At 44.8% G+C, this 211,288-nt stretch overlaps 1 protein-coding gene across 4 annotated transcripts; it reads left to right on the forward strand.

Moving 5' to 3' along the window:
* The first annotated feature begins 46,498 nt into the window (after positions 1-46,498).
* RUNX1 (RUNX family transcription factor 1) lies at positions 46,499-204,597 on the forward strand. 4 transcript variants are annotated; one of them, XM_084306456.1, is made up of 8 exons: positions 46,499-46,624; positions 48,149-48,262; positions 134,052-134,305; positions 138,503-138,659; positions 155,048-155,152; positions 171,167-171,358; positions 196,360-196,521; positions 199,421-204,597. In XM_084306456.1, the coding sequence occupies exons 2-8, from the start codon at positions 48,208-48,210 to the stop codon at positions 199,912-199,914; spliced, it is 1,419 nt and encodes a 472-aa protein (XP_084162582.1). In that variant the 5' UTR covers positions 46,499-46,624; positions 48,149-48,207; the 3' UTR covers positions 199,915-204,597. The 4 variants fall into 4 exon arrangements, with proteins under 4 accessions (XP_084162582.1, XP_084162581.1, XP_084162584.1 ...); XM_084306455.1 differs by lacking the exon at positions 46,499-46,624 and adding an exon at positions 46,742-47,962; XM_084306458.1 differs by lacking the exons at positions 46,499-46,624; positions 171,167-171,358 and adding an exon at positions 46,742-47,962.
* The last annotated feature ends 6,691 nt before the right edge of the window (positions 204,598-211,288 follow it).

Genomic DNA, 211,288 nt, shown 5'->3' on the forward strand with positions numbered 1-211,288 from the left:
ATAAAATCCTTGCCTGTTCATTCAGGGCACCTTTTCATCTTGAATTTCATTTTGAAGGGCACAGTATGTCATATCTCACTCGTGCTGATCAGAAGCCCAAAAAGCTTGACCAGTTTGAATCCACACCCCTCAAGTTCCTCAGACTTTCAGGCAATAGAAAAGCAGTTTGATGCCCTCTGGCAAATAAAGAAGGGTGATTTTTTAAACAAAATGCTAACATTGAAAAACAAACAAACAAACAACAACAACAAACAAACAAACAAACAAAACACTACCATCACCCAAAAAACCTTATGTTTGGTCATCATATCTCACACCTCTAAACAAAACATACAAATGGACCTCCACAGCTGATGCAGCCCTTATTCCAGGCCTTTTGGAGGTATCAGGAAAGGCAACAGTTGGGTGGATGCACCATGTTTCACTGCAGTGGGTTGATCACTGATGTAAGTGGAGTTCCCTTTGCTGCTCAAGGACAGAGACTCCCATTGACCAAAAGCTAGAAAAAACTTTGCTTCAACATTTTGTTGAAAATGTTTCAACAGAAAACATTTTGCTAGGACTGCTGAATCAAAACCCTCTCAAAAAAAGTCTTGGCTTAGAAAATTTTCCCTCCTTGAGAAAGGTATTGAAAAAATTAGCAGTTGTCTAAACGTCTCCCTTTGTACTTTCAAAGGAAAATTCTGGGTGGGGGGGAAGGGAGGTTCTCTTTAAAAGCACTTTTCATTTTGTAATATAAATAAAGCAACATTTTAAAAAGCTAAAAACAAAATGAAAAAAAAAGTTTGAAAGTCATTAAATGAAACTTGTTTTGTTTTTGTTTTTAATTCAAAAAGATACTTGGTGTTTTAACTATTTGTCCTGACTTCAATGGTGTTTTTTTTTTTTTTTTTCTCCTGATTCAAGACAGTAATATTCAAAATCTTAACAATTTCCCATGGGACAGGAAAAAATATATTCTACCTAGCTCTACTAAAAATCACAGTAACAAAAAGACAATCATGGCTTTTATGTCTGGACACGTTTTTTAGGTATGGGGAGCACGAAGCAGGTAAACACTGCTGTTTGGCGGATGCTTCAGGAAAATCAGATCTGCTCTGAAGCATATGGGTGGCAGATTCACCAGGCTGCAGGATGACAAGTCACGTGGCTTCTGTGATTTGGTCTTCTGTCTTAAAAGGTCTTACTTCAGTAGTATACAGAGGGCAATTTTGCTACACCCTTCAAATGGTTATTAATTAAGTCTGTTGCAAAGTGCTCCCATAGAAAAGTGGCAATGCCACATTTCCAACAAGGTGGGGACAGAGGGATGGCAGTAGGTAGCTCAGGCATCAAAATGGGGTTTCCAGCCCCAGCCTGGCTGTCCCAACAACTGCCAGCACCTGGCAGCCCTCAGCATCTATCCCCCAGCCCTTTCTTCCCAAAGCTCCTCTGACTCCATTCCTGCTTCAGGGGTCCCCATGCTTCCCAAGCCATTCTTCTGCTTCACAGAACCACAGTTACAGAGTGGATGGGGCAGGAAGGGACTTCTGGAAGTCACCTGGTCCAACGCCCTGCTCAAGCAGGGACATTTAGAGACGCTTGCCCAGGACCATATCCAGATGGCTTTTGAGTATCTCCAAAGTTACATCAAATCTTGTGTATGGGACTCCACTATCCCACTGCAGCAGAGCCTCCAGCCCTGTGGAGCTTTCCTGTCTCAGAGCCACTCCAGCTTCCCTTCCCACTGGTGCCTCCACCCATCCCAAACTCCTACCTAGTGGCTCCAGCACCTTCTCCTGCCCCCCCTGCTCCCAATCCCTCTCCCCAAGGACCTCAGGTCCACTTGTATGAGGACCTACCTCCGTTGCTCCAAGCTCTCCCCCTCCCTGAAGTCTCTCCCATCTCCCATCTGGCCTCAAATGCAGCAGATGATTAAAATTAATATAATTAATCCCATTCTCCTTGTGCTAACCAAGACAAGTGCAGGCACTAATTCATGCTCCTGTCTCCCTGATGTAATGCTTGCTCTTGGCCCCCAGCCCACATCCCTTCCACTGTAAGGCTGTTCTCCTTTTGGCCCCTCTCCCCAAGCCATGGCCCCACCAGAGACCCTTGGGACTGCCGTTGTGTGCAGGGCTCGGCTCTGCCCCACAAACCGCAGGCTGCTGGCCATCCTGGGACTGCCTCAGCCAGCCAAACCTGCCTCCTCACCTCCTCGTGGAGCCAACACGGCTGCCTGGGCTCCTGGCAGCAATTCCCCAAATCCAGACAGGAGCTGCAGCTAGCATTCCACCTGGATCGAGCCTGGAGGGAAGAAAAAGCGGACACGTCTGGGAAAAAAGGTGCATTATGGTAATTCTGCAACAGGCACCAAGACTTTTAGGATGGGAGCCGATTCTCTAAAGGCTTGAAAGGGAACGAAGAGCCCAACATCCATGGGCAATGGCAAGTGCAAACACAGCAAGCAGAGGGTTAGGCTAGTCCCATTCTGCCCGGTCAGATCCAGATCTCACACCAGATGGATGCTGTCCAAGACAACAAATTACAGTGTAGTCTTTGCTCTGACTCACGGCCCTGGGCTGGCCGTGGCCATGCCTGCAGGGGTAACAGGTTCCTCGGGGCGGGTGTGGAAACATAATGCTTCTCCAGAGCACCGTCATGAGAAGCAGGTGGGGTAAGAGGTGTGAGAGACCAAAGGCTGCATCCTCAGCCCTCCCTCGGGACCTCCTTCCTCTAAGCTGTGATAACATACCAGAACCAGCATCGTGCAGGCATCGGGCCCACAAGCTCTGACACAAGCATCCCTGAGACTTGCCAAGAATTCCACCAAGGGCATGCATTCAAAAGACAAGAGAAAATGAAACAAACTAAAGACCAAGGGAGACTGAAATGCTCTGAATGCTAACAAATGAGTAAGAAACATTGTTTCTCTCACCAAAACTGAGTATATGGGTGAAATCAGGCTATGGTTGAGTGAGCGATGTCAAGGATGCCAGGTACACTTGTCATACGGGGGGCCACCAGAAACCTGTGACCATGGTGGCCATCTCCTCTGGTGTCTGGCAGGGCCATGGCCCCATCACAAGGGACAAGGGCGGACATGGAGAGCTGGGTCACACGCCGGAGCCGCGCTGCATGCATGCCTGGGGCATACCATCTCAGACCTTTGGGCTGGGTTTATTGTTTGGCAGAACAGAGGTGATAATATCTGCCTCACAGGGGAGTTGCGAGGCTTATTAACGCTGCACCTAGTGCTTTGAGATCCACAGAGTGAAAGTCCTTTATGACTATTTTATTGTTATTGTAGGGAGATCAAAGTAGCAGCTCTAATCTAATGCCATCCCTTTTATGTTCATACCACCCACTTGTGTGCAGAAGTCAGCCCGGCTGTGGAGCGTCTCCTCTGCCTGCTGGCCTTCCAAGGCGGCGAGCGGTTGTTTATCGGGGAGGTTTTCCAGGGTAACTGGCTGCTAGTCAGTCAGGGCTTGAACCTTGTAAAAGAGTGAGGGCAGACACCAAATTGCATCACAGCTTAGCAGGGCTGGAAGTAAACCGTTTAGCTCCGTATTTTCTCGAGTTTAGAAGATACATGTTGCTGGCCAAAATGTGTGGTACCAAGCCCGTGCTCTATTTGAAGGCATTTTATCTGATTGGTGTTCAGTCTTTGGTCCTTTTGCTATGCACAGGGTGTGTTCTTGTAGGCACAGATGTGTATACAGACATATATATATATGTTTGCAAGTCACAGAACAGGAGAAAGCAAATGTGTAGCTCATGGATTTTCCTCATCCTGTTTGAAGGAGCTAGTGTCAGAATCTGATCTAATCCCAAAGAGATTTTTCTTTTCCTGTAAGGGAAAGCTACTGCTGGGAATCTCGATTTATTAAGTGTATGTACTTGTTTCTTCTTGGACATCAATTTCACAAAGTGCCTGAATGTGTCAAGTGTACACAAAGGTTCTAAGATGTCAAAGGGTGACAGTAAGTGCTCTGTTGACAGGAGACTGTGTGGTCCAATTATTACTGAAAAAGAAAAGAGAAAAGAGAAAAAAAAAAAAAAAAAAAAAAAAAGCGTATGCAATTTCATGTCCAAACCTGAATGAAAAGGAGGAAAAACATGAGCTCTATAGAATAAGTCATACTCCCATTCCTGGAGTAAGACCAAACCCCATGGCAGATATGTTTATTTTAATACTTTTATTGTGTTATATATTACTCTAAAATCTGTTCATTTGAAGTTCAGAACCAGAGGGTACAGCTCCTGTAAGCAACCTAATTCTCCACTTGTGCAGCTATTCACACGTGCCTCAGTATGAAGTATAGTGCCGTCTGGGTAATGGAGTCTTCTTCAGTAACTGAACTGAAAAGTCAAAATAACAAGGATTTAAAAAAAATAGTTGTCCCATAATAGAAGTGTCTTGATTCTTGTCAAGACCCAAGGCAGTGTGTTTTATTTTGGATCAATCTCATAAGTTTCTGCTGAGCCAAAACTAAATGTTTGGAGTGGGGGTGATGTTTTCTTTCAGGTTACTTACACTTTGTAGTAAGAAACAAAGGAAAACCAAACTGTTAAAACAACAACTAAAAATCTTTTTAAATGAACATGTAAGCAAGACGAAAACTTTGGAGTCTCTCTTCAGAAGTACTGAAACAATGCATTTTGACTCTGGAAATTTCCCTCTCACTGCTTTTAACCTCTTTTAAACCAATCACTGAATTCAACTCAAATTTGTGAAGTTTCAGACTGCCCAAGCCTGTGTTTTTGAGTCATTTTTATTTTGCAGAGAAAGTAAGAACATGTGTTTAAATGCTTTTTCTAAATAAAGAACTTAAATAACTTGCTCCTTCAGGATTTATCACTTATGTCCTCATCCATCAGAAAACCCAGGCCCTACTTCATGAAGTGAAAATGTTCATATATCCTGGTGACAATAAATGAGAGCCTGAAGAGTGCAGGAACATCCTGTGAAAATATGGAGGCAACCAAAATTCTCATTTTCCATTGGAAGAGTAATGGGCAGGATTTTTTCAACTATTCATACATTTCAAACAAAAAGGTGCACAGCTGCTTGCCTGTGACCACTGGGGCACTGCAGGGCAACGGACCAGCACTATGGCAGGTGTGAAACAGGGCATAATTGTAGTGAGAGGCTTCTCCATATGGCTTATTTCCAAACACTCATGTGCTTCCTTTTAGTGCCCCTGTCAACTACTATATCTGTGTATATTTCTCACTCATATATCTAAGTACATTTATATATATAATCTATCCTACAGTGCCAATGCTCATTTTTAACACTCACCATGTCCCCTTTTTGCAAAAATAAATAAATAATAACAAAACCAAATAATCCCTACATGACTGTCAAGCCTAAGCCTTCGACCTTAAAGGATTCCTTTGGTACCTTTTTGAACTAGCATTCAACATTAGCAAATCTTGCACTAATGCCCTTAATGATTCATAGCCTTTATCTGTCTCTTTAGGGTGAGATTTCCTGAAGTCCTGAGTGTTTGCTGACCTTCTCTCTGCCAGGAAGGTCTGACTTTAAAAACATGATAGACAGGCCAACACAAACTGCTCTCAAAAACCCCACCTTCGTCTCTTTGACTGGTATCCCCACCCCATCTGAGCATCTCCTGTTATCCTCAGTGGCAGCATATGCCAGCTGCAGGAAGCATCGTCCTGACTTGCACGTACAGTAAACACTCCCAAGGAATAATATGCATCACTGACCTGATGTATGTACAGCATTTGAACAGGTCATTGGTCAGAATGACAGCAGTATTTTAAGGATGATTGTTGGAGTACATCACTGAAATTATTCCCCTGCAGGGGTGGGTGCCACTCCTATGATATAGGTGAGAAAAAATCTTTTTTTGGTTCTTTCTGGTTTAAAAAGTCAAATAGATTTGTCAGCATGCAGTGCCCTGGGACTGCCTTATCCTTAAAAGGAGCACAAGCTCATTTTTCCTGTGGTTCAGCAATGAGGTTTGTGTGTGTGTGTATTTTTTTTCCCATGGTGGCCTTTTTATGTGATAAAAATGCCTCATCGTGGTAAAACACAAAACAGGACCTTCCTTAAAATCCCACCCCCTCTCCTGGGGTGTTTGCCTCATCCAGCTCTTTGGAGATCAGGGTGACTCATGTAAACTGTATCAACATAGTTCATCTTTTTTTTTTTTTTAAAACCAAAAAACCAAAAAACTTCGTTTTCAGTGTTTGGAGAGAGGAAAATATTTGTGAAACAGTGCAGGGTGGCAGCAGAAAGAGGGGAGCTGCTGAAAAAGTGGCTGCCAGCTCTGCTACAACAGACGTGAGAAGCCAACAGTGTCTTCCTCGTTAAGAAATTTCAGCTTGCATCTACTTACGCTAAATGCCCTGGGTAGCTCATGTGAGGGTGGCATTATCAGCATGGAGACTTAGATCTGACTCCTCTGCAAAGCAGGGCACTTCCATCACAGATGGTGCCCTAACAGAAGCACTGGGACCTTTACAAGTGTTGTCTTGATGGCTAGTCATCGCCTTGCTGCCACAGCCAAACCACAGGTCCTGTCTGCAGGCTTGCTGTTGGCCAGCTCCAAAGGCAAAGTGAGCCACCAATAAGGATGTGAAGGAAGGCCTGTCCTATCCAAACAAGTGTCCAAACTGTGGGGGCAGTACTATGGAAACACTTTCTCCCTCACCATCTTTGCAGACTTTCTGTACTTTTGATTATGGAATCATAGAGCCATAGAACAACCTGGGTTGGAAGAGACCTTAAGGACCATCCAGTTCCAACCCCCCTGCCATGGGCAGGGACACCTCCCACCAGACCAGGCTGCCCAAAGCCCCATTCAGCCTGGTCTTGAACACCTCCAAGGATGGGGCATCCACAGCTTCTCTGGGCAGCCTGGTCCAGTGCCTCATCACCCTCTGAGTAACGAATTTCTTCATAACATCTAATCTAAATCCCCCTTCTTTTAGTTTTAGTTGATGAGAAATTCCCTGATGCAAGAACTTTCTGGTGAATCAGCACTTCTTGACAAAAAAAATATATATATACATATATATATATATAAATCTATGCTCCTGTATAGTAGGTATCCATCTTTGTCCATATGTGGTCCTGCAGATACAGAGCTGCACCTACAGCTACACCCCACTCCTGTCCTTCCAAGCAGTATTGTTATGTACGAGTAGAATCTCAGAGGACTTTGACCCAGTATTAGGATTTATGGAATTTGTGCAGCTCTTGAATGCATTTTTACAGAAAGAAAAGAAAATACAATTTAGGTTCCAATAAAATAATCTCTTCATGGTATTCATTTGCTCTACCTAATGACCTTGAGAAAGACTTATTTTCATGCTTGACAGAAATCTGCCATATTAGTGACCTTGTTGCAGGGTGGGTGTCTGTGGTCCTTGCCATTCATTTACCTGTTACTGATAGAAGTCCCCCAACACCTGTGGTGTTGTCCCCTGACCACTCCACATTGATAAATTCATCTCACTTGGTGATCAAGCTGTCCAAGGGAAACTTTGTGTGTCTGTGCTCATGTGTGCCTTTGCATCTATCAATCACTGAAAAACTCTTGCATTACAATAAAGATTTTTCATGCAGCACAAGTTCCTCTGGAAAACAAAACAAAAACAAAAACAAGCTGATTTGCTTTCCCTCAGTCCACCAGGGACAAACACTGCATGCTTACCCCACTTTGTGGGGGACAGATAACCAGTGTGCCAGTGGACTATAAGTCTCCAGCTCACTCCCTGTCCCATGGTTTGCCTCAGCAGAGTTATTCTGCCTATGAAACTATCGAGTCTCCCAAGATTTTCCCAAGCCCCGTATGCACAAGTTAAATATGAAAGGCTAGTCCTCAACAGAGGAAAATCAAACTAAAGTTGGCAGCAGTCACCTGAAGATCTTTTTCATCTGCATTTCTGATTTCTTGGGATGTATTGACAGGAAACCGCTTTTCAATCTAAGAGTTCCTGTGAAAGAGGAAAGCCATGCAGGGATAGTGGCAGGAAGGACTGGAGAAAGAGATGGGGGGGGAATGGCTCAAATACATGTGAAAAGCCAAAACAAAACAAAAACTTAAGGACATTGTCAAAATTGATATCCCTTAATATTTCTTTTTAAATCATCCATGTCTACATTTTTCCAGAAGGAATCCCTGGAGGCTGTTAATCAAGGCTAAACTACTGCTGTGGATCAGCTGAAGTTCACACCATGTACTTCTCAGGATCATCAGCTACTCCCATAGAGAGGCAGTGAAGAATCCTGCCCAGCACCTTCCATGAGAATGCACTGGATTTGGGTTGCTGATCGAATGCATTTAATCTGTCCTTAAAGGACCCAAAATGAGCTTTAACAACGTAGTTATGGGAAGATAGTCAGTGTGTAGTGGTTTTTTTTATTATTTTTTGCCTTGTAGAGTATGACATGTTATCCCCATATTTTCTATTTTACTCCAGAATAGATTTAGAAGCCCAATTTTTACTCTCCTTTATTAATTTCAGTAGCATATGATATATTTACACTAGTTGAAATACATGTGAGAATAATGTAGAATTGTATTTCTACATCAAATTAAGCAAAGGTACTAATGGGCAGGTCACATGTAATAAATATATAACAAAATTAGAGAAGTAATTAGAATCAAACCTTGAGCTGTAGCCCTGGACCCACACTCCAATACCTTTCCTCACCCTCACTTTATTCCATTCAGCTTTATGATAATGAAAGAGCTGAAATGGAAAGATCAGAGTTAAATTCTGACTTTGCCAGAACTCACAGCATCTGGTTCATCGTGGATGGCTCTTTCTGTAGCTCTCCACAATCATGCTGAGGATTTGCAATGTCACTGCTATTTGACTATGTGACCCATTTATTATCTCCACACATCAGTGTGCTCATTTTTTGTTAATTTAACCAATGAATGAAGTAGACCTATATCACAAAACCGAAATGACGGGAAAGTGCTTAGCTGGATCTAAGAAAAATGCTGGCTAGATTCCTCCCTGGGAAAACAAAATAAGGCTCTTTATTTTCAGCATCAGGTTTATCACATTCTTTTTCAGACTGACAAAACCTCCCTTACCACGTTTACAGTTCCCACATTGTGCAACAAAACTTGCTCTGACTCATCTGCACAAATCAGTCATTTTTGGATTGAGGTCTCATTTTTGCAGATCAAGTTGCAATGAAGAAACATCAGAGTCCTGCAAACAGTCAACCCAGACTTTTCCCAGAAATTAGTCCTTGCAGACTGTCAGCTAGACTTGGTGCTCCTGCATTCGGCTTTTTCACACTTCTATGCATTTCTCCATGAAGTGTTTCTCTCCTTTCCTGCCAAGCCCCACCACAAGGCATGAGTAGGGACCCACCACCACCCAGCTTGCACCTGCCACCTGTCCATCCTGCCCAGTGGCTTCTAGTTTCCTTACTGGAAAAGAACCACATCCATCCATTCCGCAATGCTTTGTGTCATCTGTCTCTTCTACGCTAAAGGGTCCTGAATCTACTGGTTGTTCTTTTCACAGAGGCTGTTTGACCTTGCTTGATGACCCTTGCTGCCATCTTGCATGTCTTTTCTTGCCCCACTATGGCCTTTTTTAAGAGGGACAGCAGGACTGCTCACAGTATTCAAGACAAGGCCACACTGAGGTTTTACACTGCATAGTAGTGACAGTGGTTTGGTGTGGTTCTTCCTTTCCCTGGGCATGGAGCTCTTATTTCCACAGCACTGTTGCCCCAGGACTCCATTCCTGGACAGTCACAAGTGACTCAGAGCCCAGCACTGCATTTTTAAAGTTAGGATTTTACTTTTTATTTTTTTTCCTGTGGTGTCATCACTTTACAATGTTGAAATTCATCTGCCATTCCTACCTTCAGCTTAATTTCATTCTACGAAGTATGAGTGAGTTTCTGTATGTGAAAGGCAGAGAGAGAAGGAGAGCAGTTCAGCAGTGTTCACCATCACAATGTCTGCAAATGTCTTTAGCAATTGTCTGGTGGTCATGCATTCATAGTAGTCTAATTAATCCTTTCCATTGCCTAACATCAAATACAGACAAATGTACTAGTTTCAAAGCCAGATTTTTTTTTTAAAGAAAACAACTCACCAATGACTGTTTGAGATCTTGGGGCAAGAAATAAACAATTAAAAGCAATTGATGCCATACCAGCTCTTTGCCTGTGAGCAAAGCAAATTATCCAGAGTACACCATTTTCTTCTGCTTTAAAAATGTGTGCACAGGGAAAAAAAAATTACTATTGAAGATCATTTTGAAATAGAGGTACAATTTTGTTAATATTGTTGAAGTATTTTTCACCTGTCTCTCTTTTTTTTTTTTTTTGAATTTTTGAAATTTGTGTTGTAAAAGTCACAATATTTCAAATTTTGAAATCCCTGTGGCCAGCAAGGAAGAAAAAGAATGCATTTTAAATTACAAGTGTCAGTTTTAGCTCGTAGTTATGTTGAAACTACAAACAAAAAGTTCTCAACATACTCAGAAAAGACGTTGGAATTAAAGTATAAAAGAATTGAAAGCAAGTTATGGTGCTCGTGAGCAAAAACGGGCAAAAGTCATTGCTCACAAGGTGTTTGCTTGGTGATGGATGGACTGAAGATCAAGGCTATGAGTCACTGAAAGCAAAGGATCAGAGCTTCCTCAGCAGAAGCGCAAGGAATCACAGAAACATAGAATGGGTTGGGTAGGAAGAGACCTTAAAGACCATCTGGTTCCACCCCCCTGCCATGGGCAGGGACACCTCCCACCAGAGCAGGTTGCCCAAAGCCCCATCCAGCCTGGCCTTGAACACCTCCAGGGATGAGGCACCCACAGCTTCCCTGGGCAGCCTGGTCCAGTTCAGTGTGTGAGGAAACTGGAGCTCCTGTTTACTGAGGGAAATGGAGAGATGCATCAAAATAATCAACCAGAAAAACATTGTATTTTCAATCCATGGCTTTGGAGATAAATGTGGGTTGTTCTCTTTTTCCCCCAATGAGATGTGTGTGACCAAGAAACTGACTCCAGTGCTCTCAGTTGTAACTCAAAAAAGGATTAACAGCAATTAGCAGGGATGATAATGATGTCCCTTATAAATCAGAACTTTCCAAACTGGCACAAGTACTTGCATTGCAAAGTGAGAAAAAACAAGCAGAAAATTTCACTTCACACCAAACTCGTCCGCCAGCTTTCGAAATGCTACCTTGCTGGGCTCACCTCTGTTCCTGAGGAGCAAAAGGTTTTGCTAGAAAAGCCATGCTGGAGGAAGCACTTAGGGCCAGATCCTTGCCCTTCCTTCCCAAAGCCAGCAAAGTGTGGTCAGCTCCACAGCAAAGCCCAGCTTTTGCATACGGGGTTGAGCACCAGGCCCTGAGAAACCAAGGTCAGTGTCATCCGGTTTTAACCGCCTCCAGTGCCTGTGAAGTGTACGCAAGGTTAACCAAAATTTACTGTAACCCGTGTGTTAAGTGTCTCCGAAGCTGGCCGCCCACACAGGAAGCTTCTTGGAGCAGGTGGTCAGCAGGGCCCTCTGGTCGCGCCGGCTCCACTCACCCTGCTTGTGGGCTGCTGACTCACTGCCCAGCTACGAGCCCCAACAAGAGGCTGTCAGATAAAATGAGAGGCAAGAAAATGAAGAGGACAAGGTGAAGGAAGCAGTGATCCCAGCCTGTGTCCTCAGTGGATGAGGAGGATGAGCAGGAAACAAGGCCCTGTTGTGCCGGGCTGTTCTCCTCCTACTTGCACCTGGAGGAAAACTATGGCAGGTCAGCAAGCAGCGCCAGGCAAGGGGACAGCTGTCCTTGGTGTGCCACGCTGCTCCTCACCTGCCAACAAAAATCATCTTCTTTTGGAGCATATGCCAAGGAGATAATCCAGGCTGAAGCTGCTTGCTCCAATGTATTAAAAATGTTGAATATCTTACTGAGTAACTGCTCCAAGATTAAAGTTGTATGAATGGTACAGAAAGTATTCCTCATGATGGTTTTGTTTGTTTGTTTGTTTTCCTTTGTTACTTTTCAGAGCTAAGAAGCCCATGACTGTGGGAGAAAACCCTACCAAACTGGGAAAAGGTTTGCCACTCATTTGTCAGCCTGAAGTTTTGTGTAAGTAGTACCTTCAAGTTACTCGGTATTATTAAAATAGATGCTTTTATTTTGGGTCCTGTTAGAAATTGCAGACAGAAGGGGAAAGGAGGAGAAGCTGGTTTGGGGTGAGAAGCCTGCAGTGGTGAGAGTGATTGTGGACTGTGATTGCCAGCCCTGAGCTTTCCGTGCTCTCTCCCATGACTGTAATGTGTCCATACGACCACCAAGCATGGTGGGTCATCTAGCAGCCAAGGGGACCCCACTTGTGTCCTTAGACTGGTTCATGATCTCCTCTGGAAGGAGGGCAAACAGGAGGCTGGGGGGCAGAGGCTGAGGAGGAGGTGGGTGCAGCTGCAACATGCCTTCCTCCCAGGCATGCCTCTGTGGTTGGGGCCGTTGTGTCAGCGGGGACCTTCTTCTTCTAACCCGAATGTAAGGTCTGCCATCACCCTACCAGTCCCCTGAGGGGCATGGTCAGCTCCAGCCTCTGACCATCCTTGACATTGATTTGGTTTCTGTTTTCTCTTTTGTCAGAGTTTTTCCCTTGCCACGTCTCCTGCCACTTTCTCAGCAGCACTGATTTTATTACCTCCCGTTTATCTGGCACATAAACCCCTGCATTAATGGTGCTTTTGATTTCTGTTGAAATAGAGGAAAAAACGGTCATATTTCCTAAAAGGGAAGTTTTTGTTCAGAGAAAAGAGAAGGCATCCTGAGAGTGCACGCTGTAAACTGGGTCTGTCTAGATGACTCACCGTGGTTGCCAGCAGACATACCTGTGCAAACACACACCCTGAAGTATTATAAATTAGTCTAGTTGTCTAACACACTCGCTGAGTGCCTAATACTGCTAGCAAAATATGTCCTGGCTTTGCTAGAATGGGAGGATGTTGTCAGATCTGATCTGAAGCCAGTTTAACACAGTGAGCTTCAGATCTGGGTTTTGATGGTAACAAAACATTCCAAAATAGCTCTCATTCAGCAACGGACATCAAACTGATGGGACAGCTCTTTTCATGCTTCAGGTGGGGTTTAAATACCTTGCATTATCAGAGTCTATATGGTCAGTTATTGATGCTGAGAGCCAGCATGCTCTTTTCCAGATTCACTGATTTTGTGTTAAAATCTATGGGCATGAACTGTAAACGTCTGCCAGTGCAGCAACACAGTTTAGAGGTGTGAATTCATATGAATTTTTATACCAGGAAGATGTGTTAGCTGAACTATACCAGACATAAAAAAAAAAAAAAAAAAGCATCCGTAGTAGGAGCTTTTCCTGTTATTAAAATCATTATTAAGAATAGCTCCCTTTCTACAGTAAAGTTTTGTTGGCAGATCAGGACCACATAATCATTTATTAAACCTAAAAATATAGGAAGCCTAGCACTGATCTATAGTAAGGTAGGGATACTGGGGAACCCCTTCTACAATATGCTATGTTGGTGGAAAAAAAAAAAAAAAAAAAAAAAGATGTTTTTCTCTTCTCTTTTGGAAAAAGTGGTATATTTCCAAGTACTCGTATTCTGTGATTCCACTTCCTTCAACTATGCAATGCATTCTAAGTCACGAAGGTGTAATAATGCACCACTACAGAAATCTCTTTTATTTGTGCATGCTGCAATATAAAAGGAAATTTTCAAATGCTCTCTCCACATTCGCTAATCACAAGTTGCATTGCAGCCTGTAAAACAGCCATCCATGCAGTGCTTTCCAAGAATATTTTGCATGACACATTTTCAGGCAGAAGACTATTGCTCGAAAGCCTGTGTGCGCCAAGCATTCAGTGGTCTTTTACATCTTGTTGGAAACTAATGTGCTTGGTTTTTATTTTCACTAACTCGAAAACCATTGCTGTGCCTATATGCTTTTCTACAAGTAGCTGGCAGGGCTAGAAAATGGCAAACTGAAAGATTTGAGGAATACAGACTTCCACCCACATTTTAAGCCATCTGTCAGATCTTGTTTACCTGCCCATGCTCCTTTAAGCCAGTGTAAATAGCTCTACTGCTTAGTGAGGCAGGCTCAGCTGTGGTTACACTTCAGTCACAAGCAGACAGAGTTCGAAGGGTTTGAAGCTGCTTTGAAGCAGTTAGCTTGCTCAGCAGAGCAATTTTGCCCACAACCATGCTAGGCTTGCAGGCAAGCTGCTTGATGCTTCTTGAGTGCACCTCAGAGTCCCAGCGAGCTGCATGCTGCTGCAGGAGCCAGCCCCACGCTGGTACCCAGCTGAACGCCTTAATTGCCTACGAGCTTCTCTCCATCCCACTGTAGCAGCTGGGATAAGGCTCCTCCAGCCTAATTTGGCCCCCTAACAGGGAGGCGCGTGGTTATTCCTCCCAGCTCTGGCAGCTTGTCTGCAGCCTCCTTCCAGAGGTACGCACCATCCAGGGAGCCTGGGTAATTAGCTGGGACTACAGCCCCCTCTCTACGCAACTGAAGTTAGGTGAAATGAAACCTTCCCTTCACGACTTCTGAGACTGCAGGACCTAAGTGGTTCCAGAATGGGGACCTTTCAGTTCTTGCTATATCTTTATTTCACCGCAATACCCAGATTGGAAACACATTGCAGGGATTGTTTGGGGCATATGTTAGTGTCAGATCTGTTCTGTGAGTTTCTGAAATTTGGTATTCCCATGTTTGTAAGACAAGACAGCAGTTTCTGCATTAAGTTTTGGCTTTGATAGTTTGATGCTGTCTCTGAAGCAGATGGGTATTCAGTTCCATATGTCATCCAGAGCTTTGTTTTGAAAACACCAGAATGAAAAAAAAAAAAAAAAAGAAACAACTTCAGTCAGATTTTATTCTGCATCATTGACCATCACTAAAAAGCAGAGGGACATTTAATAATTTTATGAGTGTGTCTGAACCAGACCAATACATCTTCCAGGTAAGTCTGCAGCATAAATGGGTAAAGAAATTCATTTGAAACTTTCTTATTGAAAAATGAATATTTCGCAATGCTATAACCTTCCGGGGCGTTTAAATTGTTTTTGCCACATTGCTCATATCAAAGAGGAATTGAAAAGCTGCATGACTCTGGTGTATCCTATTTGAGATGACTTCATTATAACTTCCTTACATTATAATTGAAAAACATAAAAATAGTTTTTAAAAAGGACTTCAACTACTGAAGACTTTCCTGCTTCTGAGTCACCTGGAAGAGTTCATTATCCAAAATATATATTTTTAACTTGTTCACACCAAAATCTCTCCAGCAAATTCTGGTGACATAAAATTGTGTCTCTCCCTATTCTGTATATTTGGGGATTGCCACAGGAAGGAGAAATAATTTTGTTCTATCTTCAGCCAAAAATACATCTATGGTGTGTTATGTTCTGACTTCTGGTCCCCACAGCTCCATCCATCATTTTTGGCAGCACTTTCTCCCTGGCGCATGGTTGCGGCACCCAGCTGTGCATCCTGCCCCATTGCAAGGACAGCTGAGCTGAGGGTGAATCAGCAACACAAACACCACAGTTACAGAGAGGTGGATTAAGACAAATCCTCTCTGAATTTGCCTTTTCTGTGCTGACAGCAGGAGTCAACCCCTGAGCCTCCCAGGCACCCGTGCAGCAGGAGCGACTGACAGCTGAGGACAGACGCTCATCAGATGCCTCTGGCCAAGCCTCCTCTTTCGCTGCTTAGTCATTAGCATCGGTTAACAGAGCTGTAATTACCTTCTTTTTGCAGTGTTGTATGAGGCCTGGCAACACATTGTTCAGATTTTAACATGAGCCACAGAGCATGTTTGCAACGCAACTGTATATCAAGGGCAGTCTGAGCACCCAGCCCAATAACCGCCCTGCTCAGCTCTGGTCTCAGCAAGGAAAAGAAAGAAGCCCTTAACAGTTAGCTTTCCACCAGTGACTAAAAAAAAAACCAAAAACCTATGCATATCCATATTAAACCAATACCTTCGGTAAGAAAATTGGGAGCTGAAGGTCATTTTGTTACGTTTTTTTGTAAAGACTAGTTAAGGATTTTGCACACATGCGCACACAAGCACACGTATTTGTTTTAATTATTAATCCAGACAAACTAAAGATTATGTCGTCGCATTAAAGGCTAATGTGATGAAAAGATCAAGGCATTTAATGAAGTGCAAAATTCATCCTACTTATGAAAAGAAATGTTGCTCTCTCCAGGGAAAACTCTGTACAGAAAATGTGGCTTTTTAATGAAAGTTATTTGTGTCTGTTTAATATTCTGGACCATGAGAAAAGATTTGTTGTTGTGTTGTTTTGGCACATTAATAGCGTTGACTACAGTACCACTTCATTTTTTCTAACAACTTGAACTCTTTGGCAGACAGCCCCACACTGGAGTGGATTACCTCTTTAGTTTAATGGGATAGTTCATTAGAAGACTTGGTCATGTAATTGGGGAGTATAGTAGACAAATTTTAAGAACTTCCTAGCTGCTGTATGTTAGGCTCACCTCCTATCGAGTTCTGGGAACCCAGACCCACCACAGCCTCTGAGACACTCAGTTAATTACTCTCTGTCTCTGAGCAATTATTTCTGCCCCAGCTTTCTCCCCTCTGATGTTCAGAACTTCCTAATAAATGAGGAGGGAGAATTAAAAAATCAAAACCCCAAATGGGCAAATATCACCTACATGAGACTTTTCAAGCTGCATGATAAAGAGCGAGCTAACAAAGTGCATGTAGAAGAGAAATCCCTTCAATGCAGATGGCTATCCCTGACTGTCATGGCCCAAGTTGCATAATCAAAACCTACGAGGGAGCTTTTAGAGCAGGCTGCTTTATGGGGATTGCTCTTCCTGACACTCGTACACATCTTGTAACACTTAGATGCAGCAATTAAGTGAGCAGTTTCATACCACACAGTATTTTACTTACAGTTGAGTACCCCTATATTCTCCTCCAATAAATTGCATAGAGCTAAATTTGGAATTCCTTGTCAGGGGGATTTGAAGAAGAGAAATGCATTACAGATGAATGCTTTCAATAGTTTCCACAGATTCAGTCTAAAGCTAAAAATCACCTGTTTGGTTTCCTAAGGTGGTTTTCCTTTACAGCTGAGATTTGCAACTGATGATATCCTTACAGTGAGTGACAGTATGAAGCTATTTATTTCCAGCAGTAAGGAAATTATATATTATATTACTCACAAGAGGCATTGTGTATTCTGCTCTTGGAAGTCCATATTCATCTGTTAGTTTGAAAGGAGCAAGGCTGTCAGAAGCTCTGAGCACTCCTGGCCCACTCTTGAAGTCAGTGCAAACTGGAGATTTACTTATAGTGATTGGAGTGTGATGACAGCTTGCTCTAAGGAAAACCTGAATTACAGGAGTCATACAGCAGATGTGGAAAGCTTGGACAACCCCATCACAATTGTCTGTAGAGGAAAGAATGCTACAGGAGACTGACAATTACTTTTAAGTTCTAAAACGTTCCTAAATCCAGGATTTGTGGGAGTAAGGGAGGCATTTTCACCAAACCATTCTCACACCCTGTTATCTCAGAATAACTAAAGTTTCAGAAAACCATCCTATAAAATTGGTATGCAATTTTTTCAAGCCTCTGGATCAAACCAAGAAAATGTAGTTAGGATCACTAGGACTAGGTGGAAGTGGAGTATGGATGACAATCTCAAAAATACACATAAATAAATAAAAGAAGAAAATAGTGGTAGAAAGCTATCTATGCTGGTAGGAAATGATGTAGCTATACTGGGTAAGAGATATTGTGTCTCTGACTGTAGCAAAAAGTGGATTCCTTGGCTAGAGATGAAGAACTGGCAAACGTAGGATGCAGCCTCCTGGTTGTCCTCCCAGACTCCAGCTATCCACAGTGGGACAGCCACAGGCCAAGCAGGACGCCTATGCACGTGGTAGACCCAGCACATCTCTGTCTCACCATCTTGCCCAGACCCACTCACTCTGTTAGCATTGGTGATGGCCCCTGGCAAGGAGCTCCTCACATCACTCCTCGCTGTGTGAAGGAAAACCTCCTTTCCCTTGTTTTGTGTTTGATTTCTGCTAACGTCAGTTGACTCCCTCTAAATTGCTGGAAAAGACAGGAACTTATCAAGCTGCCTTTAGGGACAGGACCTGCAGCCTCCATTCTATCTCACCCCTGTCTACCTAACCAGCTAAGGAGGAAGAAGAACAAAAACATGCAAAGAAGCAAAGAAAACAGCCTCAAAAAAGGCGGCAAAAGCACTGGAAAAAGATGCAAACACCTCCCTTTTAAAGTTGAGCTCTGCCTCTCTAAACAAGAAGCTTTGGAGAAGTCACTGTGAGAAGGGTCATCCTGCAACCCCGTGCTGCCAGGAGGCTCTGCAGGGCTGTGCACAGCCCCATTGCTGCCTTGGGACAGACAACTCTTGCTCCAGAAATTTTCTGTCTCCTACATACTTTTAACAGGAGAAAGGATGGACAGCTTTAGCAATGCTGAGGAGCAGAGCATGTCCCCAAGCGAGACCAGAGCTGATTGGTGCTGTGGATCCCACTACCACTCTGCATTTCCAGACCTCTTGGTACTCGCTTGCTCTCTCCACCCCCAGAGAGGGTGATCAGGGCAGTTCTGTTGGTTTAAATCCACTGCAATTCATGTCACAGTGTAACTCAGATCCTGTAGGGCTCTAGGGGACTGCAGGGAGTCAAAACTGACTTACTGAGAAGTTTGAGGTGGCCATGGTGGTTCTGGGTGTACTCTTCACTAAGATGTTGTGAACAACACATGGCTTACAGTAGGTGTTGCCGGTTTCCTAACTAGGAGCAGTGTAAATTCACTGTTTTATTTCAGATTAGAGGCTGTGGTTGTGGTATGGCTTGCTATGTACTTTCCAAACATCGTGGTCTGTATGAGAGGCACGCAAAGTATAAGAAGTAATATATGTTCAGAGTCCAAGAGAGAAAATATTGATAGGATGTTTATATACACCCCCAACTTGATTCATTACAGCTGAGATGGCAGAAAAATGGGTCTTTAATATTTATATGTTAACAGCTGGTGTAAATTCACTGTCTAGAGCTAGCTCACATAGGAAATTTTGCCACAGCAGCTATGCCAGAGTAGCTTCCTTTGTGGACTCTATTCTGGAATAAAAAATCGTTTTACTTCTTAATAATACTTGTACTCACAACACAGAAATACTGTTCTGGAATAAGGGAATGTTTATTCTGGAGTACCTGCCATATGGGGAATCACAGAGAATACTAACAGAATAGCATTTCTGTCCAGAATATTTAGTCTGGTTGATTTTCTTCCAAGGAGAGAGCCGTGTCACAAATACATAAAGGTAGAGCATACTTGATGCAGAAGGCACAGCTAGGGTAGGAACAGATTTAGAGCAGCTCAGAAAGAGATGTTTTTTAAAACAATCTGGAAAAAATGTATTCAAAATGTGGAAATTTTAGAACACCAGGAAAGTTTCCCAGTTATTACAGGAAACACAGGACTCTTAAAATGAGTGGCAAATACAAACATTCCCCAAAGCAAAGCAAAGCTGTCTATGTAGACAGTCGCTACTACCACTAGCACATTGACTGCTCATGTTGAGTACTGGAGTAGATTGTTTTTACTGTCTGTACAAAATGGATATGAGAGATTGTTGTATTTCTGGTATTTCATTAGAAGATATGGGACAACCTCATAACATGGCTGAGATGACCCAAGTCACAAACATTAGTCCAACACAAAACACTGGGGTTTTGGGAAAACATCTACCGAGGGTGGGCAGCAGCCTGTGGCCTGTCCTTGCTCTGCAAAAATAAACCTTCAATCGGATCAATTTACAGTTTGATGGGCAACCCAGATACTGTGCCTGCCAATAAAAATCAAACACACACATCCAGCAGTTGAAAAGGTTAAGATGGAGGCTCCTCTTTACAGCTGCGCTTTCTCTTTTAATGCATTCCGTACAAAATCTTTTCATATGTTTGACAAAGAAAATGCCTACTTTAAACGATTAGGGTGCTGTCCTCAGGGGAAGTTGAAGATGTCCATGGTAACAAAATAAATAATGGAGAAAAAAATGGGTCACGCTTTATTACAGCATTTCACGATAACACGGATCTTTTTTTGAAGTGTTAAACTGTGTCTTTTATTTAGTAAAGCATACCAGCCAACACTGCAGCATTTGGCAATCTGTAATTTATTAGCCGTGATCCTTTTTCATCAGAAGTCATTCTAAATAAAATTGTGGCTGTTTTTTATTTACTGCAACTCATAGTATTCAGCAAGAATGATGATCTGGCAGGTGAAAGTGAACAGCAGAGAAAAGTGACAGACATTTTTCAAAAGAAGTGGAAAGTGAATCATGCAGTATGAGCAAGGGGTTCATTTTCTCCTTAGTGTCATTTACATTTGCGCATAATTTCATGGTCAAGCCATACTCCAATGGTGGCATGGCTGGCCCTAAACCCAGACATAATCTCAGGTAGCTGTGTTGGTTGAAATGTCAGCTAGCAATGCCAAACACATGGAGGGCTGGTGGGGCCCCATGTGTGCTGGAGGTCACGTGCATCCCTGATATGGAAGCCCCTTTCCATCAGTGAGCTTCTCTCCCCATTGCAGAGCCTCCCTGAGGACTGGAGAACCTTCCAGAGGACAACAATGAGCCTAAAACTAAGTTTCATGAGAGAAGTTCATAAGGTAGGTAAAACAGGAGGTTCAAAGCTAAGCCAGAAATTGATGCCTTCGGGATTTTGCTGAACAGCTGAAGTTCTTCTCGTGAGAAGTAATAGCTGCTGCTGGGAGGATGGTAGAGGCTCAGTCTTCCTGAATCTATTTTTAATTAGCAGCTCACTTTCTGGGAAATGGACTCTCTGGGATATACCTTATGTAAGGGGCAGTGCACCCGTTGCAACATGCCTTGAGAATCACTTGAGGGAATGACCTCAGTTTTAAAATCTTCCCTTTATTTTTCTTACTGGCAGACTACCAGTTTTTCTGAGGCACGTGGAAGGAGAAAATTATCACCAGCTTTGAGCTGATCACTCCTCAGAATGATCCCAGCCCGCAAGGGAGCCTCCTGACACTCAGAATAGTCTGTTACTCCTTGTATCCTGTGTGCAGATTTCTAAATGCCTTGCTGAAAAGTTGAGCCTGGCAAAGATTTAAGTACATCCTGCCTCCTTCATCTTTTCATCTGTGCTATCCATGGGAGATCTTGCATCTAAATTTCCCACTTGTCAAAAATCTACCCCATCAGACAGCTTTCTTCATCCTTTATGCTATATAGTGAGAATACGGAATTTTTTCTCTCTCTCTCTTGTGTTTTTTTTGTTTTTTTTCCCCCAAATCTGAACAGGTAAAGGTGAGCAATATGTGAGAGTTGTGTGAAGGGCACAATCTAGATGCTGCATGGGTCGGCCAGCTGCACAGCCAAGGACACACCACATGCCTCTTGTAACAACTCTGGTGGAGGTGTAGGTAGGGTATGAGCTCCTTGTCCCAGCACTCTGTTGGTGAATGCCACATCTGACCACCAGCACATCATGCCTTTGGTTATCCTCATTTGTTACACAGAGATAGATGTATTTAGTATCACCTAGAACTGGGAGATGTAACCTCCACTCAAGCAAGTTTTCTATCTGAATTATAACTCAGGAGTAAAATCTGCACATGCAGCAAAAGAGTAGGACATTCAGTGAAGACATGGAGTCTTTGATACCATCATGGCAGGGCTTTTAATTCACTTTTCCTCTCTTCTTGCATTATGTCTTTTGTAGACAGACACAACTTGGTTTGCCCATGCTCTGAGCTATGTATTCATAAGCTGACAAGCACTGGAAACCACATGGCCACGATTACTGTAGCACCATGCCCAAGCTAATAAACTGGGCTCAGAGGCAGGATATATTAGGTTGGGCTCACTGCCACTCTAATATATTTACCTGGCATCCATCTGGTTCAATGTGTAGTCAAGGCATAGCTTCTTTTTCCTTCAAAAGACCGTGTAGTTGCACCTTTGGTTATCTCCCAATGCTTGAGGGTTAGCTCTGGAGGAAGGAGCATTCTGGTGGAAGGAAATGAAATGTAGATGTCCCTCACTTGCCAGGCAAGGGTGAGGAGGCAACACCAGCTACACGCAGCTTAAGAGGAATGAAAGCCATTAGGAGGAATTTTCCCATTCATTTCCCCATGTCATGTAAGTTAGTAAGACTTAGTGTGAGAAAACTGCCAAATGAAAAGTCAGACCTGTTGTGCTGGCTTCATCAGCATTGGACAACTCTGGATGTGTAGGAAAAGAAAATTCATGTAGACCACAAACCCAATGGAAGCAGAACCACAAAGATTTTGGTCTTCCCTTTCATTCCCTCCCTCATCCTCACAGTTTCAGCCCATCTCATACAGCTGCTTCCCATTCCTTCCCCTTCTGTTTCTCTTGAGAACTTGCCTCATGGCTGTGGTGTGTTTGATGGAGAAGGGCTGGCTACTTTCCAGGCTGAGTCATCATGAAGGGCAACCGCTGAAGCACCTCCGCTCTCAGGTGGAGAACATCCAGTCTGTACATCTCTGCTGAGCTGAGGAATAAAGGCATGATATTACAGAAGTCAAATATATTCCCCACAGGTCCCCTATTTTGTTTAAAAGCTATTAGACCACCTCTTAAGCTTCTCTGAGGCAAGAAGTCCTCATTTTAGAAACAGATCCAGGGAATCATGTAAGTCCTGGATCAAGACAAGGGGTAGGGGAAGGGTTCAGTTTTGGGCAGACGTTTAGCCTGGAAGTTTTGAGCTGGAGCTGGATGCTCCCATGACAGGGAAGGGGGCTGCTGAGGGAGGAGACAGGGGTCCTCGCAGCCCTGCACTGGGGAGTTGTAATACATTCCCGCACATTCAATTAGCAGGATGGAGACCAGATTAAAAACAGATCATTGTCTCTGTAGCTCATGCTGAGCAGAATCTTAGCTCTGCTCAAGATGTTGCTCAGATGTGAGCCAGGGTGGCCCTTTACCTTCCCAGAAGTGACACGGGGGAGCACTACCTCTCCCATTAGAACAGATTTGGCCTGTGGTCCTCGCAGCATTTCTGCAAAGACAGTTCTCTGGGTAAACATGAGACTGCTGTTAGTTGAAAGGAATCATAGTTACCCATTAATCTTTCTCCCTGATTGCTGTGTTGCTTTTAATCCATACTAGAATTTTGTAATTTCCTTAGGCAAAATGTTCAAGGTCATTTGCATCATGACCATGCAAATACGTGCGTAAACATCCTGCTTTCTAACAATACTTTCTTCTTTGGTGGAGTTTGGTTGTGAAATTCTGACCTTTGTTGTATTTGTGCTTGCATCTTAACTCATTCATCAGGGACACAGAGAGGAACAGGCTGCACAAACTCTTTTCATACACTAACCCCAGCAGCAACAACAACAACAAAGGGCAGCTAAAATAAGAAGAACACATCTGATGAGAAGCTTTTTGGTCATAAGGTGGTGGTGGGATGGATTCAGTGCACTGCGTGCTAACCCTGGGAATCTGTCAAAGCTTTAGGTGGAAACAGGAAGCCAGGCAAGATGGGCAGCAGTCTGCTTCGCTGCTAGCTTGCAAAAAGTCCTGTCAGACTGCTTCCCATGCAGCCCTGGATAAGTGATTTCCTCTCTTTTTGCCTTCATCTCCTCTGTTACAAGGGAGTGAGTGCTTCCTTCTTTCTCCCCTTTCATTTACTTCACATGCCTACAGCACCGGTTCTGCTTTGTTTCTCCTCCTGTAGATGCTGGGCCCCAGATTGCTCCTGAGGATGCTGACTCCTACTGCTGTATGAGCAAATGAGATGGAAGAAAGGCTTGAAGCAAAGATGGGGGGTGTGCACCCTGAAACCGAACCTGGAAACAGAGAGGAAGTATATTAATTAGTGCTATAACTTGCCCCAGTTCTGTTGACTTTGGTATGACTGGCTTCATGTTGAATATGCGCCTTTCAGCCTAAGGACGGAGAAAGAAGTGATGCCAATAAAAAAAGGCAGAGTTTGGAAAACATAGAACTCTGTGAAGTACAGCCAACCGTAAGTAGGATCCTAGCAATGCAAAATAAGGGATATAGCCCAGGCAATAGCCAGGGAGATTTCTCAGACAGAGGAAACAGGCTGCCAGGCCAGGAACTCGGAGGGAATGGAAGTGAGGGGTGCAGACTGAAAAATGCCAAGGCATTTGAAAAGAAAAAACATCAGACCACAAGGCACAAAACTGGTGCTGAGAACCAAGAGGTGACTCAGAGGACATAGCAGACTTCTCTGTATGAAAGATCTGATGTTTCTTAGAGATATGTATCATTAATGTGGATCAACCAGCACAAGATGAAAATGATTTCTGCTTCTCATGCACTCAAAGTCAATTTTGGAGGAGATGGGCAGGTAGCAGGAGAGGATATATGTATATTCATGTATATTTATACACCCATAGATGTATTTATGCACCTTTAGGGTCCACAGGACAGACTGTTTCTGGCACTCCTCCGTATTTAAAAATACATGCTGGCAATTCAACTGAATAACACCCAGCCACTTCCACTTTGGCCCGACAACCACCTTTCTTTTCTTGATTTTGTATGTCTCCCCATAACAATGCACTAAGCAGAGCCTGGGGGCTCGCCGAGGCAAGCCTCCTTGCCACGGCGCCCTCCAGACCCCCAAAGGCTAGCTCTGGTGAACTCTTAGAGGAAGCAAATTCCACAGGCAAGAGTTCACTCCTGGAGCAGGCACACAGGAGGGAATACTCCTCTGCTGCAGAGATTTCAGATACGTGGTTTCTGGCCCCTATCTAGCACACTCATTGTGTTGGTGTATAAGCGATACAGTTGCCCTTTGTATACGATAACCTTTCTCTCTTTTTTTTTTCTTTTTTTTTTTTTTTTTCTTTTTTTTTTTTTATGTAAATAGCTTTCTGGTTGCAGAAAAGACCTTTCAAAGGCAAAGTGCAGTATAATGAGGTTGTCTGGAGCTCGTGGATAACGTGAACCAAAGCCTCAGGAAAGTATAACATTGCCCTTCCTGTAATCTCTCTACAGTACTCACTGAAGCCAAGGTATTTGAGAGGACCACACAGACTAACTCGCTGGTCTTCATCCCAGCAGATAGGCCACCACAGAAGTTTGGCCCAGACAGGGTGGGAGTTGATAAGAAAGAGAGAGAGAGAGAGAGAGAGAGAGAGAGAAAGGAAGGAAGGAAGGAAGGAAGGAAGGAAGGAAGGAAGGAAGGAAGGAAGGAAGGAAGGAAGGAAGGAAGGAAGGAAGGAAGGAAGGAAGGAAGGAAGGAAGGAAGGAAGGAAGGAAGGAAGGAAGGAAGAGATAAATGCAAAGAAAAGGAAACAGGAGACCCACAAAGGTGGGAAAGGAATCTCAGAGAAGAGGGTCAACAAAATAAAGGGCGTACACTGTTTTACAACAGGATGATACTGAACGCAAAAATATGGCACCAAATAAATGGTAATGATGGCAACTTGGTGTTAGTTATCTTTGTCTCTTACACAGTAAGAAGAGATCTCCCCAGTTCTGAAGAAGGGCACAATGAATTATAGTCTCAGAGACTGGTAGAGGGTGTCCTGCTCTGCTGTGGTGACCAGGGGACAAGAGAGCACAATGAACCTTGGGCCTTGGTGCTGTTGTCATTGATACTACAGAACCCATGGGGGTTTCTCCGGAGAAGTGGCTGGACACCCGACATATACTGGAGCACCCCAAGAACATGGTATGCCCATGTTTAAGCAAATTAGTTTCACTGTTCTTGACTGGGCCATATTTTGCTGCAAAACAGTAAAATAGGACGGGCAGGTAGATCTCAGCCTTAGGAGGGTCAGGAGCATGCCTACCTGGGGAGCCTAAGAGCCAGGGGCTCCAGTGCAGACACAGCTACAGGCTGCCCCTTGTTCAGCCCCCAACAGGAGACATGAAAGGAGAAATGCAGAGCATGGGAGGGAGCTGAGGGCACTGTAGCCCTGGGACCAGCAGCAGCTAAGGACAGTGAGTCTGGGGACAGGAGAGAAGTGTTGTGAAGGTGAGGGTCATTAGGGGACATATAGTGAAAAGCTGGTGATGGGGGAGCAGGGGAAGATAGAGAGTTGTGCATGATCTGGGAGCTATACTGGAGAAATGATAGGAAACTAGACATGACAGCTAGAGGAAATATGCCTTTTGCAGAATGCAAAACCATAATAAAAAGTTACAGAATAATTTATTTTAAAGTCATTAATAGAAAGAAAGCAGACAGCTAGGCTTAATGGAAGGACTTTGTTTTGCTGGGGTCAAGAAAGTATTTTCTTCAGACCAAGGCTGAAGGCCTGGGTCTGCACCTGTCCACCTTAGACGTGGCTCTATTGTAAGGCAGGAACAAGTGTCAGCTCCAAATGGTGGGTTAGCTGGACAGGTGACCTGTACAGGAGCATGGGTACATCCTTCACCCTCAGAGGCTCCTGTCCCTAACATGTGTGACAGCTCCAAGGGATCTGTGACAGGATTCCCTCAACTTGACCCCTTTCCCTCCTCTCTTCCACACCTTCCTCTTTTACAAAACTCAGCAGAAGTACAGAATCACAGAATTTCTAGGTTGGAAGAGGCCTCAAGATCATCGAGTCCAACCTCTGACCTAACGCTAACAGTCCCCACTAAACCATATCCCTAAGCTCTACATCTAAACGTCTTTTGAAGACTTCCAGGGATGGTGACTCCACCACTTCCCTGGGCAGCCTGTTCCAACGCCTCACAACCCTTTCGGTAAAGGAGTTCTTCCTAACATCCAGCCTAAAACTCCCCTGATGCAACTTAAGCCCATTCCCCCTCGTCCTGTCACCAGGCACGTGGGAGAACAGACCAACCCCCACCTCGCTACAGCCTCCTTTAAGGTATCTGTAAAGAGCAATAAAGTCACCCCTGAGCCTCCTTTTCTCCAGGCTGAACAAGCCCAGCTCCCTCAGCCGCTCCTCGTAGGACTTGTTCTCCAGTACATTACTTTTAAAAGCCCTGCTGCTTCTGCTTATGCTACTCAGACTTTTAAGGCCAACCAGAGGCTCAAAGAGAAAGACCTGGGCTGAGAGCACTGGATTGACTGAGACAATCTCTGGAAGAGTCTGGCAAGTAATAACAAAAGTCACAGTCATTTAAAAACAAACTAGCCCTAGGGCTACAGCAGCCAAACACTTGCTATGGGTGTCCAACTTGGTGCACAGCTCCTGATAGCAATGAGATAGCTCTACGGGACATGCAGCAGTGGCCCTTGCCTCCACCACTGAGAGGGGAAGAGGTAGCTCAGGGCAAGTTGGATAAATCATTAATCAAGTGGGAAAGACACGTGCACTAGTCAAATAATGCACTCCTTTTAATTGATTCTGTCCAGAAGTCTAAAGCCTTTTTGCTTTTCACTGCTTTGTCAGTACAAAATAAAATAACCAACCAGGTATGCTTGTGTATGTTTAGTCACAAAGACACGTTGCTCACTGGTTTGTCCTCTGCCCCTGTGTTGAAATGCCAACATCTCTGCAAAAATAACTCATCAGGCTGCACTGGTGATTCAGCTAGGGCTTTTCTAGGTTACAGAAGTGTAAGGAGAGAGTCTTTGTAGTTTTAAGTTGTAGGCAAGCAGGAGTGGTTTACAGAAATAGTATTTCCTGCCTGCAGTTCAAACGTAACATGATGGCTGTCTTAGAATAAAAGCAAAACAAAAACTGTTTACAAAAATTTGTCTTTAACACCATTTCAGTAATGACTTCTCCACACTGGTGACAGCTTTTGTAAAGTTTCATTATGAGAGAAGTGCATGGTTTCCCAGGAGCTCCAGGCATCTAAAAGAAAATCTTGGCACTTGGGAGGCTGCTTTCATTCCAGTAATTGCTTAAAGAGTTCAAACATGAGCTTCCCTCTGGCCTTTAGCAAATCACTTCCTTTTCTCTTGGTGGGATAACTTTTACGTATCTCACGGTGATGCGGAGAGGCTTAGTAAATCAATTTGTAAAACACTCCAAGTCCAATGCAGACATTAGATGCTGAGATTGCTGTGTGTTGTGTGCTGCTGCCCTTGGACACCACCCTTTCACACTGAGAGCAGGCAGACTGCTGGAGGTGCTCATGCTGACCACAAATTCTTCCCAAAAGCCACCATAAGAAACATTTTAGTCAAAATAGCCATATCCAAATAACATTAAGTAACTGAGCAGGTCGACAAGGTAGAGCAGTTTAAGGTTCTGACTCAGATTTCATCCTTATCCCACTTCAGTTTCCTGAAAGTTAAACTGGCCCCATTGGCATTCCTGCAGAAATATACGCCCACCATCAGCTTAGAACCTATTTGTCTTTGGATGCCCACAGAATTAACTGTAAATGTTGAAGCCTTCCAGATGTTCCAACAGGAGATGCTCCCGCATCTCCAACAGGTACCCACATGTGAGAGGTAGGGTGAGGAAGAGGTAGGCTGCCTTTGAAGAAGCAGTTCATGTCCATGATGCCAATGGGATATATCGACGGTGCAGCTTCAATTAGATGCCTATAAATATGGGTTTTAATTCAGTGCTTAAAAATCTCAAGGATAACCTTTGTATTTTTAACCAGATTTTACACATCTCTCATGCAGCGTAGAGGAAACATACCAATGCATCTCCTTATGACCATATCCATAGGTCAGTCTGCACCCACAGTATTTTCCTCTGCTGTAAACATTACATATATACTATTTAAAATTAATTGCTTTACAGGTAATACTTGACACCTGTAGCACTTTCCAGGTGAATAAAAATGGGTTTCCTGTAAAGGCAGAACTATTTTACTATCCTTATCTAAGTTACAGAGGAACAAGGCAGAGAAGTTAAAAGCCTTTCATATCAGCACAGCAATTGCTCTTTTCTGTTGATCTGGTAGAAAATGCTGGTGAGACATCAGCCCCAGTATTTTAGCCACTGTCTTCTGTATAGGCATCCTTTTGGGTCTGCCCCAAAGTTCACTGAGGGCTGCAGGGGATGACCCAGAACAGAGCAAAAAGCAGATAAAGAGTGCAACTTTTCAGTGATACTCAAAAACAGTTGCATGCAATGTCTGCGGTGTGCCTTCTGCCTGCAGTCTAGTCCTCAACTCTTTTTGAACTCTGCAGCAAAGTTGTGCAGGCTATTGTCAGCTTCCTCTTCCCTGAGCACTTAAGAACAAATGCTGCTTACCTCAGTAGGTCTCCAGCTCCTGGCAGATGAGAAAACCTGGGCGACTGTTGGGGCAGTAGAGAGGGCTTTGGCACAGCCGGTGGGAGAGCTGGACTCTGTCCTTAGCCATGCGATGGGACTTCTCCCAAGTAATTGCTCCAGCTCCAACGCAGGGTAATGAAACAGATGTTTCTGTGCTTTGACATGTACTGGTGACGGCTGAAATCCTACTGCTTTGGATACCAGACTCTCTTTCCCGTGTGTTAATTTTTACTGTTGCGGTCTCTCTCTCTTTTTTTTTATTCCATCTATATTTAGTCAGAGATGGGATTTGGAGGAATGTAAATAAGTTGAATATATATCTGTAAACATATGAACAAACTTGGCAGTCCACTGTCAAGTGGTCTGTTAAATGTGCTGACATGATCACACTGCATTCTGACAGATTTAGGAGCCTGCCTGGCTTCCCACTCATGCTCTTTCTCTCTCAGACACACACACAAAGTCTCATTCACATTTTGAACTGTGCGGACCATGCAGGCACTACGTTTGGCTGTGCAATAGACAACCTAAAACTTCTTTCACCCTTAGTTAACCAGTCACTGTTATGCAGACAGATAGATAGATGACTTGCAGATCACCAGATGGGTAACAATTGTTTTCTTTGCTTTTGTGCAGAGATCTGTAAATGGCTCAACCTCGTGGCCTGAAAAGTGCAGTGAGTAGGGTTACTGCTGGGGTGCCCTGCTCCTACAGCTTTGTCACCCTGAGGGGTTTTGGAAGCTGTGAGTACAGGGCTGGAGTCCCCAGAAGCCAGTGCTCTGGCTCATCTGTCGAGAGACTCTCTATCAGAGGGAAGACTGTATGGGGCTGGAGCCTCTGGAGTGCACATGCTGGTTAATATATCCTTGCAGAGGAAGTGTAGTCAATTCTCTGCAAACGGTCATCTGTCCCACCAGCCAATAATATCAGGTGCTGAAAAAGTCCCTCCATATAAATTATCCTGTATTATCTAGCCATCCTTTACATTGGCCAGTACAGGAGCAGTATGCTTGCCAGCTGTTCTCCCAAGTTTCCCTCAGCAGCAGCATCCACATCATCAGTCTAAAGCAGCAGTGGCCTCCGAGATGACACACAATGTGTTCTGAGGAAGCACATTTTACCCAGAAAAATGAGATAATTCACTGAATTCTTCCAAAGTGAGAGGACAATGGGTTTCAAAAGTCCCCCTCCCCTCCCCTTTTCTTTTTCCCCTTGCTCTTTTAAACATACAGCAATGGCTGTGAACACTGAGCTCTTGCTGCTTTTCAGGGATGTGGTTTTGTGCTATTAATAAAGAAAGGCAGAAACGCTCAATGATTTCTGTTAACGCAGAGTGAGGTGTGTGCTCGGCAAAAAAAAAGATGCAGTTCAGGCGGATTTGGGGTTTGGTTGCGTGTGTGTGTATATACAGAGATAAATATATATATATACGTTAATGAGAAAAGGAAGAGGAATTACCATTTTGAGGGGGAAGTTGAGGGTCTTTTTAAGCTGCTTCCCGGGGCCTTGTAAAGAAAAGCTGAGTGGGAGAATAGGTATTTTCCTCAAACCTTTCTGACCCCAGTGGTTGAATTGCTGGCTTTGTTTTGTTTTCATTTGAATGTAGGAGAACGACAAATTCCCAGCTCTTCTGCACTTATCCCACGTGGTTCAAGTAATCATGATGCTGCATGTGAAGCCACTGTCTAGATTTCACTTTTGACCAGACACATTTCAGTGGAAGCAAACTGCCTGGTCTGTGCTGCAGCTGCAGCCTCCTTCACCCATCATTGCCTTACAACCAGCCACTGTGGCTGGCCACTGCCGGGCTGCTCCACCCAGCACAGCCTCTTCCATGGAGACCATGGGGTACAGGCAAATGTGGCCAGCAACCAGCTCCATCATCCATGTGTGATGCCAGAGGGGGAGTACATGGAAGGCAGCTTCTCCTGGAGGAAGTGGGGATGCCCCAGGAAGCTCCTGGGGAGGCAGCAGCACGTGCCACCGCCACTGCCGTGTGCTGGACACAGAGGGGCGGCTGGCTGGGAAGGTGGGGGAAGGAGGGGGGGAGAGATGCAAACAGAAACATCACTGCTGAAATCTTTGCCATCTGGTTTTAAGAAGATGAACAGACAATGTTGGTTGTTTTTTGTTGTTGTTGTGTGTTTCTGTTTTTTTCTTTAACTGACAGAGAAATTTAGTAGTTTTTTTGTTTGTTTTTTCTGTTTCTGTTTTTTTTGTTGTTGGTGGTGGTGGTGGTTGTTTGTTTTTTTTTTTTAATCAGCATCTTTAACACAGCCTCCTAAACTCTCTTCTCCTACTCATCCCCTTTGCTTGTCTATGCAGAGCTATTAAAGGCTTATAATGGAAATATTTTTGCATCTATGTAGTGGAAAACACCCGTTCAAACCGGATGTTTGAGATCACAGGGACTGACCCAGAATCTGCACTGGGGCAGACATGAAAGCATGAAAATTTCATTCACAAAGGTTTTCTGGGACCAGCTCTTTTCTGCCTCAGCAAAGTCACGCACATGCTGGCTCAGACGCTCCCACAGCGCTTCCAGCGCGGAGCCAGTTGCTTTCAAAGTTATGCAGGGCTACATCCTTAATGGACAGAGGCCATGAGCACGACTGGGAACAATTACCAGCTGAATAAGACGTTCATCTGCGAGGGGTGCGCTTCTGCCAGCTACTACCCTTGGACGGCCCAGGGAGCGAGAGGCACAGTCAGTCCCACGCCTACTTGTTTTCCTTCCCTCTGCTGCCACGGTTTCGACTGATTTTGATTACCCTGGCGCCAAATAAATGAAAACATTTCATAGACATATAATCACCCGTCACTGCGAAGAAAGGAAAAATGCTTGTGTACCGCGTGTTTATAAATACGCCTAATGAAAAAGGGAGAGCGCTGCCCTTCCCAGCCTCGTGTCACGTCGGGAAAGCCGGCCACTGCTCGCGTCCCAGCACGATCCGGGGGTGCCACAGGGGGATGCATTGCCCTGCCCTCTCCCCCCTGCCCAGGCTGTGACGTTAGGTGCGGGGTGTGAGAGGTAAGCGGTGCCAGGAGAGCCCGCAGCAGCATCAGAGCAGTGCGTGGAGGTGGCGAGCTGGGAGGGGAGGGTGTGGGGACAGTGATTTGCAGGCACAGCCTGCCTAAGCTTGCTCAGGAAGAGACTGGAGTGGCTTCCAGCGGATCGGGGTGCTTCGGTGTGGCCAGGTAAAAGGGAAGAGTGGTCGCGGCCAGCTCCTCAGGAAGCTTTCCTAATGATTTGGCAGTGGGGTTTCTTGATGTATATATTTGTTTATAGCTAACGGGAGTGTTTGTTTTGCCTCTGTGTTTTTAAGGAGAGTGTGGCTTGTCACGTAAGGCTGAATACAACTCAATATGAGAATGTCATGCCCTAAATGCAACCTTTAAAAAGGCCAGATCCTCTGCTGTAAGAAGAAAATAAATGTGTGTAAATGTCATGACAAAGAGCCACTAAGATGTATCCATTAAGCTCTTTTGACCCTTACCTTTTACCTGTCAGATCTGCTGATAGGTTACTGTCTGCATCTGCCCTGGATCCATGAACACAGGCATACTGTTGTCCTTTTCCAAACTATTGTCTGAGCTGCAGTTAGTAGAAGGCCTTCACACCATCTGAAGGTATTGTGAGCATAGGATAAAGCATTGTGAGCATTGGATAAAGTGGACAAACAGATAAACTGCACTGGCAAGACATCATGCCAGGTGCTTGTGGAGGTGGATGCTGCTGCAGGAGCCGCTATATTGCACCACACATTGTGCACTTGCAAGGCCAGGGTGGGTGGAGAAGACAAAACATGAGATTGCTAAGTGCTCCTTCTAAGTTGCTGCTCCTGAACCTTCTGCAATAGCGGAGAGATGCAAGTGGAGCCACTGCTCTGAATGCAATGAGCTGCTCTTTCTAAGGTACAGGCAGCTTACAATTCACATTTTTAAAAATTTCTTCTTTTTTTCTTCGATGCTGTGAAGCTGATGCAGCATTTCAGCTTTTGTGATCCTATTGTAAAAGAAACAGTGTTTTGTGTTCTACTGGAAGTACCACAATATGAAGAAAAGAAGATTATTGTTTTTTCAAAGAATGGTCAATGATTTATTTTTCTTACACTGTGATGGAGGACGGCTTTAAAATATTTTTCTCTCCAGTCATGCTTCAAATCCTGTCCTGTGACTTTGAAAGACTGCCTTGTAGTACTTGAAGATTTCAGATATGGTACCAAAACCAAAGCAAAAGCTGCAGCCTGACATGGGCTGTAGAACAACGTCATGCCTTCCGAAGTGGATAATGACCTTTTTCCTGGAGCCAGGACACCCCAGGCATGTAACTGTCCCCTGGGTGTAGGCTGGCCAACAACACAGGCTAGCTAGATCATGTCACCTGATAGAAACACAGAACTTGAGACAGAAAGGGACCTAGGAGGTCATCACTTCCATCCCCAAATTTAAGCAGGACTGGCTCTATAGACAGATAGCAATAGTATTTCACGGCATTCCCACTCTTCAAAACCTCCAGTGATGACAATTTTACAGTCTCCCTGGACAGTTTATTCTAGTGTTTAATTACCCTAAAAAATAAAAAAGTTTTTCCTCATGTCTAAGTCTCCCTACCTGCAGTCAAAGACCACCACCCCTGACTACCTACAGTGAATACAGAACATGGCTTATTCCCTTCCTACTTGTTAGCACATGATGGGTTTGAAGACCAGTATCAGCTTTCCCTTGAGAGACCAGGAAACAATCTCAGCTGAATCTAACCTATAGACCACATTCTTCAAGGCCTTCTCTGTTGGCCTCTCCAGTTTTCCCACGTTCTTGAACTATGATGGACTATGGAGGGCTGTGCCCTCCAGCTGGGGTTTTGCCAGTACCGACTCAAACAGAAGACTAAGCTGCGTGACTTGCCCATGACACTCAGCACTTGCTTTTCCTGTAGCCAGATAAGGCTTGCACTGTTAACTACCAGCCCCATGTCTTCCTCTGCAGAACTTCTGCTGAGCCAGTGTTTCTCCAGCTGGTGTTTGTGTAGCTGATTATTGCTAAACACAAGACCTGGAACTTGCACTGGCTGAATTTCACCCTCTTTATTCACACTCTCGCTCACTGGGCCAAGATCTTCTAGGATTTTAATCCTGTCTTCCAAAGTGTTTGTGGTTTTGACTCTTTTGGTAGCATCAGTAAGAGTAGGGTGTGTTTCCTTTCTGAATGAGTTAACACAGGGGGGTTGCACCTGATGCTTGTTTTCTTTGTCCTTTTTAGTTGCTCCTCCACGCCATCTTACCTTCAAACCACTCACGGGTACATGAACCAAAAAAAGTGCCAGAGATGGCTTCCCTCTTTTCTAGATTTCTGAGAATTTATCATCTACCTTCAGGTTCCCAAGGGGAGTTGCTAACAGCCCTGGGACAGCTTCAGCCAGCTGCCGAACTATCCTAGGGTTCATTTCCAATGTAGTCAAAACACCCAAGGGCACGTCCCCACTAGTATTTCAGTTTGAATCAGGAGTGTGCTTTTGAAGCACGTCTCCTGATTGTTCCCCCTGGTGGCACTTGGTCTCACACTGTGTAGTACTAATGGGACATAAGAACCCGACGACTTTCAGATGGCACTGATGTGGATGGTGCACTCTGGCCCCACTCGGTCAGACTAGCCATAGTTTGAGGTAAACCTCCCTGAAATATGCATGATGTAGGAGTCAGATCCTTAGCACCGGCTGTTCCCTGGCACTATTACTTCCAGCAATTCCTTTCTATATATGCTTGAACTCTTGCCTCGCTGTCAACAACATGACTTTGTAAGCCAGCTCCTCGTAGCTGACCAGATCCACAAAGACACGCATGAAAGATGTAACATGCTATGTGGTTTCCCTGGGATCTGTTATCAGGTTTCCCTGCCCGGTGAACAACAGACTGACTCTTTCCGTGGAGGGCGAGTGTTAGGTTACTGCTTGTTTGACACACTCAGGCACGTGCATACAACCTCCCTGCAACTGTGGAAATGCTCCCGGGTACTGCTCCTCTGAAACGCTCTTTGTAGCCAGGCATCTGGCTGTCATTAAGGTACAATTTAACTCAAAGAAAAATCCCTTCTTCCCTTCTTCCATCATTAAATACAGGGAGGTTGAACATGTCTGCAAGAGTCATCACTGGCACGTGTTACTTAAAGGGTTCAGAAAGGACAAAAATATTCTGCCTGCACTGACATAGAAGTGGCCGTGTGCTTGCTAAAACCGCACCTCCGCTCCCAGGAAAGTCACTCTTGTCTGGTGACTAACGTTAAATGCTGCCTAAGCATCTTAATGAATCTGAGCAGGTAGCTTAAAGCAGACCATAACTTAGTAAATAAACGGTACATAAATGACTATTAGCTTTTATTTAGGATACTGACCAAAGTGGGTTTTCTCACATATTCCTGAACTTAGACAATTTCAGGGCTGCTGTCCAGGCTCTGATGTCAAGACATAACTGGCTAACTGTGCTACCCTCTGGAAACGTTATTTGAGGTTTTTCTTATGATGCTATGTCATTGTCCATGGCAAAATATTTCAACACCACATAAAGGACGTGCTTTATATATTATTACCAAATGATACAGAAATGCACAAAGTTCCTATGGAATACAGAAGGAAATCTGTTGTTGATCATTTCTGCTCAACTTTGATGCAGATTGTTTTAATATTTTATTTAATTAGCATTTAATGTGCCTCCCATACAACAGCTGCCTTTTTCCACTGAATGCCACAGAAATGTCTGAACAAAAGAAAAATGAAGCGAAGGTAATGGAGTACCTTGTATTTTGCATATGTGTATGAGGTGCAGTTGTGTTTTGCTGTGAATGAAGACTTTTTTCAAAGGCTCACGTTCAAGCTCTCAGCAAATTTATTCTCTGCTATGAAAGGTAGAAAAAGGGAATAATAGTAATAATAATAATAATAAAACTACTTTGCACAATCGAACAAAAGTAGAATTAATAGATAGACCTCCAGTCTTTCACAATAGTGACCTACTTTGTAGTGCCACAGATCAATTTGCATTAGGGAGGAATTTTTACTTCCTGCTCTAGTTGTTCTTCACTTTCCTGGCTGTCCTGGGAAGCAGGCATTTTGTGGTGCTTCTTGTCTGACTGCTCTAGCCTTCAAGGATGAGCTTCAGCTTATCTTGTGCTGCTTTCTGGAACAAGACAGAATTGAAGTGCCCTTTGTCTTAAAACCATTAAAAATAAAGATCATAGGAAGAAATAAAAGAAGGAAGGAAGGAAGGAAGGAAGGAAGGAAGGAAGGAAGGAAGGAAGGAAGGAAGGAAGGAAGGAAGGAAGGAAGGAAGGAAGGAAGGAAGGAAGGAAGGAAGGAAGGAAGGAAGGAAGGAAGGAGACATTAAGAGCAGACAGAGAAAGCAAACTTAAAGGAAAGAAGCTGGCATATATTTGGCCCCTTCAGCCATAAAAAGTCAAGATGTAGAAGATGTTTTATTCTCAAAGAAGCTGGAGTAGAGCTCAGCCACTTTGGTGTTGAGTTCTTTGCCCTCTCTCAGACTTCCTCAGCAAATTACAGCCACTATCTATGTCACTGTCTGAGCCTGAAGGGAGGATGAATAGTCTTACACATCACTGAAATTGTAAACTGTTCAGAGCAGTAGCTAAAACTTACTATGCAGTTGTACATTGCATACTCCCAGAGGCTGGCAGTACAGTTTCTAGGAATATACAGCTACAGAAATGCATCACTGTTACTTCTGTGATGTTCCCCCTTCGCTTCTCCTGTTTTGAGGTGAGTTCCTTGGTCTCTTCATCTCCATTGTCCCCCTCTCATCAACTCTTGCAGGTGCTCGAGTGAACACTGCACTGGAACAGGTTGCCCAGGGAAGTGGTGGCACCACCATTCCTGGGGGTGTTCAAGGAAAGCTCAGTGCCAAATCTGCCAATGGCAGATTTCTAGCACCTTTGGTGAGACCACTGAGAGTTTATCCAGACAAAATTTATCGGTGGTTTTCATTAACTGCCCTAAAGGGGCATGAGAGGAAATAATGCATAGGAGCTGATGTAGTGATTAGCTGACATGCTACCCTTACTCAGAGTGTACCGAGGAAGAAACGAAACCAAATCAAGTGACAGCTGCTAGTAAGATTTTATGGGGATGGAAATGAGCTGCACTTACTCCTAGTGGAAGTCCCAGGACTCACAGTAAGGCACAAAGGGCTCCCTTCCTTTGAACGCACACAGGAGCAAGGCGATGCTTCTTCGCAGTCATATGACCTCAGAGTCAGATAAACATACAGATAAGGAGACAGTTCTGGTTTTTAAAGGGGCAGAGCAAAACCCAGGATGTGCCAGGCATTCTGGAAGAATGGCAGCTCTGCGGGTCCATTAGGTCACAGCACCAGCGTGCCTGGCACCGGGAACGGCAGCACAACCCTTACATTGCTACCTTCAAGCAAATAAGCAATTGCCAGCTCTCAAAGAGAAAATAAATAAACCTAAACAAATTGTGTTTATTTTAAGACTACAGTTCAAAAACCAGGGGCTCATTTCCGATGACATTCCTTCCATTGAGTTCAGCAGGCATTAGATCAGGCCTTCAGATGTTTGAAACCGTGATTTCTGCCGATATCTCAGTGAGCAACCTCCTTTCATGGGTTTCCTTCTGCTGATGCCATTTTATCCATCTGTGTGGTCTGAAGCTCGGTGTGCTGTGCTGTTGCAATCAGAGGAGATCCAAGGATTCCCCAAATGCTTTCCCTTGAGGGTACTTGGCATGAGACTTTTCCAGGGAAAAAAGAACCTTTGAACACTATTTGGTTGTATGCCTTCAGAGACAAGCACACAGCAAGTAGGATTCAGAGTTCAGGCTGGGAAAGACATCCCTGCCCAGTTCACTACAATTTCTCAAACATGCACACCCACACCTCAGGCTGCGGGCTGCTCAGTTATACTGACAGGTTATTTTTTTCTGAAAGAAATCCCGTGGCAAGAAACTTGTATGATACAGATTGACAGCACAACGGATTTTATCATTTATCCACTGGCAAATTGAAAAGAAAAAGAAGACAATGCCAGTTTGTTTCAAGGGATTTGCTCCTGGAAAGCAATGTGAAACTACAGGATCTCTCTGAAACTGCAGTTAATAGTGAATAATGTGGAGCAAAGAGAAACAGGGCTCCAGGATATCCGAAATTTTCCAGTGGTTGCACTACTGACTGCAGCAGGATTTGGAAAGATTTCTTCCCCAGGGATCCCACTTTTCATGCCAGGTCTCCATTCCACATCCCCTTTTTCAGCTAGATCCTGACAGGCTGGGAGACACAGTAATCCCCGGAGCAAAATGGAGACCAGCCCCAGATTTTACTGATCACCTTGATTGTCCACTTAATCTAAACCAGGGGGAACCACTTCTTAAACAGAGATGTGTGCAGTAGTTATTAGGAAAGCATGCACTGTGGGCACTATTTGTATTTTGATGCTATCAGGCATTGACACGCTGGGAAGAGGGACTTCAACAAAAAAATTATAGATACACTATGACCAAGATTTTTAGAAGCAGGTAACAGTGCCAAGTGCTTCATTTTCTGATATGAAACCACAGCTGAAATTATGAACCAAATTAAGGGACCTAACTTTCAGAAAGGACCAGGCATCCTATCACCAAATCGTTCCATGGGCTCATGGTGGCAATATGGAAAATCGTTAGCTACTGCTGACAATTTCCACCATCACATCTACAGAAGACTTTCTAACCAAAAGATTGTTTCAGTAAGATCATCTTCCCTCCCAGACTGAAGGGAGTTGCTCATTTTTCCTACAGGTGTACTAAGGTCACAGCGCTAAACTACTATGTCAACACAAAAAGCAGTTTTGCATGTTGTTGCTTTCTGTGTTGTGGTATGATCTGTTTTATGTGCACGCTTGCAGCCCCAGGTAAGAGGGTTCTGGTATGGTATTTCAGGGAGAGTTTTCCTCATAATTTCTAGGACTACTGAATAAAAGGTTGCAGACACAAAGGTGAAATTCTGTTCTGGGTAACTCTATGCTTATAACAGGGAAGTTCCACTGAAACCATGGCATTGGGCTATGTTTAGCTGCTGAACAAAGAGTAAAATTTAAGAGAGAGGGTTGAACAGGATTCAAAGGTTGTAAAAACAGAATGAAAACTTTTCATTTGCAAGTTTTCCTCCCATTCTAGTGTCTGCTTTTTTATTGCTAGACACTACCTTGAGGCTACAAGGAATCTCATACAGCTGTCATTGTATCTTTGTAGGTTGGCCAACACATGACAAGCTTATTAAGTGATGTGAGCAGAGTGCTATTGCTTGTGACTGGACCTCTCATCAGCCCAGACTCCCATCCTGTGACTCACCAGTACTTCTTTCCCTTAGGAGTGAGCCTAAAAGGAAATTCACATCACAGTTAACTCTTGTTAGCTTTCTACAGTGTATCTCATCCCACTGACAACCATGCATAAACTGAGCACATTTTTGTAAGAGAATACATTTATTACAGCACCACCTCCACACTGCATTATCAGACATGCTGATGCTGGGTGGAAAAGTGGCCCAACATAGGATGATCGACACATAAAGCAAGACTGAAGCTGTTCTTTATGGAGCACCCTGGCTACACCCCATCCTGCTTTCAGCATTTCAGTCTGTTATACAAGTAAAGGTGTGGATGTTTTGTGGGCAGGAAGACAGCAGTTTCTGGGAAAACAAATGCCTTCTTTGCTTGCTGAAGAGACTTTGCTCAACACAAAAACAGACCTGATGCAACAGCTACCAGCTGCTTAAGAGAGTGGGGATGGGATCAGCTCCAGTCGTGCCTACCACTAAATGGCCATGCGTGGGTAGGTGCCTGGCTCTTTGCTGGCCTGTAGGTAAAGGTCTTCAAATACAGATACTCTTACAGCCACATCAGATTTTATTGTAATCAAATGAGGATACAGTCTGGGGATTTGGGATGTATTTTTTTGCTCTGACAGGGCCACCAGGACAGTCACTGAAGAGGTAGTGGTAGAGGTGTGCTGTGGTTGGCAACACAAGAAACTCAAGCATTGTTTTGCAGGATGTGCCTAAACCTCAGCTGCCCTCCACTTCAACTTAGCATATCTCCAAGCCAGCAATTAACACATCCAAGGATTTCACATTGAGGAAAGGGGAAAACCCAGACTTTGCCATAAATTCATATGGAAGAAAAAGCAAGCAAATACAACATGGAAAAATGAGGTAAACAACCCCCTTGTACCCCTCTTTCTTTTGTTAAGCTGTTTCCCAGGATGCAGTGCTAAACATTTCCTTCAGAAAATCTATGAAAATAACTTTTTTTGTACTGGTTCAAGGCAGATTCTCACGTCCATTCTCCTTCATTTAAGGCCAGATGAACAACAGCACTCCTCTGCTTTATTTAGTGGTGAGTCTTCGTTTATATGATGCTGCATACCTTTTTCATGAATCTCTGCCTGCTTTCTCTAACACAGTCAGCCTGCTCTCGTTGCAATTTCTTCAAGACTCATCCATTTCCCTGATCAGTCTTCCCTCTCTGAATGTATCTCTGGCTTTCCAATTTCTGCATCAAGTGCAATGTTTGTGTCCTCAGCTCCACAACAATTCTCACTTCTCCTCTTCTCTCTCTCTCTTTCCTTCTCTCTACTATTCTCATGCTATGCAATTGCTATTGCAAATGGCTGCTCCCCAGCCTCTTTGTTCACCCTTTTACATCACAGTCATCTTTTATCCATGCTGCCTCTTATACCCCAAACATCCTTCCAGATCCTGCTTGTTAGGCATTTTCCCTAAGTCAACTAAGACCAGACAGGGGGGGCAGTTAATATTAGGATATTTACTGAAGCCACATAAAGAAATTTGGTATGCATTTTTCCATGAGGTTCCTTCAGCAGTGGGGCATCCAAAACCTTTGCACAGTTTTGGAAAATCTCTGGGAATCTGCTTGCTCTTTACAGGGGATGCACAGGTGAGCATTCATCAGGCTTTCATATGGAATCAGGTCAGTGGAGAGGCAGCTGCAGACTATTGTGGTGGAGGGTGGTAACAAGGTGCAAGTCCCAGACCACCAGCTATTTCGCCCAAAGCCTCCTCCAGACATGGCACCACACCAGGAAGAGGTTAGCATAGCCATAAAGACACCAGCCTTATTTGAGATCATGTTACCAACTCCAGGTTTAATTTATCCATCATCAGCAGCATGCTGATGTTCTTACAGTGAGTGAGTCCTACCATAAATGGTGAAGTCTTTTCTAAGCAATTAGATGGAATAAGGTATTTTTACTAGGATTTTCTGTGAAAGACAGATGCTAAGCATTATTCTCAAAACCCACAACAGATAAGTAATTTGTAGTTTTCTCACTAAGTTACTTGAATTACTTCTCTTTCTAAAGTAGCTACTTCTTTCTAAGTAGCTATTTAATTTCTTATTTTCTCCATTTACAGGAAAGCGATGAGTTGCTTTGAAAAATGTCACCAAGAGCATCCAAAAATGTAAACAGTGGAACATAGTTGATGACAGTATCTACACAGTCCTGCTGAAGTGTCTAAAAACAAGAAACCAAAGAGACGGTGAACCCTGCAAAGCTCTCTCCCACTCATGAGTAATCCCACTGATTCTAGTAAAACATCTCACATGAAGAAACGTAAGCATGTTACCTGTTTCACTGTGCTTGCTTTGTGATTTTATCGATCGAAGTTCAAACTCAGCCCTTGCAGATTTAATTCAAGTTCAATTCTTGCCACTGTTTTGTGTTATTATTTATCCAGCTTGATCTGGTTCTCTCTTTTATTTTCAGCCAAATGGGAATTTGCTGATGCAGTGATTGAGAAAATGTACAGTGGTGGCACATGTCAATGTAAAGGACGGATTGGGGCTCTGGCTGGAATTTGCTCCCCAATAAATGAGAAAGGGAAAAATGGAAAAGTCAACAAGCTGGGGAGGTGATTGTGTTAACAAGTGTGCATCACCTCTAATAAGGCACTGCTGTGTCTGGCATGAGGGAGTAGCACACCCCTGGCACTCACTAGTTCTTGCATGAGGTTTAGGGACATGTAGGATAGATCTGAATTGGTGCTGGCCTGCAATATTTGCAGGAAAGTTCAAAATGATCTGAAGTTTTATGCAAGCTTCTATGTGCAAACAACTTTAGGTGCTTACTGGATATTTGAGGCCTTTCCTTTTCCCAACATTTCCTGGAATGTTCCCACTTTTTGTCTTCCCTTTACCCCACTGTCCACAACCATTTAACTCATTCCAATCCACCAGCAAAAGACTGGTGAAATGCTCTCCAAACTCAGTTATGACAATAAATTTTTGGAAAAAGAATAAAATAACCCCTGTATCCAGGGGGAAAAAAGACCAGAAGTTGTGGAGTGATAGTGGTCAGGTTCTGCATTATCAGAGTTGCTGTAACAGAGCACTCTGTAGCAGCACTGATGTAGCATTTTTGGTATAGCTGCAAAACAGGAAGACCAGAAGGAAACAGTTCATTTAGGTCACTCCTTTTTTTTTTGAAATGAAAAACTAAAGCATCTTCTTTTGAAACTGTTGGAGTGAAATATTTGTTTTTTTAAAAATGTTTCCATGTTCCCCTCTGCCATGTTAACTGACAGCCTCAAATAACAGCCAGATCCAGTTCCTCTTAAAACAGCATTCATTTTCTCCTCCACGTTTGTTTTAGTTGTCATTTGTATATCTGTTACTTACACTTTATTTATACTGTTTTGGGAGGGCACCACAAAGCACAGCTCCCTGATAATGGCAAGCAAGTGCTTCTCTGTAACCTATGCTCTGCTATCCTGTGATGGTCTTGCAGGGCTGCCTGGTCCATGCCATTGCCAGCCTCTCAGCACTAACTCAGCAAGTGGTTCAGACTCATGTATTTTAATGCTGCCATTCATTAGCATTCACCTTGACATATGGCGTGGGTTTAGGTCAGCAACGAGTAGTGTTTTTCCTTTAGAAAGGATGAAAACTGCAGCTCTTTTTCTGGCACTGTTGGGCAGAGGAATACATATGCAGGTGCTGGAAGCCCAAAGCCTTCATTTTGGCTTCCAGAAAAAGTAGGAAGCAAGTAAGAATATTAAAGAGGGAAAATACAAATTATATATTGAGCAAAGTGTACAGGCAGCTTCAAACCTGCTCTCCATTTCTTCTCTGCAACTTCTGTGCGAAAACACTTGGCATGCAAAGGTGTGTCAGGGAGAACCTGAGCTGTGTTTCTTTGGGGTATATCGGGGGTGTGTTAGAGTGCCACTGGAGTTTGGGTAAAATATTAGGCTTAGAAGATTTGAAGTTTTCTCTGGCTTCAAGATTTTTGGCACCCTCGTTGGCTGCTGGTGAGCAAAGGCTGCAAGCATTTGCTTTGCTTTAATCTTGCTCTCTCCTGTTGATGGGACGAGGACATGTAAAGGAATGGCATCTCCTGGTATTTTCCTGCCCCAGGTCACCCCAGCCCATGCAGCAATTGTCTGTCCCTACCCGTGTTTAACCCAAACATGCTGTGCCCAAGGCTGGCCAGGCACATGGTGTATTTCATACTGTGATGTCCAGGCTTTGATGTGAGGGAGCTGAGCCACAGAGTGCACCTAACATGCAGGTTATGCCCCAGGGTCCACCATGTCCTGATGCAGTGAGATGTGTGGTGTTTTTCTGGAAGATCCTGAGGGACAAAAATGGCTCTAAATGGAAAGGAGGATAAAAACTGAGAGGCTGCTATCACTGGAGGGAAGGAAGCCTTTGTTTCCTACAGACGGTCATTTGTAGGGCAGTTGGAGAGACCACAGGCCTCCCTGTATTGTTGTGTCAAGCCTCAAACTGTAAACCTGACCTTACAACACCTCTTGAAAGCGGACGAAATAATCCCTAAATCATTCTGGTTTGGGCCATTCAGTAGCTTGTGGGATTCTGCAGCCTGCAGAGTAGCTGGCCTCTGGGGTGTACCTTGGTGGGGTCAGTGGCTACTATGCTCTGCAAGGGAAAAAAGGCAGTTTATAAGTAGACTGAAAAATCTAGGCTCTAAGAAGTTCCCCTGAGTTATTTTTTCATTCCTACCACTGAAACTTTAAGTGTTTGCCGTAAAAAAAAAAAAAAAAAAGAGAGAGAGAGAGAGAGAGAACTGTTTGTTTCATAGTCGGTTATTTTTTTGAGATTTTGTCATTTTCCAAATTCTGGCAACCTTATGAGCTTACGAGTCTCCAAATGGGATCTGCTGACTGAGCGTAAGATTCTAGCACACATACATATCCAGCATCAAGGCCTGTTTACTGGAGGTCATTGTCCAGCCAACAACCCCAGCCAAGGGGCCATGCTCTGCAGCAGCAACACAGAAAACAGATTTCTTAGTGTCCCTGAATCTCTGTCTCCTACCCCCTACACCAAATTAAACAAATTTGGTTTGGCAAATTTGACTGCTGGCACAATTTGATCTTTCCATCATCCTGTGGTGGCTTGTTAATTTGTTTCATGATGTGTCAGCTTTTAGATCTAAGACTGATATTACTCCCTGAAGGTTAACCATTATCTTGCATCTTATTCATTAGAAAGCAAAGGATGTCTAAGTACCAGTGACATGAGTTTTCTAACAGCCTCAGTTTACAGTAACTGCAGGACAGCTTTAAAAAAAAATAAATAATTGAGACTGGCATTAATGATGGCACAGCTTACATGGCAACCTTTGGATGCACTCCTTGGGGCATGGATTGTGAAATGATCCAGTTTATTCCTTTCCTCTGAGCAATGCCAGCTATGCTAGTGGTAAATTTTGACACAGATGAATTGTAGGGCTGTAGGAACAGCTGATGTGTACCCAGCAGAAAATGGCACTGTGGTGCATTCAACGTCAACAGCAACATGACGGTGGCTCATGCTGGTGGGATTCACGGCTTCTCTGGAGGGCATATCATTGGCCTGGGAGAAGTGCCATACATCCTCGCGTCTGGGTGTAGCACAGACTTGCATAGCACAGTCCGTTTCTTGAAAATCCAAGGTGGTTAAAGCTTAATAAAGCATATTCCTGCATACTGTTTGCAGCTGACTTCTGGCAGAGCAGAGCAGAGACCGGAGTGGCAGGCTGCATTTCGAAACACTCAGTCTTTTCCCTTGCATCATCTGCCCTAGCAATGAGATGACAAAACCAGCCCAACTGTTGCTTCTCACATAGCATAGCTATGTCCTGGCCTTCACGGCAGATGACGGGGGTGAAGGCATTAGCATCGCTGGCATTCACGGTGCGCTGACACGCCGTGCTCTGCCCACAGCAACGCGGATGGACATGGCACATGCTCTGCCTGCCTGGACGTCAGCCCTGGCCCTGGCAGCAATCCTGCCCCTCTATTACTAGAAGAGGAGAAATAAAAAGCATTTTAAAACCTCTCCTCTTCCCTGCTGGGCTCCCTCTGCCAGTGTGGCCCGGCCTGGCCCAGCGGGCCAGCACAGCCCCCGAGCTCCCCGTGGGCACTGGGGCACTTGGGCCCATGTTTCCCCCTCCCAGATGAGCTCTGGGCACAGCCAGCACAAGGTTTTACCTTCAGTAGGTGCTCGCTGAGGTATTTATGTCATAGTGGAGTGAGGCTTATCCCCCTAGACCTGCTAAAAATTGGTCACAGTCAGAAAAACAAACAAACAAACAAACAAACAAACAAAAGAACGTGTTTAGGTCACTAGCTTAGTTGGAGTTCAAGCAGGAGTTTAAGCTGGGCTCACTGTGAGGCAGAAAAGTGCCCCAGCCTTCCTGTGCTTGCTGTCCAGAACTGCTCCTTTTGCATAGTGAGAAGACTCCACTTCAGCAAATTTTTCTTTTTGAGGAAAACCTTCCTCACATGCACCCACAGCTCCCCCCCCAACTATGAAGGAAGCCAGGGCGTAGGCTGCAGTTGCACTAGAAATGTAGGCAGTAAAGCAGTGTCAGGAATTTGACTTCCAAAGTTGCAATAAGCAGAAAGAAAAAAAAATGCACGAAGCGCCTACTTTTGTCGAGGTATTCCTGCTCTGGGCTGCAGGTGCAACCACAGAGCCCTGTGGCAGTTCTGGGTGTGATCTGCATGGACGGTGTTTGCGTGCTGGGGGCTTTGCTCCTCGCGGGAGGCGGTGTGTGTTATTACGTGTTTGTGCTCCACCTACCAGCATTTCTGCTAATATTGCAAAGGCTTCTCACTTTTTTTCACCATGGTGGTCACAGAGCAGGCAGGGAAAGCGTCGTTCTGCATCAGCCTTGCTTTGGGTGCAGACCTTTTTCTGGCAAAGGTTGAGCAGGTCTCAGCCTACTGAAGCTGAGTGGCCTGGGCTTTGCGCCCAGATGCCAATGAGTTGCTGCCCTCTGGTCAGAGGAGAGGAAAAGGAGGCAGAAAGTGGCACAGCAGTCACTTCTCTGTGCTGTAGGAAGTGATTTTCCTCCCACACCTTTGTGCTGTTGCAGCCAGAGCCAGAGCTGCCAATTGGATATAAAGTGAGGACCTTTCCCTTTTTTGTTTGTTTGTTTGTTTTTTTCTGGGGAGGGAGAAGTAAAGGGAAGAATTTTGGACAAGATAGATGCACTGCCACCTCAGAGATGTTGTGCTGCATCCTGAGGATTTTACTCAGTTTTGCTCATGGGTAGGGATCCTTCTGACAGGAAGGCTCATTGTGCTAGATAGGGACTACTGGATTTAACCTTATGGGAGAATTCACAAAGCTTTCGTGTGGGCTCACAGAGACTAGTGTCCTTCAAGAGCTCCCTCAGAAGATGCCACTATACAGGTTCAAAATAATGTTGCTGTGGGGTTTTGTTTGTTTGTTTGTTCATTTTTATTTGTTTGTTTTCTCTTTCCCAAGTGTTTCTTTTTCTTTCTTTTTCCTTTCTTCTTTCTTTCTTTCTTCCTTTCATTATTTCTTCCATTCTTTCTTTCATTTTAGTTTATTTTTTTCCATTATTTTTCTTCCTTTTTTCCTTTCCTACTTTTCCTTCCTCTTTGTTCTTTCTTTTTTTCTTTCTCTCTCTCTTTGTCTTTCTTCCTTTCTTTCTTCCTTTCTTCCTTTCCTTTTGGTTTCTTTCTATCTCTCTCTCTTTGTTTCTTTCTTCCTTTCTTTTTTTTTCTTTCTCTTTCTTTCCTCCTGTCTTTTTCTTCCTTTCTCTCTCTCTTTCTCTCTGTCTTTCTCTCTCTCTCTCTCTTTTTTCTTTCTCTCTTTCTTTCTCTTTCTTTCTCTCACCTCTCTGCAGTGTACTTTCTCCAGCCAGTGGTCTTCCCTACAGCTGATTCCTAACGTTGTACAGGATGACTTACACATCCTGCCCTAACAGCCAACTAATACCCGGGTTTGAATTACTATTGAATAAGCAGCAATGAAATCCCTATCAAAATAATCAGTAGTTCCAAAAACCACAAACAACAAAACAAGCGGCGTTGCACTAGCTCAGCAAGCCCGCCTGCAGCACCGGGGCCGGTGAGTCATTTCTCTTTTCCCTCCCTCAGCAACCTCCATGGCTGCCTCGCGCAGCCCCGGGGAGGGCAGGTGGAGTGGGTAGGGCATGACTTCAGAAAGTTAAAAAAAAAAAAAAAAAAAAAAAAAGAAAGTAAGTCGACATCACTCAGGTCACGTGACACAGAGGGACCAATGGAGGCAGGTTATGGAAAGGGGAACAGTTAAATTTGTAATTTTGGTTGTGTGAAACACTTCTTTGGGCCTCATAAACAACCACAGAACCACAAGTTGGGTACAGAGGCAGTCACACAAGAGCGGGTCCGGGATATTGGTCAGCAGGCAGGGCGAATCGTTTTGACTGCAAACCACAGAGTTTCGTAGAGTGGTAAGCATCATCAACCACAACCGATCCGCTATTTTTTTTTTTCTTTTTAAGAAACAATTTTGGAGTTCTTTTAGCAAAAGAACTTTATAATCCGCTTCGGGTTGCTCCAGAGGCAGCGGAGTGCAGAGAGTGATGGCTGGGCAGAGGGTGGTAACAATGACCATTCTTCATTTCTCGCTTCCCAAGGTAGAAGAAATCATATACTCCTTCACTGTAAAGAGAGAGTGACTTTTAAAGAGGAAACAATGGCTTCAAACAGCATATTTGAGTCACTTCCTTCTTACCAGCACTTCTTGAGAGGTAAGTGCCATTCAGACTTTCTAAATATACTTTTCACTATCCCATACTTAAGAAAATGCATGTTTGGAGAGTATCTGGGGACATTCTTGTAGTACACATTTTTTCCCACTTTGGTCTTCTTTGAGGCATTCTTGTTCAAGCTAATATCTGAGCTTGTAGGAATACCACCTCATTACTTATCAGTCCGTTAAAGAGATTATAACAAGGGCTCATTTAAGCTGTTCAAAGGGGCACTGCATGCTTGTGAATTTTCTCTTCATAAATCAAAGTGTGTTAGAGTAGCTCACATGAGTTACTGCAGATACAAGAGCGGTAGCACAAGCCCCTTTTGATTCTTTTTGGCAGAATTATGACTTTTTGAGCCACTGCCATGAAAAATGACAGCCAGCCGCATACGACACCCATTACAGGCTGCACCCCAGTGAGCGAGCAGCAGGTTCATGCCTGCAGCCAGCAGAGCGTGATGCTGTCTCACTTATGCTGTGCTGTCAGCCTGGGTGAAGGCATGCTTACCGGGGGAGAAGTCAGGGAAGCTCAGAAGCCTGCTTAAACCTAGCTGCAACTCACGTGGCTCAGGAGAAGGAGCGGCGTGGGTAAACTCAAGAGTTGCTGTTGATGCCATGAGGGTCCTGGATGAGTGCGAATTGTTGGCAGAAGCCACCCTTAGGGAAATGAATTAGTCCTGGCAGGGCTGAGGAGGGAATTGGACTGCAGCACCCGGCAATGTGTCCCGTTGCACAGTGACCAAGTGTGCTCGGAGGCTCGCTCAGAGATTCTCACAACCCCCCGTGGAGCTGATGCTTTAGTCATGGGTTATTCATACAAGTAAGCCAGGGACTGGCGCGAGAAACTTGCCTGCTTCCTCGCAACTACCTTCCCAAATAGCTCATGATACAGCTGAACTTTTCCCCTTCCACGTACACCCTCTGAGCATCCGAGCCCCTTCTGCAGCACCGTGCCCGGCCGGATGACAGCGCGCACAGCCAGGCACAGATCGCTCATCAGACTTGGCCGGCGCGCTGCAAGACGGCAGCGCTGTGTAGCTCTTTATAGCTGCAGACTACAGTTTCCCGGCCTCGCTGGCGGTGTCAGTGTGAGTCATGCGTTATTCATATTAATACTCGAGCCAGGAATGCGGAAGGCTCGTCCCAGCTGCTGTGTCACAGCCGGCAGCCGCTCGGCGAGCCCCGCGCCGCTCCTGCCAACCGGTGACTGCTGAGGGCAGGGTGCCGAACCACCCGCCGTCCCTCCTCGCCTTCTTTTCTTCTTTTTGTCCCCATCACCACCACCCCGCTTTGCAAACTTTTTCTGCATCTGGCTTTCCTGACGCCAGCAGGGAGCTGAATCGCAGCGAGCTGCGCGAGTCGGGCGGGCGCGCAGCATCTCAGAGCCAGCACAGGGGAGATGCCGGAGGTTTGGCAAGAGGCGGCTGACTCCGGTACTAACGTTTCCCCGGCACCGCTACCAAGCAAAGGAAGCAATACTGCTAGAATAACAAGAAGGATCTTCCTGCATTTCGTCAGCTTTTATTTTATTTTTTTATTATTATTATTTTTTTAGCTGACCCAACTCTTTGCTGTTTAATCTGTAGCGCAGGAAGGCTTGTTGAGGAAATTCTGTCCTTCTGATAAAATAACAAACAGTGAGCCTCCCGGGGCAGTGCTTGCAGCATGCCAGGGCACAGCCAGCTGGCGGGACGGGCTGAGGACAGCAGGAGCCATGCTGCAGGCAGGAGCCCAGAGGGCTGGGGAGCGGCTGCTTGAGGACCAAGGGCCGATCCTCTCTTGTCCAGGCAAGGTGGAGGTTCATTAAGGCTGCTTAATCCAGTGAGTGGTTTCACTCAGCGCTTCTCTATGGGTATTATTATCCTCTTTAATACTGTTTGTATTATTATTGTTAGTGTTGTAGTACCAGTAATTTGTACTCCTTCATGGGCTATGTCACCACTGCATTGGGTACCTTAAGGAATCCAGTGCTGGCAAGCCTGATACACATCCTGATACATATCTAGCACAAGCAAGATGAAACTGCAGCTGCATAGCGCTAGAAGAGTTTGGGCAACGGCACTTTGGTTGGGTTATAAAGCAAATGCCACATCGTTGCGAAACATTATTGCATTTAAACGTGGAAGCCCGCGACGGTTTTCCAGCTGCTTCTTTCTTGTTCCTGTCTTTGCTCAGAAATGAACTTAGAGCAGTTTCAAAACCCTGGACATAAGAAAAGTAACGCTTGGGCCTTGGAGCAAGAAAAATAATCATCCCCAGGGTGGATTGTTCTCACCCATATTTCTCAACAGTGTTTACATAGACTGGCCATTAGAAATGTCCAAAAATGTCTCTTCTTATTTTTTCCCGCCAAAATTTATTGCACTTTCTCTCTTAACTGAAATTATGAGTTAAAGGGAAAAATAACAAGTTGGTTTCTGCCATGGATTTCACTTTATCAGTCCATGCAGTTCTCTGAGAAGGAAATCCATAACTCTTTTTTAGCATGATACTATGTGAAAATTGGGAAAAAAGAGGGGAGTGGGGAAGCAGTACAATTGTTCCAGCCCCTGTGAGCAGTGACAGACGTAGAAAGCCTGACATATTAATTGAATGTGGTACACCACAAAGGATATGGCCCTTTTTCTATCACACCACACCAGGTCCTTGCTTCTGCCACTAGGTAAAGAAATGAGGATTGTACTGAAACCTCCAGCGGTGCGCTCCGCCTGCTGAATGCATTCAAATGCTTACCGGCTCTGCTTCTAATGACGGCCTCATTTTCCTAATGGCCTCTTTCAGTTTATGGCCCAGGCTGCCTGTCAGGAGCATAAAATAAGAGCCTTTGTAAGTGTGTAGTTGCAGTGCATCCCTTTCTCAAATACGGGATTGTATCAGAAAGGCTGTAGTTTCAACTGTTCCTCTAGCAAGGTTTGAAGGACAAGGATGAATTTGCTGCCCCCATTTAATGGTGGATGCATGTTCGTGTGTACGGGCTGGGTCACAGCACTGGTATCTTGGAGGACCAAAACAAGGCCCACTGGAGAGCCTTCTGTTAAAGTGTATGTAGTTTTTTAAAGCATATGTAGTTTTTAAAAGTGGCCTAGATAATTACATGATACTACCCCACCCCATAACATCTTTATTTTTATGAGTGGGTGTTAGGCTATCATGTAAGGTTTCCTTACAATTTTGCCTGCAAAGGAAGACAGCATAACTAGTCTTTTCATAAAAGCATAGGGTTTTTATGGGGCTCTAAATAGCATGAAGCATAATATTTTCCAGGAGGGCACTTTTTCCTCATTTTCCCTTTTGCTGCAAGGTCTAATTATTTCAATATACAAAGAAGGTTGCTCCTGGTTTTTCCTTTGTTGTATTTTTTGTTAATTAATCAAGGCAGTGAAACCTTGTGGTGCAACATTTTGTTGGTTTCTTATCAAATGAAAATAAACTCCAGCAGAGCACTTTTACAACATGGAAAATCATACTGCACATACCTTCTTCTTAGTTATAATGCGCTGGCAGTGCCCAGCCACTCTGGGTATCCTCCTTTGCAAATGCTAAAGAAAAACATCACTAGAAGCTCCTCCTGCTCATGAAGGGCTTCCGTGCCTGGTCCTGTAGCCAGCTATATCCAAGAGTAGAGTTTCTTATTGCAAGTTGGTGGCAACTTGTCTCCTGCCAGTGGCCCCATGTTTGTTCAGCAGGGTGCACAGCCCCATGCTGAAATCAGGGCAAGCGTTCACCTCCATGCTGAGCGTTTCCAGGAGTAGCTCTTGTGTGGTCATGGCGGGGCATCAAGCGCTGCAGAAAGCACCTGCTGCTGGCACAGCCTCTTCCTGCAGGTCGCTGCATATGACGTGGGTAGAAGTAATCACACACTGGGAGCAGCTCTGAAAAAAGCATGTTTCTCTGGGAGATGCATGGTACCCAGCACTGATGTGTATTTGGAAAGGCTTTTCATTCCCTCACTCGGTAAAAGAAAACACTCTTTTCACAATGGCATAGGCTGTGTTGTCACTGTGTAGTGAGGAAATTTTTCCAGCACTTTTTTTTTTTTGCAGGCTGCCTGAGCTTTTACAAAGAGTTAATTTGTGTCAGCGTTATAAAATGCTAACTGCGTCTTGCAAATAGGAAATTGAACTAAAGCTCATAAAAACCTTGGCTTACTGGAAGAAAAAACTTGCACAATGTCTGATCTGCACAGCCTTCTTTCTGTTTGAGACTTGATTCACTTAAAAGCCTTGAGAAAAGTTGAGAGACCTGAACACAGGAATTCCTTTGTAGCAAGGGGTGGGGTGAAGTATCTGACAGAGATGAATATATTGCTTTGGTAAGATCAAGAGACTTTCTCCGAGGCCAGTGTTTAACCAGTCACACTCAGTGTAGTGATGTACTGTGATGACAGTCTCAGAGAGGGCTTAGGGTTAGGGCAGGTGTGCAGATACCCAGGATTGGTTTGGTCTTTATGCCATTAACAAGAGTGCTGCATGGCAGCTCTACCTTTGCACTGTATTTTAAGCCTGAGAGCCAAGCTTCAGCTCTGAGGTAGCTCTCTGATGGGAAATAAAAGTCTCTTCCCTACACTGCCAGTGCATGCAATATGAATAGAAAATAAACTGCTTTTTTTTTTTTTTTTTTTTTTTTCCATGTCTAGAAGATAACCATAGCTGAATTTGACTGCTAAGGCATGACCCCAAAGAACAGTCTGCTTATCTTTAAGTGCATGTGAAGGCCAATGATATTGGCAAGTTGATGGAAGTAATTCATGAATTCCTGAAGAATTTTACTTCTAAAGTAAAGCAGGATGAATATTTGCATCATTCTGTTATTCTAGAGGGGAAAGGCCCCAGCTAAACAAAGTCAAATAAATCGCTCTTCTTGGATTTAGAAATGGGCATACTTGCTTTAAAAAGCTAAGAGGAACAATCCTAAGGAAACAGTGAAAGCATTTCCTGCTAAAATACAACATTTTTTTCCACCAACAGGAGACACACACCCTACTGTGTGACCCGGCCACATGCAGCAGGGACCTGCTGGTCCCAGCAGTGACATCTCCAAAGAGGCTGCCCAGAAGTCTGGGCAGAGGTGTTGGGGCCAGGTCCTCTTGTGAGGCTGGGGAACACAGAGTTGAGATGCAGAATAGGTGAAATGCCACTTGCAGGAAAAAGATTGTGTGGGCTGGTGCTCTGCAGAAGTTGCCAGCTACAGTGCCTCCACAAGGAATATTTTGAGGTTGCTCTGCAACAAGAAAGGGAAGCCTGTATTCCTCCCACGCACATGGGGCAAGGGTTTGTACGTTGAAGGCTGCCGCGGTGGAGGAGGAAGACTGCCCATGTAGCTATCGAGACCTCTGTCAGAGGCATGGGCTGCTTGTGTTGACGGGTAGGAAAGATATGGCACCATGCGATGGGAGAGCTCAGGAAAGTCCTCCAGCCCTCGCAGGGGCTGATACTGACAGATTTTCTGTGCTTCCACGCATTGCAATGTGCAAATATGCCTTTGCTCTGTGTTTTTTTTTTTTTTTTTTCCCCTTTTTTTAAGTTTTGATTTATTTACTTGTGTTTTATATTTGTTTGGGTTTTCATAAAACAACTCTAACAGACAGTCAGCTCATCCTTCATTCCTTCTCATCTCCTCCTCCTTCCTTCTTTCTCTGTGTTTAGTCAATGAAGCAGAGTACGGTAGAAATAGTTTTAAACAGTGGGTGATTACAAGCAAGAGCTCGTTGCTGTGAAACACCGTTGAAACACAAAACTTATTGAAACCCAGAGTCCATAGAACAGCTCAATCTGAATACAGATAGCAGTTTCTTGATATGCACCAGCCAGGAAAAGAAGATACATGTACTTTGGAAGGTTTTAAGTTCTCCCTCCGTCTCTCACTGCTGTGTTTCAGAGCACAAACCAGTCCCTGCTAAAGCTTGAAAAGAAAGCTTCCCGTGTAAGCAGGTCTGTTGTCTGCAAAATGAATTGTGGCTGCCTCCAAGACATCTGTTAGCAGCCATGGGGTAGGTGAGTCACTGGTCTGAGAGAGGGACAAGAAAACATTACATTACCTTCATTACCTCTTCTGTCATCTTACGAGAATGGATCATATTTGTATAAACTTGAGTCAGCTTCCCAAATCGTAGATGAATAGTATGGATATCTCCTCACTGAAGTGTCCAGACAATTGAAACAGGAAAAATGGAAAGGGCACAGAAGGGATGGCTATGAAAGCAGAGCGGCAGAGAGTGCCAGTAGTTGCTACCTGGTAGAGTTTCCAATTTATCCTTAATGCTGTCCGCAGGGCTCACCACTTCTGCTTGCAAGTGAAACTCTGTGAAATTGGGTAGTTTCACTTCACAAAGATCTGTGAGAACATTTTCTCTGCCTTTGATCTGTCTGGGTTTTTCAGCCTGCGCTTTTTGTTTTGAGTTTCTGATTCCAGTGAACACAAAAGCAGCCCAAGTCAGGGGCTTGGGGCTTTTTCTTTTGCCTTCTGAGTATTTGCTCTTGCACTGTGCTTTCTGTTGTTTGGTTTCACGTTGGAGCCATGATTTTGAGATGTGTTTGGGAGGTGCCCTAAGGTAGGGTTTTGGCTGTGAGTTGAAAGGCTGACCTCTCGTACAAATCTCTCCATGAATGCGGCGTGAGGGGACTTGCAACCCAGCGGGTTGAGTGTGATTTGTTATAGGCATTTCACTCATCTCTTCTGAGGGCAAGCCTTGCAATCCTTGTCAAACCAGCAACCTCGGAAGGCACTGACCCAGCCCTTGAAGTGCATTTTTTGGTCTTTAGAAGAGAAAGATGACCATCTGTGAAACAGTTGAATGTTGGTGGCAAAGGAGCGCGGAGCACACCCGAGCATCTTTTTCCTTTGTGACAAATGCTCTGCGCGTCCCCAGCTCTGCCTACAGCTCCCATAAGTGCCCTTTTGAGCTGGCTTGATGGCATACACCTGCGCCATGCAGGCCAGACACATGACTCGCAGGCTCTGGGGCATTCACAGAAGACTTGAACAAGCGCCGAGGGATGCTGAGCTCAGTAAGCATTGCTAAAGCATCCTGCATGGTCCCCACTTTTGGCAAGCGCACACACTGTGAGGATGCCGAGCAGCTGGAGCAGGGCACCTCAGCCTTTGCAGTGGGCAGACGAGCTTCCTTGCCCGTCAGCACTCGGGTCTCTATTTATATGTGCTGCGGTATCAAAGGGTAGTGGAAGGCAAGCTGGCACAGTGAGATGAAAGCTCTCATCTGTCTCGCGCGGGTAACACGGACAGATGCAATCGCGCGGGCGCAAGGCACCACCAGCCAAGCCCTCGGAGATGCCGGTGTGCACGGAGCCAAGCGGGGGTGGCAGGCATGCCTCCGTTTTTCACTACTGTTATTATACACGAGGGGCTGGTTCAAGCCGACGCTGCTTTACACCCACATGCCTCCAGCCGTGCTTCTCCTTTTCTCTGTAGGCACAGCCAGGAGCTGAAAGCATGCCCCAGAGCCAGCAGTGCTTGGGGTAATGTCCTGCCTCCACCCAGGCTGTGACAAAACGGCCACTGACTGCAGTGGGGCTGAGCCTGTCCCTTAGAGCAAAGACACATCTGAAGTCATGAATGAGTCTGCAATGAAATGCAGCTTTAAGATGCAAGTGTAGTTCATGTGACTCCAGTTAGCAGAACCGTAACTGAGAATGAAAGCGTTTGCCTCTCTTACCTTGGAAATATCGGTGTGGAACAATTGTTTGTGGCCTATTACGCATGGTTGTGGAAGGAGCTCTGTCAGCTGGGAGGTTTTCTTTTCTGGCTGGTGGTTTGCACGTACCTCATACATCAAGGGTGTAAGAGAGATGGGCGAGGTGTGCTCCCTCACCAAGCAGTGAGGAGCGCCTCTGAGAGAAGCACTCTTTATCATGTGCCATCTCCTGGTCTCTTCTAGAAGGGCAGAGAAGGACAGGACTTACATGAGCGCAACCACAGCTTGGGAAAGCAAACCTGAAGGCACTTTCCAGGTAGGAGGCAGTGAGGAGGAGAAGGTCTCACCTGCCTGGTCAGTCTCCATGTGGTAAGGCTACCACAGGGGCTGCTGAAGGTGCCGGTGTTGCACACTATCCTGAGCAGGGCACTGATAGAAGAGTGCACGCTGCACCCAGTTCGTAGGAAGAGCAATTTATTTTACAATACAGTTACTAGATAATATCAGACTTCTGTAAAACTGTTTTTCAGGACCTATATGTAAATGAGCTTGGGGTTTTGCATAGGCTGGGTGTAACAGAATTCATAGCTGGAAGATACACTCAAGACTTTGTTAACCCCATTTGCACAGGAGTCAGTGAATCAGTTGCTGCAGTACAGGGTAGTTTAACTGCTCGTCTGTATTACACATTCTCCATTTTGCTTTGCAAAGAAATTGAGTTCCTCTTTGCCCACCACATCTCTGCTGCAGATGTCTAGTCACACGGGGTCCTCCAACAAGATGGTAGCCCTGCGAGGTGCCAGACCCATGTCCTCCAGACCACAGGTGCTCTGTGTGCTTCTACAGCCACCCTCTCCCTGGTTTGTCACTTGCTTTTCTAAATTAAACAGGCTGTTTCGACTGCAATGTTGCACTACTGTGGAAACCAATGAATGGCTTTCCTAGGTGAAAGAAAAAAGTGACCGGGTAAACTTCTTAAGCTCAAAAGTGCTGAAATAAACCACTCATGCTATTTTTTTTTTTTTTAATATTGTTGTTTTTTATTTTTCTTCTACTAGGGAATGCAATACTGGGAAAATGGTCTTTTTTTTTTTTCTGTCTTTTTTTTTTTTTTAATAGTTTCCTAAACAGTCCAAACAATTTCAATAATTACTTTTAAAGAGTGGCATTATTTTTTATTGATATTTTCCAGTGCATCTATTTTACACAATGCAGCAGAAATGCTCCAGTAGCCCCAAAGAGCTAATTTCCCATATCACATAGGAATAAGCTTTGCCAGCAGCAACAGTTTATACTTAAATAGGTCCCTTCCCATTTGGGAGAGCATCCTGCTCTAGCCAGACACATACCAACATGAAGCAGGATTTACGGCTCCCCTGTGGGGTGGAGTTATGTCGTTAGACAGACATCTATATGAGGAAGGGTGATTTAGGTTCATGTTTTACTGGGGAAAGCAAAGAAAGACAGTAAACAGTTTTTCAACACCATTTTCATCCGCAGTTTATGAGTTATCCTCTCCTCATCAGACAGTCTGTCAATACTCTTTGCTAATTTCTTCAGCAAATCCTTCCAAGCCTCTGTTCATGAACAGTGCCTCCTATCCCCCCATGTCCCCAGGAGCAACTCCTTGTTGCAGTCATGCAGCTTCTGATGGGGCAACACATAGACCAGCTGGGTAGGTTTTTCCCAGTACAAGACTTAAACTAGTGAGGGATCATTCCTGCCCAAAACTGCAGCCTGCTCTGAAGGTCCAACTTGTGGACACAGGGGTACTTGTAAAACAACATACAAAACGTGATTCATCAGGAAATGGTTGCCAGAATCCAGTTCATTTTCAGAGAAAATCTTTTCACCCTTCCCTTAGTTCTTTTCTGCCTGGCGTCCTTCGTGTGTTCAGGACTCAGCCCCTCTTGTTGCAAGGCCTAGCTGGATTATTATTTTTTTCCTGCGGGAAATGCAGGCAGCATTAAGGCAACCCTTGTCTGAAACTGCTGTTCAAAGAGGGATTGAAATCAGATTTAGGAAAATATCCTATATAAAAACATTAGCTGTCCTATTTTAGGAGATAATTAGCTGTAGCAAAGTTTCCCTCACTTATTTTTACTTGGTGAGAAAACAAACTACCTTGTCATTGAGGTTTTTATGAAATGCTGCTGTTTGCAACATTTGCCATGAACAAATTAACCCAAACATTTCTACTGCATGACTTACTTTGCTAACTGTGCTACTAGCTTTCTTTTTGGAAGCTGGAGACCAAAATGCCTTCAGTTATCATACAGCGAAAGAGAAAAAATACTGAATCTCATGCTTCATTTCCAAGGAGTATGGACAAAAAAAATAAATAAAAATAAGTATAAAAACTCTGCCAAGCATTTCTTAACAGAAGCCACCACAGAAAGGAGGGCAAGAAAGTCAGGAACAGAGCAGGAATGGGAAGAAGTATTTTGTTGTGTGGCAGAAGCAGCGCGCCTCCTTTAGCCCTTATACCAGCAAAGCTGCTTTTACTCAGCAAACCTCTGGGATTTAGGGCAATTTCCATTGGGAACTGCGTTCTCCAGCATGACTAGGGCATACTGCAATCGGTTGTAGCTGATGTGATGAGATTTTGGGGGATCAGTGGGTGACAGAGATGGCAGCCGCAGCTGCTGACATCGGAGACCCAGGTGCTTTTTGCCACTGCCTTTGCTAGCCAGCCACAGCCAGAATAATGCGACATCGGTCACTCCCACAGTCCGTGCTCTGAGAACAATCCACGGCATTTGTTCATTTTTTAAGAAGCTCAGCGTTTGAACTAAGTCCCCCGTTGTTCATGCAGTCATCCTACCTGCTTATTAAATCATTGACCTTTTCTTCACTGGTAGCTTCCTGCTTTGGTAAGAACTAGGTGGATACAGATGGCCAAAAGCAGCCGTGCTTCTGCGCCTCACACCTGGCAAAGGCTCCCTTTGATCATCCTGTCTGCAGACTCAGCCCTTTCCAGCTGATACAGAAGGTCAGAAAGGGATCATGCAAAGATAGAAGGTGGGCTTGGGGCATGAGAGAGAGAAGAAATATAGGAAGAAGAGGATTCCAGAAGGATTTCTGGAGTAGTTTCTTAGCCTCTTATATTTTCATGTTTAGAAGATACTAATAAATGTGAAACTTGATAGGCAGCTTGTGTCAGGATTCTGATGCAAGCAATACCGTGACAGGGAAAAAGTGATGAGGATATTAAGTTAAAAGACTGGCTCAAGTACTACAGATTATACCTGCAGGATTTCTTTTTTCTTTCATCTTTTTCCTTCATCTTACTGCAGCATTACATTTAAGTGTGCCTTACAATAGATAAAAAACTCTAATCATGCTGCTAATACAGCCCTTTTTTAGTGTTGTTACTTGGATGACAACTGGAATTGGAGCATACTGAGCACTGTCTCAAGCCACAGCAGATGTTGGTGACGTGATCAGTGACATCATAAATGTTCTTATCGTTTCACTATTGGATTTCTGGGGAAGCATTTAGGATAGGGATGGACTGAGATCTGCCTCAAATGCCATGGGCAACTACGCTGCATGTTTTAACTCTCTTAAACCCAAATGCTCTCATGTTAATGTTCCCCACAACGAGTGTAATGTGGTAAAAAGCTCTCGTGGCTGTGGAAGAGCGGTGGGAAATTCTCCGGAGAATTTATTGTGTTCTTTCCAGGTCAAGCAGTGCATCACTGGGAAGTTTCAAAAAGCTGTTTGGGGTTGTTTAATTAAAAGTGGGCAAAACCACTGAAAATCTTCTCCATGGAAATGTTGGGTTTATGGTAAAATTTCAGATGGAAGAAGCCTGCTTTCTAAATTCAAGGAAAGTTTATTTAGGTGCATTAAAAAAGCCAAGACATGCTGTCCTAGGCAGAACTGGTGAAGACTGGTTTCCTACAGACGTGGGTCTTGTGGCTGCATTCTCTAACATCTGATAAGGCTTTAATCTGATCAAAGGTTTTTCTCTTCTTGAGGAATCTCTAAAATCTCTCTTAGGTGGATGCTGGTGTACCCTTCAGCTGGGAGCACCAAGAGCCCTCTGCCGCTGCTGTGTTTCATGGAAGCTGTAGGAATTTAAGACCACTTTTGCTCTATCAAATGTAGTTGACGTTGGCCCACAAACCAGGAAAGCTAGCAGAAGCACAGAGAGAAGAGAAAGCTATCACATAAGCTCTGTCTCCACAGACAGGCAGGCTGATAAAAGGGCTTTGCAGTTCAGTTTGGCACGTGCTGGGCTACAGAGATACACACGGTAATCAAATGCAGCCATCTTCAGAAACTGCTTAAACCTCTCTGGGAAGAGCGTGATCCTCATTTTCATGGATGAATAACCAGGGAAGAGTGGTCATATCAGAGACTTGGGGGAGAGGAGTGGAAGCAGAACCTCGGGTTTTTTGACTTAGCGTTCTGAGCCAGACTCTGCACAAAATGATCTCTTGTTCACTTTGAATCTTAAATTTGGTCCAGTCGATGCTTTCATTGGAAAGTTACCTTAGCATTGTGTTCATTCTCTCAGGGCCCAGACATTGTACATCTCCAACCACAACTGGGCCATCCAGCTCAAGTAGCAAACCATGAAGAAAATCCAGGAAAAATGTTTTCCAATGACTTCTGAGCAGCAGGCTAACTTGGACACATTACGAGCTGTTTGTGGGCAGTTTGGGAACAGGAAAAGAAGTAAGATAGCTGACAAACTGTTTGTGACACAACATTTGTTCAGCTCATTAGAATCTCAACTCCAGGAAAAGCGGTGTGCTTGGGTTTTCTTCAGCCTGGCTTAGCACCCCCTTGGCACTGAGCGATGCTCTGTGCCTCCTGTGCCTGCAGAACAGCAGGGATGACTGTGGGCAGGGAGAGCAGGAGCAGGGTACAGCTCAGCCCTACCAGCCCAGCTGGAAACATCACTGCTTGGAGACTCCCCAGGAATCTCCTAGAGTCCAGGAAAGCTGGAGGTTGCTGTCCTGGGACGGGAAAATGTGCAAAGAAATTCTGCAGCAATTTAGTGTTTTTTTTTTTTTTTTTTTTTTTTTTTTTTTTTTTCCAGAAAGTGTTTCAAAAGGAAAGCTTTTTTTCAATTATTTTTTTCTTTTTTTCTTTTTTTTTTTTTTTTTTTCTGAAAGTTTCATTCTAGAGCTGTATTTTTTTCTTCTGCTTTCTCTTGTGTTGATCTGCCCCAGCACTGGGCAGTGCTCGTAGAGCTTACAGGTTGGAGAGCCCCTGTGCTGCCGTTGGCATGGGCTCCACCTCTGCTGCCAGAGAGGCTCACACTCAGCCAGGCAATTATCAGAGCAGGGTTAGAGAACGTTTTGCTTTTCCTGTATCTAACTTCTGAGTAGAAACCCAGGCTTGCTGGTACCTTGCTTTCTTGCAGAGACAACAGGCTTCTCCACAGGACAGCCTAAGCAGGCTTGAAAAACCGGAGGTGTTTCCTGAGGAGCCCGAGCAGCTGGGGGAAAATGGGCAGTGGGAGCTGCCCAGCAGTGGTACTAGGAGCCCTGGCTCTGCCACAAGCTCAGGTGATGCTGTCCATGAGGACAGTCACTCCTCTGGTAGCATCTCCCTTAGACTGGTCCCATCTGTGAGGGGGGACAGCACAGAAAAGAACCCGTGGTGTCCCCATCCCTGCGGCCACCATGTGATGGGATATCAGGCTGCTGTGCAGATCAGAGAGGAGGTGAGCAGCTTGGATGTGCCTAAATATTTCACAGGGATTTCCTTAATAACTTTTTTTTTGGTGGAATAATAAAAAAGTGGGCAAGATGGAAGCTCAGCCTTTCCTCTCCATCATGGCCAAGCCTGTACCGCACACTTCTTGTTTTGCTCATCATCGGGGGGCTGCAGGAAGGAGATAGGTTTGTCCCTGTCCCCCCCCGTGCCCTGCCGGGGTGCACCTGAGCCCTCTCTCCCAGGGGACAGAGTGGGGCCGCCCCTCGCCCCCAAGTTACGGGGAAGCTGTCAGCCGAAATGGAGGCATCCTGTTTGTCGAAAAACAAGCGACGGTTGCAGGAGGGTTGCGAGAGCGAGCAAACCGCAGCCCCTGCGCGGGGCTGATAACAGCCTGCACTGCGCTTGCAGCAGTTCCGTCCCTGCCGGGGGGGCCGCAAGGGGGAGAAGAAAAAAAAAAAAAGAAAAAGACAAAAAAACGAGTGTCACTGCCACTTTCCTGTTTCGCGCTTTTTGGCCCTGCCGTTTCTTGCTGTTCGGTTCTGAAACATTTTTTCAGTTGCTCTCTCCTTTTTCCCCTCGCTGTGAACATCACAAGGGGCTGCCCCATCCGAGGGGGCACAGCGGGCCGGCGGCTCTCAGTGCGGGCATGCACCCTGGCAATGCCCACATGTGGCTTTCTCACGATGGCCGACTCTGGTGGGAACCTTTTTGTGGTGGCGATGTGGGTGCAAATGTCTGAGGTTTCTGCGTGCAGCACCGGGAGCCCTGATGTTGTGCATGGCTGCGTACGTGGTGCTGCTCGCGCCTGCACGGCTCAGCCTGTGTCAGGCTTTCAAGGTGCAAGCTCATGGTTGCACGGGCTGCAAAGGTGCTGGGCATGTGCCCCTCCGTCTGCAGGCAGCTGGGGCGTTCCCTGTGGGGCTTTCCATGGTTTAAGTGTACTCAGATATGGACGCCTCAGATTAAGGATCAGCCATGCGCTAACATACATCAATTTCAGTTCTTTATCCCTGACCAATGCGCTCAAGCTAGCAGAAAAGGAGTTTTCTTTCTTTAACCAGAACTGGTGTTTTTCTCAAGTTTTGCATAAAATTCATGAATATTATCGGAGTGCTCTTTCTACCCCAAAATATCTCAGGACATGCTAGTTTAAAACCACTAGACCAGCGCTCTTATCAGCATCAGTCACATAATCCCCCCCTCCTTTTTTTTTTTTTCATTTGCTACAAGATGGGCTTGCCTAATTTTCAGGAAAAAAAAAAAAAGTCGTTTGGAAAATTGCCTCAATAAAATATCAATGCACATTGTTCTTAAAAAAAAAAAAAAAAAAAAAAAAAAAAAGAAGAATATGAATAATATGAATTCTTAAAAAAGAATAATAATATGGGCAGCACATTAATTTCAAATGCAGCCCAAACCACTAACTTTTGAATTTCACAGTTTTCCCTGTGACTTCACCCTTTTTGTTTTCGCTCCCGCACTTCACTGCTGAGCCTTGCTGTGCTGGGGGCTGTATGAATGTATGGGAGAGTGCCCCGGGGGATTTACAAGCAAGAAACCAAATGGAAAAAAGGCGAAGGGCACAGCACATGGCTTTGCTGTACCAGCACTGTTGAAACTTTGCTTGTGAGAAGCGTGAAATGAAATGAAAAGATAAAAACGGTTTCAGCAAGAGCTAACGTCAGTCGCAGCAGCATGCAGAGGAAGTTGGAGAGCCCTCTGACAGGCGATGCTGTCTGCAGTCACCTCTCGCTCCCCGCTATTACTCCCCACCCATGCTTTTACTTCTCTCCAGCTGCAGCAGAAATGTTCCTGTGTCTCTTTGTTTCCATCCCTGCTGCAGCCCATCTCGCCTCAGCCCAAACACGGGGATCCTCCCAGCTCATGCACTTCCTCTCTGATCCTTCACAGTGCCAGATCCCTGCCAGAGCCCCACTCCCGTTGGGGACACCCCATCCTGTCCAGCTCCGAGGCCATCCCCTGCCCATGCCCACCCTGTTATCCCACCATGGAGGTGCCATGGCCAGTGCTGCCCATGGGTTGTGTCCCCTCTCACTCCCCTTGGGCACGTTTCCCAGTTGTGTACCCCCATCTCCCCTGTGCCCTAGTTCTGGGAATGCTTGTGATTTTTCTTCACCTTGTAAGTGTGAAACCCCCACAGATTCTTCCCCCACACCTCAGACTCCGAACTTTGTTGATAACCATGTGCTAGCAAGCTTTGAAACTGGGATCTTCAGGAAAATGAAGGTGAGCCACCACTGGTGGGTTTTGAGGTAGCCTGCACATCCCACTCCCTCAGTAGCTGTGGCTCTCAGGGCTTTGGGGCTTCCTGTGGCACCCTCAGCACAGCAAGCTGTGATGAGGAAATGGAGCTGAGGCTTGAGAGTGCCTGCTGCTGTGTCAGACCTAATGACTTGATCTTATTTACTGCTTTGGTCCATTTTTTGAGTGATAGAAAATCAAGGAAATTTATTTCCCCACATTATTTATTGGTAAATTATAGAAACATAGGTGACCTTCTGTATTTAGTAAACCATCTGCATTAGTTTCTCTTGAAAAAAAAGTATTGTTTTAGAGTACAAAAGTTTATTTGCTTTTTCCAAGTTTCCTTTCTTTGCCAGAGGACATACCTGGAGATCAGGGCAAGCAGTGAGCAGCCTGCTAAGCGGTTGGTGCCAATTATCAAAAGTTGCTAAGAAGGGCTCCTCTAGCTGTCATGGCACCTTTCCTGGGATTACTTCCTTTGCCTTTGAATATGAAATCAGGAGAGAAAGCACGTTGGTAGCTCACCACTCCCAGCCCTGTCTCTCCCCAACCCATGCACCCAAAAAGCCCCATGGGGACCTGCACCTGGCTGCTCAGAGCATGCCAAACCCCCATCCATCCCAGGCTATGGCACTGCTATGGCATAATAAATGGTGGTATCTTTCTTGCTTGCTTTCTTGCTTTCTGGCACAAAAATTGGCCTTTTGGTGCATGGCTTGTTGGATCCTCTCATGTCATCTCAGAGATAAAGAGCGGAGAAGACAAGCTTCCAGGTTATCCAGTCAAAGCTTTTACTGAGGTAGAAGTTAAGAGCTGTAGTGTATTCATTTCAATCAGTTCTGAATGGTGAATAGGGATGCTTTTCATCCCTTCCCCTAGGTCATTCACTAGGAGAACGTATGGTTAGGGATTTTTCCAGAGCATTCAGCAAGTTTCTCTTCTTTTCATCTAGGTTGCCTAGTTCCTGTAGACTATTATGAGTGTGTGTGTTAGCAGCATGCAATATACAGGTGCAGCATGCAATATGCACAACTGCGTGCATGATGTGTACATTTAGGCATGTCCATCCATTATGTGTATGCACACTGTGCTTTACCTCCTTTACACCCTAAATAATACCCCTCCTGTGTTTGACACCCTCTGAGTGCTTGCAGGATGTGCTCACCGTGCCACGTCTGCATTGCTCATCCACACACTAGCTCTCTTGGCTGTCCTCAGAAGCCAGCTCCTCTCCAGCTGCCTCTTCATCTCTGTCTGGAGTGGGTGGCAGTGTCCCCTCCCTGAGGGTGTGAGGAGGTACAGGGGGGCACAGCACAGAGCTGCTGGTGGGGAGGGGAGAGAAGGTCTGGGAGAAGGCCAGACAGGCCAGGGAGGTTGTCCTCCTGGCAGTGCCATTGCTGTCCCCCTGCTGGGCTGATGCTCTCACAAAACCCCGAGTACTCTAATGTGCTTCTTCCCTTTGCCCCTTCATTTCCATTTGCACCTACCCTCCAAAAATCAGAGCAGGCAGTATAATCAGGTTATTCTGAAGTCAGAGCCTAGGGGGGGGAGCAAGACTCCTCGTTGAGCTAGGTGCTGCATAAAAGCAGATGAAATAAAGCATCCCTGCCTCAGACAGCTTCTGGGCTAGAAGAGAAAACAAAAACCAGCCCATAGACAACAAATGGACGTGCAGGCAGGTGGGGCGGGCTGCCAGCTCAGTCAGTGCTCTGGCATAGCAGCGGCTGGTGCCAAGCTTTTGTGGGTACCACAGCAAAGGAGGACTCGGAGCAGGGAGTGGGACAGCACCACAGGTGTGCAGGGAAGGAGGGAGGGTAGAGATGTTTGCTTGGAAGCCTGGTAAACAGTTGGGTAACAGCAGGGGCAGGACAGGCTGAGCCCTTTGATGCTAGAAGGCAGGCAACGAGCCGTTTCTGCATGGGGATCAGAGGCACGGCGCCATGTGCCAGGTGCTGCAGAGTTAGCGAGGTAAAGCAAGTGATTCTTTCCCCATTTTCACTCTGGTGCCAGGGCAATCCTTGGTCTTTCCTGCAGCAATGAAGTGACCAGGCTGCCTGTGGGTACTGCTAATAGCCACTGGCTTTTCCCTGGGGCCTGGTGCAGGATGATACATTTGGCGTGCCATGAGTCAGTACCTGGTACTTCTGCCCTCCCCTAAAGCAGCCCGCTGGTGTCTTTATCTCTTGCTAGCATCAGTTCAGTTTGCTTTTGTTCACCCTCTCTATCAGTGGAGGAGGCTGCTCCTTAGAAGGCAACCGTAGTCGGCGGCTTTGACTTCATGGTGCTGTGATTAGCTTTGATTTCATCTGGTAATTACCAGAAGTGTGAATGCAATGCTGCTTGCCCCAGTGAGTTTCATAGAAAGTGAAGCTGCAAAAAGCATTAGGTTTTCTCTTGTGGGAAGGCAAAAGCCACGTACACCACTAATTCCACCACAATCATTCCTTGGTTGCTGACGATAGGCAGAGTGGAGGTATATGGGGCACTCTGCTAGGCCGCAGATAGCGCTTGCTGACCTCATTTCTTCCAACAGTATTTCAGATTTATTTTGTCTTAGGCCCAACACGTCTTTTTTTTTTTGCATCTGACAGAACAACAAAGAATTGCAGTGGTGCCACCCCTCACCTCCCAAAACCAGCAGCTGTGCAGGAGGCTGGGCTAGAGAACTGGTGGTGCATGAGAAAGGCTCATGCCTGTGCTTGTGTATGGGACTTCCCTGAATGGAGCATATTTTATTTTATTTTATTTTATTTTATTTTATTTTATTTTATTTTATTTTATTTTATTTTATTTTATTTTATTTTATTTTATTTTATTTTATTTTATCTTCTTTCTAGAAATCATTTCTTCACATAAATTCAGTAACAGAGCTAGGTTAGGATAAAATAGTGGCAGTTCTTAAAACACTATAGTTCAACCAAAGCCCTCTGTAAGCAGGGGGCAGCTATCTCTGGTTTTGGCCAAGGTGTGCTGTTTGGACAGCAGTTTTGTTTCATGTAGAAGTATTGTCCTAAAAGGGTTCCTGGATCTAACCAAACTCCTGCACTCCAAGGGGTGTGTTCAGCTTCAGGAGTTCAAGTTGGCAAGTTCAGATCAGAGCTTCCAGTTTAAGCTGGAGGGAAAAAACTCACAGCTGTTGTTTGATATTTCTGGTGCCCAATAGAAAAATTGCCTGGGCATCAACTGTGAACTTCTATCAGCAGGTTTTCAAACAGACCATAGGGTGGTTCGTTGTCTATTCCCTAGCATCTAATTTGCAACACAAATGGCTTTCTCCTGATAAGGGTTTTCCACTCAGACAACCACAAAAGCCATTATTTGTTAACTTGAGCTACTGTCAAAAATAGGTCTGCTCCCTTCCAGGACTAGCTAAAGGATAGATGCCAGTATTAAACACATGTGTAATGTGTTGCTGTCTCAGAGCTAGAGCATGTATTTTAAAGAGTACGTGCAATGCAAGTGCCTGGATTCTGTGAATTATGGTGAAACAGCCTCCAGAAGGCTCACTGATGTGCAAGGCAGGGAGCACCCAGAGCTGCACTTTGCTTTGTGCTGCACTGCAGGCGAGTGCCGCAGGTGCCTGGGTGGCTCTGCAAAGGGGATCTCATGATTCACCCTCCTGCTGGCACAGTTTGCCTTAAGGGAAAGATCCCTGGAGGTGTTGTGCCCTGGAATAATTGATCTAATGGCATCTCCTGAGTAAGAGAACGTCTCTCCTGTTGTATGGGGGGAAACTGCCAGGGAGCGGCCTCATTTGCCTTAGAGACAGGTGTGTTGGCTTTGTTGGGAGGTGCTGGTACGAGCTCCCTTCTTCTGTGCACTCACTCCCAAGCAAAATGGTGCAGCTGGTACAGGGGAGGGTCAAATGTTTATAGGCAGAGACAGGCATAAAAGAAGTAAAGACGGATGGCTGTAAAACTAAATGCTCCTATTCCTATTTTAGAGCAAGCAAACAAAAAATCTCTCCGACCTTTATGAAGAAGTTTTCCTATTATGCTGAATTAGCTATCTTTTCTTATCGGTATGAAATAATTCTTTCCCTAATGCAAACAATATGCTTGGTATAAGAACAACAAATAGCTGTGAAGCTCACACTGGAGAGAGTTTTGGAGGATCAGCAATACTGATGTGACTCCTCCACTTATGAATTTGCCCCTGCCTCTTCAGGTCAAGTCTTCAAATTCAGCTCTTCAGATTCTGCGTCTAGAGCAGACAAAAAAGTTATAAAACCAGAGCTATAAAAAGGCATGTGGTAGTGGCTGGATGAGGTAGCTTGGGCAAAGCTGCTCCCTTGGGAAGAGGGAGAGCAGAAGGAAGTAAAACCACAAAGAAAATCAGAGGGGGCTTTGTAGGGGCAAGAAGAAACCACAGAGGGTAGGAGGCAAGAGGAGCACAGTTTTAGGGGAAAAGGGATAACAGCAGAAGAGGGGAAGCAGAAATGGAAAAAGTGGGAAGAAGAGGGGGGAAGCAGCTGTAGAAGGACCCTGGGACTGGCAGGGATTGGAGGCACACCTTTCCTCTCAGCATCTCCAGCACAAAAATTCCCTTCAGGGCTTTTGCTGCTTTGAAGTGGGAAGCCTGAAAGAGCGGGTTTGCCTGCTCCTGGCTGCGAGGGAAAGGGTCCTCCTGCAAGTTTCCTCCTACCGCATCTCTTCAGCTACACAGAAAGTTTGTTCTTTTCTGTGAATACAGGATTCTTAGTGAGCTTTCAGTATACAAGTCCTGAGGTAAGGGTTTTGCATGCTTGTACTGACAGGAGACTAGTTCCCAGTATTCTACCACTCCAATGCCACAACGTCCTAGCCAGTACAAAAAATGGCATCCTATATTCATCAGAGCTGAGCTACTGCTTTCAGTCCATTTCCCTTGGCTCCAGGCAGCAGAAATGAAGCAGTGTCCCTTATTTTGCTATAGCCCCCTTTGAATACAATGGCTCCTGTCAAAACCAACTGTTGTGCCGGCACAGATATGAAGATGTTTTTGCTCAGTCCTCAAGGGAATTGACAGTACAGTGTCATGGAATGTATTCAGAGTGAAAATCTGTTATTTCTCAACTGCATTCCAGAAAACAAAGCTGGTATATAATTTTTAATGAAATATGAATACATACAGTAGAGAATATTTACTTAAGTAGTACAAAAAAAAAAAAAAAAAAAGCCCCAATTCAGAGCTTGTGCATGGCCCCCTTAATCCAGTAGCACCTGCCAAAGGACATCCAATAACCTACTCTTTAGCTGCATGATGCACACAAAGGCAGTTCTCCAAGCGAGACTCATGTTACAGGCCAGCTGCTCTTTAGGATCGTTAGGCTTCTGAAGGGAAAAGGGTCCAGATCTCTTGTGTGGCTTTCAAAAGAGTTTATTTAAGAGTCAGGAAAAAAAAATATATATATATCTATGTTAAGTGGAAAAGAAGAGATAATTTGCAAGCAAGCTGAGAAGAATGACTGGACTAGACTTTGATTTTATGCACCTTGATCATTGGTATTAGTAAGGAGTTTTAAATATTAGTTAGTATTAGTTAGTTAGTACTTTGTGTAGTCTCTGATTAAAGATGCCAGAGCCTCATAATGTGGAAAAATAGCCAAACAGGGTCCCACCTAAAATCCAGCTGGTTCCATATTGCTTCCTACAGAAAGGCAACCCACAGGTACTTAAGGAAAACATGAGAAACACAGCAAACATGATATGCTTTCCCTGACCTTGATAGGTTTTTTTTTGTTTTGTTTTTGTTTTTGTTTGTTTGTTTGTTTGTTTTCCTGCCAAAAACTTGCATAATGGCTTTCAAAACTTTTGACACACGCAGCTGACTGTGACTTAAATGATGCATTGTATGAAAAACATAAACCCCTGAAATAGGTGGTGCTAAGGATTTACATAGCTGGTAGGATTTCTTCAGCTCAATCTGTCCTCCATGACTTTTCTTAAGGAACTTCTGGTTTTATTTCTCAAATAAATTGATGAGTTCTTGAACAGATATGTCCTCTTTGGAGATATGAACATATAATGAAATTTCACGTCAGGAAATTAAAAAAGTATTCCATTTGTTTAGTAGAAAAGCCTCCTTTCTTGAGCCCAGCTCCTTAGAAATGGTAGCTGCATAGGAAATGGTGGCTTCAAGGATCCCAAACACTCTCTAGCTTCAAATAAATGTACAACTGTTTGACTTCTGTGAAAAAAAAAAATAACGCTAAAAATATCCTAAATATATTTATTCACTTTTCATTATATGTCATGAATTGAGTGTTGTTGTTGTTGTTTGTTTGTTTGTTTGTTTGTTTTTTAAAGACTAGCCAAAAGACTAGTCAATGTCTTGGGGGGGGGGGGTTGTCTTTTAACTTTCTGTGGAATTTTATGTAACAATTTTTCATCCACTTAATTCCTCCACACACCCACACAAAATCCAGTTATTGGAGCTTGCCAGCTCTTCTTTTTCCCTCTCTCTCTCTTTTTTTTTTTTTTTTTTTTTCCCTCGGACTTTACACTGAAGAATTCAGTGTTCAGCTCCTCGTAAGGGGGTGTCGAGAGGCAGGAGACCTTTTCTCCATTAACACCAGTGACAGGACCCGCGGGAACGGGGTTAAGCTGAGGCAGGGGAAATTTAGGCTGGACGTCAGGAGGGGGTTCTTCACAGAGAGGGTGGTTGCACACTGGAACAGGCTCCCCAGGGAAGTGGTCACTGCACCGAGCCTGTCTGAATTTAAGAAGAGATTGGACTGTGCACTTAGTCACATGGTCTGAACTTTTGGGTAGACCTGTGCGGTGTCAAGAGTTGGACTTGATGATCCTTAAGGGTCCCTTCCAACTCAGGATATTCTATGATTCTATGATTCTATGAATTTTAGAAAGCTATGGTCCTAGAGACAGAGATGCAGGTCTGCTTTAATTAATCTGTACCTTCTCAAAGTTTTGGGAATTTTAGCAAACTGACAAGATACTAAAAGAAAAAAAAAAAAAAAAAAAAAAGAGAAAAGAATTAAGAGTTCATTCAGTTTCTTACACTCAACAGAAGGGGGAAAACTGGAGGGAGAAAGTAAAACTTTAAGATATAAATTGCTTTTTTAATCTAGTGTTGAGGGTGCCCAGATGTTCTGTTTCAACATATTTCAGATGTTTTGTGAAACTTTTCTCTATTTTTGACCACTTGTAATCCCCTGAAAATCAGTATGTACTTTAGTAAAAGGATACACCCAATTTAAACCACTTGAAGTATGTTTAAGAAAAAAAAAAAAAAAATCTGATCTACCGATTACACTAAAGAGAAGGGGGGAAAATTTCAGGGAGAGATTACTAAAAAATCCCAAAGATGGTTTGCCTGAGGTTAGAAGCAAATGAATCCCAGTATATGTTCTCCCTGAGGTTTTTAGTTGAGGCACCATCTCAAGCTGTAATCCCCATCACTGAGCACCTTGCAACTTTAAAAGAAATTATAATACTGGTAGGGTCGATATAACAGCAGCAATATATTCTGTAGAAAACATCGAGAAAGATGGATTGATTTCTATTTGCATTAATAGCTTGAATATAAATATTAATTTGAACTTCAAAAGTTAGCACAGTAAATACCAAAGGGAGCAACAGAATCATTTGGCTGAGAAACAGGTTTCTTTAAATATTTTATTTGTTGTAACACTTCGTGGTAAACACCTTTATGTTTATTTCACAGGCCAGTGCTTAAACATGAATAATCGTGGCTTTCATACCTTGGTCTTCCTTTAGGGTAGAGAGCTCAGGTGCCAGGTATGGTGAATAACTTCACGTTTCGTGGTGTGAAGCCAAAGGGGTTTTGTTGTGCTGCTTGTTGGGTAGCAGTGCCATGTTGGTGTGGGACCCAGCAGCCCAAAAATTATCCCCATGCTTTCCCCCTACTGCTTGGAGCATGGTGCCACCCCAGCAGGGGTCACGTCCTGCTGCGGACAGTGGTTTCATGAGCAGGGATGTGTGGATGATCTCTCACTCATGCCTCAACCCTAGTGTTTGTCCTTTGGGTTTCTGGCCATCTGGTCAAAAAAGGTTCGCACCAGGTAACTGCACATCCATGGAGGCAGATGAGAAAAATTTTCCTTCACTCTTCACAGCAAACTTAACTGAGGAAACAAACTGGACATTTTCAAAGGATTGAAAATGAGGGAGCATTTTTCCTCTTGTAGATCAAGTTTCCAGTTGATGCTCTTCTACGTTCTTCAGGGCAAACAGTAAAACCGCTGATAATTGCCTGTTATTCAATGCACACACGACCAACTTTCCCTCTGAGAGTTGTGCATCTGCCTCTCAATTACCATCATCAGATTTATATTTTTTTGGACCAGTGGCTCTTTTTATGTACGTGTCTGTTTGATGTCCTAAGACAGTGAAACTTCATCTTGCTCCCTAAGCCTACCCTGTTCGTAACCATTAATTATCATGCCATAATCACTAGAGCCTGCTCATTTGGCTCAACAGCATGTGCTCGCTTGCTATTTAGAGTATGCACTAATTATGTTATTACTTCATGAAGGATGGGTATTGGGGTAGATAGAGCCTGTGCTGGGTCTCCAAGGGGATGCTCAGGAGAAGGCATGGTCCAGGGGGAGCAGGGATGCAAAGGCTGCGGTACGCACCACTGGTTGTGGACACTGGGTCTGCAGCCAAGGAGCTCGAGCAGAGGTGTAGTGGGGGTGAATGATGGGGCAGGGGAATAAACACCTGCTTATTTCCTTGCAAGGGGTTTCACTCCTTTCCCCTCGACTCTGTGGAGATGGGAGCTGATGAGCTCGGGAGTCTGTCCCCTGTGCAGCTGGGAAGTGTTGAAAAGGGCTGTAGGTCTCACCGTGCTGGTAAACCTGAGTGAGATGGACAGACAGCGAGTGGCAGGTGTCCCGCCACCTCCTGTTGCACTGAAGGGGAAGTGAGACAGAGGGGATAACTGCCTTCTGCAAAGTCATACGGGAAGTTCATGTGAATCAGAGAGTTAAAGCTGAGCTGCACGATGAGAGCTCTCTGAAAAACATTGAAAGTGGTCAAAACCAACTCTTCTTTTAAATTCCACTTCGGGTTGCACCAAACTGTAACAAAATTCCAAGTATTTTATGTATAATTTAATGTCATATTATATTTCTTTCCATCAAAGTAGAAGAAAAAAATCTCAAGCTTGAGTGAGACCTTCACCTAGATCCCAAACTTTCCTCCCTGTCTTAAGTAGCACCAAGTGTTAGCAGGACCCAGGTACTATTGTCAGAGGAGGACATGATGGGGGTCTGTCCCCTGGAGGCCAGGGCAGCAGGCTCACCCAGGAAATGCTTTCTGCAAGCCCCAGCAAAAGCCCTGACTCAAGGGCTGGATGACTCCCACCCGGTCAGTTATTAAGTGTACAGCTCAGAATTTCACACTTGTGTTTTTGTTTGGTTTTCCAATGAGCAGCCGAGGTGTGGGCTGCAGTTTGCACAGGCAAGGTTAGCCAGAAAAAAAAAAAAAAAAAGGGAAAAAGAAAAAAAAAAAAAAAAGAGTCATTGGGAATTATCAGGAGGCTTCAGCTGCTCTGTTTTTAAAAGCCCAGAGTGGATGTTTTCCTCTTGGCCTCGTCATGTTTTCATAGCCACTTGGAAACTCAGCACCAGCATCATCTGCAGTGAGCCAACCTCCACTGCTGCCAGGGCAGGATAGTTTCCTACTCTGCCTTCTTGATCGTTTTGTCCTGTGTAGTTTTAAATGACTCAAGCTATGGTGCTTCCTACCACTTCCCCTGGGAGACAAGTTTGCAGTCTAAATAGGCTATATGGTAGCAAATTTTCCTCCTATTCAGCTTATTTTTTTTCCCTTCGTTTTCATCCCTTAATGCCTATTCCAGACAGAGGTGATGTTGTTGGAGCAGGGGGAAGCAGCCAGAAGAGCTGGCAGGATTCGTACCGGCACCCCTTGGTGATGGAAAATGTGACTGCTTTTCGTAATACAGGTGCATTGCTTGGGTGCAATGAAAGGTCCTGGGCTGCTCCTGGGTACTGAGGGCTGTGACCATGTGCTGGCAAGTCAGAAAAAGCCAAACCCCCCTGTTACCCTCTCCAGCATCGTTGTAAGAGAGCAGCAGGGAGCAAAGCCAGGGCTTTTCCCTACCACAGTCTTATATCCTCTCCTTCCAGCGGTTTATTTTCCTTCAGTCAGGCAAGGGGAAGCAACTTCAGGCCTGCAGTGTGCATTGGCCTCCTGCTTTTAATTGCCTTCCTACTGCGAAAAGAGTTTCTCATTCCTCACCCTTTCAATTACAGCATCACCCCATCCTCTGCTCTCCCAAGCACATCACCTCATGCCTTCCCCAAACTCTGCTCTCTGCTACAGTCATATAAAAAAGTTACTCCAGGTCACTGGTGCAGGTTTCTAAAATATTTTAGCCTGGGGGAGGTGAAAGGAAAGGTTTCTCTTCCTTCATTTCTGTACTTGGCAGATTTCTTGTTTAAAAAAAGAGACAGAGAGAGAGAGAGAGAAGCTTCCTGAACCGAAAGGGAGGGGGTTGCTGCTCAGAGGTGGTTCTAAAAACGGTACTTTTAAAGCAGGTTTCCTGCAAGTTGTGTGCTCTGTACAGAAAGTGTGTTGATGTGGTGCAAGTGCGTTGTTGGTACTGGATGGAAACGATCTCAATCAATGGCTTTGCTGCTCAGGAGCTGTGCAAGCTTTCTCACAGTCAGCAGTTAATTTAATTTTGTATGCAATTTATTAGCATTTATATGCATATATTATACTAACATACTGCTATTATAAAACAAGAAAAGCAGCTACCCCTCGCCCCCATCTTAAGTTAGACCCTCAGGCCTGGCTTTTCAGTGCTGGTTATGAAACAAAGTCCAGCAGCCTTGGGACTGGATGGGAGAACTGCAAAGCCCCTGTGGCCCTGAGCCCCCTCGCCCCGAGGAGGCCAGGACTGCCAGGGAAGCTTCACCCTCCAGACTCTAAAGCTGATGGGTTTTCTGGGTGAACAAGCCACTAGGTCAGCAAATGGGCTTTTCTTATTATACCTTGCTAATTTTTGCTAGCGTGAGTCTGTAGACTGAGGAGGGCACGAAGCATGAGAAACCTTTCTGCCTTTGCATCTATGAGGTCCTGGTAGCTGGTGAGTATCTCAGTGCAAAGCCCACACTGGGACTGACAGTAAAATCAGGGTTTTAACTTTGGACATCTTCAGCTGGAGGGGAATATCCACTTTCAAGAACATGATGTTGTGGAAATTGTCTTAGGTAGAAAGGGAAGGATGAAAACTACGAAGTTACATCCAACTAATTCAGCTGTATTCAAGGGAGAGTGTGGGTCATGGGGAAGGAGAGCAACCTGCTAAAGCAAAACCATGCTGTTCAAGCTGCTTTATGAACGGGAGGCTGGGCAATGACATGTTTCTTGTACTGAAGTGAGTTTGCTGTGTTGTCTGGTCTGGTCTCGGGACGGATTTACACAGCCCAAAGTGCTGAGGTTGTGCAGTAGCTGTGCTCCAGGAGGTGTTGCTTGTGGTGAGGCAGGACGTCTGAGCATGATGTCAGGACACAGCTGCACAGCATATTTGCGGACACGTGTACCCCTAAAATGCCCACAGGTACCCCGCAACTGGTGTGAAGAGCAGCTTTGCCTGTCAGAAGTGAGACATGGGATAAATAACCATGTTATCTCTATGTCCAGTAAGTAACCAAGTGGATGTTTGTTGTAACATGTGAGGATTTATTTTATTTTCTTCCTTTTTTTTTTTTTTTTTTTTTTTTTTTTCTCAGATGTGCAGACTAATTAAATTACTCAGAGAGGGGAAAAAATCAGTTTGATCTGACTTCAATTTGACTGAAGTCTGGAACTAAAAATGTGGTGCTTTGAAAGACAGAATAAGCAGTTTCCTGAGTCATAAATTGAGTCACACAGACCCCTAATGGTGTTTCCAGGACTGCAGACAAGCTGTTGCTCTTAAGACAAAAAGTAAAACCTTTAAAAATAAACTAGCATTTGTGGCAGATTTCCAGGGAGATTTGTAATGTCCTGTGAGAGTCACTTCAAAGGTACAGCCCCAGCCCCGGCGAGCCCCTGTCTTTACATGGAGAGAGTGAAGGGAAAGTTCTGGCCATGTGCAGGAATGGGAGCTACAGAACGGCAGCAGCTTTGTGTCCGGGGAAGCCCAACAGCAGAGCATGTTACACTAAGCCTGCAGAGAGCTTAAAAATAAGGATGTTGTTCCCTGAGAGGGTGGTGGAATTTGCTGTGCTGCAGACACGCAAACCCTTGCACAGTTGCTTGTGTGCACAGTAATACAGCCGGGCTGAGCAGCCCTGCATGTTACTCTGGCTCACACTCCTGCAAGCTTCCCAGCAATGGACAGGAGGTGATTGCTGCTTGTCTGTCCAGCAGCTATTCCCAAATAAACAGATGGACCACACTGGACGAGGAGGAGAAGCCATAGCAGCTCCTGTGTGTGAGCAGCGTAAGGCACCTGAGCCACATCCAGCGATTGTTTCAGGAGTGCCTGAGTGCCACGGGCTGCCTGCTGGATCAGGGGGCACCTCTGTGGAAGGAGCAGGCTGCTTTGTACCCCCATTGTGAATCTGCTCGCTGGCCTGCATGTCCTTTGGTGTCTCCTCTTACCTCTGACGCCAGTCCTTGCGAAAGGAAACGCGCTGTGGGGAGTGCAGAGTGGGAGACTTGTTTGTCTTCCCTCTTTTATGGATGAACAGAGGATCTCAGTCTCCACAGCTATCAGTGAGTCACCCTTCACAAGCAATAAATTCACACAGCCACAAGAATGCTGCTTTATATTAATGCTTTGGTGCCATTGTTGACGATTTCTTACTGCAACCTGTGCCAACACCACAAACATTCATACTAACATGGGAGCTTCCAAGCCAGCTGATGGAAAATATTTAAGATAACAAGGAGAAAGAAAATGCCAGAACAAGCCCAGAGGCTGCATCTCTAATTAAAAATAAAATAATAAAAAATAATAATAAAAATAATAATAAAAAAATAGATCAACTATCTCACACCTCTGATTTATCTACATTTTCTGAAGCAGATTTGGTCTCTGCTCTTAGCTGTAACTTCTTGATGGTCATTGTCAGTAAAATCCAAGAGGAAAGCTGTGGGAGGGAGCATCTCCACAGTGTGGAAATAACCCACCACCTCATCTGATTTCAGGTACATCGCATGCGTTTTCCTTGAGATTATGGTAAGGATTCAGTCTCTAGAGGAAGCTGCAAAGCAGCAACTTGAAATATTGTCCTCTAGTGGGTGTCCCATGATGCAAGGGGAAGTTGGAGTCTTGCAGCCTGTTCCCAAGCAAGAACAGCTCTAGAAGTGTTAAGAAAGCTTTATCTACACCATGGTGTGCACTACTGGGTGTCCAGGCCAGAGTCCTTTCTGATCCCTCTGTTGCCCTTTGACCACCACCCTCTGCCCCCCCGCCTTTTAGTCCACAGTGATTACCCAGCCGCTCTGGTCTGATTATGCACACATCTCTTACAGTACCTACGGTGTCAGAGTATCAGGTGTCAAGCGCAGCTTGCCTTGGTTTTGTGCCTGGAAATAGAAATCCCAACCATACTGTAAGGGGTTTCATTTTACTTCCTTGAATACAGTACACCACTCTTTGGCAAGAGAGAACACACTTAGAGAAGAATAGACTATACACACGGATGTGGACCTGTCATAAAATTCATTTTAGTTTCCAGTTGAAATTACCCCTGCTAAAAAGATCTCATTACCATGCCGTCTGACAGCATAAAGCCCAACAGAAGAAAAAGGCCACCACTGTGAGGCTGGGGGATGGAAGAAGAGGCTAGATAAACCCGGATTTGTGTTTGTTCTATTTTCACCAAACTTTCCCCAGCTGATGCTGAAAATCACATCTGCTGTATGGCCTGGGGTGTGGAAAATGGTCATGCTGCTGGCATGTTTCTTACAGGCATGGGCATACGTGTATGCCTGGCCTTGCCTGGTGTCATATACCTAGCTTAACTAAGGGACTTGGGAATGGACCTTTTGCAGCTTTCACTTGAAATCAGAAGGTTTGGGGAAAAAAGGCCTTAAATTGGTATCAGCCTTCAGGAAGTCCTGCGGTGGCTGCGGTAGATGAGGACAGGACTGGAGACCTGTGTCACCCTTGCGGCCTTAATCAGCCACAAGTCTGTTTATTAAGAGCTGGCTCATGGATGAAGGAGGTGGCGCAGCAGCTCCAGCCCTGGGGCCGTGCGTGGTGGCCTCCTGCCCTCTGGTGTGCAGCACAAGGAAAGGGTACGGGCAGCCCCTGGGCTCGGGGAGAAGCTGCCACCAGCAGGTCGTGGGGTGCCCCATGAGATGCTCCTATCCCATATCGGGCCACACTGGCTCCTGCCCAAAAGTGGAAGTTTCTCCAGGTGGCCCTAATGGCTGCCTGACCATATCATGTGTACATGGCAGAAACCCCTCGTTCAGAAAACCCCAAAACAAGGAGTGGCAGCAGCATGCAATGACCCAGATGAGCTAGCTGGCATCTAAAACCCAAGTTCGCAAAGGCCTTCAGGAAACTGTCCCAATGATTTTTTGGATTTGCAGTTGTATTTATGAGTCAGTCCCTAAATGCATGTTTAAGTAAGTGCAGCCACTTAAGGTATTTCAAGATGAACTTGTCAGTTCCTCTGTTTCTGTGTGGGACACACACTCCTGGCTTTATAGTTACTCTCTGAAATGCTGCTCGTGCTTTCAAGAGGAATATAAGCTTTTGCCTCTGTACTTTTCCAAGGCTCTAAGACTATTTAGGACAGAAACATTGTCCAAAGCAAAGCTGAGAAGGATTTCCTGAACATCTTAGATTCTTTCCATACATGTAAAAAAAAAAAAAAAAAAAAAAAAGGAAGGTTGGATTTTTTTCTCAGGTATGTCAACATACCAAATTAGGCAATTAGGCCCTCCATTATTTCCATGTCCATCCATCCATGTGCCATAAATAGGATGTGCCTAAAGTTCAGCATCCACCAGTTCCCCCCTGAGTTGACTATAAGGCTTTGGGTGCAGATAATGGCAGGTTTGTGACCCTGTCACTTACAAGAAAAGTTTTCATGTATATTCCTAGTGTTGGTGATGTCATGCAGCAGCACTTTTTCACAAGGGTGGTTTTTTTCTTCTTTTTTTCAAGAAAAAGAAACGGATGAGTCATTTCTTACAGGCAGCTTTTTCCCTTCTTGTTCACTCATCATCAAAGTGCAAATCATGGCTTAACTATGTGCAATTGCAAATTGGTTTGGCATAGTTGTGTCTAGATCTACTGAGTTTCCCACTTGTGGGAGTCTCCCATTACTCTTTCTCCTCTCTGACTCACTTGCATGTGTACCAGTGATTTCACTACCAGCTGTCTCACTGCTCCAAAAAGTCTAAAATGGGATCTATGTATATATTCCCTGAATTAGATATAGATCTCTGCCATTTTGGCATTGTGCATATAACCTAGGATACACCTCAGCCCATTGACATTTCACTTTTTTTAATATTAAACTTGGGTGCACTGACTGCTTTTGCAGACTGGAAAAATAATTAGGACACATTTCCAAAGAAGTGTGTGGAGCATTAGCCATGCAGTTCCCATTGACTCTAATGGAAGGTTCATATCTAAAACCTTGTGCAATTGCTTTGGAAGTTTTAGGGGAATTTATTACATTGCCTACTGGTTGAGAAGTTATGTTATTGGTTTAGTGGTAGCTGTAATCACTGTAATGAAGTTAAGCCATAGGAAAAGAAGGTCAGAAAACAAATGTCCTCTAGTCATTACACTAACACTGTTAGATCAGTTTGTACAGCTGCTGCAACAAACAAACAAAAACAACAATAACAAAAATCCCTTGCATGTATGATAGGATAATAACTATTTCAGATTTAGATCAGTCCTGCATGTCTGGAAGTTGTGCTCCAGATCAGCATGCCAGAAGACTGCAAGTTCCAAAAATGCACAGGGAAAGGTGACTGTTGATCTGAGACACTTATAAAAAAAAACAAAAAAAAAAAAAAAAAAAAAAACCACGAGATGTATGGGGATGAGGCTCATCTCACCTAACTATCTACAAGTCAGGCATCCAGCTCAAGTTAGTCTGTTCTCTCTTCTCTAGTTCATGGGGGCAGAGGAGGGGAGAGAGGCACCTCCATATAGGGTTTGTTGCCAGCACAAGATAAGTCTCTAAGATAAGTAGGTTGAATCACCCTCTGGCAGTGCCTTTCTAACCTCCAGTGACTATAAAGGGAGCATAGTTTAGACTGGCTTAGACAAGACAAAGCTAAAATTAGGTGAGATGAATCCCACCCTAAGCTTTGCACCCAGACAAATTGCTCTACAACAGCATGGCAGGGGAATCTGAGATTGTAGGTTGGGAGTGCTGACTGTTTAGTTTCCATACACTGCCGTCCCTGGGCTACCATCTTGCTCTCAGAGTTTTGCCCTGCCCCATAGAGGTCATGAGAGTCCACTGACTTTCCTAAATTTGATTCAAGTCTATGATGCTCTTCAGTAAGTTATATAGGTAATTGTTCTTTCTGCTGCGAAAGCTGTGATATGCTAGAAAATGGGATTTAAATAGGATGATCACAAGGATTTTTACCAGCGTTTTCCCCTGGCTTTTAAAAAAAGGAAAAGTTTGGCAAAGACACAATACCCTTGAAGATTGGTCCACCTTCTTTCTCTCTCATCTTATCTACCTCTTCTACCCTGCAGGCAAAATGCATGGGATTCCAGAGGCTGACAGTTCCTCCTTAGTTCTAGGAAAGTAGTTAATTATCTAAATCACTCCATAATTGACTCACTTCCACTACTACTTCAGAAAGAAGCCATAACAAGGAGGTAGAGTTGGAGTACTAAGATCCAAGGAGCATAACTAGGCGGTGAAAACTTGCCAGTTCCTATCAATGTTCTTCCAGGAAAGCTATCTCTGTCCACTGCTTGGCTTTCTGACTTTTGTCCCCTCATTACTGGCAACTACCTTTTGGATTTATGCCTTTTGAACTGCTGAATTGCTGTCAGTATGCAACTTTGGTTGCGCTTTGGACAGTGTGTTTTTAAAAACAAGAAAGTGATGCTGGAAATGTGTCTCTTTCAGTGCCAGCACTCCTAGAAAGCATCTTGTCTGGGTACTTTATTCCTCTGCTTCCACAGAGCTGCTGCCATCCACAGGAGCATCACTAGTAAATGATGAGTGGGCTGTCAGCAGTTTTGTCATCTGTGTTTCACAAAATGCTTATCTGACATGAAAATAATTCTCGAGTTTCCAGAACTGGTCTGTAGCTTCTGTAATGCAGGGATTTCACGTGAGCTCCCCAGAACTTCCCATGTGGGCAGAGCCGGATCTGCCAGCAGAACAGTCTGTGTCTTTGGGTTTGGCACCTCCGCTTGAAACCCTTGCAAAAGCTCCCCATCCAGAGTTGTGCAAACAGCAACAAAAATAGGAAAATCGACTTAGTAATGTCAGCTTAGTGCAGTAGGCTCATTTGCATGGTTAGAAAACCATTTCTCTGCACTTCCTATTGTTGAAATGTTGCAGAACAAAACAAAAGTTTTATTGCATGATGGAAATGGTAAGATTTTTTTTTTAGATCAAAGGAAGTTTAAAACTATCTATAAGATGTCAGCATTTCTAGCAATGAAGTATATAAACAACAAATCAAAAAGTAATATTACCTGAATCATCATAAACACAGTGTTATCACTTTAAATATGCTACGTTTAGGAAACCGTAAAAAGAAGGAATGGATTTACTATCAATTGATCAATGTACTGTAAAAATGCCTAGCCAGTTAGGAATATCTATGTAATTACCTGTGGTGGACTGCAGCAATAGCCACACCACTCTGGAAACTCTGTATTTTCACCACACAATTTTTTAAACAATTCCCATAGTTGACTGGTGGCCATTCTTTTCATTTTGACATTATAATAGGAAGACATATAGCTCAAACTCACATTTCTTTAGATGTCCACATTGAGATTATTGCAGTAGCCATTTGAGGAATCAGCCATTTTTTACAAAGTACAGTCTGAAATTACCATGTTTACTCCAGTAATGTAAGTATGAGCTACCTCCTAGGTATCTAGCTGTCTAGTTGTTTTATTTATTTTCTTATCCTGTAGTAGCTTTAGCCCTTTTCCCCCCATGTCAATCCTACTTGCAAAGGAGATACCAGCTGTGTAACTAAGGAATGAATTTACACTGCATGTTGAAAGTGAAACAAGCTGCCTTGTCCTGATGTCCATTGAGAGTATCCAGAACAAGAAATTAGTCAGAAACAACTTGTGCACTCTAAGTTCACATTCTGATTTCACTGAAGTTCTTGTACAAAGTCTGAGACATGTTTAAAGAAAGCCAGCGGCAGAGGCTTATGAAGATAATCGCTGAGTTATCTGAAAACTTTTGGTGCTTTCCATTTACTCTTGCATTTTGCGATATGATCTCATAAACCAGACTCAAAATGCACTTCCATTAGCACAGGCTCATTAGCAGGGTGACTACAGTGTATATATATCAATAGCCTTCTGGCTACCAGGGAGACCGACCAACCAGTTGTGCCTGTCTATAGAAAACAGAAGATTTTTTGTGGCCAGCCATTTCTTTTGAAGGAAAGAAAGAAGTCTGAGTCATCTGGATTTCCTTGATCAGTCCATCTCAGTGAGTAGTACAGGGTGAATTTTGTAAAGCTTATGGATTTCATACTCAAAACATTCTGAGCTAAAGAATTACTTTAGACTCCAGATGTTTTGAATTTTCTTTGTATTTATAAAAATAAAAAGATCCTTTTGTGCTTAATGAGAGTAGATAAAGCTTTCTTAACACTTCTGAAAATGATTAAAAGGTTTTTGGATGCACCTTCCTTTGTACAGGAAATTAGTGGCATTTACTTAGCTTTTCCTCAGATACACCAGAACAACATTTTGGCTGAAGCTCCACTTGCTTTCCAGGTCAAGCAGAAGGGGCTTGCCGTGTTGTTAGGAGTTAGATCCATCTCCCTTAGCTGCAACCTTTTTCCCTACATGATATCCAGCAGTTAGAGAGAGGTGGATTGCTCAGTGTAACTGCTTCCTGAATTAAATGCTGGCAGGAGAAGGTTTCCAGCTAAGGGTTCCTGTCTGACAGCTGCTGGACGCCCTGATTTATAAGTTAGCCTGCCTGCTTTGCCAGCCTTGCCATGAGCAGAGGAGTACTTAGGGACAGCAGCATGCGCGGGATGGAAAGATTTAGCTTTTCTTTGGGCTTCTTTCTGGATACCTCTGATCAACATTTTAATGCAGATTTACAGGTTGGGAAAGGACTCTGCATGAGGTTCTGATGGCGGGTAAGAAGAGTGATGCACAGGCAGCTTCTTTTCTCAGAAGGACCTCTTTGTCCACAGTGTGTCACCTGCTAAGGATTGTCTTTGCTGAGCATGACTGAGCTGACCTTGCTCACTGTGCAAAGGTGTGACACCTTTCCTTCTTCCTGAACCCAGCAGGGAGGACTGCAGCCGGGGGCCTTGAGGGGGTTTCTGCCAGGAGTAGAGGCTGATGTGGGAGACAGATATTTGTTTGCTGTAATCCTGTTTGTTTACAAACACCATGCAAAACCTTTCCCTGAATGCAGCGAGAATCAAACAGACGATGGTTTCTTTGATGGTGGCTCCAAGCTTCTCTGAGCCCCACTGGTGCTGAAAGACCTTGTGTTGTTCTTTTTTCTTTGCAGCACGGAGTTATTTCTCCATCTCCTATAGTCCCTCCTCTGTTGGCTCTGGGCTCCTCTTAGTTCAGCCCTAAAGGAACACAACGCCGTCTTTGCATTTATCCCGAACAAAAGGTTACTCCCAGGCTCTCTGGGATACACAGTTCTCAACAGAGGGGTTGCAGAGCTCTGCTGAGGCCTGTCACTGCACAGCCCCACGTTGGCTCTTCCTTGCTTGGGGAACTAGAAGATGATGTTAACAGGGCCCAAGACTGTGTATCCCACTGAGAGAAGGGGCTGAGAGTGCCTCTTGACTCTTCCTGGGTTCGTGTCCAACCATGCCCAAGCCAGGGCAGAGGAACAGGAGTCTGTCTGCGTGACCAGGAGTCTGGTAACATAGATGCTAATCTTCATTGTGCAAAAAAAGCAAATAATTTTACAAACTTGTAAAGAGAATTTCTTCAGCAGCAGCATCTTTTTTGTTTTCACTAAATGGAGTTACTTGCTGGCAATTATTACAGACCGGAATAGCTGGAGACTGTAGAGTTGTATTTGCATTTTTGTTTGAGTGCCTGCACATGTACTGCACACAGTGTTCCTTGCGAGGCAGTCATTTATTGTCCAAAAAGCTTTGCTTTCCACATCCAAGTACTGGAACAGGAACCTCACAGAGTGACCTGGCTTTGGAGAACAGAAACTGAATGGTCGTGCTGATGCAAAGTTACACTTCATTATTATTAAATTATTACATTAAGCAAGCAAACCCCAAACTTTCTGTAAAGTGGTTGCTTTTCTGCTCTTCTCCATTGTATGTCCTTAAGACTGCATGCCAGCCAGACCGAAATCTGGCCCGAGCTCAGGACCAGAAAGTGGCCTCAGTGGTCTCTGAAGGCTATTCCCCTCTCACAGCTCTGGAAGTGGCTTTCCCATCCAGCATCTCCCTGTGCTGCTCCAGGAGCTGCTGAGATCCTTTACAAACCTGGGCAGGTACTGGGCACAGATCTCACTGAAGCTCTACTCAAAACCCTGGTTTCTAAAGCAAAACACCTAACTAGAGTCCTACCTACTCGTTCTCTTGGAAAGAGTAGAAAAGTCTCCTAAAGACTGTGGTTGTGATTTTTCTTTTCGCTAGCATGGAAAATGCAGTGCAATCTCTGTCAAGTAGCACTTAGTGGTGGAAGCTGGTGCCAGTTTTAGAGGAAGCAAGAAAAGACACAGAAAGAAAGTCTTCAGCTTGGTATCACATAAGGGCTTCTTCCATGGGTGCTGATTCAGGTTGAAGACTAGCAGGATACTGACAAACCAGAAAGCAAACATCCTAAGTGTGGTGGGTATATTAAATCAAGAGCAAAATTCTGGCAAAATTCATGGTTTTATAAGCAAAATGGAGCAGTGATTGCAGCATGTGTCTGAATGCAAGCACTCCTTGCTCGGGGTTGGTTTAGTTTTGATTTGTTTGGAGGGTGGGAGCCAGCAGAAAATTTCAGCTTGCTGTTAAAAGACACATTCTCAGCTGAACTGGGTCCCCCAATCTTTTCTAGAGTCATCTCTTTCGAAGAAATAGCATGGGGATTCCCTCCTCTGGTGTGGGAGTTTCCGAAGGTAATCCCCCCTCTCTGGTCATCAGCCGGCGGCGGTGCACCAGCCAGGCTGGAAGCCTGGGCTCGGTCTTTTTTTGGAAGGCGTCAGCCCCTAACCTGAGCTTCCACATTCAGGGATAAATATTTATATTGACCTGTATCCAAAGCACATTCCTGGGACATCAAATCAGTGCCTCCCGGTTTACGGGCCTGACAAAGTGCGGCATTTACAACCCCCCGAGCGAAACAGAGAGGGTTTGTGGCACGGGGGTGTCGCGTGGGAGGTGTCACCTCACGGACCTCGCTGGGGTCGTGGTGGGATGGCTGAGAGCAGGGGTGCTTGGCATCAGCTGCCAGCACTCGTGTCCAGAGGGGGTACCCTCAGCAAGGCGGGCTGAGTGGGCACGTGTGGTTTCACGGCGCCACGGGGCAGGCTGAGCTCACGGCTGCCTTGAGCGTTTTGGAAAACCCCTGGTAGCAATTGAAATGCCTGCCCTGGGCAGCTTGACCTCAAAGCCTGTGAACTAGATGGCAGCAATTTCAACCTCCACTTTTTCTCCCCCTCCCTTCTCTCTGCAGCCCCTGCGTGCCTGAGGTTTAGCAGCAGCTTTAGATGAGGGCTGCTTTCCCTGTTGCTGTTTTGGGGCTTTTATTTCCCTCTGGGAGCCCCCAGGAACTTGCAGGGGCACGAGCACAGCCACAAGGCAGGCTGGGCTGGCTTCGGTGGGCTCTTCAGGCGGCAGTGCACCCCACACAGACCCAGCCGGGCCTTGTCCCACCTCCCTGGGAAAAAATAGAATAAAAAGAGATGAGGTACAATGCAGCCAGCCTGGGGGCTGTGCACACACCAAAGTTCAGCATCTACTACCAGCTGTGAGAGCCATCTCTGCAGGCTGGGGGCAGGAGGAGAAAAAGGTCCCTGCACCCATGATACAGCTGCCGAGGTATTCGGGCACACCATGGTTTTCCTGTCTCCCTGATGCCGGCTGTAATAAGCCTGTGCTTGCTTTCAGATCTCTCCCTCTGGATGTGGTGCCCAGAGGAGGCTTTGCATGGACCAGAGCGGACTTCTGCACAGAGCTTGCTTGTACTTACAAGCCAGCAGAGCAAATAAACTATGTTGGTACAAAGCTATGCCTGTAAATTTTTCCTCTCTTTAGGCTTTTTCTTCTCATTCTACATTTTTTTCCTTCTCCTTTCTATGAATGCATTGTGGCTGGCTTGCAGCAAGCTGTCTCTGTAGCCAGGCCTTTTCAACCTGAAATCTGAGGCTCTGCGTGAGCTACCAGCTGGTAGTCAGCATCATTTCAAGGCACACACTTTGAGCAGAAAAGGCTCCTCAGTGGCGTAGAATTATGTGTTTCCTTCCCTGCTTATCAGGGTAGTTTCGTGCTGTGCACCTTGGCCTCGTGCCATAGGAGGTGAGGAATCAAAGACACTCACTGCTGTCCCCTGTTTAAATGTCGTGCCAGTAGGCTGCCCCAGGACAAGCAAAAGAAGCAAAACCTCCCCTTCATCGCAGCCCCCTCCCCACCCTCCCTGCTACACACGTGAGCCCGATGATGGTTAAGAGCTTTTAAGTCAGATGCCAGATAAAAAGCAGAGTGAGCGGCAGCACCCGTGCTGGGGGAGCCTGTGCACACTCGTAATGGTGTCAGCACTTGCTGTCGGAGCACTGCAAGTGTGCCAGAGCCGTGCCTGTGCTCCCTTAGAGTTCTTCCAAAAGCATCTCCCCCACCTCCCCGAGGCTGGTGCCCTGCCAGCGGGTCCCCAGGCTGGCTCCTGGAGGCTCAGGGCTGCAGGTGCTCGTTCGGCTGGCATGGCTCTGTCCTCACCTAGCTCTCCAAATCGCCTCCAGAGGGTAGATGATGTCTGGTCTGAATAAATACGCAGGAGGGGCTGAGTTTCCTGCCCCCTTCTCTCCCTCCTAGCACATCTGCGCCGGAAGAAACCTAATTTAAGCCCTGTGTCTGTGGCACAAACAAAACAGGAGCTCCAAACCCTCAGAAAGAGCAGACTAACTGAGCAACCTCAGAGGCGAATTTCACACGTTTCCCCTTAAAATTCTTGTTCTTCCTTGTGGTTTGAGATCTCGCTGCATTTGACGAGGGGGGGAGCAACGATGAAAATGAAATGACTTTTACTTTGTAGGCTGGAGCAGCCTCTGAATGGGAATTGTGTGCAGCTTGAGGTCCTGCCATTTTGGACATGTTTATTCATTGAGCAATCGCTAGGATCGCTCCAGCCCATATATTCATCAAATGAGCTTGCCGTGGTTTGAAGTGGGTTTATCTCAATCTGCAGAGTGTGTGGCAGTACACTGGTGACTCATAAAGGCTCAGTCCTGCAAAAGCACATGTTTAAGCACATGTTTAACTTTCAGCACGTTATTATATCTCACAAAAGTCAACGGGACAACTCACTCTCTCAAAGTCAGGCTTGTTCCCAAGCTCTGCTCAGGGCTGGAGTCAGAGAGCCCAGCACCTCACAGGAGTGAGACCATAATGATTTTCTTTTCTTGCCTGTGTAAGTAACATTCCTGAAAACATGCTCTAAAGGATCAAGTTCAGCTACTGTTGAATAGCACATATTCACAGATAGTCTGGTTTTAATCAATTAGTGGATGACTTTGAGCAAATAAGATCCCCCTTCCTATAACTCAATTTCCCATGTGTAAAGTAGAGATAATGATGCTTGCCTTGTTTGCAGAATACTTAAAGATTTACTGAGAATTCACTCTATAAGAGAAAGGATCTGTATTTGGCTCTGAATAAATCAATATTAGCACACTCTCACAGCAGCAAATACAGAGTCAGAGCTAGGAAGGTAATTTTTATTTTTATGTAGTCGCTGTCTCTTAGCTGTAGGCAAACCAGCTTTTCATGGGAAGACTGAAAAGTGACAGGCTGAAGTTTTGCAGTGCAGCTTTTAACAAGAACTGCAGCCCTAGGGGAACAGGTTCTCAATCTCCCTATGTACATACATGCTAAGGCTGTTACAAGGTGCCTAAGCAGTAAAATTTAGTCTTGTTGTAAAAGAGCAACATTTATGCTTGTGATTATCAAGCCTAAAGTTTATCACAAACCTTTTCCATGGAGAGTAAAAATTGTAAAGGATAGAGCATTCCTGCTGCTCCTGGAAGCTGTGCTTCTGTGCTTAATCGTGTGCCTCTGCTATTAAATCTTGACTTCCTTGTGACTGGGAGAGTTTGAACATGTTTTCCACCTTCACCTGAACAAGGCAGAATGAAATTGTTCCCTATATTAGCTACTAGGGTGGGAATACATTGACTTGTCCTAGCTGAGGATCTAGCTCTTACCTTTAATTGTAAAATCACGGGGTATAAAGGAAAAGGAAAAGCCACCTATGAAGTGTATTTTGAAAATGGTGTTGAAAGGATGACATTGCTACTGTGTAGTCTAGCGAGTAGGCAGTCAATATTTTCCAGCAAAATTCACATTTGCATCTTTACAATGACACCCACATTCTTTTGTTTACCCTCTTGGCTACATTTAATCCGAAAGTTTCTGAAATACTCACGTTTCACTCTCAATTTTTTGTCTTCATTTATTAGCATATGGATAATTCTTGGTTTCCATCCCTGCAGATATGTTGGTTGACTCTTAAACCTGTAAGTCCAGTTTCTGTATTTTCCGTATCTTTGTGTTTTCTTTTCAGTGGGGATTTTGTCTGCCATGTAAAACAAAGTGATTATTCCATCCAAATCTTTGGAAAATTCTGTTCTTTGGCATAGTGTTGTGTTGTCTGATACTTTTTTTAAAAAATAAAAAAGAAAAAAAGTTTTAAGTTTCTGGAAGGGAAACCCTTCCTTTGCGGAGATTTAAGTTTCCATCAGTCATGAGAAAAACTGTTCCCTCTGGAATATTAGAGGTAAGCTTGGAAGACAACGTTAAACAGAAATAAAATTCCAGATTGCTTCATTTTGAATTTCAGCCCTTTCTCTTTGGAGGGGTTATTGTTTCAAAAAAACACCTTTTTTTTTTTTTTTTTTTTTTTTTTTAATTTTCTTGGCCTTTTCAAGTTTAGTGCATTGAATGTAATAGCCAAGAGTTTTGGATATGCAGCAGACAGGAGAAATGTACAGCATCTGTCAATAGACAAACATACATGTGTGTGTTATATAGAACATAAAACTTTGTGTTGTGCTGCTATAAAAGCAAAGCAATCTTGAGATGTTGCAGCACTGATTTTCCCTCTCAGTTATTTTACTTTGGCCAAAAGAGGGTTGGGAATTCTTGCAGAAAGTTGTTCCATAGATAGCTTGTGAGATATATTTAGAAAAGTTTCATGCAAGTTCTCTGCCACTTTCATAATTTGGATAAGCCTATCTTCTCCCCACGGTATCTGAACTCTGCTCTTGTGTCCGTAATGTGCAGTTCAGGCATATGCTATTTCGTTCAGATTTCTTTTCAATGATTCTGCAAATTACATTCTGATCTTTCTTAAGACTAGCCTTAATTCCCTTGATCCTTGAGCTGTAGGCAAAAGTCTCTGTTCTGGTAAGCTGGCAGTGATGTGTGGCTATCAGTGACTACGCCTTGTCCAATTCAATAAAAGCTGAATCTTGCATTCTTCTTACATGGCCTGACAGGGTTACGAGTTACTTTTGGGGATGGGTGTCTCTAAATAAATATTTCCTAATGCCACCAGGGTCTCAGTTCCACTGCACATGGACACCTGGTGCCATTTGAGATGCCCTGGGGTTTTCCAGTTGGCCTCCAGTTGCTGTTTGGCATGGCTCCCCCAGTGGTGTGGGTCCCCAGTGGGTCCTGAAGGATGTTTGCTGTCACCATGTGGACATGCTGGACTCCTTGAGGCCTCTCAAAGGGCACCAGGCACCTACCGGGGTTATCTGAATCCACTCCTAGTAGTCCAGTACAGTTGTCTGCTATCAGCCAGACTTCATAGAGATACGGGATTCAAAGAAAGAGCTGCCCTCAAGCAGAGGAACATCTCCATGGTAAGTCACCCCAGAATGGGCTTTGTGGCATAGCAAAATGCCAGCCATCCTCACTTCTTCAGGTATCGTGGGACATTTCATGCTGTTTCAGACCAGCTTTGCTCTCTGCAGCTCTAAAGTCACTGCAAAGTATCAAACAGCATAGAAAGAGCACTGTACGGCTTCCTTTATGGAATTGATTCCTAAATATTTGCTTTGGAAGAAAATAGCCTGGTTGTTTAGTAAAAATGAAAATGTAATTTACTTCTCCTTTGATCAAGCTGAAGTCAGTCACATGACAGGAGTGCTGCTAACACACGCTGTGTAACTGCTTTTGTCTATTCCCACTAGGCAGGCAGAGATTGCTTTCAGTAGCGAGGCATCCCAGCGCTTGGGCGTGGTACAGAGGAGGGTTCAAGTAATGAGCAAGCTCTCATTTCTCTCAGAAGACCTGGCAGAAGGCCCCGTCTGTTCTTTAATTACATTTCAACAGCTGTTTTTTATATATTTGTGTTTCCTTATTCAAACGTGGCTTATGAAGAAAAAAAAATAGCAAATGATGAGCATGCTTTTAACCAAGAAACACAAAACTCTGCAACACAAGAAGCTGTCATGGACTAGCCAAAATCTTTCCAAGAAAAATTATTTCCTTCCCAGACCCACGTCAGTGTTGATGCCACTATGGATGTGGTAGAAACTAAACAGAGCAGGTTGGGATCAAAGAGCTGTAATCCATATTGACTTGCAAGGAATCAGACATTGTTAGTTATCAGTCTGTCATACTGACAGTGAGGTAATAGCCCAGCGTGATGTTACCCACGGGGTGAATGGAGAGGAACAGCTCTCCAGGACATTCAAGGGGCTTTCGTCCTTAGATATCACCTCCTGGATCTCAGCTGTAGAGCAGTTCTTGGTTTCAGGGGAGTGAGCTGCAATGCTGTCATACGTGCATGCCCACACCTTCCCCCAGACATCTGCTTCCAGCTCAGCAAGGCCATGGTGGGGCAGGGAGCTATAGCTGTGAACACCTCTCCTCTCAGGGGCATCCCTCTGTCCCAGCCACCACAGCCCATGTGCTATGTCCCCACGAGGCTGATGCCAGGCAAGCTGCCAAGAGGTGTTAAGGACCCTCCAGAAGATTTCTTCAGGATTGGTCACTGGGAGACCAAACTTCTCCTCGTTAGTTTGGTAAGGTGAGTGAAAAGGGAAGTTTCCCTGCTGTGATGTGATGATAGTCTTTGCTCCACTGACGGGAAAACCGGAAGAGTTCATGCAAAGCCCAGTGTGCAGAGGCAGACTTTTTCATTACTGAAAAGGGAAAGAAAGGTTCACCTTCCTTGGGCAGACTCAGACTCTAAAGAGCAGGACTGCTCTGCTTTGCTGATGCACGACAGGTTGTCTTGTTCTGTACGTCACATCTGTCTTGTCCCTTCTTCACTGCCCAAAGTTGTAAAAATGGGCATGTAGGGATGACACAAGGTTCATCTTGTCTCCAGGAGGTTCATCTTGTCTCCAGCTCTGGTCAGAAGCATATGCTTAAGAGAGGTGTGTAAGCCTTGGCACTCATGGCCTTTCACAGCTTCTAGCTGTCAGCAGTGTAGGGATTTCCTGGTCTGGAAAGTGCACGTAGACTGTTGTGCTTAGTTGACAGTAAGACATGTTCTTTGTGAATATGTTTAAACCCCCATGAATTAATTTATAATTTGGCTTCTACAGCATCCTGTGGCATAAGTTCCACAATTTAATTATAAGCTGTGTGAAAAAGTCCTTCCTGAGCTCATTACAGAAATGCTACCTGATATTTTTTGTTGTTCTTGTGCTGTGAGAAATAGTGAATAGTTGATGCCCTCACCTCCTTCACCCTATTTATGATTTTAGAGATCTCTTTCATACTTTTACTTCCAACATATAGAGCATCTTTTCTGGTCACTGAGAAGAGGACAAAATAGAATACAAAGTTCTCTGGAACATGTCTGGAATAGTTAAAGCAAGGCGCTGTACATATCTACTTGTGTATATAATCTGTGCAAAGGGAATTTACAAAATTGAGAAGGCTCAGTTATCTTAGTTAAAAAGCAAAGAAACAATATGTTTAGACTCCACTGAGACTACGTAGGCAAAATAGGAGGACATAAAGTCCTATTCTCTGTTTCCAAAAAGGCTAGCTGTGGAACAAGTTTAGGACCAAGATGGCCAAGTTTGGACTAGATGTTTCCTACTGAGGAATGTGGTGGATAATAATACAGTCCATTAGAAGTGGCTTCCAGCCCAAAGGGAATAATAAATGCAAGAATATGGTTGTGTCCTGAAAACAAAGCTAGTACTACGCTCAGAAACATAGTTGTTAATGAAATGCATCAAAACTAAAAATAACTTAGAAACAAATGTGCCAAAGTGTCAGAATCAGCTGGTGAAAAATAAGTACTGGCATTAAAATCAAGTGCATTTCTTGTGGGAGGTAAGTGAGTAACTCCATCTTCAGAAAAGCCTAATATAAAACCTCTCAGAAACATTTGCCTCTGTTTTTGTTTAAAGGGATACGCTTAAGCACAGTTAACTTACAGTTCTTTGCTTTTGTTTGCACAAGTGAAAGCAACATATGTTATTTTATGAACTGCCAGACATCACGGCAGAGGAACGAGCTCTACCCCCACGGTGCAGAATGGAAGGGGCTCCAGTGCTTACCAGTAATACCCAAAGCACTACCGAAAGGAGATGAAGAAGAGGACACACACCTTTCAAGGCATCTCCTGTCTTATCCAGTGCACGAATGCTACTGTGCCCTTAAAATGCCCAGACCCTGAAATGCCACAGCCTAGATAAAGGTGAAGATGCAGGCAAGGTATCACAGTGCTATAGCTGTGTTTTGTCCTGAGTGTTTTTGGATTAATTTCGATAACAGATTGTTAGTCCCTGAAAAAAAAAAAAAAAAATCCAAATATCCAGAGTAGATTTGGATCTGAACATTGTAAACTGCTCGTTCAAAATAACTGTAATGGATTGCTTTTGCTAACTTAGCATGACACCAACCTTTGGACTTTCTTTCAGTTCTCATTCCTTTTTAGCTTATTTGTGGAAACTTATAATTAGATTTTTCTTTTCCTTCTTCTCCCCCCACCCCAGCTGATAAAGTGCCATAAATCCTGGACATCATCCATGAGTGCAGTCATTTATGAATTTTGCTATTTTTTGCACATTGCACCATATGTAAGACAAACTAACTTAGAGGCACAGTTTCTTATTCCTGGCATGCAGGAGAGTCACTGAGAGATATCATATGGTCTCCTGGCAAAAGTACAAAGTGGCTCTTGTTGTTTGATCTACTGTCTTAAACTTAAATGCAAAATCTGATAATTGGGTCAGGCAGGAGAAGAACCTTACTAATAAAGCTCTTTTCATTTCCTTTTCCTATATTTCCTCTTTTCATCTTTTCTTTCTCTCTTTCTTGGTTGGTCCAAGGAGCTGGAATCAGCTGTTAGCAAAAGGGCTAGAAGCAGAGCTCGGCTTATGGAATTGCATCTTCTCCTCAAAATCCCTCTCTGCCTGTCATCCTTCAGCATAAGCTGCTCTCCGACTTCCCTGCCAGTGGATTTGCTTACGCTCCTGGACTTGCTGTGAATGTTTTCTTAGAAATGTCTCGGTCTTTACAAAACTGGAATCACTGAATGCGTAGTAAGCATTCTCCACAATCATCCCCTCTTGAAAAACAAAAATGGTGTAGGAATCTCTTTTTCTTCTAGGAGTCTCTTCTTATGCTGTTTGTAACAAAGACAGAGGCTTGTACTCCCAAGGATACACAAGCTAAAAGGACCATGAGCTTTCTTTGCAAGCCAAACGTCTCTATAATACAAGAAGCTGAGACCTGAGCACTCACTCAGCTGAGTGGTTTTTTAAGCAGTAATAGAGAGCTTTTGTTCTCTGCTAGGAACAGCACAGCAAGAACATTTCATGGTTGGTTTCATGGGTGGAATTAGATACTCCATGGTTGCCCACGTAATGGGATTGGCTGCATTTCCCTCCATGATTTTGCCTAAATTTCATCAAAAAATATGAAATCTCCATTTTGAAATTAGCCGCCAGCGCATTTTAGAAAAGCCCTCGGGATTCTGCAGCAACCAAACGTCCGCTGCCCCCGCCTCTGCAGCAAGCTGCCTGCCAGCACGGGAGGTGTCTGCCTGCAGCTTTGTCTGCTGGGTGGCCGCTGCTCCAGACCCATCAGCCTGACGTGATTGCCACAAAAGGGCTTTAAAGTCACACAGGAGAAAGTTGCAGGAGCCGGCGATTGTTGGCCAGCAGTGACTGAGTAAGTGTTTTAATTGATCACTGAGCCCCAGCTGTAGCATGTTTAGCACACAGGCTGAGAGCTATGGAAATGATCAGTTTTACACGATTACTTTTAGTATAATATGGATTGTCATTCTACTTACTGTGCTCTTAGACCTGTGACTTTCCTCCCCATCTCACCTCCAGGAGTCTTGGGAGTTCTTTTGAGTGCAGAAGACATATTTGACAGTTTGGTGAAAAACAAAGTAGGTATTTTTCTCCTCAGATGTTGAATGCAAACACAGAAGCTCCCCAGCTGTGACCAGGAAAAATGCTCCAAAAGATGTTTCTCTCTATCCGGTTGGATAGAGCAGACAAGTTTTTGTGGGTGTAGCTGTGCCAGTGCCCAAAACTGCATCTTGGCTGATGAATTTATGGGAGCAATTGTTCAACTGGACTCCTTACAAACCAAATTGCCTTGGTGGATAAGAATTCCCAAATAACTCCTTGCTCGGGACAGAAACTTAGCTTAAAAATAATGACAACAATAACAACAACAAACAACCTTTAGAAAACACATACTAAATAATGTGTATTGGAAGAGTATTTTTAGCAAAGATCAGCTGTACTACATTTTCACTGCGCATTCCAAGTTGAGCCTTAAATTCTGCATCTTGATCTGTGGAAGGGACACTGGAGCAGCTGGGCAATTTCATAAAAGAAAACATCAGAGCCAGCAAATGTAGAATACTTGAGTAGAAAATAAAATTAAAAAGCTGTAAGGCTCCCTCAAGATATGTACTGAAAACAGAGTTCAGGAAGAACACGGGGTTTTGCAACTGTTAAATAGGAAGGTAGAATAATAATGTAGGGACTATGGGGTAATTTTTTTAATTGTTCCCAAAACACTTTTTTTCTTGCCTTTCTCACTTGTAGAAAATTAGACAAACTCATGCAGTGAGGAGATAAGAACACAAGCAAGGACTGTCAGCAGGGCTTCTGGGTTATTTGTACTTTTGGCAGATATAAGTGTGCATTTCCTTGTCTATTCTGTGTGATGACTTAGGCCTTTTGCGGGTTTGATATTTGGTCAAAGGACCAGCTCACAGTGCCAATTTTCCCCATGTATCAGCATGAAGGCCACTGTGTTGAAGCACTGTCAAGCCTCAGCATTGCGCACTAGGGAATGTGCAAAGGGCAGTCGAGTGTCATGACATCTCTGAATGTCTTTATTGGCTCCCATTTTGCATCCTAACTTCATCCTGCTCCTACTTTGATTGCCAGAAGTTACTTCACGTCACATCTGTAAAGGAATGTACAATCCTGATGATGAGTTGAGCATATACTACCAATAACTAACAACTACCCTGTGGTGTGCCTTTTCAGTCATTTTACAAACTAAAGACCTCCAAGTAAGTCACTGCTAGAGCTGGATGAACTCCTAAGGGCAGCAGAAGATGCTGGTGTTGCTCTACAAATCTCTGCACCCTTGTCTTTGACAAGTATATTGTTGTCTGTCATTTGGGGCTAATTGCACTGTTACTGACCTCAAGCAGGGAGATGAAGTGGTGGAAAGGAGCTTCAAACCACCTTGGGAGCAGTGCCCAGGATTTTACATTCCCATGACAGCCTGGGAAACTTTGGAAACTTTGCACATCCACCCCAAGCCATAGAGAAGCACAGATGTCTCGCATGTAAGAGGGTCTATTGGTCTTGATTTTGGGGTTACCCAAGAGCTACTGTATTGCTAACTCTAGTGTCTGGCACCTCATGGAAGCAGACAGCTCACAGACAACCCTCAAGGTTTTGGTGGCAATGCAGAGGATCAGAAGTGGTGGAACCCAGGGAGGCCTGACCACGAGGCAGGTGCAGCATGAGGCTTTGCAGCTCAAGGGAGCCTTCGGGGGTGCCGTGGGCAGGACAGTGGCTTCCATCTTGGTTACATTGACATCCATCGCCCAAGCCCACAGTCTCGTTGAGACCAAAAGTCCCCTGGCGGTGCTCCAGAAGGGCAGCACTGTCGTGACTCCTTCCAACCACAGCGGTCAGCTGTGCTGCAACCACTGCACCAGCGGCTTTGGGCAGAGGAGGAAAGAGAGACAATAACAATTCTTGGCTGTGCAAAGCCCGCCAGAAATTGCATGGCTTCAATTATAACCGGCTTGTTTCGTTTGGTTTGTTTTTGTATCTTTTATTTTTTTATTATTATTATTATTGCTATTATTATTCCAGATTCACTGGTTCAGTGTTTAATTCTACCCAGAACTTCCTTTGTCTGTTCCTTCTTGCAGACTTGCTGAAGACTGTCCAAACTTTTCACTTGCATGTGTTTACTAGTTGACTTCAAAAAAAAACAACTTTTACTTGAAAGGGCAGATGCAGTAACAGTGTTGTTTTAGTTCAAAAATAAATGTGAACAAAACTACTCCTGACAGTTAACAAATATGAAATACACTTGACTTCTAGGCTATTAAACAAGAGCAGCAAAATGTTCCCAGCAGTTGCTTAATGCAATTACTTGATTAGAGAAAGGCATTTCATTTCCTAACCGCTACAAGAATAAGCAATATAGCTGTCAATAATTTTGCAGCAAGGTCTGAGGGCTGGTGGTCAGCCTTAGACCACATCTTTGCATGGTCATTAGTGCATATCCATCAATGCACCCAGCACAGCCTTAAGATTCTTGAGGGATTTCAGCAATATGCGAATGACCTTTTCCTTCATCAGTTTTCAGGATGTTTTCCATTACTGAATATGTAGCACATCATAATGTTTTACATCAATCCTCCATTTAAGTCATATCATGTTATTTTGAGACAGCGTACAATCCTGGCTGCCTTTTGCATTCAGGGGGTGACGTGTAAGTGGGGTGGCTCCCCATCTGAAAGCACTGTCAATGAGCTGCAAGACCTCCAAATGCTTATACAAAGTACGTACTCTAACAGGAGAAAGAGGGATTTGTCTTTCTGTGAGTAGGGTTGCAGCAAGGGCCTAAGGGAGAGGTGATGGTCAATCAGATGGTGTGCTCAGCACCTGGGGCAATGTTGACCCACTTCCAACTTGCTTAAAATGTTCCAAGGGCAAAACTGATTTGATCCCAAAAAGACAGCTTTCATCCCCTGTAATGTTTGCTGGTGATCAAGGGTGAGTCCTCATTGGTATTTTAATGTGATCAGGACTGCATGTCTGAAGGGCATCTCTCTGTCATCCCCCACCATGCTCTGGTGCATATCATGGTGCGTCTCATTGAGCATGGGCTGTGTCCCTTTCTGCTGAAGCACAACTGAGGAGCAGGTTCCAAGGGGGTCAGATAACCTCAAGTCTAGCCTCAAGTGAGTACTCTGAAACACAAGTGGTGTGTTTGTCGGGCCTACAGCACCACTGGTTTCTGTCTGCAGACCTACTGCTACCGCCCAGCCTGACTTGCTACTGCCAGCACAGACAGAGCATTATACCTCCCAGGTTAAAGAGCTACTGGAGCAGTGTGTATAAATGGGACACAGTAAAAATGTTCATCATTTTTGTTTCAGTCACAGCATGTGCAGCCCAACCCAGCATTAAAGCTAGGTGCTGGTAGCCCCACAGTGGGAGGCGTAAAGAGCCAAAGACCATATGCCTACAAAACTATACATGTGTGAAATCACTGATGTCTCTTTCCCTTGCCTAGAAGGCATCTTTGTAGGTGGCTGTGGGGTGGTGGGGCTGAGTAGTCCCAAGTCAGAACAGAAAAATGCAGGAGCATTTTTGTTTCCATAAAAGATGGAATAGTTTCCCTCATTCATCAGTCTTACTTAAGTCATATTTATAAATACATTCTGTCTGTGTTACTAAAGGAGACATCTTGACCATGTGTTCAAAATTATAAGTGTGAACTCATAGTGTTCTGTTGTACATAAATATTGTCTGCCACGCTGTCATTCCTCAGCTTTATATTGACGCCTTTAAACTCATTTATGGTATAAATTAATAATGCTTCCTCTTAAGGGGGCTAGTTCCTGGGCTGAGTGATACACCATGCATAGATTTATTGAGAGGATGAGGCAGGATTAAAGGCAGGGTTTTTTCTCATCCCCTCTCAAGGTCCAGGTCACACGATGCAGGAGGAAACAGCCAGACCTGCTGTGAACTCTCCACCTCACTTAACTGTAGCACCACTGAAGGCATTCATCCCAACAGGTGAATGTCTTATGAATTTGGGGGTTACCTTCCATGTCAGAAAAAAAAAAAAAAAAGCAAACAGGAGAGAATACATTGAATACATCGTGGCAAAATGAAAAAAAAAATAAAAAATATTAGTGTAAGGTAGTGAAAAATACTTTAGTTTGACCTGAATGTAAAAGTTTCAGTTCGGGTTTGGTTTACCAGTCTTTTATGACTTTTTTTTTTCTTTTCTTTTTTTTTTTTTTAATGTAGACATGTCTTCAGACATACAAACAAACACAAATTATCAAAATAAAGAGTCAAAGTATTCATTTTAAGAATACCTTAGTGACATTTAAAAAATCCCATTTAGAAAATGTCAAAATGAAATTAACCACTTCAAAACAATTTCCCCATTTTTCTGGACTGAATCTGTAAGCAAATTTTATTCAAATTCATGAATTAGTGTTCATTCCCCTGATATACCATCTTTCACTGGAAAAAAATCATCTTCAGCTCTGTTCAGAGTTTTTCCATGATTTGAGAATTGGGGGTGTTTCCTTCTTTTTCTGCATCCTGCTGCACACAGACACCGAGAAGACCAACTTTCTTCCCCTGGGAGCAACTTCGTTACCTCTCTAAGGTATTACGATTTGGAGTGAACTCTCCTTTAGAAATAATGGTGGCTACTTGTAAAGTTGGATTTTTCTTGGCCAAGCCAAAGCACACAGCTTAGCTTAGCTTTTGCTGAAAATTGGGAAGTTTTCAGTGATAGGACTACTGAACACATTTTAGGGAGATATGAAAGGCATCCATGCAGAGTTTATCACGAACACCCTTCCTAGCAGACTCATAGGACTGTTTGCATGCAGAGGGAGCCAGTGTCCATCAGCACTGCTGCAGCTGGCGTCCCTGCCCTGCTCTTCATCCTCCTGCCTTGTTCTTACCAGGAACTGAATTACTACACGTTGGGTCTGGTGTGACATGAGGGAATTACAGCACCTCTGTCTGCATTCAGTGTGCTGACTGAGCGGGTGCTGGCAGGCGTGGGTGGCTTTCTGCAACCATGAGACGTGGAAAGGCAAAACCACCTCTGCCCCCGATCAGCCTCTGGTGTGGCCCAGTGCACGCACCCGCTGCCTTACCACACACCTGCTTTCTGATTTTACTTCAAAAGGAATTTGAGCACATGCATTGCCACAGTTGGGGAAAAACAATTCAAAAGCACTTTCCTTGATGTGTTATTCATTCTCCTACTTGGTGTATCAAGGGCAAAATTTTCTCTTCTTTCTGATCCTGAGCACAGATCAAAAGGAAAGTAGGTCCCACATTTGCCGTTTGCCTTTTAGGGATCCAGCCTTTATATGCATACACACAACAGTAATGCTTGCAGCCTGTAGCTGAGAAAACTTCTGTTTGCAGTAGTTAGCAAACAGGTTAACGCAGCACTAGTTTCTCTGGAAAAGTGATGCCTGTGATTGCAGCCCTGGCTGTGAAATGATGCTGTACTGCTGAGATGGACAGTGGTCTTTGTGTTTCTGACTCCAGAGTCAGATGTGGTGGTAGCAAAGTGTCTGTTTTTTTTATTCATCCAGTTCCTGGGCCTGCAAGTAATTTACTGGCATGAGTAATTTCTCTGAGTTTGCTTTCATACATAAGTTTTTATAATATCAAACCCATATCTTGCATTCTTTGTTGAGTGCAACACTTCATATGAAACCAGTGGGGAGCTCAGGCTTGTACAGTATTTCTTTTTTCATAATCTTTCTAGAAATTTTGCAGTGTTATCGGAGGCTTCAGTTTCTCTTTTTCTGTCTTTCTTTTCATGTATATATATGTGTGTGTGTGCATGCATACATAGAAGTAATGTGTGTTTGTCTGAGTTTGTGTGCACAAACCAGCTAGGTGCAATGTTGTCTATTTTTCATTTGAAATTATGGAACACAAGTGCCACAAAGAGTTTTATATCATGTAAGAGGAAGCCGTACCCTAGGAGATTGAATTCCATGTTGCTGTATCTCACATACTTTATCAGCTACTCCCATTGCAGATACGAGACGTGACTGTGAGGAGAGATGATTCATTTCCATTTCACATACCTGGATATTGCACATTGCAACAGCACAGTGACAGTGCATTAAAATTGCAAGGTGGAAAAGTATTCCTTTTGTGAACAGAAACTACTTTTAGATTTTTTTAAGAGGTTCTTCAAAGTAAACATCCTCTCCATTTCTGAATGTGGAAATCTTTTGGCCAGCGCTCCTGGGCATCATGACTTCCTCCCCATCCCTGGTCCTGTGCAGGGGCCCTGCGGCAGACTTCCCTCCAGCCTGGCGCGGCAGCTCCCCACCCCAAAAAGCAAGCAGTGAGATGCTTTTGAAGTGCTGAAGCCCAGCCCATTTCAATTTCGGAGGCTTTTCATCTCTGCCTTTCAACCGCGGGGCGCGTGGGTGTATCTCCAAACACAAACAGCGGGGCTGCCCACGCAGCCCCGCCAGCCGGGGAGCCGGACGGAGTCCCCAGCTCCCTGTGTCCCTCCAGGGGTTCATTTTCCCTCGTGCTGTGTGATGTCTGACTGGGAGAGGAGGAGAAAAAAATCAAAAAGAAAGCGACAGTCTGAAACTGCTGTACAGGGTGGTTGCCTTTTGGGGAGGCGGAAGGAAAAAAAAAAAAGAAAGATGTCATCCCTTTGGGTAGTAGCCTTAAGCAGACCAAACGGCTGGAGGAAGAGTAGGGGGGAGAGGGGAGAGAGAGCAAACTAGAAGCCTCACATGAGGAAATGCAATTGGATGTCAGAGTGAGGGCTTTGATGTCGGTGGAGGAGATTAAATGTCCACATAAAGGATTGGACTCGGGTGGTCTGTGCTGTTTCCTCTCACATGCACCGCCGTGTGACAATTGCTTTTCAAACATTAGAAATTTACCACGTTCTAAAGCAGGACTTAAAGAAAGGAGAAAGAAAAAAAAAAAAAAAAAAAAAGACATCAAAGAGAGGTTTGAGCGCGGTGCACTGGGTGCATCACATAGCCCTGGGCTTCCAGCGATGGGGCGATGCTGCCCGTGCTGCCATCAGAGTGGAAATATGGCCGGGCTGCCAGGCACTGCCGAGGCCCCTCACAGTGATGTGTCCTGAAAGGCAAGGTCTCAAGCAGTGAATTATTCCTCCCAGATCCCCAGCCTGCACTCCTGAAATGACAGGGGAGCTCGCAGGAACCAGAGCAGTTGGCGTGTAGCCTTGTGCACCCATGTTCTCCTCCTCGGCACAACAACACTTTGCAGAGCTGTGGTTAAGGGCTCCCCTCATTTTAAGCATCTTCTAAGTCATATTGCTTCAGTGAAACCTTAGCACATTGTTAATTTTCGCTTTTAAGTGCTCTGCTAGGTTTCGGCCAGAGCCCCCGCCAGTTTCTCTGAAGTCTTGAGATGTGAACCACAGTAAGGGAGGATTTATTAGACTATTATCATCATTATTCCTGAGTGTAGATAGTTAGGAACATTAACTTTGTAGACAGAAGCAACAAAAAGTCCTTGCTTCCTAAGGTTCAGCAAAATATACAGAAACATGCAGAGTGGGTAGTGCAAATGCCTTCCCCCTCTGGTGTCATTCCTGTCAGGGATAGCTTCAAACATGATTTGTGCCAAAGCGGGTGTAAGCAGGGAAAGTCTGATTGATTTTAATGAGCATTGGACCATGCATAAAAATCAGGAAGAATGTACCACAAGTGACAAACGGCACTGCCATGCTCCTAAATGGGACTCTGTGGGATGAAATCTTTTGCCAGTGAAGTTAAAGTTTGGATGTGTAGTTATTTGGCTACTGTGGTTTCATGCATTTTCTACTGCAGTCAGCTTTTTTATTCTGCTCTGATTATAGGTGCATTTGCAATTTTTAAAGACTTGGGTAGAGGGTTTCTTTTTTTTGCATTGAATAATTACAGGATATTTACTGTTGTTCCCTCAGACATTTTTGACTCAAGTCACTTACTCTGTTATTTTTTTCTTCTGCACCAATTTTCTGTAATCTGTAATTTTCTGTAAAGATCAGTAAACTTAACGCTTACTTACATATATTTTGATAGAGACAAAAAGAGGAAGCATTTCCGTTTGGGAAAGTAATGTCATAAAAATCTGGTTGGTTTTCTATGCCAGAAAAAAATAATAAAAAAAAAAATCCTACAGATTAAACTGAACTGTGGAATCCAGCCAGATTTTATCAGAAAAATGTATATACGCTAGGCATGCCACATGCACAGCTTTTAAAGTGAATATCCTGAAGTTGTGCCAGAAAAAAATTTGCATTGATACATATGCACCTCTTCATCAGGTTAATGAACTCATTTGAAAAGATAACTCGTAATATAATCCTACTGTATTTTCTGTGCAATAATGATTATGGTTAGTGAGCTTTCACACCCTGTGCAGACCCTACCTTTAGTCTACGTTAGACCATAAGTCTTCAGTCCTGAGGAGTTTATGCCTTTATGGTAAAAGCAGCACGGACAAGTGAATGGAGTGTGGTTACAGTGGTAATTAGTTAACATTTTTGTCACACTTAGAAGGAAAACTTTCAAATCTCCCTAACAATAACACAAGGAGTGAAGGTTTGCTCATACTTGCAAGTAAAATATCTGAGTTTATTTGATGTATAAACTCTAAAGCCTTTCTCTCTCTCTCTCTGGTATCTCGAGAATGGGTAAGATAATTGTATTGCGTGGTTCAAAATACCATACATAAATCAAAGGATTTAGCATAGTTTTGTAGGACACAGAGACAGTCTTAGCTTACTAAGCTTAAGTTACTGCATATGTTTTTCATTAAAGAATCCAATCCCTGATCTTCATAAAAAAACACCAAAAAATCATTGTCTATAACAAAACATCAAACAATAAAATTATCATTAGCTTTCTAGACCATTACGAAATGAGAATCCCTACATTAATCTTACTGTTATTTGGTTTTAGTAAAGTGACCTTCAAAAAGAGTTTGGGTGAATAAAGCACTGAAGCATTTGCAGTGGAGCAGACAGCCTGACATTTAAGAGAATTCTCTAGTTTTACTGTAATCAACATAGCATCACACATGCAGAAGCAGTGATTTTAAAAGTAAGTCTGGGAGATAAAAAGGTCTGTTGCTCAGGGGAAAGAGCTTGAAAATATTTACAAAAACATCCAGACCGTAGCGGAAAACACATCAGATCGACTTAAGACAGTAAAGTCACCAAATGAAAGCATATTGGCAAAAACGGCTTGTGAAGAGCAAACAGGCAGAGGCACATCGGCTTTGAGGCTGCTCTGAGAATAAAAATAATACCTTTATAAGCCACCTGCAAGAGCCGGACTCTGAGATTTTTCCCAAGCGGCATGTTTCAAACACAAAAGGCAGCTGCATCTGGCTGAAGAAGCTGCAGGACAGGGAGCGAGGAATAATGGATCCAGAGGCAAAAGGGTGAAAAAGCATGTGGGGCGAGGATGCCCTGTACCCCAGGACCCCCCTGCACATCTCCAGGCAGGGTGCATCGACGCCGCTGAACTTAGTGCAAACAACTTCCACTCGGCGGCCCTCGGCTCTATTTCTAACCTGGTTATTTATTGCTTCTGATTATTTTTAGTTACTAATGGATATATACAATAAAATGCAGTACTTATGGTGTTTAGATATCTTTAATGCAGAACACATTTAACAAGGACATTCAAGGACAGGCGAATACTTAGCACATGGCAGACCACATGTTATTTTTTCCTTTCATCTGAAGGATTTGGAGCCTAAGCTAGAGTGGGCTCCACTATTGTTAATTACATCCCAGATCATTAAAGTCCCCGTGTCCATTGGGCAGTCCCAACTCATCAGCTTCCTCCGTTTGCCCTGGGCACATCCGGGTGCTGTAGCCCTAGAGCAATCTGCCAGGGCATCGTTCTCCAGGGGGCTTCCAGCCCTACCTTCAAGGTCCCTCACTGGGATTTTACATTTCATCCTTTCACCTAAGCCATGCAAAGGCTGCCCTTGTGGAAGCATCCTCCAGGCTAGAAGTGTGGCGTGAGATTTCACGAGTGCCTCAGCACAGGTCTGGAATAAACACTGAATTTGCACAGGGCTCGTAGGGGTCCTGCCTTCAGCCATCTCTGCAGCACAGGGAGCTGCTCCAGGCAACCTTGGATGTCCCTGCAGGTTGCTGGGCACTTTATTTATTCCTGCTCAGGTTAAAAGCCACCTCAGATGTGGTTGCAGTTATTCAGTGGGTGAAATTGCACTTCGAAACTCCCTGTGATCAGAAACGCTCAACAGAATTCCTTGGAATGAAAAGAGCTACGTAAAGGAGAATTAGTATTGTGTATACTGCTAAAATAGGGGGCAGAGGAACTTTAAATTTGCAGAGGTGAATAACGAGGTATAGAAAATACAACCTGTATTGACCCATGTTTTTTTCTTTTGAATGCATGTCCAGGACATAAAGCAATTACAAACTTGCCAACAAATATACAATTTGCATATGGAAAGAAGCAAAGCTGAACAAAATATGCAAGAATTTACAGCAGTGTTTTAGAGCCAATATTATTATAAGATGCAGCTTCAGAGAAATACAGTTCAGGGCTGTCAGCATTTTGAAATTTAATTCATTAATTTGGGAAGGAAGATGGACATGTAAAGCTTCATTCCAGGTTAGCTCACACTGTGAAGGAATCGCTTACTTTTTCTCCGTTCAACAGAAGTCTTCTGGATCCAAACTGAAATATGAGTGCAAAATAGATTATTGGCTCAATTCTCCCATACAGACAAGTAAGAATAATTTTCCAAACAGAAATTTAATCCTAAATAATTTAATAATATAATCTAATTGCTTAGTTATTAGACAGAACATGAACCAAATTCAGCCCTGGTATGTACAAACTTGCCTTGATTGGAATTCTACCGACTTGCTGAAAGGGCTGGGTTTGGCTGCACTTTATTTTCCCCAATCATAATATTAAAAGTTGGTGTTCAGTTAATGTGGAAAGCTGCACCAAACCAGTGGGAAACAAATTCCTGATTTTTGTCTTGTTCTCTGGGCATAAAAAGAGGTGAGAATCATGCTATGCTTAATCTTTTCAAAAACGTCTCCTAGTCCAAAAACGGGACTCAGAGAGCCTTTCACATCTGCAGTGTAGGCAAATCCTACCTCGCTTCATATGCTCAAGAAGTGTTTATTTTCAGAAGTGCCTTAGCTTTTTTGGTTTCTATGGGCTAATCCTATAAGGCATGCTAACACGCTGAATGTCTGCTGGAAAGTGCACAGCGTTTGACCTCTGTAGAGGTCTCAGAGACTTCTGGGGTAACTGGCATCATGCCGGCGGCTCTTTACTGTCCCAGTCATCCAGGTAAACAAAGAAAAAGATATTGATTTGTGCTGCCAAAACATATGAAATCACCCCGGCCATGTGAATAAGGAAACCAGTGCCTTAATCTTCCACTTAAATTCAAGGAATTGTTCAGCCTTGGGGGCAGTGGGTGCTGGGGTTTTTGCACCCATTTAGCCAAATAAAATTAAAAGAGCATCCCAAACAAAAGAATATGAAAGAGGAGAGAAACCTTAAGTTTAGACTTAAGTTTACTTTAAATTTAGACTTTTTGAGTATGGCAAACTGCAAGCATTGCAAAGAAAAATACACACTGGCTCACACCACTGGGAGGCCGCTGGCTTGGATGGTGGGAACTGGTCCTTTATCTGCCCTCTGAAACTTCCCTTGTGCTTTGCTGTTTCCCATCTTCCATTGGTGTCCACTGCAGACATAATATTTAAATCCAATTTATTGTCTCTTTTAAAGTTTGAAATACAAAGAGGAGGGGAAGCGGGAGGAGAGAGGAAACCATATGTCAAGAGAAGTGAATCAAAGTGAAAGTGGTGTGTGTGCACGCATCGGAGGGGGCTAAATTTGGCCTGCTGTTTTCTATTTTGACTATTGGAAAATTTTGGTGAGATGTGGGCTTGGTGCGACATCTGTTTGGCTTTGGGGAGTGTGTGCGTGTCCGTGTGCGTGTGCGCGTGTGTGGCAGGGACTGATGTCTTTCTTTGTGCGAAGCTGCACAGTATCACATGGGGATATAAAATGTGAACTCCCACTTAGAAAATTCACGAAGAGCCCGCTGCGCGGTATTTCGTCTCTCTTCATGCTGGTGAGTTTAGCTCATAGGGCACATACACAGCAAGTCTTTTTCACCATCGATATAGTGCTTAGGAAAGCTTTACTCCAGTGATGTTCCCTGAACCAAATGTTTGAACCAAACTGGAATGTTTCTAACGTTCATTGAGGCTCTGAGAATGCATCATGACTAGCACTTATGGATGCTGTTGCAGCAAATATTGCACATGTGGCTTCCTAACCTGGTCTGCTGCTTGCCTAAAGCCAGCAACAGGCATGAGTAGAGCCAGCTCACAACTCGCAGCTTCGGTCAGCCCTGGAAATCAGGCCACACATTTTCACTTTTCTCTCCTCATCACTAGAAAGGAGACAGACACCCCGGGGTTGGGCTGCTGTTGTTTTTTTTAATACTTTCTCCATATCAGCAGTCCCAATATTTGTTTATAAAATAAGGGGGGGAGGGAGAGAGCAACAAATCTATTTCAACAGAATTTATAGTATGTTGTGTATGGCTCTACTGAAAACAGAGCCTGATACTTCAAGGGTAATCAAGTGCCTGCAAACCAGCTCTTCCACCACTGCTGGCAATAATTAGCCATTCAGACTGCACTAAAAGCTGCCTGAAGGCGGAGAGACATTTCTAGTTTGGGGAGATGTTTTTTTTTAAAAAAAAAATAAAAAAAAATCTGCCAATATTACTTGCTGCTCTTTTTCTTAAATTTCATCCCATTTTCTGTGGTGTCTCCAAACAACCTGGAAGTTTGTGCTGCCCAAAGAGCAACATACAGTGTTTGTCAGCTTTTAGGCACTAAAGCATTTGACATTAGTGTAGTTTCTATTTTTGTGTAAAATCCCAAACATCTGTTCCACAGGAGAGGGGTTTGCTACCAAGCACTACTGTTAGATTTCTCGCCAACAAGTTTCATTGCTTCATGTGGTTTGTGTTTTGTTCTTTAAACAGTTAATTATGTTTTATTCTTTCTTCCATAAAAGCTAAATTTAGCCAAGATCTTCTCTAATCTGAAACATTTTATGGAAATGACAGTGTTGTTAAAAAAAGCATTCTGGGTAGAGATTACAAATGTATAAAATAAGTGAGCACAGTGTCCTTTATATCATATCTCTGTTCACCACCCTATCTTTGATGAATACGGGCAAAGGCTGCAATAAACAGAGATCAAGTAGCCTGCTGTATGTACACATGTGTACACTGGGATGCTCGCACACGCCAGTGGACGTGCACTCCCCACACACACACGCACCCGGCGGTTTATACACTGCTGTCAGCAGCCAGCCCCTGATTCACCGAGCTAAAAGAGGGGGGTCAAAACCCAGCCGGTGGGATTTATAAGAAAGTTTCACAGTGTTTTAGAACAGCAGGGCTGGAAGAGACCTCAAGAGGTCACTCCATCCATTCCATGTCCCTAGAAAGAACAGCCTCACTTATATCACTGCTGGGGAGTGTTTTTGTAACTAATCCACAGAGACATCCAGCACAGGAGATTGTGCCTCCGATCCCTGCTGCAGTAGGGGTTTGCTGCAGCCTTGCATACTTTGCGTGCCTCCCAGTAGCTGCCAGGCACGGGGCTGTGCTGGTGGCACAGGAACCATCAGTCCGAGGCATCCTGAACGTGCATGGCACCTCTTGCATGCCAGAGGATCGCCCATGGGAGGCAGGAGCTTTGCTGTTCTTGCAAATGGCTTCAGGATTTCAGCCAAAATATACATATTTACCATAGTGACACAAAATACAGGCACAAACTCATAAACTATTGCCAAGAGTGCTGGCAGTCTTACTTATCTGGCCCTCAGCCTTTATCAAACTGAAAGATAAAGTCTGTTTACAAGAAAACTGCTGAGAAATCAGACTTTAAAGAGTGTGCTTGAAGTGGCGTACCAGCTTCTCCAAACATACAGCATCTGTATCTTAAGCTGACTCCTACATGTTCCACATTTTATATGTTTTTGTTTTTCCCTGTCTGTGTGGATACAATTTAATGCCCTCGTCATCTCTAGGATGACAAAACGGGCAGCAACCACTTTTGGCAAGTGAGGTGTGGGTCCCTTGACTTCAGCCCTATATATGTGACGATTCCTTCTTCCTACACTACTCGTAATTGAACTGTTGCCGTGTCAGGCAGACCACACAGTGCTGTATTCTACAGGCAGATACTCTTATTATGAAGCTTTTCATACTGACCTCCAGCAATATGGAAATGGGGAGTATTTATGTGGAAAAACATGGGAAGCTCCCTGCTCTTTAGAACCTGAAACTGCTGCTGTTGCTTGTGCATCCTCTATTTCAAGGGCTTGTGCCCAGGTGGACCTCAGCTGAGGCCACCACCATCGTCATTTGCTGAGATGGTGGTATTTCCCTGTATTTCCACAGAAACTGGCACGGCAAAAGAAAGCACTACAGCCCCTGCTAGAATTGCGTCACCTTATCTGCTGCTGTGACTCGACAGGCCATGCCACCACTGCAGGGAGGGAGCCCAAATAATTTGCATGGCACTGAGACAGACTGTGCTCATCTGCCAGGCACTGCGAGCCATCATGTGCCAGAGGGAGTGTGGGCACCACAAAAATGCAGCAGGCAAAAACCGGTGTTTGGGTGTTATGTTGAGCCCTTGCCCCTGCTGGGTTTTGCACAAGTATTCCCACCGAGTTTATGAGGAGAGGAAGGAACAGAAGAAAAGAGAGCTAAGTTTCCTTGGAGCACATGAGGAACTGAGCCCAACCCAAACAGGGAGCCTTGCAGTCACCCAGGGGTATTTTGTGAGGCTGCAGCACGGGTCATGCATTTCTGGGACTGTGAAATTCCACAAAGAGCAGTGACACTGTTGGTCTACTCAGTGATCTTAGTGGTGTGGATTTTTTTTAATACCATTATTATCACATTGACAAGAAATACACTCTGTGCACTTGTAGCCTGCACACTTCTTTTTCTTTTTGCTTTCACATTTCACTGGTTCTTCAGGGCTTCAGCAGCTTTAGCCATCCACCTTCAGCTCTGTGGCCTTCAGCCATCACTTAGACTTTTCTGAAGGGCCCCAAGATTTCAAGAGCAGGGACTTTTAGTGCAGGGAATTACCTTCAGCCTTCCACAGCAGGCACTCTTTATATGCCTGTAAAAGAGGTAACCACTGCAGTGCCAGCTGCCCAGGGAAGAGTTGCCCTTCATGATGTGCACCAGCTTCTGAGCAGGAGCTGTACTGTCTGTGTCAAGGCATGCAGGGAGGGGAGAGGGGCCAGAAGCAGAAAAATGCTTCGTCTGATCTGTGCATAATTTTTGCCCTGTTTGGTTACACATGTGTAGCAACTGGAGACAGCATCCAGGGACAGAATTTGAGTCCATGGTGTCCTTGACACTAGAGTGTGTCCTCCTGTTTGCTTCTGTGTGACTGTCCTCCAGCAGCAGCATTGATATCACCTTGTTCCATTACTTGGGATGGGTACTAGTATGATGCTGGGTGGCTGTGGATATTTTACTATGCCATGCTTCATGGTTATGGAGGCAGTTAAGCAATTTGACATTTGTATTTCTCATGTCCAGGAATCATGTTTTCCCTGCATCCTTTCTACATGTATGCAATACATATTTGTGTCTGTGTTTGATCTTATATTTACAATGAACATGTGAAATTACACGAGAAAAATGGCTATAAATGCTGTGGATATGCACATCAGCACCCTTTGTTTTTTCCAGAAGTACAATATCCCTCTGTCCTTTCTCTTGTCTGTTTTGCATGTGCTTGTGAACTCCAGTCCCTTGTCTTCCTGGGAATTCTCTAACACATCCGTCTGATTTTTTGTTCAGCATTATCGAGCTTCAGCCTCAGGAATACCTGTCACTTCCTGGCTCTAATTTTGTTTGGGCTATAAAATAGACCACCCAATTGGAGAAGGAAATATTGCTATCGCCACACTAATTCTTAAATGATTATTTTTTTTCAGTACTTCGGCTCCACTGGCAAGGAGCCAAATGTGTGGTAGAGCACAAACCACTAAGATCTGCACAAAGACCACCAAGTACACCCTTGTACGGGCAGCCCATCCGCAACATGCAAACACAAAGCAGGCTGCATCACCTGCAACACGCGGTTGCTTGTTGCTGGAATTCAGCAGCCTGCCTTGGAAAATTCTGCACTGGGCCACTCGTCTTTCACTCAGTGCTAAGGTATCTAACACTGTGTTGCACTCATACAGCAGATTTCCATGTAAAGTTGGCATTAATTGATTCTTCCAATGTGCTTTAAACTTTTCCTGTCCATTTCTTCAAGTCGCCTTTTGTTGCCCTGCTCTGCCCTGCTTTTATCTGTCATCACAAAGTTGTCGGCTGCCCACGCTGCAGATAAGCTCACCATAGTTTGCAACTGCTGTCCTGGGGCTGGGCTCTGCAAATCCTTTTTTACACAAAGCTGTTGGTTGACAGCATCCCTCCAGCTTCATATGGGGGCCTCCGAGACCCCTTGCTCCAAGACCCAGTGCCTCCCATTCCTGGTACTGGCAGCACAAGCGAAGGCACAATACTCCTGGCTGCTGTCACCTGGTCTGATTCAGGGCAAATCCGTGTGGCCCAAGATGGTGGTTTGCATCAACTAACCCCAGGAAACATTTCAGTGCAATTCTTAAGGCAGTCGAGAGTATAGGACACCACTGGGGGAAAAGGTCTTCCCACACTTCTGCAAAGACATGCCATTTCCCCTGAAATGAAATTCCCGGTGAAATATTTCATAACATAAAAATAAGTATGAAGTGCTACACATACCTACCTACTGTTTTTAAAGTCAAGCCACAGAAAATACACAAAGAATTTTCTTTCCTTGAGAAATAAGGAAACACAATGTCAAGGCTTAAAAATTCAAATTATTTTCAAAATATTTTAAAATAAAATTGGCTTAAACAGATCCTTTTGCCATTAAAAGATTGAATTTGATAAATCAGCTGATGGTAAAAATGTTGCACCGAAAAACCCACAACGGACTTCTGTACAGATCATCTTCCGCACTGTATCCACCAGAAGTTAGTAACTTTAGCCTGTCACTGAATCATGTGATGGAAGATCACCAAGAAGATGACAAATAATAAATTCTGTAAAAGAAGCCACATTGAAAACTGGATAAATTAAAATATGAATATGTTGAATAAGTGCTGGCTGTTACCTTAAATCTGACATTGTTAGGCAAATTTCCCGTGTTTCTATAATCTCTTCGCCTTCCATTTTATAGCATATTGTGCTCAAAAATCTGTGGATAGATTTCCACTTTTCCATTCCTTTAAAAAAATAATAATAAAATAAAATATTGCTGCTCTAGTCTCTAAAGTCTAAAGCAAGGAATATACAGTTTTTCCCCAATAACAGAGTGACATAATAGAAAAGCATACAGTCTTTTGCTACATGTGCTGATCTTGAGTAAAAACCTTTCTGTGTGTCCTTCTATGAGTTTTGTCTTTGAAATAATAAACAAAGGTAAAGTCTTCAAAGACGCTTGGTTTTCACTCTGGCTTTCACTTAGGCTGGCAAGGAAGCCCTTCTCTTTGTACCGTTTCTTCCAGATTTGTGTTTTTAATTTAAGAGGAGGTGAGAAAGTGGCACTCTGAAAGCATGGGACCAGTGGTGCCCAGCACCCCTGTTCTGGCTGCCAGGAGCAGTGTGCCAGCACGTATGAAATCGGGTGTTTTGGAAAGGTGAATTGCTTCAAGGTAGAATGACTGGAGCTGTTGTGCCAGTGCTAGCTATATAAAAGAAAAGAAAATTGTCAAAAACTTCAGGAAATGCTCTGCTCTGAGTTGACTCAAAGCAAATCTTTAAGACTGTTGGCAAACTGCTTTGAAAAATTATTCTAGAACCAAGCAAAACCTTTAAGATCAAAGGTTTCAGCTGCCAAGGCTTTTAGAACAATTTCAAAATAAGATTAAAAGTGAAGTGTTATTTTGGGTACAAATATTTGATTAAAAAAATCCATCTGTATATTTTTCACTTTCTTGAGCAAAATCAGTCAAATAATATGCATAAATTGGTGAAATACCGTTCCAACCTAAATCTGCATTTTTGTAGTGGGCAAAAAAAATTTGGCCTTAACATTTTATGCAGCCCTATCAAGAAGGATTTCTTTAGTCTGTTTTCCTTTACTTATCCGTCTAGCCTATAATATGTTGCCTATTTTCCCCAGTCTTTCTTCCCAGTAAGTATTAGTGTGGGTGATAATAATACGGTGTAATCAATGGGGCCCAAGCAGCACTAGCAAGCGAGAGGAGGAACGCCATTTAACAAGGGATCGTATATCTGACACTGCCATCCGAGTGGCTGCTCTCATGTCCTCTCAGTTGTTGTGTCAGAAAATCAATCCGTGACTTCAGCAAAATCTTGACGCTTTCTCCCGTCCACAGAGGGGACCGTTAATAATTCACGACCGCTCTCCTTTCTCAAAACTCATTAATTCTGAACTGAAATACCCCACAAAATGCTCATTACTGAATCCACCGTGGTTCTCGTATCGCTCCTTTTCTAAAGTTAAAGTAAGCCGGAACAGGTATTTTTTACGACAAAATCTCAGAAAAGCATTGGTAAATAATTCTGAGTGCTGAGATCATTTCGCAGCATGGGACTTTGTTCTATGCCTTGTGTGCAGAATTAAGTCAGCTCATACTCTAATCACATAAACAGGATGGTCTTGGTAAAGTTAATTTCCTGTAGTGGCTTCTAGATTTTGCGACAAGGCTGAGTGGGTATCAGCAGTGTTCTCATATTCTCGACACACAAAAGATAAAAATGGAAGGTTTTCTTGAGGTAAATAGGGATATAAATAGCTGTAGGAGGGTTTGTGCACCAGAAAGCTTCTTGGTTTTCTCCAGCTTTTACAGCCGATAAATAAAAAAACCTCCTAATTCTCCCCGCAAATATTTTAACATGCCATAACCATAAAATACCTATAAAAAGAAAATGATTGGAGAAGGAACTGCTTGTTCCTGAACTTGTTTTTCTGTGCTGTTTTGAAGCAAGGGACAGGAGGATTAAAAAGACTCCTTCAGAACAGAAGCAAAAGAGTGTTCAACACGTGAGGCATTCTGGAACATATAAAAGTTAGGGGTTTGACCTTCTGAGTTATCCGTGATGGGATTACCTATATCAAAGCAGAGATCAGAAGCAAGTAAGCTCATATCCTCTATAATGAATGAAAATATCTCCAGGAGTGCCCCCCACGCACTGTCTACCCAGGTCAGAGTTTTCGAGCCTAAGTAATTAAACAGAACATTTTTAAATCTGCGATCATGGAACATAATAAATGCTCCTAAGTTCTTCAGATATTTTCATTAAAGTCAGTAAGAGCTGTACTTCTTTTATTTAGTTATCTGACAGTTTGTCTCTTTGGAACATTTTGACCACAGTAATTTATTTAACCTGCTGTTGCTACCCAGCCCTGGAGTTTATCAGAACTGGTGACTTACTCTAAAGATAAAAAGCTGCATAAGCCACCGGTAATCTCAAGACACAGGTTCTGTCTTTTTGCCTTCTGGCTTCAGACTCATCCGTATATATGTCTGTAGTGCTCATGGGTTTACAAACAGGGCAGGCAGCTTATTGTGGGGTCAGGAGATGCTCCAGTGACCTCTCTCAGTTCAGCTGTACCTGGGTGCTTCTGCAGGCTCCGTTCTTCCAGCAGCTCGGTGCGTGCTATTGTCTCCAGCTGACAGAAACTGTGTTTTCATACCTGCCGGATGTTCTAAATTTAAATACTATCAGTCTACTGTAAATAACAGCTGAAATACTTTACTCTGACAGCATTGGAGGCAGCATATGGATTCAAGTTTTAGACAACACTGCATGTAAAATGCCTTTCCCTTTATAGCAGAATATATTTAGAGTCTTTTAAGCTCAGCTCCTGAAGTGAGTATGATGCATCTAGTCATCTAGCCCAATCAACAGCAGAATCACAACTTCATGTCAGTGCAATACATTGTTAACTGATATGTCAGAAAATCAATTAATTACTTTTAAGTAGCAGTTAAGAGTATCCACACAATACTGCCATGTGAATTATTAAAGAAAGCTGGGTTGAGTTTTCTCCACAACTGAAACCCTGTCTTAGAAGAAAGTGCAAAATGCTGCTTCTGCCCTGAAGCCTAATCAACGTTATTGGGTAAGCAACAGGAACCAAAGGAGTGGTGGAAGGCATGGAGCTGGAAGAGTGCTGCCTCCCAAAGCACAGGCACCGGCAGTCTGGGATGGCTATGACTGTTACAATAAACTCTCCCTTCCATGGAGGTACAGCAACCTCCAGATGGGAATAATGGCACAGGCATGGCTCTGACAGGTTAGCGAGCACAGCAGTGCGAGAAGGGCAGAAAGGACTTTCTGTCTCCTTCTGCAGCTTCACCAAGGGACCTGCTCAGGCTTTGTGCATCCCCTGTCACTGCCTGTTACAGATTTTCGCCTGGGACTCTCCCCTGGCATGCTGAAGGGAAACATAGCCTTAGCGGGACATCATCATGAACTTTTCTGCTTTCTTCATGCCTTGGTCTGTTGGAGATGCTACATGGGTGAATAAATCAGTGGAGGTGGAGAGGTGACTACGAGGGGGGATTTAGCTTGGGGTTATGATTTTCTCTCTTGTGTTGGGAAAGCTTCACAGAGCTGGGTCTGGTGGGCTCAAGTAGGCCTAGTTGGTGTGAGCACACTGGAAGGTGCCCACCACTGCCACCACCAGTGAGGCAGGGATGGCTGCCTTTGCCTGTGAAGGATGCTCCTCACTCCTCCTCCTCCTGCCAGGAGCTGTAGAAAGAATTGGAGCAGGGGCAAGGAGCAAACCCATGCTCATCCCAGGTTTTCTGGGGTCTGTCCTCTCCATAACCACAGCCAGGGAGCTGCTTTACCAGAGAGGAGGATGCAGCAATGTGTCCATAGTGCTGTGGTGCCACCACTATGCAAGTGCCCCAAGCACACAGAGGGCTTGGGCTCTGTCATTGCAGCAGCACCTGCAGCACAGACACCATGGTTTGCAGCCCTAACTTTAACCTGGTCACCAAGTCTCTACCAGCACCTGAGGCCAGACCAATTCCTACATGGACACCTGGGAAAGATTTCCTCTGAAAGCTAATGAGATGTGGTGTCTCTGTGGTGCTGTTTTTCCCTTGTCCACCTGCCCCATGGCAATTCTGGTTTTGCAGGATTCAGTCACAAAGGTCCTGGGTTTGGCGATTTCCAGGCAGCTGGCTGGTGTTGGAGAAGTCTAACAACCACCTTTTGCATTCCTGGCCTGTATTTGTCAAGACAATATGACATTGTTCCTTTGGCTCCTCTGATCATGTCTGTCCTTCTATCTAGGGTGAGAAATGCTAGGTAATTTTACACATACACATTTTTTTTTTTTTTTTTCACAAAACTCTGTTTACTGGTTTTCACCAGAAAACATCCCTCAGCTCCCGGGGCAGGATGTCTGGTCAAACCAGAGGCCAACAGATCTGCCAGCCTGCTAGCTGTGATTTTATTTGGCATGTTAGCAATTCAGGTGTACTGTGGCACACATGCCTTGTATTGTTTCCAGTCCCATGTTTCAAACCAGGTTAGTTAACTGTGAGAGTCCATGGGCTGGTTTCTCCCTTCATAAAATGCCAGGGACAGGAGGGGGACTGAGCATCGGTTCTGCAGTGCTTCTGGCTGGGAGAGCCTCTCTTAATTAATTTCATTTTTGTCTAAAGTACGTGGGTGGGTGGCTCGGGGTGGGGAGTTAATGGGCAGTCTCACCTCTTCTCCCTGACGAGGTAATTACAGCCTGGGGTAGCTCCTAGCAGAGGAGAGGGATGGAAACTGCTGATTGGTGCAGATGCAGCTCCAGCAGATGTAGCAACGCAGAGGACTGGGCTCAGAGGGTGGACAGCGAGTTGGCATTTGGCTGTGGCACCAACCCACCAGCTGGGCCTGCCAGGTCACCCCAAAGCTCCCTCTCCTGGCCAGCACCTACCAGAGAGCCTGAGCATCCATGAGCCTGCAGCAGAGCTCAGCACGGGGATGCAGAAAAACCCCAGGTGCTGTGTAGGGCATGCCCTGCTGCTGCTGTCTGAGGTGTCGTGGTGCTCAGTGCTGGGCTGGGGCAGATCCCCACGGCTCTGCCCCTGACCACTGGTTCTAGCAGGACACCAGCAAATGTGTTCCCAGGTTGCAAAGGCCTGCCTTTTTCTAAGAGCACCCAGTTCCCAGCTCTGAGATGATGACAGAAGGATGGCTCGTGTCAAAAAGGAAAAAAAAAGAAAAAAAAAGATTAACATGTTTTTTTGATAGCTTTCAAATGTCTGTTAGGCAGCTCCAAAGCAAATGAAATCTTAGCTGTTGTTCCAAATGTCTCACTGGGTTTGGTTTCAATGCGGACCACATCCAGCTTCAGCATGGTGAAAGAGCACATAAATATTATCCCTATCCAGAGTATTTTTATCCAGTGTATTTTTCAGAGAAATCCACTGTGTCCATGAGTTTGGCAATCCCCTCAGAGACATGGGCAAAACTGTGACATCCCTCTTCCAGGAAAACAACCTGCTTCAGAAGGGGGTTGCTAACTACCCTGCAAAGAGGATGTCGTGCTTCAAAGTGAGTTAAAGATGATGTGGAGTGTTGAAAACAGGACGTGTGCTCCATCCTGTTTCATTCTTACTTGCCTCACCTCTTTTTTTTTTTTTTTTTTTTTTTTTGTGTTATACATTTTAAAATGTGCCAGTCATTTAGCCATTTAGCTCAGTTCAGAGAACCCTAAAAATATTTCTGTTCATAAAATGAAACTCTCGGTGCTTATTGGGTAATCTCTCTGCACAGTCCGAAAGAGACTGACAGAGGTTAGATCTTAAGATGGGAACTTAATGTCGTGCCTCTTTCCCAGCATGGATTTTTGTATAACTCAGGCCACAGAATCCCATCATTTCTGTAGGGTTATCCTCATGTTTCTAAAGTGTTGCAAGATGCATGAAGAGATCAAGGAACCCACTCATTTCACATCATTCCTGTCTTGCCTAGCAACTGAAGTAAAGGTGCTCTTGTTAACATGAAGCTGGTTTGCACAGGTGTCCTGCAGTGGGGAGGGATGTTAAGAACAATATATAAGAAGAAAAAATAAAAAATAAAAAATAAATGCTTTCTTTTGGGAAAACCTCCTTTTGTTAACAGGGCTATTTTTACAATCAAAGTTTTGGAAAGCTCTATGGCTAATGTTTCTCATTCTGAAAACAGAAGCTGTTCATGCCCATCACTTCTCATATCACCTGCTAATGGGACACTGTCAAAAGCTGCAGTGTTCCCGTCTACTTCCATTTTATTTCAGGCTGATATTTACTTTATAAGGTTTCGTTGTATGTTTACTCTATGATGTTTCCTTTATAAGCTTTGTAAGCTCCCCAAGGGCTAATCTTAAAATTCGTGCAATGCCCCAGCTGACTTCCAGATGAGCCAAGCACCAGTAGTCTCACTGGAAGCCCATGAAGTTTGTAGATCTTTAGCACCTCCAGAAATACAGGTGTCCATTTTTTAAGCAAATGCCTTGCCAAAAATTGCATCTTCTTTAATAAGCATAGAGTCAGAACTTACCACGGAAGCAATGTTTACTGTATTTAAGTGAAACTGAAGAATACCTCTTCTCTTGGCTCTCATACCCTCTTCTCTGTCCCCTACCACTTCAGGCTAACCCTCTGGCATACAGCTGAGAAGCGCTCAGTCAGACAGGGAATGTAGTTGATGCAATAAAAAAAAAAAAACAGCTGGGTTTTCATTTGCATCTTCATTAGGCCATCTTTGCACTGTTGCACACACACACACTGTGAGTGAAAAGCAGTCCTCTGTAAGGACTGCTGACTGCCAGCTTTTCCTAGAATTCCAAAATAACCAAATTAAATAAGAGGTAAGGAAAGTCTTTCACAGTCTCCTCACTTCTCTGTCAGCCAAGGAATTGTATTAAGAAAGAAAAGTATGAAACCCAAATCCATCCCAGATCTTTGGTTTAGTTTTCCCTGGAGATCCATCCGTTCTGATGTTAACATGTATGGATCTCACGCAGCCCCACCATTTCTTATCTTTATGTAAATATCTACAAGATGCTCATGCTCTGATAGATGGCCAAAAAGCAATAGGAAAAGGAAGGTGAAAACTGATAACAAAAAGCCATGAGAGAGCAAGGAACTAAAGGTCTGTAGTTTCAAAATCTCAAATATAGAGCTGTATGGAGGGCTGGAAAGAAGGAACCTCTTTGCTGTAGTTAGCATCTGAAGATAGCAGCTAGCGGGGGTGCTTTATCTGGCCCCTCACAGAGGGGCTATTGCACCTCTGCTGAGCCACTGTCTGCAAAGCCCAGGAAACATCTTGCTGTGCTGTTGATGAAACATTTGCCCGAGGTCTCTCATAGTCCTCCTGCGGCGGTTGAATAATGTCATAACCCAGGGTTGTGCAACAGTTGCTGGAGTGGAAGAGATTGTACTGTTTCATTTCAGGGCACAGGGCTTTTTGTGGGGTGTTTTTGTGTGTGAGTGTGTTTTTCTTCTCTTTCCATTATTGTCCTTGGGAAAATGAGAATGTTTTTTTGTGGGGGTCTCTCTTTGCTCTGGTAGCGCTAAGACAAAGTTTAAAAGACAGGAAAATAACATGATAATTCTCCTTTTCCCATTCAGTACAAGAATGATGGACAAACAGCTCCAAACACTTTTTGGATTAAGCTTTCCCAGAATCACATTCTACTTCATTTTCCATTTTATACCAGCTGTGTTGCAAGTTTTTTTGTGATCCCAGGGAATTAGAACCTGCTCTCGCAGACGTATGGGTTTGGCCATCCCTGGAATAGCTTAAGCACACGCATAATTTTCCTCTTAGGCAATGTTATATGTGTTGAAGTGTTTGTAGGGCCTATAGGTTTGTGGCCATGTGCTGACAAGTGAGAATATAATATTTAAAACCTTAACAGTGGCTTCCACTTGAAAATGTGAAATTTGGCCAGCAGCAAATCCCTAGTAAATCTCACAGCCTTTTGTCTCTGCATGCATCCCCTGATTTCATTAGAAACATCCCATCTTGGAATCTGGAAAATACAAAAAGCATCACACCAGCAGCTATACATCTAGGCAACATTTCTTATTGTCCACGTAGGTACAACTGACACTACTTGATTTTTTTCTTCTTATCACTGGCTGTGAGAACCTCTGCATTTTCCAGGAAGAGAAATAGATTACAAAAGTTGAAATAAAAACATAAAGGAAAAACATTTGGTATCTTAGCTGACTCTTTCCTCCTTTAATGGAAAAAATAGGGAGGGGGTGACCATGTGAGCCACTAAAGGATGTTAAAGCACTGCAGTACACGAGATGGTTGGTAAATCTGCACTGCACACTAGGATCTGCTTGTCTGCCAGCTGCCTTTTGCTCTCTCTCAGCAACTGCAGCATTTTGGCATGCTCTGAAAAACAACTGGACTAAACTTTGGAGTCTAGTGTAACAATTTTGAGAATCTCTCTACCTGTCTATCCATCCATTTCTTCATTCATCCATACACCTATTAATCTCTTCAAGAGCACTCTATGAAATTGCTGAATTTCACGCTTGGTGACAAATGTGACAGGCTCTTAAGGAGCATATAGCAACTCATACACTTCTAGGAAGGATTATTTCCTCTTAAACGCTAGAAGACTGAGATGCATATCACTTTGCCTACGTACGAAATTTCAAGCTTTACAGATACTGACTCATGCTTACTGATTTATCAGTGCATAGTGGTTGACTCTTGTTACCATTTCTCATACGTGTTCCCATCCCAGGGATGTCAGTGCAATTATTTCCATGTGCAGGGGGAAAGAGAGCTTAAACTGCCTGGTATATTTACTGAAAAAAAAATCTCTTTGTAGTAAGGGATGTTCCCATGATACCACTGTCTGGTGCTAATGACTGTAAAATATTGTGAGCAGGAGAAGTCTGCAGAAAAAGTCAGTACCAATGTCGTTACTCTATTTGCTGGTTGTAGACCCTCGTACATCTGAAGCAGGACCTCAGCTGAAACAACAGGAGAGCAGTCCACTGCACGATACCAACCTGGTTTCTAACAGCAAAGCTCTGAACTTAAATCTTCATCCGCTTCCACTCTAATTGGGCAGAGAAAAATCATCTGAGAAGCTAAATGAAAATTACTAGCCTATAAATGCCTGAGGCAAAAAAAGAGAGAGAGGAGGGAGAGAGAAAGATGGGAAGTCTCATGTGAGTTTGGTTAGTGGGGGGAAAAAAAAAACACGTACTAAGTATGGCTGCTTGTCATTTTTCAATTTGCTCATGTTAAATAATGATCTCTAGGGCAGAGAAGGAGTGGAGTGAAAAGGAAGAGCTCTCCCCTCATCTTGTTTAGTTTGTGCTCATCTTTTGGAGTGTCTGCCCACTGCAAGGCTATCATATAAACTTGATCATGAACCACGGGCAGTTTGGTTTGTCTTCTCCTCTCTCCTGGACCATGTACCTGATGAGGAAAAACAGAGCAGCCCCTGGCTTTTTTGGTAAAGACTTATTTATCTTCCTTTTCAAAAGTTTTTTTCCTTTTATTAATGCAATAAAAATTTTCAATGTAAAGTAATAGAAAGTATTTGGTGGAAAAAGCTTTTAAGGCAAAATAGTTTCTGTTGGAGTAAAATAAGGAAATCTTTGGCTGTGTGCATGTGTGTGTATTAACTTCCATGAGACAACTGAATACCTACAGGAGCTTTCACTGGTCTGTTAAATATGTTGCAAGCCTCTTTAACTGAATCAGTTTCTTCAGAGGAAATGCTTCAAAACAGTTTCCACTTGAAATGCTTGGGATGGGGGTGCCACGGGGACAGGCGGGCATCCTGCTGCTGAGCACGGGGGTGCAAGGGGATGGCTGTCAGATGGCACCTACTGCTCTGTGCTTTGCAGCCCTGCAGAAGCAAAGTGATCGTGGAGGACAAGGTAGCATAAAGAGATGACAGATATCTTGAGTCTTGGGGTTATTTGTGGATTTGTACAAACAAAAGGCTTGACCTATACGCTAGATGCTTTTCTAATCCCTCAAAGATGGCAATGAAGTAAAAATGCTCCCATTAGAATTTCAGAGTTAACTTTTTATCACAAGGATATTTTGTATAAAATTATACCAATTTTAATAAAACTTTGCCTGGTTGTATAAACCCTGCTATTGTCCATTATGCTGTGCCTCCGCTGAGAATGAGAATGAGATGCTGCCCTTTCAGCATCATTGACACCTTTTGCACAAGCAGTGTGCCAGAGAAAAAGACATTATACCTCTTTTTAAATACGTGATGTATTGCCAAGTTTGTTCCTTTTCCATAATCCTGGACTAGCTCTATTCTTAGCTACTTGCTTTCTGCTAAATATGTATTGAAGTAAACAAATTGGTATTGAAGTATGAAAGGGTTGTATAGCAAGCTGATAATTATTGTTATGGCTTTGATTTTAAAAGCTCTGATGAAGAGGAAAGGCCAGAATGGAAGTTGGGAATGAGGGAAGGAAGTTACATTATTTTCCATTCGCTCTCAGAGATTCCCTTGCTTTTCCTATCTCACTCTAAATTTTAGGAAGCCTGGTGGCACCTTCCTCAGGGGGCTGCTGCCAGCATTCACTGTCGTAAAGTCTCAGTTTGCACCAAGGCAAGAGAACAGATTTTCTTCTTATGTATAGTCTGTGAACCCCTTGAACTCTGAATTCCATTCATCCTAAATCGGTGTCAGCTTGAGAGGATTACACTTTGTTTCTGTTGCAGAGTATTTCGGAAGAAGACACTGAGTCATTTTGCCATATACCTAAGTGCTGGATAAAGCCCAGCCCTGGGGCTTTGCCACCAGAGCATTTAGGCATGATGTGCCATTCCCTGCTTTGCTTCTGCAAAGCATCACACTTAGTGAAGGCTCTGGGAAAGCCTGGCACACTGCTGCAGGCTCTGTGAAGCTTTTCAAAAACAGCCAAAAGAATGCGACATCATTTTACTGACCTGTCCACAGTACTACAGCCCATACCTAGAAAAACATCTTCATATCTGGGGGATACCTTCTGCTTGGTAAGGTAGGGGAATTCTTTGTGGTGGCTATCTTTATGGTAGCATCTGAGAAATTAGCATCTCATTCTTTCATAAATTGCCTCTTACTTACTCCATCCTCTTGGACTGAGAGAAAAATGTTAGGACACAGCATCGTAAGTCATGGTTGGTGTTTGTGCACTGTGTAACAGCAATACATGTAGAAAGCTCTAATAAAATGGTCAAGTTATAAATATTTGCTGTATTTTAGACTGTTTTTAACAGATACATATAGCTCTCACTCCACCAGACACCGAAGAAAACTCTCTTCTCGTGCTATAGGTAAAACAGAGTGTGAAATGAATATCATGGTAGTTGGTCTGCATAGTGCATAAACCAAATGAGCAACTACATTTACGTAGTATTGTCCTGTGTATACCTGATTTAATGGTGATAACTCACACCTAGAAAGCATCTAAGAATGGTTTGTGTTGGCTAAGAAAGGCTTAAACATATTGCTGCATCTGTCTGTTACCTAAGAAAGCTAAAGATAATACATTTACAGTCCCTAATTTCATAATAGTACAGATGAACTGAAGGAAAAAGAGATTAAAATACCATGTTGTCTTTAAAATGAACTTGCCGATTATAGACAGCACATTGTGACACTAGGTATCATGGGCAACATCTGTAACTGGAAAGCAGTAAAGGAATGTCATCATAAGCTAATCTTGCTAAGCTTTGCTCACTCTACAGCAACTTTCCTTTTAGAAGAGTTGTGTATGGCAGCTGGTGTTCAGGGAGCCATTTATTATGACTTGCTGCCTTGGAAAGAATATTTCATGCTCTCATGTGTTCTGTAAGGTATATTTCAGGGCAGATTTGCAAAGAGACTGAAGTTAAAGGCCTGGAAGTATAGCTTTTCTTCTCACCTACCTTGGCACAAACCAAGGCCTCACAGCTAGAGCTGTAAGCAGAGGCCCAGGCCCAGGGCCAGGCCCAGCCCAGGGAGGATTTTGCCACCTGATGTCCTCCTGCACCCCACCGGGTGGCTGTGGCAGATTTCTTGGTGTCTCAGCAGGGTGATTTCGGCTGCTCCCTCCCTCTCCCTGCAGCACACGCTGCTGTCTTGCAGATCTCATCTCGGGCAGATGAGCGCAGAGGCTTTGATATGAAGTTGCACCTTATTATGACCCGAGGGAGATCTGCGGTTGAGATCAAAGGTGGTAGATGACATACCTGGTAAATTAAAAATGCTTAAGAAAAAAACCACCCAAGAGGAGCAGAGATGATTTCCATTAAAACAAAGTACCACTTTTGTAGCAATTATTTACATGTGTTTTAAGTCCAATTCCTGCAGGTGAGAGGTGCCAGACTGACAGTCCGGGACGTATTACCTCTTCCCTCAGCAGGAGCAGCAGTGCCCATACATCCAGGTCCACCCCATAGTAGGACAGCCTGATGCTGGCCATGGACATGCTCTTTCCACCACACAGCACCCTGCAGGCCTCCTTCCTCGTGCTCACTGTCCATGTCCCACAAAAGGTGCCTGGGTGTAGCTAAGCCTTGGTGAAATATCTGGCACTGGGAATGGGATGGGGTCTGCCCAGCATGAACTGGTGCGGGTCCATGTGAGCAGAGGTCTGTCAGACCTTGTAACAGTCCACCCCTAGTACTGCTGCATTAGGGCATCTGGACCTGCTCTAGGTGATCCGTGGTGCTTTCAGGGTAGGCTTGGGGCCATCTGAATATCCCGAAATTGTTCTGGGAAAGGGCAAAATTTCAGAACTGGAAATAGCCTGTCTTGAACATGAGTGTGTTGAGATGTCCTCATTTAGCAAGGACTCACAGCCAGAGAAGATTCCTGCAAGCTTTTTTATCACCCTAAGAGTCTCCTAAAGCAATCAAATTGTGGAAGGGTTGTGTAAAGCAGTTTGGTGGGTTTAAGCTGTAACCATAGCACCAAAACAAAGTGGCACTGAAAAAGATACAAAAAAGAATGAAACAATTTGGAAAATATTCTCGTAATTAAACTAACAAAAATAAAACTTAGGTAAAATTGACATATTGTGAAGACAATCATAAAGAATAAACCCGCTGAGTGATTTTGATGCCTTTGGCTCGGGGGAGGACACTCTTTGAATTCAGCCTGCAGACCTCCTACATCCCCTGCTCATGCCACTCTGGGCTTTGCCATGTTAGGTGCTAGAGCAGGGCAGCTTATCTAGGCACACTTGTCATTTACAGACCCCAGAGCAACCCAAGGAGGACATACACAGAAAGAGCCCAAGGCAGAGTTATTTCATCCAATAGGTGTCACTGCCAGCCAGTCAGCAAAGGTGCTGCTCTGCCAATGTTTAGCCAGATGAGCTGAGCATCAGGACCTTTCCCTACAGGGCCATGGCAGTTCAGTATGGGCCCGCACGAACACGCCTGAGCCCAGACCTGCACGGTGCGGGCGGAGGCAGTCGCAGGTGGGATGGTAATCAGGGAAGAAACAATTTAGGAGATTAGCTTGCGGCTTCATCTGCGGCTGTGAGAGGGCATTAGCGGTGCCGCGCGTGGTTAACAGTGCCTAGGTGTTTTGGATGGGCTTTTCTTCCTCCGACCCCAGTTTGATCAAGTGGTGCTGTGGTGAGAGTCCCAGGCATGATTCCCCCCTAAGCGAAAGCCTTTTCTGTGTGCTCATGGCAGGTTTGGGAAGGGCTAAGTATTAAGTGTGCTGGTCACTGGAGAGCAGGCTGGTGGGGAATAGCCCTGCTGCTGGCTGAGGGCACTCGCGTGGCCTCCTGTAGCTGAGACCAGCCCTATGGGCTGAGATGGACACTGGCAGAAGCCTGGTTTCAGGTGAGGAGCAGCTTCCAGACAAAGAGACAAGCATAAGGTGACAGCAAAACAGTTCCACTTCACTGTGCTGTGGTGTTGCGGTGTTTAAAGGAACAGACTGGGTGCAAGACTAAAAGGCAGTTTTTCCCTCACCTTAGTCTCGTTAAGCCTCAGCTCAAGCTGTAACAGCATCTCGCTGTGCCCCTCTGCAGTCTCCCTGGGAAAGTGGTTTCAGTTCTCTCTCGATTCCAGGTCATTGGGTAGCTATTGCAAATGCTCTGCAAACTCACTGCATGGAGCACTACCCTGTGGGCAAGCAATGAATAAGCTACCAACGTTTTCCCCACCATCTTTGAAGAGCTCTAGGAAAAAGGGGAAACAGACAGAGAGAGAGACAAGCTGTCCTGACCCTTAAAAACAGAAACAGGAGGAACAGAGAAGTCTTTCCTTCACTGAATATCTTCGCCAGTAATACCACCCGCTGATACAAGTGCTGCAGTGTCGTAGTGGGAATAATGTCATTATTTTCTTCTTGACTGCATGTTCCACAATTCTAGCCTGTCACAGTTTCTAAACAGTGAAAGTAGTGCAGGAATAAGAAAAAGCAGTTAGTATCCTTATTTCTAGTTTTTATCTCCAGTCCACAGTGTTGCAAGACCACAGCCTTCTTTCTGGCAAGCCTGGGAGGAGGGAGCCTCCTTTGGAAGCTGTCTTTCTTCCTATCCACTACGTGTCAGGAGCAACTTTTCCCGAGGATGGGAGTGTGTAACCCTGTACTGTGTCTCCACCTCTGCTTGACCTGAACAACCAATCCCTTATTTAGAGGGAATGAGGAAGGACATTAGGGGATTTAAAAGCTTTTTTTCTGTCTTAATTTCACTGTTTCAAATTTGGGCCAAAGTTAGTAGCAAATTAGGCTTTTGTACAAAGTTTTGATAACTCTTATTCATTTGCTGAAAAACAATATTTATGTCACAGATTTGCCCTGGAGCTGACTTCTTTACTGGCAGAGCAGGAGCCTCCCAGTAATGAGCTCATGGATAATGTCCCACAGCTTCTCCGCTCAGTGGCAAAGCACTCTGGGGGTGCACAGGGAAGAAGCTTTACCCCCAAAATATACCAAGGATTTCAGTCCCCTGCTTATGACCCTATAGGAACTTTGGCAGTCATTTATAATTCATACTTACTTTTGACTGAAGATGAAGCAAACCAACCCTAAGCAAGGCAAACCCATGCCAAGTTATTTGGAGCAGATGCAGCATGCATGCTACCACTACATTTTGCCTATTAGCACCATACATATAGTGCAATTTTTATTTTTTAATTTTCCTGGATTGAGTACACTCAGCAGCCTGATTCTCCCTCTGGTCAGTCACCACTAATTGCAGGAAGAAAGTCTGGGGTGCGGGAGGGGAACCTTTAACTGCACCGTTCAGCTCCTAGCATCAGTCAAAGCACCACCGGGGCTGCTCCAATGTGAGTGGAGCTGTCTGGAGCACCACGGGCTGTTCTGACAGCCAGGCAGCAGTGCTGCTGCAGCTCCTGCCTTGCGGCATGCCCTCACCCTTGGAGGGGCAGGAACAGGGAATAAAGCAGGTTAGGTTAATTCTGTGCCATCAGTGGAGTCCTCCTCATGCCCTTATGTCCAGGAGAGTTGGAGTTACTGCTCCTTTTAACCTTTTAACTGTCCTGCAACAAAAGAGAGCTGCTTTTTTTTTATTATTTTTTTATTTTTTTTTATTTTACTTCTTTATTTTTCCATTTGCTGGTACAAGGCATCTGTAGTGTTCCTACCAGAGCAGAAGATCAAAAGCCCAAATGTTACAATTAGTGCTGGAGGTTGTTATGATGTGAACTTGAGTATATAAAATGCCACAGAAAATACTAGGTGTGGGTGATGTTATCTGCATTAATCTCGGCATGTAATGAGCATAGTATAATGGCACACAATGTGTATTTTTTAAGTCTCCAAACCAGCGAGTACTTATACCAGATGGCAGCTTTTCAACAATTTCCATTCCCTTCTCCACCCCATACTCCCAACTATTTCAAGTAATTGGCTTCTCCTCTAGGGATTAGCCACAGTAGAATCGTATTAAATGACTAATTTTCCTCACTTAGCCTTTTCCCCCCTCCTTTTAATTTTGAGCTGTGCAGAGAAAGAAATCATCCAAACGCTCTGAGTATTTGTTTGTGTTTGTTTTTAGAAGCCCTCCAGAATGGCCTCAAAATCATTTGGGCTTTTAGGTCAGGCAGTACATCCCTGTGCTTCTTGGCTTCACTTCTACTATTTCTTAAACTTTCCCCTTCAAGGTGCTTGTCAAGCTCTGACTTGAAAAGTTCAAGTGATGTTGATTCTGCAGGTTCCCTGGGAGCGTATTCTCCTGCCTATTTGATCTTACGATCAACGTTGCCCCTGCTCTTAAAACTGAACTCATTTTACTTCAGTTGGCATCTGTTACTTCTTGTCTTATCATTTTTAACTAATGAAAACAGTTCCTCCCCTTCCTCTTTATAGTTGTCTTTCATGTACTTGTAAACCGCAGTCATGCTGTCCCCTTGGCTTCCCTTTTGCCCCAAATTATATGTATGTATTTAATTCCTTTAATCTTTCCTTATAGGTAGTTCCTTCCAGACCTTTAATCACTGCAGTTGCCCTTCTCTGTAATCTCTCTCGTTCACTGATATATAGCCAATAACACCGTGGCCAGGACTAAACCCGTTGCTCTCCCTGGGATTCGAGTGCTGGGAAAATAAGCCTGCTTGCTCCCTCGGCTCTAGATGCGACCCTGCGCCGCCAGGGAGCTTCTCCCTTTTACCGTGCGCCATTGCACTGAGTAACCAACTTGCATTTTGGGGAAAAATCCTACATTAGGATGCATCCTAATGGCACAGTCATGCACTTCACATGCCCAGTCCACCAGCATGGGGAGGCAAGCCACTGGAAGGTATTTTTGCAGTGGCAACTTTAACCCAGTCTCCACTCCTACTCACAAGCTTGCCCACAGCAGCATCGACACAAGCAGCTGCTGCATGACTTCATGGTGATTAATAATCTCCCCTTTGAGGAAATGGGAAATGGGGAGGAAAGTTGTGATGGAGAAGAGTCCCCAAAGTGGTGGCGCAGGCAAGGTGCTATGGCAGCCCTGTAGTTTTGCCCCCCGTGTTGCTGTGCATTGAGATCGTGTCCGTGCTGGTCCTTCTGGGGCTGTGCCCAGAGCTCCCAAGCTTTGAGCTCCTCCTTTGGCTGTTGCTTTAACTCATTCCTTCACCCAGCGGAGCCCTCAGAGGACCTGCAGCCACCTGCAGGCCTGCAATGCTGGGATAAATGCTGGGTGAAAAGCATTCATAGTTAGCCTCCCCCAAAGGTTGTCCTTCTCCGGGTGCATCCCGATCCCTGCCCATTGCCACCACCAGCTGGACTCAAGAGAGATGCAGTGCTCTGGTTTGCACTTTCTGGATGGTCAGGGAGGTGAAATGGTGAAAGGAAGCTCCCTTCTTATGTCAGTCCGTGCCGTGTCTCTGGTAATGTGCCTACTATTCAGGCAAATCATTTCCCATATCCTCAGAGTGGGAGTTACGTCCACCTGCTGAAGTATTTTGAGTGACCAGACCATGGATGGCTTTTCTCTTTTTAAAAACTTGGGAAATTTTTCAGTGTTCAAGTTGGGTCACAAGTAATCTGATGACCAGGCTACAGGTATCAAATGAAAACGTGGTATTTCATCGTTCATCACAATCCCTCTGCTATGTATAATTCTAGCTGCAACCAGTTTTCCCTCTTCCAGAGAGAATAACCTTGGATCTGTTAACAGAGATCAAAAAACCCTGCGGGGTTTAGGCACTCCCCCCTCCCTGAAATGGAGCAAAGTTAGACTCCACACACCTGTGTAGTCCTGGCCCACTGAGCCAAATTACCTGGCATCACACTGGCCATCTCACGTCTCTTTCTCGGTGGCATCATACCTGAGCCTCACGCACTGGAATGAAACATTCGCATTTCACTGCGCGAGAGATCACTGCAGGAAACAAGGAGCACCTTACCTTTTTACTTGCAGGCAGCTGCTTTCCTCTGTCCAATGTTTAATTACTGGAATAATGAATTACCGGAATAATGAAACATTATTCCAGTACCAAAATAATTTAATATATCACTACAGCAATTGTTTCCCTGTCAGTCACTGGAATTACCCGTGATGGTAACTGTTATGCTATAAATACTTGCAGGGGCAACTCAGAAGCCTAATCCCGCAGATTTCATTTCCAAGCATTAACCCCCTGATTCACCACCAGCAGAAGCAAGGCACTCTCACACCACTATAAGTATCTTCAGGAGGGCCTAAATACTTATATTAAATTCATTCAGGTGCAAGCAGTAGGAGCTGACCCACAGAATAATGCCATGTTAAGCCCAGATGTTAAGCCCGGTGCGTGCCCAATTGCATTCCCTGACGAGATTTCTGTTGCATGCGGCAGGAAGGTTGCTAAGAATGAGGTTGGGCATGTTTCTAAGTGTTGGCAAGATCAGGGTCTGCAGCCAGTTCTTTCAGTTTGCGCTCACGTTGTGTGTATGCCAGCTCCGTTACGGTCTGCATTTTTTCTCCTCTAACAAAACGTCCTGCTGCCTTCCTCGTTCAAGTTTTCTCTCGCCCTGCACAAATTCAAACCATTTCAAACAAGTGTCCACTTCTGCCTGTTTGGCCAGGGAGTGTTTGCATGTGCGGTGTGCTCAGGCTCTAATTCTCCCCTTGCAATTTAAGCTGTTTAAAATTCATCCCTAAATTGTTGCTCCCTCTCTCTTATTTCCGACGCTTTTGCTTTAACTGTGTTATGTAAAAAGCTCGGTGCTTTGTGGTCTAGTAATCCCGTACGACAGAGGCAATGCATGGTAGATAGAGATTCAGTTGTGGTTTGTTTACGGCCGTAATAAATTGATGTCAAAATACAAACGTGAGTAGCGCTGTAAGTGAATGGGTAAAGGTGTAATACCAGTTGTGATTCCTGCTTCAAAGGGATTCTTGCACAAAGGACTGACTGTCCGAGCACAAGTCTTGGCACTGGGGATGCCGAAAAGTCTTAGCATGTGAGAAGAAATACCGACTTTAAATACCCAGCCTCATTTCCTTACTTTGCCTAATGACGGGTATCCCTGCGAGCTGCTTCATTCATTAATTCCCATTCTTCCAGTGACTGCTCAAGATACAGTAAGGGGGTAGCAAATCCCTGCGAGAGCTCCTCTCTTTGTCATGCAAAAATAAAATTATAAGGAAGATGACAGGCTGCATTAGATTAAAAAATAAATAAATAGACACCTCCCCCCACCTGTTGTAAGTGTTAACGGCTATGTAAAACAGACAGCTCGATCTGTATTGAAATATCCTCACCACCGTATTTTCCCTTCCTGCCCTCTCTTACTTAACTCCTTAGCTTACCTTGGTAAAAGCGTGGTTCTGTGCAGTTAAATAACAATACAGTCACCTTCAGCCGAGATTAACGTCCCTCACCTCAGCCCTGGTAAGGCTGCTAAATTAATTATAATAAAAAAAAATAAAAAATAAAAATAATAATAATGAAAAAGTAAACTAAGTTACAGAAAAGTGTAAGCATGAAATATTTTCTCCATCTTCTGTTAAGTTCTGGCATTTTGTATTTTTCTGACCATCCACGTGTGTAATAGAACGGCTTTATTTTGTATATATCTAAAGGAGCTCAGATTGAGAAAGGATGCAAAGCACTGATTGGAATTTATAGTTCAGATATTGATTAATTTAAATAGAAAATACTCCCTACCTCTTGACTAAAACAGGAGAAGCAGAGCAGAAAGAAAGAAAAGGGAAAAGGGAAAGAGAAAAAGTAAAATAGAAAAGGGAAATAGAAAGGGAAAAGGAAAAGGGGAAGGGAAATAAAAGCAGAAGGAAAAAGGAAAAGAGAAATAAAAGGAAAAAGAAAGCGGGAATAGAAAAAGGAAAAGAAAATAAGAAAAAGAAAACCCAAACACTATGCGCTTCTTTTAGCGTTTTAGGCGATGTATATGGCTATGTGCACATCACCGAAATAGCTCTTCTTATCTCTGTAATGCCCGTAAAAAGTTACCAGCCCCTAATACACCCCAGATGGCTTCCAAGCGGCAGTTTCCACCAGCCATTCGCCCGTCCGATTTAATTTTTTCCTCCCACCGGCAGAAAACATCCCCGCAGCGACTTAAACCCCGGGGTAAATTTCCACCGAGCGAGCGCTCGGCGGGGCGCAACTGGTGGCGGGGAGTGAAGACGGAGTTAAAAAATATATAATAAGAAGGACGATAATGATAAGAATAATCACGGCGACGCACAGGCGTGACACGGGGGGCTTCCCCCAGCCGTGCCGCTCCGAGCCGTGCCGAGCCGGGCGGAGCCGTCCCGCGGCCCCGGTCCCCGCTGCGGGCGGCGGAGCGCCCAGGGCAGGCGGCGGGCCCCCTCTGCCGGCCCCGCGCCGGAGCTGCAGCGGGTGCGGGTACCGAGCCCTCCTCGTCCCGGGGGAACCCCAAACCCCCCTTCCCGGGGGATATCGGAACTCCAGCGCACAAAATCATCATAATAAACGAGTAAATCACGGTAATAATGATTAAAAAAATAATAATTAAAAAAAAAAAAAGGCAGCCACGCCATCACTCCGGTGTAACGCACCGGGACGGCGGGGTAGGATGGGGGTCTCCGGGGGTCTATGGGGACCCGGAGCTTGGGGGCGCGCTCGGGGGCGCGCTCCGGCCGGGCGCTGCCCGCACAGTAGCGGCGGCGGCGGCGGCGGCGGCGGCGGGCGCGCCAATTCCGGGAGCCCCTGGCCCGCGGCCGCGCCCTGGCTGCCGGCGGGGAGGGCGCTGATTGGCCGCCGCGCCGCCCGTATGCAAAGCAGCCGCGGGGATGACATTCCTCCGCGCGCCGCCCGCCGCGCGCCTCCTCCATTCATCCCGGCGGCGCGCGCCGGAGCCGAGCGGAGCCGAGCGGAGCCGAACCGGGCCGAGCCGAGCCGAGCCGAGCCGGGAGCCGGGCTGACCGCGGGGGGCAAAGGGCGGCAGCGAGCCGAGGGGTGCCGGCGCCGTGGGAAGCTTTGCGAAGACCCCGCTGTGGAAATGTGCTTTATCCCGAGCCGTCGTCTGGGCTGGAGGCTGTGACTTGTGACCCTGCCTGGGAACTTTCTCGTTTTGTTGGCTTTTATTATTTTTTTTTTCCTTTTTATTTTTTTTTTTTTCCCCAGTTGCTTCCTCCCCGCCTGGGGGTTAGCGGCGCTGCCCCCGCACCCGCTCCCCGGGGTGCTTGCTTTTTTTTTTTTTTTTTTTTTTTTTTTGCCATCGGGTGTTTTTTGGCTGCCGCCGCTTGGCCGGGTGCGGGGGCTCTGCCCGCAGCCAGCCCCCATCCACCCCGCTGGGGAGGCGAGCCATGCTTCCCAGAGCAGGCTTCCACCTGCTGCGGTTAAAGGCTTGGTGAGCAGCCGGCTCCTGCGGCCGGATTAGAGGAAGGCTGCCTCAGATACCGAAAAAAAAAAATAATAATAATAATAATACTAATTGGCAATGACTTTCGAAGTTGTTGCAGGCTGTTGGTTTGTCTGCTGAGGGGAACGTGAGTGAGAGAGAGAGAGCGCTGTTGCACACACAAAACCGCAGGGAGAACCCACAATTTAACCAACATCCCCAAACCCAACTTCTCAGATGTGGACCTCTCAGCCTCAGCGCTCGTGAGCGGCTGCGACCTTTCCTTGCGTTCATGGCAGGCGTTACACCAAAGACAAGTGCACGGAGAGAGAGCTGAAGCTTGAATGCCATGCACTGAGCTTTTTCTTTTTCTTTTTTTATTATTATTTTTTTAAAACTTTTTTTTTTTTTTTTCCGCGAGAATTATTGAGAGGTCATGCCATGAGCGCTCGCAAACCAAACTACTGAGGCCGATTTCCAAGGCTGCTTTAAAACCAAAACCCTGCAGAGAACGTGAATGGATTCCCGGCGTGGTTAAATCCTCCGCAGATGATACTGTAAATGTTTGATGAAGCGCGGTGTACGTGGTGTGTGTGTGCCTGCGTGGGTATGTCTGTGCGGTGCCAGCCGGCTGACCTTTGAGCACAAAGCCCGAGACCGACCCCGCGTTTCGCTGCTCGTAAGAGCGACTTTCGCCTCCGCAAGACGCTGATGTGCTCCGCTTCCCCCCGGGACTGTAGAGGAGCCACCTGGAAGAAAGCGCTAGGCAGCTGCCTCCCCGGGAAGCCCGGCTTTCTCCTGCTCCCGGCTTTCACCCCACTCGCGTAGCTTTTGCTGGGGAGCCCTCCCGGAGCGGGCCCTGCGGGAACTTTTGGCCACGCCAAAGCCCTCAATGCCCGGGCGCGGCGGGGCGGCCCCGCACCGAAGACCCCTTCTCTTACTGGATTAACGCCACCTCTGCCGCGGCACCGGGAAGCCAAGAGTTAAGTCTCGGCGTGCTCGCTGCCGCAGCCGCGTTCGGCAAAGAGGAGAGAGAGAGGAAAAAAAAAAAAAAATTAAACTTTGGGGACTGGCGTAGAACCGAGTTTCCCCCGGGTGCTCAGCCCGTATCCGTTTATGTTGGTCCCCAGAGAGCGGCTCGCCGAAGAGTTACGCTCGCTTGGCTGCTTGGTAAGAACTCTGTGGAGGTCCCTCACTCAACAGGCTTGTTGTGATGCGTATCCCCGTAGATACCAGCACCAGCCGCCGCTTCACGCCGCCCTCCACCACGCTGAGCCCGGGGAAGATGAGCGAGCCGCTGCCGCTGCCCGGCGCCGAGCACAGCGGCGCCCTGGCGGGGAAGCTGCGCAGCGCCGACCGCAGCATGGTGGAGGTCCTGGCGGATCACCCCGGGGAGCTGGTGCGCACCGACAGCCCCAACTTCCTCTGCTCCGTGCTGCCCACCCACTGGCGCTGCAACAAGACGCTGCCCATCGCCTTCAAGGTACGTCCTGCCGCCCGCCCGGCAGCGCGATCCCGCGGGGCACGGGGCGGCCGGGGGAGGGATGGGACCCACGCGGGGGGGAGACGGGACTCGCGGGACCCACGGGGGGGACGGGACACACGGGGGAGGACGGGAAACACGAGGGGGGACAGCCCCGAGCCTCCCTCCCTTCGCCCGCCGCAGCCACCCGCGGAGCGGAGCGGGTGCGGGCGGGACGGGCGGGCACCGCCCGGCTGCTGCCTCTCTCCCGTAATTCTGAAAAAATAAATTAAAAATTAAACTTAAATATATGTATGTATATATAAATGTCCAAACCCTAAAAGTTTGGCCGCCCAGGGGAGCAGATCCAGGCGCTGCCCGTGGCGGGCGGCCCGGAGCTCCGGGCAGCAGCCCCCGGTGGCTGCGGAGAACATTAAAATAATAATTATAACAAATACATTTTTTAAATTATTGTTACTATTTGGGATGGTTTGAGTAGTAAATCTCGGGGCCTGCCCTCCGTTGCCTTCTGCGGCCGCTTCGTTGCACATCCCTCCCTCCCCCGGCCTGCTTTCCCGTTACCCGGCTTCAGGCTAAATTCACCCCCTCCCCTTGCTCGTTTTTTTTTTTTTTTTTTTCTTTTTTTTTTTTTTTTTTCTCCCCACTTCGGCCTATCTCTGGCTGAATGCGCTGCCCTTCGTGCTACCGCTGTAGCCGTGCATCCGAGCCGGGGAAGAAACAAGGTAATTGTCCCCTCGCCACCCCGTTCTCCCAGGCTGGAGTCCCGAAAGCCCCGGCCTGGAGTTGGGACGGGTGATGGGGAATCGTCGGCTTTGTGCTTCCTGCTCCCGTCGCTGCTGCACCCCAGCGCCTCGGCACGGCTTTGCTGAAGGAGGGCAGCCCCCGGTCTTTCATTTTTTGGGGGAGGAGGAAAGGGAGAGAAGGCAATCGGCCCGGCTCCCGAAATTTTGGGAAGCGCTGCGTTAGGGAAAAGTTGTGCCGTGTCCGGAGAGCCTTCTGGTTCCCGCGGAGATAAGTCTGGGGGAAGGCAGGCACTCATCGGCAGGGCCAGTTCCTAAATTCCCGCGTTCCTATTAATTACTGCCCTGTCACCCACGCAGCGGGCGAGCGCTGCTAATTGCTCGGGAAGCTCTCCTCCTGGAAGGCACAGCCGCTGCCTGCGAAACCGGGGCGAAACCCCGCTCCTCCAGCCCCGTCCCCGCATGTGCCCGCTCCGGAGGGTCCCCCGCTGCCGGGGTGGTCTGCCACGCGTGGCCGTGGCTGGGGGACACGGGACACGGGACGGCCACCGCCCGACCGCAGCCTCAGGTCCTGCGGAGAAGGCGAGAGCGAGCGCAGAGATGCGACCGCGGAGAGAAAACCCCAAAAACGGGAGGGCGTCCCCGTAGGGCCGGCTGAAGGGGACTGCGAGGAGCTCCCGACCCCACAACCGCTCCCCTAAAGCGGTACCCCCCCTTGCTGCCGGCGTTGGGAAAGTCGCGACTCTGATCGCGAGGCGATTCGAATCGTAAGAGGGTTTGGATCGTGCCGAAACTAAGCGAGTCCGCTCGCTCCCGGGCTGCCAATGTCTTATTCTCACCTGACACCAAAATAAAAAAGAAAGAAAAAGGGGAAAAAAGCGCTGAGCTTTATTAAGTGTTTGCTCACAGCTATTGCATCGATATGAAGAGGGAGACAGAGAGTTTCCTCTTCGCTTTTCCTTACCAAAAATCACTAGTTTTATTCGATCTGTAGGATCAGAGTATTATTCCCGACCAAAACGGTCATTCCCGTGCATTACTTTTTTTCTAAAATATAGCACGATTCTGGGAAAACTTAGAGAAAAATGCATAACTCTAATAAATTGCCGTACAGATTAATTCTCCAAGTGCTTCTTGGAAATAATCTAAATCTTAATTTAAAAGGCCAATTTTGTTTGATTGATGCACCAGCAGCAAGTAATTCAGATAGCTGTCATTGCTGCAACTTCCCACTTCTCTGGAAATCCGTATTTTTAAGAGTGCAACAAGGTACTAGATAATGCCAGTCACCAAGTCCCAACTTATCTATTTGGTCTTTTTTCCAATGTAAATGTTTGTATTTCTGTTTCTATTGTTTGTGACTTTTAACTCTAGTTTCTTTTCCACACTCTGCATTTTTTTAGCATTTGTTTCTAATATTTTCTTCGCGTTTCTTATCGACAAGGTTGCCTTCAGTGTAATTTGAAAATGGTGGTTTTAAATATTTGTTCAGTAAGAGACAACTGACCCTGGTTTCGTGAAGGTTTTTTCATCCCTAAAAATGCTAGCAGGTATTTCCTTAAGTGAGCAGGCACGCATTTGCATCAGAGGGAGGCGAGGGTAATGCCCAGGTTTTCCCCTTTCTCTTTCTTCTGTCTTTAATATATGTGCCTGAATTAAGGTTTTCTGATAACTTCCTATGAACCGGGAAAGTGCATCAGGTTCACGGCGGCTGATCTTGTGAGACAGCGTGCCTCATTACACAATGTTGTGGAAGGAGAAAACATTAGATCAAACATTTCGAGAGGGGACTATTTTATGCGAAGATCAGGAGAACTGGAGAAGCTGAACGCTGAGCACAGAACAGGCCACAGGAATGGCTTACAGCACGCAGAGGAGAACAAGAAACAAAACTGTGAGCTGCAGAGGAATGGGAAAGAGGAAGCTGAAATATATACGTAAAGAGGGAATTTTGACACAGTGATTTTAACTTCGTATGTGGAAGTGAAAATAAGGGTTATAGGTGACAAATGACACTGAAATGACACTGAAGCCCCTGCAAAGGAGAGAGTCCAAAATATCAGAGGCTGGGGACCCCTGTCTTATTGGGGAAAATAGTTATTACTGGGAAATAAGCATCAGAGACAGATTAAGTAAAGGGGCTGCTGATCATGTCTGGAAAACTAATAGCAATCAGACCAGGCTGTGACAAGTTGGAACCAATTATAACTGCATGGACGTAAGCTAGAAAATGCTAAGAGGAAGGAAAAATATCAAGCAGCAACTCAGAGGACCTGGTGCAGGACTACTTCCTCTTAGAATATGTAAAAGAGGAAATAAAAACAAGCTAGAGCTTTTTTTTCCTCTTTTTTTTTTTTTCTTTTTTTTTTTCTTTTTTTTTCTTTTTGGTAATAGTGGTGCTGAGATCACTACTGCACTACTGTAGACTTAACTGGGGGAACTTCTTAGCAAGAGCAGCAGGTTCTAAGAAAAACTATGACAGAGGACCCGATTCAAGCACTTACTTTTGCCAGAGCAAATCAAGAGACGCACCAGACATCCATTCAATGCAGAGCAATAGCCAGGTAAAACTGTGTTGAGAATTCAGTCCTGCTCAATAAGATAAGATAAAATTAAATTTGTATTAGTTTTACCAGTGTGAATGATGCAGATACAAGCCAGACTGATTAATGTTAGAAATCCATACATCTCCCAGAGCATCATGTCAAAAATGCAGTGAATCCTGGGTTCCTGAATATTTGTTTGATAGATGCTAGTGGTAAGGAGCTACAATGCAAGCCTTTAAAATGAGGTGAAAGCTGCTGAGCTGCTGCAGGTTTCATTAATTCAGATTGCAATTTCCATCCACCAGGCTACAGGTGAATTCTTAAGTCAATGATATGCTTTCATGCTTCCAAATGAAAAAAAAAAATGTTTAGTGAGTTGCAATTAAACATTTGGTTGAGGCCTGTTTCTTCATGCACTTATTCTGAATTTATGTATTCAGATAGGTGGGATGAGCAGAGAGAGAACTGGCACAACTGTGGGGAATTTGACCCTCAGTGTCCGTGAGATGATTGCCTTGGTTTTGTTTTCTCTTGAATTTTGCATTTACATGACTTTGCTGTAGCTTAAAAGTAGTGCCACTGATGTAAAGCAGATCAAAATCAGTTCCTGTTACTTGAATTTGTTTATTGCCAATTACAGAAGTATATTTTGGAAAGTTGATTTCATGTATTTTTCATGCCGGGGTGCACATTATACTTTGTATTTCGGGCGCGCGTCAATGTAAAAATGTGGCCGTAACTCTGCAAGGTAGTAATGGAAGTGATTTCAGTTTTCCCCAAATGGCTTTTAGTCCCCATTTATTTCTGTTGTTGCTGCTCTTTCCTATTTTATCACATTAATTGTTGGCGTTCTGTGCCTGAAAATAAATGTCGCATGAGGAAGCTGAGGATACTGCGCTTTGATTCCACAGGTGGTGGCCCTGGGAGACGTGCCCGATGGGACGCTGGTGACGGTAATGGCTGGAAATGATGAAAACTACTCCGCAGAACTCAGAAATGCAACAGCTGCCATGAAAAACCAAGTAGCAAGGTTCAACGACCTCAGATTTGTGGGTAGAAGTGGAAGAGGTAGGTATTTGTTCACAGCTGCAGTTCAGTCATCTTTACCAGTTATGTCAAGTTCTGGTTACGCAGAGAGAATTTGAACGTGGGGTATGTAGAGTTTTCGGCAGTAGGGAGATCTGATTTAGGCCAATTCCAAAGGTACAGAGCCAGCTGTGTGCTTTTCTTGTTGTCTTCTAGCCCGTCGTCCATGTTATTTCAATTTTTATACAGTAAAATCTCATTAAAAAAAAAAAAAACAACACGGTCAGTGAGCCTCGTTTTGACTACAGAATTCTCCGTGCCACTTTAGAACAGCACAATATTACACATGTTGAAGTTTAAATAACACATTTTCAATTTAAAATAGGAATTCTCAGCTTGTCTAGAGAACTGTGACTGTCTCAGGGCTCACAGGCACACTCTGCAAAACCCGGTCTCTGCAACAGCATGAGTCAACCTAAAATTACAAATAATTCCCACATAGATCTAATGTTTTTTTTCAGGCTTCGCCACAATGTGATGAAGGGATAGGGCACTTTTTCTGACCTTTCTTTCTCTGGAATAGCCATAGAGCCTTATACAGTAGGCATTTAATGTACTACTACTGCAAGGTGCATAGGATGGGGTAGGTAGGACAGAGCAGAGCCAAATAGATGAGCTTAATGTCAGACTTCCTGCATCTCTGTGATAACCAGGAATTACTGGTACAAATAGAAAGGCATTATGAGTCTGAGTAACAAGAGCCAAAGCTGACTTAGACTGTAACTATATGTAAATGTTGTTAGAAAGCTGCAAATAGTGTCTCGCATGTGTGTTTCACGTATCGTGTGTGTGAACGGGCGTGCAAAGCGTGATCCAAAATCCTGTAACATCAACAGAAGGACCCTTTGTAGTAATGTTGCTCTTTGGCTCAAGCCCATAATCTTGAAAACCATAAATTCCAAGCAATCGTGTTTACGTTTCTGTTACAAGATTATTTGAAGCACTCCTCCTGCATTACTGCCCTTGCTCCTGTGAGCGGAGAGCCTTTGCGTGGCCAGAGTGGTTAAAGCAAACCTACTGAAACCGGTGAGATGCTGCTCGGAAAAAGCACACAGAAACAATCGGCCTCTCTGGTTTAAGGTCAAGATTGAAAAACTGTCACGTCTTCCATGTGACTTCATGTGGTATTTACTTATGTGTTTTCCTTTTGTCTAGTTCGTATCTTCAAGTAAAATCGGAACATAACATCACGGTGTTCCAAAGACAACATTGTTGTTTCAGGACAATTCAGTGCTGTAACATTCACAAATCAAAGCGATAGTATCTACGGCACCTAAATAGGTTTCTTTATTCTGCCTTTTGGAGCTATTTGGGAGCTGCTGTCTCTCATGACCAGATTGAATACCCTGGGGTAGGCTGACCCTTCCTCAGCACCTTACACTCCCATGTAGTCACTCTTTGAGCATCCGGGCCATGTCCTCGTGCGTGGTGGCATGCGTGGCTCTTACAAACACGCACCGACTTACAGCAAACACACTTCAGGAGCATTGCAAAGGTGACCCACTTCTGCTCTCTTTCTCAAAACCTTTTACTCCCAGTGGCAGATGGGTCAGGCTTTAGGCTGAGGAAGTCATTCTGATTATACGCAACAGCTTCTACTTGCCTTTGAAGTCAAATGCATTTGAGGATATTCTTCCAGTGTAAATGCAGCCTGCAATTTTGGAAGAATATGGCGCTGTGAAAACACGGATGCAAGCAGCAAATACATTTTAAGTATAAAATACCCATCCAATCCCTCAGTATCCAGCAGCATTTTTAACTGAGGATACAGAGGGAGATGTCTTTCAAATTGTGTTGTTTGGGCTGTCTTCAAAATGTACTTGGTGGAAAACACCCGCAGCTGAGAACGTAGCTTCATAATGCTAGCAAAGAATAATAATAGGGTAATGCAGAGAAAATTATATCCATTTACTGAAAACATGAGAGATGCTGTAATGTCTAAAAGTATCAGTCATTAAACGTGTTCATTTGTTATATTAAAGGTTCCACCTTTTCAGTAAATGGAATTTGCATTATGATTCAGAGATGACTGTTTAGAAGATTCAAATGAATAGCTGGCAAAGTGGCTGAGAAGCTAATAAAAACAAACCTGTAGTTCAGTTCCTGGCCACGGCAGCGAAGCTAGGAATCACAACAGTGAACTGTGGGATTTTCAAGGTCAAAATTCAACGGCGGAGGGAGGGAAGGAGGGGGGGAGAACAGTGGCTATTCATGCAGAAGGGCTTTGCGGGGAGCCTCGCTCAGCCCCTCGCCGGCCGGCACTCAGCCACGGACACATGTGCGTGTGGACATAGATGTCCTGTGCTGTGTGGTGCTCTGGTGCTCAGGATCATCTCAACAGCAGTGATTTGGGAGCACTGCATGCTGTTAGTCAGTCTCGGAGGTCAAATCTCCCAAGCCCCATTGGCTGCCCATCTTTGGAGCCAGTGACTAATGTATGCCTGTGTTTACTCCTCTAACAGGGGATTGTTTTCCAAAGGTGTGGATTGTTTGCATTTGGTACATGATTTCTGGGGTGCTGTTCTGTTGAATTTGTATAAAGCCTGAAGCAGAAGGTGGCTGCTTCAAAGGGCATTGCTTCCTTTGATACTTTGCTAGAGGAAAATTAACCGAAACTTTGTTTGCTGTGTAATATTTGAGTTTGAATAAGTTCAGTTGCCACCAGTGATAGTGTGATGCCAGGAATATTATATGAATAGCGACTGAAAGTTCACGTCGGTTGCAGTCATAGTGGACATTATTTGTGTACCTTGGGTGATTTAAAATCACTGCTGGAGAATAAGGAATGGCTTTGCTGAGTGACAGTCCCGGTCCGTGCCTCGCTTTTCTTCCCTACACGTCGGCTGCCGCTCGGCTGTAAACAGCCCCATTAAAAGCCTTGCGGAACTGTCGGCAAGCCACTTCCCTCTCTCTTTTAAAAGAGCAGCAAATTGTCATCTTGATAAATGGTTTAAATCTTTTTTCTGTGAGCTTTAAATGAGCAAGGTCTAGCAAGACAGCCTGATGGTTGTTTCAAATGCCCTTGCATAAGGCTATTGTCCCCATCCCCATCCTAGTACATAAGTGGCTGTCCTCTCACCGTAAGAGTTACAACAATTTACTCCATTCAGAGGTCTGATCCTGTACGTCTGTCAAAGCACACACATGAACCAAATATTGGCTGCAACATAAAGAACTGATCAGCATTTCAGTGCTTATTTCATATTTACCAGCAAGAAGTGACCCTGTGCTGCTCTGGCTGTGCCTAGAGTTCAGAATTAAAAATAAAAATAAAATAAAAAAAAGCACTTTATTTTCTTGACACCAGGACTGGGAGCTGAGAATATCACAGGTCTCCCGAAACAGCGAGATGTTGTATAAAAGCAATTTGGCTGGCTTTCCTGAACAAAACAGATTTACATTGGAATTGGCTGGGGCCCAGAATTACTATTCCTCACCCTAGTTTGAGAATGCTACTGGGAAAACCTGCCTGTCTGGCTTGTAAGCCCGAGTAAGTAATTTCTGAAAGAAAAATGTAGTTTAAAACTTCAGCCAATCTTAGACCCTCTTGCATGATTACATGGTTAGAAAAAAAAATCTTTATTTTTCTCCCTCCATTCATAAAAGTTTCAAACTTCAAAATGCTGCTAATGCAGAGTACCCTGTTCTCTAAATGTATAATGAACCAGTTTAGGTTACTATGATGAAATAAATCCAATGCAAAAAGCCTGACGCCATGGAAGTTCATTGGATAAAATTAAAAATAAATAGTTATTTTGGAGAGGGCAAGCTTCGTGGCTCAGTAAGCATTACATATTTTCCTCATGGAATCATTAATCCTAGTAACTATCTTCTTTGTAGAACGTAACATTAAAAAAAAATAAAAATAAAAAAATAACAACAACAAATAAACATGTTTTCCAGATGAAAATAATTATTAATAGGTTATCGTAACAGTAGCTAATGGGGAAGTGTCTTGGCTTGCTGCAGAAAATCTCAATCTAAAGCTGAAATCCGTAGCTGCAGCTTCACATGCAGCTAGCTTTCTAGAAGGCCTTTTTAAATACTGAGTTTTAGAAAGGGCTGAACATTAACCCCATATATATATATTTTCTACCTGCTATCATAATTAGGCATATGTGAAGAAATTTAACGATGTTTTTTTAATTTCTTCGGAGCCTAGGAAGTACCCCTTTTTCACAGGAGTAGCTGGTTGGAGAGTACGAGAGGGAGATTACGAAGCATAACCATAAGTTTCTGCCTCCAGAACTCTTCCTTCTGGATATAATTTTGGGGAAGAAAAATCAGTTTAAGCTGGAATCTCAGAAATACTTAAAACACAAAAATTGCTGGCTGGATCCTGAGTCCAATTATTTTTATTGGTCTTCTGAAGTCAGAATTTTGCTCCTTCTGTGTAGCTTCAGCCTGTGGTTGTGTTATTTAGGCACTTTGTTAAAAAATGTTTTATTTTTACTTGAGCTCATTCAAAATTATAAAAGTATGTGCAAAACAGAGGAGGATGCTCTTCAGCAGGGTCGTAAAATCAGTATTAAGCAGCCACTCGGGTCTGGGTCCAAACCATTGGAATGCTTCAGGGGACGTGGTATCAGATACTGGAGTAACAACTCGCCACGCTTGCCAGACGAGACAAAAATAGAAGAAACACAGCAGAAATCATCAAAGCTGAAAAAGGGTCAGTTGGTAGAGCTGAAAAACAACTGCTTAGTGATACTTCAGGCCGACGGGTGTGCAGTGATAGCGGATGCGCTGGTGGGAGGTGGTTTGTTGCTCTGGCTGGATGTTTGGGGTAAAAATCGATTTGATTACAAGTGGGTTTGTATCACAGGGCTCCTCTCTGTCAACCCATCGGACCTGAACAGAGAATTTTTCTCTAAAAGACAGAGGCTGGAAGCGCTCATTTAGTTTTTGAGTGACTTAGGGTTGCTTAGATGTGTCGTTAATTTTGTCAGGTCGCCGTGCAGGCGTCCAGTGAGAGGACTGCTGACGGGTCGGTGCCTATAGCGAGTCAGACAGCACGGGTCGCTGTGCAATTAATTAGCAAACACAGCCCTTTAAGCAGGACTGCTGTCCTGGTGCAAGCCTTTGGCAGAGGCTTTGCTGGTCGGAGGAGGAGGCGGGGGAGACGGCTTGCGTGTTGCGGGCGTCCAGCCCGAGTCGTCTTCGGTGCAGTCCCGGTACGTGCAGCCGCTTTTCTATGAATTGCTGATTGTGTAAGAAAGTATATGATACAGCTCAGCGAGGGTGTCTGGACTGAAAACATCATGTGGTCTGCGAGGCTGAGCATGACTGGGGCTATCTTTGCCAGCTCACAAACACTCTGCTGGGTTACTTAAAATTTGGTCTGGGCGAAAGAACTCTCAATCAGAAAGCGTCAACAGGAGAAAAATAATGGCAGAGTGATTTTGAGAACTTCCTGTCTCCGGGAGCATTACTGCTGTAAACAGTGACCATGCCAAGTGCTGAACCACTGCCCTCATTCCAATAACAATAAATCTATTTTTTGGTTGTGCAGAGCTGTGCTTGTACATTTTTTAAACTCAGGGTAACGATGAGGATGAGGCAGACACTATCCTCTGAGCATTTTCTTGTTTTCTGCAATGATAAAAGAAGTTGGGCTTACCAGGATACTGCCTCTGGAAGACAAAGTACCTCTCTAGATGAAGAGGTTACATAGTTTCAAGTGATATGTTTGCCCTTCAAATTTTGATCTATTTATTTTTTTAATTCTTTTTATTTTGGTTTGGTTTGTATTTTAGTGTGCTTTCTTCAGTAGAAACATTTGAGTTCTAGTAAAAAAAATATATATTTATTTTTGTGTGTAGGTATGTGTGTATATACCTATATTACAACCCAAATAAGAGCTTGTGTTTTGTGCTCAAAATGAAATTATTCTGAGATATTAATTAGGAGCTGGGCTTTAGGGCTGGCTAGTGAACTTCAGATGACTGTTCTATGGCAAGCATTTCTTGTCAGCTCGCTCAGCCTTAGCAGAAGTGAGGATGCTGCAAATCAGTGGCTTACAAGTACTGTCAGGAGAGCCTTCCTTTTCCAGCAGTCATGTGCATAAACCCTCGTCAGCCTGAATCAGTCTCTGTACCCTTCCAAAAATCATTTAGCAACAGAAAACAAAAACAAAAAACACGACAAAACACTTTTTCTTTTACCTTGAAGCTGACTCCACACCTCTTTCACTCCCATCCTGCTTCTCCCTTGTTTTCCCATCACACTGTTTCATCACCACTTTCTCAGCTTCTTCAAACTGACCCCATTCCCTATCTCTGTGTCTGCATCCACCTCCATCTCTTGATCCCTGTCCTCTGCCAATGCTCCTCCTGCCTCTCTTCTTTGAGACAGTCACTGAAAACCCCTCGCAGGGACCAGGCTGCATCCAGCAGCACCGAAGCCCCATGCTGCTACTGTTTATATCACATTGGTGCCTGTGGGTGAGGCACGGGTTGGGATTCATGTACCAGTCTCTACAACTGGAGCTGGGTTTGGCCTCCAGCGTGGTGCTAGGATGGAGGAATTAAATTCCTTCCACCCTCCTCCCGCGGGGAGCTACCTCCCATGCTGTGCAGGCATGGCAGGGTGGAGAGGGCCGAGAGGAGAGGCGAGGAGGAGAGCAGCAGCTGTCCCGAAGGCTTGATGCCATAAGAGCTCTTTAGCAGGGCGGTGCTTGGAGCAGTGCGTATGCACAACATCAGTTCCCTGAAGTTTAGGGAGGAACTGAAGGAAACGGTTTGGCAAGGCCACAGAGTTTCCACAGGCTAGACTTTATGTACCACGGCTCCGACAAAGCCATGTCCATATCTGAGGCCTCAGAGGCCGTCCTGCTCTTGGAAGTCATCTCTAGTAGAGTTTGGCAGGTCCCAGGCTCGTAATGGCAGTGTTATCTCCCCCTTGCTGACGGCATGGATATCCATCAAGTGACCCCAGACTTCTGCCGAGCTCTGAAATCAATGCGCATTGCATTAGTGTAATGACAGCACGGAGGAGTCCTTCCTCCAAGAAAATGAGCTGAGAGTAAAGAGTCCCCATGTGCACTCCCACGCTCAGCTAGCTACTGACGAAGCGACTTGTCAGGCCGCCTTTCGGCCTTCACCTGCTCTAGGACACTGCAGGCAGAAGTCCCTCCTGCTATAGCAGCAGTGATGATGATTGCCTGCTATATCCAGAGCAGCACGTTGCTCTTCCAGACATCCCACACCTTCCTTGTTCCCTGTGCCCAGTGCTCTGCCTGCAGCTGCACCAGCAGGCCGTCATCTTCATGGCTCTGTAGGGCAAGGAGTGTGTTTTGTCGCAGCTCCAGCGGCGTGCCAGAGCTGGAAGGTGTGCCAGAATCAGCCATTACACTGAGGTTTCCCTGCTCTCAGGCCTGACCGTGCTGAATTGCTCCTCCCTGGGGGCTGAGCTCGTGGCCGTGGTGCATTGGGTTGGACAGCAGAGGAAGCACCCTCAGATAGCCAGCCACTGCTTCTGCTGCCGGGCTCCAGCTGGATGGGGGCTCAGAGGGGAGTAATTTAGGGCTTAAGCACTTAAATCAAACCCGAATCCCACTTCAGGTAGCTAAATCCTCTTGTGAATCTGGGCCTTAACCTTTTCATGTCTGTCTCATCACCTGTAAAGTGTGGGTGATAATTTCTACCTCAAAAAGCTTATTAATGGCTTGAAACTATAGCTGGGTTAAGGACTATTATTAGGCTTAAGGATCCCAAGGCATTCTCTGTGAGAAGGTGGTAGGTGGTTTTGCAGTTAAGTCATCTCATTTTGAACTGTCCTGTACATTTTGTGTCCCTGGTGCTCTTTTTTTTTTTTTTTTTTTTTTTTTCTTTCCCTGAACTATTAGCAGTGACACGGTGCTGAAAGATGGTGGCTTTGTTCCACCCGAGAGCTGGATGCACTTCTGGAGGCTGTGACTTCTGAACACTTGTTCACGTATACCCCAGCCTCTGATGTATAGAAGAGCTGTGTTTTAAAAATTTTAAAGCCCTGATATGTAGTAAACCACAGCTTGAAAGCAGAGGTTCATTTTTGGGGGTGGCCAGTTCATACAGAGTGTCTGAAAATTCATATGGAGTGTCTGAAAGTTATCTTTGGGGAAAAAATAGCTCCACTTTAATTTCACCCTCCATAATCTGTGCTCAAACAGCTCAGGTCTTAAAAATATCGTAACAAGAAGCACTACATTTTACAACTCAAACTGCAATCTCTCTGTGCTGACACTCTGGTGCAGAAGCCAGGCAACCCGTAGCATCTCATTCTTCCTGTGCTGTAATTATTGTCTCCACCCAAGTTCATAAGAATTTTATAGTGGTTACTGCAGCAACTCCACTTATAGTTAGAGGCTGCTTGACTTTTCCATTAAAAGGTCTTCCCTCCGCTTCCCCCCACAACCCAGCGTTTTAATGCTTTAATCCATTTTGCAAACTTGATCTGCAGGCTTTCAGTCTAAGAAGGCATCACACCCCCAAAATTCAGTTAAAACAGGTCACTCAGGTTGTCTTTCAGAACAGGATGGAAAACCACTTTTTTTTCTATTATTTGGTCAGACACTGTTGTGTCGGACTCTGGTGCCCATGCTCACACACATGCATATACCCAGCACCTCCATCTCAAAGCCTAAATGCTGGTGCGTACATTGAACATAAACCTAAGCATGCTAAAGTACAAACAATGTTCCTGCTGGCCAAATTCCTGCCACAGCTTGAAGCAGAATTCTCTCTTCAGAAGTTAGGCAACATGACAATATAGGGGGGTTCTTCATGGTGGTTTTGTGTATTTGTGGAGTGTTGACATTGCTATACAAAAGCGACTAATGTCTAAGCTACTACTGGATGTCATCCGAAGCTGACTGCTGCAGGATACCCTCTATTCAGAGACCTCCTTCCTGCGACCCAGATCCCAAATCACTTGACTGTCTCATCTCTTCAGATAGTTCATTTGTGCCCTTTCCCATAAGCTCAGAGATGTCCTCCTACCTGCTTTCTGCTGCAGCTCCCTTCCTGATAAACATCCATGACCATTTAGTATCTAAACCTGCTATCTCCTGCTACTGAAGCAACACCATTTTGTCTCTAAACAGAATAATTTTTATTATTATTATTATTTTTTGTGGCACATCTACTGAAGCACATTTACAGCATTTATATGACGGAAAAATAACATGAGGTAATAACCTGAGGGAGGGAACTTGAGGGAATCAGATTGACACTAGAGACTAGTATGTAACATTTTAGACATCAATGCAAGTTCCTGAAGCAGAGAAGGGCCACCAGGTGCCTTGCAAGCTGACAGTGGAGCAGCAGCAGCAGTGGCTGCACTTTTACACACATTGCCAGACTGTCGACAAAGGGATTAGCACGGAGGCCCCTGCGAGGCTGGAGGAGGCGGTGGCCGGTATCATCATGACAGCGCATGGGACTGGGAAGTGAAACCCATCATCAGCACAGAAGTGAAACTGCCTGCACACAAGCTCATCAAATTAAAATGTAAACAGCTGGCCAAAAAAAAAAAAAAAAAAAAGAGAGAAAAAAAAAAAAGGGACAGTTTTAATGAGCTAAGTCCTCTCTTGCAGCTCTTGAGAGCGTGAACGATCCTGTTTGTGCAAGGGAGAACCACTCTTCTGAGAGTTTCAGATCAAGTGCTAACTGTGTTATTTGCTACAGTAATGGGTAAAAAGTAGCACTCAGGCAAAGATGTGGTTTTTGAACTGAGGGTGACACATTTCTGGGGTGCTGGGGGCTAGCATTTTTTGTTTAGTCCAGCTAGAAGGCTTTTTTTTATTATTATTTTTATTTATTTTTTTATTTTTTCCTGAGGAAAGGGATCGATTGTCAGTACCTCTTTAGGAGATCAAAGTGTAGGGGAAAATCAACTTTAGGATCTGCTACCTTCAGGGGCCCAAGTCAGCCTTATTTTAACAGCTGTGAAGTTACACTGAGCACAGAGCACAGAACCAGCTTCTGCATTGGTTTGCTTAAATATTTCGTGTCAACAGCATGCGGGCATGGGGTTATGTTTTTAACTTAAGAAGTAAGAAGATTTTTGTGGACAGTCTTCAGAAAGGTGTTAAGGACTGTCCTTATCACCCAGATAACGCTTTTAAGGTAAATTTAGATGTTAGAACCTGCTTAGGTTGGCAGTGCCTCTATTAACGTTGCTCGATTTCAGTTACGTAATTTTGGTTGCTTAACATGGTTCCTGTGTTGCCCTAGGTTAAATGTCGTGCATATGTTTCACCAGCATAATGCCTTGAAATGATTTCACCTCAGATACAACCTTTCTCCAGCCTTCCAGCACAGGGAAGTCGTGGTGAATAAAGGGTATGGAGAATGTGTGAGGAGAAGAGAATGAGGTGCACGTCTTGCCTAAGCACTCGGTTGTGCTGCAGGGAACTGGGAGGGAGGCAAAAGGGCAGCAGTGTGCCTGCTGTGCCCTACAGCAGTGGGGATGCTCTGCTCAGCTTTAGGGAGCTGCTTGTGGCTTTTCCAGCACTTTCTGCACAGCAAATGAAGTAGCTTATGGCAGGGGCCAGGGATACAGCAGGGCTGCTTTTGGACATTTGCGTGAAAACTTGGCCCCATGTAAATCCAGAACAAAACACCTATTGGTTTATTTAATGGGACTGAGTTTTCATTCGGGGTAAGTGAATGCTGTGTAAACACAGATATAAGAACTTCCTGGAGTAAGCCACTTGAGAAAAACTTTCAAAAGTGTACCTTCATGCTGACCCAATCTGGTTTGGCAGGAGACAGGTGGGTATATTTCCCAAATCTTGAAGTTTCCACGTACACCCACGGAACATCCCTATAAGTACGCAAACAGATCAGTTGCCCTGCAGCTGATTTGCTTGCACAGCTCTTGCATTTCTTTGTGCAGTGACCCTGATTTGCTGACATCTCCCCATGTGGTTATTTATCCATTTGGTCCGTTGTTCTGTGGTGGTCAGAGTTTGCAAACAATTTAAGGTGCAGTAGTGGATGAGGTTGATAACAGCTTTTTTCTTATATTTAAATTAGGTGGCATCTGTGGTACTGATGGTAAACAAATTATGTTATTTTTGATGCCGCTTACTTCAACTGCAACTCTTTTCTGATGAAATAGCCATCGGGCCAAGCACAACAGGCAAAGCTGCATGCTCACAATGTGAAACTGTAACTGCCAACAGGACAAAATAGTTATCACCCAATGATAAGAGTAGTTGTGCAAGGTTTTTTTTCTTTTTGCAATTGGAAATATAATCTGAAGAACTACAAAAACATTTTGCTCATATCATGAGCAACAGTCAACTAATGAAGTGTCAACTTATGTTGGCCTGTCTCACCCTATTGATTACCTTTGGTTTATTCAGCTAACAAAGTATAATGTGGCTTACGTGATAAAAATGGCAAAATTTGGACCCAGTGAATAACAATCAACAGCTGAGAATGAATATGTGTGCATGTATTGCATCCTGCCAAAGGATACAGTCAGATATGTTATTAAAATGCAGTAGGTATCTTTGCTTTGGCAGATACCCAGGAAGATGTTGTGAGAAAATGTAAAGATGTATAAAACTGATCATTTAGCATGGTTTAATAAAAGTAAGTACATAAGCATTAAAAAGTAGAAGCTGGATAAAAGAATAGTATCATAATCATTCTTACTAGAATCTGGAAGGCTCTCACTAATATCATAGAAATGTCTGTAATATAATTTGTATTGCATTTTTATATTACATTTCATATTTTGCCATCCATACCTTCTATCCTTGTCAGCACAGGCATTCTTGTCTCTTTTCCCTTTTTCTTCTTTTTATCTAATATTTTACTGTAATGATTTAAAACAAAACACAACAAAACAAAACAAAAAACTCTAATGACACATCTAAGATCAGCAGAAAAAAATCCCCAAAGAAAAATATAGTAAATGTGATCACAGCATCTGATGGCATCCCTTTCTTTCTCCCCACCATGTGGGCAGACTTCCGAAGCTTTAGCTCCATTTTCATTCTGTCCTCATTTGGCTGACCCTTCTTCAGTGGAATCAGTGGATCTTTTTGCCTAAGAAAGAGATGGAATAAAGTGAAAGGATAAGTTTGAGGGGTGGTTTGTCTTCCCTAAAGTGTGTCTGTTCTCATTCCCCCTTGCATCTGCCCATGCCGCCACCTATATTTTAAGCATGCCTTCCCACCCCCAGATCCATCTGGCCATGACACGGCTCAGGGATGACTAAAGCAGCACGCAGGAGCTTCATGTGACCGTGTTGTCACTTGAGATTCATTTTCCCCCTTGGTTTCTCTCGGACCTTCCCAGGGGCCGCAGTTTACAAGCCTATTGCTCCCTCTAGAGCCCTTCAGCCCCGTGCTGGGTTGTTCTGGGAGACCACTGACATAAATGCCTCATCTTGCCGGGCGTGAGCTCATGACTCTCTTTGCTTCCAGACTCGGTCAGATGGGATGCAGCTGAATATTGCCAAGCAGAGCACGGGTACAACACCTTCGGATGCTCAGGAACCGGAGGCTGATCCTTCTCGTTTGCTGGCCCAGAAACAGCCTTGCTGGGCAGGCACTGGCAGACGTTATGCTTTGTACTTCCTCTTAAGTTCTTACAGCTTTGCATGGCATCCAGGGATCTCGCAAGCAATCCTGTAAAGTCAGGAGCTGGGGACAACTGACTTTAGCTTTCAAATCAGCAGTAACTCTCCAGGGCACTGTTGGTAAGCTAGTCTCTAACAAACCCTTTGGCAGTCTCTGGGTATCGTTTCAAAAGTCAGTATTGCATTTTGGCCAGAAACGCTACTGTTTCCATTACTTTTTTTCTGAAAGGGTACTGACATTAATGCTCCTGCAAAATAAATGTTACCAGGCAATTTTTCCTACCCTAGTTATGTGGGAATACTTGATGGAAGCAGTGAGTCCTGTGCTCTACCCATAAACATACGACAGCATGTCTGATGTCAGTGGGGAGGGTTTCCAAAGGCAGTGCTCCGTCCCACATCTGGAGAATTTAATCTTTGTGCTCATCAGGTGCTCTGTGCCTGACATTAGGAGCTACCAGGGATGGCTGCAGATAGCAGCACTCTCTGAAAGGACTGCTGGACCCCAGAGAGGCACAGCTTGGCATGGGCAACACCCTTCAGCCCTTCCACCATCGGCACAGACTCCCATGATGATACTGTGGTGACTGGCTTAAACGTGTCGAGGAGCACATCATAGACCCAAAGTAAAAGTCTCAGATTTTGATGTTAGTCAATGAAGGGCTACATGCTGGCTTGCTGTCACCACTGGGCCATAAACAAATTGTCATCATGACTGTTTGAAGCATCTGAACCAGGCCAGCATTTCAGAAGGTCCTCCTGGGGTATGTGATCCCTCTTTATAGTCACTAGAGAGCTCAGTCCTTCACTTAGGCTGTCTGACCCAGCTTTGGAGGCACCCCCTCCTTCCTGAGCTGAGCAGGGATGCACAGTGCTCAGCATAGGTCTTCTGCCCTTAGTTAGGAGCTCCAGTTACTTAGAAATCAGAAATCTGCTATATCCTCCAGTGCTAGGGAGTCTGAATATGGCCTGCAGTGACTAATCTGGTATTATATCCACCAGTGTAGTCTGCTGCATGTTTTATATCTATCTGTGTGTGTGTGCTGGTGTATAGGTGTATTATACAAGCATATGCTGAAAATAAAAATTTATCTTGTATCTTGGCTGTATCATAATACATAAAAGCAAGGAGGAGAAGTTTATTGTCATGCTGTCATCCCAAAGCAGGTACACCCATAAAACATATATTTCACTAACAATACCTCCAATCTAAACCTGCCTTTGTCAACCAGGCATATAAATGATGAATAATGTAGAAGCTATGAATAAAAATGATAAAACCACTTAATAAAACTAAATGTAAATGAAACAGAACAACCAGAGAAAAGCACAGCCAGAATTATTGGTAAGCAGCAATGAGTGACATGTAGGTTTATGGTTATATAGCCCTGTGGTTAACCAGTATGTGGTTAATGAATAGTCTTCTGTCAACAAGAAGTAAGCTACATATCTTCCTGCTTTTGCCAGCTTGTATCACAGACTTATACTGGTTCTGAGATCTCTGTTTTGTAGAAGATCTTGAAAGTAACTTTGCTCCCCTCTTCTTCTTTATTCTGGTCTTGTAGACTGATAATGTGGCCACGTTGTCCTTACAGTTCATCAGTCTAATGACTTTTTTTCCTGCATTTGTTTCTATCTCAAAACTCTTCAAAGGCCTTCTATAGAAAAAAATATACTGTATTCTAGCAAAACAGCAGAATTACCTAATGCATCAGCTGTTGTCAAAAAATAAACTGGAAGCAAGATGGAAGTACTGCAGATTAGTAAAGGGAATAATGCATATTTTCAAAGTCTCTCAGTCTTGGAGATCTAAGTGTTGCATCTGCAACAGGGAAACTATTTTTTATATTTTTAAAAGAAAAAAGAACCACCGGTGCCTCTCTGATATTTAAGTCTAATGCTATGGGTATTAAAATTTGTTGGAAGAAAGCTTATTGAGCTTTATTGTTAATGCCTCATAGAAAGATCTGGTGTGATGGTGGAAAAAATAAAAAAGCTTTATCACATAACTTGGTATTAAAAAATGTCAGGAACACCATGATCCTTGGTCAAGGTAGGTATAGGACACTAGAGTTGGGGTCCAAAGGCCCTGAGACAGTGATCTAAAATTACTTATGCTTCACTTGGAATTCTTTTGATCTCAGGGACTGCTTTCTAGTAAGAATGTGGAGGTAAAAGATAGCGGCCTGGGATCTGGGAGGTTTGTATTTCAGCTTCTGTTTTCTCAGGGCTGTGATTCAGGATTATTGTCGGATTTAGCTGCAGCAGCCAAAGTGGTTAGCATCACTGGCCGCAGGCTTCCTGTGAGATCTTGGCCAAGACACTTTATCTGCCCACAGTTCCTCATCTGTAAAGTGGGGAGAATACCTCTCTAATTCACAGGGATGCGATGAAGACAGCTTCCAGTAACAGCTATGTGTGTGCAGTGCGCTCACTGTGCTGTTGATGCAGACCATTAGCACCACACTAGGAATCGCATTAAGAGAAGTATTGAATTGCAAGTAAATGTACACAGGGAGGGGGAGAATATTGCTGCTAGAGGCAGGCATTTATACTTGTATTTACATGTATATTTATATTTATTTATATAGATAAACCAAGCAAACTATAGGAGTGGGAGGTCTTAGGAGGGAAGAAGCTCCTCCTTCAGGAGGGCTGGAGCCAAGCAATGGAATGAGCAGGCAGAGCTGTATGGGAAGGGCATAGCATGTGCCCAAAGGAGAAGGACCTCAATGTTCTTACAATGGTTCCTGGTTATCTAACTTGAGGTGATGGCCCTTGATGTCTCTGACTGATAGTGAAGATTTCTGCCAGTGTCTGAGTCCTCTGTGATGCTGAGATAACGATGCTAAACCTGCTGACAGCCAATGTTTTTATTGCTGCCCAGGCCAAAGTCGTAATGAATACATACATGAGGTCTTATCAAGGATAAAGAAAGTTACTTCTGTTACTGAGGAAATGCCTAAAGTAATGCTGGCATTGGCCAAAAGTGAATCCAGAGGTAGCAGGATTTGAATACATCACAGTCACAAGGGGATACAAAGCCATCCAGCCTCCCCAGCAGCCATCCAAACGAGCACTTTTCAGAACTCTGAGCTGTGGCATGCACACAACAGTTTTGAAAAGGCCTTCACAGTTTTCTTACTGAATAATAGAGAAACTGAGCATAATGCTCCGCTATGTCTTCATAAAATGTTTTAATTCTCTGCGGACAGGCAGCGGGGATTTTTTATTTTTTCCATTCCCTTGTTTCTTGGCATTGCAGTAGCAGATTATTTTTAAAGGGTTCGTAGTATGGAATTGATCTAATGCTAGCTTCAACACCAAAGCATGGGATTTTACGATCCGCCCAGGGGACCTGAGCACCCAGTTCTCTTTAATTTTAACAAGCACTGTTGATCAGATTCCCGTGGCAGTTTTGGAAGAGTCAGCCACAATTTTCAAGCTTCTCTGAACTAACAGCCTTCAGAAAGTACAGATAATGCACCAGTAGTCAAGTAGATCAGATAAACTGCAACAGTTAGGGGTAACCACCTTATTTTACAAACAAAATGTAGATCATTTACATATAAATTAATATTTTTTTTTCAAATGCTTTGAGCAGTTGCCACAGAGGGAATGCATCCAGCATCAGACAGTGGTGAGGTTATACACCACACTGTCTGTGCTCATACCTGTCCTTAGATATGGACAGATGAAGTGTTTTGGTGCCATTTGGAGTGTTCTGGTGCTATTGGAAAGGACAAATGCACCTTTTCTTGATGTATGTTCAATAACCTTTTTTCCTGTTGCAGGGAAAAGCTTCACGCTAACCATCACAGTTTTCACGAACCCTCCGCAAGTAGCCACGTACCACAGAGCCATCAAGATAACGGTGGATGGACCTCGAGAACCCAGAAGTAAGTGAAATAACAACAACATTTGCAAAAGGTGATGTTGATGGTTTAGTACAGGGGTTCCTCACCAGCCACATGAGATGCAGCAACCTCCAGTGCATGGGGAGCGGTGGATGTGCCTCAAGCCAAAGTTGTCCCATGAATGGTTTTAATTATGTCTTCCTGAAGCCTTATTTTTCATGGGTGCCCAGCTGATCCAGAGTATGAATTGCATTGCATTTATGAAGTATCTACCCAGGGATGACTTGGATCATACCCAAAAGCTGACAAAAGGGATGCTGGTAAAAGGTGGGCAGTGTATACCCTATGCATCATTTCTTGCTAGCCTCGCCTTTCAGATGTTAAGAGGGTTTTAAAGCATTGGAAACCAATATGTCATTGATCCAAATTTTCAAGCTCAGCCACCCTGCAAAAATAAATAAATGTCTGAGAGAGGACACCTGGTTGCTGCATGGTAGAGTTCACTGTGCCTCACTCCACGGTATAACTTGGGAAAACAGTAATTGCTGAGAGTAGTGCTTCCAACAAGCAAATGCAATTACCCCGCTGGGATACCCATTCTCATAGACAGGCAATCTTTCCTATATATTTTTTTCTTTTTTAAGAATAAATTATAAGGAGAAGATGAATGATTTGGTATCTTCAGGGAATTGCCCACACCTTTCACACACGCAGTTGTTTTTGTGAGGTTGGAGGGAAGGTTGCTTTGTTTGGGATGGAAGTGGGGTGAGGGTGGAACAGACAGGCAGATGTAAATGCTCCTGCAGCACATGCTCTGCCTGTTACCAGAGGCAATCCTTAACCTCAGTCACTAGCCCGAGTGTGGAATTTTCATATTTTTATCGAAATGCCCTGATGCAAATTGAGGTTTGTGGTTAGTTTTTCACTCCTCCTGCACACTTGGCAGAAGTTCTGGCTGTTGCTTAAGTGGAGTCGTCCCGGGAGAAGAGAGCAGTAAGATTCAAACACCCACTAGAGAATGAGACTTACGGCTCTGGGCTACTTAACTGAGTGGTGGAAAAAAATAATGATTTGAAACTTGAGTTAAAATAGCTTAGAAAACTCCTATCTTTAATGTACATTTTCTTCCTGAGCCTTCATTCGTCTGAGTTGTGTCGTGATACTGCATATATTTAATGGAAGATTCTGTCCTATATTTTTTGGATTTGAGGCCAGACTTTAAAACAAATATTGCTGTCAGGGCAAGGCTTCTTACTTAGTTTGCATTTGTTTTTCTGAAAACTGTGGTTGGATTGTCCCTGAAAAATATCCCCGGTGAACAAGGCAGCTGTGCACATAAAATAGATATTTGTATATGCAAGCTGCTGATTTGTGTATGCAATTACCTGGGCATGTTCATAGTTTGCACACAACAAATAAGCGTTAGTTGTTTGAATATGAGTCTGCTAGATTAGTAAGAACCAAAACCATCCTGCAGGCATACCTACTGTTTTAAATCAATTCTTCAGTTGCTATAGTAGTTAATATTTAATAAGATTCTACATTTTAAAAAGGAAGTAGAAATATAATACATTCTGAAGCAACACATGTATCTTCCTGACTCAAATGCATGTAAAAGCTTCCTTGTAAATGATTTCACTTTGTCGCGGGCAAGTCAGAGGTATAAAGGAGCTCCACGGTCGGGGAGGCTTTATGTGTGTCGTGAGCAGCGGTCAGCCCCCCCTTGGCAGGAATGCACAGCTCCTTTTATCACTAAATCACTCCTGAGGCAAGGTAGAAGGGATTATGCTCCTTTCACTTGTTAGGGGGCTGCAAGGTCCTTCAACCTGACTTCCCACCAGGGGTTTCTGAACTGCAGCGGCTGTTGCAGTCAGTCTGGACTCTGCTGTCCTCCTGGTACATCTGACTGAAATACTGGGTGGCTTGGAGAAATATAGCACACGCTGCGAAGGAAGGAAGAAGTAGTTCCCAGTGCTTTCCCCATTCCTTGTTCCTCACGTGTTTGGAACAACCCTTACTACAGCTCAGGTTTTTTTAGCACCACGTCACCAGTTTCTAGTAACTAAACTCAGAATCCATTCTCTCCAAGTAATTCTTGTTGCTCTGAGGCAGTTCTGCCTGTTTTGGGCTATATATTTCTTTTTATGCCCTCACTCGGTGTGTGCATCCTGTTCTGCACTGACCCGATTAGATCAAGGTGCATTTGTAGCCTGTACAAAAAGTGATTGCATGGCATAGATTGCTACCTGTACAAACTCACATGTAAGGTATGTGGTTGGACATAGCAGCACATGCATGCTGTGTCCTGAAGAGCTTTGAAATGATACCAGCCTTCTTGCTTGCATTCAGGCAGGAATCAAAATAAAAGCTGCTAGATTAGAGGAGGGTTTCTAGCTTCAGTGATCAATATTTGGGAACTTCTGTGCCTGGAGATCCATGACTCACTCTCTCTCCTGAGCTGAAGAAACTGCAGAAATACTGAGCTGGGTTTTCTGAGATGTCCTGATTCAAAAGAAATCTGAGGAAGGTAGCAGTGGGAACAAAATTAGATACTGCTTTCCTGCAGACCTCTGGAAAAAAAAGCATACTTAATTCTGAAACCAATTCCAGCAACTTATTTTTAATTCATTTACTTTTTTTTTGTTGTTGTTGTTCGTAACAGTTGCAAATAGACTGAATTCTAGTGAGTGCCTATGTTGCCTGCAAAAAATATTGGAAGTTAAGGTGCCATTTTTGAGAGGCGAAGCAATCTGAGACAGAACTCAGAACTTCGTACCAGGACAATTTTTAGTGACTCTGACAGGTTGTAAAAATACTTAAAACAAAACCAAACACCTTTAGACAGATTAACATAAGAAATAACAGAAACTCTTTCTTTTGTCTTCAGAGAATGATAGATTAGGAGCAGTTTCTGAGCCCTCACCAAATTAGATGCCATTCTAATTCTAATGGTTCTAAAACCAGGGGTTTTAAATGAAAAGGACAACTTCTTCAGCTATGCATGCTTGGGGAAAAGATCTTCAAAAAGTAATGCCATTTTGGGAAAGTAGAAAAATACTCAAATCAAAGGCTCCAAAACCAAGGACTTTTTGGCTCACTGTGATGTGTGGAGATGTCACAATATGTGACGATAGCATGGTGTGCGTCATCCCATGTGTGCACCTTCCCTTTCTGCACAAAGGCCTGACTGTCCAGGTTTTCAGACTATAAATTCTTGCATTGTACATTTGGTCTCAGTGTACAAAGTATGGCCAATTCTTTGCCCAACAGCCTATTTGCATATGTAACTACCAGATTTGCATTTACAACTTTGATAATTACTTGCGTGCATTATTTACACCATTGTCTTTTTTTTTGCCATTGAATTTCTGACTGTGCCTATCCAGATGATACTTCTCATCAAATTGTCATGGTATGTAGAGAGAGCCAAGGTACTTATGAATCTGGCTCTTCCTCCACTGCATTCATTATGTATTTTTAAAATCTCTTTTGAACATTCTCCGGCTTTACTGAAGTGCTTATTTTCTTTTTTTTTTTTTTTATTATTTTTTATTTTATGAAAAGAAATGATACTGCACTGTCAGTGAGAAGGGCAAGATGACCTAACCCATCATTTTCTTCTCCAACTTCTATGATTCTATGATTCATAAAGCAATTTATGTTTTTATGAGCTAAGTCCATGGGGGAAATCATTAGCAGTAACCAGATCAAGAGTAGTGCTCCTGATGAAAATACTTTTGGTTGGGAAACTTGGTAGAAATAGTATGACTCTTAAATTAAATATTTCCCTTAGGCCATTTGACCTACTGTGCACGTCTGCTCAAAAATTAGGTTTTTCTTCTTTTGACTGCTTCTTTCTGTTTTTCTCATTGAATTGTTTTAACCTACATAACTCTGAAAAAATCACTAATGGACCAGGTGCCTGAAAACTTTGCAGAATGAAAAGGCTGCATAGATTTTGCCCTGGTGGCCCTGAGCTGTCCAGGGTTAAGCTGTGCATTAAATGTGATTATCCCGTATTGGATATGTGGTTTTCCCAAAAACATTTTTGGCATCCTTGTATCAAAGGGCATGATGCTGCAAAACAGAGCGAGAGAGAGAGAATAATTTTGCTGAGCAGGGTTGGAGAAGATGCTTTAAGAGCTGCTGGCCCAAGAAGTGCCTTTCCAGGGACAAAGGTTGGCTTTTGCCTCACAACAGAGTTAGCCACGAGGTGCACATGTGTGGTCAACCACAGTTGAGGGCACCTTCAGACCTTGGTCTGAAGTGATCCCTGCTTGCTCGTGGAGTTCCTGGAGAAACCCTTGGCCTGTAGCTACTTGGAAGGAATGCCTTCACCTTCAGCCTCTCCTGCAAGGAAAAGCCAAACAGTTCACCAACCCCATCATCTCAGTGACCTGAAATAACATGAAATGCCTTCATTTCTTGCTTGCTTTCTGCTGCAAGTACCTCCATCTGCCGGAAACTGAGACTAACATATACCAAAGAACAGTTTAGAAATCATGAGAACATGAATCATCGTGGCATTGGAATAGACCCACCGTATAAATTTCAGAGAAGGCTTACCAGATCCTTCCGCTCACCTGGAGATGTACAGTGCTTCAAAGCTACTTAAAAGTAGAAAATGTGTAGAGGGAAAACTGTCACTTTCAAGTTCAGTGTCTGTATAACATGTCCCTGTACTGAAATGCGAGCGTGGCTGGGACTCTCTGCCTTCACTAACACTAGCTGCATGCCACACACTCCACAGCGCACTGCCCTCTGAAGATAGGAACCCAAATGTGCAAATCACTTTTTAAAAATCTTGGCTAAGACACTCACCCCCAAGAGGTTCCAATCTAAATAAATCTTGTGCAGACAAAAGAAAGGGATGGGCTGCAAGCAGAGCCGGTGGCGGAGCAGTGCTGTTTCTCTGCGTGTATTTGTAGCCCTGCATCCCATTGTCTCATTGACACTGCCTGGCGAGTGGGTGGACGGGTGCTTAAATTATGAGCATGCTCTGGAGACGGCTGTAGTCAGCTTGTGCAATGGTACCGTGCAAGCCTACAGCAGCTGCGTGAAGTTACAAAACATCTCTAGCCCAAATTCGAGCAGTGTGACTTAGTGCATCGCTGTCTCTAAATGGTTTCATCTGCTGTTGGTTGCCTTTGCATGCTTATGTGTGCATCTCTACAGAGCAACACATCCAGAGCAAGACCATCAAATATCATAGGACCATCGTATAGCACAGGATCATCTGACTTTAGATGTTTAAACAGTGGGCTACACAACAGAACCCACTGCTCCTAAAAACAGTGTTGTTTGTTCTCCATAAGATATGCAAAGGATTACGAAACATGCGAATGCTCAGCATTCTCTGGTGATGGGGGCATCCTTTTTGTCCTACTCAATATTTCCCTTCTGGTTTTAATACCAATATCCTTGAGGTTTTGTGGTGTAAACACTTCCTTTCAACCTGGAAAAGATGTTTTGGGATTTTTTCCCTGGCATTTCTTAGTCTCTCTGCTGAATCAGTGAGGAGAATTGATGTTGGGTGACATGGGTAGGGAATTGGTCATTTCAGCTTAATGAAACTGCCAAAATATAAAATCTTATGTCAAGCATTGCTATAGAGGCTGCTTTTCTGGGAGTGTGACAGCTCATATATATTTGCTTGCCTGTTTATTGAGCTGTTTCTTTTAAAGGTAGATAGAAGTGTTGACAGTACAAGCTCCTTCCTCACATTTAGCAGGTAAAGAGAGGAAATCAGAGTTGTTGTAGAGTAGGCTAGGAATGGCAATACAACTAGCCTCGTCCTCTAGAAATTATTTCAGTTCCTTGTTTGAGTCACTTAATCCCACACAGCTCTTTTTCTTTCCTTCTTGAATTACTGTGATTTTAAATTGAGAAGAGGTATGTAGGTTGGTGTTTTGTTTGTTTGTTTGTTCGTTTTTCATTTCTTTCACTTTTTTCATCTTTGTCAATTGAATTTTTGCATTGAATGTTCGTTATTTTATTGCCTAATGATTGAGTGTCTACAAAGACTATGGTGAGTATTTTGAAGTGTTTACCTATGTTTGCGTGATGGATTTTCAAATATAGCCAGTCTTGGTCTAGCTCTGCTGAAATCAGTGGGAAAGTCCTCTGTAGCTGCGACAAAAGCAGAATTAGGTGATTGCATATTACTTAGGAAAATGCTTCCAAAGCAGCCAGTAGGTCTGACGTTCATCACAGGGTTGTGACTATCTGCTGGCCTCCACTGAAGACCCTAGCCCACTGACATGCCAATTTTCTTTCTGGTGAAGTGGGTTGGTGGTGCTCTAAGCCAGAGAATTGTGAGTCTGGTCCTGCATCCATCCCGTTGTCTTCTGCAAGAGTGGGCTTTCAATGGCAGACACAAAATGCCAGAAAATGAAAGCTTTGCAGCAGTTGCCGGGGCCTTGCATGAGCTGGGGAACGGTGGACTTCTGTTTGAAACCTGCTGGGGTTTCGAGGGTGTCACATAACCCCTGCCCTTCCTAGAAGGAGGTTAGCCAGCCAAGTGGTGCTGTTGGATCATCTGTTGGCAACCCCGCTGCCCCATCCAGGGCTCGCCACCAAATGCCTGCTGCGCTGCCAGCAGCAGAGGAGGTGTCATTCAGGGGTGCATGGGAGGGCAGCAGGACGTGAATGCAGGACACCTCTGCAGCCTGATCCCTTCCACCCTTCCTTCAGCAGGATGCCACATGGAGGGAGGTCTCCTCCTCAGGCTCCCATGGGAGAGAGGGGAGGGAAAATGTGGGATGTGCCCCTGGGAACTGCAGCTTCCACCCCATGAAGGAGTGGTCAGGCACTCACGTTTGCCAAGCAAGCTTCTGGAAGGCAGTATAGAGCCCTTCTGAGGCCTCCATTTTTGAGAAGTCGCCTTATTTAGGGATTTAACAAAACAAGCACCTAAGAGAAAGGCGGGGTCAATCCGTGTGGCATTTCCACCCATGCTGCAGTCCCTCCTCACTTTGCCTGCCCTGGGTTATCTGAAGGTGCAGCAGTCCCTGTAAGCCTGTGTGAAAGAAAACACGTCAGGTTTTTGCTTCATCCTCTGTCACCCATTGTAATGAATGCAAAAAGGGCTTTTGCTCTGGATCTCAGTTTGTGCCCTTGTTTTTTGCTTGTCTTTTGCAATTGGGAATCTTAATGAGTAAATGCATTATCTGGTAATGTTGTTGATGAATCTTGGTCAGACTGTCCGAACATCAGTGCTGCATGGGTCATTGCAAAGCAGGAGGGAAAGAATTGCTTGGGAGAGGCCACGTCCACTGATTTCTGAATTGTAAGAGAAAGAGATGTCTCCAGTATTACAGCACATTCTGCTTGTTAATATCCAAAACATATCCTAAGGAAAGGGAAGTATGGAAATATCATCTCCCTTGCCTTCTTTAATTGTGGAGCAGATAAGGAACAGCCTGTGAAAATGGGAGGAGACACGAAAAAGCATTTAACCAGCCACAAATGAAAAGTTCATACTTTTTTTTTTTTTTTTTTTTTTTTTTCCTAAATAGCATCAGACCTTTGTTCTTCCCTGGCAGAGTGCTGTCGTTTGAGCCTATTAAGCAAAATGCACCAGGCCATCTTCTGCAGGCTGACCAGCTAAGAGGAGTCAGGCTGTGTCATAACCCCAGCACATAAAGCTGCAGAAAAAAATTTAGGCGACCGTGTTGATTTAATTATTAAGGATTCTGTTTGTCTGAGTCTGTCTGCCTCTCCTACCTACACCCTGCATTATGGGCTGTTCTTCATTACCTGCTCTACCTATCTTCGCAATCTAGCCACAAACAGTTTTGGTTGACCACACCACTTCCCTCTTGAAAGTTAATACTGTTTGACTCATTCTGCACTGCAAACACCAAGCCAAAGAAAACAAGCCAAAGAATAACCTGCTTGTATGCAGTTTGGAAACTTCTCAGAGGCCCTGCTTTCAAAATGCTATACAGTAGCTTACTATATCTCCCTGCAGCTGCAAAGAAAATGAGGAAAGCAAAAAAAAAAAAATGGTTCAAGAACCTAAAATAAAGACTAGGCAGAACTGCGTGAAATTTATGAGCTTTCAGTGAACTGCAGTCCTGTGTAGGCACAATGGAGCATTAGTACAGAGGAAGGACTGCTTAGTAACCTACAGATAAAAATATTCAACCTCATTTCTTTAGAAAAGCAGGTATTTTCAGCTATTGTGTGAAAACACCAGTCACCAGCCAAAAAAGCAAAGGTCTTCAGTTCAAGGGAAGCACATAGCTGGGATACATGCTTTTTTTTTTTTGGACAGGAGCAAAGTTTTTCACAAGTCCTTGTGCAGTCAATATCCATGGAGGGTAAATTTAGTTTTGTGTTGACAGACTCCCCTGGTTTATGTAAACAGTGAGCCATGGGACTTGAGCATGGGACTTGACCACTGCAAGGAAAGCAAATGCTAGCATCCCTGCTTTGCACACCCCTGGTTGAGAGGGTGGGGGTACAGATTCATCCCACGTAAGTCTGTAATGTAATCAAGGTGCCTGAATTCGGAGCCTCATCCCCTGCATTCAGTGAAGGGACAACCATCTCCAAACAGCAATCAGTCCTTGCAGTCTGTGGCTTCTGTTTCTGCAGCTTTTTCTTTGGACAGAGGTCTCTTTTTGTGCCTATGTTTTTCTTGGTTGCTGGCTTAGTTGTTGGTTGGCTGGTTGTGCCTCATTCTGCACCTCCTCTCTCATCCATATCTTCAACTATTATGTCTCAGCCCATGTCTGGAGGGTATTCTTATGGCGGTTTGTACGTGTGGGAAGATGCAAACTATAAAGAAACAAAAGAGGCTTTTGGCAATGTGCTGCTTAAGTTGGGAGTCATTCAAACTTTGTCAAGGAGTCAGGATTTTTGGAGCATATACATCAACATGGGGGAAAGGGAAAAGAAGGCAAAGGGTATAATTTTTGCAGACTAATTTAACTTCCATGAACAACTTCTTCCCTCAAAACTCCTAACACTCAGTTCCCTTACTTTTACTTCACTGAGGTGACCTAATTCCTGAGATGAACCCACAGAATAATTGCATTTTGACAACAAAAATCGAGGGCACCTATATGTCAGGATCATCATGGCAGGGTGGATACATGGCAAGAAAAGTAATTGTGGGGTTTTGTTGTTTTTTGTTGTTGTTGTTCAGATTTAAGAAGAAGCATGTTTGTGTATTGCTACTTGTTAGTACAGCACGAGCTGTACCAGCAGAGCTGGAGGGGAGAAAGCATCTTTCCTGTCTTGCAGCAATTTCCAAGACTGCTTTTACTGGCTGTTGTAACTCAGGATGAGTGAGAGACTTTTCAAGTGTTTGTCAGGAGCAGAGAGGTCCAGCCAGGAGCAGTCCATAGTCTTGCCCGTAGTCGTGCACTCAGAGTGCCTGGCTGGAGGGAGGACCAGGTTTTGCCTTTTTTTTTTTTTTGAGGGGTGCTCTCTTCAGCCCACCACTCCTGTTCTCAAAATGTGGGCTCTCTCGCTGCAGCTGGAGAATGAAATATGGATAGAAATGGGGGGAGATGTGCTCCCATCCTATAGTTAGGGCTCTCATATGGAAAATAGGAAACTGAAGTTCGTTTTCTATTGCAGATCAGGCAAGATGGACTTGATTCTGACTCTCCCATCCAGGGGAAGGACTCCTTCTTGTTAGAAATTTGTAGCTTGCTCTATCCATAGTATCCATTTGTGAGTCGGGTGTTTTTTAAATGTTGTTTTTAAAAAGAAGCCATAAGAAAAACAATATCACTGGGAGTATTTAACTACTGTTAAAAAATGTAGGAAAAAATGTACCCCAGCTGCTCAGCAGGAGCTGCCAGCGTGTGTGTCACTACTGTGCAGCGAGTGTGGGGTGAGGAACCCGAACGGAGCTGCCGTCAGCTGCCTTGCATTTCCCACAGGCAAGGGTCTGCACCGGGGGAGCTACTGGAGAGCAGCAAAGGTGCCGCGTGAATCCTGGTGTGCCTTCTTGGCAGCACTGGACACTTGTTTAACATACAGCCAAATTGGATTATCAAGTGGAAAAATTAAATGCTGAGCAAAGGATCACACCTGAAACGTCTAGTATGTCTGCAGTTACTCAGAGCAACAAACAGATTTTCCATAAAGGCACGGAAATCCCGACGTTTGCCAGGGAGCTGATAGAAGAAGCGCAGCTGGAAACATTTCCTGGTGTCAGTCCGTCTGTATTTGGCATTACACAGCGCTGGCGTTATTTGGTGTTCAGCTTTTGAAGGGCATCTGGATGTCAGGCTGTGCGTTGTGCCGGGGAATGGTGCATGTGCATCATGTCCAGTCTCATTCATGTGTTTCCCAGTACCTCGAGCCTAAGGTTAGGTTGGGTCCGATGACCAACACTGATTCTGGCGGTAATTACAGACACAACACAGAAATGTTTAGCATAATATCCTGTCTGCCATGCTCTTCCTACTGTCTGGAAATAAGGCTTTCCTTGCACAGTACTTAGAAAAACAGCCAAAAAATATAATTGCTGATTAATCTATTCGAAGGTCTGACTGCCATCACCATTATTTCTCCTCACTGCAGCAATATTTTTAACTGAGGAGAAGGAAAACATCCTACAGTGTGTCTAGTTCCTTTTTTAGGAACATTTTACACTGCATTTTTAACACTGTACAAGAGGTTGGTGTGTTCCAGTGCTGTCCTGCAATGATCTCTGTAATGCCCAAATGTGGTATAAGTCCCTTCCAAACCATGGAGGCTAGGGAGGAAACCACTTTTTAGGCTGGTTTCACTTTCAAGCATCACTTTCTAGAACCCCATGGGCTGCCATATAACTGGTTAGTGCATACACCTCTGCAGGATCAAGTCAGGTCTGCTTTAAAACACAGTAAATGGTGTTATATTAGTTGCTGCTCCTGTAGAGATAGCAAATAAGGGAAAAAGACTAAATAATTTTCACTGGGACATTTGGGGCATAGAAAAATATTATGGCACTATTTCCATTGTTAACAAAAAAATGTGTGGTTTTTTTTAACAAGCAAGATGGATGATTTTCAAGCATTTGCAGTACTCAGTTTTGTAGTAATATAGAAGTCCTATACTTTAATTCAGTTTTGTTTGAAAGATTATATTATTTTTTGTACTAAAAAGCATGTGCTCCCTTCCTACAATAATGTGAAAGAGCAGATTTTCTTCTCCTTCCTCACTACGTACAAAATAATTGGATTTATTTTAACGCTGTGGTACTAAACAATGTTTACCACTTCATTAGCTAGACACAGTGAAACATGGCTTATTTACTACCCAGCCAGAGCTGGAGCCAAACCAAAGCCCTGCACACAAACAGCCCTGAAAACTGGAGATGCTTGGATCAAGTTCCAAAATGGTTCCAAAGTGGCAAGATTTCTTTAAACCAAAGCATTGGGTCTGGTCAGTCGCTCCCCATTTTGGCAAAGGCTGAACGGATACGACGTTTTCCCCTTGGATAAACCACTTTTTGGGTTGCACAGCTTGTGAAATCCACTGTTTCTGTCCTCGGAAAAAGGGATGCAGAGGAGAGAGAGGGAGGCATTCTGCTCACTTTGGGGACAAAGGACTCTGCTTAAATAAGCTCCCCTTGTGCTATCCATACACACAAGTACAATCTGCTAATTTGGGGCAGGAAACCTGCGCATTATATACATGAAAACTTGAGGCTTCTCTGCCTGGGTGTGTCTCCGGCCCCAGGTCTGTACCCTTGGGTTCCTCCAAACTGTGAGGTTTGTGCATGAATGGGAGCAAGTGACAGAAGAGTGTGCATGTCTCATCAAAACTGGAAAGAAAAGAAAAAAAGTGCATCAATTCACTACAGCAGTCTCCTACTGAGCGTACACAGGAATTTCGGTAGCTTCGTCGGGCAGAATGGGAGCACCGAGGGCCTCACACCTTTCCTGGATGCGCACAGGATGGGGGCTGCCAAGACACGTCGTTCTGGTAGCTTCCGCATCCAGGGCTCCGAGCTGGTGGCCGCCGTCCAAGCTGAGTGCTCCACAGCCTCTTGAAGTCTATAAAACTGCGTTTCCCTCCCATTAAGAGGGAAAACACTTTCATGTCATGTTGCTGTAAAAGTATCAGAAAAGCTAATGTTTTCTCTACACTCCTCGTTTAATATTCTGTGTAAAAAAGTCTGCCTGACCTCAGTATTTGAAAGGGATAAGGAAAAAAGTCCAGAAACTCCCAACCCCTTTGGTTTAGCCAAAGGGTTTATTACCATATTTATTCTATGGAAAACCTCCAACTCTGCAACCCCAGGGAAGAGGGAGTACAAGCGCAGGAGGCAAAGATGCCACCCCTCTTGTGGCAACTCTTCCCCCTCACCCTGCCTGGTGCTTGGAGTATTGGCATTGAGGTGCATGGCTTTCCTGTCTGCCACTCTTACTCAATGTTCCTCACACTACTCTTCAGAGATGGGAAAGGGGCTCGGAAATTGCCTAGCAGGAAAAGATCTGGGGGTGCTGGTCATGAACATGTGCCAGCTGAACATGAGCCAGCAGTGTGCCCAGGTGGCCAACAAGGCCAGGACCAGGGAAGTGATCATCCCATTGTATGCAGCACCAATGAGGCCGTACCTCGAGTTCAGTTTTGGGGCCCTCACTACAGGAAGGACATTGAGGTGATCAAGTGAGTGCAGAGAGTAGCAACAAAGCTGGTGAAGGGACTAGAAAACAGGACTTACGAGGGGCAACTGAGGGAATTGGGGTTGTTTAGTCTGGAAAGAAGGAGACTGAGGGGAGACCTCATCACTGTCTACAACTACCTGAAAAATGGTTGCAGCAAAGGGGATATTGGTCTCCTTTCACAGGTGACAAGTGTTAGGACGTGAGGAAATGGCACCAAGTTGCACCTGGAGAGGTTTACATGTAGATTGGATATTGGTAAGGATTTCTTCTGGAGGAGGGTGGTCAAGCATTGGAACGGGCTGCCCAGGGAAGTGGTGGAATCCCCACCCCAGGAAGTATTTAAGAGATGTCTGGATGTGGTGCTTAGAGACATGGTTTAGTGGTGGACTTGGTAGAGTTAAGTGATGGTTGGACTTGTTGATCTTAAAGATCTTTTCCAATCTTCATGAGTCTGTGGTTCTGTGAAGACTGGTGGTGCGGGCACAGTGCTGTGCTGGGAGGCAGGCGTCTGCCGCAGGTTCACTGTCTGACCACAGGCAGGTCACCTCATTTCTCCATGATGCAGTTTTCCACCTGTAAAATGGGGATAATAATAGTCCTGTGCTTTACAGGGGTGAACCGAGGACAACTTGCCTGCTCTTTAAGCAAAATGTTTAGAGGATAACTTCAAAGTAAAGCTAATAAATGCAAAAATACAAGTCACCCTAGCAATGTTCTGCCTGTGCGTTTATAGTGGCTTGGGAAAACCATTTGTATTTGTTATATTTTTCTGACAGAGTTCTTCAATTTCCTACCACAAAAACAGGTTCAGTGCTGCTACCTGCAGCAGCCGGCAGGGGAGATAAGGTTGGATAGGTCTTCTGATTGGTGATGGGGAGTGGAAAGTGACTTTCGGAGCTACAAGCTGAGGGAGGAATCCTCTGACAATGCCCAAAACTGACAGAATCTAGGGCAGGCGCTTTGCTTGGTGGACAGGTGATGTAGAGACATGTGGTGGTAGGCCTGGGAGCAGTGTGCCCTGTGGAGGCCTTGGGAGGATGCTGCGTCTTTGGCTCATTTGTTAATTCAGGAACAAATGTAGTGCCTGGACGAGCTTCAGAGGGGAACGTTAATTGTTGCCTCGCTGGCCTGAGCACAGCCCTTAGCGCAGGAACTGCTTACCCCAGGGTCGTGGGATAGCTTGGGGCCAGGCCGGGCCGCCGCAGCACAGGGTGCCGTGAGGGCAGCGCCTGGCCGGCAGAGGAGAAAGCAGGGTATAGGGAGGTCAAACTGCTGGCTTGGAAGCAGAAAATGGCTGACGTGAATTCGAAATGAGGAAAAAATTACACTGGGGGTATGGATTTGGAAAGATCTGAGTCTTGGCTCCGCAAGCCCTTGGTTCAGCCCGCTGAAGCTTAAACTAATCCAAATGTATGAGGTATTTTACACATCTTGTATGACTCCGCGTGTTCGCGTTCAAGGCTGGTGTCAGGAGCCTGAGGCTTGGGGCAGTGTCCAGCTTTGCACAGCTGACAAACGAAGCGTTTGCTCTTGACCCACCAGAATGTCAGATAAAAGTCTTTTTCATCTTTCCCCCTCGCCTTCCTTTTTTTTTTTTTTTTTTTTTTTTTTTTTTTTTTTTTTTTCTGGAAGCCCTAATGGGTCTCTTTAACGATGAAACCGCTGCTATATAATATGTCTTTTTATATTTTAATTTTTTTTTCCCCTCTTGGGATAATTTATAGCACAGTGTGGAATCTGAGACAGTTCAAGCTGTGCCAAAGGGCCTGGCAACAGGAAGAAATGCCGAGCCACTGCGATTTGGAACCATAATACAAGTTATAAAATTTAATTTTAGAAATGCAGCTACTGGGAACTGCTTTTAAATGTACATTTTCCCCTTAGTGTATAAAATGGTCCTGTGTCTTGATTAAGCTGTTAGGGTGGCATGAAAGAGCACACTGTAGAGTAAGGGACATACAGACCTTTTCAGAGATCGCTTGTTGCTTATTCACCGATATGCAGAATTGGAAGCTGGGTGTATATAAATGTTTAAACATTAAATACTCTGAGGACATGTGGATTATTCTGGGGAGTTTTGTGCCAGTCTGTTTCACTGCTGCAGCCACGAGCTCACAGAGGACTTGCCACAGGCGCAGCATTGGCCACCTCCTGGCGCGGAGGGTGGAGAGATGTCAAAGGCAACTTTTTGTGAAAAGACAATGAAAATCAGGAGCGGACAGGCAGAAAACTGTGGTATTTGGCAGAAACCATGGATAATGCCATCTTTAAGTAGAACTAAATTTGGCCTCTGGGCTAGACAGTAGAGATGTGCTCAAGTGAGGGTAACAGTGCCCTTTCTTGTAGGAAAAAAGTAGAAGGGACAAAGATTCGCAAGGCAGCTGATTTCTGGAGACAAATGCAAAGTGCGGAATTGGGACTGGGGGAAACGGAGAGATGAGACATCCTTAGTGTATGTTCTATACTCAGTCTTTGAGGTTATTGAGCAACATGGCATTTTGTGACAAGGCTACACATAGGATCCCAGAGCAGAGAGCACTCACAGGCAGCAGTTAGAAATGCATTACCTTATTCCTTGCATATTGCCCTTTGCTGCTAGCTAAAGTTTATCCTGAAACCAGTCCTGCTCATGAGAAGACAAGGTGTCTGCCCTTCCAGCTGAACCTGTCTGTGCCCCGATGGTGCGCTGCCTTCCAGCTCCTTCCCTGTTCCCCCATCCTCCAAGGGCTGCCCTGGGGCATGCAGGCCCCCATAGCTTGCACATGGCCAAAGCTAACTCCTCTGTGCATTGGCCTGCACTGTAATGTCAGCACCAGCTTTCCTAGAGTTGGATGTCTGGTGGGACCACATGTTTTGGAAACTCCACTAAGGGAGACTTCATGACCCGCCAGCTGCAATTCTGCCAGCTTCTGGTGTTTCTTGCCTATTTCTGTCTATAAAACCATTGCTAAAGGATCCAAAAATGGGATTTGTTTGGGTTTACTATTTTATAGCCCCCTAGTACTTGTCTAATTATGGCACTTCACAACAGTCTGAGATTGAATTTCTGATGAGTTACTCCAATGCAGGTTTAGCACAGCGGCCACCACAATTTTCTTCCTTTTATTCATCCCAACAGATCTTACTCCTTCCAAAAATGCTTCCTCTCCCATTATGAGGTGCAATAGGAAGGTGCACTACACTTTTCAGTGAACCTGTTTTTTCAGAGTAGGCCATCTTGGGCTGCCCCGTGATATGGTTTGAATGCATGACTTGTTTGTGTCTCCTGATTTTGCAGAGAGCTGGGTTCAGTTTAATTGCAGATAGCTGCTAGCTGGATAGGTACTTTGCCAGTGGATGAGGGTTTTCTTTTTTTTTTTTAAAAAAAAAAAAAAAGTCAACAGACCTCATGTATCAGTGAGATTTTCTGATCTTTTTCCCCCCCCTCCCACAATAGGACATCGTCAGAAACTAGATGAGCAGACAAAGCCCGGGAGCTTGTCCTTTTCAGAGCGCCTGAGTGAACTGGAGCAGTTGCGTCGTACGGCCATGAGGGTCAGCCCACACCACCCAGCCCCCACACCCAACCCACGAGCCTCCTTGAACCACACCACTGCTTTTAACCCTCAGCCTCAGAGTCAGATTCAGGGTAAGTACCCAAAATCCTCCCCCTGCTCGCCCAGCGCCTGCCTGGCCTTGCTGAGAGCTATGGGGCTCGGAGGCATTCCCCCCTTGCCCCTGCCTCTCTTTTTGGCTGTCCTGAGATCCATGGAGGCCTTGCAAGTCTGTTTTCTTGCAAAGGTGCATTATCATAGGCCTTTTCATATGTGTAGGTTTATTTCCTGATGGGTAGTTATCAATTAATTGTGTGCTTGAATGAGAGAGAATTATGTCAATGCCTTGCTTTGACCTTTGCCAGAGAGACAGTTGCAAAGAGAATTTTACAAAGTGCTTTGTCCCCTGCAGAGGACCTCTTAGAGACAAGATCTAAATGTGGGCAGGATGGTTTGAACATATTTCTGGGGCTGGTGGTTATCCGTTGGGTTGTATTTGAACAAAAACCTGCCAAACAGTGACTCTGGAGTCCGATTTCCTCTGAGATGCAGGCTTTGATGATGCCAGTGAAACCAAGCAATTCAGTTTGAAACCTTATCTGCCACTGCTGGAGTTGAGTCTATCACTAGTAAGATCAAATCTGCTACTAAAATCTGCTGGAACTTCGTAAGCAGAGAATCAGGTCGCTACGTAATGATAGCTGATAACACACTTCACGCAATGCATATCAAGGTGCAGGTTTGTAGTGAGATGCCTCTGAAGTCAGGGTGCAATATGGTACTTGCAGTGAGAGCTGTTCCCAGTGAAGTTTCCTTCTGCTCTTCTCGTAGTTGAAGTTCTCTGCTGGTGCTCTGGGGGAAGAAGGTTACCATCAATTCCTGCAATAAGTTCTTTTTTCAACATTTATTTTTTAAAGCCAGGGTTACTCTTTGTTGCATACAGAAAAGGTTATCACTTGCAGAATGCAATGCTTGCTGCATCTTTTTATTCCCAGGACCAGGGAGGTCTTTGGCCCAGTGACATCTACTGTAAACCTTCTGTTGACTTCACTGAATGCAGAACCAGGCAGTTTTGAGAAGCACGGGAAATAAACCAACACATTGCCACATATTATATTCTAAAAAGAGGCAGGGAAAAAGCAAATAAGCAAACAGAAAGGTTGAAGGACCATACAGTGTCCTTTCCTGGGTCTCATCCTGCACCTCACCAGCCTCCCTTGGTTTTCTGATCTGCAGAGCAGACCACGTTGGGATTCCCCTCTGTGCAGCTCAGCTCCTGCAAAAGCAAATGCCCATGCTGTTGTGGCTGCTCGGCAGCCTGCAGCTCTGTGGGTGGAGGTATCGGTCGCAGACGTGCATTCCTCAGCTTCTCGGGAACACTATATGCTTAGCAGAGTATCGGGTTCAGCCCCGTGTATCCCCCTTCCCTTGTTCCACATGGAGGTCCCTCACTGGGACAGCTTCACGCCCGTCTGGGGGCTCAGCTGCTCTCTTCAGTAATATATTTAGTATATTGCTCTGCTTTGCTCTTCACAAACACGGTTTTAATGTGTTTCACCTGTGAATGTAGCTTGGGAGGTGGTACCAGTTGAATTGCTGGTGTTTCCTCATCGATACCCTCCTCAAAGCTTCCCCTGAGTTCCCCTTTGCTTCTGCCTCCCCAGTTTGCACATTATCCTAAGACCCTCCTGAGCAACTTGCTGAGGCTGCAGCCTCTACCAGTGAAATAACCTTAAACCCGAAGCCTCTTTGATGTTGACTCCCTCTGCCGCAGGCACCTTTTGGCTTGTAGGGCTCGTCTTTGTCCCACTGTTGCAGCAAGGCAAAAGGGCTGCAGTGGCAAGGAGCTACAGCACCATCGCGTTTTGTTCAGTGTTCAAAGTAGGGCTGGCTTTTGGGCTGGTCTCATGGGAGATCTCTAGGGAGTACGGGTGTTTTCATGCCTTTTATTTTTACTCAACAGCATCATGTTTCAGAAGGCAGGCCCCCAAAATGAAATGCTTCTGACCCTTTCCACCCTGTTGCTGTACCGGCATGTACTTCTTCACGTCCTGAAACACATTTATTAAACTCTCACTGAAGAGAGTAGGGGGGCTTTTTATATGGGCGTAAGACACAAAAAGCCCATACATTGCTAACTTCTCAGCAGCAGCATTGCGCTGTGCTTTAACTCACACTGGTATGAATCACAGGCTACTCCTCTGCTCATCCAAGTCCAATTATCTTTTTTTTAAAAAAAACAAAACTAACTCAAAATAGACATCTCAGACTAGTTCTTGGGTTTAAAGGGGCAGGTTGCCATGCCACTAAACCACTGTTTATTTGTTGAGGTTTTCATCTATAAAAGGATTGAGGTTAATTTTAACTTCCTATTTTACCAGGTCTTGAATTTGAGCATAAAGCTGCTTGTGTCATGGATACAAGTCCAAGCAAGTTAAGAGACCATAAATTGCTATAATCGAGTTTTATGCTTCTTTCGTATCACAAAAAGCGAGCAAGTACACCTGTTCATTTAAAAGATCTAACCATAACCAATTCACAGACAAAAGGGGAACCGAAGGGGAGAGAAGGCTTCCACCACATCACACATGTTTTAACTTGAAAGATTACTTTGTGCAAGTACCAAGCGTATCGTGTCAAAGTATTTGACCTGTGCTCGCAGAGTAAGGAAATTCAGTTAGAGCTCAAGCGCCAGCTAACACTTCATCCTTAACTTACCCCTTCCTTTGCAGAGAGGAAAAGAAAATAGAGCTATGTGAGCTGTGCTGGGTTGTTATTTATGAAAGTTTAGGTAAAACCCTCGACGAGCATTGAAATTTATATGTGCCATAAATGTAAATCTCTCTCTGTATATATTACGGTTGAGTTTCTTCTAATACCAGTCTAAACCAGACAGTAAATACATAATTACTGGTTTTATAGTGGTTAGTGTTAACCAGCGTAGGTAGATCCATAATTCAAGAGTTTTAAAAATATGATTTTATACGGCTCCTTTATAGTATGATTTATTAAGGGTCAATAGAAATATTTAAAGGTGTAAGTCATCAGCCTGAGAAGGTATTCTTTTTGAGGCAATAACATTGAGCTAACAAATAACATAAGTAAGTTAGGGCATCAGGAATATCATCCAAAAATGTGTACAATTAAATTATTTCAATTTCAATCCCTTTTTTTTTTTTTTCAAATTAGCCCAAGAATGCTTCCAACTAATGATTTATTAATTACCCATAGGTTAGAAAAATTAATAAAATAAAGTAATTTTTCCTGTCTGGGGAAAACAAACAATCATTGTAATCACTTTAAGCTGCATGCTACTGTTTCTGTTTACGCTTTTATAGCCTTAAAAATATTTGAGCTTGCTTGCTCACTTTTTTTTTTTTTTTTTTTTTTTTTAATTTTGTAATCTTATATGCTAAGTTTCAGCTGGGACCATGCTTTTATGACCAAGTCTTAAATCCCTGGAAACAAGAGTCTGTAATAAAATTGCTGACAGATCTTCAACCAAAGCAGAGAACTAGCACCAACAGCAAAGTAACAGAGATCATGGCGAGATCAGCTCTTTGAATTAGCAAGAAACATAAAGACAGAGAGATTATTCTGTTACAAGCCAGCCTTTTGTCTTCCTCCAGGTGCAGTGTGCTTTGTTGAGGAGACATTTCAAGGTCCTTGCTATCGTAATCTCTCTCCACCAAAACCAGCCAGAGTTTATCAGGGTTCCCATGAACCAGGGAAACGCAGCAGTGGAGTCAAGGGCAGTGTTTAAGCGTGGGGAATTAAGATGGCTTTGTTCTTGCCATAACTGCATCCTGCCCCAACTTTTCATATTTCCACTTTTGAATCGGCTTAGCCAGCCATAGGTTAATAGAGCCAGAAGCGCATGCAGGGCAGCCCTTCCCAGAGGCTGGCAGCAGGCACAGGGCTGTGGCTGTGCCTCTGTCTTTCATTGCTGCAAAACGCAGTTTTTGGGAGCTTTGGAGAATCCTAGCTGGTGTGCGCACTGCTCCCTGCCAGGACAGATAAACAGGATCCCAGACTCACAGCCCTTCCCCTCATGCGTTGCCACCTACATTTTCACGTTCTCTCAGGCCGCGTCTGCCTCTCCCTGTCATTCCCTCGGCACACGTATCATCATGTTCCCACTTGATTCACCACCTGACCTCTCCATCCCAAAATACAGCACGTCAAGCAGGTGCTGCCGCAACTCAGCATGTTGCCTATCAGCAGCTCTCCCACCTTCCTCGACCAGCAGGGTAGCGTTGGGTGGCCACTGGCAGCCCTCACGTCATTGCCAAGCCGCGTGGCCAGGGATGCAATGCTCCGGTGCTTTTTCCTGGATGTGCAGAGCTCGCCTCCCCAGCCCCACATGCACCGGGAGCGAGCAGCCAACGTGCTGGGAGCATGTAGGGTCAAGGCAGGAGGGACACCGTGAGAAGGAGAGGTGCTGTGGGCTCAGAACTTGATTGCCACAGCCACCGGGAGGTCGCAGGAGGTTTGCCGAATGAGTGGTGTTTTCACAAAATATTTTGCTAAGCCGATCTGTTTAGCTGGAATATTTCCAGCTGGCTCTGTCAAAAAGGAGATTTTTGTAGAGAGAAATATCTTTCTACTGACGGTACAATACATTTCTTTGATTCGCATATATGTCTCAGCAGATAATACTTTAATATTGCCATGAATAACCTCAGCAGTTTTTCTTTTTAAAGGGTACGGTGTCATCAGTAGCAGACTCACCCTGCTATTTACTTGTTGTGTCATAAAGCAGCCCGCGTACGAAGAGATGCGCACGCTGCTGTGTGAACCAGATTAGCTTACTCAAAGCAACTCCTCTCTCGTTCAGCCCAACAGAACTCTGCTTCTCGTTTTGCTCTGAAACTAACACCCTGGGTACCTATATCTTAGAGAACATTCACAAGGCTGTAGTACATACAGAATGTACTCTACGTAATAGAAAAAGTGGATTGTAAATATCAGTGTGTCAAAGATATACGCCATAGGTGTGTAATATAACTAAATAACCTTCAGCTTCACCACATCCATTCTTTCTTGGCTCCAGCTCTTTGCGTTGCCTTTTACTTTGCCAGTTCACCCCATGTGGAAATCAGCTCCTTGCAGTGAGATGCGTGGCTTTCATTTGATTTGCAAGGTTCTTAAAACCAGTTGGGTCCTCTCCAAATTTTAATTTTGACAGGGATAAAATTTTGTTGCCGTGACGCGTTACCTCTGCCAAGCCTTTGCTTGTCTGCAGGGCTGGTTCTTTGTGACATAAGAGAGGGGTTGTTATAGCCAGAAGCAGCCCAGAAATGAGAGCGGTCCTGAGGAACTCCCTCCATTCGGGGTTAGAAACATTTATTCCACCATCTCCTCTTCATCGCCTTCTCACCTGACAGAAGAAGGCCACCAGTTTTGCCATTTTGAGATACCATAGGTGGGTACTGTATTCAGAGCAAGATAGAGAGTTAAAAAAAAAAAAAATCTCAGCTGAGGTTTGGATAAAGCCATGATCATGTAGTGTTCAAAAAAATTAACTCAAATGGCACTAGGTGCAAAGGGGGCTGTTAGTGTGACAAGAGGAACGGAGACCTTACTTTAAGAAGAGATTAGCAGAACCAGGTTAAGTCAGGGCACCAAAACAAAGGCTGAGAGGGAAGGTAATTGCAGTCAATAAACACAGCAGAGAAGCTCAACACCAAGGAGGGAGAAGCACCATTGGCATCAAAGGACAACGCTGGCTTGGGAGCAAGTGGTTATTCTGTAAACTAGTCATCAATGAATTTAGCCTGGAAATTGGAAGATGGTTCCCACGTATCAGCGTGGCCCTGGCAGCCTTCCAGGGGGGTGATTAGAGACAGAAAGATGTAATTTAAGATGGATCTTGCTGTGTTATGTAAGCGCACAATATAGGATGTGGCTGGGCTGCTCTACCCCAGAGATGCTTTCCGGGCCCATATTTTGTTCCTTTTGATCAGTTCCCTGCACCTGTGGCTTCACCGAGGCCAAACAAGAAATATTTCCTTCTCCAGGACAGGCAGTGGGAGGCTCAGGGATATTCTCAACACTTTGCTCTGTCAGATCTCAGTGCTGAGACGAAGTCTGCCTACAGACTCCCAGTGCATTCCTGGCTCCCACCTCCTTTGCCAGATCTCTAGTGCTTCCCAGGACAGATCTCAGCCAGGTCCCCAGCAACAGCACCACCAGCAATACCTCCTTTTCACACCATGTGCAGGTAGTTGGGGCTGCAAACCTCATGACTGGTCTGCTGAGGAGAAGACTTTCCCAGTTCAGAGTTGCAGGAAGCCATCCAGCCACGAGGTTTCATCCCCTCCAGCCACAGCTCACAGTCTGGTCCCAGGCGGGGCAGAGCAAGGTGAGGAAGCAAGCTCCTCGGCGCCTGCCCCGGGGGCACCAGCCTTGTCCAAGAGCCCTGCCAGCCTCCTTGCAGGCAGCTCTCGAAAAGAAAGGGCTTGAAACTGCTCAGCTTTTTCATCAACTTAACGCCCTAATGGAAAGAGTTATGTAATGGTGTTTAATCCAGAAGATTTCCAAGTGTCGATATATTTAAAAGATACCAATCTTCATATTCCAATTGCCTGGCACTTCCTGAGATTAAAAAAGCACTAGATAAGGCAGCAAATATGTTCTCAGTCCCCAAGCAACATCTCCATTTACACAAATTTTCCTTCTGTTGTTTTTGTTGTTTGTTTTTGTTTGTTTGCTTATTTTTTTCTGTCCTCAATATGGAGCATCCTGGAGGACAACTTTAACTAAAGAGAGGGAAACCTTGGTTTCAAAGCAGAAGGAAAGGAGCTTAGACTTTGTCAAAGTCATTCTGCATACCATTTGGCAAGCTATTTGGAACTTGATGTTTCAAAAAGTTTTTAGAAAAACTTATCAAAATATTTTTGGTAATGGCCAAGTATCTTGGCCCCCAAGAAATTAGTGACAACTACAGAGATGCCTTTGGAAATGCCTCTAGCTCTCTGGCTGAATATTTTGGGCACTGATAAAATTTGGCAGCTTGTGCCCAACTAGTTTTATTTTTCATTAATCAGTCCATGTCTTTTACCACATGAGAACAATGTCAAGCTGATGGATACTGCTAAGAGAAACAGAGCCTGCAGGTAGGAACAAGTATCCCTGTTTCAGCTTTTAACTTGCACAGCGGTTCTCTCTGTTTTGCTTTGGTCTGCCATTCCCAAATCAGTAAGGCAAACCCCACACTCCGTTATGTCTCTGCAGAAGCAGAGGCACCCTTTGACTCAGTGCAGGACTCCTGTAGGTGCGTTGATGTTTCCAGCCCAAGGCAAGTGCTCTCAGTAGCCACCGTGATGGTCAGAGACAAGAGTGAATTCCTCGGGCTTGCTTCTTGCTTATTTGGCTCTTGGATGGCACAGCAGTGCTGGAGGCACCTTTCCGAGGTCTTGCCTTCCCGTTTGGGGCTGCAGAGAAGGCTGAGCATCTCTCAGGAGCACAGCTTTCACACAGCCCCCTGTACCTCCATGATGTCCCATATCTGCTGTTGAGATTAGCCGTGTTTCTGGGCTCTCCTGACTTTCCATGGGAACACCTTATCCTGGCTCATTGCCTTTCTTGCCCAGCACCAAATCCCACCTGTTGCATTGGCCTGCTGAAGTCATCTAAAGCAAATATCCCTGCCTGCCCCAGAGGCAGGTGCTCCCAGTGTCGTGAACCTTGGAGGGTAGCAAGTGGCCGTGCACTTGTTAGCGTTTTAGCATTTGAGCTACTCTTTGCTTTTGGGGTTATTCCTGACTGGCCCTTGAAGCATATTCTTGGCCTTTGAATAGCCCAATTGTGATGAAGATTAAAAGCTCTGATTGCAAAACTCTGGTAAATAAAATCTCTCTTAGTTCTTTACTGACAAATCCAGTTTCTTTCCATAGCATTCTCTGCTTTAATCCCCTCTTGGCAGAACATGACATGTTTTGATACCAGAGCTCAAATTACCTCCCATGGTAAATAAAACAAACAAAAAATAAATAAGAACTCCTTACCCTAAAAACAAACACCCACTGAAAACAGCTTATTATTCAGCTGATGCTGCCCATGTGCCAGGAGATACTGCTTTGATTTTGTAATTGAATGTATTATTTTCCCTCAAATACTGAATTGAGCCTTTCCAAACCTGAACCGCTGGGGGGTTAGAGCAGAACCATCTAGAAAACAAAGAAGGAAAAATACAAGGAGAATAACACACGGGTTAGTCCCTAAGCCCAGGCAGACCTGAATCCACCAGACCTTCTCACTTTTCTCCTCCAAACTCTGCCTCAGCTCAATGGGTCTGTGCGCAGATCTCCCATGCGTTGTGGTGTAGATCTCTGCCTTCTTCACCCTTGGGCTTTTTTCCACGGGGCAGGGGGCTTCCTTCAGAGCCCCAAGTGCAGGCATGCCCTTGCCTTTTCCACTGATGGTCCCATCTGTGTAGAGGGTTCACAGAGCTCCCCTTGCATGAATGAGTACACGGTACACCATTAGTAAACTTATTTATATGTGTTCCCTATGTGTTCAGTATATCGTGACCACTATAAAAGGAGATTGCTCGCATGCAAAGAACAGTGTGCTTGGATGTGCTCTGTAAAACAGAGGAAACACACTATATAGGCAAACAGATGATTGTCTCCGTCTGAGCATTTTCATTCTATATATACATCTCTTCACTTAAAAGCATAGAAAAACAAAGGCATGGGAAATAGATCCATTAAAAAATTGTGGTTTCGCTCTGAAGGTCAGCTCGATTTCTGACAGTAAATGGTCTGTTTCAGAGGTTTACTCCGTTTATCTATACTGGGCAAGATAATCAGTTCAAGATTGGTGGTTCTGAGAGCTTCCAGGTTTTGGTGCTCAACCCCAGGCACTTTCAGGGAGCCTGGATTTCTGCAAAAAGGGATGCTTTCAGTGTCTTTGATTAGGTACCCAAAAATGGAACAGGATCACCAGGCTGGCTTTATAATCTAAACCGTTGTGGTTTACATCCTTTGCATTTTTAAATAATTACAATTACCAGAGCTTTTAGGAATGACTTGGCCGGTTCAGGTTCTTATTTCCTGAGGATCAAGTTCAGGTGATCATTACTAATGAAACATAGTGCAGCCAAAAATCATTCTCATAGCAAAAATTTACATAATCCCTGCTTCATTCATTGATAAGTTTTCAGTATTCAGAGAGGTTGCTGTAGACTGCTGTGTTCTGTGAAATGTAGAAAAGACAACATTTTGTCAGAAATGTTTGTTTTATTACTGTAGTGCTGATTTAGAGCTAGCTGAACTAGCATGGTGTTTATGATGATTTGAGTTATCACTGCATACAGTTACTGAAGCTCATTTAATTTTAAAAATCCCAACTCCAAATGATAATCTTCATTCTGCAGGAGAGCACGTGAATAACTGCTCAAACAAACAGTCTCTTTGATATCCTTGAGACCTATATATACATGAGCAATTTTACATGCAAAACCATTTGCAAATTCAGACTTAGTATTAATTACCTGATGGGGGAAGGTATCAACTAGAGAACAGCTCTGCTCTGCCATACCTTACAAAAGTGAACACTTGTATTAACTTGAAAAAGAACCACACAAAAGGGACTGAGACATTTCAAATGAGTGCAAACCAAGGTTTGCCAGCTGATGCTCTCCTAGGTACAACTGGATTGCTAGCAGATTGCCACTGCTTTGCAAACACCGTTTTGAAACCCCCTCTTTTTCAGCTTTTAAACACATACCTGGGCATTTGTGCCAGGCTCTTGTGGCAGTGGCACTCCCCAGCCACCACCTTGCAAGCCCTCTCCCATTGCCCAGGTAAGCCCTGCAGATGGATGTGGCAGGGGACCAGCCTGGGACCTGCAGCTGTGCCAGGGTCAGGAGTCAGCCCTGGCCCCAGGAAGCCTCTGCCAGCCTTCACTTGGCAAGGGGCCATGTTGGGAAATGCAGGAGCTGAGTGAGATCCCACAGGACACAGGAATTAGAGCCACCTGGGAGCAAGGTTAGCAGCCATCCCCATGGGTCACCCACCTCCATCCCCAGATCTGCTACAAAAACAGGGGCAACTGGAACCGAGCAAGGGCAGAGGAGGCTGCTGCAACAAAACAGCCACTAGTCAGGGACTTGGTGCTCAGACCTGAAAGCCTACCGAGAGCACGCATTTCGTGTGCTGCACACTGCTCTCCTCATACGGTGTGGGACACCAGGGCAGGCTCCACCGTGAGGAGCACAGGGGGAAACCAGGCAGAGCAGAGCTTGCCAGCAGCCTCAGGCACACCAACAAGGCAAGGTCTGTCATGGGTCACCCCAGCATGACCGAGGTGGCGGGGTGGGTGTGGGATCAGTCCTGCATGTGGCTGAGCCACCACCTGCACCCGCGCTGCCTGCCCGTGCCCTCACCGGGTGAGTAACCCAGCCAGACATAGCTCATGGACCGCTGGGGTGAAGCAGGTGAGAGAAGTGAAGGCGGAGAGGAGAGAGTGCAAAAACAGGTTTTCCTGGAAAAGTGAAGGAAGCACATCCTTAAAAAAAAAAAAAAAAAAAAAAAAAGGAAAAAAGAAAAAAGGGGAAAAAAAAAAAAAGAAAAGAAAAGAAAGAAAGAAAAACAGCTGTGCTAATTCTTGTGCTTGTTCAATCATGTTCAGAGCTGAACTCCCAAGGAAGGAGAATGGTTTTGTTTCTTGAGGGTGGTGCACACTGAAAGCATGTCCATGTGATTTCTGTATTTGTACATTAAACATTTCCCCAAGATGTAATTCCTTCCCTCCTGCACTTGGAATAAAGCGACTTTACAAGAAGTCCTGCCTCCAAACAGCAAGCAAAGGAGGGCTGTTGGGGCAAGATAGGGCAAATGTAAATGTGTCTGAGCTAGCTGCTCCACCCAGCCTCTCATCTTTATATGAAAAAAAAAAAAAAATGTTTCCAATAACTGAAACAGGCAAGGTCTGATCCGCACAGACGGTCTGCAGGCATCTGCCCAAGAAGCTGACGGTTGGCTGGTACATCCTCATCTGATTTATGTTGTGTGTGTGTTAAGCCTTAAATTGTTGAGTCTCTGGCTGGCTGCAGTGGTATTACTGGATGGTTGGTGTATGTTTTCAGCTCACAGAGCTGGCTCTGATACTGGGGTTGCTGGCGCTGAATCAATTCCAATCTCACACCTGTCTGAGACAATGAGGGCCTTGTTGCACACATCTCCACCAAGGGCTGTCATATAACTTATTTTTCACATTTGAAGAAGGAGGAAAAAAAAATAAAGGGAGGACTGAGGAAATGCTGTCTCCTTACAAGACACATTCCCAATGCTTTGAGGCAACATGCCCCGCTTTTCTTCAAGGGAAAACAGGTTTACAAAACAAAGGCAGTGGAGTGCTTGTAAAAAGTGTAGCTTGATCCTGGCAGTTAAATGTGACTAAGGCTTGATCTCTGAGGACTCACACTGCAGGGCCATGCCTGGTGGATTAGACATGGGAGACGGGCACCTAGATTTTCACAGCCTTTCTGAGAAGTTTACCTCCAGCTGGGTCAGCACTATTAATAGCTCCTTATCAGTTTGCCTAGCACCTGTGTCATTTACCCAGCACTGTGGGGCCACTTCTTGAGATCTCGGGGGTTGTGAAAGGTGCCAGGCTCAGATGCCAGCGTGGCCAAGATCCTCCAGTTCCTGGCACTGAAGTGGCTCGGCCTGGGTGGAGGATCAGCCTGGCTCCAGGCACCGTTAACTCCTGAGGTGAAGGCAGGAGGATGATTTTTGTCTCGGTTGTCTGTCTTCACTGTTGTGTTCTCCCTTCACCCACTCCTCCTCCTCCAGTTCTTGTGCTCAGATATCTCAGATGAGCATCCTCTGGAAACTCTGTTGTTGGCTCGCTCTTTCCAAGTGTTGCATCAAAATGAAGTCAGATTTGTTTCCTAGCTCTCTTCTGGTTAGGCAGTACTTCTGGTTGTAACCCCAAGTCCTTTCCCAAACTTTCTGTTGTGCCCTTCTCCAGTCGAGGTGAATGGAGAGGGAGGGTGGGGCTGTAGGCCTGTCCCACACAGACTTTTCTCCACCAAGTATGTTAATGGTAACTTTTCACCAAGTCAGAGGGGAGGCATTTGACTGAGCATTTCATTGGAGCAGGAGTTTGTATTCCTGCTGAAACAGCCCCAAAATGCCAGTGGCCTTCCAGATCCCCTCCACGTAGCTGTTTGCCACGTATAAGCAAAGGCTAGCCGGCAGGTGTGCTGCAGTGCCAGCAGACATGCACCACACAGCTCTTGGTGATTAGGGCCATCCCTGGGTGTGGAAGACTGGTTGTGCTTTCCCACATCCTTTTTTTTATGCTTCTACATCCCAATCCCCTCCATTTTTGCCAGGGCTACCACTGGTCCCACCACTGTGGCCTTACAGGCAGTGGTAGGAGGGCAGCCTGAAATGTAGAGCAGCTCTCTCATCTCGTTCCTCCTCCTCTCGACTCTTACCTCATTCCTTTTCCCCAAAACACCTTTTGAGGAGATAAATAGGAAGGGGAAAGGGCAACACCAGAACCCTGCTCACATCCAGGGAGTTTTGAAAGGCACAGAACTAGACCCAGAGACAGATCTCCAGCCAGTGCAAGTTGGCATTGCTCTACCGAGTAGGCCAGCCGAGGATCTGCCCTTGCACCTTGTCGGGGTGGTCTTCAGCATAAAAATAAATGATTAACCATGCAATGAGTGAACATAAAGACAGATGGTGAAGTATACTTCTGTTGGTACTTGCACGTCTTTGTTTCAGAATACAGAGAAAGGCCCTGCGGTGATGAAATGCAGACAGGAGTGTGATGTTATCTCACACCTATAAAACTTGCTCTGAGTCCACTGGTGGCCACTATCCAGAAATGCTGAGTTCAGACACACTCGGTTGTACTAAGTAGAAATGGCACTTTCAGTCTTTAGTAAACAGCATTTTTGCCCCAGGGCCCAAATCCTTCAAACATTTGCCTAGGTAATTGTCTGTTTTTGCCTTCTAGTGTCTCATCATCAGCTTATCTGTAAATTCAGACTGGCTAAACGAGCATGTGAAGATGGGGGAAGAGCTGCTGGAGGACGGGGGAATAAACCATTCCACATTTAATTCACTGGCAGGAGAGGCTAATGCAAGTGCAGCTAAGCAATCATTTTAGGATCACGCCGGGGAAAAAATGAGTAATACGGCATATTAATTTGAACAGATTAAAGAGCTGCACACATAAATGGAAGAGGTTTTTGTTTTGTCTTACTGGCGGTTCCAAAATATCAACAACTGCAAGACAGCAACAGCAAATTTATGATTTTTATTTGAACTTAAATGCATAGTTCCAAGTGTTGCCTTTTATTTTTTTTAAATTTGAAAATGTAAATATATTTCAATTACAGCAATTTCCGAAGTTTTTTTTTCTCTGACCAAGACAGATCTATAACCCAAAATAACTTACTTTCTTGCCATCACATTGGATTTTTAAGTTAAATGTAACAGCCTTTGTTTGCTTTTATTCTTACCTGTGTTCTTTATGAAAGAAAACTATAATTATTTAATATTTGATTGCTTACATAGTAAGATTATGTTTAGCTTTGAGATAGATTCTGAAATGGAAAAAAGTTCTTTTTGCTTATAATAATGACTAGCGATCTTGCTCTCCATGCCTCAGTTGTATAAAGCTGCCCAGTTCAGCACATGCAAGGGAGTTTAGCTGTGTTTAGCTAAGCTTCTAAAAACTTTTTGACATGTCAGTGTTTTATAAATTCATAGCTGCCAACAGAGAGAACAATAATTTTACATGATATTTCTGAGCAGACTGGCTGGTCACCTGGTGCAATTTGAAATGAGGTTATAGCAAGCAGTGTTTTTCAAGTCATTCAAAATTGGTACAGTAAAGGTATAGTGGTTAATTTTTAAGATGGTATATGCAGAATGTGAAACAAGGCTGTTATTTTTATCAAACATCACACATCTCCGATTCCCAGAAGAAAACATCAGCCTGGCAACACAGCAGCTGTTTGTTTTAATACTGCGAATTACTTTTTTCTTCCATACCGGGCCATTTTGCAACACTTGACATGTGTTGACACTTCTTTTCTATACTGGATCAGTTTTCCTTGAACGCCGTTCCTCCTTACTCCACCCATCCTGCCAGCACCACCTGCACACAAACCCAGGCTTACGGCTGGTCTTTTACAGGTCGTGGGTACACATTCACTGCCCTGCGGGAGTCGGGGAGCTTGGCCGGTCTTTTACAGGTCGTGGGTACACATTCACTGCCCTGCGGGAGTCGGGGAGCTTCTGGCTGGCATCTTACTGAACTGAGAAGCACTTTTAGCCTCACAGCTCATTCCACCTGTACCTTTTGCCCTTCAGGTTTAGATCTGGCCTGCTCTGAAATTGAGCAGGGTAATGTTTAAATACGTCCCGCAGAGCTCGCACATAAGCTGAGCCAAAATGAATGTATGACTTGAACAACTGCGGAGAGGGGTTGAACCAGGAGACGAGTCCTTAGCTTCCTTTTAGTCCTTCTTTAATCCCCCGTCTGCTCTCCTCTGGCCTCCCTGCTTCACCAGAGGGCCAGGGGAGACGTTCTTAGGCCACCCACCAGTGCCACAGCTTGCATGGGCTCTGTGACGGCTGCCAGTGCAGGACGATGCATTCCTCGGCTAAACAGGAAGTGCCAAGGGATTTCGTACAGGAAGCAAAGCATTTCTTAAAAGGTATTTTAAATGTATTTCTGGACTGAATGCCCCTGACAATCTAGTGAGTTGGGGCTTTCAGCACATACTTCTGGGCTTAACTCATTTTCCATTTTGGTTGTGCAGATCTCCTCAAAACCAGCTTGACAGTTTAGAGGAGCAGATCATTTAATAGAGTTTCCAACAAGTCCGTTTTGTTTTAGTACTATAGTGAGCAACAGCTTCTTAGCTACCTACTTGAAAAAAAAAATCAGTGCATCATTCTAAATCAAATTCACTTTGCAAATATATGTTCGCATGAAGAAGACCTTACTTCACCTTGTAAATCAAAGCTGCACTCTGGAGAGAGGTTTCATACCACGGGGCTCAGTATCATTTTTCTCAAGGTGACCTCAGTTGTTAAGTATGAAGGTTGCATTTGATATGTCACTTCCTTTCTCTAAGTCAAAAAAAAAAAAAAAAAATGAACCCGTGTGTCTTTAGATCATCAGAGATCTGCTTATGACCAAAAGTTGTTTTAATCCTGATTTGTGTTGGCATTTAAAAGAGTCCAAGCAGATTTCGTTTGCCACCCTGGATAAGAGTTTGGAGGGTGATAACTCTGCTGCATGTGTAGAGTGCCCCTGGATGAATTCTACTTTATTAGTTTATAGTCTTTCTTCTGCACACTTGGGATGAGATCATGAAAGTGTAAATGGCTGTTATCTTCAAAGGCCTCTTTTATACTGACAGAACTCCACCTTACTGACTTGTATTAATAATCTATTGCAGTCCTAATTAGTTCACATCAAGGTCAGTGTTTTGTGGTGGATAAAATGACTGTAAACTCCAGAGAGTAAGTTTTTTCTTCCAATACTTTCATGTGGAAAAAGGGGAGGGAGCACAGAAAGTATTAAAAGAAAGAGAGGGAGAGATTGATGAGGACTTTTTGTTTATCTGTAGGCTAAAGAACTTTAATATGGTGTAATTAGCTCACATCATCGGAGCAACCTTTAAGATACCTGAGGCCACGCCGTAGTCATTCCTTTATCACCGTGTCTCACGGTTGACTGTGGAGACTTCCTTGTTCAGCTCTGCTCCTTCATTTATGGCATTTTGTTTCCCACTGGGAATAATCCGTTTTTCATCCCGGTATTTAATTGTCTTGAACTGCAGTCAGAGAGCAAGGGAACACCTCTCTGTGCTGTGAACTCACCACAGCCCTTTTGAACACCCCAAGTCCTGATAAGGCAATGGCTCAGGGGCTGGGCACCAGGCTATCAGAAGCCCCCCAGGACCAGCAGGTCAGGTCCAGCCCCCTGGCACAGAGGGTATTGCCCTAGAGGGGAAGGCACATGCAGTCCTATGCCTGCTAATACTGACTCAGTGCGACTTCCAGGTCCTGGCCCAGGAGACACCTTGCCGCTTCCTTTCGTCGTGTTCCGCCTGTGGAAGAGAAACTTTGGAGGTGTAACCAGGGTGGGATACACTTCACCTAGCTTGAGACATCCATGTTTTGTGTGTCTCTGTCTGACACAGTTGTCTAGAATCAGCAACTGGGGAGGGAAACAGCTGTTCCTCGGGTGTGATTCACCTGGCTTGGCTGAGATGTCTCCCTTCGCTGCAATGGCTTGCTCTCCAACAATGTCTGTTTTGCCCTGTTGGCAATAAAGGGAGTCTAGACAAGTAGCTCAGAGGTAGACAGCTACTCTGTAGATCTCTCAGGTGGGATGAATCCTCCCCCAAGAGCCAAGCCAACAGCAGGCAACATTACACGTTGTACACAATTAGCGCCCTACTGCTACATTTGCATTTCCAGGGCATGACATACCTGCCCAAGGCAGGCTGAAAGCAGCTCTTTCTCCTGCCAGCAGCAGGGCAGTGAGATGGGCTGATGGACCTGCTTCTCGGGGAGCGTTGTGCCCCACCTGAACCCTACGCTTCGGGTAGACTGCTTTCAGGATGTGAGCTAACTCGGATAAAGTGGATACATCCCCCCCCCAAGCAGTTTTTCCAGGTGAACTTTCCCTGCCGGGGTGACATCAGGTAATTCATTTGTGCTCTGACTCAGCCAAGTGCTGAGCTCCGTGCCCTGAGTGCTCTGCTGAGCTGGAGCCTTGCTTTCTGTGTGCATCAGTTCTCCTTCTGCTAAAATGAGGGTTGTAATGATACCCTTCCTTGGGGGGCAGCGTGAGGATCAGGTAATTAATTAGCTGGGAGGCTTTCACATACTAGAGTGGTTCAGGGAAAGCGAGGAGAAGAGCAGCACCAGCACCTAGAGCAGCAGGCAGAATCAAAGAAGAATCGAAGAATCATTTAGGCTGGAAAAGACCTGGGGAGTGGGCAGCTGGGGCAGGACCAGGGGGTCTCTGTTGTCAGGGGGTGTTTGCCATGCGGACAGGTCAGGGATTCCCCTCCAGGCTCAGAGAGTTGAGATTTCTAGGTGTGGGTTTACCGAGATGGCTCAGGGAGCACTCCCAGGAACTGCCGTGCCATACAGCAGGTAGACAAGTGTGTGTGCGTGTGCGTGCATGCACACACGTGTACGTGCACACGTTGTCATCCTGCGTGCCTTCCCTCTCCTCCAGCCCACATTGCACGACCTCCAAGGCTGGGCACAACGGGACAAAGGGGGACTTTCGCCCACTGCCGCCACGGGCGCGCTATCTGTCCCTGATTCCCTTGCTGTTTTGGTTTGTGCCTTCACTGTTTGCCTAAAGATAGAGGAAAACACTGGATCGAGTTTGGCTGCCTGTCTCTTACAGAGGAGCCAAAAGAGTGGAAGGTCAAGGCTGAATTCCTTTATTTTGTTCCTTGCTGATGCAGGGAGGGAGGGAAGAGGAGGACAAGCAAACGGTGGAATGGAGTCTCCCTCTTGAACAAATAGCTGCAGCTCTCCGGGGTGACTCACACCTTGCAAGACAAAGAACAATGCATCCTTAATTTGCAAAACTCAGCTTTCCAACTTCTGTGTGTCACTGGCACCGAGAGACTTTGCAGTTTGCCCATAATGCCATCATGTTCTTCAAAGCAGCAGTGACGCCAGCCCAGAAGGAGTGTGCTTACTCAGTAGGAGAGATGGTTTATATTTCATTTGAGCAGCTTATGTACTAACCTGCTAGGACAGCACATATGCTGATTGTGAAATCCGAGTTTTCACAGTTCAGTATTTGGAGCTGTCTGCACTTCCTGATTCCGGCACCAAGTTAGCAATGAACCCTGAGTCCTTTTTTTGGGGGGCCCCTCTCCCCGCAATCACTTACTGTTCCTAAAATGCCACTTTGGTGCTTCTTTACTGTGTGTTGTGTGTATGCAGTTCTGCTAGTCCAGGCAGTTCATTAAGGAAGCTTTAAACTTGAAGGAATATTCATTGCTCCTTCTGTCCCCAAAATACACACAGCAGAACAGGTGCTTTCTTCTGCTGCCTTTGGTAGCACTTCCCAGCGTGGTAATATCACTGAAGTGCTTCATTTCTTGATGTGGACACAAAGAGAGTGAAGGAAATTCAAACAAATTGTTAGAATGCACTGTTTTTTATTTTATTTTTTTCTCCTCCCTGCCATCAATTTCTAAAGAAAAGCTAGCAAAAATGTTCCCGTGAGATTTCTGTTCTCTCGGTGTCTGATATGCTCAAAGGCTCAGTCTGACAGATTTGCACCATTTTCTTCAAGACCCTTTCTAGTGCAGTATTGAAAAGAAACAAGCTTACTTGCTAATCAGGGCCACAGAGAAGACCAGTGGGTGGTAAGTTGCACATAGAAACTGAATACAAAGGGGAGCGAAGAGCAAAACTGGTGCTCTGCACCCAAGCACCTCGTCACACTGCTTTGCATCCCTGGGTTTTCATGGTCTTCTTTACTTGATCCTTCTCAGGGGTTGGCACCTTGCTGTATGTCCATGCCATACCTAGGATACTTTGGGAGTTCCCTGGAAGTTCATGGCAGCTAGAACCAGCAGCATCAGCAACTGGTTTGGGAAAGATTTCTGCTTGAGGTTCACATTTGTCTCCTTTAGTCTCCAGTCTGGTTTCTCCGTATGGGGAAATTCTCTCCTCCTCCTATCCCACGGGAGATTTTTTTGGAGGCTCAAATGCCTCTAGATTTTCTCTAGCCTTTGTAATACCCCACAAAACCACAGTAATATTGAACTAAAATGAAAACAAACACAGGTAGGAGATCTCTGCCAAAGATCTCTCTTCCAGAGAATAGCTGGGGATTTGGGTGGGTTCCCCTCCCCATAACTTAACACATTTCCAGGCACACAACGTATCCGTCACTGTTGTTCTCAACCATAATAAGCCCTGCCACCTGTTAGCAACCCAGAAGGGGCTTTTCAAGGCTGCGGAGAGGAGTGAGTGCTCACCTCCTATAAATTTTCAGTGGAAATTGGAAGGCCTTGAAAAACTTTGCCCGGGGGCACATCAGAGCTCGCACCCACCTCGATGAAACCTCCTGGCTCCCATGCTGGGAGGTGGCTCTGCGGTGCCACAGCGGTCTCCACAGCCGGGCACACGGAGGGAAACCACCCCACGGGCTGGAGTGGCTGCTGGTGGAATTTTACTGTTGGCTCTGTAATTTTCCAGCTCCCCATGTTCCAGCGCAGAGAGGTACGAGAATACCAGCCTTGTGTGGCAGCCGCCACAGCCGCTGCCACTGCTGCTGCCGGCGAGGGACTTGTCCTTTGGAAAGTCCCCCCTTTGCTTATGCTACTGACTAATTCTTCCAGCCGCCGGCAGATGACACCTTTTTCACGGTGCTGTGTGAGGCTGAGGATTTGCTGGGTCCCAAGGGAGGGAGGGAAATTGAATCGTTTAGGATGCACTGCTTTAGAAAGGGGCTTGGTCAGACTCACGCAGGAGTGTGTGCTTCACCTGAAACTTCAGGGAGGAAGGAGAGAAAGCAATCGGGAAGAAGAGGCAGGGAGAGACAGGCAGGTGAAAGATGCTGGAAAAAGGGGGTTGGGGAGGAGGAAAGGACGAGCAGAAGGTTTTAGGCAGGCGGTATCTTTCTGCTGAGCCTAAAGCTGCACGGAGTATTTCTGTGCTCGCAGTCCGTTTCCCCTATTAAGCAACACACCTCTCCGAATGAGCAAGTCCAGTCAGGACCGTTCCTGCCTTGCACTCAAAGGAAGGCAAAGTCACACCATAAAAACTGTTTCCCTCTGGAAAGATTAGCAAATCAGACCGGGGAGGGGAGGCGGACGAATCCCAGACTCGGAAAAGCTGTTCAAAGCAGCTGAGGATCCTGCTCTTCCCTTGTCTGCCTCCGAGCTGACACCGGGAAACTAATCCCAGCTTTCATTCACCCGTCTCCTCTGCCAGTTGCTGCCTTTATAGCGCTTGCCAGGACGGCGGGGTGATTGCAAAGCCCGGTGCTACGCGACTTTCGGGGTTTGTTGCGCACGACTGACAGAAATTTTTGCAACTCGAGAGAAAAGCCTGGCAGCAGCAGCGGCTGTTTCGCAACGCATCTTCAGCTCGCCACGCCGAGGACGGCGGGATCCTCACCGACGCAGCCAGCAGCTGATTAACCGCTCGCTCCTCGGGGCCGGCTTCTTCATCCCCCCTGGCCGGGGGCTGTGCCAAATCCCTGGCAGAAGGCTCCCTGTCCCCGCAGTGATGCTTCCCGAGGCGGAGGGCAGCTGGCAGGGCCGCAAGGGGAAGGCGGTGAGGCGTACCTGCTGCCTCGCAGGCCAGGCCTCTGCCGGCTCCCGCCGCGCACCATCGCCTCCTGACTCACATCCTGCTGCTCCTCGCGGCGGCTTCCAGGAACACACTGTATCATACTGGGATTTGGCCCCGCGGCCCCGCTTGGCTGGGAGGCAGCGGTGTCTGACCTGCAGCCACACGCCGAGAGCCGTCTCCCTCGGCCCCAAAGGCGGAGTGGAAGGTGTGCGGGAGCCAGCCCGGCCCAGCCGCAGCACCGCCGGGCGGGTTGCCCTTTGTGGCTCGCAGGTGCAGCGGGACCTGCTAGCTGGGCTGAAGTGGAAACATTCAGTTTGTGCGAGGGCTAAAAGGTGTGAGTTTATGCTCGAAACATGCAGCCGCCTTCTCGACAGATTGCTGAGGCTCACTACATCCATCACGCAGCACAGGCGAGGGGATAGGAGCGAACACCTCGACTGCCATCCCACGCCACTCCATCATCCCACAGCCACAACCCCTTTTACACCCCGGGGTGCTGTCCCCCACCTCTACCCCCATCCCACTCTGGGGTCCAGCTGGTGCCGCGCCGCCCTCTGCCGGTGCCTTCATCACCCTGGCGAGATGCTTCCCCGCACCCCAACGAGCGTTATGCAACGTTTGTAGAGCTTAATTGAGGGCTTTATTTTATTTTTTTCCCCCCTCCTTTTTTTTTTTTTTTTTTTTTTTTTTTTTCAAACGAGCCGAGTGCAACCTTCTTCTCGTGGCAATAAAACATGACGAGGCTTGAAGGATGGTTCAGTGCTTTCTGCTTAATAGCTTGTTAGGCATGAGGCTGGAGGCCGAGAGCGAGTGACTAGGCAGCAAGGTGTGAATTATTGCACCATAATTCTCGCCCTGGAGTGGTTTATTGCAATTAATAACTGTTTTCATGTTTTTAAATACATTTTCTCACACCATAAAAAGCAGAAATGGAAAGTATTTGCTAATGGGAGAAATACCGGGAGAATTGGGCACAGCTCACCGACTTCCTTGGGTTCGTGCTATTTTGATCTGCTTTTAAATGATTTTGGAGCTTGACTTTAACACCGTGTGGGCCCAAAGTTCTGTTATTTCCCTTTGTTGGGGTAGCTCTCCCTGCAAACCTCTTCACAGATATTCAGAGCTGGGAAGCAACTCCCATTTATTTTCAGTGCATTTTCACCCAGTTCACTTCAGCCACACAGATTCGGTTCCCTGTGGCAGGCTACTAACTTCTGAGAAGTGCATCTCTTTATTGGGATATGGTTTAGTGGGGACTGCTAGCGTTAGGTCAGAGGTTGGACTCGATGATCTTGAGGTCTCTTCCAACCTAGAAATTCTGTGATTCTGTGATTCTGTGATTTTGAAAGCAGAAAACAGAAGAGAGCAATGCATTCGGAAAGGGTTAGTTGTCTTGTGTGTGTGTGTGTGTGTGAGTAGCCTAATCCTGTGGCAAATTTGAATCTGTTCCAGTTTAATTTAGGGTAAGCTGAAAGCTGAAGGAAAGCAGATATCACAAAAAAATTACAATATTCTTTGAGACCCCTACTCCAGATCCTACTGAAGCTGTTGGAAATGCAGACCTTGCCCTGACCGGGAGCCGAATCTGCCTCTCAATAGTGAAATGCTGCCATAAAAATGCTACTACAGTGATTGTTTTCTCCACTTGTTATTAAACAACTGCGACGGTGATGCCTGGGGTCAGCCAGCATAACCTGCTTTCATGTGTGTATGCAACATAATATGCTATATTAACATCCCTGAATAGATTGCAACTTAACCAACCCGACGTCAGAAAAAAAAAAGCTGATCTTTAGTATCTAATAGCAGATACAGGGACTGGGAATACAGGTAACAAGATGTAAAATTGATCGGTAGTTAGACCTTTCACTTAAGAAAGACTTAATGGGATTGTGAGATTAATAATGGGGGGTTCTCTGGCTGGCTGTCACTGTTTCAAATACCCCAGGGGTTGGTAATGATAGCAAATGGATGAGGCGGGTCAGATACGCTGGTAGGCTCTTTCCGGATGTGAGTAGAAGTGTATGTGGTCCATTATCCAGTTTCCAGTTGGGACACAGCATGAGGCTAATTCTAGTCGCACCAGAAGAGAAGAGATTGTATTTCAGTTTTAATCCTGTTGGTGTTTAGTAAAGCGGTGACAAGGCCTTGCTTCCCTTTCTGCTACTGCTGCTGCTGCTGCAGCGTGTCCTGCATCTTCTTCCCCTTGTCTGTTCCTATTGCACCGGGGGTTGTTTTATGGAGCAGGGTGGAGTTTTATGGAGTTTATCCTGCGGACGCTGGGCAAGGAATGAGACAAGCCCATAGCCCCTGTCCTGAAGAGCCAGCGATGTAAGGAACAAGAGAAAAGTGGCAGACAGCTGTCCCACCAGGCAATGGAAGTCGGTGACAGGAGAAAATAGACAGCATGTTCTCTCCTTCCAGTCTGAAAAACAAGGATGGGCGGCAGCACTGCCTTCGCAGCCGTACAGGTCCCTCTGGAGGCAGCGACTTTTCCCCTCTTCCCTTTGGTGCTAGGAGCTGAGGACCTGAGAGCAAGTGATAAGACATTTCCAGTCAAAGGCGCTCAGCTGCAAAATAAACAAGAACAAATACTGGGGACATGGCCAACTTTAGGATGTGCTCCACAAGCCTCCTCGTTCGAAACTAAAGCTTCCCTGCAACCACAAAACAAGGAGAACGGGAGCAACGTGGAGTTTCCTCCCTCCTGAAAAGGCAGAGAAGCAGAGAGGCCGTGGCCCCAGCTGGAACCTCCTTCTGCAGTGGCAGCATTGGACAAAGCCCTTGAGAGAGCAGTGGTGGAGAGGAGCCTCTGGCTCCCGTGGCGTCAGCCTTGGCGGGACACTCCAAGGACTCCCCGGGCTGGAAGACAAAACTATGGAGCCTCCAGCCTGGGCCTGGGCGCCTCCAGTGCACATATCTCATCCCCAGCTGAACTGCTGAACTGGGATCAGTGGGACTGGGTGCTGAAATAAGGCAGGCGTGATTTAATTAACCCCATTTGGGAACCGAAGCACGCAGTGTCGTAGCATTACAAAGCTTACTCTGCCGAAGGTTTGTGGTATTTATCCTAATGCCTCCCCTGGAGACTGAATTCCCTTGTCTGTTTCCCCGTCGTCTTTAATAAACACCGGCCATACATTAACAGCGAGATGATGTTACAGCTCAGAACGCGGCAGGCTTTGTGCCTACATCTTTTTGTTTGTTGCTGCTAAAGCCCATTTAATCCAATTGGATGTTGCTTTTAAAACATGAGTCAACTGCATTTATTTTTGAGGAAGTCTGCCTAAAAAAAAAAAAAAAAAAAAAAATTAAATATTGATAATATCTGATTTTGAATATGTTACTCAGCAGAAAAATCTTTAGGAGACTTAAGTTTACTCTGCAAATGCCTTCACTAGTTATTTTTGAAAGGCTCAGAGTTTTGTATAAATCTTCCTTTCTAAACAGATGAAACAAACAAAATGTAAAACTCATCTCCATAAAGCACAACAAAATAATAATTTCCAGATGGGCTTTCTGATGGAAGATCAAAGTCCTTCGTCTCAGACTTGGGAAATTTCCCTTCCATGCTGGTATCAGTTTTATCTGAATGCAGTCCATCCAACATTTGCTTCTTTCAAAAAGGCAATTAGCTAGATGAAGCTGCATGAGACTGCTCTTAGTGCTGAAGAAAATGGAAAAAGATTTTGCTAAAAACAGTAAAAAATGTTGTGGGCAGGGAAGGGGGGTGGATTCATTCTCACTTTGAGTTATACAAAAACTAGACATTTCTATACACTCAAAAATGCCAGTTTTGTATGCAAATATTAAATAAGCAAAATAGAGTTGTTGCTACATTGGTGCGACTGGTTTGGACAAACTCCCTGCTATGCATCTTTGATTTCAAACGTCTTGGGGCTAGAAAATAATAGGCCAGTGTTTTTCCCTATTTAACTAAATGTTTTACGCATCCATGCGGTTTGGGATTTTGCTTCCAAGCACCAGAAACTTCTCCTAAAAGCCTGTACTTGCAGAGCTTCATTGATTTCAGCTTAGCACTTCCACAGTTTGTGCCAGGGTTTCTGTTCCCCGAGTTCAGCCACTGCTAGTAGATGCACCCCTCCCTCTGAATTGTATTTCTGTATTTTATGCATAGCGCATGTGTAATAGATGTGCAAAATACCTCTCTGCTTCATTAAGGCTGGGATTTTCAAAAGATGGAGGAAGACAAAATCCCCAGTCCTAGCCATCCAACTGGGAATCTGCCTTCTGGAGGAGATTAGTCTCACTCCCCTTCTCTGTCTCTCTGTCTCTCCCACACAGACGCATTTTTATCTTGTTTTTCTCTCTCTACGTACACCCTTGCACAGAAGCACTCACAGTTCGGTATTTTTGTCTTCGTGGTGCCATGCAAGACATGCTTTTTTGGCAAAAAGGGCTGTGAATGCACAGCCTGAAATACTAATGCATCCCAGAAATGAGTAGTCTTTCACCTTGGAAAGCTTAATCTCAGCTTTCCCTGACGGGTTTTCACTGCCTACCGACAATGGGAAAAGGCAAAAAGCTTCACAAGAAAAAAAAAAAAAAAAACAACCACTCAAAACTCCCAAATGCAGAAATAGTGTTTTAGAAAGCACTTCATCTGTAGGGGGATTATGGCACTGAAATGTAATTACATTGGTATTTAAGTTTCCACGTCCACCACGCCGTTGGTTTCGCATACTGGACTGCGAAGCGTTACCATTCCAAACAGCCGATAGGTCTCTTTCTCATTGCAGACACGAGGCAAGTGCAGCCGTCTCCGCCGTGGTCCTACGACCAGTCCTACCAGTACCTGGGCTCCATCGCCACCCCCTCGGTGCACCCCGCCACGCCGATATCACCCGGCAGGGCCAGCGGCATGACGTCCCTCACCGCAGAGCTTTCCAGCCGCCTCTCCGGTAAGCGCTCGAAAGTCAGTGCCCCCAGACCAGGTCCTGCTGAAGACCCTGGCTGATGCCCAAGCAAAACGGGTACCGCGTCCTCGTCTGCTGCCACAGCTTCTCCCCAGTGCCAGTGAAGCTTGTGCTGGGCCCTCTGTAGCGAGCCTTCCCAAATGGTTTGCTAGGATTTGTGCAAAGAGCGAGGGAGCATGGTTTGGGGCCCAGCATATCGTTGCTGAAAGAGAAAAGAACAGGAGAAAGTAGCACTTTGAAGATGTCTGGAACTATTAAAATCATTTAGATAGCCGGGGAGCTGTCGTATCTGCCAAGAAATGAATGCCACAGATACTCCAGTCCTGTTTCCTCCCCTCACTCTAAATTCAGACCAGAGCACAGCAGATTATGGGTGGACACGCTGCGTGCAGGATAGTATTTTTTGACATCTTAAGTGTTGCGCTGTACTGTCTTGTTACATCTTTCTCAAATTGTACTGCCGAGCTTTACAAGCCAACATAAAAATACAGCGTGGAAGTGAAAGCTACCCCCGTGGCTTGCAGCATACTCAGCTGACCATATGCTGACTCTAACCCCACATATTGAACCAATATGTGTGTGTTCAATAACAGGAATTTTCCTTAAATGAATGAGAGCCATATCATCCAAATTTGCACATGGCTTTTTCAAAAATATCTTATTTGGCCGCACATATTGCTCTCATTTGAATAATCAGGGCTTCTTCTAAGATCAGAGGGAATCACTTAAATGTGCTCCAGCCTGTCCTGTTGTTGTCATTACAGAACCTGCTTTAGAAGAGTCAAAGGGATGATGCCCAGCAAAAGTAAACTATTTGTTAGTGCTGGGTGCTAATTACATCACAGAGCTACCCAAAAAAAGCAGGAACCCTTTCTTGGGGGGAAAAAAAAAAAAAAAAAAAAAAAAATCTTGTTAAAAAAAAAAAACAAGTCCATAAATATCCACATTTTTCATTGAAGTACTTATTTTTTTTTATTTTTATTTTTTTTTTCATGAAAAGACTTCTTTTTAATTTTCCCCCAGCTCTTTCTCTACATGGAGGCTCATCTCTACAAAACCTGGTTTTTTTATAATGCTTCTGAAATATTACCTGTACATTAAATGTCATTCAGTACTTCCAGTAATATATTTCAATACTTTCTCCCCAACCCCAGTACTGTCACACACACGTGCTGCCTATTTAAATTACTCATGGTCAAAACAGACAGCAAGCCTGAGGGATTTTAGGTCCTACCATCTAAAGATATGGTGCCTCAAAAGGAAAAAGAAGGCTATGGGACATACTTGAAACACCTTGACATTAAGTTTTGTTATTCTGCTGTTTGCCAACCTGGGCAGAAGAAACCCTCATCTGACAAGCGATGTGTCTAGGCAGTTTCAAGAAGTTTGATTTCTTTCTCAGGAATGAGGTGTGGAAGCACCATTTAAAGTCTGGCAAGTTGTCAGATGTCACCTTCAGCCTTAGCTATCCTTAACCTCCTGCCATTCCACACCATAGCATATCTTGCTGTGTTAAATCTAAATGTGCTTGGGTCTGGGGGAAGGAAGTGTCTTCAGGGGTCCCACTGATCTTCCAGAAAAAAAAAATAAATACAGAAGGCAAACCCAAAAAGGAAGCATCCAGCATGCGTCAAAGCTTTTCTAAGAAATTTGTAGAAATTCATCAGCGTGTTGGCTGCGCGGCTGACGAGCTTTCAGAGCTTGGCGCTGGAGTGTGTCTGCTCTAGCTTTAGAACTAGTCAGAGCCAAGAGCTTTGTTTTCTCTCTGCTTCTTCTCATGAGTATTTCCTTCAGCGCATGGCTCCTGCCGACTCCACGCCTTGTCTGACAGGAGAAGTTGTCTTCTGGAAAGATTTTTTTTCTTAATTATTGTTGTTATTTTAATCACGCACTGCTGCCAACTCTAGGGACTGACACCTTCCATTAATCTGAGTCATGATGAAGATCCTTTCTAAAGAGGCTGTTACCTGCTCTTCTTGTTTAATCCTTGCACACCAGGAAAGGAGATGGTGGGACTGGGCATCCTTTCACTGATGTCAGACAAAGCGGAGCACAATTTGACCAACCTATAAAACCTCCACTTAGCAGGATGAGAAAGGTTTCTAGTACAAATGAAAGGGGAAAAAAAAAAAAAAGTCCAACTCCCAAAGATATAATTCTGCTTTAAAAAGGCATTGCTTTTTTATATCCTCATTACAGCCAAGATTTTCAGAAGTTAGTAACAACTGTGTAGACGTCATATGAAGACCCAGATTCAAAGACCTTAAATGAACCTGATTTTTCTTGACTTTGGTAGTGTCGAGAGTCAATGTGGAGCTGTGCTCCTAAGTGCTAACAGCTGGGCTAAGCCTGTGTGTGTAGACCTTGCCTGTGTATGTTCGTGTACCCGAAGGACAATGTGTGCTCCAGGGAGCTTCCCGTTTGAGTCAGCAAATAAAACAGGGAGCAAGGAGAAACTATGTAGAAGCCGGACAATTTGTATTTAGGTCCCATCAGTGTCCCTGGTGACTCATGTGATTCTGAGCAAGGCTGAGATCTGCATCCCCATCCCACACCCAGCCGCTGAGGATGAGGACACTGGAAGTGTAAACAATTGTATGTGCTGTAAGGTCTTTAGGAGCAAGCACATACACATACGAAACGAGGTGAGAGCTTGGCACTCCTCTTTAATTGCTGCTTTACTGAAATTAATCCAAAACATCCAGACCTGCAAGCACTACAGTGACTGTGTCAGAGATGAGGTGAGGGACAGCTCTGTTCTCTCCCCAGCAGCACCGCTTTGGCTAGCTGTAGAACAGGGTTCGGATGTTGATTGTTGCCTTGAAAAGGTGAACCTCTGCTCCGCCAGCTTAACAGCTCTCTGCCTTCCTTCCCTGCGCTCCAGGTGCTTCCGACCTGACGGCATTCAGTGACCCCAGGGTGGGGATCGACCGCTCCTTCTCCGCGCTCCCTTCCATTTCCGACCCTCGGATGCACTACCCGGGAGCGTTCACCTACACGCCGACGCCCGTCAGTTCGGGGATAGGGATCGGTATGTCTGCCATGTCCACGGCCACGAGATACCACACCTATCTCCCGCCTCCGTACCCCGGCTCCTCTCAGGCCCAAGGCAGCCCGTTCCAGACCAGCTCGCCCTCGTACCACCTCTACTACGGAACCTCGGCCGGGTCCTATCAGTTCTCCATGATCTCGGGGGGAGACCGGTCCCCCCCGCGCATCCACCCTCCTTGCACCAATGCTTCCACGGGATCGACACTCCTCAACCCCAACCTTCCCAACCAAAGCGATGTGGTTGAGGCAGAAGGGAGCCACAGCAACTCCCCGACTAACATGGGCACCACGGCAAGGCTAGAGGAAGCGGTGTGGCGACCGTACTGAATGCATTTTCTGTAGTCACGGGGCCAGGACTGACGTGCTTTCGATTTACCGATGCCTGTAGGTATCCCATAAACACCTGTCTTGCTTGTGGGCCCTGCCATGTTCATACATCACTTCCAGAAGCAAACTCTCCAGAAGTCAGCGCTCCCAGGAGTGGTGGTGTGCGTTGGCCAGCCAGCTGTGGGGCTGGCGAAGCAGCGGCACGCCAACAAGGTACCCTCTCGGGGGGCTGAGCTTCTGGAAAGGAGGACGTGCAGGTTGGTGGCCTGTAGGTAGTGAGGGTGGGTAGGAAGATACCCAGTTTGTTTCCAGGCCTGTGGCTTCCAAACGTGCCCGGGCTTGAAGGTCTCCACAGCCCTAAAGAGTTTCAGTTCACTTCTATTTTTAAGACTTAAGACCTAAAAGAATCTTAGTGAGTTTACTGCATCTTACGGACATATTAACTATAAGGAAGTATAGGAAGATTCCCAGAGGGAAACTGTGAACGCTTCTGTTTTAGCAATGCTGTGAATGAGAGGTTTTATATGTTGGACTTCATCCTTTCTTTTTTTTTTTTTTTTTAACCATGTTGTATATTCCAAAGAATATGGAATTTTTTTATTGCTATTTTTTTGTTTTGTTTTGGGTTCTTTTGTTGGTTTTGTTTTATTTTTTTTTGGATGCAACTCATCCTGCTTTGCATCTAGTTTGTTTTATTTCTCTTGGCACCTTATAAATTGCAAAAAAAAAGATTTTACTTTTTTTTGTTGTTTTAATCATGCTTGCTTCTTTCTTGCTTTGTCAACTGAAAGAATCAGCCCTTTTTCAATAAGTTAATTTAACTTTTTTCTCTTGGACTTTTTTTTTTTTTAATACGACGGCTACAGCCTTGGGTCATTTTCAACTACTGTACTATTTGATGAGTTCATTGATATTTATGCTTGATATTTAGACTTTTCTTATTTGTTGATACTATTATTATTTAAATATGCCTATATAAAAAAAAAAAAATCAGCAATTGCCTTTTTTGGTAGCAGCCAAAGTCAAATTTATCACATTGAAAAAGGCTGGAATAACGATGGGTAAAGTGACCTCCTAATTATCTCAAAATATTGTTTACAATTCTCCCTTTCATTTTACTCAGCTAGCTGGGCTCTGAGCCTCAGAGATGTGTAGATGCCCTGTTCTCACTGAAATGACTGATGCACCAGAAGCCCCGAGAAGGCACTGTGCCTCCCCACCCAGTGGAGTCATCTCTCCCCACCCCTTCCTCATTTTTCCTTCATCACCAGTGGTGATGTTCAGGATCAGCAGTCAGGAGGTCCATATATCATAAGGCAGACTCTATATTCCCTAATTAAATACATCCTCATACGTAGTCTTTCAATTCAAAAGGCAACACACAGTTAGCATGGCAAGGGTGAAGTCCTGGCTCTGCTAGAATCAACATGAGGCTTGCTCCCAGATCAGTGGAGCCAAGATTTCTGTGCAGTACAAGAGCCGTGTTCCAGCCTACTGGAAAATAGATCAAGCTGTACATCGCAGAATAGCTCGGGCTGAACAGGGTTGTCAGGCTCATCTGGAAAGCAGGCCAGCAAAGAAGGGGCCTTAACGGTTCTTCCACCACCAAATTCTGGGGGAAGAGGAAGGAGATTTAAAACTGGTGCACAAACTAGTCTGTCCTGTAGCAAATCTGCAAGCCTTATTCTAACAGCATGTTAATACAGAGTCGTCATCGTTGCCCATCGTTACAGCACAAACATATCAGATGTCACTGTAAAGTTTATGGCACTATTTTATTTGAGGGTTTGGTCTGAATGCAGTTGTTGTACTACTCATTAATTGCAAACTGCTGATGTTGACACGTGTGCGTTCCAAATGATCTGATTATTATTTAATGTACCTCTTAAACGAGTGAAACAATTGCAGGTCAACTCAGAGAGTATTTGAAAGCAGGACTTCAGATCAGTGTTTGATGTTTAAAAAAAAAAAAAATTAAAAGGATTCAAATTAAAAAGATCCTTGGCTGCAGGCAGCAAAACAGCTGGACTTATTTAAAACCATTTGTTTTTCAAGTTTTCTTTTTTTTTATATATGATTTTGCTTCTTTGTTTAAGACAGATGCAGTAGCACTTTGGTACTGAACAGTTACAAATTGAAGAATTTACATTGTCAATAAGGTCATTTTTGTGCAGAAAATAGGGAGTGTTTCAAGAGATCTCAGCAAAAGTTCAAAATGGTTCTGTTAAAATACATACATGGCCCTGTGCTTTTAATTTTGCATAATATTATTTATCATTTTCTAGAGTTTGCTCTGAACAAAAAAGGCAGACAACATCCAAAAAAAACGATATCAGAACAGTTAAAAATGCATTTTGGCAGTATGGAGACCTTGCTGAATATGGAAATAGAGAGACCCTACCTGTTGTGACATTTTACATAGTTAGAACCTCACCTCTTCAGTAGCCTAAAAAAAAGTCCTTCGTCACTAAACAGTAGCTCTGTTGCAGAATCCATCTTACACGTTCTCTGTCGCTGTGCAATTAAAACCATCGCTGACCACAGCTTTCACATCGGCCTCATGACCAGAGCACCCAAGTGTGTAGTGCTGTGAGTGGGAACCCAAAAGTGAGGGCGAGGAGCCACAGGGGAGCTGGATGCCTCGGCTCGCAGGGCACAGCTGCGGGTGGCCAGGTGTCTTCAGCCTGGAGGCAGGAGTGAGGTTGCTGTGGTCAGTGCGCTCCCAGGCTGGTCTCTCACCACAGCCACGACTGCTCTCTGCTAAAGCCCTTTGCCCATTTTAGCCCCTAGTGTTGTGCTGCCCACTTCTGAAACCAAAGCATCAGGGATCCAGAAGGATGTGGCATCTCTCAGCCTGGAGATCAGGTCTAATACATAATGTTTCAGGTGGCTATGCATCTGCTGTCTTCATGCTTGCCTCGAAGCCAAACTTTAATTTTACACTCCCTGGTGTGAACAGTATGAGAAAGTGCAGAGTTGGCCACAACACTTACCCTGTGTCTTTGCTGAAATGTAACCAAAACCTGGGATTTCCCAGCCCTCACTTGTGATAATTGCCAGCAGCTAAACTCCCGAGTCTAACCTCTCTGTGCATGTCAAACACGAAACAAAGCAGTGCCCTCTTTACAGAGGAAAACCTAAGTTTATTATCCCTTTTAATTAGCCTGTTTAATCACCGTGGGCTACAGTGTGTTCACACAAGTGCTTATGAGACACCACAGTTTACTCAAATCTCTATTTTTCTAGCCATCCCCTGTCCCACTGAGGACAGCAAAGATCTCTGAGGCTATAAAAATTCTCTTGTGTCATTCCTCTCATACCTTAACAGCACTTAGCAGGCAGAAAGAAGACAGTCAGGTGAAACACTTCTGCCATTCACGTCTCCAAATTATAATGTATGAGTATATATTTTTATATATATAATATATATATATTTATATAGTTTTATCATCCCGGTTGCTGAGTGGAATCCAAAAAGCACTGCTGTGCTTCCCTTTGCAAGTCACAGTCAGCAGAGTGCCTTAGGCTCCTTCCCCGGCCGACACGCAGCTACTGGCAGCTCGCGTGCTCCTCTCACGAGACACAGCCCGTTGTCCAGAGGCAGCCTTATCAAACAACTTCAAGGTCAATACAGGGCCCAGCTCTCAATTGTGCCCCTTACTTGGCTGGCAAACAGCCTTTCTGCTCACTTCCAGAGTTCCCGATACGCTTCCAGAGCAATGTCAAGGAGCTTTAGTGCAAAGGGGAGGCAGCCGCAAGGAGCATCGCCGCTGCTAAGGGTTTCGTTTGTAGAGTTACGCCAAATGAGCTTCTGGAAAGGAGAAAAACAGTTTCCTCCAAATGGCCCACAGTCTTTGAGTCTTTGTCAGAGTGTTCCGAGTTGCCTGCACTCTTGAAACATTCATTACTGCTTTCTGGATGACCTTTTCCATTTGGGTATTTGAAGATTCAGGATGAGTGGATCGTTTTCAATCTGAGCAAAACACTTTCTTGTTTTCCTGCATCACAACATTCTCGTATTTTATTTTTGTTAACCTCGCTTGGTCAGTACTGATCACTTGGCATTTTTCTCCTTGTCCTAAGAGGGTTGCATCAACAGAGTTACTTGTATTTATGTATGTAAATAGATTTCTAAAGCTTCATAGCAAAATATTTAGTGCTTGTAATTACTCCGCGTTGTTTTTTTTTTTTTTTCATTTTTCTGTGTTTTTAATGAACTTACCTTTGTTTGCTTAAATACTGTAGTGAGACTTATTTCTTTCCAAATTAGTTATTTTTAGGCTTCAAGATTAACTACATTTTATTCACTTTTGTAAACAGTTATAGCATGGTCTCTATTCAACACTCTTCACTTTTTTGTGGTAGGGGAGAAACGAATGTGCAAAAATCTGTGGGTTATTTGTGGTATTCTGGGTATGACAATTACACCTTTCTTTCAAACAAAAACTAAACTTTCAGTCTGAGGTGGCAGTATGGCAAGTCTGAGGGGAGGACACAGTGGGAGATGCACTCCTATCAGAATGGCAACAAAGTGCATCCGTTCAGCATTTACTGGATCTGTTTACAAACCAGATGCCGCAGCATACTGGAACAGTCACATTTTCCCTTGACACTTTCATGCTGAACATTTCCAGAAGGGGAAACTACCAGGTCCTGGAAGTTTGCTTTTCTGTTTTTGATTGCAGGGGATTTTTCTTTGGGGGGGCGGGAGGGAGGCTGCTGTTTTTTTGGAACCAGATAGGAAAAGAGAATAGAGAAGACTTTTCCCCCACTACAGGAAGTCTCTAGATACCACGTCAGAGTAGACTCTTGCTGTACATAAGGGATGGCTGTGTCCAGCGCCACGGGAAAACTCATTACAACTAGCACGCAGAGCAGCTGGACTGCTGCGTTAGTTCTAATGAAGACTTTCTTTCTTTCTTTGTACCACAGTTTCCTCTGTAAATTCAATATCATAATTAGTGTGAATGACAAATAAAATGTTTGACAAGTATGCACATTGGCTTGCTGCGTTCTTTCATCAGGGAGAAAACTGTCAGAGAGAGAGCAGCCATCAGAAAAAGGACATTGACAGTGTAGCATTCACAACATCAAAAACACATTTCCATATATTTTTTTTCCAATTAATTTATTTCTTTTTTAACATTACGTTTTTAACGTTAAATGACATTTTTTTCTGCGGTGGGGTGGCCTGGCCTGCTATCCAATAGGATCATCAAAACAGGACTGAAATAAGACTTTGCATGTACAGAAGTCTGATAATTGAATTATCTTGATCAAATTTGAATAATCTAAGATTTTCTATAGCTTTTACTCTTCTCCCTTAATCTTTTGCTTCTTGGGTTGGATCCTTCTTGATATTGATGAGTTGAACCTTACTTGAGGAGCACCAAAAGACTTAGTTTGAGGTCACGCTACTTATGCTGCTTATAAGATACGCTGGTGTTTGTTTGTTTTGTCTTGAAATAAATAATGGAACAGTAGTGTTACATTAGTATGTAGTGAAACATTAATATGGGGGAATCGAGCTTTCAAAATGAGAAGAAAAAAAAACCAGAGTCAATATTGAAAGCTCAATCTGAAAGCCTCTGTATATGTACATACAGATATATATATAAAATCTTCTAATATTAGCCTGACAGAATATACTGCATTATATAAAGAAGCTTTCAGCAGTATCCTGCTATACAATAATGTACACATACAAGGATTAACTTTCATCTACTGCTCTCAGTGAAAAACAAGCTACAAAGCAAACTACTGCAGCTATAATTTTTCTGACAACTCGTCAGGTAGCATTCCATCTCTCAAATGATAACTCATATTATCTTTTTAAAATTAGGATCAAGAGACTAAGAGAGAACAGCTCCTGAATTCCAGGTACTTAACTTTCTAACCTCTTCCTAACCTATTCAGGTTGGGCTCACGCATACCTCTGACAGGGTTACTGCTCGGTGTGACCACATGACATTTTATTTCTGGCACAATCCCACGTTATCCCAACAGCATTGCACTTACATTTTTTGCAAGGGTCTGCCACAAAGATTCTTCTCCTTGCCCTCTGAAACCCAAAAGCACTGTAGAGGTGGATGCGCAAGCAGGGCGCGTTCTAATTTTGTTCCTTTCTGGAACACAACAGGAAGAGAAGTTACAAATAGTGAGGGCAAAACAACAACCACCACCACCACATCACCACCCTGGGCAACTCAGCAGAAAGATTCACCCTTCTGCCCTCCAGGGAGCTGCCCTTTGGGCATCCTGGAGGCCAGGAGGCTGGGCCATGTCTTCTTCTGGCAGCTGGGAGAGGCCGGCTCAGCCCCACCTCTGGCTGCTGGAGGGGAGGAAGAGGGAAGGGCGGAAAGGTGAGGAAGACAAAGGCTGGAGGCTGCTGTTTGTGAGAGGAGGGGCTGGCGAGGGTGAAGCCACAAGGCTGTTGATGTGTTGTTACACCTTACACCCTGACTGACAGCTTCTGGTGGCCTTCAATTATAGAGGCCATTGTCACGGGTGCTCTCCCACACTGCTTTGTTTGACTTGTGCAATAAGGAAACATCCCTCCCTGTGGAGCTGGGCTCCAGAGCTGAAGCAGCTTATTAAATGCTATCAGCCTGTACGTCTCAACACAGCTGTCCTGGAAAGACAACACAGGTGTGTTACCTTTGGCTTACGTGGCTTTTTTTTTTTTTTTCCCCTCTTTTCAGTGGCTTGTCACACAAGACAACAGGCAGGGATTAGTGGCGCAGTGCGCTGTGCCCAGGAGTCACAGCCCTTTTTCGGAGCAGGCACAGAAACGCCGGGGCTCGGTGCGACGTGTGTGGTCACAGACCTGACAGTGAACTCCTCGTTAGCTGCTCCCAGACAGGCCTTGTTCACAGCATCCAGGGCTTACGAGCCTATCACCACTGCCACTGCTACGGTACTGGAAGACCTTGCGATGACACTGTGGTTTCCAGACATGACTAAAGCATGACTCAGTCCAGCGCTGTGAAAGGGCCAAAAATATAATTTAGCCGTGGCCCCGTATCTTTTTACAACACTGGGCTTTTTACAGGTCTGTCAGACGCTTCGGGAGCATGTCTCAAGTGTTACTTTAGGCGCCCCCCTCTCCCTGCAAGACAGCACCTTTATCACTGTTTGGCTCTGCTGACAGTAGCTTTGCCTCCGGGATGCCCTGTGGAGCAGAAGTCCTACCGAGGTGTGCAGCATCTCGGGGAAGGAATGTCTGAACTGCAGCTCATCACAGCTCTCGCCTGCTGGGGGAGGGAGGCACAGCCTAGATAAAAGCGTGTTTAACCCCGAGGAGAAGGAAAATAAAAGCTCGGAACCTGCAGGTCTTCAGTGGAATGTCTAGCTACTGAATTAGGAAGCTTGTTTTCTGGTTTTAAGTTACAGGGACACCTAGAAGTCTCCCAGACTGGATTAGTCAGCACGAGTCACTGTCTGGGAATTGTTTGGGTTTGCGAGAGGAGGATAAAACAATTTAGAAAGAAAATCTAATACACAGATTTAAAACATAGCCTGCTTTCAGAGCAGGGAGGGGGTCAGGGCTGATTTGTAGGCTTTGTAAAACGCTGGTTCCCAAGGCTAGGAACGCGGTCAGACGATAGAGCCCTGCTCCCCGCTGATGCCGAATTGCTTCCTGTAGCATGTAAGAAGTGCCTCTGGCTGTTTTACTTTCAAATGCCCCAAATGCAGGAACACACGCAGCTTCTCCGTGGAAGCTCAGAGGGCAGCCTCGCTGCTACCTCTGCTGCTGCACTTGCTGCGTCCTGCGAGCTGCACTCGGGGCAACCCCCACTTCAGTCCCTAAGGAGCTCTCTGAGGGCTGGGTGTGCTTCGTGTGGCCCCCAGCTTTATGCCCGCTGGCTGCATAGTCCCACCGCCCCTCTTTTCTCAAACCAGACCCCCTCGGGGTCAAGACCTCCCAGTTTAAAACAGCTCCGGCCCCTATCTGCAGGGACACCGCAGGTACAAGGTGAAACCCACGCCACAGAGCACAGCCCTGGTATTTCAGTGTCTCCTAACACCAACAGCTGCCCAGCCTTTTTATTCAGCCTTCTTTGAAGGATCCCAGTGGTTCAACAGCACTGTGTTATTGCATCAGATGTGCCTTGCATCCACACAGACATGGAAGTCCTTCAAAATCGGCTGAAACTCAGATAATTTCCACTGGCGTAGTAAAATCCCTGTGTACAGACCCTGTAGCAAGCTTCACTCTTCTCCTAAAACTTTATGATAAAGAGTTGATCTGAATCAAGGTGATATGGATCATTTTACACGGAGAATCTTTCCCGCTTCACTTTATCCATGTAAAACGGTAGCTAAATTTGCAGGGGGGGGGGGGGGATAAAGGCATTATTATTAAGCCACTGTCATTCCCCCTTTCTTTTTCCCTCCTGCTCCCTCCTCTCACACATGCATCTCTGGTATCTCTCCAGCCTCCTGCAGAACCTCAGTGATGTCAGTCCACACTGGTGGGATGTGTGAGCACAGCCAGCCAAATGCCAGCACGGCCATCCCATGGGCACCGTGGTTTGGGGGCTGGATGGGAGGAGGAGTTCTGTTTTGGAACAGGAAGCCACACTTCCCAAAATTTCTGCACACAGCAAAAATCTGTCCGTGTGGTCCTGAAATGACATTCAGTTGCATCCTTTTGAAAATGCTGAAACCAAAATGTTCCTGGTTGCCAAAGGCTGGAGCCTGCCAGCTTAGCTGGGAATCCTGGGCCTCCTGGGCTCCTTGCTCTGTGGGAAGCAGGCAGCGCTGCTGGTGATACGGTCGGGGTGAGTCAGCAAGTTGCAGCAGTTTATCAGAAATATTGCCATTCGGCTCCAGGTATGAGTGGCCAAAAGCAAGCTCATCCTACGCAGGCGTTTTGGCTGTTGTTCACTGCTGCTGGGACTGTGCCTGTCACCTGGATGACCTTGCAGACCTGAGTCCAAAGGTGTTAAAGAGGAAGGTGTTTCACCTTGTAGTTCTCCCTTTGCAAATGGGGTCTCTTTGAAGTCAGAAGGACTGTTTCGTAATGACCTGTAGACTTCCTAACATGCTTGGGTTTTTAAACATCTCACCTACTGGAAAATATTTGTGTCCCTTCTCATTGTCCTGTAGTGAGCTTGACATTTTCTGCTTTCTGAAGTCTTACATGCACATTATTTCTTTCTAACACATCAAACTTTTGGGGTCACGCTTCTGTTAGTCCTCTCGAGGGTGAAGTTAATAAATGAGGAGTGAATCCTGCAAAGCAGGGGTGCATTTTACCAATAAACAGAACACAGGAGACTTTAAAGGCTGGCAGACCATCCTGTTTCAGTGACTGGCCTACAGCTGAACTCACTATAGGCAACATTTGGCTTCAGCTGCAGTCTCCAGAACATACACCTGCCCGTGTTCTTCCTCACCCTTAAAGAGGTGGCTTCTTCTCATTTGTGTTTGCTCGCACTGCTTCCTCAAATAAGGCTAAGTCAGTCCGTAGCTGGGAACCAGAGAGGTCAGAAAATGGGGAGGGAACAAAAAGGAAGAAAAATTATGAAAATCACGAAGCACGATTTGAAAGATAAAACTACAGGTATGTAGCCAATTTACAAGGCATGTTTGTTTTCCATATATGCCTCAAGCAATGGTCTTTGGGGTAATCTTTGTTGCGATGTCTCCACTGCTGCCTGTCTCACATGAGATGACTACTCTATGACTCCTCAGTGCCTGTTTACTAGATTTTAAAGTCTTAAAGATGCATCGTTCATCCAGGCCTTGCCATAGCACATGTGCAGTTATGTGACACAGTCAAGAAGTTTCCAGGTTTGCATTCAGCCAGTGTGGCTGCATTAAGACAAAGGTGTCAGTCATTGTTGAGGTCCCCTCCTTGGGGGTGGTGAATTTTGCTGCTCTTCAAGGCTTTTGATACAACAGCGTACTGAGACAGGAGTGGGTGGAAGAGAGTCACTTCTGTGAGGGATATTTTTGTGCCCTGTTTGTGATGTCTGCAGGTGTATTGAGGTTTGCCTCCCACAGGAAGCCTGGTGGTTTCAGGAACACAGCTATGCATGAGGGGAGAGTGAGTTGTGTTTGGTCTGTCTTGTGGGGGGGAAGAAGGGCAAGTGGGAGGTCAAATTTATTCCAAATCTTAAAATAAGCAAAAATTGTGTTTCCTGTCTGGTATTCTTCCCACCTGTATTTTGCAACCAGGATAGAAAAGGAGGATGTAGGAAAAAAAAAAATCTGCTATAGAAAATTATTTTTTTCATTGTCTATTAAAGAGGCACAAGAACAGTCCCTGACGTGTGGTTTCTCCTTCCAAAGCAGGAAGCTGTAAACAGTAAAAAAAAAGGGAAAGTTCTGAAGTTTTGTTTTTTATCCCAGTAAAACAAACAAATCACTATATGTTAGAGCTAAACCACCCTAGGAAACAGGTTCTTCTCTGTGATGCCAATGGAGATGGATGCTGCAAGGAGAATAACCTCGTTTTCTTACAGTGATTGCTCAGCACCTCTCAGAGTTAAATTCCTCAAGTGTCTCCTTTCTTGTTTGTACCACAGCTCACACACTGGAGCTTTATGATCTAGAGCTCTCAGCTGCTGGTAATAACCCATCATTAGAAAGTAACACAGCTCCCACAAGTTGCTTATCTCCCTGCCAGTTGTTAGGCTGCTATATTAAATGCAGCTATTCCTGTACTTTTCCCCCTTTCCTGTCCCATGGAACTGTGTTTGTCCAGCTCAACTGTGCTCTTCCATCACATCCAGATCGTGTCCACCTCTGTGTGGTGTCATCAGGTGTGTCTCTCTTTCAGACAAGTCTATGTGCTATACAGACACCTGAGAGTGGGATTAGGAGGTCAGCCCCCGCTGAGACAGTAAGATGTGTCCTGTCACAGGTGCTGCTTCAAAATTTAGACTTATGTTTGCCAAATTACATCACTTAGCAGTGAATGTACTTGAGCGAGGATCTGTGCTTTGCTTTTTCACTTGCCAGTGGCTGTAGCAAATTCCCTTCTTCCCTGTGCCTCATTTTCCTCATCTGCAAATGGGTGGTGACACCGACCTTCTTGGAGAAGCACTTTGAGCTCCATTGATGAAAAGGTCCGTGGAGAGAAGCCTTGTTGTTATTGTTGTCTGCAGATTAAAAACATGCTCATAAATCATCTTTCAGGGATGGTAGAGCAGGTTTCATTGGCTCTGGAGCTGGGTGACTGAACAGAGAAGAATTTCCTTCTTTGGCATTTTCCCCTAGTTTTAATAACTTTGAACTCTTGCTTTAGATCTTGTTTACATTAGGCTGGTTTAGTAACTGTGTGTCTCCCTCCAGCAATTGTCTCCTTCTTCCCCACCTTCCTCAGGTATTTGGTTTAGGTACCAAACATCTGACTCAGGTCTTC

This window comes from Netta rufina (assembly GCF_964035555.1).
Source record: "Netta rufina genome assembly, chromosome: 1".
NCBI lineage: Eukaryota > Metazoa > Chordata > Aves > Anseriformes > Anatidae > Netta > Netta rufina.

Excerpts from the sequence above, each read along its gene's own strand:
- RUNX1 (XM_084306456.1), top strand. The coding sequence starts at position 48,208 with ATGGCTTCAAACAGCATATTTGAGTCACTTCCTTCTTACCAGCACTTC. Across the intron at positions 138,660-155,047 it reads TGTGGGTAGAAGTGGAAGAG|GGAAAAGCTTCACGCTAACC; the intron begins GTAGGTATTTGT and ends TTCCTGTTGCAG. Across the intron at positions 171,359-196,359 it reads GCCTCAGAGTCAGATTCAGG|ACACGAGGCAAGTGCAGCCG; the intron begins GTAAGTACCCAA and ends TTCTCATTGCAG.